Source organism: Acanthaster planci, linkage group LG07 (genome assembly GCF_054643075.1).
Source record: "Acanthaster planci isolate LZ-2023a linkage group LG07, COTS_SCS, whole genome shotgun sequence".
Lineage (NCBI taxonomy): Eukaryota > Metazoa > Echinodermata > Asteroidea > Valvatida > Acanthasteridae > Acanthaster > Acanthaster planci.
This window is the reverse complement of record NC_141783.1, coordinates 14,518,739-14,749,254: the sequence shown is the minus strand read 5'-3', so window position 1 is coordinate 14,749,254 and position 230,516 is coordinate 14,518,739. Positions and strand designations below refer to the sequence as shown.

General features: G+C 41.9%; 11 protein-coding genes and 1 non-coding gene across 24 annotated transcripts; 6 read left to right on the top strand and 6 right to left on the bottom strand.

Moving 5' to 3' along the window:
• Nucleotides 1–3,212: 3,212 nt before the first annotated feature.
• On the top strand, nt 3,213–6,356 carry LOC147798657 (protein LRATD1-like). Its single transcript, XM_087139393.1, has 2 exons — nt 3,213–3,749; nt 5,026–6,356. The coding sequence occupies exon 2, from the start codon at nt 5,253–5,255 to the stop codon at nt 5,745–5,747; it is 495 nt and encodes a 164-aa protein (XP_086995519.1). The 5' UTR covers nt 3,213–3,749; nt 5,026–5,252; the 3' UTR covers nt 5,748–6,356.
• A 1,611-nt stretch (nt 6,357–7,967) lies between these two features.
• Nucleotides 7,968–11,267, bottom strand: LOC110980911 (uncharacterized). The gene is made up of 3 exons (XM_022237977.2): nt 11,062–11,267; nt 9,584–9,871; nt 7,968–9,361 (listed from the first exon to the last, which is right to left on the bottom strand). Exons 2-3 carry the CDS (start codon nt 9,762–9,764, stop codon nt 8,577–8,579), a joined length of 966 nt encoding a protein of 321 aa, XP_022093669.2. The 5' UTR covers nt 9,765–9,871; nt 11,062–11,267; the 3' UTR covers nt 7,968–8,576.
• Nucleotides 11,268–12,719: 1,452 nt separating this feature from the next.
• unk (unk zinc finger) lies at nt 12,720–34,505 on the bottom strand. 2 transcript variants are annotated; one of them, XM_022237947.2, is made up of 14 exons: nt 34,361–34,505; nt 34,047–34,256; nt 25,499–25,812; nt 24,809–24,968; nt 24,357–24,559; nt 22,848–22,960; nt 22,247–22,405; nt 21,388–21,529; nt 20,856–20,975; nt 19,167–19,363; nt 18,514–18,690; nt 17,844–17,939; nt 16,556–16,717; nt 12,720–16,269 (listed from the first exon to the last, which is right to left on the bottom strand). In XM_022237947.2, exons 1-14 carry the CDS (start codon nt 34,432–34,434, stop codon nt 16,087–16,089), a joined length of 2,310 nt encoding a protein of 769 aa, XP_022093639.2. In that variant the 5' UTR covers nt 34,435–34,505; the 3' UTR covers nt 12,720–16,086. The 2 variants fall into 2 exon arrangements, with proteins under 2 accessions (XP_022093639.2, XP_022093640.2); XM_022237948.2 differs by having other exon boundaries at nt 24,809–24,944.
• A 1,331-nt stretch (nt 34,506–35,836) lies between these two features.
• Nucleotides 35,837–42,297, top strand: LOC110980832 (TNF receptor-associated factor 6-like). Of its 2 annotated transcripts, none has more exons than XM_022237839.2 (9): nt 35,837–35,987; nt 36,528–36,731; nt 37,371–37,428; nt 38,088–38,192; nt 38,957–39,115; nt 39,611–39,688; nt 39,888–39,974; nt 40,656–40,828; nt 41,303–42,297. In XM_022237839.2, exons 2-9 carry the CDS (start codon nt 36,529–36,531, stop codon nt 41,832–41,834), a joined length of 1,395 nt encoding a protein of 464 aa, XP_022093531.2. In that variant the 5' UTR covers nt 35,837–35,987; nt 36,528; the 3' UTR covers nt 41,835–42,297. The 2 variants fall into 2 exon arrangements, with proteins under 2 accessions (XP_022093531.2, XP_022093530.2); XM_022237838.2 differs by having other exon boundaries at nt 35,842–35,987; nt 36,523–36,731.
• A 1,231-nt stretch (nt 42,298–43,528) lies between these two features.
• On the top strand, nt 43,529–47,117 carry LOC110980891 (histone H3.3A). The gene is made up of 3 exons (XM_022237945.2): nt 43,529–43,687; nt 45,326–45,616; nt 45,916–47,117. The coding sequence occupies exons 2-3, from the start codon at nt 45,335–45,337 to the stop codon at nt 46,042–46,044; spliced, it is 411 nt and encodes a 136-aa protein (XP_022093637.1). The 5' UTR covers nt 43,529–43,687; nt 45,326–45,334; the 3' UTR covers nt 46,045–47,117.
• A 715-nt stretch (nt 47,118–47,832) lies between these two features.
• Nucleotides 47,833–50,560, bottom strand: LOC147798656 (uncharacterized). Its single transcript, XM_087138593.1, has 2 exons — nt 50,363–50,560; nt 47,833–50,009 (listed from the first exon to the last, which is right to left on the bottom strand). The coding sequence occupies exons 1-2, from the start codon at nt 50,428–50,430 to the stop codon at nt 49,598–49,600; spliced, it is 480 nt and encodes a 159-aa protein (XP_086994719.1). The 5' UTR covers nt 50,431–50,560; the 3' UTR covers nt 47,833–49,597.
• A 268-nt stretch (nt 50,561–50,828) lies between these two features.
• Nucleotides 50,829–67,323, top strand: top3a (DNA topoisomerase III alpha). Its single transcript, XM_087138591.1, has 25 exons — nt 50,829–51,272; nt 52,072–52,205; nt 52,716–52,791; nt 53,725–53,833; nt 54,201–54,252; nt 54,630–54,721; nt 55,425–55,595; nt 55,913–56,088; nt 56,618–56,700; nt 56,987–57,084; nt 57,397–57,563; nt 58,086–58,262; nt 58,912–58,990; nt 59,247–59,430; nt 59,786–59,873; nt 60,279–60,345; nt 60,732–60,916; nt 61,238–61,311; nt 62,085–62,176; nt 62,565–62,847; nt 63,215–63,324; nt 63,957–64,218; nt 64,514–64,686; nt 64,995–65,111; nt 65,537–67,323. The coding sequence occupies exons 1-25, from the start codon at nt 51,048–51,050 to the stop codon at nt 65,566–65,568; spliced, it is 3,306 nt and encodes a 1,101-aa protein (XP_086994717.1). The 5' UTR covers nt 50,829–51,047; the 3' UTR covers nt 65,569–67,323.
• Nucleotides 67,324–67,907: 584 nt separating this feature from the next.
• On the bottom strand, nt 67,908–68,010 carry Trnai-uau (transfer RNA isoleucine (anticodon UAU)). The gene is made up of 2 exons: nt 67,973–68,010; nt 67,908–67,943 (listed from the first exon to the last, which is right to left on the bottom strand). It is a non-coding gene; the product is annotated as a tRNA-Ile (tRNA).
• Nucleotides 68,011–68,521: 511 nt separating this feature from the next.
• On the top strand, nt 68,522–85,723 carry tmf1 (TATA element modulatory factor 1). Of its 2 annotated transcripts, none has more exons than XM_022237871.2 (17): nt 68,522–68,848; nt 70,404–71,594; nt 73,948–74,048; nt 75,385–75,488; nt 75,849–76,022; nt 77,171–77,338; nt 77,827–77,912; nt 78,912–79,038; nt 79,508–79,664; nt 80,439–80,586; nt 80,920–81,214; nt 81,763–81,925; nt 82,096–82,215; nt 82,590–82,730; nt 83,225–83,350; nt 83,963–84,073; nt 84,288–85,723. In XM_022237871.2, exons 1-17 carry the CDS (start codon nt 68,635–68,637, stop codon nt 84,309–84,311), a joined length of 3,450 nt encoding a protein of 1,149 aa, XP_022093563.2. In that variant the 5' UTR covers nt 68,522–68,634; the 3' UTR covers nt 84,312–85,723. The 2 variants fall into 2 exon arrangements, with proteins under 2 accessions (XP_022093563.2, XP_022093565.2); XM_022237873.2 differs by having other exon boundaries at nt 68,523–68,848; nt 73,951–74,048.
• Nucleotides 85,724–88,399: 2,676 nt separating this feature from the next.
• On the bottom strand, nt 88,400–94,224 carry atp5pd (ATP synthase peripheral stalk subunit d). The gene is made up of 5 exons (XM_022237875.2): nt 94,011–94,224; nt 91,067–91,163; nt 90,832–90,903; nt 90,116–90,178; nt 88,400–89,404 (listed from the first exon to the last, which is right to left on the bottom strand). Exons 1-5 carry the CDS (start codon nt 94,130–94,132, stop codon nt 89,273–89,275), a joined length of 486 nt encoding a protein of 161 aa, XP_022093567.1. The 5' UTR covers nt 94,133–94,224; the 3' UTR covers nt 88,400–89,272.
• Nucleotides 94,225–95,767: 1,543 nt separating this feature from the next.
• On the bottom strand, nt 95,768–100,917 carry LOC110980854 (ubiquitin-conjugating enzyme E2 S-like). Its single transcript, XM_022237874.2, has 4 exons — nt 100,773–100,917; nt 99,818–99,965; nt 98,447–98,637; nt 95,768–97,459 (listed from the first exon to the last, which is right to left on the bottom strand). Exons 1-4 carry the CDS (start codon nt 100,785–100,787, stop codon nt 97,172–97,174), a joined length of 642 nt encoding a protein of 213 aa, XP_022093566.1. The 5' UTR covers nt 100,788–100,917; the 3' UTR covers nt 95,768–97,171.
• A 458-nt stretch (nt 100,918–101,375) lies between these two features.
• LOC110980865 (uncharacterized) lies at nt 101,376–224,915 on the top strand. 10 transcript variants are annotated; one of them, XM_087138836.1, is made up of 12 exons: nt 101,376–101,514; nt 119,934–120,061; nt 136,020–136,090; nt 141,893–141,979; nt 146,227–147,410; nt 200,096–200,161; nt 201,990–202,045; nt 213,406–213,481; nt 215,266–215,430; nt 215,796–217,735; nt 217,912–218,044; nt 219,301–224,915. In XM_087138836.1, exons 5-12 carry the CDS (start codon nt 146,333–146,335, stop codon nt 219,912–219,914), a joined length of 4,128 nt encoding a protein of 1,375 aa, XP_086994962.1. In that variant the 5' UTR covers nt 101,376–101,514; nt 119,934–120,061; nt 136,020–136,090; nt 141,893–141,979; nt 146,227–146,332; the 3' UTR covers nt 219,915–224,915. The 10 variants fall into 10 exon arrangements, with proteins under 10 accessions (XP_086994962.1, XP_086994961.1, XP_086994960.1 ...); XM_087138835.1 differs by having other exon boundaries at nt 119,934–120,065; XM_087138834.1 differs by lacking the exon at nt 136,020–136,090.
• Nucleotides 224,916–230,516: the final 5,601 nt, after the last annotated feature.

Sequence of the window (230,516 nt, the reverse complement as noted above, 5' to 3'; positions counted from 1 at the left end):
TATGTTTTTGAATCACTTCCTTTCACAACACTTCCTTGAGCATTTTCAGCTTGTCTACAAATTCGAAGCGCCTTTTCGTTCGTGAAAAAAAGAGATGCAACACCAAATACGGCTCTTCAAAAAATGTGCTCCGGCCGAAACTTTACCCCCGTCTTCAACAACGGTCCACGTTTGGTTTTGAATTTTTGCTGTGTTTAACTGATTTATGAGCATGTTTTCAAATTTCAGTCGCGGCTTACACCGGAGAGGAGTGGAAGCAGCCGTTTTATCTCCACGCAAGGCACCTGCTTTCAGTTTTTACCTGTAACCAGCGTGCCAAAATGGAGTACAATAAAAAAGGTGCATTGCTAAAATGGCTGATGGTTGGTTGACGAGGCTGCATCTATGCATGGAGAGACCACATCTTTTCTATATATAAAACGGAAAGCGATGAGTGGATGGTTAGAATGGACTCAGCAAAGTGATGAACGACCAAGGAAGATAAATGGGAGGGGATTATCTTTTTCAGGAATTGTTCGGTGTTTGCCGATCTCTCCTTTTCCCTGATTGAAAGCAGCCCCTCAAGATCCCAGATTCATTTGCATGCCAAAGAAGTGCGAGGGACTTGTTGGACGAATAGCTGAGGTAAAGAATGGTAGTCTCTCTGTTAACAGAGTGACGGGAAATGAGTATTATCTGGGGTGTCAGACTGCAATGATGCAACCCCTCTCGACTGGGAGACCACCCTTTTTGCAAGGTTTTGTGGTGTTGTGTACACAGGCAATACAGAGTGGCTGGATATTGTGGGCTTTATTTTTTTTCGAGTAGTAGTGGCGATGATGTAAAACTTTTTGCAATTCCAAAAAGGGGAATGCGAGAGTGGTTTCAACAAGAATGCGACATTGGGTGGCGCCAGTTGCGTAACTCAAGGGCACGAGGATTACGTCCGAGCCCCCCCCCCCGCATCCCCCATCCCTACAATTCCAATTTTGAACTGTACACTATGTATGTGCAAGCTACAGTTTGCTTTCAGTTACATATAAAGCAAACTTTGGGACAGAGAGAACCCCGCCCCCCGCCTTTGTTTTGGTCATTTATACACTGGTATCTCAGGAATTGTTTTCAGACATATAGGCCCTTTCTAAGGGAAAGTGTTAAGTGACAATATAGGCTTGAGTGAGTATAGGGATTGGACTTATTGGGGGGCGTACCCCTCTGTCCCATTTCGTGCCTGGTATATTCAGTTTCCCCGGGGGAGCACCCCTCATAAATTTACGCCTTTAGTTGCGCAACGGCGCAGCTGATAGAAATTTCATGTAACATAATGGGAGGGTTTTCACTACTACATCAATTTCTATGCTCGATCAGTTTGGCAAAAACCAGTCCTGATCAGTTCGGTCTGAGAGTGCAGGAAAGGTCTTGTCACCGCTTATTCCATCGGTCAAACGTTCGTCGTTTCAGTGGCGTTAATCCATGCTGGTGAGTAAGGAAAAGGAAGGGTGCATGAAAAGATCAGGAAATTATCCGGGCGGATCATGACCACGTAAGAAGGGTGGCGCTGTTCATGACAAAGGATTTCTTTCTTTTCTTTTCTGTCTGTTTTTCTTTTCTTTTTTTATCTAAATAAGGAACACGCAATTTAGTTTCAGCTCCACCCAAAAGTGTTGTGTAGGGGATGGGGGGGGAGATCAAAAAGTCTCCCCCCAACAACAAAAGTGGGGGATACCTCAACCACTCCCCGCGATTTAGGCCCATGCTCTTCAGTATCCTCTCTTAGATCTTTTACGCCTGAGCCTTGTGTATCCTTGCCTACGCTTCAGTGAAGTGAGTGAATTTATAAAGATATGATTATCTCCCAGTGAAATGAAGGTTGGAGAGAAACTCTCGACTTTAACGGTACACGCACCTGATGTGCCCTTTCTGTTTTGAACACAACTGTAGTGCGTCTTTTTTTTCTGCAGTTCCGTCTGCTTGTCCCTCTTTTGTCGCCGGAAAAATCGATCTGGGATTAGAGGAACAAAAGGTAAGTCTATACTCCGTTTTCGAACGATGTAAAATGTTCTGTAGTATTCTTTATGAAGCATTACGCACGTAGACAATGGTGGCCGGCAAGTTTCGGAAGCGCGAGGGTTGATGACCTGTTGACAGTGGCGTAGCCAGGGAGGGGGGGGGGTCGGGGGGAAAGTGCCCCCACAAATTTCCAGATCCCCCACAGAAAAGAACAACGGATGAATGGATATTGAACAAGGCTAACAAAAACTTGCTCCAAAAGGCCACACCACTGAAAGCTGGCGCCCCCAATAAAATGCTGGTTTGTCCCCCCCCCCTTGAAATCCTAGCTACGCCACTGCCTATTGACTGGAACTGCCTGTGGAGTTTGTGTTGATGAATATGTTGAATGCTAAACTACCATTGTAATCGAGAGGGACATGACAATGTGACCTCACTCAACGAAATACATCTCGAGATGCCTGAGCCACCAGTGTAACAAACTGCTTCACCCGTATTATGTTTCGGCATGCAAGGAGGCTCGGAAAGTTTTGTCGATCTTTGTTTTGTGATAGTGAGCCCTCGTGCGACATTTACCTCGCATTTCTGAAATAGAAATTCTCAGGTCCCCGTATTTGCACCACTGGCAACGCAATATACGAGTATGTTGGTCTGCAAAGAGTGTGAATGCAGACTAATTTCCATTTCGGCCTACACGACCAAAATCTGTATAATAAACTCAACAGTCCCACACGTTCAAGACAAACATGAAGTAAGGTTTGATTCATAACCTTTCACATGCTGTTCGGTTTTGAAGGGGAGGTTTCTGCGACCTTTCAGTGAAAGTCTTAAGGTAGTCCAGAGACCCCTCGCTATTTTGAGAAGGAGAACGTTGGATCTCTGTACATGCACCATCGATTGCGGCGTATATCAGAACCAGGGGGTTGCAACTTGTGATTGGTCGGCGTAAGCCACTGCCTGCATGTCATCGTCCCTCTATTCAACAGAGGGCGTGCTTCGAGTAGTCAATGGGAATAATTGTTTCAGTCCGTTTTTGTCTAAAACAATGATAACCAAACTTTATAAAAACCAATGTTCACTGTACAGTTGTGTTAATTTAAACTGTGGTTTGTTCGCATTCTATATTTTTTTGTTTGGTTGGTTTTGTTAAAACGCCTCGGATTTGAAGGCGTTCAAACACCTTTCTGAACGAAAGTTCGAGTTAATATGATACTAGATCTACACAAAAGGCTAGTAGTAATTCAGTCACAGCTGACTATTGAAGATAAATGTATGGGTCGCAGTAGTACCTAGTGGAGATATAAGCGGAAATTTAACCACATGAGCTTTAATCCAGAAGCTCATTCATACTAGCTGCATGTACTTGAGTTGTTAACCTGTCAACAGCATGAAAGATAAAGAACGGTTACGGACGAATGGACTTGTTGAAGTCTAGTTTTCGCTTTGCAACATCCTAAAAGTCGTTTAAGGGCGCTGCCCCCTGGATGGAGTTGTTGAGTTGAAAGGGTTTCGTGCATGAGTGCAGTAGACCAATATAGAATCACGTACGGGCCTTTCACTGACAAGACAACTTCTATGGCTGCGGCATGAATGGTGATGAACTATCTGTGATTCCGGTTCGTGGTCTGGCTCAGAGAGCACCGTGCACCGCCATCTATCCTCCCGTACCATAGGGCCCGACACAGCTCTCTGCCGCTGCCGCGGTCGACCGGTCGGCACTGTCGCGGTCACTCCACCCATGGAGGAATAAAACACCGGAGGTAAACCAGACATTCCATGAGTATGGGGTGTTGTTTACGTTACATTGGGTTTAACATAGGATGTTCTTTTTTTATTCTTGTTTATTATTCATTTGTAGCTAGCATAGTTCATTGTCCAACACTCCGGACAAAACTATCGTCCATGGAATCATGGTGGAATTTATAAACCTTTGCTTGAGTAAAGGTTGAATTCCATGTCAAAACAATTAACTGAATAGCCTCTGTAAAATGTTTTACCATGGCTTTACTAGTACCAGGAGGAATTCCTATGGTCGAATGCCAGATGACAGACAAGGCCCTAATATTGTAATGTCCGTCGTGATGTATAATCGGAGTCTGTAGACGGGGGGGGGGGGGCATGTTCGTCAAGGTTGGTTTAATTCCCCCCCCCCCCCGTCGACTAGATCGCCCGGCCGCGTAGCCGAAATGTGTACAGTTAAATTTGTGTACACACTAAATACGTGTACCCCCCTGCATGTACATGTACTGTACATCATGTAATCGCCTGTCCTTCCTCCACGCCTGAAGCATGCTTGAATTTAAAGGATACTGTTGACAAAAGTGATAAAGGCCGGTACATGTATCCCAAGGTTTTGGTGTTCAAAGTCACAGCATGGAGGAAGAAATAGACACGACGAGGATCGGTAATGTCAATATAGGTAGTCGAAACCTAAATTTTCTATTTCGACGGTGATATAAGGAAACTTGCACAGTTTAGAATCATTTGGAATTTAGCTTGCCAGTACATCTACATTACAAAAGTTTTGACAATATGTAATTGCGGCAGAAAGAATTTTACTAAATCTTCGTTGATGGACGTAACTTGAGGAAAATGTGACATGAAAGCGGACCTACAGCGTGGGATAATCAATTAACCACCGTCCCACACCGTGACTTTGACCTTGGAGGACAAGTCAATCATTCAGATTTCCAGTCAAAGTCAGATGACATCATTTGGATATTGGTTTAGAAATATAATGTAATTGCATATCCATGAATGGTACTTTGAAGAAAACCTCTTCCGTTATAACAATGTAAGTACCATTTCTTTAAAAGACATGCACATACGCTCAAATCTGGTTTGTGTATGATGTCTCATCATCCATTTGCCTACTGCAATGATGCAATCTAAATTATCAAACCAGTTGTGGAGTCGATCGACTGAGTGATAAATAATCCTGACTGTTTGCCATTATTGTGTACTCGTTTCTCTTCAGAGTGAGTTATTGTAGCTTGAATAAGCAAACATGTTTAATCCTATGTCTATTCCTTCCAGATTGCAGCCCACATCGCTGACGCGATGCTTGACACTGATCTAACAGTGGAATAACTTGTATCAGGCATACTGCTAGTGCTACTCTGATGACCCATACCAGCGGGTGATTTGACCTTAACGGCCCCGCAGGCTTGGCCCAAACTTGAGCACGCTCGATCCACGAACCTTCTTGCTCCATATGGAAATTGGATGATAAACGAAGGCACGCATTCCTGGCGCGCAACACCATGGGGAACGCACAGAACCGTTTTACGACCGTAGACAAGGTACTTCTGAAGTGTGAACCGGGGGATTTAATCGAAATTCTGCACCCGCATTCCACTTTTAATCACTGGGCGGTTTACGTCGGTGAGGGCGCTGTCATCCATGTGCGGCAGCCCTGGATCAGGCGGGAGTCCCTCCACAACGCCGCTGGGCTGGATCGTGAGAACTACTGCGCGAAACTTGTTCGGATCAACAATTACAAGCACATAAGGGTCTTGAAACTGGCGCCCCAGTCGGCTCAGAAAATCGTGGAGTCGGCCAACGAACAGCTGGGACTGGAGTGGTACAACATGCAGTTATACGGATGCGAAATGTTTGCCGTCAGGTGCCGTTTCGGGCTGAAAGTAGACATCCGGAACGAGTTTTACAAGTCGACTGAAATCAGAAGGCCGTCTGAGTCGACGGTAGCGCTGTCCAACCCTCTCGTCACCTATGGACACCAGCAACATGAATTTTGATTCTTAACAATATTTTATCGAGTGGCCTGTGTTAAATTTAATTATCTGCGAAGAAATGAGAATGACGAGAGCAATGGCAGCTCACGGGACCCAAACTGTATGCTGAAAATAGTTTGTTAGTGCCACAATAAGGATACATAATGTTGCTTTATGTTTTAAACTTTTAATTCAACAAATAGAAACAGACCTTTATGTTTTTTTTAATCGACAGCGAACCTCAATACACAAATTAGTTATAACCATGCATGCAGGAGAAAGACACATACATACCTATAGCCAATTTTCCCGTGCTCCAAAGCAAAATAAGCGGAAATTTCGAAGCCTTCAATCTCCATTTCTTGCATTTTGAAATGAAGGGTATAAACAGTACATTTTTTTGGATGCTTTCGGTTTCCAAAGTACGTTCATGTTGTTTAATTGCCAGATAACTACGTGCATGGCCTTTCGCAACCACAGTGCTCTGCAGTAACGGATTATGTTTAATATGAATCTCGTCACGAATATGCGCGCGCCTCCATCCAACGTAATGTCCCCACAATAGGCCAACTCGTCAATGTCAGTTTTTATGGTGGATATAAATGACAATAAATATTTATAACTTTTTAAATACATGCAGTGGTACACTAAGTGCGTTTTTTGTCAATCAGTTTGATGGAAATTGCATAACACGTGTTAATCTGTGCCTTTTATGTGTTTTGGGAAATTTTATAGTACATTCAAATGTAGATTTCCAGTCTTAAATCGTTTACTTGTAGTTTTAAAAGTCAACTTGCCCGTCCTCAAATTTCAAGACAAATCCAAAGCCGCTACACGTACATGTCTGAGATATTTTTGGAAGGTGCTGATCAGGAAGGGGGATTCAACACGTCTGAAGGTTAGAAGACCCCCCCCCATAAAAGCGTAAACTACGTGTACTTGGGCCTTTGTGTGTCAAGTCGGTTAGGGACAATTCCAAGGAGTCCTTCCTCCATGGCATTACCAAGGGCGACAACTACATGCAGTAAACTTCCCATCCCAGGGAAAAGAATCGTGGACCCGCTCCTGGTTATGCCATATTTCTTTTTTTTAAAATTTCAGATTTAAACCAGTCTGTTGTCCAATGCATGTGAAGTTTCAGCACGCGTATGAAGTAACTTGTCGTGGTCGTTAAGTTTTTTAAACATAAAACTTGCGTTATTTGTTCTGCATCAGTTTGCCGGTCCTATCGTCGAATCCGCTTCAAACAATCAGACTGAATGATGCTTAACCACCGATATGCGTACAATATCCAATTGCATGTACATGTATTCAACTGTACATGTATACTGGCATGCAATGAATCATGTAATTTTCCGTGGACTCAACAACTTGCATCATTTCCTGATGACCAATGTACAATACTGGCGTGTGACTTATCCTCAGAGTCCTAACCTTCAGTCTACGGCCGACATTTTCTTATTTCTCTGCAGCTTGTAGGCCTGCCTGTTGCAGTAGAACGTCGGTACGATGAAGGGTTCAAAGGCCAAGGTTACATGTACGGTGTACTGCGCAACTATAAGAGGTACATGTATATGCATGTACATACTGCGGACAGATAAGTTGGGAAACGGACTGGTGTTGAGGCCGTGTGCGGTTGCCATTTGGCAGGGCATCTGTTCTGTTCCAGAGGGAAATCTCCTTGCGCATAGAACAAAGGAACCGACATGTAAGATAGTAGCCACGCAAACCCCCTATAGAGGGTAATGGGGTTTGGCAAGTTTAAGAAGTTACAAATACATTACATGAACAAAACTTCCTGTATGACTCGCCTGGTTTTTTTTTTTTACAATTTTAATACATTGTATTTCTTTAAACCAAACCACACAAATAAGGAGTTAAACCTTACGATTCCAGGTTCCCCGTTTGAAAATGAAAAACAGAATGCCCAAAATATTTTCGAGTTACCCAATTTGGTATTTGAACTACGTGTAAATGCATTTTTACAGTTTGAAAGGAGCGCGAGGGGGCAGATGCATCTGTGTACCCTGGACAATGTTAACAGACACAATCCTCACTTTAGTGGAATAGTTACAACATTAAAACCTCCACTTCAAGTAATGACACACTTTAAAACAGCAACCGCTGTTTAAAAGCAAGTGCATGTCATGTTCACAGGATTACAGAACTGCAGCAAATCCGACCTAAATATGGTGCTGCGGCAGCATCTGACCACAAAATTGTAGGTACATGTACTCAGTGAAATGTTGCGACATGGATGTGTACATATATTTCATGTTCATACATTAAAATTGTGCCTTGGTAGAATGGTCCTTGGTCACTTCTTCAAATGGCTCAAAATGAGCGCTTACATGATTAAGCTAAAGGCAACATTTTATCTATAGTACATTAACACAAAGAATTATAAACTGCAGCTATTCTGCGCAATTTCAAGATGAAATTAGATGCAACACTTCGATATGTGCAACTGAAACCTCAAGAACACTGTACATGTACATGGATAATGAGAGTACAATGCTTCACTCACAATGCAGTTTAAAGTAGGAATTATTTACAACTGTCATATGAGGAGAACCACGTAAAGGAAATAAACCACAGAAAAAAACAATCTCATTTAAATAATTATTAACTCAGCGATGGTATTAGAATAATAGAAATCATGTCGACAACTGAAGAAATAATTTGAGTGCTGGGGCAGAAAAAGGGGGTGCAAGCTTGGCATATAAAGCCTCAATCCTCTACTGATTTGGAAGTGGATTAAGACCACACATACACTTCAAAACTAAGAACTCACGACTACAGCAATGGCAAAAAGCATATTTACAGACTGACAAACCACATAGACGGCCAAAGTTACTTCTGTAAAATCTTCAGCTCTCCCTTGACCTTATAAACTTCGGCCATCAAGTCTTGAAGGTATTTGATCTCTCGTGTGAGAGATTCAACCTTATCCTTGAGCTCTTTATTCTTCCCGTCTAGTTCCAATTGCTCTTTCATCAGGACGTCAGCCTCCAGGCGTTTTTTCTGGCGATACCTGGTGGCGGCGACCTTATTCTGATCCCGTTTCTTGCTCTTCTTAATCACAGGATCATTGACAGTCCTGAGCTTCGGCTTTGCCCGCGCCTTCTTCCGAAGGGTGCACTGCCTACTCTTCTGCTCTTCTTCCTCTTCTGCCGAGGACTGTGGGGAAGCAGGACTAGACTCGGGGCCTGACTGGGGGCTGAGGAGCTCACTCTGGTCAATCTCGGGTAGAAAAATGGTCGTCAGTCCTTCAGCTATTTGCCACAGCTGCTTTTCGGCCGATGGTGGATCAGCCTTCGGACTGGGTGGCTCCATGCTGCTGGAAGGTGAGGATGGGGACATGGGGGACTCGGGGGAATACAGGCATCCTGCTGGAGACAGGGCCAGAAGATCCGGAGCCTGCTGCTCACCTGGAGATGGAGGTTGCGGGGGGATGCGATCATCCACCATCAAAGTTTGCAGCAGTTCCTCTGCTGGCTCAATGGATGCTCCCTTGGGGATTGACAAGGGGACAGTAGTCAGCAGGTCAGATGGCATGATGTCTGCTGCATCGATCCATTGAGTCAATGAGATCTTCTCGGACATCCATTCAGGAAGTTCTTCAGACAGGGAATCCCCTATAAAAGGTAGAACAAAGGGGACAGCAGTTTTAAGTACAAATTGCAACACTGATTTTACACCTGAGCAAATTTATTCTTCGTTTTTCCCCTTCATTGATCATGGTCAATACTGTGTGATCACATGGCCTCAACATTTGCTTCACTGCAATTACTGTGGACAATATCAGTGATGTCAAACAAATCTATGTCAATGTTCAACGTCACAACAAACTAACACACCTTCTGAATGTTGTCCACTGATTTCCTCCAGCAAATCATCAGCAAGGTTGCCTGTAGATCCCCCAAAGTCCGAAGACCCTTCATCCTTGAGGAAATCAACTTGCCCTGCAGCCCAGAGGCTGCTGGGCTCCTCGCTCAAGAGCGAGGCCATCGTATCGAATTCCATGCTGTAGAGAGCCATCTTTTCTTCCTTGGTGGATTACTTGATGATAAAATGATTGTGGGAATAAGGAAAATTCTCGAGCCAACCCAATAAGGGTGCTGTTGTGGGTGTGCGACGCAAACAGACTGAAACAGACAAAAATGTAGCATGTAATCAGGCCTAGGTCAAATTAAATCTGTCATGGAACTCTGGGATCCCTGCCGGGATTCAAATATCACGTTAGCAATCCTTACTTTGAGGACCACAATCCTATGTATCCATTTGGCATCAAGAATCGCCTCAAGTACAAAAAATATACATTTTGTTTTATCACTGTCCTCCACAAAACCACAAATATGCCTTAGCCATTGTTAGTGTAAAACTGGGTCCCACACCAATATTGCTGTTTCCAGTAATGGGCCAGCATAAGCTCAAAAATCACTCCCAATCTGCACAAAGGCATGAGCTACACATACATTTAACGGTACAGCAGACTGGCCCATCTGCATGAAATCTCCAATTTTAATTTCCTTTTTAAACAATCTTTCACACCCATGAACTGCAAAGTGCAGGCTACCAGCAGATGCAGAATTATCAACAAATCATGTTACAAGACTGAGTGACCCCACAAAGATTGATCTGTATTCTCGCATGTATCAACCAATTGCAGGCCAAGGGCCTATGCCGAATTCATACCGTATCATGTGTATGGCTCGTCACACTGTTATTACTAGATCAGGCATGTCAGGACAATGATCAATGTAAGCAATATCCCCATTCACCCCCATTCACCAATTAGCCCCCCCCCCCGACAGCTCTGTTAACACTAGTACTGGTAGTGGCAGCAAGTAACACTTGAACATGCACCCATCAAAATAAGGCATACCACCGTTTATCCATATTTTCAACTTCACGTTTAAGGCCAGGCACGCCGCCATGTCCACCTCCGTCACAATTAGAATTACTTAGGGCTAGGCCTAGGGCCTAACATTCATGACATTAGGCCCCCCTCCTGCTTATCAACCAACCTATGCATGCCCAGATGTTTGAGCTTCCCTAGCCCTAGGACTTCTTATGGCCCTTGGACCAGTTTAATTGGGCTTTGGCACACGAGCCAGTCCGCAAGTCAAACTCAAACTGTGAGTGTGAGGCTGTTCACACGCGCGCTGCAATGTCAATGATGCATGTAGGCCTGCATGTACTGTACATGTATATGGGCACGTGAGCTCAAGGAAAGAGCCGGTCGGCTAAACACGACAGGCCTAGCCTATTTTGACCAAAACGAACACCAAAAACAACTGATAAAAACTGAAATCAATTCATTTTATGTACTCACGCCATGATTATTGTTGTCTGGTGCAATCCTAACGGATATGCACGGTGCTTGAGTGTGCAGTTAATCGCTACAAAGCCATTTTGACGCGTTTTCTTCGTCGTTTTCTGGGAACAGATTTCGCTTGTTGTCTCATCTCTTGCACAAAAATGGAATGGCACTATTATGTTACACCTGCACCTGATTGCGCGCAAGTACAGTGCCGTCTCACACTCCGTATGCACCCACGTGACCAACCGTACTTGGCCTTCATCGCCTGTTCATAATGATGTCATTATATTCATCCGCACTTGGAAGCTATTATTTCTGACATTGCTCTGCATAATTTTGACGAAAGTGACAATTTATCAACTAAAGAATGAGAAGTATAATTTGAAAGACACTTCAATGTAGCTTCTTCTGAAAAATGAATTTTGTTCCTGTTTGAGCGCTACTTTTTGCGGATGAATCTCAGTGGTTCTGGGTTATTCGGTTCTTACAACGTCAGCGAAATTGCATCAGAAAGTGTCCTCGCTTATGCGAGCTTTGTTCAATCTTAATTCTGATTGGGCAGCAGGAGAATGTTCACGTGAATAGTCTTCCTTGATTGGTGTACAAAATAAACGACGTCATTTTTATCGTGCTATCTATTTTTAAGCAGCACGGGCAAATGAGGACAGTTCGGAGACCCTATGTTCGGATGTAAAACAAAGGAAGGGTAACAAATGACGTTCAAATGAACAAGCGCAGCTCGGCTTTATGGGACCATAGACCTGGCATGCCTGGGGGGGAAAGGTAAATGTTGAGACGGGGAGCCCTTGATGGGGGGAGGGGGGGTGCCGGGGGAAAACATGCGCAGGCAAATCGCAGTAAAAATAAGGCGAAGCATGGAGGAATAAAAACAGGTGAAGTAAAAGAAATATTTTTGAAGTCTTTCCCCCATCCTTATTTTAAGGCTGCCGATGATTTTTAATTCTGAATACATGTACACTGTAGAATAAAACTTAGTGTTCGTCGGGACTTCTCACTTTCGGACTCTATACTAAGACTGGACTTCACAGTTTTCAACAGTGGTGCCTTGCCATTTGGCAGGAGAGTCGTCACCGAGTGCCAAGCGCACTGGGCATCATCATCGACCAGCCAAATAATTATAAGAGCGTCCGGATTACTTGTCAACACTTGCAAATGGCACACACGCGCTCAGTTGGAAGTGGTTATTTTTTAATTCTTTGAAATGGTGCTAAAGCCGTGTAGATGTATTCAAGTTTTGAACCAAACATGTCTCTTCCGTTTTTGAGTCCTTTTACAGTGGAAACACTAACCGACAGTGATGGGAGATTTTAAGAACTGCGGTCAGTTTAAACGGCAGCCATCTTAGAAATCAGATTTGAAATTAAAAATTGATTTCTAACGATAGAAATTCTCCACACGTGAATATGGAATTGACTTAATGAATTTTGGATACACCCAGAATAACGAACTCGAATATCCTGTCTTTGTCAGAGCGGAGTTTTCGTGTTAAACTTTTGTTTTACATAACTGTATTTTCCCAAAGTTTCATTTTTAACAAAGAATCTTTTCTTTCTTTTAAGAAAAAAAAGTTTTTGCTTTTAACCAGTTTAGCGTGTCATTAACTAATACTTGTTAAACTACCCTACAAAAACAATTCACGACACTGGATGTTTAAACTGTCAAGCATTTCTGGTTGTCTCCAGATAGATTTATTCAAAGAAAATAGTTTCCCTGATGACGTCAGCAATCCATCAATAAACTCTATGAGTAACATACCACACAAAAGGTAACTCACATAACCACGACAAATGAAGTTCATTGTTTCTTCGTGGTTCAAGCTCCGCCGCGTACACTTCGGTTGCATTTTTCTTTCTTTTCTATTCAAAAATAATTTTAATTTTCTCAAAGACGGATAAGCAAAACAGTTGAAAATATAAATTTATCTTTTCCTACGTAACTTAGAACCTTGTTCAAGGTCAAATTTGATTGAATGACAATGCAGAAGTGCAAATAATTGTGATAAGGATATATGCGTTTACCTCACCTATTCCTCATTGGAGATTATGTTGTTGAGACATCACGTAACGAAGACGTCAGGGCAACTTTTTCAAAATGGTACACTGACCCTAATACAGCTGCAAGGAGTTGAAAATTTAAAAAGTCAAACAGAACCATATGTTTAAGATGAGTAAGAGCTACATTGAGAGTAATTAACAAACATGACAACTTCCAGGTAATGTCTACATAACATGAAGCAGAAAAGTACGTCTACATGTTCTATGATGTACAGAAAATTGATTTCTTTCACTAACATTTCGACTCACCAAGTCCCCGTCTTCACAGTCGAAAACTATGGATATTAATGCTTTCCTAAAATACATTAATGTCTTTAGTGGAAGAACGATCATTACGCACAATCACTTTCCCATGAACTCAGTAAAGCTACTGACAAATTATCTCCGAAACAAAATACAAACTTTAATACACATTTATCAATGAAAGATGAGTATTACCATTTTAAATATACTATTTAACCAAATGAGAAGCACTTAAGTTAATATATTATTGTACGATGATTACACATGTAGCGGTGATGTTGAAGTCGTGGAAATCTGCATTAAAGCTTCTTGTTCAAAACACTTTTTAAAGGAATCCTTTTCTGTCAAGTACGCCTGAATTTCGCCGCAACTCTGACAGTTTTTCAGCTCTTGAAACGCCACGTTGTTCTCAGCATGTAAGTACATTGAGCATCAAAGTAATACAATGTAATAAAGTTACACCAATGAAGCCGAGTTTCTTTCCGCCATATTTCAGTTGCACCATTGCAGTTGGATGGATAGTTGGAAAATAAGCGGATAGTTGTGGGTTTACTTTCAGTTGACTCATTAAAATTCATAAAAGTAAGACGTACGTGAGTTAATTTTGCACATGCAGATTTTTGAAACAGTCAAGGTTTATCGATGAATCCCCCCAAATTAAGACATTTTTGGTACTGTTACGTTACACCCCTGTTGAAAATAAAGCTTTTTTGAATCAAAATAAAAACAATCCAAATATTGAATCATGCTGAATTGTTTTATTTATTGTCCTAAAAATAACTACCTTCTATAAGAAAAGAAAATTTAAAACTTGAACATGTACCATGACATATCTCTAACAAAGACATCTAAATAATCGGAACAAATCAGAGGGGAGTAGACAAAAAGGAATCTGCATAACTTGAAAAACCTAAAACAGGGTTTGCACCCAGGCGATACAGGAAGAGAGAGTTACAGCTACCATTTGGCTGACTGAACTTGACTAGACTGAACCAGAACTTGTTGCTTTGTGAAAAGGTGATACGAAATGAAGTCGTGCATCAATATATGTACGGGTACAAATCGTTTCTGGTGATGAAGCCCGTGAGGGGTTCTCTTTCACAAACTATCAAATCACTGGACACGGTGTTTTCCAGTCAAAAAAGCCAGGCACTTTCACATACTATTGCTCACATTGGTGACAAATGGACCCCCAAAAAATAAGATTGATTTTATTGCATCTGGATGAGTACCATGAGAACCCCAGAATATTCATCCTAAACAACCTGGAAGAAAAAGTGAACTGTTAACAGAGTTTAGGAATACTTTCCATCGATGCAAATTTGGTGGTACCCTCGTGTTCTTTTTCCATCTGTAATTTAGATAACATTTCTTCAAAGGTCTGTTACCTTTGAAGAGTCACAACTAGCAACAAAACAAAAAATAAAAGAACATAATGCCACTGAATCAAAACATAAAACTTAACACCCGAATAATAATAATACAGCGGTGCTGTACAGGCTATGTCGTGTACAATTTTTCATAATGCTTCAGCTCTGAATTCTGTTAGGAAAAAACTGTGTAGTCCCTTACCATACATCACAGACACAACAAGTGTACAGAAAACAAGTCACTGACACTAATGAAAGGGTACATATACTTGAATGAAATCTGCACTTGATCACAGTCACATTTATCTGGCAAGTTTGTCCATACTCAAGCAAGATTGTGACGGAGGATTTTGCAAGATCTGTGTTGGATTGAGTAGCGTAAGTGGTGGGTTCCACGAACAAGTATGGGTAATGTCAACAAGTACTGCACGCGTACTTGTGCACTTGACTGTGGTGACAACAAGCTGATTGAAACATGAATACTACAGGGACTAGAAACTTAATGGGGACAAATTTTTGTCACTGTGACACGGTCTTGACCTTTCTAATAAAGAAACTGCTTCCTCAATGGAAACGGGAATGCTTTGTGCTGTGCTTGGCACAGAGAACAGGCAAGTAATTTTCTAAATCTGCAGGGTCTTTGTGGGCGAGTGGGTGCTCGGTGCCAAAGTACTGGCCCAATTTCGTCGATTCAAATCTGCCACGGAGGGGAAATTGACCAGGAAGAGAGCCCAACAGTCACAGGCTGAAGCCCTGCTCGCTTCAATTTGCTTGTTGAAGCTCACACTGAAGTTTGCCATAAAGAGAACAGAAGAACCTAAAGATGTTGATGTCATCAGGCCTTGACTTGTGGATTCAAAAGAAATCAGACTCAGATCAAAGAATCTGCTCTATAAGAGTAAACTGGGTATGCTGCTACTGAAAAATTTGTAACTTTGCAAATGAAACAAGAAGCCCATTAAAGTCACCTTTATCTGTGAGAAAATAAATTCACGACTAATGCTATGTGACTGAGGAGCCTCGCAGATGTGACTAAATAAAATCTGTGACTTTTTTTTTCCGTAATTAAAATTTGGCAGAATGCTTACAATTGTACACAATTCAAATACAGAGTTGCTCCCAATGCACTGAAAAGTAAGATGATATCTAAAGACAAGTAAGATGATATCTGAAGACAATCTGCAGAACTTGAAAGATTTGACCAATTTTGAATAATATCCTTTTCCCAATATTTCATGCTCTTATTAAAAATATAAGCAAAGTTTCTTGATACAGTATGACACGTTGGATGTTTCATGCATTTCCACGTGCAACAGGATAGCTGAAAGGGCATATAATGACCTAACTGACTAAGATCCCAAGGGGAGAGCCACTGTGATTTTACTTGTGATCTGAATGTGGCAGACGGGACAATTGAGCATGTTGGAAGCACAGACATCACAGAGAACGAGATGGTGGCAGGGAGCTGTGGATATACTCCGTTCCCGGTCTTGGCAAGCGCAACATCCCAAGGCCTCTTTGGTGTGAATTACCTGGTGCGGCAACAAAGCAGAAAATAAATAACTACAGCGCCTTCAGAATGGAGAGACATTAATAACAGACGTGACTTGGGAGTGCTTGTCTGGCCACGCTTGAGGCTACAACACATGGCACTATATTCCATGGGTAACTTTGTCACAGATTTTGAGCCTTTGTTGATTGGAAGTTGCTTTGAGATGTTGGTGAAACAGAAAACTCTATAAAAATGTTACAGTGACGGTATTCTAGAGAAGAATTCTTGTATTAGGTATGGAGTAAAAGGAGAAGCCAGTAACTCACCCTATCTAATTTCTCCAAGTCTTGCCGTAGTTGGAGCTGCATTTGCTTGAGATTGCTGAGGGGTAAACTATTTAAGTCTGCCAGTTTGCTTAGTATATGTAGATGCGGGCCACCAGTCAGCCCTTCCATGTCGTGCTTTAATGATTTGGCTTCGCTGAGTGCCTGGAGGGAAGTGTCAATGAACACTCATGATAAACTGCCTTGCTTGGGGACATACACGGCAGGAATTGCAAAGTCTGCTTGTAGATGTTTTCAAAACGCAAAGTCTATTAACCCTAACCCCCTCGGTCTTTTTACTAGGAACCATCCCGAATCCTCCAAAAACCTCCGAATTTCAACATGAAAAAACTGCATTCAGCCCAAATCCTCCAAAATTTTTTGAAATGTCATTTGGAGGTGTGCCTAACTGCCCAAATCCTTCCAAATCCTCCGGCAATTCCTGTCATTATGTTGAAGCAGTGCGAATGGCACTCATGAGCTGTGCGGTTGATTCAAAAGAAATATCGGGCTGAATTTGTGCTTGACTAAGCACAAACAACACAAAATCTAATCCACGACCTTCATGTATGGCATCCTTCGAAATCAGCCATGCACTTTTGCCATAGACCCTGAATCCTCTAAATTCCTCCACTTTGCAGAAAAGGATTTGGGAGGGTTTTGGTTAAAGGGTGGGGGCTGCGTCGAATGTAATCCTTGCAGAAACAAAGAAACAAATTGCAATCATTTGTCCTACTCAAGGACATCGGAACTATAACTTCACTAGATAAACTAAATCTAAAAACTTCTTTATTCTTTTCATTCATGAGTCCAGCTAATCATGGATTTTTCTTACACATGGATGAACCAAAGTCCTCAAGGCCTCAACAAGGCACCACTCTTAACAATTCAAAAAGTTGTCACTGCTTTTTTTCTTTCATAATGGAACTGCTGAAATTCAGAACACAGAGCTTGTATTTGTGAGGGACACAAATCAGTGGATAGATTCGGTGTGTAACTACGTCCTTCTCATAAATATGTAAAAACGTGCACTTTATTTTCACTTTTACCATGCAGCCAAAAAGTTAAATCTGTTAATCTGACACAATGGCATTATTTTACTGCATTGTACATTTGGTAGTTGTGAACACTCGGCATTTGCATGCATGAAACCCAGTGCGAGTAGGGGATGATTTTTCCAGGCTCTTTAAATGGGCCTTACAGAGCCAGCTAAACACCCAGACTTCCAGGGCGGAGCAGAAATTGTTAAAATTCAAGGGGGGGGGGGCAGAGGTTCTGGACTTGATCTCACCTCTTCTTTATACTGCATTGCTAGTTGTCTCTGCTGCTCTGCAATTCTAGCTTTCTCACTGGATTCAGTGGCCTCTTTTTTCCATGCATCGCATGCCTTGATAACAAAACACATCAAAAGTGGTATGAAGTTGGGACTTATTAATTTGATGCATCACACAGCAGCATCAGGCGTGGCATTCACGCTCATAAAAACAAGTGCAAGTTATTCACACAACAGCCGAGAGATGATGAGAGAAAAATGGGTCCAGTGATCTGGTCAAAACCCCTTAGACCATCACAAGAACCCCACAGGACCACCCAAAAGACTAACACAAGACCTCCAGTCTGAATTCAAGTCACAAGCTATTCTGGTGAATTGCAATGAAAGCATTCCTCTATCACTGTTCACCCCGTTACTTGTGGGCGGTCTGGTGACTGGTCTTGTGTAAGATCTTGTGTCTGATCTTGTGATGCCTTGACAACACGGTGAAATACATTGGTATAGCCTGAAAATGCTGCCAAATCTGTCACAAGTTGACTTGTGTATGCCTCTCCAGTACACTACCATTTGCAAGCTGTTCATGGGAAACACAACAAATTCTTACCAGATATATACCACATTCCACAAAAGAGTGATAAAAAACAGGAATCTTCTGCATTTTCACATGCAGCCTGGGGAGATGCCTGACCTGCTTGGCCTGGTTCCAAGACTCCTCCCATGTATGCAGCTTGTTCTTCAGCGCAGAGATCTCTTCCTGCATCTTGTATACGTCCTCACTGGTAGGGTTACCAGGTGCCAGACTGAGCGGGCCGTGCCGCACGTGGTGAGGGAGGGTGTTGGGTTGGCTCATGAAGGCTGCCGCAGCCTAATCAGGGCAAGATTTGGAGGGGGGAGAACAAGTGAAACAAATGGAACACTCACACGGATTTGACTAAATTTGTGTTACAAAAGGAACCATTTTGGCATTTTAAAGAGACAAGATTTACAGAAGAACAAAGCACCTAGTGTCTTGCCAGCTGAAACATATTCAGGGCACGTGAGTTGGCGTACAGCACTCTGATATGGTCGACCTTCAACACATGCACTAATTTCTTGAATGACCTGCGATGCACTCCATTTTGTGCGTCCACTATTGGAGGACTGAACCTGTTTACTAACTGCTCAAAAAGCACCTTGGTCTGAATAAAACGATCACTTAACTAGTGAAACAAACTTCAACTACCGTGGTTGGTCCGCTTGACCGAACCATCATTCACTCTATTTTTTTGTAGAAACTTGTGTGGGTATCAGAAATATTTTGCTCATTAATCTGGGGGTAATTTTGACTGCTCATATTCTGACCTGTTCTAGCTGGTGCTGCTGGTGCTGCTGCTGGTGTTGTTGCTGCTGTGGATGTACGTGGTGCGGTATATACGACAACTGCGACATAGGGGAACTAGGACTATCGGTGACGGAGGATTTATGATTGGGACCACTGCTGCCGATGCTACTGGCACTGCCTGGTATGCTGACAGGTGCTGAACTGCCATACCCTAAGCCTGCAACAACGCGGCAAGTAAGAAATTAAATCAGAAATTGTATCATTCTTCACTTCAAGATTTTTGAGTTTGAGGTTTTTGTCATTCTTTCCTTCGGGCAAGCCTCCCCCTGTGGACAAGCAAAAATCCTTCAAACTTTGTTTCCACAAAGCTGTTGGGACTTCTCTAATAATGGAGGTCCAAATGGTATTTCCTAAGAATTCCAATTTTCTGATTTAAACACTAATTTCGGTAACGATCCGGTTCATCATGTAAATTTCTATAGTCAAACCTGCCCAGAAAGACCACTCAAGGGAAACAGAAAAAGTGGTCTTTGTGGACAGGTGGTCTCACTATACAGGCAGTGGTAGGCCTACATGTTCATAAAAGTAATGTCAGACAGATCTGCCTTATTCAGTGACCGTTGCATTCTTACTCCTGTCCCAAATAAAGAAATTCTGTTTTTTAATTACAAGAAACTGCCTATTTTTTCTATTCACGTAAGCGTAATGCTTGTTTATATTTTGTATATTTTAAGATTTATTTTATTACTTTTCTTACACTAAATTAAACTTTAAACTTTTTAAACTTTACATGAATTTGAAAATTATACCTTTTCTACACATGTAGAATGAACCCGTAAAATGAAAACAGTAGCTTGCTGTGTCTAATGTCTACATCAAATTAATGTAATTAATTGAGATAAGTTACTGTTGTTTCTACTGTTAGTTACTCTCCAATAAATGTAGCAATTCACCGTAAACCAATTACTGTGAATCATTAACAGTATACTACTGGTGCCCGTGCTGCTAGTAAAGCACTGTGAAAATGTACAGTATGTAAACAATAGTTTTTTTTTAGATGGGGGGATTTGGAACTGGTTGTTAATGACAGGTGGACATTATACACAGGTACGTGGTCGCTGAGGCAGGTTCGACTGTACTTAGAGTGTTTGGTCCCAATTGATTAAACAGCCCCAATGTCTCATTATTTAAGTATAATCTTTGTGTTATGTTCTCATGCTACTTTTTTTCTGTCCAAAGGGTAAAACACGGACACTGTTGATTTACCTCATCCACACATTGGTATATTATCAAGCCCACAACATCATACACAAATTAAACTTGATGTTATTGACTTCTTATGCTTGTTTTAGGGTGTAAATGGTACCACTATGTGATGCTACTATGAGATAAACGTGTGCACAGAAACCATCCTAGTGGTACTTGACACCATACGGTGCTATTTTTAGCTTGTCACATTCCATGCCACATGACCTTACGAATTAAGTTAATGACAAGGACCTTGGCACTACAACACCAACTTTACACCTAGATCTGTAAGGAGGATTCCGGCATGCTGAGGTGCAACCACAATGTGCTGAAGTGTCAAGATTACAATGACAGTGGCAGGATGTTTCAAGGTGACAATTTACCAGTCAGGGTAAACAGGGGAAGAGTAGATCTAGACCGGGTGAGACTTGATAAACTCCTGAAGAAGACAAACCACTCACCCACTGATAAATGACCTATACTAGCTACAGAGCTTGATATCGATGACGTTTCGTTGTCTAGTTCCTTCTCCAACGCTGCTACATCAATATCTTCTAGGTGCATATCGTCCAGAGCGTTGCCTGAAGAAATTGGGGATGGGGGGGTGAATTTAAAAACGCAAGATGACATTCCAACACTTTCTAAGCAATACTAGCATATTTATTCAAATGCTCTAGCTGACAGGTTTTTATTGGCGTTCATTATATTTTTGTGAGTCAACAAGAGTACAATCTGACAGAGATTTAATTATAAGCAGCTCAGAACCACAAAACAAGTCGATACAATCCGGGTAAATGTCTTCAAGGAGAAATTAACAGCTCTGTTCTTGGGGACCTGGGAAGTCCTAAAATAACATGTACAGTGGCATGTCTCCATGCTATCTACAAACTTTACACTGAAGTTATCGTTACTTTCAAACTTTCAGCCTTCAAATGATGACAACACTTTCAAACCATCCGACTGAAAGAGTGTTTTTCTCTGATAATTATTTACCTAAAACTGATTCCACTGTGTCACTGGGTGGATAGAATGGTGCTGCTGTTGCCGACATTGTACTAGAAGCTGTAGAACTTGAGCTAGAGACTGTCAGTGGATGGCTCATTGACGCTAAATGACTGGTTGGTAATAATGAGCTCTGAATATCAACACGAACATAACAGAGATTAGGAATGAAAGATATAAAATATTATAATAAACGTTGAATGACGGAGAAGTGTGGTGAACTTTCCACTTTGTTTACACCGACTTCTACCTCTACATTGCACGTGCTTCATAACTGTCTTTCGGTCAGTATTCATTTTACCGTTCACTTAATGAGAAGCCAATATTTGTAGGCTGCCCTGGACTTATGTATGACAGAGTTTTCATTTTGGCTCTGACAAGACAAGGCTTTAGGCCAGGGCAGATCAGAACCACTTCCGCACTCCAGTATGAACTTTATTACAGCTGCCTCATTTCTAAGAAGGAATCTTGGTGGAGTGCAGGGAATGTTATGGCACATGTTAACAGATACAAAATCATTATCTTATGACTACAGCAGTTTATGGGTAATTCCAGAAATTAGGGGTACATCTTTTTTTGGTGACCCTGTCACATCTGACATCTGATTTTGTAAGTTCAGAGCAGATTTTCTAATTTCCAAGAGTGATGAACTAATGCAAATTACCTGTCAAACAAATAGTAACAGTTTGACATCAATTCCGGTAATATTTCCATGTCAAATAACAAAGGTCAGATGTAACAGGGACACAAAAATGTCATACTTTTGGACCCCTTCTTTCTGGAATTACCCAAATTTCATTGGCAGCACTTCCACAATATCAATATTTAAATAGAGGCGAGGGACACTTACGTATGCCTCTTCTCGTTCAGACCCTGGCGCCCTAGGATACATGTTATGGTGCAGGCTGTCGGATGAGTAGTTACTGGAAGTGCTGTTGGAGCGTGGCTTGGCAATTGGTCCTGGCATGTTGCTGGGTGCAATCGAGAAGGTTGGGTCCCCACCCATCACCTGCACAAAAAAATGGAGAGAAGAGACGGGAAACCACATGGCTTCCATCTGGACATCTAACCAAATTTTGTGGAGCTCCCGAACAATCTTTTCATCTGAATAAGGTATTAAGTGGCTCCAGTTCAAGTTCTTGCAATCAGTGTACCATGCTGAATAGTCACAGCTGTTGAATAAAATGCTGATTTTCAACGAGGCCAAGACTACTGGCCGAATAGTCTGCAGTCACATACTCTGCTGCACTGTTGGTACACCTAGAGAACGAAACTACTTTGATATGGAAAGAACCCAGATATCTTCCAGGTCAACTTTTACTTGATTAAGTGATCCATACCTCAGTAAGTACCCATCCATGTGATCAAACTCGATGGTGCATCCTTGATTCTACACTTCAATACCACTTACTGATACTTGAGAGTTCTAACAGTATGAGCTCAGATCCTACCTGTTGATGAAGTGATGTTCCCATGGGACTTCCGATGACCGCTGTGTTACTTGATGACAGTTGTGGAATAATACTTACATCCTCGCTGAAATCTCGATGTGTTGTCATTTCATCTGTTAACAAATATATCGCATGACATAGTTGTAACCAAAATTATTTTTTTCTCGCTTTTAGGATGTTTCATTCCTAAGCAGGAGACCAAGAATCATTTTGAGAGTAAAATGGGAAAAAGTTTGGAGAGCTCAAGCAAGCAACATTGGTCAGCATAAGTATAAAGCAGCTTAGGCCAAACAAAAACTAGTTGTGTTTCCTATTACACTGAAAAATAAATTAGGGTGGTAGGTTGGGTAAAATATTTTTTTACTCTCAATTTTTATAACCCAAAAAATTAGGGTCAGATGATGGTTTTTTTGGAGGATATATATTTGTAACAGGTACTAAGTCAGTGTCAGCTTCATACTGTACATGTGCACGTCAATATTACATATCAGCACTGTGATTGAGTAGTAAAGCAGCTGGTTGTTGAAATACAAACACACAAGAGCCGTCCATCTCATGCCCCCCCAAAAAAAATTAAAAACAATAAATGTACAGGAAGATATACATAAAAAAAGGCTCAGGGCAAGGCAATATAAGTTTTTATATTTTATTGAATAAACAGATATAGGTTCCGCATGATTTTCTAGACTAGGTCGGGTAACTGGAAACATAGCTAATTTTTTGTTTGGCCTTATCCCTGCACCCCCAAAAGAAATCAATAACTGATCAATAAAAAAAAACTCCCCCCTTGTAAGTAGTGGGGGTCTCTGACAAGAAGATTTCTCCAGATTTACAAGAGTCAATTTCAAACAACCAGATAAACTTGGATAAATATATGGGTAGCTCTAGGGTACAATTTTTAGCAAACCAAACCAATGGGTAGATAAATGAAGTTACTTTGTTAAACACCTCATCAATGTTTTAGGCTGACATCTTGATATTGTCTAATGTAAACTGACCATTCACCAACTGCACATTCAAAATGTTACTCTACAACCACTCTCCGCCACAAATTCAACTGACGATTTTCACTCACTTCCTAAATCGAAAAATTTCAAACAAAAGCAGAGCAGTTTCAACAACCGGAGCTCAAGATCGCTTATGTGTCTGCATATCAGCAAGATCCATTACATGTAGCCTGCATGTTATGAGATTCTGCTTGATATGCTGTAATCTTTGTATATGGCTTTTGAATCCATCGACACATGAATGAAATTGCCAGCAATAGAGCGTGCTCTCTTACGGCTCTGATATGCATCAACTGTTCACTTGCGCAGATCTTCACAGGAAACGAGCGATGCACTTTATTCCACTTCCCATGTAACTTTTTTATGCATGACATTTCTCTTCAGATAGAGTGATTTCTTCAGAGCAAACATGCTTGGTGTTGTCTTTACATCACAGCCAATCCAGAAAAAAAAACAACAACAACACTGGCATAGATTTAACTGTGAAATGGCCAGGACTCACGGTCGACGTGCGCAAATGCACAGAAAGGCCCCCTGGGACAGTTGCCAGTCTGCTGCATGTCGTTGCACTTGGTGGACTTGTAGATCTCCGGGTGGAACTGCTGCTCAGTCCGGGTGTGGCAATAGGGGCACTGGTCGCCTTGCTCACAGTTCTCTGGCTCACCCCACTCATCGGTGAGTTTCACATTTGGGCAAGGAGTTGATCTGAAGGGGATTTCAAAAATAAACAGAATAAGAAACATGTTTTCTTGCTGTGACATAATTTTTTTTTAAACAGATTTGAAAACGGAGGAGTACAACTGACAACCAACTGACACCGACGCATTTCGACAGGCCAAGGACTAACGGGTAATTATGAAATGAAATAAAATGGAAGAAAACAGGCTTCTAAACTTGAAGAAAGTGATTATGAGAATGGGGACAAAAGGCCAAAGCGACTGAAAACAAGTTTACCTGTAACGAAACTTGCGTGGGCTTCTTCTCCTATCTCTGCTGTTGTGGTAATAGGGGCAGGCGTAGCCTTGGCGACAGAGGCGCGGTGGCCTCTTGCACAGGTCCGTCTTGTAGTTGGTCAGGACAAAGTTGGTGTCTGCAGTTTGAGAAGGGGAGGTGACTTTTAACGGTCACAGAATGGCAGACTGTTTAAAAGCAGAAATTTAGTGGAAGGTACTGATTGATTTGCAAGCTCCTGCATGGTATGAGAAATGGCACATTCAGGCCTGAATCACCTGTTGATTGCTTTGACAGGTGTGCTCTGTGCAAAAATCTAGGAGCACATTTATTGTGGTTCAGCCTTCAAAAAGTAGCACACTACAGATGTGCTTTTAGAAACCAAAGGGTTTTACTGGAACCGGGTATTCATTTTCCACATGGTTGGGTACCAGTGAACTGTTTCTGCTTTTAAAAGACTTAAGTTCACATACAATTTAGCTATATGTACAATCATAACCTTTCATGACAAAAGCACTACATGCCTCTAACACAGTATCTGACTTCACATGCAACTACATATACATCCCCTATCAATGGAATCACACTTTACATGAGGGGAAGCGTTTTCAGGGTTCACAAGCAAACAGACTTAGCAAAGGAAATTAAACTGGGCCCGTTCCATAAACATGCAGGTGTTTCGATTGAACTTACCTCCCCATCTTGGATCGTCTACGATTGCCTTATCTTTGTCTGATAGAGTAATGTTACATAATCCCATCCCTGTCCCGTTAGACGGTTTCAGCATCTCCGAAATCACTGCCTGGGGATCCTGCTGGGCAAGCACTTCCCGTATGTCGTACACGGGCTGGCGCAGGTCGTGGGGCCCGTGGGCAAATGCACAGTGCGGGCCGTTCTTCACGCAGTGGCCGCGGGTATCGGTTTCATGGACGCACGTGCCCGTTTTGTAGTAGCGCAGGTGGTAGCGTCTTTCCGTGTCCCCTGTGGTGCGATGTAGATAAGGGCATCTGGAAATGGCACAAGAAGGAATGGTCATGTCACTACATAATGCTAAATGAGGTTTTTCATTTCTTCGTTTAAAGCATGATTTTTTTTTCAGCTCACTAGTCATTACTGATAAGTCAGTCCAGTATTTCAAAAAGCACAGTCTTTTGGGAAGAAAGCACACACGTGAGTTTGCACAGGGCTGCCCTGATAGGGCAGACCACGTGTGTCCGAATGACCTTGGACACACTTCATTTTGGGCATGTGCTGTTGGAATACCCAACTGGCTGAATGCTCTTCAGGGCTCGAGAAATTTTTAAAAACGCAGTTGTCCTTCAGGCAGGGGAGTCTAAAATCTGGTTGCCCGAATTTCTTTTTCAGTTGCACCGACAAGGAAGTTTTTGCCCCACGTGGTCTCCAAGCTTTTAGTAATTAAAGTCACTTTTCTAGTTCTGGATCACTTGAAATAAAAACCCACCTTTTTGCTATTGCTCTGCAGCATTACACGCTAAGACAACTTCTTTTTGGAAAGGTAAAATAGAAGTCTTGCAGTACAAATTTTGTTCCCTGAAAATTTCAAGAAAAGGGATTCTGGCTAAATTTCCGATTTGCGCTTCAACGTTAGTTGACGGTTTGTAAAAAATCATGGGTGCACAAAAAAATTGACACCTGAAAAAAATACAGGTTGGTAGGTCACTCACTACACAAGATTCAATGAACCTTTTTCCCAGTTTCGGATCGCACATACAAATACACGGACAAGCATCGTGAACTCAACTACAAGTGCGTAACAGATGTGTACGTGACGTAATGGGTTTGTCAACTTTGCGGTGTGGGGGGCACTTAACGTTGACGGCTCACTGAGCAGCAAAGTCAAGTCAAAATTTATGCAGGCTATCCATTTTAATGCACCGAAAATTCTAATATATAAACTAATCCCCTTTAAAATAAGACATACTTTAATAGACAATAAGCTTGTCGCAATGTTTTGGCTGAAAAATGGGTTTACGCTTGACTACTTTTTATGTGTGAAGCGATCCAGAACTGGCTAAACCGATCCAGAACTAGGAAAAGTATCGTCGTCACTTGTAAGACAAAATTAAAAGCTTGAAATTTGAAGATATTTTCGAAGTACCTCCTGCATACATGTACAAGGTAGACCTCTGACCCCATTTCATTGGAATTTGAAGATAATTGAGATGAAATATGACTGAATATAGTTTTTGCAATCTGGAACAAGAAAAATGACTGAATATACATGCAGCTGCGTTGTTCATGCCAACGATTCGACCGGACGTACCACGGTGCACGATTCCATCGGACGTACTACTGTGCACCTACCCGAACAAGTACAGTCATGCAACATGGAGGTTAGGAAGTCACTCAGTTAGGAAATGCCGGGATTAAAATGCAATGCAAAAATGCAGAGTAAAAAATGTGTTGCTGAAACAGGTACTTGCCCGTCGGGCTGGCAGTCTAAAACATTTGGTTGTCCAACAAAATATTTTGGTTGTCCCGGGATGTTGGACTACCGATTCTGTGAGCCCTGCTCTTACTACCATTTGCAGTCTCCCCTTATTTAAATCCAAATTTTAAAATTATCTTTTGTCCAATTACTTGAATTCTGAAAAATGTAGCGGGCTATCATGAACTCGTACCTGTGAAAATAATTTTTAGTATTCCGCCATCTCTTTGATTGAAGTCTGGTTTTGTCGATTGTTTTATAGTCTTGTTTAATGTTTCTTTTGAATATGTTAATTCCTTAATGCAACAATTTTTTTTCGGTAAGGTTCAAACTTTGTCAATTGTCTTAAAGTCTTGTTTAATATTTCTTTCAAGTGTGAAGTTTCTTCAGTTAAGGTTCAAAGTTAAATTTTGGTTTTCAGTCGGGGATCCCTACTTGACAAGCATTGCTTTTGGGGGGTCTCCTTCCACATCATTATGTATAACTCCGGAATATAAATATATGTATTGAAAATGTGTCATGTGATGTGGAAAAAATAATAACGTATGAATGAATTTCTCTCCTTATTTTCTTTGCGGGCTACACGTATTAGGTTTATTGGATATAAACACACCGCATACCTTTAATTTGTACTCCACATACTTGTCATATTTAGCACAAATCTAAATCTAAAGTCTACACAAATATTTGCATTATAGTAGGCCCAATCACCAGGTGGTATACAATTGTTTGAAAAGGTGCAAACTCCAGAATTCTAAGTAATTCACTTCAATGTACACACTGTAAACAACAATGCAGTGGTCTTGCGCACACATACAACAAAAACTGTCCCTGCTAAAAGTAGAAATCTCTGCATTATGATGACATTTATGATTATCTTAAAGTTCTGTTTGCAAAATGGAAGCCTTCAACAATTCCATAATGAAAGATGTGCACACAGAGCTTGAGTAATGTTTGATTGGAAAAACACACACAACTCCAAAGCCCATGCAATTATAACTACTCACCCCCCACCAACCCAACCCCCAAAATGGAAATCAGATGCCCAAAAAGAATTGCAGAAAAAACTTCTACATTGCTCTGTTGAAAGAACACAAATCGCCTTGTGCAGATGTCAAGGTAACCCCATTCATAGAATGAAGCATTCTCCTGCCCCTATTGAGGTCAACTTTTGTGTGGATCTGGGGCAAGTGATGGTAGAGTAACTTAAGCTGATGACTGTAGATGACACAATACATCCATTTAGTGTACCATAGTACCCAACTGCATGTTATTTGTACATACATGTATCCCCCCCTCCCCCACATAGAATAAGATTCATGTACATGTACATACAAATTTAGTACTACCATACACTACCTGTACAGTGTACAAAGTGCACAGGAAAGTATGTACATGTACATGTACTTTGGAATAAACTGCTCTCAGTTTGGACGTATTTATGAACTATTGTGCACTCAATAATAGAAACACTGACAGGAGAGCACAACGCTTTGGCCAGGGTGAGATAGTTTGGTATACACTGCGGTCCCTGGACAATGTCTCTTTGTTGCCATTCAAAAGTTGATGCGCCAAAAAACAGCTGTGGGCCTACAGTTTGCAAACTCATTGAACGGTGGATACTGTCACTTCAATCTTAATATAATCACTGAACAATGAAGCATGGCAGAAGGAAGACACGAATGAATCCAGTGTCTTCGAAGTTCACACGTAAAGGCTTTTACAAGAAATATTTTTCCTTCCTCCACGGTCCCAGCCAAGATGAACCAATTTCAACATTTTCTTTCTAGATTATTATGACATTCATGTTATTTATTTAATATTGTATTGCATAACAAGTATTGTAGACCTGATGGTGTCACTCCTACCTTAAACCTTTAACTTAAACTAACAGATACCAATTTTGTTTTGTTTTTGTTTTACCCAACAAGGGAAATACTGATTTTTAACTGGATCATCCAGCTTATATAATTTCAGATCTTTTTTTAGGCGTTTAGTCTGCGGTACACAGTATAAATCACTGTAGTCAGCAATCAGTTTGCAGCAGGTTGGTATAACTGTATAAATCAAGTATAAGTGTGGGTGATACAACTACATGTACATGTACATGTACAACAATGTTCACACATAAGTAAGGGTCACCAGTAAATGCAAAGAATCTGAGCCAGTACAATAATAAACAGATCAATGTGGATTGCCTTGTAAAGCAAGGGCAAAAATGGAACCATAAAGAGCTTTCACTTCCTTTTCCATATTTTGGATTGTTGAGGATGTGCGTATGTAAACACATGTATTTGCTAGAGCTGTGCATATGTGTATTTGAAAACGCTTTGCTGAATGCTTTGTTTCGCATGTAAAATTCCCTTTAGAAACTGGCTTGATGCTGTGTAGTACTGATAGTTGTTGACGTCAATGGACCAGTTTCATTCACGTACATGTACACATACATGCACTCTATATGTGTAAATTATGTATTCTCTCTCAGGTAAGAAGCTGATCAGATGACATGCCGTCTATTTTTTGTTCTCGGGAAAGTGAAATGATTATTTTTAAGTTTACAACTTCATGTTCCCTCAAAATTTGACCAAAAATACAAGGAAAAATCCCTAAAATGGTTTTGAGTTTTCAGGAAAATCTGTTAAAAATATCCTACAAAGACTATTTCATATTTATTGTTTCTTTTTTGTTTAAGAATGAACTCACATGACCAAAACAGAAACTTCACATTTGACTTCCTAATGTACATGCAAAATAATTTTGGTCTCAGTAAGGACTTAATGTCATGTCTAAAGGTTATCAAGATCTGGATAATGTCTGCACAAGCCATGGTAATTTAATTCAAAAGATGGGAATCTTTCTTAAAACGCCCACAATCTTCTTGGAGTTTTGGACAGTGATAGGACTCACTCCTGTTCTTCCTTGCCATCTGCCCAGGGGCGAGGTCACAAGAAACTGTGTCGGCAGGTTTTGAATCTAAAAACAGGTGAAATTAAAGCCAGTACAATGATACAGGCTTTAAGAGGAAGCCAGGAGCACTTCCAATGATGACAGGAAGCAACCAGCAACCTTACAGGCCAGTAAAGTTTCAAAAATCAAACCTGGGCCGATGTACCTTCATCTTCCTGGGCTGAAGTATCAAGTGAAAATTCAAGTCACTGAATTTACGATTGTGTAATAGCATGTCTCATGATAAAACTTTGCACACTATTACAGGAAAAAATGTGGTTGGAAAACCTTCCAGAGCACTAATCCGTGTTATCTGCCACCTTCATATCCCAGCATTATGTGCCTCACACCCATCTCCCCAACTGAACACAATTCCCTTCCAAACAGGATCATAAGTGAAGTGAGACACTTGAATCATTCTCAGGCAACCCATTATTTTTCTCCAAACCACTAGATCCCTCTGCTGGAGGCTTTCCCCTTATGTCCGCTAAACTTGCATAAACTACTGTACATCATGATTGGGCAAACCTGGCCAGTGCTAGCTTCAATGCAGTTGTCTAGTAGGAACAGTTTATGCTGCCATTATAAATCAACCACCAGTGCTGATGGCTACATGTACTTACGAGAGTAATGGATATTCTGTGAAATGAAAATAAAGGCTCACATCATCACTGTAGTGAGACGCATGAATTAGTAATGTACATGTACACCCATACATCAGATGTGACTGTATCCAGACTCATTGACGTGTCTTGAAATTGGTGCTTGAATGTTTACAGGCCATCAATGTGTACTTTCTTCTGATTTGAGTGCCATTAAAATTAGTTTCATTTGAAACGTGCACAGTTTCCAATACAGGTTTACAAAACTGCATTGTAGAATTTTCCAAGGCAAACTGAACCATGATCTCAAGGAACACCATAGATTTGACAGTGGTTCACACATGAAGCTGCACAAGTAGCTTTTTCCATTGACAATTTCAGTATGATTTTACATACATGTATACCCTAGAGGGTTAGGGTAAACCTACATCTGCACCAATGTAGAATATGGCACGCAAACAATGAACATTGTCCATGTAGATGTATGCATTTGATTTCAAGGATTGAACCTTAAATTAGCAGATGTATGTACATGTATTGCACAATATCCCACCTGACAAAAACCTTATGGGGTAGAACCCTGCTATGCAATGGTCAGTTGACTTTATGAGTGGGGGGAATACAATGTACTGTACATGTACATGTAGTACGTACACTTGGCCTAATTTCAAGCAAGTCTATAATGTCAAGTGGTTCTTGGAAAAATGAATACAAATGTCCACAACAGAAGCTGAAATAACTCGCCAGTGAATGGGAAAACAGGGCACTGTACCTTGATAGTTTGGAGTATTTTTTTAAATTCATGGATGAATGCCTTTTCATGAACATGTAGCTTCAATTTCTGTTGGTAAAAATGCCAAAAGTGAGCCAACTAGAACTAAGGACAGAAATTCCTAAGAAATCTCGCATGCTGTCAGGTGCATGTGGATCTGCAAGTTTGTGTCAGTTTTGGGGGGAGACTACATGTAATTGTACCTTTTCCAATCATGTTTTCCTTTAATCAATAGCTAAATTTTTCCCCTAAATTTCTGGAAATTCGGAGGCAGGATTTGGTCTACGCCTATTTGTGTAAAATTTATAATATCCTGCTCTGGTTCTACACTCACAATATCATTCAGGGATTTACCTTAATACTGCAGGTGATGATTATTTTTACATCTCTGCACTGAAAAAAGCTGTCTAACACAGAGCAAATGGTGGGGGATTTTTAATTAACATCAAAAAACAAGCACTCCATCTTGACATCAAAGAGAAACTGTTTGGATTAAGTACATGTACCTCTTCACTACATGCCGTCCACATGTCAATTTGTATTGCAGTGATTCCAATAAAGTACACTTCCAAGTAACTTACAACTAGATACATGTACATGTAGTTAATCAGTGTTTATGTTTGCCCTACACTTTTTTAATGAGACAGTTTTGTGAGGAATGTTGTAGATTTTTGGCTTGAAAAATTTGTGGGGCATTCTTCTGCTCCTGCTGAAAGGAAGGCTTTATTTTACAAAGGGGTTTATGATTCATCAAATTAATAGAATACCTAAATAAGTGACACATCCATTGGATAATCGAGTAAACACTCAAGCTCAAAATAAAGGCTCAAAATACAACCCAGACAGCTGGAGTAGCACCGATTCTGTGATTTCTATAAGATGTAAGATATCACTGATCATTCATGACTCACAATGCTCCATTCATAGTCCCATTTGACAGGATGAAATGTCCATCTTTGTGAACTCATGTACATGCTGACACTTTTCAACGACGAGCATTACTTGCCATGACATTTTCAAATAAATACTGCTTGTGTCTTTTGCTTGTTGTTTGGATTGTTCTGCATTGGCTCTGAAGCACTTTTAAGGTTAACTTTGGTTACAGCAAAACAAGCTCAGAAGTACACTATAAATATGTCTGTGACCATGTATCTGAAATACTCAGTACATGACATACTAAAGTTAATTACTGTCCCTCAGAGAGTATGCCCCTTGAAAGACCATGTAACTCTTATAAATTTGTATCCCCATACACTGGTTTACTTTACTTTAAAAATTACTTAAGCTACTACTTGTATGGTCAAATGGAATGTGTATTCCTTCTGAAACAGATAAAAACAGCAGCCTCATCAAAATGACTCAAACATTTTGGAATGAGCGTAACTTTAATTCATGGGCTTCTGCAGGCCCATCTTAGAAATCACACACATTTATTTTCAGAGAGGACCAGAAAGAGAATTGTAGCATTTTTCTGGAGCATTTTTTACCATGTTAAATTTTCTCTAAACAGGGGCGATATTGGAGCCTGGGATAAAGAGAAATCCACAAAACTTCCAGCAATTTAACAATGACCATAATAAAACACTGACTTTTCAGGACTTTTTATGGCTGACAAGGTATGAATTCTCCCCTAATTTCATTTATGGCTATCATGTGAATCTTGCACTTATTTCATTTTTTTTAATTCGTATCTCAGTAGAAATTAAACACTGAATATATTGAACCTCTAAAAATGCAGAATATGCAGCTCTGAAATCCCCAGGTCTGGAGATATCACGAGAAATTACACCCTTGCCATTCAAAATGATGCACATTTTGGGATTACTGTCAATCCTATCTGGATATCATGTAAACCCGTGTGTATGTCACTCCTGTATGTCATCCCATATCCTCACAATGGTCACACCAATGATGAAGTTTGCTGGGCTGTCAAATACAGGCCTTAAAATGGAACTGATCTACTACCAAGAGAGTTACAAAGTAAATCAGTAACTTCAAGGCCTAGTGTTGAGCAAATCCAATTTACTGTGTCTCATTTTGCCCTAGCAACGTACCCGATTTGAGCGCCTCGCACACCCGCAGCAGCCGTGTGTGTGTAAAAGCAACGCACGGACGTGTGCGGTTTCACGTAGGCCAAGGCATGCTGCTAGCTGCTGCGCCTACGTACGTACGTAGGCCTACGTGTATGTGGAATCTCGGTTAATCTAAATGATAACACGCATTTATTTCGAACCCGATAAACGTAAAACAAGTTCGATACATGCACAAAAATTACCATTAAGGCTCCCTTCAAACCAAAAGCACCCTTGTCTGTATTTCCCACCGGAGTCATGTATGTTTTGGATCAAATCAAACGCATGGGAATATGCCAGTTTTTTGACACATTGTCAACAAGTTCAAACCAATATGGCGACGGGGTATGAAAAATTGTAAACATTCCGGGACTCCGTTGACAGAAACTTTTCAACTTACTCTTCGTCGTCAGGACAGATGCCTGTGGTTTCGTCATACTTGGTACAATATATATCCGGGCTGTAGCTGAAAGTTCCATCCCTTTTTCGAACTGGTCTCCGCCTCCGTTGGTTCAAAAAATGCCAGTGAAAACATGTGAACGGGCGATGATTCGGACACTTGTGGTGGAGGAACTCCTGGCATTGCTGTGTACGGAACTCCTTCAGGTACCTTCAAAACAATGGACACAAACCTCATTAATTCGTCCAATCTTCCCTGAAGAGAGAACATAACTGGATTCTGTCATCGAGAGCCTTACGATTCCCAGTACTTACGTGTAATGAAAGGGCTTTTCTGGCTGTGCAGTCACGTTAGAAGCCGAACCGTTTTTCTGCTGCTCAGAAGGCATTTTGGATGTTCTGGAGAAAACGACCCTTTTGCCCGCGCGGTATCTCTGCGCATGCTCGGTTAGATTACACACTCTCGTTGACGTCATATTTTTTACCCGTGTTGTGATGAATCAAAATCTCGTCACGGGATTCCCCAATCCTTTGCCACACGTACGTACACGACAACAAACAAAGTTGCCGAGATCTTTATTGTCAACGTGGATACTTCCCGACTTTGGTTAGAATCTTCAATTTGTCAAGAGATGTTCTGAACTTTAAATTATATTCCTGGTAAGGTAACAACGTCGTAAAGGAAACTGATGACTGGGGGAGAGAGAGAGAGAGAGCCTCCTATTTTCATCAGCAAATAGCAAAAACAATTAACGTGAAATAGTTCAGTCCAAACAATTAGTAAATGAGATGTAATTATAAAAATGCAGTGTATGTTATTGTTGTATAGTTTATACAATACAACATTTACTTTAGGTTGTTAAAAATTACTTAATTAATTTAATAAATATTTTGATTGATAAACTGATTAAACTCCATCAATTATTCCACCAATCAAACCTAAATAAAGAGTTAGAATTATGCATTTTTAACGTCCAGTTTAAGGTGTTAATGTAATTTTTATGCATTAATAAGATGCAATCGCTATTTCCGTTTTTAATGGTTATCATTTGTTGACTAGCTGGAAATGGATGATATGAAATCTTGAACAAAATGCAATCAAAGACTTGAGACTGTCACATGTCATAGAAGACCTGTTCATGGTGTTTTTTCGGGGGACCGTGCTTACGCCCATTCTCGAGGCCTGTGCCCCCCCCCCCCTCAGAACTTACAGAAAAAATCTCAGTGCTGTGACCGGGCCCAACCCGCCACTGAGTGCACCTCTGGAGAAAATGAGCTTCGATCTCGCCCCCAAGTGCCTCCCTGCTAAATGTATCCCAAACCACCACTGCAATGCATTTCACTGGAATGCCTGAACAAACCCCCACCGTTCCTTGGCATTTGTGAGCTGGGGTTTAAAGATCTGTTACATCACAGGAAAGAACCTGCCGGCTCTTTATACAGGGTGTCTCAGAAAAAAAACGAGTGTCCCAGAAAAAAATAGAAGAATACTGCTTCTACTTTTCGGAGATCCTTATACATTATAATCATATCTCATGGTTCATGTATATTAATTTAACCCCTTTCCTCAGGTAACACGAAGTTTACTGGGTTTTTTTTCAAAACTTAATGAACATTTATTCTTCTTGTACTCCATAAAAAGCTTTAAGATGCCTTGCAATTGTGCAGTTACAGTCATGCATTGTGGGTGTGTGAATGGGTGTTTTCGGGAGCGGGCCAGGTAGACCATCCCACCACTGATGACGGGCCAACGAATCGACTAGCGTTAATAAGACAGCGCGCCACCTCGCGACATATTCAAACCAAATTAAATTTGAGCTAGCTGCACGTGGATGGAAGGCGCGGCGCGGATTTCAAAACTTAAGCTCTCGTTCAACTGCCAGTGGTGGACTGTCCGACACAAGTTACTCTATTTAGTCAACATTGTTGTGCTAACGTAGATGTAAGTTTAATTATTGTGGGAGCTGGGTTTCGTCTAACAGACGTTGTAGCATGGAACTCAACTCCATGATTTTAGGCCGCCCCTTCATCTGCTGTCGAGGACGTTTACTAGTGTGGCCGGTATCGTCACGGACGTCATCCGTGGGTATCGTATGCTTACGTCACTCACACTCAGTGGAGGAGAAAAAACAGACGTGCCCCGTATCGTGTACAAAATAACAGCGTGTGCTAAAATATGACTGACATCGTGCATGAATCCAGATCCTTTAGCTGCGTCATGGCTTGTCAGATGCATCATTGGCCCCAACTAAGGGCCACTTATCCCTCGTTTGAATTTATTCTGCAAGAAAGAAAATGTGCTTCTATCTTGTTTTGCTAGCACCTCATCCGAGTGAGGCGTAAAGTTAAATGATAGGCTGAGTCATTATGGATAAGACATTTTAAATAAAGGATCTACGGTAGGCCTAGGGCCTAACTGATATTCTATGGCAAATTAAGTGACCCTTTTGTGAAGCATTATGCATTGATTCTCTTAGCACAGAATGGCCCGTAATTCAAGACTGAGTAGTGACCGGGCTTGTCAGTCCACTCAGGACGTTCATCCCACTGGTGGCTACGATGCGGAGTTTGACCCGCCCCTGGATGCAAAGTATCTTTGCCCAGTCTGCCTGGCTGCACTGCGTGGACCCTTGCAGACAAAGTGTGGACATCGATTCTGTAAAATGTGTCTGCAGAGAATCATTGGGTATGGCCATTTACATGTATTGCAAACCAGTTTTTGTTGTTGAGGAGACTGGGCCCATGGCAGAGTTGTAATGAGTCCTAAACTTTAGTTTTTTGAGTTGAGTCAAATCTTTTGTAATGAAGTGACTCGAGTCGAGTGTAGTCATTGTAACGCAGTGACTTGAGTCGGGTCAAAATTTACCTCACAGGTTTTCCACGTGTGGTCACACATCTTACTCCTGATAATAACACATGACGTGAACATTATAATTCGGTACTATAAGTCATTGCAAATACCTGTTTTGCAAAGAAGTTTGCATTTGTTTTTGGGACTTGAGTCTTGTCCTCTTTCTCTGGAGTCAAGTCTTCTGATGAGGGACTTGAGTCGAGTCAATGCTTGCAGTGACCTAAGTCAAGTCATTTACCTAATGAGACTCGAGCTGATGCCAGAAAATATGACTCAGACTTAAGATGGGTCATTACGACTCTGACCCTAGGGGGCTTTTTAGTTCATTTTCTAATCACTTATTTTTTTTTAAAAATCTCATGTTAAAAGTCTATTTTGTTTCTTAAGAGTGTGACTCATACCACATTATTGGCATAAGAAGTGAGAAGTCTGAGTGACATAATAAGTTTGAATTTTCTGTTTTCTGTCTGACAGTACTCGGCCACATGTCAAGTGTCCTGTGGACAAAAGTTGGCTAGATGTCAAGTCAGATGTAGGTATCTAGGTCATTCCATGAGGTTGGGGCACAATTTGTGTCAGTGTCCTTGTTACATAGGTAACTTTTACCACCTGTCATGACCCGTAGAGTAGGTCATTTACTCTGTAAAAATAACACACACCTCTGTAGTCAGCCTTCCAAGATGTTCATGTATAATACTGTAAGTCGGAATCCACATGCAGGGAAATAACTGTTCATTTTTACGTAACCCACGTAACAATGGACATCGTCACAAATTGTGCCCCAACCTCGTGGAATGACCCATCTGTGTCCTCATTGTGTTAGTCCCTCTGTATATCACTTTCTGTTTTTATCGTAAATCTTCCTTTCCCACTTCACCTACATTCACTTCTTTGCAAACTGGAGTTGCTTTTCAACAAATTCACTTTTAATATTTTCAGGTTTTCCTGAATCAAATTGCATCATATGCATGGAATTCTTCTAACCCTTTCCGGCAGTTTGCTCACTCCTACAAAATATGACAGTCTGTAACTTTGCATTGCATTTTATTGATAGCGACTACTTACAACATGAATTTTGCATTTTGATAGTGTTAGATTCAGCAGACTCCATTTTTTTTCCAATCTCATTGGTTCATGTAAGTGTACATAGAAGACTTGGACTGAATCATTGAATTTTTCACAACACTGCAGATTTTTGAAGATGTGGCAGTGGAGAGAGAAATTTTGTCCTCGACAGTACTGTGCAGCAATTCTGGGAGTGGCTGTAATTGGCGAGGGGACCTTAGACACTTACAGGTGGGGCTTCTTGGATTTTGTGACCCCCCGGTAGTCTCCGATTCAGACCAAAGCCATTGCCTAATTGCCAGTTAAATAACTAGAGTGAACTTTCAGAGGGGCATCCTGGAGGGCGTACTCATTTTTTCATGGAGGCACTAAAAAGAATGATCTATGAGTTCCACATTGGTTGTGCACAAGTCAACGTTCCTAATAGGGACACCCAGGGGGACTGACTTCCATAGGAGGGACATTTGCCCTTCTGTTTTTGAACCCTCCACTAAGTGATCTCTCTATCTTGATCTTAGGACTGCCTACTCTGAATGTACCCGTAGTAAATTGAAAGTTGCACACCAAACTTTGATAGCGCTTTGCATATACATGTATTTACCAGAGGGCACTGCCGGATAAAAGTTAATCAGAAGGTGAAAGAAAAACCAAAAGAAGGGAAAGACAACTTGACAAATTTGGTGAACATTTCAAGTGAAGATAAAGTGACTCAAAGAAAAAAAGAGGACACAAGCATCATTGATCTCAAGTTCTCAAGTCTTCCATACACGCGATTTTTGAATTATGTATTATAATGAATTATTTTCACGAAAGCCCAGTCATCATTGTAACCTCACTGGGGCTTGCTATGACCAACTTGTTTAACCGGTTTGTGTGAAGGGCAAGGGTCAAATTGACAAGTTGTCATCTAGCTAACATACGTATACATTTAATCTCTCTGCATTTTCTTCTGGAAGTCATCTCAACTGCATCTCCTTGCTCATTTATCATTCAAGGTCCACTGCGACGCTTGCCCCTGCGCTAAGCTGGTGTGTCCCAATGGCTGTGAGGAGCAATACCTGCGAGGAAAGAGTGAAGATCATTTAAGGGATTGCCCTTTGCAAGTATTGAACTGCAGCCACTGTGGTGAGACTATCATTAGAAAAGATGAGCCGGTACGTTCCGCTTTTTTCTTGCTGTGCTACCCTGGCTTTTGTGAGACAGAAAATCACGTTAAAGTGTCTTGCCGAATAGCACAAGAACCTTTAATGAGTTTGAAGAAACATTCTGAAATCTACAGTTTTACTGTAGAATTCAAGTTTTATTTTGTAGAATGATACTTGTAGGCTGTGGAGCTCGAGAGTTCTGGAGAATTGATACATGTACAGTGTAATCCAATAAGAACTTTCAAATATTAATACAATTCTGTAGATGCGGTCATTTACATTTTTTGTAGAAGCCCCCAAAAGTAATGTGAGATCGCAAATTGATTTACAATTTTTGATATACACAGTACTTGTGCGAAATCTTCCTCTGTCGCAGTCCTGATTATTCTTTTACTTGTGTGACTTTGAAGTATTTTCCTTGCACTATTATTTGTCACGAGTCAAAAGGTTTGATGTGATTTAAAAAAAACACACATTTATTCAACATTTATTTTCCTGAATCAGAGACATCGGCTACTAGTGTGCCCCAAATATCCTGTTCAGTGTGACGAGTGTGGACATGCAGGAATTATCAGGGAAGAGGTAAGTGATAAAGAAGTTACAAAATCTGGGGAACCTTATAAGAAATCATCAATATCATCAACAATTGATAATTTTGCTGACTCGAATCTTTTAAATTTCTGACTACTCAGCATAGGTTTATGTTCTGAATTTCCTATTAAAATTGTCTTGTAAATTGCGTCACTTATTTCATGATTTTATTTCAAATTCCCATTTATAGATGCCCAAACACACAGATGTAAAGGAAGGGAATTGTCCAAGCACTCTTGTCCCATGTGACTACCAAGAAGCAGGATGCAAGTGTCAGGTTAAAAAAACAGAAGAAAGATTTCCCAGGCTTTGTTTGAAAAAAAAAACTTTCTTTGTGGCAATATGTTGCTTCTGGAGCAATATTATAAGTTTAATGATGACTTTGATTGGATGTTATAATGACATTGTGCCTTCGTTATTTATGACATTCATGTCCAGAAAGGAGTGGGGCAGGGCAGGGGGTGTGTAAGGCTTGTGGTTCATGACCAGAGGGTCAAGGGTTGCGTCCAGCCTTAGGCTGTGACCCTGGGCAAACCTTTTCTCACCCTACTTGCTTTTCTCCACTTAGAAATATCAGTGGGTACCAGCATTAGCTGGTGAGCAACCTCTGCTAGACTTTCATCCCATCTCAGGGAAAAGAAGTATTCCCTATTGTTTCATGCCAAGGAAATCAGATATAAACACCAGCCTAATGGGCCAATTTCACTCTAAACGGACTAAAGCCTAACCGGCTAATTTAACTCACAACAACTACTTGGGAGTGTTGCAAGTTTCTTGCGGAACAGCTTCCATATAGAAAAAAAATCCTGTATTACATGTAGTGTAGAATTTATAGATGCCTTAAATTTACTTGAACTGTTGAGAATGACTTCCAAAGCACTTAAATTTTTTTCATCCTTTTATTCATTCACATGGAGCAGATTTTTTTCTGTAAATACTTTAATTTTGTTTTTGACAGATAAAGCGGAGTGAGTTACCTGACCATTACCAACAGGCCACAACCGACCACATGCGGCTTTTACAGATGGAGGTTACTGCCCAGAAGGCCCTGCTGCAAACACAGAGCGCCTTGCTGATGGAGTGTAATACGAAGTGCTCTCAGCTGATTTCAGAAATAGAGGCAATGAAAAAGTAATCACATTAATTTTGTTTCTCTTTTGTGAGGGGAGGGGCAGATGTGTTTTGCTCCATGGGGCCCACTGTGGGGGTAAAGAACCAGCAGTTGACCCACATCACTAACACAGTATTTGATGTTCCATCCACAAGCTTTTTTCGGCTATGCTCCCTCCATTGAATTGTTTATTCAGCATCAGATCATGCACAGAGGCGTTGCTGTCAAGTCCATCACAGGTCCCCGAAAGTCCATCACGAGCCCATCACCAGCCATCTAAGTGCTAGTCAAGTTGCAAGCTATAATATATTCAAATAAACCATGACAAAAGCGTTCCTTTGTCCGGCTTGTTCACCCTGTTATTTGAAAAGTCTTGTGGCTGGACTTGGAATGGAGTTGACTACAAAACCAGTGTGCGGTGATGATTTTTTTCCCCCAATGCAATTTGCTTTATAGTAAATATTGTAGTTTTAAAATGTTCTGTCATTGCACAGATGTTTTGACGAGAAAGATAAACTTGTAAACCAGCAAGTTGAAAGAATCAGCCATTTGGAGAATACCAACTACAACGGTCGCCTTTACTGGAAAATTGACCTCAACTCGTACACAGGAAGTAATAACTCCTCCGCCCGTATACTTAGTCCTCCTTTCTACACCAGCCGACCAGGTTACAAGCTGCGTGCTTGCCTGGAACTGGATGGCCACGTGACCGGCAGCACCAGCTACACGTCGCTGTTTGTCGTGCTGCAGCAGGGCGATTTTGACGACTGCCTGCACTTTCCGTTCAGCACCACATGTGGCGTGACGCTCTTCGACCAGTGCCAGAACGCTCGGGGGAACTCCAACTTCACCTCAACCATCAGCTGCGGGAACATGCCCCGAGCCTGGCCGGGGGAGGGGAGGGACCCATTCAGGGGGCGGCTGAAACTGATGGAAACTGATGCCCTGATCCAGGGGAGGTTCTGTCGGGATGGCACACTTTTCATGCGAATTGACGTAGATGTGTCCCCATCTCTCCACCACTGAAATATTGAGTCATTGCTTTGGCAATATGTGAATTTGAACTGAGATCAGGTGAATTTGAATTGGAAAAACATAAAAGCAGTTGATGCAATAAACTTCGCAAAATAAACATGCAGTAATTCTTGTAAGCCATTTTTTTGTAGATTATTTGTGTCTAACTTTCAAATGATTGTTATTTAAAACCGTTGAGTTCTTTTTTAACAGTGCAACATGTCATGTCATTGTAATGTCTTTACTGTGTTTGAAATATTTGATATATACTGTATGTAGAATTATGTGCCCTTTTAAGCACTTTTTTAAAAATTAAAAAGAAATCATCATGAAGTTATTTATGTTGCAGCATCATTACATGTATTGTTAACCTGAATTTTTTTAACTATGATTTGTGATAACATTGAAAAGATGTGTGTTTTCATGTAATTATTTTGTTTACGTGTAATGAATTAAAACATCGTGTTTAAGACAGTGTTGTTAGTGCATTTGTGTAAGTTGTGTTCAAAGTTGTGGTGAGTTTATTTAAAAAAGAACAAATCTGGCCAAATTTTCAAATTTTGGGCTTAACCATATAACCATAACCATATGCTCCAGAGGCAGGGAGGTGGGGCGAATTGGAGCTGAGGGTAATTTACAGTACTGACGAAAACTTAAAGGGGTGGAGGCAGGGAGTGCAAATGGAGGTGAACTCAAACGTGAGTGGTGCATAATTTCTAATGATACATTGTAACTCTAAACTTTTCAAATAAGTATAGTTGGAACTAAACGAAAAAACGGGAAAAGGAAAGCAGTGGCGGGCCCAGGAGGGGGGGGGGGGCTTAGGCAGGAATTTGGCTTGCCCCCAAAATACCTCGGGATGCCCCACCCCCGTTGTGCCACAAGCGGGGAGCACGGCTCTATCGGATCTAGTAGGTTAAGATTATGCTTTTTTTTTCAGAAAGTAAAGAATATGGAAACAGTATCAAAAATGGGAGCGGGTTGTGCCAGGTGTGCCCCCTTTCCTCTGCTAGTTTCATTGTAAGAGCTAGACTAGGATATAGAAACTGGGTGTCTTCCATTTTGGGGTTAATTGTTCACTCAAACACTTCATGAATAGTTGTAAGACAAATGTACTAGTATGTACACTGCAGGATAGGAAGCAGATACCACTACGAAGATCTTACAAAAGAAACACAATGCACGAACAGTGAGCGTCCACTGTTATGGCACCGTGCTTCTTTTGTTAGGTATTCTTAGTACATGTATGTAGATCACTTTACATCGGCTCAGAAGCCAGATCCGCCTAGCGCGAGAACATTAGTTCTCCGAAACCACTTGGATTGGACGTAAGTTTCCACGCGATGAAAGAGGTGTTTGAAATCTCGGAACTCAAACAAACTTCATTTTCAGTTGAGAAATATTTATTATTTCCGCCCAGTACGCTACTCACAACGGTGCACTGTATATACAGATGTAATAATTGACTAAATTTTGGCAGTTGTCGGTGAATTATTTCTTTTACGATTCATAATATAAGCATTTTGCGACAAGTAAGTTAACGCGTGAAGTCCCATAGACAAAATTGTGACAAAATCGGGATCCTGAGGGTTGAGGCTTAACCAATCAGAGTGACAAGGTAATAACCAATCAGATGTGAGTTGTGTTCTTCGAATGACCAATGAAAAGCCAGTATACTAAGCAATCAACGTGCGCGTTACTCGTGCCTTATTTATTCCACGAAGTGACCAATGAAAATATCTGACTCATAGGGTTTCGGAATTTCATTGATAAAAATAACTTGTGCAAGATATCCACATGCTGATGTCACATTGTTGTTTGGAACGGAAGCGAGAGCAGGAGCTTCGAACATCTCGAAGAAGCAGGTGAAAAAGCCCGTTGCCTTCATAATTTTGGCGTTTAGCGAATTGATATGTCATGTGTTTAGTGGGTTTTAGTTATCTGCAGTATCCTGTTAAGTTAGTGAAGCCTTCATGTAGATATTGTGTGCTTCTTTGTCATTGTTTACTTATACCATTTTTACTGTCTATCCTAAATTTGGAACGGACATGGGCCTAACGGTACGGATGAACTGAATGGAACACGAACCATGCTAACGTTACGCTAGGTCACTAGGCCTGCGTACGCGTAGGCCTGGCGCTGCAGGTGGTACACACTGGTTAGCCCAGGCCTTGTACTTTTTAGTTTGTACTAGGCCTACAGACTTTTCAGTGATGCATTTTAATTTTGGCTCTTTCAGGCTTTATCAGCATCAGCATTTAAAAACAATCAATTCAATCATGAGCAGGGCTTGGGCTATAAATTTTTCAACTAAGGGCCTAGGCCTAGTTTTTTCTGTTTTCTTTTACCTGGAATGATCTTGGAGAGGTTGTCGTGGACATTTTCATATAAATTTGGTTTCCATTGGACTCTTCAAAGCAAAGAAATTTGAAACGGGATATTTTGAGATCTTTTGTACATGTGTAGGCCAATTAGCCCTAACCATGCTGAATGAACCACCCTAACCATGCTGAACCCAAACAAGGTTATGCAGGATTTTAATGCAGAGCAAACTGATTTTTTCGTACACCAAAATGAGTGTGAATTTTGACTGAAAAGCTTAAAATTAACATTTCCATGCATTGTTTGTTCTTATTCATGCCTTATTTCAATGAATTAAATGTTGGCTTAGCTTGAAATTTCAAAAATTTTGAAATTGGAAATTAAAGAAGCTACAGCCTGCAGAGACAAATTTTAATCAGTTTCCTATTTAAAAAATGAGTTCCCAAATAAACATATTGGAACAGAAGTACCCTTCATAGGCTTGTCCTACCATTAATTTTGCTCAAAATAGCTTGTACATTGTCGTACCCTAAATCAAAATCCTCAGAATTCACCTCCAAAATGGTCCTTATAATGTCTAATGCACTTGCCTTAGGATCTGGTGGGGATTGGAGATTCCATTGATTGTAAGAAAAAGGAAATTTCCTGTTTGAAGCGGAAACGCTCTAGTCGGCTGAGCAAGGAGACATCTTTGAACTGTATGCTAATGTACCTGGAGACAATGTCACAACACGCTGACCAAGCAAGTGAACCATTCACAAAAAGCATGTGGTATGTGCACGCGCGTGCCCCTACTGTTCCCTGAACAGCGCATTATCTGGTGCACAGCTTGATGGACTCTAGCTACTGACTGTTGCACTTGTCAAGAAACAATCTTTGGCAGGCGTGTGCAGATACAACAAATAGTTTCAGGATTTTGGCATAGACTTTTTACTGATGGGAGTTGTCGTTTCATGGAAGGCACCCCAATGTAACATTAGTGAGGGTATATTTCATAGGGAGAGAATTCGACTACTCTTTTATAAATGAAAACCTTTAGTCTGATTGGAGTTGATGATATGCTGGCAACAGAACATGTACAAAGTCTGGCGATAACAGTTATATATGTACAACCTTGTGGCAAACTGACATTCAATAAAGGTCATCTCAGCAGTTTTACTTTGTTGATTTTAAATATCTAGTGAGGAATAATGGCTCGTACTAAGCAAACTGCAAGAAAGTCCACTGGAGGGAAGGCCCCTCGTAAACAGCTTGCCACCAAGGCTGCTCGCAAGAGTGCTCCATCAACTGGAGGTGTGAAGAAGCCCCATCGTTACAGGCCTGGAACAGTGGCTCTTCGTGAGATTCGTCGGTATCAGAAGAGCACAGAGTTGCTGATCCGCAAACTGCCATTCCAGCGTCTAGTCCGTGAGATTGCCCAGGACTTCAAGACGGAATTGAGATTCCAGAGTGCAGCTATTGGTGCTCTACAGGTGAGCTCAATATTTTAATCAAAATTTGCCACCACTTTGTGTCTCTTGTATATCACTTACATAACCTTTCTATAAATTGGCAGATTCACTCATTTGCTCTAACCACTGACAAATGTGGAGCGTAACATTGCCCCTTTTCTCAAATTCAGAGCCCTGTTTTACACCTGTTACGAGCATTGTAAACTGGGCTTTTTGGAGTAACCTTTGTCCTGTGGTACTTAATTAGCTTGTCATGTCAGAAAAGGTAGAAGAGTTTTACGTAAGGAATTCTGAATGGTTATTGCTTGGTTTGAATGCAGGAAGCCAGCGAGGCCTATCTTGTGGGACTATTTGAAGACACCAACTTGTGTGCCATCCACGCCAAGAGAGTGACCATCATGCCTAAGGACATCCAACTGGCCAGGAGAATCCGTGGAGAACGTGCATAAGCGATGCACTGATGCGACAGCTCAATCTAGTTTTTAAAACTGCTGTCGCCCTTGGTGGAACAAAGCAAGCTGCTAGAACGGAAAGAGTTCATAGTTTCTCAATTCGACAACCAGCTGTGAGAAGCAGCATCCGTTTGTACATAGTCTTACTCCCCCACTTGTATTTGAAACTCTTGGTACTATATTTTGGAGGATATTTTACTACATGGAACCATGTTGTAAGACCAGTTGGCATTTATCATCGTTTCAAATTTGGAAACAATGCAACACGTACTTGCCCCCTTACTTTACAGTGGATCGGTGTGTTTTTAGCTTGTGTGTCGGTGACTGTAATTGACCCAGTTGTGTGTCTTAACCTATTTTGTTTTAGTCTAAAATCATTTTTAAGCCATGTAAATGTCAAGTCTGAAATGGTGGGAAGTCTTACTCTACAACCTGTACAGGGCCAGGAATAACATTTAGAATACAGTTTACTGCACGTTACTAAAAAAGAAAACTGGTTGTCCGACCTTAAAGTGAACAGGAGCTGGTGTGCCATGGCCATTTTAGTATCGAAAACTACCAACGTTACCCTTGTTCCACTTGCCAGGATGTGCTCGACAATGCTGTAGAATGGATACTTAAAACTGTGCCCAGGAATTTTGATACTAAGTAAGTTTTGAAGTAGGATTTTTCATCATTTCAAGTTAAATCTGTAGTGACTTTCAAACAATTTGTCATCTGATATTTTGATGCTTCATCTGGAAATTGTCTTCTTACAGTGAGAAAACATACATTGTGTACATGTACTTGTAAGTGGTTTGTATTCATTTCAACTTTACCCTATTACAGAGAACATTTCATGGTGTAAATGACCAGATCAGTGTTCCAACATGAGCCATACTTAAAAACAACAATCCATCGAGATGGGCAAGGTTCCGAGCTTGTCTGGTCAAGTTTCACCTAACCCTCATTTCTAATTGGACTTGTAAATAATGTAATTAGGTACAGTGTAGTTCACAATATAAGCTTTTTCACAAGATGGGAAATGTTTTGGAGTCACTGAAGAATAAACCCGGTCACCATCAAATCTATACCCTAACTATATGGCATCCTCCTTTTTGTGTGCTGTGCTTGTACATGTACAATACACACCCTGTATGATATGTGGGTATGGGCCGAAAACCGTTGCTTGGAAGCAGTTTGCCTCCAAATTTGTTCCAAGCAGGAACTCCATACATGTATATATAAAGTGAGACCAAAGAACAGTTGCTAGGTAGTGCCGCCTCAGACTGGCAAACTCCCTCAACTAAAGGCAGGGCTGAAGTCGTGTGCATACATTACACAGATGAGCTTGTTGCATGTATTCAAATAAAGGCCTTGCAAGATTTCTACATTTCGTGAACTTTCATGCACATGTACAATTTATCCTTAATGTGAGCAAGTTTAGTATTTCAACAAAATGGGATGTGGTTTCACATGGATCCAGATCTGTGATCTTACTCGTACACTGGGTCATTGATACCACTGCCTGCGTAATAGTAGAGCCAAACAGCTTTGGGATCGCTGACCGAGTTCAAGATCCATGTGAAACAAACGGGCCTAAGGCATGTGCTGGCATCAGTGGTAGGGCTGGACTGATTGAGCAGAACTCTCATGCCTGTCCAAATGACTTCGGAGGACATGTACTTATTTTGGGCATGTCGTGCACTTTTGCATAACAAATTTGAATATTCTACGATTGCACAACCTTCCACTTGCACATGGATTTTTACACATGAAACATGCACATTGCAGTTGAACACACCGTACATGAACAGGGAAATTTTCTTTTTTATTACATGTATTTGACATACATGTAGGTTGTGACAATTGAGCATTATTAAATGTAGTTATCGCACGAATGCTTGTGGAACACAGAATAATGTAGTGCGTCTGTGTCCTGTATACCCTTTGGCCTCGTGGTGTACAGGACACTGATACACTATTCTGTGTTCTATGAGCGCAAGCATGATAAGGAATTTATCTTCAAGCAAACTTCATGCGCAGTAACAATGTACATGAAGAAGCCTACACATGCAAATGCGCCACCTTTAAAGTACATTTTAGCATACAAATAGTGCAATGCATTGAGTTAGAACAGCGCATTACGCAAGGTTTGATGTGAACCGTGCAATACAGTTACACATGTATATCACACTTGCCATTGATCAACCTGCACCAATCAGAATAGAGAATTCAAGTTTGCCTGAAGATAACGGGCTACATGCAGACTGCAGAGCCTTTATAGCAAGGTTGGTTGTACATGGGCTTCACAAAAGACCTGATTAACTGGACCTTCAGCATTTAGAGATCTGAAATTCTTGTCCATGTATTAATAAAGCATGATGTTTCAAAACAGCTTTTACTTTCTTAAAAACATTTCAGCAGATTTCATCATCCCAAACTACATTTGTTGATGTAGGTTAGTCATCCATATCCTTACAATTCCAACAAAATGTGTAACAGAAAATGGCATCTTTCATCACACAGGCATGTACTGTAACTTGAACTATGACAAACAAACCAAATTCCAATCTTTACAAGACTTTGTTGTGTTTTTCAATTTTCAGTGAGTGTGTGGGAAAAATGAGGAAATCAGCTGGTCTGAGGAAAAGTTGCATGCCTGATTAAAAAAAAAACAATACATAACCTATACTATAACCAAATACATATGCATGTACATTTACTTCATGTTACATGCACATCATAAGTGGGAAAACTGGTGAGTGTAAAATTTATTTCCAGGTGGGAGCCATCTTGGTGAGTAAAAGGATTTTCTCTGTATTGGTGACTTTCTGGAACATCAACCAGGGTTTTGAAAGTCAGACCCTAATATCTACATCACACAGCTCAACAATCAACGCAAGGAGAATGTTTTCAGTGAATAAATTTCGTTTTTACAAAGAAAATGTCAAGCATGTCCTATTCAGAGGAAGCAGGACATCCCTTGATTTAAACAGAAAGAAAATTTACATTCCCATAAATGTACATGTAAACCTAAACACGCAAAATACATGTTATATTTTTGCTCGCATTTATAATGTAAATCACATGGACTAAACATCCCACAGTTGCCCTATGATCATGAACAAATAAATACATTAAAGTTTGTGTCATATGTACAATTAATTTCCTTTTTGGTGTACATGTATCTTTAATGTACAATGTAGTCAAGCATTTGAGGATTTTCATGTAAAACACTACATTAAACATAAATTGTAAAAGGTCAATCCAGTTTGACAGCTCCAATGAAGAATCACATCTGATATACCGAGTCTGGAAGCCTTGGAAGGATCCAATCTGATGGCTTTCATGATTTGATCTGATTCGATCCATAACAGACAAGTGTTGAATTTGATCCGAGTCCCCCCAAAAATCTGAACTTAGTTGAAGGAAATAAAACCGAAGCTCAATTATTAAGGTTTAGGCGCCAACTCGGGATATGAATCTAGACCACATCTCAAAAGCCACAACATTTACAATGTACAAAACTGATGGCACATCTTAAGCTGTCAAGTCAAACCCATTAGAGTTATGCCTTGAGTATTTCCTTATTTTCATCCTCTGGGACAGCAGCATCCGTACTAGTAACCTGCTTCACCCCCTTTTTATTTGGATCTTCAAAGAGGTTGGGTAAGCGTTCGTGGAGATGCACCTCCAGCTGTCGGTCTATCTCAGTCTCTTTGCGTAAGAAGACCCACGCCATGAAGACGGTCAGTGCGAGGCTTATCGGCGCTACTTTGTACCACGGGCGTTTCTTATGCCTCCCATAGCTGTTCTGCACAGACCAATCCCGCGCCTTGCTTGACAAGTAAGATATGGGCATGTCCTCTTCATCTTGATCTGTCCTTGTAGATGACATTTTACTTTCGGTCTGAGAAGAGGTACATCTATGTCGGTGGGACAGCTGAAATACAGATTGTGTTTGGGTGGACTTCATGCAGCTGCAATGAAAATACATTAAAAATGATACTTTACAACAATTTCCCCAAAGTGATATGGGCATCTGGACAATTCCAGGGGACCTAAAGTACAAGGGACCTCAATTATCGGTGAGTTTACACATTATTAAATGGATGTAGAATTGTGGACACATGAACTTAGAAGCCTGTTTCCAGCATAGCCAATTTTGTCTGCAGCCCCAACCCTGTGCCGATTTTATGGTCAGGGAGTCCACCTGGGCTAAGGTTTAATATGCCATGGGCATTCATTCAATCATGTAGGAAGGACACGTTATTCAATTCAGTCAATGTTCAGCGCTGGACACGCACGACGGGGTTTAATATTAGTAATTTACCTCCGGCAAATCCACGGTCGTGACAGACGGATAAACCTCAAAGCACGGCTTCCACTTTGTGACGTCATGATGATGTTGAATTGTTACATTAACTACCAAAACCTTCAAGCAAGTTAACACTTGTGTAACAACGACATGAACGAGGCAAGGCTCAACGTAAGCTTAACCTTCTACATGTACATGTACATGTACTTCACTACATCATGCATGTGCTTGTACTATGTACATATAAATTAGGGCCCATGTACAGTTACTTACATCACATTTAGACAGAGACTTTACAAAGTCTCTTGACCAGAATTGAATTTGTAACCATTGTACTTTTGTGCCACAAGCAACACTTAATCATGAAAATCAAATAATTCTAAGTTCTAACAGACAAAATTTTATTACAATGGGATTTAATCATTTTGGTTGCTTTGGGGAAAAAATAAATCGAAATATAAGCTTATTAACGATCCTTTGGGAAAGACTTATACAACTTAATCAGAGATTTTTTCTTGGTGACGATAGAGAGCGCCCTCTCTTGGTATAGTTTTCACGTGGAAAATGGCGGCTTTCTTGAGAGGGAAAACATGGAAAGAAGAAGAATGTCATCAAACTTAGCATTTTTTGTGATTTCAGGCAATGTTCCATCGAAATATATTTCAACTGGTAGGTCGGCACAACATATTCGACAGATTAAATGTTTCTTTTTACCAACCATGCAAGTTGTTTGTTGGTTGGGAAGGTTGGAAAAGTTTTGTTAAGGTCGTTCCCAACTTTCTGTGAATTGTGGAGGTCATCCAGCCGAGTCAAAACTAGAGCAAGTTCAATAATGGCGAGGGGACTGCGCGTTCTGAATGTTGCTGAGAAGAACGATGCAGCCAAATCACTGGCTGATCTGATGTCGAGAGGCAGATACAGAAGGGTAGGTTGTCATGTCCTTTTTTGTCTTGGTCATGTTTGGTTGAAATAGTTGAGATTGTGTCTACCGGCATGACCGGCAATACCATCATGACCATGTCAGCTCTCGCCTATTTTTAATGCCATGTTATGATGCGGCGGTAAAAATTGCGGTTGCTGTTTGTTTCATGTGGATCCAGATTGCGATCAGTGATCCGTTATTTGACTGACACTAGACCCATAATATGTGTGGCTCACTTTTCGCCCGTTATGTACATGTACCTTGATATAGTGACCCACACAATACCAACCACTTTACATGTTTGTTTGGAGAGTCCTTTGCTAAGCATGCCAAGGGCCCCTGAAAACGAGATTTGGAAATTTAAATTTAAGTAAAAAGTAGTTGTCTGAAGTTGTCTTGAAATTTCAAAGCAAACTTGGAGGGAAGTCTCCTGAACCTCCCACGGTGGCATAGGCGTAGGGTGACTGTATACCATAGCCTACATGTAGATCCAGAGTGCGCAAAAAGTTTTTCAAATTGATCATCATCATCCTAATCCATCAGGAGTTGTTTTTACCTCAAAGATAAGGCCATAAATTGGTGCAAGGTCCGAGTTTATGCTGAACATTTCACAAGTTATGGGGTCTACCCTTCACACTCCTTATTGATGATCCATGTCAAATAACAAAGGTCAGATGTAACAGGGACACAAAAGTGTTACACCTTAGACCCCTAATTTGTGGAATTCCTCCTGTGCAGCTCCTTTCAATAAGTATCAGCGATTTCAGCATAGAACATTAGCTTTTCCATAAAATCTCTACAGAGGGAAGGGTTTTCCAAATACAACAAGATCTATGAATATGACTACCAGCTATTCAACCAGGACTGCAGTATGACAATGACATCAGTGTCGGGACATCTTCTCAACTATGAATTTGTGTCAACTTTTAAAAAATGGTGAGCTGACCTTTCACATTATCAATGCAGCATCTCACATATCCCCCTGATTATACGTCAACAAACACAAATATCTGTCCAGTTGTGAGCTATTGTTTGACATTACTGAGCCTTAGGGCTCCAGCAGGCAGATCTCAAAATGATATCTAAAGTTTCAGCTAAATAATGCAAATTTGGACCCAACTTATACAATGCTAAATGCCATTTTTATCACCCTTTGTTTAGGATTGTACCTAAAATCTGGCAGTCTTCCTTTACTTTTGACTTTTTTGCATTCACAGTTGATCTGCTTTTTGTGCAAGAAGTTAAATGAGTGTTAAGTCAAACATCTTCTTTTTGACAAGTGGATGTTGATAACAATAAATGATGTCATTATCCATTAGCTCACAGCTTGGCTCTGAGCCCTGCTGACCTGATTCTTTTACTTGTTGATTAAATGCAACTCAAATCATTGGAATTTAAGTTTACACTTTTTAATAACATTTTCCATCATTTTTGGTCGTGGTTTAGGCACAGTTGCAACCCTGTAGCATTGTTTAGCGCTGAAGTTCTCAAAGGTTGTCCCGATGACTTCAAAGACATCAAGGTATTGTGTAGCGACCCTATAAAGTATTTGCTTCAAATACTTTAGTGACGACTTGGTCTAAGAAGATCTAGGTCACTGTAAATGGTCAAACCCGCTGACCTTGAATAGGTGCTGTGAGATTTTTGTCAAGAGGTTGGATAATGTGTCTGGTTTCCAGCAGGAAGGCCTTTATGTTTCATTTTGGAGAATATTGTGGTGAGCACCGAGCATGTGATTTCTTATTATTCATCATGGAAACCAGTGCCAATCTCTATCGGCTCCGAGTGGAACAAAAGAGGGCGTGTTTTTAAATGAAATTGACAGTCCTTTTGGTACCTACTCACCGCGTAGGCGTAAAAGGTTATGTGAGTTTGACGCGGAGCACGCTGAATACACGCAACAAATTTATTCCGGAACGTGTGGTCTTTGCATATACACAGAACGCGTGCAAGAACCCGGTTGTAACCATCTGTCTTTCTTTCGCCGATTGGGGGTGCACTTCAGCTCGGGGCGGATAGACTAATCCAAGGAGATCCCGTTTATTGTACTGGCCTCGCATTTATCCATGTATGTTTTCTGAAACTTTTGGCAAGCCACAACATTGTACTGTTTAGAGAGCCACATAAAGCAATTGTGCCACCTGCCTACGAGCCTGGCGCCAGCACGTAAGGTTGCATCAGAATCAGTTGTCTTGAGCTAGGTCTCCACTCCGTTGGAAATACACGCCGAAGTGCTGAAATTAGACGTAGCCGTAGCTCTGGAAGCCCGTTTTAGACACAGCCTAATATTGGCTCCCCAATTGTTCTATGCACAGGCTCAGCCCAATTCTTACAGAGCTGTGACCCCTTATGTTAGGAACAGGGGCCAGTGGTAGGCAGGCATCCGGATAGACCAGACAGTTTGATGTCTTTGAGTTTCACATGCGTAATATGATTGTGGATTTCTTTTTTTCAGAGGACGTTAGAACGTGAGGCCAGACAGCATGATGTCCTCATCATCTGGACGGATGGAGACAGGGAAGGGGAGAACATTGGCTGTGAAATTGTCGATGTCTGCAAATCAGGTATGTGTAAGTCCCTAAGGAAATGAACAACTCACCTGATTTTATATTGGGACAGTCTTCAATAAAATTTTGAAAATTCTAATGACAGGAAGACACTGTGACATAAAACTTTGAAAAGTAAACCAAACATTGCTGTTTGATCAAACAATGTCAAAGCATTTTTAAAACCCTCTTAGCTCCATCTTAGTTTCCAAAATTGTTCAAGCTTACCCCTTTTTCCTCCGAAAAAAATCATAAAATCTGAGGAATGGGTATTTTCTCAGTGTTTGTTATACAACACAGGTGGGGTGCCTTTGTTGGACATATTCTTGTCCCTGTTGAAGAGTCAGTTTTGATAATTATCATCTGTTTTTATAAACTTTTGCAGTGAAACCACGACTGGATGTATACAGAGCTAGATTTTCCGAGATCACACCACAGTGAGTGCAAACGTTTATTTGACTAATTCACTGCACGGTTTTTCAGTGCTCTGTGGGAGTCCTCGTTCGCGCAGTAAACCAGTCTGTGCAGCCGTGCAAAAATGTTTCATTGGCTGCATGTGCTCATAATCCTCAAGGCGCCCGCATTTTGGCAATTCACAACGCTGTCTTGGTTTGAGAGGCATTTAAGATGTGCGTATGACCTGCAACAGTGCATGATTAGGCAGTGGTACAAAAGGATTCTAATCCTGGCCATTGGATTGGTCCTTACCTGCTAACCGTTTCATTTCATAATTTGTGTGACTTCCTGGCTTGTCTTATTTCTGTCTGTTTGGTAGACTGCTTTACTTGATTCACATTGATGTGTGTCTGGATAGGTCCGTCGCCAATGCTTGTAGGAACCTTGGTCGACCAGATGAGAGAGTGTCAAAAGCCGTTGATGTCCGACAAGAGCTGGACCTAAGAATAGGTACTCATTTGTCGTCTACACCCTCCGTAAAATAGGTGCTGCCTTTAGTTTGTCATACCCCTGAAGATTATTGCACTAGGATTAATTGCAATGTCTAAAAAATTAAGGACGGACATGCCTTTACTGAGTTGATTCTTGTGCCTGTGTGTACGCCAGCTTACAGCATGATGTGCACAAACACTCGTCAGATATACATCAATCTGCCTCCTGAGTTAGGATTAGGAAAGATGAAACGCGCTCTCCTAGAGACGAGCCTATTATATTTACTGACAGTGTCCTGTCTTTATAACTGTTGAAATTCCAAGTGAAGCAGGTTTGTGATTTCTCCCAGTTGTTTCTAAATTTTTAAGATTTTTGGACCCTCAAATTGTGGATTTTTAGAGGTTTTATCATGCAGGTTTTGCCACCTTTAATATTTTGCACGAAAAACCTTGCATCTTGTTATCTGTTAAAAGCCCTTAAAGGTCACAGCGTTTTGTTGTCACTAATACAGTCCCTATGCTGAATGTTTTGTGAATTTCAGCTCATCCCCCCCAATCTTACCCCAGGAGAAGGGGATTGAATGAGCACAGACAGGTCTCAGTCTTCACTTTGCCTGGACACTGAGAATGGAACTTGTCTGGACTAGGTTTTTAGCCATCTTTGGACCCAACAGATCAGGGTTAGTGCTAAGGACTCTCTCCACCTGTTATCTCATCAACAGGTGCGGCGTTCACCCGCTTCCAGACCTTGCGCCTCTGCAAGGTGTTTCCCGGCATCCTGGACGGCCAGTTGATCAGCTTTGGCAGCTGCCAGTTCCCCACCCTGGGGTTTGTGGTGGAGAGGTACAAACAAGTGGAAGCCTTCATACCAGAGATGTTCTACAAGATCAAAGGTAAAAGGGGATTAATTGTGTCCGCCGTAGTGAGCATCCAACATATTCCCGTGGAATATAACACCTTGCTTGATTCGGATTGATATGATGGAGCCTAGCTATAAGATGCAGTCAGTTTTTAAAAGATTGATCAGATCAATCTATGGCCAAAATTGTCAGGACTTAAACAAATGTCTTTGAAAAGCAATCTCCACAGCTTCGAAGCAGTCCTCACAAATTTCACCTTATAAAATCTGGCTTTTAAAATTACCCATTTTGATACTGGAGGCCAAAGAGATGTTTTGGTAATTTCTGGGAAAACCCTCGACTTGTCTTAGTCTCTCACGAAGTGGATGACACCAAGGTAGATTTTAACTGGAAGCGGCACCGGCTGTTCCATCGCCTGGCCTGTGAGGTACTGCTGCAAGTCTGCCTGGAGGACCCCATGGCCACTGTCACTGACGTCAGCAGCAGAAGCAAGAGTAAATGGAGACCCCTGCCCATGGACACAGTGGTGAGTGGAATAGGTAGACCTCAGCAGGGGTGGATGTAGAACCAAATTTTTTGTTCGGGGAGGGGGGTTTCAAAACACCAAAATTTGAGGATTTTTTGGCAACCTTTATGGCCTCCCTGTGGGTGGAGCTAAAAATTAGGGCTTTTCTTACTCTTGGTAGATAAAGAGAAATGACAGTAGTAGGCTGGTAGCAGTTTTTACCAAGTAGTCACAGGTTACCAGCCAAAATGTAATGAGATGACATTGCTTGTAATTGGTTTCTGGAAGAGGTGAGCATAATGCCACATAAATTTACTGAACCGTCTTTACTGCTGAGTAGTTTCATGAAGTTGGACCCTGCCTAAGTTTTGCTGTGTGCTCTCGTCGGGTTTGTGGGCAGGTTATCATTAGCAGGTCTAGATATTTCTGCCTTGTGGAAAATGGTCAGAAAACCGCTCAGACGGGAAGAACGGGAATCAGAAAATCAGCGTTGCAAAACTGAATGAGCAGAAATGCGACTTTCATCTGTTTGATACTTGCCCTCTTGTAGGAACTTGAGAAGCTATCATCTCGTAAGCTGCGCATCGGTGCCAAGGAGACCATGAAGATTGCTGAGAAGCTGTACACCAAAGGGTAAAGTAGCCCTCCATTCATTTCACAGCTCATCCTGATGTCGACCAACCAGACCTTTCGTTGCAGGCTTTGCCGTTCTAAAATACAGATACTGCTCTTAGTAACTTACTGCTCTTCTATGTGTGGACAAAATATTCTGCCTCCCTTTTGTATCATCTTTCCACGTGCCGTTTAGAATGTTGCTGTCAGGACAGAATTCGCTAGAATGTCCAGTTTCATCTACCCAGTCTGTCAACACTCTGTGAAAGTTAAAAAAAAAAAGAAGCCTCTTCTCTTTTTCTTCCAGGTTCATCAGTTACCCTCGCACTGAGACCAACATGTTCCCAAAAGACTTCAACCTCCGTGAACTAGTCCAAGAACAGACGCAGGACCAGAGATGGGGACGTGAGTAGCTCCTTTCAGATCTTACCAAAAAAAAAAGATCTGTTGAAAATATTTGCTGTTAGCTGGCTGCACCAGTAAATAGCCAGATATTCTCAACTTCCCAAGGCTTGTAGGCACGTGTGATTGCGATGCCATGTGTTCTAATCTTTGTGAAGCCCACACAATCATATTTGCTGTTCCATTTTCATAGAATCTTATTCTAATGCAGTTTGTAACACCCATAATAGATCCATTAGCGAACAATGAAAACCTAATTTTCTAGGCCCTTTTTCAAACTTCAGTATTAAAGAATTACTCATTTTCACGGAACAGCATTTGCTGCTGGGATACTTCAGGAGGGTCCCACCCCTCGCCAAGGTAACAAGACAGACAACGCCCATCCTCCCATCCACCCCACCAAGTACACTGACACCCTGCAGGGCAATGACTTCAAAGTCTATGAGCTCATTGTCCGTCACTTCCTGGCTTGCTGTTCCAAGGTAAGCACGCAGAATCCTAGTTATTACATTTTCATGCTGCAAGTTGTTTTCTCTGGTAATAACCGGCGCTCTGTGGTTAACCCAAGTGGTTTGGATTTGTGGCTTGTGGTCAGAAGGTCGGGGGTTCGACTCCCACTACTGGCAGCAAGTTGTGGCCCTGAGCAAGCCACATCACCCCTACAAAAAGTATTTGCCTCTCTCCTGGTGGGAGTACGAGTGATACTGGCATTAGCTTGGGAGCAACTGCTACGGATTTGCATCCCATCCAAGGGGAATAGAGGCATTCTAAGTCATTTCCTGTCAAGGAAACTAGAAATAAACACCAGCTTGATTGGCCAAATTAGCTCACACCCAGACATTGACTGCAGCTGTAGTCGACATGTTGAAGGCATCATATGTTGATGACAGTTGTACGCTATCTCCCCCACCAAAAGTTTTCAGCCAAAATACCGTGAAGGTCTGTGTTACAATGCACCTTTTGTCCATAAAGGAATCTCTCTCCTGCCTTTGTTTTTTCCCCAGGACGCCCAAGGATTTGAGACGACCGTTCAAATCAAGATAGCCAGTGAAGAGTTTTCAGCCCAGGGCCTGATGATTGTCGCCAGAAATTACCTCGACGTCTATCCCTATGACAAATGGAATGCCAAGGTCATACCGGTGTTTGAGCAAGGGCAGACCTTCCGGCCTAGAGCCATTGAGGTGGGTCAACATTGACAGTTTTATTTGCAGTCTCTGAGTGAGTCTGTAGGGTCTTAGCCTTGCAGAGGCTCCGCTGGTCAGAACCTGAAAAATTACTCGGAGGGAAGGAAAGTAGCTCATTCAACATTAAGGCAGTGCTCAGGTACTTTCTGCTCACTGCATATCTGTGCACATTCAGTTGGAAATTGGTCATACACACATGTGGGGCTGGACTTGAAGGACATGATCACACGTGTGATCTGTCCTTATCTGCTGCATTTGAAGAAGGCTCTGTTTCATTTCTCTCAAGGAGCCCATAGGTGGCTACAAACAGTCCTGAAATTCAATGTCTTGAAAAACACAAACCACCCGAAGCTTCCCTGAAATTTCTACATGCACCATTCTGAATTGGACTGAGTCCAACAATATTCCTGTAACATATTCCTTCCTTGTTGCCAAGAAAGCACTTCAGCTGAAAATTGTTACTTGTAAGTTCTCTGACAGCTCTAAGCATACAGAAACTTACATCAAAATATAAACCCAAAGTAAGACACTTTACCTCTCTGTAACATTGAAAGGCAAAACCTAGGCTTTTTTTCACACTGTTACTAAGGTTATCTTTGTACTTGCAGAATTTTTGACCATATTTTCTTTTTTTTTTCCTGGACAGATGGCTGAAGGGGAGACCAGTCCACCAGCTCTGTTGACTGAAGCCGATCTGATTGCACTTATGGAGAAACATGGAATTGGTGAGTGGCTAGTTTATTCAATTTCTTTGCCTCACATTTCACTGCGGCTGCAGCTTGCGTGCCATTGATGGGTATGACATCTCATACAATTATTATCATGCGATTGGTTCCCTCCGTTCTGATAAATGAAATCGGCTATGGATAGCCAGCAGTGCAACCATTCCCTGGGGCCTGGTTCCAATCTGTTGGCCAGATGGTCGAAACCGTTTTGTAGTCACTGCTCAGACTCGCCCTGATGTGATTTCTGCCACCTCAGGCACTGATGCGACCCACGCCGAGCACATCGAGACCATCAAGTCCCGGCTCTACGTGGGCGTCAGGCCCGACGGGAAGTTTGTGCCCGGTGAGCTTGGCATGGGGCTGGTGGAGGGCTATGACAGCATGGGCTATGAGCTATCCAAGCCGGACCTGAGAGCTGAACTGGAAGCTGACCTCAAAAAGTGAGTTGCCGTTTGAAATGAGAATTGATTGTAATAAACAAGAACATCTTAAGGCAAATTTTATCAATGTAAATATTCAGAGAATAAAGATTTTTGCATTAAGAGATTACAATTTTTTAGTTATTGGCAGATTTCTAGTTAAAGTGAATCCTGTGGGCCAGCTATAAGTCGTGAAGAAAACAGGGATTTGGGTTTTAAAAAATCGCGTTTAAAGAATATGTTAGCATTGGAATTGTTCTGCTCTTAAGAACACTGACCTTGCTATTATTAGAGTTCAGACACAATTTTGCTTGAAAAAAATGCCTGTTGATTATAATTTGTGAAGTTTGTGACTGCATTTCTTTTTTCCCTGTAGGATCTGTGAGGGTGTCAAGGACCCAGACATAGTGCTACGAGAACAGATCGAGAAGTATCGACAGGTCTTCATTGAAGCAGCTGCTAACGTAAGAAACTCCTAAATGACACAATCTAAGCCCAATCTTATTGCGCACCCTGCTAAGCAGCTAGTTTTTGACTCACAGAATCTCTGTGTGTTTCGCAGTGACCATTAAGCAGTAAACACAGCACAGGCTAGCTTATGCCTGGAAGAAAACTTGCTTAAATCAGTAGCATAAGATGAGAAATCTCTATGCATGTGCAACCATCAGAACGTCCACGCTGTGCAGTAATTCTTAAGCAGCATGATCTTCTGCTACAGTTAATACAACCCTTGTGGTAACTCTCAAGCAACGCTACGAAATTGAGCCCTGGTTATACCCAATTAGGATATTTTCAATGTACAGGTTTCCCCCGAGCTCGTCTGGTTTTTACTTATGTTGTCACAATCATTTTTGTTGTTGTCTTGGCAGGCTAATATGTTGGATGTTGCTCTGTCTGGATATTTTGGTCAGCAGCCTGAGGCATATATCCCAGAAAGTAAGATCGAGTCTTAAAATTTTTTTAACTACAGGTCAAATGAGCATTGGATAACTGTGCATTTTGGTATTGTTACAAAATTACCAAAGTATTTTGTTGGTGGGAATGCTGTGGAATTTGGAGAGGTATTTTAACCATGCTGTTCACTGTTGTTTTTGAAAAGAGAGCAGCTCAGTTGCCATCCATGAAATTTTTGGCCTTTCCATATTATGATTTTTATCTTTAAAGCCAATTGCAGTGGCCATAGCATTCTAATTGCAACCATTGCCAATGACGATGTCTTTGTTGGCTGATTTCTGTCATTTGTTTTGTCATTGTGATTACGATTGGCAGCATTGCTGTCATTTCCATTGGTGTCATCATGCCCATCTTTAATGCCCTCGCAGTCAATGAGGTGGCTCCTGTCACCCCTATCCGCTCCTGCCCAAGGTGCGGCCAGCCCATGGTCCTCAAAGAGAAGAAGGAAGGGGGGTGGATGGTCAGCTGTACCGGCTACCCAGCATGCAAAGCTGCAGTCTGGTTCCCTGCCGCCGTCCTGGAGGCCAGTGTGTCTGACGAAGTCTGCCAGACTGTAAGTATCAGGGTACCCGACTGGGGATACACTGGATTCAGCGGCCATGATGAAAGTTGGAGAGTAGGACTTGGGCAGGCCTGAGTTTTGTTGAGTTGGCAGAAAAAGTAAGGTGTTTTACCCAAATGATTCCCAACCATCCATTTATCAGGGGTGAAGTCAGTCAAATTCCAGTTAACTATAGTTGTTTTGGAACTTTCCCTGTGGTTGGCAAAAGTAGAGTTCAGAAAAAGAATCAAAGCAATGGTTGTAGTTCCATTATGAGGTAAACGTTGTTTTACAGTTGTTTTGATGCCACTCAATTGCTTTGATTTTTTTTAGTGTAAACCAGGACCCGTCAAGAAAATCCAATTCAAGTTCAAGAGAGGATCTGTACCAGCCATGATGCCTACAGAGTACGTACTTTCACATTGATTTCATCTCGTGGGCTTGGCTAGAAGCCCTGCGATAGAAACAACTTCTGTTCAGTGAGCTTTAGCTCTCCAAGTTTGTGGTGTCTTGGAGTGTTACATCAAGCAGGGAAGAAGGCTTTGCTTGCCCTTGGCATTACAGAATATCCAGTTTGGATTCCTGTCTCTACGTCTCTGGACATTATGCTGAAGATCAAGCCACTTTAAACTCCCAAACCTTCCTCCTCCAATGGCAATACAGAGAGAAAAATGAATGAAAGACAAACATGGATCCTATTGCTAGCATTGGCCGGGCATCAGCCTGAAGACACCATGGCCAATAGAAGGATTGTGCTTCACATTTTTTAAATGGTTTCTTAGCATGTTAACGAAACCATTACCGAGTATCAGCTGAAAGGGCCTATATCGTAGAACCACAAAGTAACAAATCTGCTAAGCACAGAAAGTTCATGCTTATCAGCGACAGGTTCTTGGCCAAAATGTCACACAGTACGTATCTCCTGTGAAGCAAATTGCTTAGCAGCATTTTCTGGCTTAACAGCCCTTTAAAATTCGGCCAAGAATCATTGATATTTAGATGAAAAATTTATGCATGCTTACAGAATAATGTATCTGCTGGAGCTCACAGAAGCTGTTTCTCCTTGGAATCCATGCCCAACGTGTTCACTTAATGACTCTGCTTGTTTCTGCTCATAGAGCGTATTAAGGAAGAGTAACTGTTTCTTGCTTTGAGGCTGAATGTTTTCTGTTTTTATAAGGTATACTGGCTGTGTTGGAGGATGCGATGCCATGTTGAAGGAGGCCCTAGACCTGAACCTAGCGTACCTCAGACCAGCAACTCAGCCACAAGGTGTGTCAATTTTTAAAGCATTAAACATTATTCCAACAAAAGTCATTGAGCAGAGAGGCAGTAGCTTAAGGGTTCGTTCAATGAAGCCGTGACATCAGTCACAGCCTCTTTTAAAATAGTCAAACGTTATAGCCTGGTTGACACGTTTTGGAATATAAGTTCCAATCAGGGGCGGACTCCAAGAATTTTTCCAGGAAGGGGTCAGGCCGGAGATTTTTTTTTCTTAAGTGTCATATTTGTGGACAGGCAAAACGATGGTGAAGCATTGCATGACATGCATTGTTTAAAATGGCATTGCTGCACTTACATTAGTTAATTTTTACAATTTTCCCCAGTTTTTAAAACCTGTTTTGCATATCTCCCTTTTTCTCCCTCGTCTGAATATCAGTGCCAACAACAAATGCGAGGAATGACAGGGGAAGGGGTGGTGCCCAAAGAGGAGGGGGAGGTGGAAACAACAGGGGAGGAGGAAGGGGAGGGGCATTTGGGGCTGGAGGGGCGGGGTTTGGCAGTGGGGGAGGAGCTGGAATGGGTGAGAGGGGCTTTGGAGGAGGGGGTGGAGCAAGGGGAGGGGGCGGAGCCGGGTTTGGAGGGCCGAATCAAAGAGGCGGTAGAGGCTTCTCTTCAAATGCTCCACAGTCAAGACCTCCACTGAATCAGTTGCCTGCTGGGTAAGAAATGCTTGTAACCTGTGTTTCCACCATATTGATGTTAACAATTCATAGTGCACAAATTCAGGATATATCGTTGTCTAGTTTCCATTTGTGGGCATTGTTGCAATAGAGAAAAAAACAGTGGGGACTGACTGGTATTCAGTAGCACTTGGAACTGCATTTCTTTAGTTCTTTCTTGGGAAATTAGTAACATTAGAGTTAATTGTTAGTAAAGCACTTGCAAAGAACATTACAAAATTACCTGTGAACCACAGGGACACTGCTGTCCCCCCCCCCCCGTGTGTTCACCCATCACCTACTACAACTTGCAATTAGCTTTTAGAGACCAAGAAAATGGATGTAATGAATGTATTTCCTTATCTAGCGGGCAGTCGTTCTTTGCTGGTTCCGGTGGCAGTGGTGACAACGCAGTGGTGTGTGACTGTGGGAATGATGCTTTGAAGCTAACTGTCAAGAAGGAAGGCCCCAATAATGGTACATCGTACATATCTCAAAGAAAAGGACATTGACACTGACTGAAATCTTATGTTCATTAAGAAGCCAGCTTGCTGGATACATTACTTTGTACATTTTGACAATAGCAATTTCAAGTGGCCAGAAGCAGTGTAGATCTTATGACGTGCCCCACAAAGTTGATCTACTTCTGGAAAAGAATACTTTGACCCAGATCTCATGGATGTGTCATGTCTGGTACCAGATCTCCCAGACAAATTTTAAGAAGTTGCTTTGCAGTGTTATAGTTGGGACAATCACAAGACCACTCACAAGTAACCAGGTGGACACTGACAGGGTTATTCTTTTTGTTGCAGTTCACTTTGGACCGGAGGTCTTGTGTTGGTCTGGTGGGGTCTTGTGATGGTCTTCAGAGGTTTTGACTACAATGCTGCCACTAAGACAGTTCTTACAAAACATTAACTCCTTTGTGACTATTTTCCAGACTTGTGTTTAGCATGCAGCTTGCTTCACCAAATAGGGCCCAGAGTGGCATTCCTCGGAAAGGAAAAAAGTTAGAAGAGTTTCAAATCAACGACTGCCAAAGTCCTACTTAATTTTCAGTTTTCTTAAAACCCCAGCAACAACTTCGCATCTTGTAATCATTTGCCCAGGACGTCAGTTTTATAAGTGCAATAGTGGAAACTGCAATTTCTTCCTGTGGGCTGATGAGAACTCGACACCCAACGACTCCTCGAGTAACCAGAGCAGCCTGGGCCGGAAAGCTGGAGAGACTTCCTGGAATGCCCAGTATTCCACCGGAAACACCTGGAGTAGCGGCAGCAGTGGGTATGAGTCGGGGAAAGACTCATCGTCTGGACTGAGAACAAACAACTGGGGAGAGGTTATGTGCCAGTGCGGACAGGCTGCAGTATTGTGAGTCCGAGAAGTATACAGACTTTGTTATAAAAGAAGTAGAAAAACTAAGAAAAGAGCAAGAAATCAAGTAATTGGGATTCTCAGAATATGCTGTTTGTAAAAGTATTTGCCAATGTGTCGCAGTTTTTTCTGGCTTTCATTTCATGGTGTTGGATTATTCCATCGTAATTAATTTAATTTATATTAAGTGCTATTAGATTCTTGTCCCTCCTTCGTTTTGCATCACTGGCGGGTTCTCTTTTAAATGACAAAAACTCTGACTTCAAAAATGTTATTTTTTTGTTTCGCTCAGACGTACAGTCCAGAAAGAAGGGCCCAACAAAGGTAGGGATTTCCACTGCTGTGGCAAACCGCAGGGTAAGCAGTGCAAATTCTTTGAGTGGGCTGACGGTAACAACAACAACAACAGTGGATGGGGCACTGGTGCTAGCAGAGGGGGCGGAGCCAGAAACCAATCCACATGGGGTGAGTTTAAATTTCAAATAGCAGTGTGAAGCGATTCAGATATTCCCATAACCTGAGAGAAATCATTCACACATAGTAAACATCACACTCTATTTTGGCTGGCTACCTGTATTTAATTTGTTTTTTGTGTTTCTGGTTGTTTTTTTGACCCAAACAAAGCTGTTTTTGTTCTCTTTATCAAAGCAAAACACAGATTTTTTCTGCACTAAACGAGCAGCCAAGAGCAAGCCAGTGATCTTCCTACTGTTTGTTCTCTGAAGCAGCATCTGAGCATTGGAAGTCTTTTGTACATTTTTTTGTCAATACAGGCGATGGCAGGCGAGGAGGGTTCAGTAAGAAGGGAGGAGCCAGCTCTGGGTTTGGAGGGGGTGGAGATGACACCAGAAAGAGGAAGAAACCAAAGTGTAGTCTCTGCAATCAAGAAGGTACAGACGTCCCATATGTTTGAGTAATATTCAAGCAAAAGCTTAAATAGTTTTAATAATAATAATTTTTAATTCCTTCGTTGGTAATTCTCTGTCCTTCATTCACCTTTGTGTGCAGTAGTAGTGCCCTTGCCAAAAGGACGTTTTACTACAAGTTAGTTTTGTTTTCATATTTCTTTTTTGGGACGATTCAATTTCATGTTTGGTAGGGGTTTTTTCTAATACTGTTGTGCTGTGATTATTTTCCAATTTTTTCTCAAAAATTTTCAGAGTCTTTACATTGATGGATCTGTCGTGTTTCTCTTCATTTGGGATTTCTTATTATATGTTTGATTTGTTTATGTTTGAGTGTGAAAAAGTGCAGTTATTAACTCTGTGCATAGATTTGATCACAAAGTTTCCTTTTTTTTAACCCTCTGTTCCAGGTCACACCAAGCGCAGTTGCCCCATGAAATAAAAACAGAATTCTCCAAGCCTCCAGAGCGTGGAGTGGCCAACAAGATTCAAGTTACATGCACTGTCTCTGAACATTATGCCAGTCGGCATCCCACAGCTATGTGAAACATCATTTTAATAACTCAGTTAAGATGATATTTCTACAAAATTGATGAAGTCTAGTTATCCATCTTAGAGACATTATAATTTGAATGGACGCTGCCATGTGTACAGGGAATTGGAAGCTCTCCACCATTGATTGGGTACTTTATCCAAAATTTCTAATTAAATTTTCAAATTGAAACCAGTTGGATCCAGTGAGCAAGTTTGGCATTCCAACACTGCTTGCCCAAAGTGCAGTGCATCTGAGGTCATTTGGGGACATACACCTGTTTGAGGTCTACCCTATAGCATGTCCTCACACTGAGTTGAATGTGGTCTTTGTTTTTGATTGACTGTGCCCATTTTTGAAATTTCAAACTGGCACATTGGAATTTCTTTCCATTTTGTAATTGGCACGAACCAGTTGGCACCAATTGGAAGTAACTGTAACCAATTGGAAGCAGTTGGAACTGGCTGGAAGCAGTTAGAACTGGCTGGAAGCCATTGGAGCCAGTTGGGACCGACTGGAACCAGATGGGATGGATGCCGCCAATCAGAACCAATCGTGACTAGCCGAACGGATTTCCAGTTCACTGGAAATAAGCCCAGTTGGAACGATTCAAATTTCTGTAATTTGTATATTGTGCTCACGCTCCAGTTTGCTTGTTTCTGAGCATTTTTCTTGCATGCATATTCAAAAACCAATCTTCTGTATTCACGTTCATCATGCCCCTTTAAACCACCCTCCATTAGAGTCCTCTAGCTGTAGCCTCATGCATTTTTCTAAGCATTTGTTTGGTCACGATCCATGAGAAGTTTTCATCTAACCATTTACTTTATTTGAGATTGGGGAATGTGTTGTCTTTGTCAAGGTGAGTGTTCAGTTTGTGATATTTCACGGGTTTTTTTACACCGCTGGAGGTTTGATGGAGAATATGGGTGTACTGAAGGGTCAACGAAAGTTTTCAGATTTTGTACATTTTTCTCCAAACCACTTTTTCCATTGCAATAATCTCTCTTAACCCTAAAAGATTCGGGGAGGGGGGGACCCAACCCCCAGACTTTTTTTTCTGATATCTCCACAGCATAATTTTTTTCAGGAGCTGAGCATTCAGAATTTTATAGAGTAACTTGTTATTTTTTGACACCAAGTTTGTGAAAATCAAACCTACCGTTCTTGCGCAGTGCCTATTTTTCTGAGGTGGGGTAGTAAAAAAAGTGTACTTTTGCCACGTCTATGCTCGGTGCACACAGGCTAGCACACATGTAGTATTGAACTTCAAATAACCATAACAACAAAATGACATGTTTGATTGATTTCAAACTTCACATTCACAATGATAAGGAGTGTCTTAATATTCCCTGGGGGGGCCTGGAATCTGCCCCCACCTGGCTATGAGATGAGCCAGTTCTTTTGAAGGTTAATCCCCTTTCCTTCCCCCCCCCCAGTCTTCATAGATTTCTGTGCATTTTGTTTCTGGATAAAAGCATATTTTAAATCAGAATCAAATAACTTACCTGCATGGATCATACTCATTGTGATTTCCACACTAAAAACTAACAAAAAGAAACAAAACAGATGTGCATCACCATCATTGTTTTTAATATTTGTACCAAATCGTTGTACATTAGATGTTCATATCTAACATTTTACAATAAATCTTGTATTAGTGGCTATTTTGACTGTTACTGTTTCATGTTTTCATTGTTTTGGCAGCTAGCTGTATTCTCTTCAAATGAATTCGCTCAGCAACATTTTTGGACCATTGTTCACTTGGAAAAAAAATGTGGAGGGAAAGTTTAAGATGTTGGGTAAACACCTTTCGCTCAAAATTACTGTCAAATGAACTGATACGGATGTAAAATATATAAAGCACATGCAAAGCCAAAACTATTGGAGTGCAGAGGACAGTTTTCCTTTGTAGCTGGGAGACTGCATTAATATACATGTATACTGTTTTTCGGCAACCTAAATCAGTTACATCCTGTTCAGTTGGTATAAGAAATTGTTGCCTTGTCAAAGACAGGAAAAAATCAGTTGGTCTGGTCTCATTCCAGATACTGCAAATGTTTTCAATATTTTACCATTTGGTCTGCGTAGGAGCTTTCAAGATTTTTCAGTGTGGGTACACATTCTTTTAATAATGAAAGTTTTTTAAAAACAAAATGGATTTTCTTCTGTACTACAACCTTTTTAGCGTGCGAATAATTTTGTTAAATGTTTGTTTAATGTTCCAAATAGCAAAAAGTGCCATACCCTTCCCCAGGTGAGGTTCGAACTCACAACCTTTGCATATCTATGCAGCAACGCGTAGGTTACTGTCTATAAGTACAACGCGCTAACCTATTGTGCCACTGGGGACGGCCGGTTAGGGAAGTGGATGGTAATCATATGATAATTTCAACACTTTTTGCAAACATTTGGCAATTTTAGTGTTGATATGGATGTCGCGATTTATGGATTGGGTTCGAAAATTACGTTCCGACAATCTGTTCTTTAAAAAAAAGAGTAGAAAGCGGGGATTTCCTGTTTTCTATGCTAGAAAGTGCGTTACCTGCCTTTTGTGGGACTTTTTTCACATCTGTTTTCGTATTGCCATCAATGAAGTAGTTCGGGTACTAGACTGGACTCTGCAATGAAATTGCGTCGAAAATTGGGCTAGACCATGTTTGTCCTGGGAGGTTCTAAATGACACATAAAATTGTATGGTTGGACAAATACCAACTGTAAATATATTGTTTATTGGCAATGTTCATAATTACTGTGTATTACAATTCTTTTGATATTTATGTTATATAATTTATTTGCAAATAAACTATAAATGTAATTCCAAACTCAGGTCTTATTGAGCGGTACTATTTTTAATCCTACCTTGAATAATACCCTATTCCAACTTGAAGACGTGTACTCGCTGCTGCTGGCTGGCATAGTTGAAATTACACATTTTACCCAAAATGAAACCACAGATGTGAGACATTGTCCAGAATGAGTTGGTTTGAAACAGGGGGGCTTACCAATTTCGCCAAATCAGCCCTATCTACCGCTCAGAAGTCCATCGATCGGGTTTTAGACATTAAACCTGATGACATCGAGGGCGATCCGGGAGGGCGACAGCAGGCGGGGGCGCGGACGTCGACATCGACGCGGTCAGCATCGCGGAATGACAAGTCGACAGGCTTCTCAACTCGTTCTAAAAATGGTAACATGTCGTTACCAACTGACACACATCTTCACTTTTGTGATGCCAGTTCGCGAAAACCGTGATTAGCACAGTTTTGGTTTCACGAAGTGACACAAATGTGCATATAAATGTGCATATTGTACACTCGTCATGCTTCGTGCAATCTCGTTTTCACGAAGAAGCACAAATGTATGTGTTGTCAATATAGCTTAGGAAAAAAAAGCTTTTAATATCTAAAATGATTTATTTTACCCGTCAATGGGTGACTAAACTGAAAAAAATGCTCTTAAAACTCGTAACTGTGTAAATTAAGGAGAGCGTCAATTTCTGAATACGGCAAATCACGGAGCATGTGACGCAAGACATTTTTGCCTCTTCGTTAAAAAGAAAATATCACATTTCTATAAAATACGCGTTGAAGCACGCACACATCTATAGATTTGTGTTACTTCATGGTGTTGGTGATGATATTGTCGAGTAGGCCTAGTAGTAGTAGCAACAGTGTTTAAGGAAAGAAGTATGGAGTTTGTTGATATAATAATGCAGTCGGGCAGCAGTGTTGGCAGTGATTTTAGAAAGTGGACAGGGTACTTGTCATTCTGCATTTACAATTTGTTATAAAAGATTTGGCAATGAGAATGAACATTCCGGATTTCCATCCGGACCATTTTGAAAACCCATCAGGCTTTTTTTGTTATTCATTATTTGGACAAAAAAGCAATAGGTCCACAGTCGTTGAAAAAACTAGTACAACACTGTATATACCTTAGTCATCTGTCACTTTCCAAAGGTTTATTGAAGATGAGCACATTCTCTGCATCCGTAACCCTGAATAAATCCTGATATTTGAAATTAAAACGTCATATGGGTTCTCTAAATATTTAACTGATAAAATGATATGTGTTAAATATTTCTGACGAATAGATTTTGCAAATTAAATGATTTCATATTAGCGTGCCGTAGCCAGGTAACGTAAGGGCCATTGTGGCTGTGCATGCAGTATGTGCAGACATTGAATTCAAAAATCGTCCAATGTCTTATGTGATTCATTCCATCAGTAAAAATGAAAACACTATGTGGCTTTTATGGTTATTTAACTTTGGCATACATTCATTATTTTCTTTAATGTGCGTTACTGGACAGAAAGCTAAATTGAAACATAGCACGTATACATCGCATTGATGCGTGGTCATTCAAGCTTGAGGGCATTGTGATCGTCACATAGTAGTTGGTCTAAATACATGTGCCACACATTGATAGCGAGTACGTATCCATGCAAAGAGAACCAACCTTGAAATAAATAAGTAGACTTGCTCTCAGTCAGTTTTGCATCATTCCATTTGTATGACAGCAATGTTAAGTTGTCACACTATGAACTCCCAGTTTACTTTGCAGCCATTTTCTAACCATTTCCGACTGGTTTCAGCAGTATGTGGGCGGTGAACGGAAACCCAGGATACTCATTCTCATGGCCTTACATAATCAGAAAAGCTTATTTAAAAATATATATTTCAAATTGAAAGGTTTTGCAGATTAGATTTTTAGTCCTTTTTTTGTTAATCTAACGGAACAGATACATTGTCGCCAACATCATCTAAGACAAACATTAAGAGTGATGACAGCTTCTTCAGTGCTTTCTTGAATGATCCCACTCCATCAAAGTCATCTGCTGGTAAGACCAAGACAAGCAGAACACCCGGCAGAGTGGCTGCCTTGAACTCAAACACAAAGAAAGCCCAGAGGCAGAAATCAGTGGATGATGTGACGACACCTGAGAGACAAGAGACTGACAAGAATGAAGTCAGTGAGGTTGCACAGCAGCCTAGGGGGAACAGAGTTCAGTCGGAGGACATTTCTGTCGGTCAGGTTCCTTGCGAGGTAGATGCAGCAGTGCTAGGGAATGAGAACAGATCCTCATCCGTCCCTGTTGAGGAGAAACCAATCGAAACGGGGTCTACTAGTTTGTTGGACCAGTCGTTGGAACCCCTCGAAATCTCAATCACTGAAGCAGGAGACATGACAGGTTCAACGTCCTCATTTGTCCCAATTTCCAAGGAGGACGTTGAGGACTACCAGCCGGCTCCCGTCTCGCCACAATCGGTGGACGATCTCATGAGCGTCTCTCAGACTGAACTCCGTGAGGAGTCTGAAAATCAGGAGCAGGAATCAGGCAAGAAGGAGCCCGACGAAGTGGAGACTGAAATTAAGAAAGAATTCGCCGCCAAAAACCGGGACGGTTCGCCCACAGACGTGAAATCGGAACACTCAGTGGAAACCAACCCAGAGAGCCATGCCACATCCAGCAGTAGTGACTTTGTCGTCATCAATGAGTTTGCCGGCAGCGAGCAGTCGTCGCTCTGCAACTACGATACCAGGGAATCGCCTGACAATCAGTCCCCGAAGCATTTCTCATCTTCCTCCAACGGGAAAAGGAGCCCCGACAGTGACTTTAGCATCATCTCCGAGGGGCGGTTTCACGATGTGTCCGACGGAAGCCACCAGATCCCTTCCCTGCTAGATGAGGTACCGTTCAGCAGTCGTCGGGACTCCGCTGCCTACTCGGCGGATGTCGAATCAGAAGACCAAGACGAGAGGGAGGTGTCGGCCTTCGATTCCTCCTTCAAGTCACTCGGAAGCAGCGACGAGTTACGAGAGGGGAGCAGAACTCCCACCCAAGAAGAAAGGCAAGGCTCAGATGCAGTGGTACGCAAAGAAGAAGAAGCTCCTTGTGAAAACACACCGAGACCTGTCGCTGTTGCAAATGGTATGTGGTAGCATTATTAACCCTAACCCTCCTCAATCCTTCACCTGTTGGAGGACTGAGGAGTGTTAGGGTTAAAGGATCCATGCAATGAATATTTCTGTAACCCTAACCTTCCCCAACCACACAGAATTAAACAGTAGTAAAGTGTTTAATTCTGTGGGGATAGGTCTGGTAGGCCCATAACAGCTGGCTTTTGCATTGGGTTTGGCATACCTCAGACAAACGAAGTCCAACAGCCTCTGTGCACAAAGTCCCATATTGGTGTTTAACTTTGTGTGAATGGGGAAGGTTAGGGCCAGCAACCCTTGGGGGGTTAGGGCTAACTCACTTTTGGTGCATCTTTCACGTTAATACTCCTCTTCCATGTAGGAAAACTGAAATCCTTTTGGAGTTTCATACGGGTATTGAAAAGTTCACTTTTTGTACATTAAATGTTGTCCAGGCTTTTCTGTTGGTGTGATGTAAATCAGGGAGGACACTGTTTAGTTTAACTACATGTTTTCATTTTCAAATTTTGAGCCCCATATTTGCTCTTTGAAAGCATTTCTGAGAAAATGTTACTCACTCAACCCACACAATAACACCATAATAAATTGCCTAAGGAATTAACAACAGCAAAGTATAAAGAATTCCAGCAGCTTTTTGTGAACAAATTGGTGCAACATTTAAGTTCAGTGCCTGGTATGACGTTATACTTTTCTCACGAATATGCAAATCTGTTTTAGCATAAAAACTGAAAAGGCTCCAAAATACAGATTAAAATGGCAGAACATAAACTGAAAATAAGGCTGACTGAAGCTCAAAGGTGCAGTTCCAAATTTGTAGTACAATAATTGTATTGCATGGCCCCTGTACATGTATATGTGTAGGCTAAGTGATCTCAGATTGTTTTGTCTACTTGCTGTCTTTCCTTCCTCGTCTTAGTCAAACCTATCCTAATGCTGAATTAGATACCCTCTAAACATTAACATGAAGCTGAGATTTATACATCATTCAAGAACAGACTGATGTTATTGTAAATGACTTTTCCTGAAGTTAGGTTAAAGATGAAGTGTTAAGACATTCTGAATTTCTTTAAAAGTATGGAAACAACAGTAGGGGTTATGCATTGCTGGCATTTTTGTTATTTTTATTTAGTTACATTGATGCACTTAAGGTTTACTCGAGCCTATCCCAGTGATACGAAACTCTTGCCCTCTGAGGACGAGTTAATGCATAACCGCTTTCCCTCCTTCACCCCCGCATCCACGGATCAGAATGACTGTAACATCAGTGGCAAAGGGGACTTTTTCCCATCAGTGTTCCAAAAAACTTTGCACACCAGTACCTTTCATGTCTTTCTATATGAACATAAATCCACCTCATGCAGTTTACCAGGCTGTTTTTAATGCTTCGATGGAATGCATGTACCTGTGCATGTAAATTGTTTCCCTTAAAAATGTTAAATATTTTGAAATTCACTAAGGTCTGTGTTGATGTTTCTGCACTTTGGGTTGAATATTCATGACCTTTGACCTAAATAGGAAATGTGCTGTATTGCAAACCTACATGTACTGTTGGGTGCGTTGGTTTTATTTCTTCACAATAGACTCTACAGGATGTTGACAATTTGGCTGTCGTCGTTTTTTCCCACAGGTTCATTTCTTATAACATTTCCTGTACACGGATAGTGCTAGTGTACCTACCAGTTGTGCAGTGATTGTTACCAAGGGCTCGTTCACTGTCCCCATGTTGACAGATTTACTTGCAGGCTTGTCTGAGCTGCATATTTATTTTTCACAAAAGGCACAAATGAGCACTGTGCTTTGGGCCATATCATTGCTTATGTATGTGTAGTTTCCACTCTTCCCTTTTCCGTTGTCCACCCAGAAGTTTGGTGTTGGATAGACTTACATGTGTATATACATGTAGCCACTGATGGCATCTACGTACGCGTTTGCAGGCTCGCCTTGTCCTACTCTTTTTTCACAACTTAGTTCGCATGAAATGCACAGAGCCGGCCGGGAGGTGAATTCTTACTTGCCACAGCCGTGATAAGGAACTCATGTTTCAGTGACGCTTTAGAAACCATGAAAAATAGAGTTTTTCCCAAGTAAAATATTGGTCTTACCCTTTATGCCTGCTTTATTCCTAAGGGCCTGATTCTAGTTAAAGAAGAATTTTTTCTTTTGGTTTTAAAAAATATGATGGAAGTATGTAACATTGTGTTCATGTGAATTTATGAACTGAGCCATTGATTACCATATCTGCCTATTTACATGAACCTTTTGCAGCTCAGAGCAAAATTAAAGAAAAAAATGTTTATTCTTTATTTCCGCCTAGGAATTTGTTTGTCAATTTTTTTATGTGTCAGCAGCTGATGCAGCTAACACAAATACAGCTGGGATGGACCAGACACATGGTGACGGCCCAGAGCTATCCCAGAATCCATTGCAACCAGAAACGTTGCTGAAGGTGCGTTTGCAAAGTATTGATTTTAAGTGGCAGTCGGATGTACATGTAAATTCAGTCTGGAAAAGCGGATTATTCTTTTCCGTACCAACTGAACTCTGTACCAACAATTATTTCTGCCAAATGTTTTTGATCAGTTACATCCTGTTCCATTTTGAGAAAGGGAAAAAATGCACATTTGTATGTTTGTTTCAGGTGTGTTTCAATCAAGGTGCATGGTAATGGTTAGAACTGATGCCAAATGAGGTTCTTTGTACCTCTATCCTTTTGTACTCAGGAATGCAGATTTCTTGTCCTGAATTGCCAAATTTTCCATGTAATTAAAATGTAATAGAACTTGGGTTTGCATATTAATTAGGTGTAGCAAATTAAATAACAAAAAAATGGAATTGGCCTGCCCCCAAAAAATTAATTCTGAAAAGTCATTTAGAATGCGATGTACATTCCAAAAGATTCTGGAAGATTACTGTGAACTATTCTGAAAGGAATACTGTACATATCATTCCATATTCAATTAAGTTTGCAGTTTAGAAAAAATGGAGGTGTGCCTTTACAGCTGAATAGAGCTATTTCAATGGCAGTGACAGTCAATATGCCAAACTGTTGAAAGAAACATATCAAGGTCATGAATAAACATGAAGACCAGATACACTGGGACAACAGCTGTGTCCACAGGTTTGGGTATCGGTCATTTTTAATTGCATCATTTAGGTGGAAGATTTTAATCGATAATGCTGACTAATATGTCAGACAAAGTGCGTGAAACTTGCCCCGTGGAGAAAAAGCCCTCCATTTTTGGCTCTCTTGAATAAACTTACAAAGGATAGTCTTGATGTTGTCTGGGGGGTTGGGTTAAATGGTGTATACAAAAGTTAATTTAAACAAGCATTGATTATACACCGTCTGTTTCTGAGTTCTTGAACTGAGATCCATTACCTAGGGTCAGTGCATAATTGTAAAATGGTACAGGTGATTTGAGCTTAGAGCTGCATTTTTAGAATTCTAAATTATGTATGTAAATGAGACCCTTTGAAAGACATATTTTGCATGTTTTCCTCTCTAATACGCAACATCTAGATTTGTCATAGTTTGTTGTTGCTCCTGTACTGCAGGTTTCAGTCTTGAGGGCTACTTTTCAGGGTTAGGTCTAGGGTCAAAGGTCAGCATTGATCATGCATGATGAATTAGCGCTCTAGTAGTTTCAAGTACATGTACTTGTAGGTCTATGGAGGTCACTCACTGTCCTTGCCTGACATGTCTGCCTATTGGTGCTTTTGATTCTTGAATTCAAAATTGCTTTGTCGTATATTTTTATTAACTTCCTGTCCTCTGTTTTCAGAAACTTGCTGACATGGCTCAAGTCTTACAGGCCAGGGAAGCTCAAACGATGACCCTCAGCACCAAGAATGCTGACCTGCAAGAAGCTGTCAACATCTTGAAGAGGTACAGAGATGGTCGTTTCCCTCTTCCTAGGCAATCACTATTTAGCAGTGGGAGTCTCCACCCTTCCAATTGCAATCACCTAGTTGTCCCTACCTCCCCTCCAAAATGTCTTAAACCATCACGTATGAGAAGAGAAGTACCCAAAATGAAGGTGGGAGATTTGTATGGTTTGATCAGGTCACTGTTAGGGCTCTCAAATACAGCAATCCAGGGTTCGTTTTCTGGACTGGAGTCATCTGTCAGTCATGAGGAATTAAGATAAACATCACAAACAACACATGGCAAGTTGGCAAGTGCTTAGATATTTGCGGCCTCTCCTTGTCACAGCTCTCAAGTTTGCTTGGCTCATTCTTCCCACAGTCAGTTGCAGCAGGCAGAGGAGGCGAGGGAGGCAGAGATGACGGACGTCAACCAGCTGACGGAAGAGTTCACCCAGCGTATATCCTCCATGGAGAAGAAACTGCAGGCCTCGCAGAAAGAGCGGGACACGCTGAAGCGAGAGGTGCAGAGACTGACCAGAGAAGTATCCCTAAGGTAGGAAAGTTGTTAGGGCAGTTAGCTCACCTACTCACCAAGTGGTCCACAGTACAGAAATCTGTTATTGGAGGCATACTTGATGTGTCTTTATTCACAGTGTATCATGGGAAAAACAAGTGACATCTGTCGCTCAACTCAGTCCCGAGTGTCATTGTCATGCTCTTCATTGTCATCTAAACTTACCTGATGATTGTTACAGCCATCAAACTATCAACACTGCCACTATTACTGTCATCTGAGGAATCCAGTTTGCCCGTCTTTCTTGTGACATCTGTCGCTCAACTCAGTCCCGAGTGTCGTTGTCATTCTCTTCATTGTCATCTAAACTTACCTGATGATTGTTACAGCCATCAAACTATCAACACTGTCACTATTACTGTCATCTGAGGAATCCAGTTTGCCCGTCTTTCTTGTGACATCTGTCGCTCAACTCAGTCCCGAGTGTCATTGTCATTCTCTTCATTGTCATCTAAACTTACCTGATGATTGTTACAGCCATCAAACTATCAACACTGCCACTATTACTGTCATCTGAGGAATCCAGTTTGCCCGTCTTTCTTGTGACATCTGTCGCTCAACTCAGTCCCTAGTGTCATTGTCATTCTCTTCATTGTCATCTAAACTTACCTGATGATTGTTACAGCCATCAAACCATCAACACTGCCACTATTACTGTCATCTGAGGAATCCAGTTTGCCCGTCTTTCTTGTCCCCAATCCTCCAGTCCTCTCCCCTCCTTAAATTTCAGGAAAGAAATTGTGACGCAGCGAATTCAAGAAAAATGGTCTCTCAAAATACTTGAGAAATACCAACAGTTTTTCTCACGTTTGCTCCTTTTCTTCCGTCGTTTTTCCAGCACATCCCACGTCAGTTATTTAGTAGTTCCTTCTGAAGAAAACTAGGATAATCTGCAGTGCAGTAATTTCAATGTTTCATATTCAATCCCTCAGAACTGTGTGGCGTATTCTGATTTGAATTGTTTGACATTGTTGTAAATATAAGTGCTTGTTAATGATTGAGAGAATACTTTTTTTAACTCCTTGCCTCATTGCAAATTTACCACAACAGTATCATTTGAGTTTCATCCTTTTAAGGTCAAGGTTATTCTAATCCAAATCTCATTTGGCCGTTTGTCACTCTCACAGAGACAGCAACAATCAGACGGAGGCCGTCTTGAGGGAGAAAGACCAGACGATACGGGACCTGATGGCCGAGGGAGAGAAGCTGTCCAAGCAGCAACTGCAGAACTCCAACATCATCAAGAAGCTGCGCAGCAAGGAGAAGGACAACGAGACCGTGATCAAGACGCAGACGTGCGTACTAGCTGAGTCATTGGGGATGCGGGCTTGTAGTGGCCCTGGCTCGCAGTCAGATTGTTGCATTAAGTGCCTAGTGATTCCTGCTGTCCATTTTGGGGGGCAAAAAGTCCACAGGTCACAACTGGACACTGAACGATTATCAAGTTGGCACTTTTGCAGAGTATAAAGTCTTAAATGTGATAGCACTAAAATCTAATCCAGTTCGACCCATTTGTGTCAGTTAATAGGGTCATTCACAAAACTTTTTACTGTTCCATCATGAGATTTGTATGAGCTGTTGTATCGTAGGTCTAGTGTGAGTGGGGTAGGTGGAAGCAGATCTCAACTTGGTGACACTACCCTTGACTTTGGGAGTAAGAGAGGCTTCGGCCAAAATCAGTCAAGAAATGAATATCCTTAGCAACTTTAAGAGTCAACTAAGAGCTACATTCTTCCACAAGGATTTTCTAAATAGTTCCAAGACATTTTTATTTTCTGTGCAGGGAACAACTGGACGAGGCGACGAAGAGAGTATCTCACCTGGAAGAGGTCTTGGACGGCAAGGAAGAGCTGGAAAAACAACAAAAAGGTGAGCTTGGAAATGGTCAGGTAGTTCTAACCAAGAAAGAATTGATCGTACGCATCATCCAAGAGGTGAAAATGTAGAAATTAAACCCTCCTTTGTTATACCGTCTCAGTCAAAATCAATTAAGTTAGAGGTTTGGTAGATGTATTTAGTGTAGCGGGGAAGTAGATCAAACTTTTGACCAATATTCTTCACACAGCTGAAGGCTTACAAGTTTCTGTATAATATGTTGGGTGTCCTGACAAGATGAATTTATCTGCAGCATTTTGGAGGTGTACGCAATCTAACCTATGCGTAGATATTAGGGGGTTTGTGTTCATGGTTTTAACAACCTGCTTGAAGTGTCCTCTGGTGTAGCATTTAATGGCAGGGGCTTTACTATGTTCAGTGTGTATCCAGCTTCTCTTTGTAAAGCACTTCACGGCCCAGCATATAAAGTGCCATATAAGTGTATTGTTTTGATTGTTATGTTGGATGTTTAGAGCCCTCCTTCGGTTTTACAGCACAAATGTGCACAAGTGCCCACAGTCACTCTCTTGCATGTGTTTTCTATATGGAACACGAACATGCACAGGTTCAGTGTGTACACAGTAGATTGCCAGCACAAAATGACACGGAGTCTTTTGTGCAGTCCTCTTCACTACATTTGGTTTGCTGCACAATGACGCACATGAAACAGTGAAGCACAGTTGTTGGGCAGCACAAAAGTGCAATCTGATATTCCTGTGAGGGACAGTTGGTGCAGTGCACAACACGACACAGCTGTGCTTCTTTGAGCCGTTTACCAAGTGACCCAAAGAGTGACTTCAGCATAGGAGGGTTAGAGTGTGGTCAAGAAGCAGCAGTTGTCATTTGATTAGAGAACTTTGCAAGGTCACTCAGATAATGGTTTCCAGGATCCATTCAAAGTTCCATGGGAGCACACAGGTAATGCCAAATAGCCCAAGGGGCTGTGGACTGTCGCCAACCGAGTTGACACTGTGTCCCCTTGACCCTTCCCAGATATCATCAAGAAGATGAACAGCGCGGTGGAGCGCCAGGAGAAAGAGATCAGCAACCTGCGCATTGAGCTAGAGGACTCCACGGAGAAGACTCGAAGCACCCAGGCAGCGCTGGATGCTTCTTACAAGTCAGTCATCACTTTTAACCTTGGCCCATTAATTGTAATCCCATGGCTATGCAAAAAAAACCAAAAAACACTGAAGGTGCAGGATTGGTGACTGCTCAGGTGAACTGACCCAAAACTGGCAAAATACTTCTTGTGGTTTTCTTTGTTTAGTAGATTTAACTCTAAACTTTATGCAGTGTCAACACGGAAAGTCACACCCTACCCTCTACCTACCCCAACCCAACTTAAGTTCAAAATAGTTTTTCTCTCAAATCTTTTGAAATAAAGAGACCAGCCTTTTGAGAATCACTCATATACATAGGTAAACCTTTTTAAATTTTCAAAGATTAAGTCCTCTCTTAACCATTAAAGGTTTTCTCACTATTGGTAAGTGTTTGTTTTTCTCGAGGTTCTTTTTAAGTATATAATGAGAGATCTTACCCAAGTCTGTACAGTCAATTTAACACCTTGCTTTGTGCCTTCCTTGCAGAGACCTGGCTGAGTTGCACAAAAACATCGCCACCAAGGACAGCCAGGTGCAAGAGACTCAGCTGAGCGCTGAAATGAACGCCAAGGAGGAGCTGAGGCTAGCCCTGGAGCGCAGCCAGCAGGAGGCGCGCAGAGAGCATGAGTCCTTACTGCTGCAGGTGAACAAGTGCTCGGCGCTGCCTCTCCATCTGTGTGGAGTTGTGTCCCTCTTGACTTGGAGCCAAATCCCAACTCAGTTGCTGAGCTCCTCACTAGTTTCTCAGAGAATGAGCCTCAGACTTGAAGTTCTTGAATATTATTGAAGTCTACCTCCTTTTTTTGACCAGCAGAAGCAGCTTATGTTTGATGCACGTTCCTGTGCAGGAGTTGGTCAAAGCTGTCCACTTGGTCGCTTACCTAAACCTTCATGCATGGAACACTCAAGGTTTACACGCACATTCTTGTGTAGACTACACACCTGTTGAACCCACGGAAGTCCCCCACAATCCGATCCAACATTTTAGTCCTCTCAAAGCAGTGTCGACTAGGACATGTAGACTAATGCAGTCATAACACATCTCTTTCACTTCACTGCAAGGATCTCAGTGCCTCATATTACCCCAAGCTTGTGCCAGGTCATGTGTATTTTGGTGCTGCTGCTGCACTTTCAGTGTTGGAAAGTGTCGGTACCAGCAAGCATCTGAATACCACAGTCTCGCACTTCTGGTACCATGCAGTAGCACCAGAGGGTGCTGTACTAGATAAACCTGGATCCATTCTTGAGGAGCAACAAAGCACATCAATTTGCTTAGCACAAAAATACAGGCTCAGCAACCGCAGAAAGTCAGAGTGTTGACTTGAGACTCCTGAGACTGGTTTTTCGCTGATATTGCACGGTATTTAAACTTGCCGAGTATAGCCCTGACCTGGGGTTTCCTCTTCTGCCCACCCAGGTAAGCGATCTCCAGATGTCGTTGAGCAGACAGGAGCAGCAGCATGCCCGCAAGGAGGGTCACCTGAGGCAGGAGATATCGGACCTGCAGATGAGGCTGCAGGAGGCTGAGGCACGCAACCAGGAACTCAGCCAGAGCGTCAGCGCCGGTATGCAAATCAAAGATGTACTATTATCATACCTCATGGATATTCATGATCAAGAGCTGAGTTCATACTGGCTTGTTCCATCATTTGCCAGTTGTTATTTTTGCTGTTTATTAGGCATGCATGTGATAATCCACATGCAAGTCAAATATTAGTAGACTGTTAGGGAAAATAAGGAGAGTTGTTAAAGCCATTACATTTTGAAAATGAAATACATTTTTAGCTTCAAAATGTGAGTGATTTATCTTCAAAAATGTGAGTGATTTATTACTGAGGAGGATATTTTTGTTAGAAAGGGAACATTTAAAAGCATCTGATTTTGTTTTGATTGCACAGCAACTCGTCCACTGCTGCGCCAAATCGAAAACCTGAACACCACCTTTAACGCCCAGTCAGGTAACTGGGAGCAGGTGGAGCGTAGCCTGACGGAGCGGCTGGCCGAGAGCCAAGCCCAGCTCGCCTCGGCCACCGAGAAGGAGCGCAGTGCTACGGAGTGTGCCCTGGTGGCCGAGTCCAAGCTGTCCTCTCTGGAGTCCCAGCTGGCCCTGCTGCGGCAGGACAAGTCGCGCCTGCAGGCCGGCCTGGAGATGGAGCGGGCCAAAGTGGAAGCATTGGAGGAAGGGAAGGAGAGGTAGGCAGGGCTGGAATAATCAGGCAGGAAACAAGAAGGGAGGAAAGACTCAGAATGGCAATGATGTTTCAAACAAATGGCTGTCGGCGTATAAGTAACACCTGTTGTCTGCCAGCTTTTGAACCTTGTGGATGTGGTGCATAATTACCATCTTGATAGTCAAAATACCAAACTTTTGAGTGCAACTTTGCTTTGTGCCCATGCTCACAGGCCTACAGATACTTGTACTCATTCCACTGAAAATTCTTGTCCAAAGCTAATCATTACTTGCCCCCATGACCAGTGACATAACCAATGTGTCTTTCATAGGCTGCATTGAGGAAGCTACACAGGGCCATCTTTTTCTTACGTACAGAAAGACAACTTTGATTTTCCTCAAAAGTTAGGTACAGTGAAATTTCAGTTTGCAGGAACAGGGTTCCAGAAATGGATTTGTGTCTACTTCAGCAAATGTTAAACATTTTTTGTTGCCCAGCGAGCTTCCTGCCTCTGATTAATTGATCAAGTGGTCTATTCTTGTTTCCTCTCCTTTCTTAAAATGTTCGCAGAGACACAGCGCGCACAGAGGCCCAGCTGAGCACCTACACTAGAGCCTTAGAGGAAGCCCAGAGGGAGAAGGCACACTTGGAGAAACAGCTGGAGGTGGAGAAGATGAGAGTGGAGGCGGAACGCCGCAAGCTGCTGTTGGCCCAGGAGGCCTTGAACGAGAAGGTCAGGCTGGTTGGGCTGGACCCGGGGGTCGGAGGGAGAGAGCAGATGGATTTTGGGAAAGGGTTAAAAGTCTGTCCAAATGTTCCAGTAGCATCAGACTTGCTGTGTGAATACCGTTGCTGATCGATCGATGTGTACTCATGATCAGTGTGTTTCTTTTTGCCCGTCAGGAGCGAAGGTTGACGCAGCAGGCGGAGGATAGCAACAGTTCCCATGGCAACCGCTCTGGAGCCAGCACCCCCGTTCACAATCTGCCGAGCACTCCTGGTCCATTCCACACCCCAACACAGGTCAGGGAGAATCTCTCTCTCTTTTTTGTGTCTGTCCAGCTGCCGTTCTCAATTGCTTGTCTAGAGATGATACATGGTGGTGCTTTCTACAGACAAAATTGTTTTTCTAGATGTTAGGCGATAATGAAACTAATGATGGAGTGGCCCGAGCTACTAAAAACCAGTAAAAACAGCAGGGAAATGAAAATGTTGGTATGACGTTTCCTTCCAAACGTGGAATATTGTTACATTAAAAATACACAAATATTTCAGTTTCGTATCATTTGTAAAACTTTCATGAAAGAACTTGTAGTTTGTTGCACCTGGACTTGAAGAACTTTTTTGCAGCTTTCTTGGAGGAAAAGCTAATGAGTCGGTGCTCCTCTTTCAAACAGGTTGACATTTTGGAGCGGACCATGTCCTGGTCGACCTCTGGGTCTCTGTATGACAGCATAGCAGGAGGGTCTGTTTCATCGGTCATTGAGGGCCTGCAGTCACAGCTAAAACAGAGAGAGGGAGAGATAGCACAGCTGCAGGTAAGACACCGTCTTCCTTTGACTCGGGCTTCAGATCTGACTTTGGCCGCTAATGAAAATGAAAAAAATCAGGCTCTGACTGATGTTGGAGGTTAGTGCATTCATTTGCATGTGAGATAGGGACCCAGACCACACTGCACCGGAGAATGAATCTGGAGCGTTGGTTTCATAAAGTGAGTTAGAAATACACGTGGACCACAGTAGGGATCAGTTGAGAAGACGTGAAATTCAGAAATTGTCAGAAACATAAACCCTGGTTTGTAAACCAATGAGAAGGGATCACATCCTAGCCTGAAAGCACTACAGAAATAGTGTATTCTTAGCTGGCTGTAATTTTGCATGGTGACTGTTCAGGCAGGACAACATGAAATGTTACTTGTGCGGAAGCATGTTGTAGTGTCCAGTCTGGGGTGTTGCACAGTTGTCAAAGATCTTGTTGTGGGATTACCCTCTGGCCAGAGCCATACAGAAACATCCTCTGACACTGTTTGCAGGGGGAAATCGTCCAGCTGGAGCGCACCCGCGCCTCCATGGCCGAAGAGATTGTCAAGCTGTCCAACCAGAACGAGGCTCTGGACGAGCAGGCCAGGCTGGTGCCGGATTACAAGAGGAAACTCATTGTGAGTCTATCAGCGGCCGTCTGTGGTTGAGAGTAAAGTTAGCACACTGCCCTCTCACTGTAAAAACACCCACACTTGTGGTCTGTGGTTGAATCACGGAGAATAAAGTTACCACGCTGCCCTCTCATTGTAAAAACACCCACACTTGTGGTCTGTGGTTGATTCACGGAGAGAAAAGTTAGCACACTGCCCTCTCACTGTAAAAACACCCACACTTGTGACAGTGGCTTAGAATTAATGGATTAGTTACTTGTGATCTTAACGTTCCAATTCCCCTGTCTACTTTAAATATATGTTGAATATATGAGGATTTGCCAAGTGAATATTTTCTGCGCTTAGCAGCTTTCTGTGCTCAACAGCTTTGTGAAATTTGATCTAAGGCTACTTTCAAATCTGCTGTCTGGAACATGGTGCAGGTCTTTGCCACATTGGAAAAACGCAGAGATGCACTGACAGTAGACATAGTCATTGCTCTGGAAGCCCAATTCAAACATGACCCTACCAAGTGCACCAAACCCAGACGGATTCAGCACGAAATGAGGTTATAAATCCAATGATTCTTTGAAACAGTCGATTCTCTGAAACCACCCGTTTCAATGTGGCAATCCACAGGAGACCGAGACTCGTTACAATGCCGTCCTGCAGATGTACGGTGAGAAAGCGGAGGAGGTGCAAGAGCTCAAACTGGACCTGCAGGACGTCAAGGAAATGTACAGGCAACAGGTTAGATTTGAGAAACAAAGGAGGGGGGGGTGCCATTAACTCTAACCCTCCTCAATCCTTCACCTGTTGGAGGACTGAGGAGTGTGAGGGTTAATAGCAGGTATAGTTCCTGATCCCACTTTGGATAAGGTTGGCACAGTGCCACACTCGTGTGGTTGACATTCCTTTCACTTGACCTTTCTGGACTGTTCCCCCCAATATTATTCCCTCATAGATCGAAGACCTTGTCAATTCCTGAGCGAGGCAGAGGAAGACACCAGACACAGTGCAATCTAGTCAACAATTATCATCCCCCTAACACCCACTGAAATTCTGCAGAAGTATTGGAAAACATCGCAGGCAATTAGGTGTGAGAAGGTGTTCAAAGTGGCTTCAGCAAAAGAGGTGTTCACTTCGTCAGCAGTTATCAGTATATTTCTAGAAAATCAAACCGTTAAACGCAAGAGAGTTCCTAAACGGATGGCTTTAAAAAAAAAGTGGCAAATTTGGGCAGTCCCTTGTCCAAAGTCAAACTCTTGGCACAAATTTGGGTTGATTTCATTTTTGGAGGGGATTGCGGATCTGTGGAACGAATTCAAGGTACCCCAGTAGCACGTCACTGCATTTCGTTTGGAGCTTGGGATACCTTTACTTGCGTACATAACATCAGTGTATGAGGAGGATTAGCGCTGAAAATGAAAATGATCTATATTAGAAACTATTTGCCAAGGTTTTCTCTTTTTTTTTTTCTTGATGAAGAAACTCAGAAATTTAATGGCATCCGGACTTCGGACGTACATTCCCAATTACTTTCTGTGTAACTATCATTGTCAAACTGTTTTGTGCCTTAATTGAAGCATGCAAAATGGTTGTACATATGTAATTTCATCTTGTACATGCACCAACTAATTCATGGGGTTTTGTTTTGGTCAGTGCATGTATTTAACGAAATACGGTACTCCTGAAAGGATTTGTTATTTTGTGGGGTTTCTTTATAACAAATACTGTAGCACTTTGTTATTTATTAATTTAATTGCTTTTATTTTTTTATTAGATTTTTTACGTTGGGACTTGGGACTGTGATTAAACAAGTGACTCAACCTTTTAAGTGGGACATGGAATTAGGTAAAGATTTTTTAATCCAAGTTGAAGTTTTGAAATTGAAATGGTTTACCTCAAGCCACAATTTAAACACTTTTACTAACTTGTGGGAGTAAAGATTTTTCAAATTATATTTATTTTTCTTGTGTTTTTAATAACTACGTTTTATTTCTGCAATAATTGTTAGCTTTACAATCTTTTGTGCGTGTGGTCATACTTGATATCTAATTAAATATAAAAGCTATTTTTTTTAAATTTCAAATTCCAATTCAAGAGTTGATAGAACAGTAGAACCTACATGTAGGGGGGAGATATTAACATAGCATGCATGTGTAACGGCAGTCAGTCATCTGTAAAGAATATCGGAACTGTTGATCGTTCCTGTGGACTGGTGGATTGAACAACAAATCTCAACAGGAATGCATGAACACCACGTAGATTATGTCATCACTCTTGAAGAATTGACAGGGTAAACCTCTGTCATGGGGCAGCCATCTTGCTTTGCTACCATTCAAAGCAATGTAACCAAACTGAGGCTGGAAGGACAAATAATCTGTTCCCTTTTATTAATATGTGTGAAGTTGCATTACTGTTGCCAAATGGGCTACAGGGAACAATACAAACATGGCAGCATCATGATTTCAAGTCTATAGCAAGCGAGGTCTCCTTGCCATCATAATTAAGATTAACAAGATCTCCAGTCTGAATGCAAGTCACAAGCTATTCAAATGCTCAAGTAAAAGCATTTCTTTGACATTTTCCACCCTGTTACTTGTGACTGGTCTTGTGATTGAGGGCAAATCCAGAACCAAATTTTTGGGGAGGGGGCAAATCATGTTGGAGTGGCCAAAAGTTTTGGAAATTTTCATGCAACCTTTTATGACCTTTCTTAGGGTTGAGGATACATTTTAGTGCTTTTTACACGCTTTTGGAAAGAAGGGAAGGGAAGGGAAAAAGCACCAAATCTATTCACTTTTATTTTTGGGGGAGGGGGTAGTTATGGTCCTGTTCCCCACCCTCCACGTGTCCTTGCTCATGACTGGTCTTGCGTCTGATGTTTAGGATAGTCTTGACTACAGCACTGGCTGTGGTCGTGTATTGCTTATATTTAAGCAAGCAGAAAGCAATGCCTGTCAACATGGTTTTCAAAACTTTGGAAAAGTCTGCAATGTTTATGCTGCACTTTATGGTGCACTATAGAAATGAAGATGTGCAGGGCATGTGTGCATGCATGGTGCATTCTATTGGTGATGTTCAAAACTCTTGTAAGCACGAGCAATCGATTCGGGCCATCCATGAGTTTTTAGCACTGATCATTGACGGCTTTTTTCTCAAAGAGTAGTTCTCTTGAATACGTGGGTCGTGATGTGCATCACGTGTGGCTGGTGGTTACTATTGGTAACTTCTGATTACAAGGGTGGGGGTTGGAGAGCATGATGGGCCAGATGTGATTGTGGCCTTGGTCAAGTCACGTTTCCCCCCCCCCCACTGGCCCCTCTCTACCTGGGAACATAAATGAGGGCAAGGGGGATGTTAGGGTTGAGTAGCTAGGCACTGTACCAAAGTGTGATGTCGTTTTGAACTAGGAAGTGTAGTGCAATTGAATGGCGTGCTGGTTCTCACAGTAATGCCTTTTACTTACATCATTGCGCACGTGACATATTTATCTAGATACCCTGCACTCCCTGGGAGCTGAAGTGGTTTTTAGAAAGTGTCTGGGCTTGATGAGCAGGGATCATGACATGAAGGGCCTGTTGACTCACGTGGATCCAGATTGCGATCAGTGATCCATTTAACTGACACCATAACTTGCATAATAGATGGAGCGAACCAGCATTAGGATCACTGATCGAGATCCAGATCCGTGCAAAATAAACTGGGCCATAGTTTACTAAGCACCAGTGCTGGTGGACATGCTTTATAAATACAATGCAGCTTCATTATCATATCGTCGGCAATGGGACAGGCCATCTTGCCAGTCCCTGTACAGAGCATATGCAACTACCTTCCCACAATGGTTTCAAAACGTTCTGTGTCTATATGTTGTACATTAAAAGAAAATCACTTGCCACAGGGAGCACAGAATTCTTGTATTTTTAGTCCATGACTTTCGTATTTCTCCATCACAAGATGTATGAGGAACACAACAATTGGGCATGCCCTTGGGAAGTCTTCTAACCCTCAGCTCGTTGAAGCAGCTCCCATTTCCTCTTGTGGGAGTTGGGAGGTCATGAAAAAAAAAAAAAAAACCGATGCAAAGTGTGTACTGAGCCAGGAGGAATTATTGTTGTCTACTTGAGGAAATATATACCATATGGGGTATTCATACACCAATGTGCTTGCTCTGATGGATACACTTTATCGTGCCCTTTTGATACATGTAAAATATGCTCCTTGTACTTATATGAAAAATTACTTAACTACAGATGCTGTTTACAGGTGACTTTCTTGACCTAGAAATTCGTGACATAGAGGGATACTGTTCTTGCTTTGTTGATAGGATCGTACCTGTCAACTTACTTTGTGTAAAAAGTAAAGTTTTATTGAGCTAATTCTGTCACATGACTCGCCAAAACACTTGAACACTGCCTGCAGTGTGGTGGCTGGAGAGCACAGAATTGCCATTACATGTACAGTGATGGTTTGGGGAAATGCCCACGTCAATTAAAAAAAGGTGTAGAAATGTAAAAAGAAGAGGTGCATTTCAGAGTATGGTGTATTTTTGTGTACACAATTTGTTAAGAGTAAACATTTTGGAAACTCACGACTTTCAAGTGTTGATGTGAGTAGTGCTGCAGCTGAACTGCCAAACCAACCAACAAATGATTTTTCTCCGATTACTTCCTGCCAGTCTGGCCAATCAAAATGGTGGGTGGAGTTGCATTCACCTTACTGTACCATGGAGCAATGGTATCAATAATATACTACTTGGTTCATGTGCTGTCAAAGCAAATCAACATTAGCCCAGTAAATGTCAGAACTGAACCCGAGGGCTTACTTCAAGTACTAGATGCGAGGCCATTTTGTCCCCCAGTGTCACTTATAAGTGGCCTGTCTGTTTGCCACATCTTTATGAAGATGCATTCTACTCTTGCAGAGGGCATGTTCCTATTAGAATTGTTACACTTCAGGAGGTGTTTCAATCCTTAAAAGAAGGCAAGTGAACTGTGATGATTTTAGTGGTCTTGGTCTAATCCGACACTTCAGATATCTGGATGAAATGAAAAAAAGCAGAGCTTTCACATATTGTTTCAATTCAAACATTTCATTGCTCCTTTATTCACACCAATACAAATAAAGTCCATTTTACTGACCTGCCCATGCCGTCTGTGAAGATTTCTCCCTGTTTGTCACACCATGGAACAGCACGCAACTCGCTATGTTTGTCATGCCATTTTGGGTATTGGTGGCTATTTTATAGGTCCCAACTTGGAACCATCAATGTTACACACATGCAGTCTTAGTAAATCACTGTATGAGATCACTGAAAACTCACTCGAGGAAACTCACTCAAATTCTAATAAAAGAACAAAGGTTCTGCTCACAGGGTCTCATTTCTGGACGAGAAAACCAATTTGACATACTGGGAAACAAATATGCCCATCAAATATACTGTAAAGGGAAAAGTTTGTCACTGTGAAGTTTGTAACCAAGTATCTCTGAGATGTGTAGATCTGGTCCTGAAATGTGCGGAGTTAGGGATTATGGTTAGGAGAAAGTGTAATATTAATTTGAAAGGTAAACAGCTATCATGTGAAATACTCAAAGCATGCATTTATAAATTAAAATGACAAAACCCCCAAATGCCTGTGTTCCATTTAGAAAGCTGATGGAGACGCGTTCTTGACTGCAATGCAGAAGAGTTCATGCATGTGTAAATGCTGCCTGGAAACAGTGCTCCTGCGTTTTTCCACATGAGAACAGAATAAGCCAACCTCGAGAACAATCTGCTCAGGTTTTGAAATGTTTCAAGAGGAACTTGTACAAATTAATTCAGTCTTTCCTATCGGACTCGACGAGCACTGTTTTCACCAAATACTAAATCACTGTTTGACTATCCCCTGTAAGCCTAGAACCCATGACCCTGAGGGAGGGAGGGAGTGTGTCAGCACCGGCGGTCTAGCCCTCCCACACTGGGTAGTGGGGCCACCACGGGTACTTCTTCTTCTGCTCTTCCATGTGAGGGAAGGCCTCTTCCATCTCCTCCACTGTCATTTCCTCGAAGGGGGTCATGTTCTTGAGTTTGGTGATCTACGAGAGAAGCAGGGTGGACGCATGAGGTTTCTTGTGTGCCCTGTGCATAGCTTTCTCTTCTATCAGTGACAAATGCAGATTTGACAGGTATGGGGGCTCTTGGCAAAATTTTCCCTCGGATATCAATGTTGAGGTGCATTACCCTTACACAAACAATTGTAAAAAGGCTCCAACTGTAAGCCATGGTTTCCTGCATAGAAATATCAAACATTTCCTATGGATGTACACAACTGCCTCAACATTTTAAGGCTTAATTGTGGACTTGGGGAGACTGTATTCATTTCATTAAATGAAAACCAATGGTGGTTTTCACTTTATCAGGTGGGTATTACAGGGTCTAACAACAAATGGCCACTTTCAGAGACCCAGGGTCCACTTTTTGGCATTGGAATTGTCACTAGGATGTAGCACCATTTATGTGCCAAAGACTCCTTAAGACCATAACAAGTCCCTATAAGACAACACAAGACCTCCAGCCTGAATTTGAGTCACAAATTGTTTCAATGAACAACCTGTTCACTGTTAACCCTTTTACTTGTGACTGGTCTTGGGAATGGTCTCCTGTCTGCTGTGACGTCTGATCTACAACACTGGTAAGCCCAATCATCAGATCAGTAAGCCAGTCCATTTTGGCCCAAAGAACAGTGTGGAACAAAATTGCAAAACTCAAGCGAGGAAACGGGCATTTTGCGAATCAAACGGCCATACCTCTTTATCATACTGCGCAATGCGCTGGTCTGATCCCTTCTTGAACTCAGCTGTCATAGTGTCCTGTTCAAGCAACAAGTGCAAACGTGTTAGGAAACAAGCCCATGTCTTCATACATAGTTGGTAGACTTATCAGTGCTTGGGTGCTTTTTCGTCTTAGGGTACTGACGAGAGAGGAGCCTGAATAAAATCCACATCATTTTGAATGCCTTACATCACTTAACTACTGACGAGAAACAGAACACGTGCCTATGGGAAATGAGTGAAGGCCACTACTTGACAGCTTCAGCAAGTCCTTGTATATTTCCGAATGCAGCTTCATAATTTGGACACTGTCTAAGATTGGCACTGATGCACCAAATGGCAGAAATGACATCAGGTCATCAGCGGGGAAAATATCAGTACTGACATGACTGTCATCTTTCAAGAAATACAAAGTCAACAAATAAACCTCAGACATGTTTGCCTGTGTTTTGCGGGCAACCTACATGTACAATTGGGTTCTTCCCTGTGAAGGACGAAATTCATGGATGTAGGAAAAAGCCCCCCCCATTTTGAAAAAAAACAACCATCTTTGACCGCTTGCCTGACTGTGCAGTCTAAAGATACGTGTATCAGAGCAGAGCCTTTTTCTTCTGAGAAACACAGAAAAGAGCAAGCCCAATGCCACAGCAAATATCAGAAAGGAAAAGGGAGGGGACTGGTGCCGGTCTCACCATTTCCTTAGACTGCTGCTCAATCTTGGCAGAAGCTGTGTCCATCGGGAAGGGTACCTTCAGCTCATCAAACTGTAGGAGCAAAGAACAAATTAGCAATCAAGTTATAGGTCTTGGGGGGTTGAATAAGCAAATTGAAGGACACCTGAAGCCCAAAATGAGGAAGAACCTGTAGCCAGACACAAGTGTGTCAGGGTGGATATAGGCCTACTTAGTACATGTAAGTGTACTTTACCTGTTTTTGAAACTTGTCTACAAGTCCAGCAGCAGGGACTACTTTCTTGTAGTAAGCCCAGTCTATAGCTTTGGGCTGTTCAGGCATGGATGCTAGCCTGCGAAATCAAGGAACGAAAGAGGTACAAATTTAAGTTCAAATACGGGGGCCTAATGCTAGTCGGAGTAACTGGGACTCTATGAATCGCATTTGTTAAACATTTTGACGTGGTCAGGGGATAGTAGAGTCCAAGTACCCGTCATAGGCTTTCTCTTTCCTTAATTGATTTCAATCAAAATAGCTTGTACATTGTCGTATCCCGAATCAACCTGCTCAGAATTCACTTCCTGGAGAAATGGAGACAACTGTCAAGATGTGCTGGCCGAGCTAGCAGACCATTCACAATAAGCATGCAGTATCTGCCAATGCGTGCCGACGACTGTTCCTGCGCGGCGCAATGTCCGGTGTACAAATCAACGTGGTCACAATTACCGAATGTTACGCTGCTCAGGCAATAGTCATTGGCATGTGCGTGCAGTCATCGCATGCTTATTGTGAATGGTCTGCTCAGACAGCATGCCGTGGACGTCTCCAGGTACATTGGCATACAGTTTGAATCACTACATGAAGAAGATGGCAACTTCGAGCTCGGCCGACACGAGCGTTTCCAATTTGAAGGGAAAATTTCTCTTGTCTTCCCTGATGGGAGTTAACCTTAACCATCATCATTGGAATCTCCAATGGGAGACTTTGAGACACATAGTGGTGGCAGACAAACCGGTCTTTTTCTGCGGTTGTGCACGTGCTCAGAACTCACGAGCAAGCCTACCACAGCATGCGCTTGCCTGCATCAACCAAAAAGGACTGTTGTGTCTGGCGCCACCAAGTGTCTCGAAGTCTCCCATTCCCACTGAATCCAAAAGTGTTAAGACAGTTTAAGAACCCATGAAATCTGTGGATGCAAGAGCTATTTTGAGTGAAATTGACGGAAAGGAAAGCCTATGAAGTGTAATCAGATTCTACTATTGCCCGACCATGTCCAAATGTTTAAAAAGTCGACTCGTGGAGTCCAAGTTACTCTGACTAGGGGCCTAAGTGCTAAGTTACATGACATATGATTCGAACCAGCCAGCCAACACTGGCAAGCCTGGTGGTCAAATGGTTAAGACGCCTGCACTAGTAAGCAGGAGGTCGTGGGTTTGACTCCCACCCGAGTGCGCTTGTGGTGTTTTTTTTTTTCACAAGCCTTCGGGGGCAAACACCGAGTATACAGTGTTAAATACATGTCAGGCGGGGTAAAAATCCAAAATTAAGTTGCATTACTTAGAGAACTCCAAGTCACTACTACTAAGTCAGAGTTTGAACTTTCATACAAGCACCTGAAAGCTTTCCAAAACCATACATTTTATGAAAACGTGGCCAGTGGTATTGATATGCTGACTGTGGGTGTCGCCATTTTGAAAATAATGCCTGTTAACGAAGGCAATGCTTCGTGCATCGGAAGTCAAGGCACCCGAGGAATATGTCAGTGAGTGTAAGTAAAATTGTCGAGTTATTCTCATTTCAGAAGATATTAAGCCTAGGATTCAAAGTTTGTGACAATCCTGCTAGTTGGATTTCATGCATTAAAGTCATGCCTTGAAGTAGGGCTGTGATGCCGACAGAATAGAGACAGATTTCAAAAGAGAGCCATCAACAGCCCAACGTGTATGGGGCTAACTGGCTAAGGCTATAGTTACGCTAGCCCAGGTGGACTCCCTGACTATACTATGGGTGAAACATTTTGTAACTAAAATTTTCATCACTTCTTCCTTTTCCAAGGAGCCAATTTCACGTCTGTAATCCCTGTGCGTCCTTATCTCCACGTCTGGTGGGTTGAGATATTCAACACATCATCACCACCAAAGCCAAAAATCGGGAAAATAAAGTCGGACATTAAGTTAATTCTTGCCATTGTTGTGGACTGTTTTCAGCCGTTCTTTCATACAGTGTGCACGCAACTGTTCGACGTACGAGATTCCGAGCTCCGTACACGCACATCAAAACTACATGTTCTGACTAGAACCAGCGAAACTGAAGTCTAACCGAATCCACTCATTTCGAAAACACATAAAAGAAGCACAACGTGGTTCTCAGCCCCGAGCACCATTGATCTCCATGCTGAGTACACACAACATTGGGCTGGGGCCGAGGCTGTGGCATGCGTTGGTGACAGTTGGCTTAGTTACCTGCATGCAAGCTGAGTCTACTACGGCCAGTACGGAAAAACTAAAATTCATGACGTGTACAAATCCGATCTCTACAATATTGTGTTTTTATACATCTTTAACCAATAAAACTCTACAAATTAAAAATGTTAAAAACTTCAAAGAGAGATCATTGATGAACTTATTCCCGTACAAGAACCCTGCATATACAAAGTCTTCTACACTAACCGAGGTTATTCTTATAAAATAGCAGGTTGTGTCACATAGTTATGTACATAAACTGAAATATAAAGCAGAACACAATATGAACATTTTAGGGGTAACCAACCACAGCCTCCGTGTAGCAGGCGTTCAACAGACCTTCACTGGAAATCGCGCACACAGCTCGGATTCCTGTACGTGCCTGCACTTTACAACTCGAGAACGGATGAATAATGTCTACAAAAGTAACGTTGTCTCTCAGTGAGTTTCACTTATTTTCCTCGATTTTGCAGTCCATGGTTCCTTCTGAAATTCCTAAACCCCCCTGATGGATAGATAAGCCTAAGGTCAGGGAGAACTTGTAAACGTGAAAAATTGGTTTCTTCAACATGGTAAACGAAGAACGAATTAAAACAAAATTTGCGGTCGTTTTGTACAGAAATATTAGAACCTGGACGTCAGTCGTAATGAAATGAAGACAACGTATAGTTAGGCATGCTAAGAATAAGATTACGGTCAGATGGTAGGGTGCCGTGTGCGCTTTTTTTTAGTTTTACCTTGATGACAATCCATCAGCTTTTGATTTCAGAGCATTGAACTGTGATTTCTGATTCGGAGGTACCCTCTCCGCAAAGGCAACCCAATCAATGGCCCTCTGGCCCACTCTCCGTGCTGCCATTTCGAGATTTCTCGAACAATCTCAACGTCTCCAACCAAAAAATTACCCGGCCGGCGAACAAGATGGCGTATACGATGACCTTTCACCGCTAGGTGGCGCTGTTGCCAAGACTGTACACTTGACATAATATAAATACATATTTATATGCATACATCACGTCTGTGGTCGTGCAACTTAGTGGGCGTGTCGTTTGGGCTCCCATTTTGGCATTCGTTTTATATTTTGGACCATTCTCTAATGCCATCGCATGCACTGTCATTACTGAGCATTACTTTCAGCAGATAATCAGGAATTAGGGATTTTTGCAGAGTCAAACAAATTACAATTATACACTACACGTGTATCGGAATTCGTTTGCAATGTAGCCTTCAGCTTGTCTTTCCCCCTCCTGGCTTAAGTTAGCAAAGAAACTGAGAGAAAAGCCCCCCTCCCCTAAAATAATTTTCAAACTTTTTATGAAAGTTGTGCCATTTGGAACTGCATGGGTAGATTTAGGAATCAAAACGGTACGACATTACTCGACGTTTGTAGAGATTTTTACCTCATACAATATTTCAACTTCTCACTCCAACTAGCACAGTGGATTCTAGTCTTGGGTCCAAGACGCCTTCTGTAGTGCTGTTATCCAATATGCGTGCAGAGTGTATAATACGATTCACTGCGACAGCACCTTTTCAGGCATACCAGCCACTAAAGGATAGCAGTTCGTCTGGTGAGAGTTCATGTCGCGGAATAAACAGGAAGGTCTTGAAACCAAGACTAAGTGCATTCTTGCATTGAAGCCTGCTGACAAGATACCACACTGGTAATTATGCAGTGAGAGGTGTTAAAATATGGCTTCGCTTCCGCCCGCCGTTTAGCCCAATTTTCAGATCTTTGACTTAGGACTACAACTTGAGAGTTTTAGCTCAGGCAAAAACATTAGGTTTATATGAAAGGAGAATCCAACTGAATGCCACCAGCATAAAATGATGTATGTTTTCGTTGTAGCCGAGACTACCACAAGTCATCTGGTTTTAAGCCAGTTAAGTTACCTGTGAATGGGCTGACTTCAACACTGGCAAACTGACAAAGCCAACAAGTAGCTCTGATGTCAGAGACAAAGACTCAGACAATGCAGAGATTCTGATGCCTCCTCACCACCACCACAGCCCCCAAAACACAGAAGAAACAAACACCCTCTTTGGTGACCCGTCCTCACTGCAATGATGCTGTAGTGTGCCTCAAACAGGGCCACAGTCAACCCCCATCAGTTAGGGCACTGCTAATACAACATCCCCCTTCTATAATTGTCCACAACAAGGAAAAGAGCAGGTCTCATTGCTGTATTTTTTGTTGTCCATTCTCAATAATACAAGGCCCCTACTTGTATAAATAGCAATTTGCAACGTCCCAAGGACAGAAGCTTGACAGTATTTTCAAAGTTTGGGGGACTATCTCTTATGACATGAAATTCTCACAAAGCAGGCAGTTCATCCATTTGCACTGAACGACCAGTACATGTGAGTGGCTGCCATAGTTTGTTGCTATGCCAACGTACACCCACTGGTCATACATGTACATGTATGATTAATCCTTGTACATGTATGGTAAACTGGAAACATTTCAGGAAAAATACAGTCCATCTCGAAATACTTCAGCTCTCAGTTCTTTTTACCATATCTTACAAAGTTACAAATATTGCATTTACAAATCTGCTTAGCAATTTCCACAGGTAGAAGGTTTTGTTTGTTTTTTTTACACATCTGGCATAATTTCAACATTTTGATATACAAAATGTACAATGGCAATTCTCATACAAAGAGCTGACAGGAAAATCTTAACGGTCGAGTTATTATAAAAACCAAAAGGACAACTTATCCCCCAAAAATACACAAATAAACGACAAAAGCTTACGCCTAATCCTTTGTGGTTCAAAATATAAAAATTTGAAAACAAATACCTGGGGGAAAAATTCCATGAACACACTAGTAAAATAATGAAAAAAAATAGCAAACAGTTAATGCATCCATTGTTCAAATAAATATTCAAGTGATAAAGTCACACCAATCTCAAATGGCTCACCGCGAAAGAATGATCAGGAGAACACAACAGTATTCTGAAGTCACACTTCACATCCAAAGATAACAAGAGAATGATTTGGCCATGTGTTTTGGGGTTTAGATTAAAAGTGGAGGATATACTCATCAGAGAGCTGCTACCAGCATTTGCATATTTGACAGACAATCAGTTGGAGGTAATACATGACTTATGTATGTGACTATTTTCCCAGGTAGCCAAATGTTTCGCCTGTGCTAAAGTTATGTGGTTCATTGCCTGGGATGACATAAAGTGGAAGTGGAGCTTGTAAAATGTGAGCAAAAAACTCATGCAAGCATTCGTGTGGATACCAAACTTAAATCAAGTTGGCAATCAAATCAGTGCCTGGCCCTGCTTCTCAGCTCCACTTGATGCAGCAGGATTCAGAAAATACACTGTGTAGTGTTTGCAGCATTGTGAAAATACATGCTAGACAGAAACATGTTACTCCCCGTTACTCAATTCCACTGATGCTAAAGTGTCAAATTGTCGGTTGTTCAGTGAAAGGCAGAAATTCTGGCTAGCCTGACCAGATGTTTACTAAAACAAAGACGGAAAGGAACTTTATTTCCAGTCTGGTAAAAAAACACCCTTCTATTAGGATTATATTTCAAAGGCAAGAAATCCTCCACACTGAACGACCGTCACCAGCACACTAGCTGCAGGCTAGCTGTATCAACAACTCTAGTCCTGTCTTTCACAACAGATTTTGAAGAAACAGATGTCAAACACCTAAAACTCTACGTCTTCAAGTCCATTAGAGAAACCAGATATCCCACCAACAAGAAAAGGAATTGTCAACAATTTCAGGCAAAGCTGTTTACAAAGATTTTCTGCCAGAAAAAAAAGAAAGAAAAAAGACTTAAAAGGTCTTTTTTGTCAAAAATTTGAGGCAGAGCTGTTCATTTATCAAATAGTCATTTATCAATTTTCTCACGGCACCAGAGCCAGAACACTTCCTCATAATCTCTTCAAGGCCCTCTTCTTGTCTCGTTTCTTTTTGTCCAACACTTTCTTGTCGCTGGCGTGCTTCTTGGCGTGGGGGCCGCTCGTGTTTGAGCCTGATGTGGATGGACAGTTCTCGTCGATTTCCCTGGATTCCTTGGCTCCTCGCGCCGACTGTGCGTGGATGTCCGTCATCATCTTTGCCCTCATGAAGTAGTCGTCGTACTGTTCTAATAATAGCCTGCCAGCTTCCTCGTTAAGTGCCGATTCCGGGTTGGGGTAGATGAGCAAACATTTGATTGTCTGTCGGAGAGAAAATCCACATGACGAATGATTCAGACTGTAACTCACTACTGAATGGAATGCCTTAAAGCCAGAAAGCTTAATTTAAGATTTTTGCCCTGTCCGACATGTATTTTAACACTGTACGCTCAGTGTATGCCCCCGAAGGCTTGTGAAAAAATTACAAGAGTACTCGGGTGGGACTCGAACCCACGACCTCCTGCTTACTAGTGCAGACGACTTAACCACTCGACCACCGAGCCCACTGGCGTTGGCTGGCTGGCTCGAATCAGATGTAGCAGCGAGTACCGTGAACATATATTTCAAGGATGGATTTGTGCTGGGGAGACGTAAATTAATTTTGGATTTTTGCCCTGCCCGACGTATATTTTAACACTGTATGCTCAGTGTATGCTCCCGAATACAGTGTTAAAAATACACATCGGACAGGGCAAAAATCCAAAATTATATATTTTTCATCTCCCAGGCGCAAATCCATCCTTGGAACCAGAAAAGCTTCTTATCAAATGCCTGCTACAAGCACAAGAGGGGTGAAGTTTTTATTGGTTCTTCATTTACGAATATAAAAAACAGCGTACTTCCTTCCAATGACAAACAGATAAATAGCCCAGAAACACAACACAACTTACTAGTACATGTACTGGTACTTCACAAATTCAAGTGATAAAAGGCTGGGTGGACAATGGTGAGTTGATCACCCAGGGAACCAGGTTTGTGTAGTGGTTCTTTCCCAGCCTTTCAACTCTGCAGCCCAAGTTTCAATCCCCCTTAGGTGACACATGGATTGGGTTTATAGTCCCTACTCAACTCTGTAATTGAATCCAGGACATTTTTCTGGGGTTTTCCTCCCACTTAAAAACTGCAAATTCTTCCTAATGTCTCTTTCTCAAGGTAACTGGTTTCTTAAGACTTGCAGTCTACAAGGCCAGAAATAATTTCACCGTATACCCAAGAGCAACATTTAAAATCCAACAAATACCAACTCACTAGAAGTAGGTGTTTGATGCCCATGTCCGCCTTCCAGTCTCTTTTCAGCGTGTTCACGCATATCTCCCCATTGCTGGCCACGTTCGGGTGAAACACTTTGGTCAGGAAGTAGCCCTTTGGGGGCACCCTGGGAAAGTCCTTGCCCAGGACGAGTTTCACTCTGAATATCCCGCCTGCATACGGTGTGCCCGCTTGGAAAAAAAAATAAAATAAAAAAAGGACACATGGAAAACATTTAAAGAAGATTTTTCATCAGAAATAAAATTTAACAAACCTGACTATAAATGATTGGACTTGTAAGGGACCTGTGACAGACTTGGATAGCACCATTTTACTGCCACCTTGAGGTTCATACTTGGTGCGTAAGCAAACACACATTTATGCAAAATTGTGACATCAGGTCAAATACTCATTCTGCAAAAATTCGCAAACTTGAACACATTTCTAATTAAGCAATTTTTCACTGCAACTGTTTTGTGATGTCAAATTCACTCCTTTCATATTCCCCTGGAGTACATGAACTGTATAAACCAGCCTTAAATCAAGGGCAATGGAACTCAATGCAGAATTTCTGCAATTTCAGCGATGTTGCATGGTATTATATCTCCTCTCTGTGTATTTTATATGTGATCGCCCCTCAAACAAGTGAGGACCATGTACATGTACCTTCCAACAAGAACTGGTCATGCATGTTCAGCACGGCCAATGCCGAGTGCGGCATGCATATAAACCAGTAGAACCTGTACCAAATCAATTTGGGGTTTTTTGCCAGCACAGCAATTGAATATATGCGCGATGGGTGTTTTGGGGACTTAAACCCTTTACCACGACAGCCCTTTACCTAGTTCAAGCTTAAATTGTTCTTATACAGGTAAACTCCTATTCACAAGATGGAATTCTGACCTATGTGTAGTGCAATTTCCCTGTGGAGAATCCTCAACAACCATACATGTATATAATGAAAAGAATATCCAGTAATTTAACTCGGAATTCAAATTAAAATACAGTTGGTAATTTTTTTAGGTACATGTAGGGAAAAACAATTGCAACTTGCAGACCAAGCCCGATGAAGATTTAATCCCTCAACCTTGTGTTCTAAATGCCAACTCAGTAAACAATGGGCCAGGCATTCACTCACTGTTAGTGGAGAATAGACCTTTTCACAATGGCCGCTCACACTTCTTGCTACCCAGGCCATTTGTGCATGCGTGCATAATTATTAATTTATTAGTGAAGAGGTGTTACCCATCTATAGAGCATTACTGGGTATCAGATTTTGCCAGCTAATTAACAAAAAATCCACATGTGACAGAATACCAGCAACACGAAAACTCGTATTAGCCTACAGAGTATATCTCCACTATCACTCACAAGGGCCTTCTATAGAAGCCTGGATATCGGTAATGTCTTCTTCACTTGGAAGAAGTTTAACACCCTCAGGAGGATTAGAGCAAAGGTCAGCGACCTCTTTTGCAACTTGCCGCAGGACCTGAGGGGACAGGTTTTCAACATTGGAGCTCTGAGGAAAAAAAAAGACAATATAAAAAATTTTCAAAACATAACGAAAACTGTTGAGAGACAAAGAGAAATTTGTAAACAATCCAGCAAAGGAGTACTGTAGTAAGAATGACAATACAATATTGTTTCCTTTTAGAATAGTCTGTCATTAACAAGCATGAGTTCGCTCCTGAATGCCCATGACTAGGCCTATGTGAATCTTTAAATAAAAAGTTAACATGTTTACAACGGCAGTAATATATGCATTAACTGTGTTAACAACATGAAACGTTAAAAGTAACACCAGAAAAAAATGTCCCAAGCATGCCTGCGAACCTGTTGGCTTCCTCTTTCTTAGCCTATGTAAGCTATGTAGTTTTCCTTTTAATTGTTAAATTTCAAAGAGATTTTATCCTACAGTACATGATGATGGGTAGGCCTATAACCTGATGACCATGATGACTAGGCCTACCCCCAGAACTGTGGGGTCCGACGTCCGCCCCGCTCCTACGTGACGAGTCAGTGTATGACGGGGCAAGGACGGGGTAAAAACTAAAAGCAGAATTGTTCAGACCAGCCTCACACCGTGTTTGTGCACAGGGAGAGAGGGCCAGGGTGTCGCTGTCAGGACTGGTATTTAGAACACATTTTTAGTCTGCTCCCCACGACATAAACACAATAATACACAGAAATTCATAAAACAGTTCAAGAACAAGATCGTCACATTTTCAACTGAATTTTCGAAAAAAAAACGGATCGATTTTTCGCTCTTCGCCAAAGATACGCTAAAGAAAAACCCATCGTGTCAAATGTAATGAGTTTAACTTACTCCTGGTAGTGCCATTTTACGGATCAACCCCGTGAAATTTGAGGGAATTGTTTTATTTTCTTTCAATTCCCACAGCAGCTCTGTCTTACGCCGTTCGTGTACGGTGATTTAAACGACAGACGTTATCGCAATCCGCATGTGCGTCATTGGTTCATAGGGTGTCGGAGGTTGGAGTACGTGTATAAACTGTCCAATCATATTACACAGATAAGAATTATGCAAAGTATGTGATACAAACATTGACTAGTTTCCAGTCCTTCTGTTATTTGTTCAGCAAAGACAAAAACAGTCCTCACAAACTTCAACCAACAGAGTGAACGACAAAATTCATTGAAAATGAGATCCTTTTAGTGAAACATTCACCACTTTACAAGGACAATTATGCATGTGATATGTAAAGAAATGTTTAAATTTCTATAACTGCGTGTTTTTATGTAAACATGGTTATTTATTTGGATATTATAGCAAACAATTATGTATTTGTCCCATTTATTGGGTTCCATCCTTATAATTTTTAGTACCGTCAGAGATTTCTCATTCTATTTAATATTTTACAAGACCAGCAAAGGCGAGAGTCAGCATGGTCAGTTTACAAATGTAAACAATTATTCATATGGTTGATGTCATCGACTTGATTAGCATCCGGGAATTTGTCATGGCGGCCGTCTAGGAAGTGGTGTGTCTCGTCTGCATTACTGCTCAATTTGACTGGACTACTGCCTGCAGGCGCCTGAAAACTGAGGTGTGTTTTATAAGTGTAACAAATGCACTGAATTTTAGAGAAAACCGCTTTAATGGGAGGTTAGAGGTACTGTTTTAGTGTGAGCTGGGTGTTAAATTCATCAGTCGTGAGGTCCTAGGCATGTCATGCTGTTTGCATGTGTAGGCCCTACATAGCTACATCATAACTCTGCAGGCCTAGGCTTAGTGTAGTTCGTGAAGTTCATGTCCTGTCATGTCACGATAAGTGTTATCGCAAATACTGCATGATTGATTTGTATAATGGTAGAAAGGCATTATGGTAAGGCAAAAGGTTCAGTGTTTGCTCCTTTTTCCTTCCCACGGAGTAATTGCATGCAGAATACTCTGCTGCGCGAAATACCCGCGTGCGGGCCCTGAACATGCTAAAAATCCAATGGCTGCCTAGTCGAGTGGAGGTTGTTCAACCTCTGGGTTATCCTTGCTGCGTCAAGGTACGTGTTGTGAACAGTATTGAAGTCATTTTTGAAAACGAAGCACTCACTTGAATTGAATTAGGTTTACACACAATTCACATGATGGCGGAAGAATTCCAATGTGGGTCCTGGGTAGTCCCAGTAGTGTGGCACGGACTCTCCCTCCCGCTCCATCCTTAGCCACACATCCGTATACGCAATTTCATGTCGGCGTACTGAAATTTTCGGTGCACCCACTTATCATCATGGGCACAATTTCTTTTCCACACAGAGATGATCCTTAGCCTCTCCACTTTTTAGCGCCATTTATTGAATGATTTCACTCACGTTGTTCTGGTATTTTCCAGTCTTTTTGCCCTCACCCATTCAATCTCACGGATTTGCTCTCACAGTCGCCATCTTTAAAATAAGGTCATTGAACATTACATCATTTGACCCCTCAGCATCTCGACGGCTGTTCCATGTCAAGACATACACGGACTGAACGATAAGATAGTACATGTGCCAATGGGCTCTTCCAAACCTTTGGCAGCAGTTTAGATGTCTTGACATGGAACAGCCGTCGAGACGATGAGGGGTCAAGTGACATAATGTTCAACGACCTTATTTTAAAGATGGAAACTGTGAGAAACTACAGTCATGACAGTACAGTAGGTCTAGGCCATGTGTTGTTTCCATGGTTTCTGAACTTCCATATGTGCCAGACCTCATTGGAGACTGCATGCAACTGTCAACATGCCCCTGAAAACATGTATGCATAGCCTAACGTTAGTCTGATAGTTTGGACAGCTCTGGTTTGGGTCATGAATCTCAGTTCAAGTTAATCCTGACTTGGGCCAGTCAGCTAGACTATCTCCATAGCTTTTGGCCTGACAATTATAAAAAATAACTTGGACAAGCCTGTACTTCATGGAAATGTTCCCAATCCAATTCGAGCAGGAACAAAAGAGGACATGTTTTAAAATTAAATCGACAGTCATTTGGTATGCACTCACTGCATAGTTTATGCGCATTTGACATAGAACATGCAACAAATTCAGTCTGGAATATATGGTCTTTGTTTGGTAAACTTAGTACCATCTGTCTTTCTTTCGCCGGTGAGGATGAGGATCATGGATTTTCATAATTTGGTTGTGGAAAAGTCATGGAATTTTATTGTCCTTTTGGTATAGGAACTCTGGAGTTCCAGAGTTCTGGGAACCAGACAGGTATAAACACATACATGTAGATCCACCAGAGCATGGTGATCACATGTATTTCTCATTTTTATATTGTATATCTTCTAACATGAAAATGAACAGGAGATGTCAAGGAAGAACAAAAGTATGGTATACAACTGTCTACAGAATTAGGTGTTTAACTAGAGCCCTGTTCAAAAGAGGACAGTAAAGTTTGAAAAAACATTGGAATTTGAAATCGTTGCTGCACATGGGCACAGTGTTGTGAAACTCAGTACGAACACCCAACAACTAAAATATCTAAATACATGTGTTGCACAGACATGTATACACTATAGGATGGCTTCATCGTGTGAGTTCCATTACAAAGTCACTGAAAAAAAATGCCTGTGGGATATACATGTATCTACATGTACATTTAAGTATTATTGCTTTGAAAAATATGTGTATTTTTGAGATCCAGTAGTGAAGCTTGCGAGCCCTTTGTTATGGGGCAGTGCAGACATCTGGGAGTTTCGCAAAATGGCAGGTAGCAACTGATGAAAACAATTGTAATGAACGCGCACATACGTACTGATCAAAGAAATGATTGTGTAATCTGATCTTCTGACTGTCAGGTGCCACGCATACGTCGCCATAGTTGGTGTTTTCATCGGTTACTACCCGCCATTTTGCAAGAGTCCCAGATGTCCTTGCCGCCCCATTACTAGGGTTTTTGATTGAGTTATTCTACTAGTTGTGATTCAACATCAACAGCCCACTCCAAGATATGAAAGCCCACACCGAGTATGAAAACTTTCATTACCTGCATTTTCCTACAGGGACCAAGTTGCCTTGAGCTGAGTTGGTATCAGACTGAGTGAACTCATATATGACTATTTAAAACTAATACGAACAGAGGAGCTTCCATGTAGAGTTATTGTACATACATGTACTTTGCATGCAACTCTTAAAGGTCTTATCTTCTACTTAAATTTTTGGGATCAACCGATGTAGGTTTTGACTACTGATTCAATGTTTTAATTGGCACATCGGCTGATGTTCCATCCTATCCGAAGTTTTTACTGACAATAACTGAAAACGTAACCTTAAAGGTTAACAGAAATAGAAAACGTTTAGTTCACGTGAAATATTTCAAAATAACAATAAATACGTAACCATTTCCAAAACATCAATTCAATGTTTACCCCATTAATTGTGACCCCAAAATGAATAAAATATCCTGCGTTTCCCCACCCACAAAAAATCCCCTTTTGGCCGTTCGTGCTCCCAGGCTTGTTTGATGACGTCAAAGGCAGAATGCTTACATGTACAGTGTACATGTACATTGCATGATTGCACACAGTACATGCAGTATCGCACGCTTGCAATAGACCACGTTGTGTTTGATATAGCTTGGCCCAGGCAAACACTGTCTCAGTTCAAGGTAGATATTAAAAGTCAAAATTAACAGTCCTGGCTAGCAAAGCACCATCATACTAAGTCATTGCACTGACAGCTCAGTTTGTTCTCCCGCTGTCTCAGTAAAATTTTCTTGTGTCGAAAGTCCAAGTGGGGACAGTGGTCACAGTTAACCATTTTCGTTTTACCTTTGGCTCAGTGAAACTCTTGGGAAGAAAGCCTTGTGCCGACACAGCTTAAGTCTTCGTCCAAACTGTCTGTTCCTGTACCCAGTCAAAGATTCCTTATAAGGCGCGTTTTATTGGACTTTTTCTTCTGCGGGTACGCGGAAACTTACTACGACATTCCCTCGTATCAATGTACTGCGCATTTCCACGTTTTTACCGTAATGGAATGTTTATTCACTGTGTTAACGGTAGGCCTAATAAGACCAGCTGATTACATTGCCTGCGTTGTACAGATCATGACGAAATCCGCAAAATATGACCAAAAACTGACAAAATCAGACAAATTCTGCCACAAGTAAGAAGAACCCGTACAGGAAAAGCCCCTTACACAATGTGTGTTTTGCATTATCCAGGCACGCTTCACTTTGTGTACACAGCATGCTGCTGTACTGTACGCACAGAGCTGGAGACTGGGAACCATACAACCAGTTTTGCTTGCCCGCTATCAATCTACGTATCAGTAGTCCGGTTCATACATGTATGTATGTAGGTGGTCACAGTCAATGCACATTGTATGGGAACTGTTCCCATTGGACTTTTTTGCACCCCTGCGTACTTACTTTGGCTGCATGGAAATCTTCTGCAACCCTTTTTGGCCTGTTAGTTTTACATCATGATTGTGGTAAGTTGACAGGGACATTAGTTTACTGTGTGTTCCCATTGGATTTGATTTTGTAATTCTACAGGGAAGTGGCAGGATGTTAACCAAAAAAAAAATCCAATGGGAACACGGCTTATAGAGTCATGACTGCATCTGTTGTGTTGCTGCCAGATGAGACTGTCATTCTGTAAAGTTAAGTGGATTTGAGAACACAGCTTTGGAAGGTTGTTCTTTGAGGGAGATGGTAACTTCCTCTTGATGATGGTCACCTTTTTGAAGATGGGGATGATACATGTGGAAGGAATTCAGTTGTAAGCAGGCTCACGGAATATCTTGTTTGAACATCATCCACTGTTTCATGGAGCCCACAGAAACTCCTGCAGAATGTCTAATACATATCTAAGCGTGCAAATTTATTAGATGGTGCCATTTCGAAAAAAAAAGTGCTAACAGCTGTTAATTTGTTGATAGGAATCAGCTGACTACAGTATGTCAGCTGGCGATATCAGCTGACATTATCAGCCGACCATATTTTTCTTTCACTTCGAGTTTCCCAATGAAAGCCCATAATACACAGCTGCTAAATTTAATGGTCAAGATCTAGAGGTTTCGTCCATTTATCAACTTGCTGGCAATGTTCAGGTATCCTACATTAGATGCCTTGTTGCATTTCAAGTGATTATTCTGCAGACTACACTATGCATGCAAAATATTTTAAATATTGGGTATCAAAGCATACCGGTAGGGTAATGGACCAATGCCTCTATTGCTTCCATGTAAATGTGCAGTCCATGTCGTACGCAGAGAACAGCAATGAAATTGATGATGTTGATATCAGGATGACATTTCAGAGGAGGATGGTGATTATTTTGAAAATAAATATTAACAAAAACATTCACTGAAAAGTATTGTAACTCATTTTCTAGGCATTCTTGAAGGAACCTCCAAATTCTCCAAACTGGTATCCATATTACATTCTTTGTGCTTAAACTTTCAAGGGGTATCAAGCCCCACATTACTGTAATAGTGACTTGACCCAGCATCAACTTTGGAGGGCTACGTTTGATGGAGTGGAGGATGTAGGGCATCCTTCATTAAAAAAGAAAGCCTTGAAGTCTGTTTATTTAAAGGGATTAAGAACATGGGACCTGCGTCCATGTCCCAACCAGCGGTTCATGGGCAGTCTTAATCAGGTATGCATGCCTTTGACTTAATGCCTATCTGATGTGTACATGTACATATGTATGTGACCTGCACGAACTCAAAGATGATTTTGAGTAAACCAAGACCAGTCTAGACATTCTTGTCATGAATGCTGTGGACTGTACAGTATCCATTATTGCGCTGTGCAGGGGCTGGTTTCCAATACTTGACTTCGTCTTCATCTCAGGCTTCGTGTGGGAAACCAATCCCCAATTGTGGGCTGGAAGCGTTTAACTTAAATTGAAGTTCTGTAGTGTTTTGCTCTTTTGCCTCTTACTTGATGTTTTGTGGCACTGTCAAACTTACTTTTGCGCTTAAGTTACAACCTCAAAGTGAGGAAGTAAAAAAAAAGTTGGAGCCTGAGATGGAGCCCAAGTCGAGTACTGGAAAACGGTGATTGTGCACATTTAGATACTTCATAAGTTGGACACTGGTTCCCACGTCATGATTTCCCAAATCAAAACAGTCCATCAGCTGTTAGGAGTAATTATTAGTACTATCATTTTCATGTGTTAGAGAAATTAAAAAGAAAATGGTGTCTCTATCATGTGTGTCCTGTACAAATGTACATGTAAATGCAGTAAACTTCATCTGAAAATGGTGGAATAAATATTTCTGGTATAAACAGTTCTGCCGCAGAATGTTAACAAAATGATCTTACAAAAGCTTTACTGTAACTTGGCGACATTTTCGTAATGCACAAATTTTGTTGAGGATTTTCACAATTTCTGGTGTGCTGTGTCTCTTCTCTTTTCGTCATACATGTATGTGTACATGTACATGCACAGTACTGAGGACATGCTTCAAAAGCATTTTTTCATTAGAAAAAATCTCTAGAGAAATTCCTCTTGAAGAGAAAAACTTTTAGAAAAAGTAGTAATGCACATTTATAACTTGGTGATTATTTTCTTTCAAAATGGGTAGCAAAATTTGTTTCATGCTTCACTCATACCAGTAAGTGCTATTTGGATTTTATCATTCCAGGACACATTTTTCAAATCTTCGCTGTTTTTGAGGTCAGAATAAGATGTTTAGTTGAGTATTATTGAGTTTATTCTCCTCAAAATTATAAAGTACCTAAAGCTAAGACGTCACTTTGACCATTTTGAGTAGCAGGGTATGCTTGATCCATTGTGAGATTAGATGTTTCAAATGCATGAAGTTGCCGGAAGCAGATTTTCTGTTCACTAGATAATCTAAGTTGCATCTTATCCCTGGTGCAACTAACATGTAATTTGTTCAGCCCAGTCGCAAGTGCCCATTGGCATACTCTGTACATGTACCATACCGGTATGTTGCGTTATACATGGACGATGTACTGAGGTGCTGTGTGCTAGTGGGAAGTATTTGTGCACATTTGTCTCTGCTTGGTTGGGTTTTACCAGTTCATTATTAATCAAGGTGCTCGTACAAGCTCTTGTACAAGTACACAACAGAGTGCAGGGCTTAATTTTGTGACTCACCAAGTTATTGCACATTGCAGACATGAATGTGAGGCCGACTCATAGTCTGCATATATACGAAGAGATACATGTAGCAGGGGAAGGGGGAAATCAGCTTGCAATGTCAAATTGATGGTTGTTCTGCCCCGGGAAAAATTAGAACAGGTTGTTGAGGGTGCCTCTCACTAATTTCACATCCAACTGTTCTTATTAACACGCGTCGAATCAAACCTTTTGTTTTTTGTTTACTTTATGCCGATTTGCTCTCCTTGCATTTTGCTGGTTTACCCATTTAAGTTGCATGCTATTCTAGTACAGTCTCTGTGCAACCGTACATGTACTTAATGAGTGATATTTGTAAGTAGTCAAAGCTTCTTGGCTTCCTAATATAATCATATTTATTTATCTGAAATATTTGAATGGTAGTGGTGTAGTATTTTCTTAAGTATCTGTGCCTATTATAGCGTGTTCAGAAATATTAATATGTAATCTCAACTCTGAATTTTTCCCCTGAAAGTCGTAGTTCTAGCCGTCAATTTTGTGTTAATTATGGAAGTTGTTTGATGCCACAGAGTTTTTGTCCAGAAACGCACGGTTTATTTTGTAACTCATACTTCAGGATCACTTTATGACTGTTTCCTTCAGCTGAATCTGACTGTTCGTAACGACTGGTGAACTGCTTCATGATTCCATATATGTATAATGTTCTGTTGATTGTTGGGTTAAAATGTTATACGTTTATTTCTGTGTCCGTAGTTAAGTTTGATTCATGTTATTAGAAACTATATCATGTGACCTCGGTTTCACCTTAATCTAACGATCAGTGTCTTTACAAAGCCACAATTAGATTCACTGTTGATTTAAACTGTTACATGTAATGTTTTTCTTTTTCCTGATTTGATTCTCTTCAGAATTGAATAAAAGACAATTATATCAATACTTTAACTCTGCATCTGCCTCCGGCCTCTCCAATGGTGAAATGAAAGCAAACTTTTAAAGCTACGCTGTATGAGCTGTGACAATATGCTGCGCCATGACTCTTTGCTTGCAAAAAGCAGACAATGCAAGGCCATCATATCACTGATACACTGTGCATGTTCTTCATACAGTGTACATGTGTAGCTGTCCAGAACCAGCATCAACAATTTGAGCACTTTCTTAGATGCGAGAAGTCTGAAGTTGTTTTATTGACTGCTGTACCATCAAACGGACATGTACTGGATAAATTACAATGTTAACCAAGCGCCTACTCCGTACATATGTACATGTAACCTACGGGCACATGTACATACTTATATACATGTAGATGAAAAACACCAGTATATTTACGTGTAACTAGTAAACTGGGCCCTTGCTCTTAAACCATGGGAATTCCAGGTACACTGAATTCAGGAAATGGCAGCTCACCGGAAGGATCTCTGATGTCTATTGCTCCATGCTCCACACAAGCCCAGGTCTTTGTGGTCCCAACCTTCAAGTTTCAAAGGGTATTAAAATTCTGCAGTGGCTAGCTTTGTACAGTGTATGGTGCTGCTGGTTGTTGACATACATGTACATGTACATGTATGTGTACTATTTACAAAGGTAAAAAGCGTTCAGGAGGAAAAGTGCCATCTGGCCTTGTCAAACTTGTTTACAGCCATTCTACATGTACATGTATGTCCTATATTTTTAGTTGACCTACAATTCTGGCCAAAATGATGGGGACACATGGCAATAAGCATACCCCCCAGCTGTCCTACTCCCCCCCCCATATTGTTATCTGGATATGGAGTGCAGACCCCGCAATAAAAAACAACACTGAGATGGGGGGGCAGGGAGATTTGGCCAGGATTGTAGGGGTAAAATTATCTTCTTGTAGTTTGCTATTGGTTTGCAGTTTATACACTTTCATAGAGCTGCTACATGTATGTCAAATAAACGCACAAGCTAGACTAGTCACAAGCAATAAGGGTGGCTTGTCTAAGTACAGAAGTTCTAGATTGGAGAGCCTTAGTACATTTTTGTTTTTGGTGTCTGCATCATCTGCGCTGGTTTTTATTTTTTATTTTTTGGCTACATTTACTCCTGTAAAATGTCAATGAACACTCTTGGTAGCATTTACACATACCGGTACATACACACAGTGTACTGTATTGAGTCAAGGCGCACTGAAAACACATACGTACATGTACATGTACATATGTACACCTTTATGTTGGTTGCACTCCAGCTTCAGACTATATTTTTGCAAGTAGTATTGAGCCTGTGTTCAGATTATAGTTTTTTTTGGGGGGGGGACCTGGTGGGATTCCATCTACATGTACATGTACAAGTTCCGGTACATCTACGGTCTAGTCTAGTAACCGTTTATTGTAGATACATCCATAAGGTTTCTAGTACATGTACATGTAAGGCCACTGTACAGATTGTACATTTCAGCCCCTGTAAGATTGCTGACTTGTTCAGTTCACTGATACTGTTTGGGGGATTCCTTACTCTGCAATTTCCTTCCTCGTCTCCTTCCATTTCAAGGATTGAATCTAAGTGATAAATACATGTAACTTGGTGGTATTCTGGATAGTTCAATCATGTACATGTGTGTGTTTACTTAATTAGTAAATCTCTGTGCTGCGTTTTTTTTTTCTGTGCTGCTTTTTCTTTTTTTGGATATGGATTTGACTATTTTTAGCTGCAAACGGTGTCTGGGATATCCGCCTTGAGCAGAAGCACTCCTCATCAGTTGAAAAGAGCCATGTTGGTCAGGTGTTCACTTTGCTGGTAGCGACGTGCCCATAATGTGGGCATTTCGTACTTGTTTGTGAACCAGCAAAGTGCAGTTCTGACCAAGGAAGCCTCTCTTGTTAGGAAAACTGCCTCCTCTCATGGTCCAGCTCGGGGCTCATTGAGTACTGGTAGGTGGTATTAACTAACAGGGAACCTGGTGGTTTAATTTATGTGCCCCGGATGTAGAAAAACTTGCCATTCTTGACGAAGCTTGATGATCACAACAATCAGAGTGTTTTTCATAAATAACACTGCACATTTTCTCGTATGTTTGCAAAGTTTCAAGTTAGGTTTCAGTAGATTGGGTGTGCATAGTTTGTTGACAAGCCTATTGTAGTCCTTAACCAATGGCCCAATCAATTAGAGAGAGCTAGACTACAAGATCCAAAGTTCAAATTGGAGATTGGAGATTGTATACAAAGTTGCAAAAATTGATGTGTAATTCGACCACCAGAATTAGAAGCCATTACGCTTGTGGACAGGTGGTAGGCACGCGTTACATGCTTCTTCGACCAATAGGGTATCGTGATTTGCCAACTGCACACGCGCGTCAAGCTGAAGAATATGCATGCGAGTAGGGTGCCACTGCAGTTTAGGGCATCTAATCGGATTAGTCTATACTGACATTTGACGGTTTGTTGAAACACTTAAACTTCCATTCTTTCTACCTCCTGTTTCAGGCTTTACCCCCTACTCCACGTTACCATGTAGGCCTACTGTAATGCATGTAATGGGTGTGCACTTCAGCCTGGCCAGATAACCTTAGTTTGGTTTTGTACATGACATTGTGTGGTGGTGAGGTTACATGTACAGCACCGGTATGTGGGTTTACAGGCTTCAATAATCTCGTGTGCTGAAACCATACACATGTACGTGTACCGTATGTATTTCAGGGCAAGTTCTTCCCCTGATTCTGTGAAAGTTGGTTACAAACTTACAATGTGTGTAAAGGTACATGAACATGTACATGTACATGATGTGCACAAGTGCATACATGTACAGGTACATTGCATCAAGATATGTACGTATAAGTACAGTACCGATATGTACATGGAATTTACACTTGGTAGGCCTACGTTGTACATTGACATGTACATGATGCCCTTAATTAATGTTACCGCACATGATGCTGCAAGTACCAGTATACAAGTTACATGTAGTCAAATGTCGGTAATTTGGTATGTTTGTTTTATTGGTTAATGTAGGCAGCCCTTTGAGATGATATTGTTAATTACACTTAATCCTCTATGCATACATGTACGTGTTCTTTTCTACATGTACAAACCATATTTAACATATTGATACGCGTATGCATGCGTACATGTACATGTATGCCGGGACACTGTAACAGTGGGGCCAAAGGGTTGTCCTAGCCAGCAAAAATGCCAGTGTTGAATATGGTTGAATCATTTTTCAACGGAATTGATTATTTTCGAAAGGATGTCATTGCATTAGTGTTGGCCTTTCAGTAATCTGGATCTGTATCAATGGAAAAGCATTGTCTTGGACTTTTCTCTGCACTTGTAACTGTAACAAAGCAGTCCCAACTGCCACAAAGCTAAGTTTGAATGAGTCTCAGCTGTCATGGTCATTGTGTTGCACTGCAGGCCCATGTATGTATGTATTCTAGTTGAAAAGAAAGCTTGAATATTACATAAACAGTAGAGGATAATGACATGCACTGCAAGGCCTTGGTGACCTCAGCTGTTATGTATAAGTTGTTAGAAGAGGCTCTGCCCCTCTCAGGTCCGTAAGTGTAACGTCTCTTCAGTTTGAACTGTGCCCACTGCACCAGAGCTATTTGGAACCGTGGAACTGGAAATTAATGTGCGACTTGAGTGCTCATCCAATGGGAGCTTGCAGTCAGTGGTGGGTGCGGGTGTATGACGAAGTCACTTACAAACCGAATCTGCATGAAGCCGTTGTTCATTACTGTGGCAGTAGTATTTGTGTTTATTCCTCAGGTCCAGAATAGTATCTGCAAGATACATTTTACTGAAATATCAAACAGTTGAATGTGTCATTCCAAGCCCTGGCGTGATGACCTGGTAATCTGTCACTGCTGCTGCTGGCGGTGTTGCTACTTGAAACTTAAAAGATACCATAGAAACCAGCTGATCAGTGCACTGTATCATCATAGGAGAGTCGTGGTCCGGAAATGCCAAGGCCATGGTCTCAGGTGTCATGCTACAAGTTCCAGACACAAAACCAGGTCACACTTAATTGGGTGTTATAAGGATTGGTACATGTATACCAAGTAACATGTAAGTGTAGCTAACAGGAAGGGTTTGAACGTGTTCAGAGCACAGCTCCATGATCACAGGCAGACACCCTGGCTGGGAAAAAGGGTCACTGCACTCATTGTGATGGAGAACCCATGATGATGGAGGCAGTAGAATCCTGGACAAATCCCGTTGGAACATGCCTCCCCTCGCCCCCTGTCAATGTTGTTTCTCACTGGGTAAGCCGGGCTTAATCTTGGTCCAGTAAATGACTACAACATAGAATGAGGGAGAGGGGGATCTTTTCACTGCGCTTCCCACAAGGTGTTCCAACTATTTTGTCCAGGATTGTCTTGAGTTTCTTAGTGGAAAGTGGGCGTGATGAATGTGGGTCTGAGTTACCCAGGAGGGGGAGGGAGGTTACCGCGTTGCTGTTTTGGGTGCTGTCATGTGATGCTGTAAGCATTAGATGGTTATTTAATGGAATAAACAATGACTATTATAGGCAAGGTGTGGTAATATACCCTGTCAAGAGCATAATGACCCCCACCCAAAAAAAGAAAGTACATGTACATCTAAATACATAGTTATTTAATATTTAGTGATACAACAGCTATGGGTTATGATCTCCCATCGGTGCGTGATTTTTTTTCGGTGGAAGGGTTCATGGCAAATTTCTAAGGATGGGATTGCTTTGCAGGTATCGGCAACAAGAGTTGAGTTGGCCATTGAACATGTTGAAACTGGGATAAGTTGGGCGCACCGTGAACGGTGCACCATACAATTTCAGCACACATCTCTCTCAAATGAAGTTTTTTTGTTCGCTCTGAAGGGCTATATTGTTACATGAAGAGTACACAATTCTGTCTGAGCTCTTTTCACTTTCTGGTTGGGTTTCAGATGAAACATTGCAATGGTGAATCATGAAAACAGAAAAGAAAAAGGATGTGACTCTCCTCCTTTCAGTTGAGGTGGTGTACTGTTGCGGTTGTTATCGTGCGCGCGTGCAGCATTTTTAAGAGCAGGATGTACGCGCTCCCCATTAGGATTAGGCGGACTTTTTAGAGACAATTCTGGACAAATCTTGTTGGAACATGCCTCCCCTCACCCCCTGTCACTGTTGTTCCCATTGGGTAAACTGGGCTTAATCTTGGTCCAATAAATGACCGCAACATTGAATGGGGGAGGGGGGATCTTTTCACCGCGCTTCCCACAAGGTGTTCCAATTATTTTGTCCAGGATTGTAGATACGTGTACAGTCCGAAGAGGTCAGCATTGTGCAGGATGCACGCAGTCATTAAGCCCTTCTCAGAAATGCTGGAAACATGGTCATTTCAATAGCCACCAAGTTCCGTGTTACGTGAGCAGCAGAACAGTTTTCCAAATGTGCACCAACTTTCCCTTTGCACCCATCTTTGGCATACATGTACATGTGTTGTTATGCAGTGTCACTTACCAGTTGACATTGGAAGAACGTTGTAAATTTGCTTGAAACTCAATTGTACAGAGCGTACTGAACAATTTATTTTGGACAATGGGACAAAGTGGGCTTGGGACCAAGTTTCAGTTAGAAATACTAGCATAAATCCTATTCAATTCTCTTTCTCTCATGTGAAATGTGTGTAATGAATAGGCATAATGCAGTCAGGTAAATCATTACATTCATGTAATATCTTAATGGTTACAAGGCTTGCAGAGAGACATGCTACAAAAGACAATGGTAAGTTGTCATTATTAAGTTCACTTAACCTTCTGTTAACTTCCAGTAGCATAATATGCCCTGATTTTTTTACAGAGTCTAAAACTTCGTCCCAAGCCCACTTTGTCCCAGTGTCCAGAAAGAAGGATTGTTAAGCCATCCATGACCTTGGGCGAATAAAAAACCATATCACTGGAAAGAGGGGATCTGTGGCTTTAAAGTGCTACTAGTCATTTTGGTGTAAAACTAACACAGTCTCCACAAAATTCAAAATAAATTTTGCTGGGTTTTGTTTGATATACTCTAAGCTTAGCATAAAGCAACAACCATGGATTGGTTTCCGGAGGAATATTCGTAGTGGAATTAAACATTTGTAAGCTTTATCAAACAGAATAAGACAACCTTCATGTAGAGCCAAAATAAAATCATGTACGTGTTTATATGTACATGTGTTGCTTTACACACATGTGCATGTAATGATTCACTGTGTAGTCCACTCTTCTACAATAAAGTATAGTCAAACCTCGTTAATTAAGAGGTCCTGTGGACTTGGCAAATTACTGTATTATACAACAGGAACCTTGTATTATCAGGAATGAAAATGATGAAAAACAAAGCATTAGGACCTAAAATTGTCCTTATTATGAGCAGAACGTATTTACAGTGCTCTTATTATCAAGGTTTGACTGTACATGTACCGGTAGTGAAGATTAATTTCATAATGCAATTATTATCCTCTTGAAGCTGATGTACTATATGAGCAGACCCCCAAGGCACTGCCCTAAGGCCTATGGACGACGTATGACTTACACAATCCCTGACAGACAAAATGGCTCATCCCCTTTGTATACTGTGCTGACCATCTGCTTCTCTTGAAGCTGACAATCTTCTGAAGCCCTCACGATTCAGCTGATCCCTTCAAGACAGCACATTTGGAGTAGAGAGTGTGTACAGTGTAAGTTGATAATTTAGGAAAACAAATGTACATTATGGTGTGTAATAGTAGCAGTGAAGATGAACTTCAGCTCTCTTTTGTTTCACTGAAAAAAAAGAGCCTCAGCCTACATTCCTACTGGTAGCTAAATAACACTGCCTGCTTATACATTGTTCCAAGGATGTGCAGCATACACTGCATGTACCAGTACAAGTATGGTACTTATATACATGTACGGTACCTCATCGTTAATAGCAGTCTTTCAAAAAATACCATTTTCTGTGACAGTAGTAACAAGATTTTTGTTTTGCATCCTTGACGTCATTCCCGTCAAACATGAATATTGCATTCGTGGCATAAATGCCCAAAGGAAAAGCCCCATCTGTTATTTACTGTACCATGGAAGTACAAGTACATTGTACATGTGTGTACCATGCAAGTGGCACTGTTCATCATGCAGGTACATATGCACATGTACATGTAAGATATTGTGTGATGATGTGACAAAACAGATCCCCATACACTTATGCAGGTTGTGTGAACGTTGTGTGAACTACCAGTAAGCCAGGTCCACGTGAGATTTGTCCTTAAAACAAAGTACAATGTAGTCAATTGGGGGTGGGGTCTGGATTATCTGTAGCAAAAGGAGGAGGTTTTGTTCACAGTGAAGGAACCATCAAGAGAAATCCAGCTAAAGAGTTATCAGTTCAAGAAAAATGAATAATTTGTTTCACAAATTTTTTTTTAAAGTAGTACATGTATACCGTATGAGCGGGAAGGAAAGTCCACACCAGGTACATGTACATGTACCAACGGTGTGTACAAATGAGATAGCTAGAGATGGAAGTGGTGTGGTCATCTGTGGGAATGTTAGATTCCATCAAAATCTGACCGATATTTATATTACAGTTGTCCCACTACGTGCATTGTACCCCTTGTCTGGAATTTGACCTTAGATGTCTGGGTCACAGTCAACGACCTCCACATGTACACATACATGTAAACTGCAATTTGTGAACAAACCAATATTTACATTCTTGGTATATGTATGTTGCATGTTTTTGCTCTTCAGCTGCTTGCCAATCCAACCTCCGGAAGGAAGTACAACTATGTACATTTTAAGCTGTTTCCCATTAAATTCATGAGTCCACTTCATTCCATTTTCCCCTTTTTGTAAAACTTATTTTATTGATCTGTGGTGGCATGTAAATCCAAAACATTTACGGACAATTTCACAGTCCAAGTCATTTCATAGTCATGTCAATCCATTCACTGTGCCTTTTACATAATTCCACGTCAATCCTGGACGCTTGTCTTTCACGTTTTATATCGATACAGAGTACATGAGTTTTAACTGGTTAAACATAAAAGCAGCAAGGGAGGTGAGTTGGCTTTTTTTCCCAAAGGAAATAAACAATACCTGTAAGGCTACTGGTTACGTAAATAAAGTCTGCTGAACTTTACCACAAACAGCCAGTACAATGGGTTTTTCCCTTCAATTCCAGTTTCTCATTTTCCCAAAATTCCCCCCCAAAAAGCAACTGTACATATATATATGTACCTGGTCCAACCATCAAAATACATGTAGAGTTTATCAGGAAACGGAAAGCTTTATTGCACACCTAACGTACTGACGGTAATACCAGTTATAACACTTTTTTTAGTTTGGTAATACATTTCGATACCGGTACTGCGTATGCATTGTACCCTTTTACAAGGATCAAACATTTTTCAGGATGTTTGATGGTATCGTGAGTGATGAGGTATTCACAGAAACACAATACGTGTACTTGCAGTACATAATACACATTTTGGTTAAGAAGTTTGTGTTTAGAATTCTGTGGTTGGACTATTGTTCAGTCCATGTACATGTACCCCGTACCTGTAGCCGCAATTGGCTATAAATCTTACCAGGATTCACACATGGAAGTACAAATTATATCAGTGTGTACGTGAAAGTTTGGAAGTGCACAGGCATTGTACATGTACAGTATGCGCGTTCAGTGTATACATTACAAAGCAAAATTTATCTCGTCATGTCACATGGAGGAAGAAAAACATGCACGTCGCTTAATGTTATTGTACATGATGCATGTACATGTATTTTCCCCAATAGGTTTGTCATCTCATATTTTTGTGTGAAAATGAATCACTGCATTGCCGGACTTTAGAGACACATGTACTGGCTCAGCTGAGATGGCATATTCTGTGTACATGTCTACATCCTGTTACATTTTGTTAGTTTAACATAGTTTGTTATTGGTACACGAACATGTACATGTATATGTCTATTTTGAGGGGCATTTTCTTGGTTCAGCTTCTCTTTTTTGTGAAACCGAAACGTTCTGTATACGTGTGATATTGCTAGGGAGTGAAATCTTACTAAACTGCCCAAATTATGTATTGCACTATTGAAGTGTAACTCCAGCATTGTACAGAGTACTGAATGTGCCTTTTTACACCTACCGGTATAGGTACCCGTCTCGTACCCATTAACAATTTGAGGGAATGAAACCATCGACAAAGGAAACAGTAGAGAGACGCAGAGAAACACCAAATCAATTGCTCCACTTGGGGATTTTCAGCTGTAGATGTTGTAACACACCAAGGGGCTGTAAAGGATATCACACGGTCATCAACCCTCGTCCAGTATTTTGTACCAAGACTAAACTGTAACAAAACAAATGAAGATCTATACAGTGTCACTTGGAGTTTCCTGTGACACTGAAAAAAAAAAAGGTGAGCAGATGTGCAGAAACTGTTTTTGTGCGTGTTTGTGTTATTAACCAAAATCATTTGGGTAGGACCCAGTACTCATTTGCAACAGCATGTGATTGCCAGTTGGCTAATACTACATGTACATACACATGCACATGTATTGGCAATTTATGGTAAATCACTGTTTCAGGAAAGTCCAAATTTAAACAGCAGAAGGTTGTGGGTATGAACACACAGAAGTAAGCCACTTTTTCAAGCCGACCAGCTGAAACAAATGAAACAGAAAGGATGATGTACATGTACATGTGCAAGTTTGTATTTTTATTAATTTTTTGAAGAAAAAAAAAAGGATGCTACCGGTGCCTGTACATGTACTTGAATTTCTGGGTCGAGTCAGTATACACAGGAAACACGTTTGGTTTTTTTTTTTGGTTTGTGTGACCTCATGATTGAATGGGATTTTCCACTCATAACTGACTTCTGTAAATATACATGTACATGTACATGTAGCTTGTCAAACATACTAGTCAGGTTTACATGAAAATATACAGTAGATCATGCATTTTGGGGTGGGCCCTCTCTTCCCCCTCCCCCCCCACCAACTTGACGCACTCCCTCACTGGTGCCGGAGAGACAGGCTAGTGGGGAAGTTGCCCCAACTACCTGTACATGTACTCTTGCTCACACACAGGGCGCACATGCACAGACTGTACATGTACAATCAAACAGAAACTGATAATTGTGGTTGCTTGGTGTTGCCCGTGCCATTTGTGCATAAGCCTGGGTGTGCACATGGTGTGCCCCTACCGAAGGACCATCCTTGCTACGTGTGTGTGTGTATGTTAAAGCATGCCATCTCTCAGTCCCTCTCTGAGTAGATTTAAGTCAGAGTTGAACAGAAACTTGCACTCGTGTGTATTCACAGACTGAACATGGCCACTTAACTCTGCTTTCTTGTCTGGCTGATTGGACTTCACCTTTTGAACCATGGACCTTTAAGTCTAAACTTTGCATTCAGTATTTTAACAACTTTTATTGCCCGTGATATTTGCACCTCAAGCTACATTAGTCTTACTGTACTTCCTGTACATGCGAAAAGGTTGACTCCAAAAGAAATTGACACGTATTTTCACAGTAATTGGTGTGTGATACTCGTGCGTTATTTACCCTGTGCACATGCATAGCACTTAATGGTCTACTTTTGTAAAAGTACTGGCAGTTGCTCAGTGATAGTGTTCATTTTGTCGCGCGCCTGGCACACAACTTACAACTGGCTTAATATACCGTTACATGGATACTCCTTTGCTACCTGTAGATGCAGTCAGCAAATGCATTTGGTTCATGTGCATATTTACATTAACTGTCATTGCCTACACCATTTGTAGGATTTTTAACCAATACTAAACTCAACAGTACACATTACCCTACATGTAGTTATTTTTTGTTTGAATTGGTTTGTACGGGTATCTGTTCTATGGTTCATGTCAGCAGCAAAAACTATTCTGTTATGGCTGTTGCACATACACAAATTTATTTAAGTAGGTTGTTACATAATCCAATTCCTGAAACTGACTTTTCTTCTCCCTTTTCTGCAGATACGAAATTGTCACTTCAGTCGTCAGCCATGGGTGACACAAAAATGCATATTACATGAAGATGTTTTGTGAACACGGAGCTCAGCATAGCAGATGTGAGCAGGCCTCCAAATGGATATCCCGTGTCAGTAAGTGAGTCAAAGTGTTTGCTGTCTCAGGATCGGTGGTTGTATGCATCACCCTTGCCTTATGATACTGTACACGAATAGTTTGGCAGTGTTATAATCAAGTCTGTCACAAGTCCCTTCAAGTCTATTATCTAGTCTTAAGCTAAATCGCAAGCTATTTACATGAACGTAGTCACTGTTCATTCTGTTATTTGTGATTGGTCTGCTGGAAGGACTTGCGACTGGACTTGCCAAAGGACCTTCGACAGACTCGATTGCAACACTGTGGTATGGTTGCCACTGACCTCCCCGTTACCAGTCTCCTTGAAATCCAGGGCTGGGTTCCAGGCCTGCAAACATTTGCAACATTTGTAATCTTTTAATAAATGGATACTAACGGAAAATTGTTTGAGAACATTGACAGCATTTGCATTTTAGTAGAAAGGAACAGAGGCATTTCACTGGGAAAGATAAGCTCATGTACATGGACCCAAATATAGGTTGGTAAAGTTGCCCTCTGGGGTCCCTGATTTGTACTTCTGATAATTCTGGTTTGACTTCAATCAGAGGCACCCTGGGGGGTATGGGTCCAATTTCACCCCCCCAGGTACTTGTACGTGAAGCCATTTTTTTTGCGAACCACAATTTGCATGCATACGGAGCATGCCCCCTGGCACTGAAGGGGGGAACCAAACAAGGCTTCACCCAGTTAATCCTATCGGTTTTAGATCCTTACAAAAGTCTGCCAGTAGTTTTTCGAAGATTTTGCAGGATTGAAGAAGTATGGGATTGTATGCCTGTTGAAAGTCCTACGTATACAAGTAGGTAAACAGAATATGCCATATTCAATAAGGCCAATAAAGTGAACAGACAAAATGTATAAGCACGATTAATTTGACTATGGCAGTATAAGATTTTGATCAGACATACTGAGGTCACCTGAGAAAACTTCTTTTCTCACAGTATAACCTTCAGGCAACTTTCACCAGAGCAGCTGATTTCGTTGTTTTTCACCGCGCAAGTGTGCCATTACAGTGTGCCATTATAAATTGGAAATATCGGTACTAAATCAAGAAATGCCTCAGCAATTAGGTGTGGAGTTAATGAATCAGTCTGTTACATGCACATATATATGAGTACCTACAAGTAGTACTTGGCATGTTGTGTACAGGAGTTTTCTCTTGCTCTAGGACCAGTTTCTCCACTCAAGCATTCCCCGATTTTACTTTAGGATTCTGGTCATAGGAACCAGTGCTAAAGGAGTGCTTGATAGTTGAGGTAACCGTGATACAGATTACTGAGGTTACGATACAAACACAGCCTCTTGACAGTAGGATTGGACCTTGATTATCTGAAACCTACCATATGCTGTTACCTAGTGGCATACTTCTATGGTGGGACATTAACCTTTTTTTCATTGACAAGCCAAGACATTGACAGGAAGACCATTGTGACATTGGAAAGATAAATGTACATGTAGTCACATAAAAAAGTCGCAGAACATCATTAACCCTAACAGTCCTGAATCCTCCAATATTAATATGATTTTGCACACACCCTAGGGAGTTAGGGTTAACTTAATAAAATCTGAAATTATGTGGAAGAAATTACATGAAGATGGCTTGTCAGTGTCGTCAGATACTCCCTTTGTGAGAGAAGATGCAGAAGTGCAAAGAAAGTGCTTGACACATCAAAGATTGTGAGGATGGAGTGTCACATTCAAAGTGTGCTGACCCCGTCACGTCTAGCCACTGGTCTGTTGTGATACCCTCATCCACAGCAAAGGTCAAATATCTCAGATTCTCAGAAGACACACGGGCAGCCTGGGATAAGTTGAAGATGAGTGTGATGTGATTGCTTTCCCCCTAGACCATCTCTGAGACAGGATGAGCAAATGTCATCATGGCCCACTCGTGTATCACCTTTTATTGAAATCACATTGATTACGTGCATGCGACTTATAAATCAGTACTTACATGTACAGGATCACTGACCTCACAAATAGGAAACTTAACCAGTCATGTCATCCACTGTTACAAGTATAAAGAGCTCTGTGGAAATCATTTCAATTAGTATTAGTGTATTGCATTAGATTTTACCGGTTCTTGAATAATAAAATGTACTCGTGTACATGTAATTAAGGCAGTCCCTTAACTGTAAAACTTCTGGATATTTCAAAATCCACCAAAAGTGGTGTAGGAGATTTTGAAAGATCAAAGTAGGTGAGCGTAAATTCTGGCTAAAGGTCAGTTTCTCTACATTCGCGTGTCCTGTCTTAACTTGTATTTAGTCATACAGGATGTGTGACGCTAAAATATTGATGCAGTAAATGTTAGAATGAAACTGGTGGGTTTTTAGCGTAGGAGGTCCGTTGGGCACACTGCTTACATCAAAAAAATTGTGTGCGGTTAACTCATAGTCCCTCAAGGCAGAAACAGCAAACTGGTTTGAGCCAAAGTGGCTGATCAGGCCAATGTTTGCATGTGTCTTCTTCAGTTCCCTTGGCATGAAAGGACTGAGTCTTTCTATTCTGCACCGGATGAGATGGCAGTCCATGGGAGATTGCTCCCCATTTAATGCCAATAACCATTTTACCTGTACATGCATGCTCCAGGGTAAAGAGAGGCAAACTGGAGTGAAGTGCCTCGCCCAAGGGCATAACATACAGCCAGCAAATGGCAACATTTAAGTCTTCCTGTGCTGACCTGACTACGTGCACCGTACATGTACATGTGACTGCAGTTGGTCCTTTAAAGTTGGCAAAGTTCATGAACCGCAGGTAAAAGTGAATGTTCACCCTTTTGTTATTTTTTAACGTACCTGTACATGTCCATGTACACGTATACCCGTCGGTACCCAGGTTTGAGTTTTTCCTCCCAGGTTGAACCAGGTACTATATATACAGACATCCTCTGCAAGCATAAACACATGTAATTTTATTGTTGGTTTTGCCACATCCACTTGTTATAGTGCTGGCATTTGTCTAAACTGAAACATTTGGTAACCCCTGGGTGCAAGCATGGAGCTATTGGTGCACGGTTTTGTGCTGAAGATGAAATTTTTAACATGCCCACAGAGAACTTTAATCAACTCAAATTGATTGGTGTAAACAAAGTGCTAGTACCAGTAGGCATGAAAGTTCTGGGTGTTATGAAAAAAGAGTTACGATCTGCCTACATATTGGGACACAATAGAGACACATGCATGTCTAAACCTTGCCCCAGCAAGGATTTATAGCTGCCCCTGTGTACATACATGTACATGTACACATTTAGTTGGTTTTGGTTAATTTTTTTAGAAGTACTGGTACGTGGAACAGAATAAACAGGTAAATATGATTTGGCAGATGGTGGCTTGGCAGGTTTTTGGCATTCTGCTTGTAATTGAATCGGTATTAAAGGCAAGGAGTTCAAAGAATACGGAGAGGACATGAGATACTGGTACATGTACATTTACATGTACATGTATGTACTTGCAAATCCCCAGGATACAGTATACTGGACACAGTTTCCTGAATTATTCAAAGACCATATACATGTAAAGTTAAGAGTACTGGGGATTGCATTAATAATTGAATTTACTCTGAAGGTGTGAAATGTCGTTCAACCCTGTTTCCGATAAATGTGGCACTTTTTACTGTAATTGCTTACGTAATGGGGACATGTACGGTACATGTGAAACTGTACCTGTTACATGTACTAGTACATGTACGGTACATTTACATTGTGCATTGTATACATGTATATGGTCTTTGAATAATTCAGGAAACTGTGTCCATGTGGGGAACATGCAAGAGTGGCCTTGTCCAGTATACTGGATCCTGGGATTTGCAAGTACATGTACATACATGTACATGTACGTAAATGCTTACATGTATCTTGTGTCCTCGCTGTACTCTTTGAACTCCTTGCCTTTAATACCAATTCAATTAGATTACAAAAAACCTGCTAAGCCACCATCTGCCAAATCATATTTTACAAGGTGAAGGTTACTGTCTTGTTTTTACGACAGACTTGCGTCTTTGGCATGTCTTTACTATGTCATTTGAGGGTCCTGCCACGGTACATGCACAGTACATAGCACATGTAGTTTATTTCAAGTGGCAAACAATTCGTTGGTACATGTAGTACAGAGTTCTCCCATATGCTCTATAGTCCTCTAACTCTGTGGGTGTCAGTAACTTGTCAACCCAACAGGAAAAAACTGATTTCTCAATTTTCAATTTCAATCCAATTTCCTGGCAGATAATTTGGTCGCACAACTTCACTGCAGTTGGCTCTAATTGGTAAAGAAAAAGTTTCCCCCGGGATTCCTTTTTTTCGTGGAATCCAGTGCTGTTAAGCTCACCATGATCTGTCCGTAATTGGCCAGGTTTTGCAGGGACTTGCTGCAAAGCTGTCCTAGTTCGCAACATTCCCCAGTCACACTCTTACAGGCGTAGAACCCCTCCTTGAAAAGATGCCCCCAGAGCTGCAATTGCCATGAAGTAAAAATAAAACTGATAACAGAAGTTATGACTAATTGGTATGCATCTGACCATCATGAAAGTGGTCCCTTTCAATCTCGGCGTTCCTCATTAAGTTACAACTCAATTATTTAGCCCGTGATTAGTCTTATCAAATCAACTCTGCTCAGCCTTAATGTGATCAAAGTTGCAAGATGTTTTTTACAGGGTTCCAGTAGTCATAATATGATTCACGGTGCCGTCATCACATTAATGTTCATATACTGCAATGCTGCTGTCGTCGTGGGACCCAGAAGTATTGATTTGCATGGCTGAATTAACTCTGACCGAGATATTTTTTAACACAACTGTAAGTGAAAGGTTATATCATATTATGACCTGTGTTTGTCTCCATGCCCTGCAGGATGTAGTCCCATCTTTAAAGGTCAACTTGAAAATCGAGGTTGTCTACTCAGTACACTTTTATACCATGAAATCTTTAGCATACACTAGACCCCAATTAATACCCTAGTGCAAAGATACATGCACACAGCAAAGATATTTAGGGATGCACTTCTTCAAGGGATGAGCATGGAATGCTACTTTTTTCTGCAGAAAGGAAATAACTTAATGTATATTGTGATGTATTACCATGTAGTCAGGTTCATTTCTTTACTGAGAATATGAAGTGGAAATTCCCCATCACCCCACAAATGATAAGAAAATAAAAGAATGTTCCATTTTGCTCTCTCATCTTTTATTCTTCTGTCCTAATAGTATTCCTAGTATTAGGAGACGAGCATTTGGCAAAAGGAAAAAGAAATGGAAAAAAGACAAAAAAAGTTAAGTACACAAATTGGAATTTATGAAGAAGGCCAGTCCCCACCCCACTGCCAGTGCATTGAAAATATGTCAGGGATTACCAACAGAGGGCACTGTTGAGCTTCACCAATGGACTTGCTCTTCCAGCAATGCAAATTGCAATTTCCACTGAATGACTTCAGTGTGCTGAACACCCTGTGCACATACAGTACATGTACATGTACACGTACATGTACGTACCTGGCTAACGAACATGTACATCCCATGCCAGAAGTTAGGTTTCTTTGCTTGGGTAGAGTATTTCTTACATGGATTGGTGATCATCCTTGCTTACCCAGAATCTCTGATCAAGTTGTGATCAAGATCCAATATCGTGACACTGCCAAAGCACTCAATTTTACGTCAGCAGAGGCTCTGCATATTTCATGGAGACTGTAAGACGTTACCTGTAGTATGACAAAAGGCACACAAATTTGGTTAACTTAACGATGTTACAATAGAAATCTTCCTATGTGTGCAGCTATTAGTGCAACCACACCATGAAATAGTTCTTCAGGTGAGAAAAACTTGCTGAGAACTACATTGAGCACAACTTTTCTGCTAAACTGTTTACCCAGTGCCATGAAATTGGGCCCAAGAGTTGGCACACGGTTAGTGTGCCGATGTAATCCTGCTGGCCTCTTTTTGTAAGTGTCCATGTACATGTACATGTACATGTAGATGGACCTGCAGTCTTGACAGAGTCAACCTCTTACAGTACATGTATTAGTTGTCCTGTAGTCTCCGCCCCAAGAGACTGTACCAGATGAGTACATTGTATACACTTGATGTACAGGTACCCGCTCATGCACTGATACAAGTAGGGTACCTTTAACTGAGCAAAGATGAATGAAACCCCCCACCACAGGTGCAGTATGTACTCACTGGCCTGCTTGGGAGTTCATCAGAGCATCAGAGGTGACCCCAAAGCTAGTCCATATTTCATCAGGGTTCTTAGATCCACTCCACTGTTTGCATTGTGGTCAGTTAGTGTCACACAATGACCTGAAACAAATAGGTGTCTGAATCCCCCAGCTCATCATCTGGGTAACAACTTACATGTACATGTAACATACCATGGGACAAAGTACTGGTAACCAATGCAAACACGTACCTCCCTGAGCCCTTTTTGATAGTTTTGGCATCCCAGGTTCATGTAAACAGCCTGGGGACATCCTGCTCCACTGCAACAGACAGGACCGTGCAAGAATTCAGTGGCTACCGCACCTGTTCCCTGGATGACAATGCCCCCATGACAGGTGCAGCCGACTCCCCTAACTTTTATGTTTTTACGGGATATTACCACAAGAGAAGGATATCCCCACAAGAAAATGATAGTTGGAAGGTCACTTTGTTGCCACCAAGGGGGATTCGATATTCTCCCCAAGCTTCCCTCACTGCTTTCTTTATGCTTTATTGTTTTTTTATCCCGGATGCATTTTGACATCAGATGGGGCTCTGTAAGGTCATGAGGGTATTCACTTAAGGGCTCTTAAGTGCCTCATTATTGGTGGTCTTCTTTGTCATAGTAATGATGGTCATTGCAGTGTAATCAAATTGTTCAGATATTTCCATGCTTTGAGCTTTGAATAGAACAACACTGGAGATTGAAGATGTCACTTCAATTTTGAACTTCAATTCCTAAAATCTGGACAGTTTAATTTATGCATTTGTGTACATACTGCACTTTATATTAGCAGATCAAACTTTACCATTGCTTTGCTGTATTTGCTCTGGATATAATTTATGAAACGTAAATGACACTTCTGTCTGTACATGTATTTGTCTTATAAATGTATGCAGATGTTTCAAACATTCAGTAGTGCTCATCTGGCCTGGAGATAGGATTGTAATCTTTATAACAGTCAGGAAGACTGAGCACCTTGAACTTGCTAACTCTTGTAAAAGATGTCTGGCGCCCTCTTGTGCTTGTCTGGAACACTTTCAGCCAGATGCCAGCTAAGGGCCATCATGTGCTATGCCCATCCAGGTTTTTTGCTAATGAGCAGTACAGTGAAACTAAACCTCACTTGGTTTTAGGAGGGTGGTCATTAAAGTGACCATGACCATAACTCCCTTGTCCAGTTCTTGCCTAACAGAGGCAAACCTGGTCAGGGTACAAGGAGTGTTCTTGTAAATTTTTTCCATCCATGTACTGATAGGGTACACTGTCCAGATCACTACAGTACTCTGCCTTGCCCTGGTAAGGGTACTTTTACCATAGCTTTTACTAACACTTACAGGTAATAATGTCCGTAGCTGCAGGCCCTGCCACAAATCATAGGGCCCCTTTCTCCTCCTTTCTTTTCCTAGCAGTGGCCATACTTGTCAGCAAGGGAGATAGTCATGGTTATTGTCCTGGGGTTGTAAGGTGTCACTTGGTTTGGCAGGAGAATGTTTGTTGAAAGGCAGCTCACTGGTGAATTTGGAGGACACTTTTTTCTCCTTTGTGAAAGCCAGGCAGAAATTGTGCAAAGCTTCATTTGAGCGCACGGTATATTGCACAGGCTGTTGTGTATGTACATGTACATACATGTACATGTACTCTCATATGTACTGTTAGTGCACAGATTAAACCATCTTTCCACTTATGAAGCTTTCAGTGTACATTTGGCAGAAATACCGGTATAGGTTGAGATACATGTACAAGTAAGTACATGTACATGTACATGTTTGTGTACATGACCGGAACCTTTCTCATACGAAATCCTTGTTTCGATTTTTTGGTGACTCAGACTCGGAATATGTTCTGCCGTTTTTCGTTTCATTTCATTTAGTTTTGGTACAGGGTTTTGGGTAGTCCAACAACAGTTGGAGTTTACCTGTCAAGTATAAAGAATATAAGCTGTATTGGGCCAATTAATGTTTCACAGAAATAAACCAAATTTACTACATGTTTGGTATGTTACTCCATACCTGTACTCGTGCTTACTGTACCCCAAGTAGCTGCATGCATGGGTGAGACTCCCTGTTTAGTCCCTTTTTTTTTTAATCAAGCCTTTTTATCACTTGCCTAATGTTCATTTTCCCCAAACATTACATTTACTTGTATTTCTTCTTTTAAATTGCCATTACCACATAACTACCGATAGTGTATTACTGTGATTAACTGTTGAAGATCCAGTTATAAAGTGCTGTTTAACTCTAACCGCCTAGGGACCATTGAAATCCTGCATAACCTTGTTGGGTTCAGCATGGTATCAGTAGATGAAAAGTTGTGACAGCACATTCACTGGTACATGTTCATGTTCTGTTGTGTTCACTTGTTCGAAAAGTTAAAGTCGTGTATGACTTGTTTAAAATGTTTGCCCTATAATCATGATGAATCATAATGTTTGAAATGTGAATCACTGCAGCGTCCACGTATGTATCAGTTGAAAAAAAAGAATATGAGGCAGTATGTGGACCCTTGTAGCTTGCTGTGCATGGAGCTTACGTGTGTGATCATCATAAGATGGGTTTAAGTATGCCAAGGAATTTTTATCAGTCCTTCTTATTGCAGTCAGCATGCATACATACATGCGCCGGTTGGTGATATACCTTTGGCTGTTGCCAGTGTTATCGGTGTCCTTCTGACGACCCATCACGCCGACGGGACACCAACAGCAGCCCGTCCGGCAGTTGTCGCACAAAGGTCATCAACGAATTAGCGATTTGATCAGGCGTAATTGGACGAAGGATGAAGGCCAGCCCGAGGTGTGATGCGCGCATTTTTATTTCTGTGCCATCCTCAAAGGGAGGGGGGAGGTGAGGGGGGGTTGAGGGAGATTTAATGACGCTTTATAGGTCTGGTCGGCTGACCCAGATCGGCAAGTGAATGTACACCAGCAAGGGTGGGCAGGTGATTAGTGTAACAATCGTGTCTTGAGGCGTCTCAGTTGGAGAATACATGTTCGTTCTTGAGTGCTCTTAGGGTCAGGTAGCTTATGTTACATGCACGTCTATTTCAAGCTCAGTTGTATAACCAGGGACATTCTTGTCACTGTCTGATCTGGAGTAAATTGAATCTTGGGGAGATATCAAAATGTACAAACAAGCAGTTTTTAATATGCCCTACATGTGGCTGTAGAGATTTTTCCTCAGGTTGCAGTTTGTATACACATGTAATTGAGTGAATGAGAGTGTAGCAGACACTCTATGGCTGCATCCGAATCTCTTGTCTAGAGCTAGGTCTAGGTCTTCGCTCCATTGGAATTGCGTGGAGACGCGCAGACAGTAGACCTAGCCGTAGCTCTGGAAGCCCATTTCGGACACGACCTAAGTGTATTGCACTGGCCATCTTGCTTTTAAACACAAGTCCCAGAGTGAGGCCAGTGTAACTAATTCACATTACGGAGGTATGGGTAATTACAGTACAGTTGTCTTGTGATCAAAGACAAGAGCTACATGTAGCCATAGTTAAAAATTCTGACTTAAATTAATTTATTGTGACGACCAATGGAAACTGATCATTGTTGGCCTAAAAGAAGCCGGCTTCAAAACCCATGCAGGTACAGTAGGAACAACTCATGGGATGACGAATAATGATGATTAAAAAACTTCCACAGGCCAGCTTGCCCAGCCGCCTTTGAAAAAATGTGGGATACACATATCACCAATTAACTTCTCTAAGTAAAATTCTAAATGATTCCCAAGAAAATGGGCATTTTTATTTAAGTATAAATGCCAGCCTTGCAGAATGTACTTTGCAAACCCAGTGCTGGTTTGAACGCAGATTCTTTGGGGATGATGTTTTCTCAAGTCCGGTTTCTCATCCATCCTTTACTTTTATGATCTGTAGTGCGCCAGGCAATGAAATGCCAAACCAGCTTTTATGAAGCTGCTTGGACAGTCATATAGGACATGCATTTGACAGATATGAGGACAGCTCGATCTCTTTGTAGGCCTGAAGTGTTGAGGATGCTACTCTGTTCTCTACACATGGGTGTCTCTCCTCACCTGGGTCCACCATTATCCTTCCAACTGCCTCATCGTTCTTTTATTTTTTTTTTACTGCTGATCTGCTGACAGTGATCTTCTGCACAATTTATTAAATCACAGTCGACCAAGGCCAAGAAAACTCCCTTGTCCTCAAAATCCTGAAGACTCACTGTCCTGGTTGCATTTCATTGTGGTGCTTGCAAACATCTGTTGTATGGCCAGCCCTCACCCTCCAAAAATGTTTCCTTTCCACATTTTGCAGCTAGGTCCCAAGGTGACTGGTTGATTGTGGGTAATTGTTTGTTAAACCTAAGCAAACACTTATTCATTGACCTGTCTAATAGCCAGATTCTTCAGCAACAAAACTCTCCTTCCTTGAATGTCCAGATGTAATCAAGCTGGTTTTCACTGACCTTTCGCAAACCCTCCCCAACCAACCCCCCCCCCCCCAGAAAATTCATGAAGGCTTGCTAAATCCATTTCCTTTTCTGCCCGCATGCTAGTTTCAGGGAAAGGCTGACAATTTTACACCCTCCCCTGAGGTAAAGCAGCAAAGGACTAGGGGAAACACATGCTGTAGTTTCCCCGTTAGTTCTGTGAAATGATATAGGGTTGAACCCTTGTTTTTCCTATGGAACAACACACATGCCAATAGCCTAGTTGTGTTGTCCAACTGTGACCTTAAGCATTCCCTCCAAAAGTGCAGTCATATAAAAGACCCCATTATCGGCCCCATTTGGTAACCCCTTCTGACAGCACTGACCACTGCTCCAGCCATCAATTTTTGGTCATCAATTACTTTTTTTCTGACCAGCTGCCAAAACCCCACGCTTTCTATCCAGTATACTGGGTAACTAAGGTTACCAACCCAAACTCACAAACAGAACAAAAGTCCAAAAAATAATGATAGTCATATTATTCCAGACAGACAGTTCAGAGTGAACTGACCCGAGCAGAACTTCTCAGTTGTCTGTTAAACTCACTGAAAACTATCTCTCTGCATTGGCTTTTTGTCAGGATTCCAAACCACAATGGTGCCACAGAAATAAATGAGTTGACTATACTTCTCACAGAAACGAATTCGTGGTAAAGCTCAGCAGGTGCGGAGCACGTAGTTTTTTAATATGCAATGTACAGTTAACAGATGCACCGGTGGTTTAGGGTGCGCATGAACTTTCAGAGCACCGTTTGGTCAGATTGCTTTGTGGCATGAAGGTGCACCACTCAGGATATGAGCAAAAGACGAGATGTGTTGTGCGTTCATGCAAACTTTAGGCTATAGCATAAACAGTTATCTGAGCATGGTTTGTACGGGTACCAAGTACAGAACTGATCCTAGCAGAGATGTGGACCGTTCACTAGTGGACCCTCACTAAACAGTGGAATTCCTATAATTGCAAGGGCAGATATTGAACCACATATTGGGGGACAAAAGATTTTTTGACAGGGGGGGACCAAAAATTTCAAACTGAGTAAACTTTTACAACCTTTCTGGGAGGCGAGGGGCTAAATTTTGGGTTTCTCATACGCTTTTTGAGGGGAAGAAGTGAAAAAGCCCCTCCCCCATTGCTTTTTATCTCATTTTTTTCCCCAAAAGTAAAAGATTTTGCTCTTTGGTGGGTTAGGGCCATGGTTCCTGCTTCTCCTCCCCTCCCCCCATCCGGCCTTGAGGTTCACCTCCAGAGGAGGGCCTATGTGTGCATCTTACAATCTGTTTCACATCCTCGCAACATCTCCTCTCCTTGAGACATGGAAAAGCCATTCCTTGACCATGAATACACTGTTGGCATTTTGAGGGTCCTATCCTTAGAACTGCCATGCAACTACATGTACATTGTAGGCACTGTGGTGTATTATACTCAACACGTTCTCCCTCTCCTTGTAACGATGTAGATTAATTCATTTGGCCGTTTGCCTCAGCGTACGTGATTTGGAAACCAACCAAGTGGCCTCTATCTGTTTTCCAGGTGTCACAGACAGATGCCTTTGAACTATTTCCCCTAGTGTTTTCATTTCCAGAAACCTCTTACCTTGTACTGCCCAGGAATTTGTTTGAGGGTTTGACTAAACCTGTTCTGTACCGTAAATTGTGGTTCATAGTATTTTTTTCTCTTGTCTTGGATTAGAATTTGAAGGAATGCGAGTGCCACCTATACTGCGGTTAAAACCATCAGTTCCAAAATTCAAGAGTAGACCTGGTCATTGTGGTTGGGGAAGAATCTGTGTAAAGGGAATATCCAGATACCACTACCACACAGAAATGCAGTAGACTGTAGAGCATGCAACACATATGAAGCACTGAACATGTATAGTTTGTCAAAATTTCGGTTATACTTTTGTGACAGTATTGGAATTTCCTCTGTTATGTTACGGGCGCCACGATGACCGTGGTTACAAAGACTTTCAGATTTGCGTAGACCTGCAGTCTAAAAGATTGCCTGCAGTTAAAACCTTTTTCTTCATCACACGACACTTTACATGCATAGAACCAGACTAACATGTAAATAAACTCTCCCCCCCCCAAAAAAAATTATAAATGTAAAAGATATTGACCTTCACCAGGAAAGGCAGATGGATAATGAAATTACCTCAAAATCCAGTAGCTTCATATTTTCCTTTGGGTTGACTGTCAGTGTATTTGACATAATGGTGAGGCTGCTTGCAGTGATTCACCCCAGAAATATGGGCACAAGGGTGCACTCTCTCAGCCTCCTAAGATCACGTTGGTGTTATAAATATTTGACTGTGGCATTCAGTGGGAGATCAGTGATGGTGCTGGGCATGCTCAAAGAAAAATAAAATTGATCCACGTGATTCATGCAGACTCGCGGGATAAATATTTTTCAGTAATTAGTGGAACATATGGTATTGTACCTTTGCATAGAATGTTTCTATGCCAGTGTATTGGGTTTTAAATTACTGCTGTTTTCTCAAAATCTGTCTAGAATTTACCACATGTAACAGTAGCTATAAAAAAAAATATTTGAAGCAAATCTCCCTCAGAATTCTATGAGCCATGAGCAACAAATCAACAGTTTGTTGTTAGAAAATGAAGAATTTGAAAGAAAATACATGTATGATAATAGTAGTTGTAACAAGAAACCTGACTGACACTCATGGTGCATTGCTTTTTTTTTTTTTACTCTGCCACGGTGAAATTAAGAGGACCCATTGCTTGTCATACTGCGTTGAAAAACAGATCCTGTACATAGATGATTAGACTTCCATTGTCATCAGTTTCTCATATTTGGGTATTTCAACTGAGCAACAGTTGTGCCTTTACTCAAATTTGGACTCAGATGACTCCAGAGTGCATTAGTTTGGCTAATTCCACGTGGAAGGAACTGAATCCCCTCTGAAGCATGAGTATGCTGAAGTAGTTAAAATTCCACCCAGTCCATGACAATCGATACGTGCTGCGTGGACCTTTGCCATTTCCCAATCTCGCCCGAATCGGTATCATCCCCGTCATCGACGGCACGTGGATGGACCCAGCAGGGGCTGTGTTTCCTCTGAGCAGAAAAATTCTGCGTGACTAATTTGATTGTTGAGAAAAAGAAAGTGGACATCCAGCCACAAGCTTATTTTTTTTTTCTTCACCCCCAAAAAATCAAAGCATGACTCTGCTTATCCTTGTTGTGACCAGTGCAAGTCCAGTCACAAGTCCTTGCAGAAGACCTTTTGAAGGTACTGGTACATGTAATAGGGTGAACAGTGATGAACGACTGCTTTGGGAAACCGCGTTTGAATATGTGTAGTTTGTGAGTTGACCTGTGACTGAATGATACTTTAGTTGTGATGGACTTGTAGGGGCTTGTGTTGGACTCACCACAACGCTCTTGCTCACTGTCCCTCCTTTGTAAACTTCTGTGCTGCGTTCAAACTAAACTTTGCACTTCCACGGTGCTGCTAAGTGGAACGTATTGTGAGAGAAGCTGTGATGAGCTTGAAACCATCAGCCACCCTAATGCTGATCCCACTGCTGACTATTAATGTATTATGATAAGTAAAGAAAGGAACCCAAAACTAGAATTCAGTTCACCTTTCCTACCAAACAGCTGTGGTGTCAGGCCCACCATTGGTGAATAATATCATTTCTTGAAACAGGTCTCCCTCGCCAGTCTGAAGAATGTCATCATAGAATGCCACTCATATCTAACAGATGGATTCCAAATGGGCGAATGTTCCCACAATCCCACTGCGAAAATACACGTGCACACACGTACCGAGACACCCACGCTCACAAACATCCCATCTCAATCCAACCTTATTTATAGGAAACTGCTGTAATTTGTTACTGGTAAAAAAAAGCAGCCTGGGTTTGCTCATCTTTCCAGTGTTTCTCTTAACGTCTCAGTCTCCCGACTTTGGTGGTTTGGCTGGCTTCCAGCCGCAAGCGGCAGCATCATTAACTGACGATGATTTAGGGCTACATCTGGAGAAAATGCACGGAAGAGAAACTTGTTATTTTTTAGTGCGGCTCCACTGTCGAAAACTGTCCACTGCAATGCAGCACTTGCTCTACTGAATCCATGCACATGTACTCTAACTATTGGTCATTTGGACTAGTGTGCATTTAACACATCACTACGGTTGAGAACTCTCAAAACAGTTGAAGGAATTTCTCTAAGGAAAGACACCTTTGAACTTTTCAAAGAAGTAACTGCACATATAGAGCATCATTCCAGAAGGAAGAAGAAAATGTAGGGCCTGGTGTTTCTCAAATAATCCTCTTTGCCCGAGCTAAAAGAAACAGTACAATGGTTCCTTATGTAGTTACTATCCCCCTTCTTCATCCTGGAGTTTATTTATATTTGCTGATAGTAACAATGTCCTAGGTACACCTACATGTACCAGTAAGCCTTTGTGTGTGTATACAGTGTGTAAGGGTAGGTGTTCATTTGATTGAGGGTTATCAATTTTGGTCCACTTTGGCACGGGGGTGTCACTAGAGGGGGAGGGGTGTCAGGGGTGTCACCCCCACCCCATTGGTTAGCTTTGTCAGCAAATTATGGTCTGTCGGCAAAATGAAAAATGTCAGGTAGGTTTGGGCTAGGGAATCAGACTACAATACAATCTTTTTTGCGTTGCCGGTCATTCAAAGTGGTCTGGCGACGCCCCAGCAGTCTTGTAGTGCAAAACCAGATGTACAGTTCTTTAGGATGGAAGATTTCAAATTGTGAACCAAGATTTTTAATTGTTGTTTTTAGCCCACCTACCCTAACAAATTTTGCCCTTTTTAATAGTAATTTCTGGCAAAAGGGCGAAGCCATTTCAGAGCCTTCACAAAAAGTGTACTCCTAGGTCTGGAGTTTGTTACATCTGTTATCAAATTGCAGAGTTTATAAGCTGTGCAGCGAATTACATTTTAGATCATTGTCACACCTGATGTTTACAAACAAATGAGTATAAAGTCACACTCCGCTATTTCCTATTATAATGGTTCAAAGTCAAAAATTGAAGGAGAAGTCATTTGGGGGGTTTGTAATATTTGGAAAGAGTAACCCATCTTTTGTTGAATTCCAAACTTGTAACAGTGCCTGATAAGATACGTGTATTTAAAAATGTGAATTTTTTTTTACTAATTTTGATCATAGCATTATTTGTGCCTGGTCAGAAATGTTTCACAGTGTTACCCTGCTTTTATACTAAGTATTACATGTACCATTAGAAAGGCCCTTTTCTGCTGAATTCAAAAATACCAATATCAAAGTTTTGGAAAATTGTAACTTTCAGCTCATTTTGTGGTGACAGGTCACATACATGTAAGTCAGCAACCGCACAAGTGGTCTTTCAATGTGAAGAATGCTGCACATCATGTACCGGTATGTGTGCCTGCTGCCTATACATTCACTTCTCATCTCTGGCCTTTTCAACTCCATTCTCTGAGACACTGCAGGAGCCTCTTGCTTATTTGTCACAACACTTTGTTAGCAGTCACAACATGGCCCCATCAGGTCATACCTGAAAATGACCAGAGGCCAAAGAGAGCTTGACCAGCTTGACCACTGCATACCAATGGAGTAAAAAAAAAAACACCCCTGATTCCCCTTGGTGGGACATACTACTACATGCTGCCATCCCATTCACAAAACAGCGAGGGTTTAACCATGGCCCAACCGGCCCTGTGATTTACTACCAGCAACTGGTCAGCCAAAGGGGGGGGGTTGGGGAACAAAAAAGCTCTGACAGAACCAGATGCTACTCAGACTCACAAAAAAGACATCCAGGTTGATATATAATCAGATTGGTAGATTTATGGATGGAGGCCTTGAGGTGCCATGGTGGATATTTAGAAAAAAGAAATTGTTTCAAAACAAAATGGTTTGAGAGGATTAAATCGTTGATGGGGTTTTGTTCTGAAACTGGCAAGAAATGGAGGTCGTATTTATTGGTGTACATGTAGTTACTGGTGCGGTATGAAATTTGTCAGGATCTTTCCTGATTTCAGGATGTTTTCATCATGATTTATCTGATTTCAGGATGTTTCAATCAATCTGGTTTTAAAATCTGGAAAATCCCAAGCTTACCTTTATGGTGTTTTTACACATAACATTTGATATCAAACTCAAGAAATGGGTATCGTAACCTTTGGTGACTATTTCGTGGAGATTTCATTTTCTCCCAATCTCACATATAATACAGAAGATACCACCCCAACCAACACCACTGCATGTGTGGTACACCAGATTTGTTTCAGTGTTAACCATTCGTGAACATTCAAGTTACTTCCTGTATTTTGAGTACATGTATACATTGCCTGTACATGTACATGTACATGTCTGCCATTAATCTCTGCACATCAAACATTCTATGCATACTACGAGAAGGTGGATCTTTATAATGTTTAAATGACAGTCTACTGTCCATTCTAAGTTTTAACATTTATTCAGATATTTCACAAGGTCGGCATCTTAATTTTTCCAATTGGAATAATGGATATTTTAGATGTTCTTTTCGTCTGTGGAAAGTTTTTGGCATAGAAAGGGGAACAGAGATGATTGAAAACTTCACATTGCCTCTGTATTTGGATTCAAAGGTTTTCTGTTTATACAGTGCTCGGAGATGATTCAGAGTAAGAAAAAATTGACTGTTGGTGGAACACTTTGGGACTGTGTTGTGCATATTCTGTCTAATGTGCCACTTAAAAAGTATTTGCCTTTTTTCTGTATTCCCTGTTTGCTAATCTTTAAAAAAGCCAGCAGAGCCTGCTCAGGGAAATAGTGGCAATAAATCCCAAATCTTCAGAGCATGTGTTCTGCTGTGTAAATTATTTTTTATTCTGAAGGTCTAGTTTTGGGGGAACACAGGGACCCCCTGGGTCTACCTCAGGAGCCCTACTGCTGTTCCCCCCACACATGGACGATTTCATAATCAATCATAGCAGCTGATGGTATTCACACACGTGTAACTGATCTCCCAAGTTAAAGGCCCCAGAGCTTTTTTTTTTTTCTCCAGAGAAATTTTTACAGAAGTGTGTTGCTATGTCCCTCCTTACCCCTACGTGTATTTTTTTTCTTCAGCTGACCCTTAAGAACTACTTACTTGTATTTTGTAAGAATTTCTGTTGACCATAAATTGTGTTCTGCTGACAATGTACAGTGAAGATTTTGAAAAGCTTTGGTACCTGTACATTTCGGTTCTTCAGCAATATCAGGGGACAGTGTATCTGGTACATAGGTGTAACAGCTTACTGGAGTTAGAGATCGAAGTGGTGCTCGCTATTCGTTAAAATATATTTCACATGATGCCCTTCTGAAGATAATGATTTGGGGTTAAAAAGTTTTATGACCCTTATGATTCAAATCAAGGAATAAAGAATTACACTGTTGCCATCAATCATTAAGTTCCCTTTTTTTCGGTTCAGCAACGTGGTGTTCTGGGATTATAGCATGTAGAGGTTGATATATGAACTTTGTATCGCAATCAAGTGAGCAGAGCATGAATAACATGCATCCACCGGGGGACCATTTTTGTTTATGGACCACGCATAGAAACTCTGGGGGACCATGGGTTGTGTGCCAGTCATTCGTCTCACCGTTCAGCAGGAAGGAATAGAATTAGGTTAGGTTTCAGGCCTAGGAAATGCTTGGAAACCGAAACCTTTTTTTCCCTTTTTTTTACAGATTTTATTTATGTTCATGAACCGGTACTTAAATGGGAGCTTTTGGATACATGGGAATATGAAAATGGTAGCTATGCAAGAGTTCTTGTTTGTTTTGAATCTCTTTGCTTCATCTGGCCGGTGGTACCCGGTATCCCATGAGCAAATTATGGCATCATCAACTTGTTTGTTGCCACACGTGCCTTGCATGCATGCCTACATGTATTTTCCACAAAAATGTCTGTGAAAATTTTGTACGCTGTATGTGTAGATCATTGAAGTTCCACATTCTTAGCAGGCTTTTTACCACTCAGGAAAAATTAATTTACTGTAGTTTTTCCGCAAATTCCTTTCCCCCCCAAAAAACTAATTACAAATTCACAGATATAAAATTATGTGCATTTAGCAAAATATTTCTTGAATAGTGTGCCTGTTTTGCAAGAAGTATTGTGTCATCCATTCAATGAAAAACCAACACTAAGCCCACATGTCAATTTTTTTCGGTGAAATACGCCTCAAACCCACATCCCTGCCACATTCTTAAGTAACACCCTACAACCGTCAAAATTGGACACATCAATCATATAGTTGGTGCGCTATGCTGGTGCGCTATGCTGGCTCATAAACATGTTGTCACACTTTTCATTTTATTCATTTTCCAAGTCCGCGCCACCAGAGGTCTGACTTAGGATGTGGGGGTCAGCGGTCAGGTTTGGGCTTTAATCGATTATTTTCAAACTGTGGGGGTACGTGTTGGCATGGTGTGTGCCACGTTATCTTGAGCACAATTTATGAGCACCACGTTGCAGATACAAAGAAAATTTGGGGGAAAGGGATGTTTATGATTTATTAATGAGGTTTATGATAAGAAGGTGTCCACATCAATTCAGCCAGAAAAGATCTGTGAATTTAGCTCCCTGGAAGGTAATTTTGACCCGTAATTTTATTTGCTCCAAATGGATTGTGAGATTACCTGTATGTAAGTTACAAATTCTCTGACCCCCTCCAGTTACTCGTGGGAGAAACCTCGTTGTTAATTCCCATTTTCAGTCCTCTGTTGTTCCTTCATTGATTTGATTTTCCATGTTGGGGGACACTTACCGTTTTATACATTGTAGTATGTCTTTTAAATTGTTTGTTCTACTACATGAATCAATGGGAACCAAGGCCGTTCATACTGCCAGAAATACATGTATTGTCATGTTTAATTTTGGTGATCTAGACCAGAGTATTGTAGAATGGAATTTTTACATTGTGGATCCCCATCTTACCGTACCTTGCACATCTTGGTCTGTAGAAAGGGAGATATTACATGCACCTTTCAACCAATGCTTTCTTTTGAAATTGCTAAGGTTCCAAGAAAGCTTACTGACACGGCAAACAGGGGTAGTACCAGGCTAACTTGGAAATTTTGTAAAATTCATTGATTGTAGAATTGTGTATGAAAATAATGCAGTGTACACACCAGTACAGTGTACAAAGTCAAGGTTTTCAGAAGGTGTCAAAAAATCACATTAGTACAGGTTGGTCAAAGAACGGGTATTTATAATCTGACCACAAGAGGGCAGTATACAGAGTGAAACAATATTTTCAACACAGACATACTAGTGTGCCGGTACATGGTATTACGGTATGTGTACATTGGACACTTTGACCTTGGTTGTTCCATCAAAAATACGTCCAGTCGCATTTTACAGTGTACTGGAATCATATTGCTCTTCCTCTCTGCTCTGGTGGTTTGTTGAACCACATCCACCTCAGGGCATTCCTGCATTGTTACACAATTGCTTGATGAAGAGGAAAATTACAAGGGATCTGTGCTCAAGGGGAAAGCAATGAGGCAAGAATCTTGTAATTAAAGGAAAACACATGTCAGTACGGTGATTTCAAGTACAGTAATGATGCAGCAGTTACATGTAGGGCCTACATGTGTAGCTTCTCATTTGCCTCAGTACACATGAGGGCAACGATAATGTGTACAGTATTAAAATGGTGTTTGACATCAATTCAAAAGAAATGCTGTCAATTGGAGGATTTGAACTTAGTCCAAAGGCAATCTGTAATGCATCAAAACTCACAGGATCCCCAGAATGTCTGCCAGTATGTTGCCAATGACTTCACTGAACCTCAGCTCAAAAGGAGCTTCTTCTTGTGTGCAATGTGTGCACCATTGAGTAAAGAAATCTCCATCAAAGCTGGCTCCCTTTTTTTTTTTAATTCCTCTAGGATTTCAAATTTAGTATTTTGGTTGTAGCACTATCAAAACTCAGTTCCAAAGCAAACATCTGCCCGTTGATTTGCACACAACTTGCACAGTGATTTTGTGTACAGAAATCCCTCACCCGCAAAATAACATCACCTTACACCTCAAATGATTTACTTTGGCAGTATAACTGAGGAGGGGGTCTCAAATGGAAAAATCATCCTGGATTTGCCCTGCACGATTCAGACAGCCTTCCAATGGAGCATAAATCTGAGATCATTTTCAAATCCTGGACTAATAGCTGTCAGCCAGCCCTTAATCGGTGACCTTGATACCAGCTAAAGGAGCACATGCTTCCAAAGGCAAAAAAGGGAGGCCGAGTCCCTTGCGACATATGGAAAAGTTCATATAGAAACATTTGGCCAAGGCCATTAGTTCAAGTAATTGGAACATATTTTTGTTTTCTGTTATTACTTGCAGGTTTTTAATTACTGTTTGTGTTTTTTTAAGGTGCATGCAGCCAAGGGCATCACTAGAGTTTTGTGTGCCAGGCTTTCAAAATAAAATTCTTGTCCCATTTCAAATCATTTTTCATCATCCTGATTTAGCTTCGGCCGACATCCGGGTTTCACTTTTAAAATCAACATTCTGTTACAATCTGAATACCCCCCCTCCCTTCCCATTCCTGCTACTGTGTGCAGAATCGCATCTGAATAGGACTGAACTATGAAAACCAAGAGTTTACCTTTTACAGAAGCCATGACCTCTATTGCCTTATTCGTGGCTGAGGTTCGATCTTGAAAGTTGCCTTAGAATGTGTCTCTTGCAAGGGGAACTGCCTCTTCTCTTCACCCATAATATAGGCCTGAAATCCCGAGGATTTTTGCCCCTCTTTTCAATGGCTTACTTTGTATGCACTTGTACATGTATTTGTAACAGGTAATAGATTTAACTGTGAACAAAATCAAAAGAAAAAGCAGAACTACAGAGTAGGAAACACATCCTGTAGCCTGCAGTTCAGCACTCATATCGCAAACTGGTACATTTCAGCACGCCACCAAGAAGGAACCACACAGGAATGTGTGCATTAGTTCTAGGACATACATGTGTATGACAGCAAAGCAGTTGTTCGGGACGAGAGTTTGAAGGTAAAACATCTTCCCGGACCCAAATTTTACCTGTCTGAGTTTGTTTCCCAAAACTGATGACTTGAATTGCAGTGGCTTCTCATGAATTCTTTGACCTGTCTTTGTCTCTGTGCTTCAGTTTTAATGGAAAAACATTTTCTTTGTTCATTTAATCTTTTTTTTCCGCGTGCAGAATTACATGTACACATTTCACAAACTGATGTTGCCGTTTCCAAATGTGAAATCTGGACATGCTTACAAGCATCACCAATAACAAAACGTAAGTACATGTACGTTTGGTTTTTACTCAATTGTCACTGCACCTGTAGAACTGTTAACACAAGCTACATTAACCATTTAGAAATTTTAAGTGGAACTTCAGATGCCAATGAGGGAAAACATGAAAGTCCGAAAGAAATGACAGACACGAATGAAATCCATGTACTGAAATGAAGTGTGCCCATGCCATTGGCTAAATCTAGTGGTACAAGCATATGCCCACTGCCCCCTTTCCATTTCGAAACTTCTTACAATGCTAGTTTGTGTCCTTGGCTGCTGGAGTTTGATATTCAATTTTTTCGGGGGGGGGGGAGGAGAGGTTGTGGCTGTACCCTTCACAATGGGGGGAAAAGGCCGAGCATAATTTAAGCTGGCTTACTTGCCCCAGATAACATCAGAAGCGTGTCTGCCACACGCCAGGCACATGCCACCGCCGGCCTGGCCTGACATAAATTTCAAATTTACTGTGAATAATAAGGCTTCGGAGGCACATACAAAAGGTTAGAAGGCACAGGGAGAAATGGAGAGGGGGGGGATTGAGGGCTGTCAGTCGCCCACGACTCCATGAGCAAAGGAATGGAAAAGGAAAGAAATGAGGAACAAGGCATGCCAAGCATTCCAGCATGTTATGATCGTGGTTGGTGGCTGTAGTCGGGGGGGGGAGAGAGGGTTGGCAATTACCGAGGGGACAAATATTGTGATGTTACCCACTGGGTCCACGTGGCAGGCAGAGCTGGGGGCTCTGATGGGCAGTGGACTGTCTGACTAGAATTGGGCCACAGGCTCATTGTACACGTACACCTGCTGGACGCTACAGGACCCTGGCTGTGGAACCCAGCCTGCATGCTTTGCCTGTCTTTGCGGTTACAAAAAGCGGCCCTTGCCATAGCTATTTTTATATCTCCACTGCTGATTGAGAGGGGAAAAAGTGGATCAGTCATTATACTGTGTAAAATCTTCATCTGATGGAAATTTTGTTCATAGTTTGGGAAGTCTGACACAATGAAACGGTGACTTCTAATTTTTTTGGGGGTGTTGTTTATGGTATTTTTTCATCAGGCAAAATGCATTGCCCTTCACCCAGTTGCTTTTGGTTTATCTAAATTGAACTTTCATTTTCACACCTGTTTTTTATATCCACACCTTTTTTTTATGACATCATGTACCAGTACATGTACGTGTACTTGTACAAGATTTGAACAGGAGGCAAAAACCTGATAGCTTTTTTTTTTCAGATGTACCCATGTGGAACAGTTTTGACCCAACTTTATGCCCACTTTTACAGGCCATGGTCCCTTAAAAGCATCAGAAGAAAATCACTCGATAAATGCCAGGTCAGGTCTCCGATCTGAAGAGTTTCTTCTCATTTGGGGGGAAGGGGGGGGTTGGAGCATTTGTCCACCATGTGTTACAGCAGTTGCTCACTTCAAGGCAGTGTTTCCAGAAGTTGGTATCTAACTTGGCACTAGGTTTATGGGGAGCAGGGACTCTGATGCGAAAACAAAATGTGAAGATCCAGGTTCCAAATCTGAAGATGGAGAGAAAGTAGGAGAGGAGAGAGCGAGAAAAAAAATCTTGGGTGGCTGTAATGCCTGTCAGGCTTACCAGCAGCATATGGTTTTGTCTCAAGGCTGAGGGGATCTTCAGTGGGCGGGTTGGCCCATCTCACTGGCATGTGATTCTACAGTGTGGATCAGCTTCTCATCATCGCTTTGATATTTACCTCAACAGTGTCCGGAATATTTTAATGTCCACCAAGTTTGTATAATTCAAGGGCAAGCTGAATTTAATCATCAAGGGTCTAGGTCTCGTTCAGCTCTCCGTCCTCCAAATTTCTCAGGTTGATGTATGTAGTTTAAAACTACATGTAAAATGTAAATGTATGTGTAAGTGATGGAGGTGCACGTGTTGGAGAAAATAAATACACTTCCTTTGCCAGAAGTGATTTCAAGTATTGGCATCAAAATATCAGTTTGTTAATTGAAAAGAATTCTATATATTTTCAGTAACAAAGGAAAATGTGAGCAACCATTGAATGGTATACCGTTCCAATCTTTCCCTGGAATGAATCCTGTATCGAAAGGAGTGAAGAAGCTGTCTAAACCCCAAATGAAATTTGCAACGGTGCCCCCTGTGAGTCAAGCTGAAGATCGATTGGGAATCATTTGATTAGACCTAGCGTGCGCACTTTGTTTGTGAACCCTAGACTTTGCACATAACTGTTCTCAGAAGTGGAGTGCAATGCCAGAGGCTAGGTCTGTGCCCGTGTTGCTGTTCCTTGTTGCGTATGTTCATGTGAATACCGTGCAGACAAACATCGTCCATCAGCTTAATGTGAGGGCTAATGATAGGAGAGGAATATGGAATTTGTTTGTTTGAAGGAATCACTGGTTCCCGTGCTCTCGACCAGTGGCAGGAATGTGGACTCCTCTTCCCACGTTGTTGTCATGGGAACATGAGTCAGAGAATAATTAATCGCGAGTTCAAGTTGGCATGCTGTTAAAGCTTTATACATGTGGGCCTTTCACACACCTTGCTAAAAGAATATTCAACTCACAGAGAAGATTTCTTTTTTCAGAATATGGATTATTGGGAGTTGAAGTTTTGAGTTTTGTTTTTTTATTCTGGAAGCATTGTCTTTTTCTAAGTTACCGGGATCTGTAGGAAAACAGTTGAAACTGTCAGCAGTAGGCAGTACGTACATGTTTGTTAATTTAAAGATACATGTACATGTATCTCTTGCATCCTTTTTAAGAAACGAAAGAAAATGTTTTAAAATTTAAAAAATGCATTGAGATTGTGTCAAATGCAGTCAAAATTTCATATGGTCAGTTTTTGGGTTGTGGTCATTAAAAGCTTGTGACAACTACCGTTTGTCAAACACTAGAAGTTCCTCCTACCCTGTCAGACAGTCAAGCCACAGGTATACAATTTCAAAAAGAAATCATCGTCATCATGATTTCACTGCTAAAGATTTAAATAAATAAAAGAGAGAAAAAATCCTGTCTTGTGCAATAGTCCCCTTAAACTCCATTCTTGTACGTGTAAACCATCAAAACAGCAATGTTTCCTTGCTCTCAATGAGAATATCAAGTACAAACAGACGTCAACAGCTGCAGTTAAGAATTATTACACACTTGTGTTGCACATCAGAAACATGCAAAAGAAAGAACTGGAATATCGTGCCAATAAACTTTAGCCACAAAGATTGGTATCACGCCAAATCCTTCGTCAGACACATGGCTCATTGTCAGCCAAGGATGCATCCAGGGGCTGCGACTTGCCCCTGCGGGTTGCGGTGTCAGTTCAGTTTTCAAATTCATTCAGGCCTTTGGTTTGACATTAGAATTTCAAATAGGTCAGCACATGTTAATTACTGCCACTGTGTTGATTCCGTATTTCCTGCGTCTTTGCGGTAAGCCCCCCCCTCCCTCAGCCATTGGCTATGGTCCACCCACCAAACCTCCAACCTGTCTGACCATCAGTGAATTTGGCCTGAAGTTCAGGGCATGGGCCAAAATCATTTGCGGAAATTTTCCCTTGAAGACTTCCCTTCACAGGAAGATCATTTTTGGGCGTGCTTACAAAAGACAAAATTGAAGACAAGAAATGATACTTTGGTCTTTGAGAAGGGATTGGTAAACAACTCGAGAGTTGCACCTGAAATTGCTTCCTCAGTGTACAGTATTTAAACTGGCCTGACTCCAGACGAAGGCTGCACCCGAATTTGTTGTCTGGAGCTACAATCCTGGACAAATCTCGTTGGAACATGCCTCCCCCCTCTCCCCCTGTCAGTGTTGTTTCTCATTGGGTAAGCTGGGTCGAATTTTGGCCCAATAAATGACCGTAACATTGAATGCGGGAGACGGGGGGATCTTTTCACCGCGCTTCCCACAAGGTGTTCCAACTATTTTGTCCAGGATTGTGCCCAGTAGGTCTACATGTAGGTCTACACTCCTTTGGAAATACACGGAGACCTACAGTAGCCGTACGAGTACCGGTAGCTCCTGAAACCTGTTTCGGACACAGCCATAGATTAAAAAGAAACATTCTCATAGTCACTCTGTTAACTTTTGTGGATTGCTAGAATTAGAAATAGTAACCTTCCAGTGCTAGAACTCTTTTGAATATCCATCTTGACCTTGTTAAAAGCAAGGAAAGGAAGTGACATTGACATGATCATTGACATGAAATGCAGTGTGTACCTCTGAGCCTAATCCACCTTATTTATCATTCCTATACATACAGGAAATGATGCTGCATCCACTTCACCACTGCTTGTGAGTGACATTCACGCTTAAACCCCAAAGCAGACATACAGACAAACTCCCCTACCCAATACCTGGCCATCAGGATGGAGCAACCCACGTCTCCCCTGGGTGGTGGTGAGTCGGAGATGGATTTCTCCATGAGTGTTTGTAGCCCCGAGGCCATGGCGTACTCACTGTTTGAGGAGCGGGAATCCCCTCCCCCCTCAACCACAACGGCAGCAGAGGTGCCAATACCACCACCCCCACCCCTGCCACCGGTACCTGTCAACTTGACTGGTAACAGGACCGCATCGGTGATCATGTCAGCTTTTCCATTTGTGACGATTCCACAGACCACGATGGTGACACCAACCATCATTCAGGTCCAGCAGATCCAGCAAGTGCCCCAGCCGAGGCTGACGCTGCAGCCCATTCAGACACAGACGATACAGTCAGTGCAGCCAACAGTGCAGCACACCATCACGCCTCAGCAGCTGCAACAGCTGACAGTCCAACAGCAGCTGCAGCTGCAGCAGCAGTTGCAGCAGCAAGGGTTGCGGATACAGGGACAGCCACAGCTGGTACTAACTCAGGCCCAGAACCAGCCAATTCAACAAGTGCAGTTACAGCAGCAGCAGCAACAGCAGCAAGTAGGGACACAGCAGCAACTGCTGCAGCGGCAGCTGCTGGACCAGCAGCAGAAGCAGGCGTTCAAGCTGCAACAGCAGCAGCCCATTGTGCAACAACTGCAGACTGTGCAGCAGCAGTTGCAGCATAAAAAACAGCAAATGCTGCAATTGCAGCAAGCCCAGATAGCACAACAGGGTCAGCAGATACAAGTGCAACAGAGTCCAGGCACACAGCCAGGACCACTACAACTCCAGCAGCTCCAACAGCAGCAGCAATTACAGCAGCAAATACAGCAGCAACAGCAGCAAATGCAACAGCAGCTCCTGCAAAAACAGCAACAGGCACAACAGCAGCAGCAGCAACTTCTACAGCAGCAGGCACTACAACAGCACGAGCAGCAACAGGTACAGCAGCAGCAACTTCTTCACCAGCAGCAGCAGGAACAGCAACCCCAAAAGCCCCTGATAGATCCTATGGATTTGGAGGCCAAAAGCCCCCAGCATTCAGTTGAAGAGGTGTCCATTACCGAAAATCTGGAAAAGAAGAAAGACGGTAAGTGTCCAATTTCCTGGGGATTTTATGGGTTTTTTTATTGGGTGCAGTTTTGCATCGTGCTTTCAGGAAAGAGCATTATACTTCTCTCATGAGTTGTGGACAAAAAAGCTCACATTGCAACTGTAAATTGGTTACAGACCCTGTATAGTGATCATGGAGGAGCTTGATGTACACTCACTGCTAGCTGCCTCACATGGCCTTACTGAGGCCCTCCGTAGCACTCATTAAGACGGTTGCGTTTCAGTATTTTTTTAAAGACTGTATTCCACACCTTCAGTAGTGTTGAGCATACTGAATGAAAACTTCAAGTTGTGGCTCTGAAAGCACTGATCTTCCTCATAATCTCAAATCTTCACGAATGTTACATTTACTTAGGACGATGTGTTCATTTCAAAGGTTTTCCATGGGAGCCCTTGAAGTAACAGTACATGATGCATGCCAGATTAGCTGGTTTGCAAACATTGCCTTTTGTCATTCATCGACACCCCTTTGCTTCAAGGAGTCCTGCAAATGATCTGTTACTATAGGTTTTTCTCCCTTTATGCCAAGTTTTTGGGGTGCTAATTATGAGGCCAAGGTGGCATGTGTTGTTAACAAAGCTGGAGAGGGTTTTCATTATGTTGGTAGCACCCCCAAGTATTCCAATTGGGAACTGTGCCTACATGGATATGACCAAAGTATTCACAGGCTAGAACATGGCATGATTATGTTGTGCATATGTGTCTGTTAGTCGGGATGCCAGACCCTACATTGTTTGTCAGTTAATGACTTCAAGGTATGCCATTCACAAATTGCTGTAATGTAGGGAGTGTAACCGGACTTCAGTGCAAATATGCAATATTAGAGGGAGAGATTGTTGTCCATGAAATTCCTTTTTGCCCCCCACGTTGCATGTACATGTACCTCCACCCAAAATATGAGTGGTCAGGTTGCACATCCATCTGTATTCCATCAGTGAATGTTGCAGCGTGCCAGTGATGGATGGGAGGAAATCAAAGCAATATCAAAGGGTTAATAGTGTGGTCTCTGTGTGGCAGGGGTTATCAGCCCTCTCCATGACTGCTCTGTATCAAAAATTTCTGCTAATATCATTTCATTTTTTGTTGAAAATTTGGAAACAAATCTAAACAAATCTTGGCATTGACTAAGGAGAGTCTCAGAGGTAAGAGTGTTCACACCCTGGTCATGTGTGTCTACTCTCTCCCTATCCCCCCCAGGACAGCATGCCATTCTTGCTGAGTCTTGATGACATGAGATTGAGCATGGGATTTGTTGGGGACTCAGCCTTTATTTTAATGTCCTGGCCCACTGACACAAAAGTCTTGTTCCCTGAAGTCGCAGTTGAGATCTGCATGATACAGGTTTTAATACTATAGTCACCAGCTTGTTCTGGACACAAGCCTCATTCTGCATCACAGGCCATGTCTCAAATGGATATTCATCTCTGGCTAGGGCTACTCATCCCAACGCGCCCACATTAGAAATAAAAAAAAAACAGAGCCGCAAAACAGCAGATTCAGCTGCAGCCACCATGTAGGCCTACACATACCTGTAGTGCAGCTCATGCTTAGGAGCATCAATGTGGAAGATGGCGGGCGGGTTAAAAGTAATAAATTATTACAGCATGTGGTTCTCTTTCTTGCCACCTCAATGCAATCGAAACAGGAGACTCTGTCCCATGGGGGCATTTGGCCTGTTCCTGCAGTTGACTTCATTGCAGTCAGCAGAACTTTTTTGGAGTTGGAGGGGGGGGGACTGTCATATCAGAAGCCAGATCAGCTGACCTGCAAGGTATATGTAATGGTTTCTGTAAGCAGACATGTAACAGGGTTACAGTAAACCGGCAGTTTCCCTGTAAGCAGCCTGCTCTTATTCTGTGTGATACGTAAAAGAACTTTGAACAATTACATTTATGACAATCAAGGAACTGGGTTGTGAGAGAAAGACAGAATTTTGAATAGATGTACACTTGTCCATGTATGGTACATGTACTTCAGATATTTATTCTTGGAAGACCTCATTCACAAGTCAATTTTGATCTTCATTGGACGCAGTATTAGCACAGTGGTGTTCTGCCATTGACTCAACCTTCACTAATGCCTTTGCAAATTGACTAAGCTGGAAATGTTGTAACTGCATTGAAAAAAAAATGCTCTGGACTAGAGCTTCAGTTTGTCAAGAGGCTGGACAGTAACACTGGTAACTCCAGCTCCACTTGTAGCCAACCATGGCCTCCCCAGACCCCAAGCACTCTGGGTCCCTGCAAATTGGCTTGATGGGAGAGAATGCCTTCTTGATTCATCCCTTGGGTGTCCAGTCTCCAGTCCACAAAAACAGGCGTTGTAAGGGATACACACAATAGCCATTTAATCCCAGCTCCCATACATTTTTCTAAAGAAGAAAGGTTATAGGAATAATCCAGCCATACATGACATTTCACAGCAGAGCCAGCTCTGACAGACCTGGCAGCTTAAAATGTATTTATTTCAGGAGGGCAGGTATCCGAGGAGAGAACCTCACTCACCAAGATTGTCAAAAGTAAGGACACAAGTTATTTGGAATGGCCTAAAATATCTACACAGTTTGCAGAGGGAATTGAGAGAGAGGTAGTCATCCTGTCCCGGTCCCCCTCCCCCCTCCTAATTCTCTAGGCTCAGGGACTTAAGGGCAAAAAGTCTGCTTCCATTCAAGCCAAGCCAGTGGAACTTGAGTCTCAGCTTGACTTCAACTTGGAGAACCACCAGAGAATTTGTACCCAAAAAAACCTGCGCTTTACCACACCTGAGATCCATTCACTTCCTGTCCTCCTTCAGGAGTTGGTCATGATCAGCTGGGATGTTTTCACTGTCATCTCTGAGGTCTGGTATGCCAAAGGAATGGAACAGTGACCTTCACACAGGTTCCCCTTAGAATTGGCTCATAACATGGAGAATCATTTTACAGCCGCACCTTAGCCATACAAGTTTCCTATGGGTTTTGTTTTACAGTAGGTGTAGGTAAAACTTATCACGGACAGGCTAATTAGTCAACAGTTTACAGCATTTTTCTCTCTTGCATCCTTTTTTTTTGGGTATAAAAGAAGATTCATGAACAAAATTCAAGCAAAGTATAGTCAACAAAGCTTCATTTATGTGAGAGCAGCTTTCTGTCTGAACTTAATACTTCCATGAAATTTGTCATCATCCACCTACGAGTAACATGTAGTGTAGTACACTTCAGCACTTGTGAGGAAAACAGTACAAAGACCTATTACAAGGAATCTATGGTAATCAGATCACAAGCTTTGATGCCCAAACTTTCAAAATGGCACGCTTTGCGGCACTTCAGATAAGGACTCAAAACACCCCGAATTCTAAGACATTGTGAGACAGCGGCATGGTAGAAAGCCCCTCAGTGTCACGCAATCTTTTCCACCGGTACTTTACATACTTCCCTTTATGTACACAGCCTCACAGTCAAATAATTCCTTTATACGAAAAAGCAGGGGGGGGCACTGCACTGATGATTTCTGCACATGCTCTGTATGGGATGATTTGTCCACATTGCAGACCGCCGGCGTAAGAAAAAAACTGCTGTTTTCGTGATTTGAGCTATTTTGGGGATATGGCGTTGCATGGATCATTGCACCCCCACATGTTGCGCGTCTCTCCCCTCCCCCCCCCAGTCCCAAGGCTCATCTTAACTTCTCATCAGATCAGCTGTTTGGATGAAAGAAATGAAAGACTTCCTGGGAGTAATTACAACCACAAACCATCTGTCTGGCTTTTTGCTCACCAACTAGAAATGAATTGAAACAGTTTTTAGGAATGATGGCCAATACTGTGCAACAAAGTTAAAGATTTTTTTTTCCTTTGTAAAGTACCGTACTCTTGTCGGGGGACAGTCGTTTGTGTGCACCATACCATATGAAAGTGAGTTCAGTTACATTTCGACCGAGATGATATTTGGGGGAAAATTCAAACTTCTCTAGTTCAAAAAGTATTTTCGAGTAGAATCTGAAACACAGTGTTTATTGTTTGCTTGTCTTAATGTTTCTTTGTTAAAAATAATGAGTACACAACATGGAATTACTTCTGCATGCAACTGGATTGAGTCTAGCTCCAGAAAGTATGAACTTCTAACCTGTTCTGTGTTTTATAGTGAACCTTAAATTGGACATGCTAACCTTCAGCCAGAGCTTGGGTATTGGAAAAGAAAGTCTTCTTTAATGCCAGTCTATCTGTACGTACTCCCAACCCCAAGAAAACTCTTTTAGTTCTTGGCATTATCAAGAACAACTGTTGTGACAAAGCTTAGAGGTGCCGAGAGCTGTGATTTCCTCCAAGTGTTCAAAACTCAACCCTCTCCCACGTCTGGTGGCTCAGTGCAATGTTCAGCCTAACAGGGCTCTGCCTGGCAGAGTCTCTCTGAGCTTTCAGCACAATGGCAGGGCTGTCCGGTCTCAGGACACCGTGCCTACCGAGGCTGGCATGGTGTTGATGAGTTTAAGCCGGCCTGGATACTTGTTATTGCTTGCAGAAACTGCAAATGGTCGATACCTCGTCCTCCACGTTGACATGCCTCCCGGTTAAAGTCTGTGGATTACTGGAGCCTGATGGATGAAGTTATCAGGGACATTACTTGGATTTGTGTGGGTTTGGACGTACATGTATCAATGAAATCCTGATGTGCTGCTGCTAAGCTTAAATCAGTGTGCAGTACTACTGTGCCATCATTGTGTTTTTTAGTGATCTCATATGTTTGTTTGTGTATGAATTGAATAAAAAGTAAAAGGAGGGGCCTACATTGCAGTGTATAAAACCAACATTCCTGTTTAAAGTTTTAAAAGTTTTACTTTCACAAGCTGAACCGTACATGTACCGGTACATTCATTTTCAGCGCTAGAGAAATGGATGTCGACCTTTGAAAAACAAATTCAGTTTGAATGTGAGTTGGGTTGTCGGTTGAGGTGCCTGCTCCTGCCCAGACATGTAAGATTAAGTACCAGTACTTTGACTTACATGTATACCTATTCATGTTGTGTTGTATATCTATTGAAGAAAGTGCACATTCAAGTTTGGAATGATTTACATAATTTAAGTACACGAGCATATGTATGAGTACCATGTAGATACAGCAATTGGGAACCTCGACTCCATGGACTGCATGCGCATTCCTTCACTAGCCCCTGGTCATGTAGAATACAAAATTGACACTGACTGGCTATTCATGATGAGTATGCATTTACGTAAGGTGGATCACAAGCATATTTCAAATGTTACATGCTCACGGCCTCACATTATCTTGTATGTCACGCACGCGTAAATCAGTGTCGCGAGTGACCACATTCACATCTCCCCACTGCAGTCAGAAACAAGGGCCGTTTTCCAATACTCGACTTGAGCTCCATCTCAGGCTTCAACTGTTGGTTTACTTGCTGATTTTGAGGTTATAAGCTAAATAGTAAGTCTGAGAGTGCCACAAAACATCAAGTAAGATGCAAAAGAGCAAAAAATTACAGCATTTCAATTTATGGTAAGTTAAATGCTTCAGGCCCACAATCGAGGATTGGTTTCCCACAGGAAGCCCGAGACGGAGACGAAGATGAGTATTGGAAAACGGCCAAGGTGCCTGTGGGCAGAGGGTTAATGGTTTTTGAGTCTGAGGCACAAGTCAAATTGTACAGCCACCTGATCCAAAAATGTACAGTACTTGGAATTGTCTGTGTCTTTACAAAAAAAAAAAAAGGTTTCAAAAGTATTTGAGATGGTTTGGCATATATGTCTGTCGGGGGTAACATAATGAATGTTAATCCTATGTCAGAACCACTGGCGAATCATTGTGAGTATTCCATGCGTTTTCCTTCCTCTGTAAGTTTCATATTAAGCCAAATATTGTAAAGATTCATTGATTTCAACAGAAGTATACAATGTACCAGTATAAGGGAGGGTAGCAGAGAACACGTACAGTACATGTGTCAGTACCATACATGTACATGTACTGGGTAGTTCCAAGTTTCAGCCAGAGTCTCTCATGTATCACGCCTCGTATCTAACGTGTGTGACCCACATACCGACACCAGCCCCCCAAAAAACTTATGGTGTGATCAAATGGTCGTCAGTGCCTTGTAGGAATCTGGTCTACGAAGTAACACAATCCAGAATATTGTCTGCCCACTCCAAATTATTCCTAACGAAACCCGTATCCCCAGAGTTATATCCCCCACCATCACCTCCCTCCCCCCCTTCCATTTTGCAATAAACACTCATGGGTTAGGTTAATTGTGTCGAGTGATGGGGAACATGGACTAATTAAAATCGCAACCCGGGAGTGGACAAGACAGAACCCAGCAAAGGGGAGAACAGAAATACCATAGGGTTCTAATTGGATGTCACATCATTGGCAAGTTGGAGGTAGGGTTAACTGTCAGCCGGTAATTGTATAAACGGAAACAGACTGGTCATTCTATTGGGGTCAGTTCGGCTCTGCACTTTCTGTGTAATGGTGAGGTGAGGTTGAAGACTTTTGGACCGTTGGTGATTGCTGATGTGACTACATTGTAGCTCCTCCTCCTGCCACGTTGTACACGTAGTTTGAGAAAATTTGTCACATTGTTTGGGAATATAAAACAAATTCCATTCTACTGCTAATTGTCAGTTAGCAGTGTACTTTACATATATGTCATACCATGTGATGGTTTGGGAGCTTAGTGTGCACCTTTTATTGAAACAGGAAAATTGACAGTAGCCGAGCTGTGAATACTTCCCGGTTTTAGAGTTGGATTTTAATGTTCTTTCCTCTCAGTGATGATCATATTGTCCGTTGCCAGTCTTAACCATTTATACAGGGATTGAATAAGGTGTAAAATTCCTTGGACCTGACCTGATGCCTCTTTCCAGAACAGCCTGTCTGGATCCAGTCTCTTGGCAGACATACTGCTAATGCTCTTTGACGCACTTTCTGAAAATACCAGACACTGACACAAAAAACCTCTCCAGAGATATGCAAACTGTAAATTGAAATAAAGACTTTGGATGACGTTCAAAACCACATATGCTGCTGTGCTACTCATGGGGGGGGGGTCAGGATCCAGACCAACAGCGCTTACATTGGAAAACCTTCTAGAGACCATGTAAGTACATGTACTGTCGGTCTGGATCCTGACCCCTCCCCCAATGAGTACCATGTGGCTTAACTTGAGTGGAACCACTGCCAATGCATGAAGGTCGGGTGTGCATTTTGTTTTGTTTTTTGTGGCATTCCACTAGTGCATGTACGCTGCATACATAGGTCCCCCCTCCCAGTCTGGATTCCGAGAAAACAAATTTTGGGTTGATTCGCTTTTTTCCCCCCACATCTTGCTATTTCAGTTTCACATGTACCATATTAGAGACTATTGATTGATGGTACATGTAAGACTCAGAGAGCCGTCCTTGAATATTCACGGGTATGAGTAATGATATACATGTGGATATCACACAATCCAATCAATTCAAACTCATGCTATCCTATACTTTCAAAAATGTCCAAATGAAAAATCCCCGCATTTTAGAGAAACTCGTATTGTGCTAAACAACACTACATGTATAGTTTTGTATACTACATTTAAATCACTAATTCTGATCAAATTTTTGTAATTTTGAGGGACTTGTGATTAGAAATTTATAAGTAAAGTTACTAGCTCCTCATTAACCACTTCGTGCCTGTGGCATTTATCAATGTTGATGATGCTGGGGCGGGATAATTATCATTTTTTTCTGTTTTCAAAATTCTTTGAAAATTCCTATCTTCATTTACTGGACACTTACACCCACACAAAGGACTGTCTGGTGGCTACTCTAATCTGACAGACAACATCTATTGATGCTGGAGTACTTCAGCCAGGCCTGCTGCCCTGTAACAAGAGCCCAGATTGTGTGGTGTTTAGTAATTTTCTGGCACAGTGGGGGCCAGATTAGCTTGCAGCGGTACTGTGTGCATATGCAGCAAGGTATGAGACGGAGAGAACCCCCCCTGCTTTGTGTTGGTCATTGTCTCGCAGGAATCTGGGGAATTCCTTTCAGACATCTTGGGGGGATGTGTTAAGTAACAATAGTCTGGAATGTGTATAGGGATTGGACATGATGGGGGGGTACCCCTCGGTCTCATTTCTTGCTGGGTATAACTGTGTGGCTCATCACTGTGGTGGTGGAGCACTTTTGTCCCTGGTGGTAATCCGCTTGCGCTAAATCCCCCAAACCGTTGTATACTGTTTCAAAATAAGGCTGGAATATCTCCACTGTTGAGAGTGAAAAAATGTCGGTAATGCCCAGCAGCCTGGTCTTTTGTTACAAGTACAGTCTTTGTTACATGTCTCAGTTCCCTTTGTCCGATTTCGTAGACCCCGGCCTCGTGTATAAAGAATACGTAGCCAGTACCGGAAACCCTACAGCAAGTGGTTAACATGTGCTTCTCTGAAGCCTGACATTTCTTTTCAATGGCATTCCCCAGGTCCTTTCCTGAATACAGATGAGACAGTTGAATATCAGTGCGGCCATTATTACTTTTAAAACTTTTTAAAGCTGTGCTGAATTTTGCTTCCCTTACTTTTGCACAAAAGAGCGATGACGTGCCTTCACAAATAACAAATGACGCTTCGGTCAGAGGTGAAATTGCTGCTGTAATAAAAAGCCCAGCTGAATCATAGGAAAAAAAGAAAAAAAACCAAAGCCGCAAGCTGTAAAGTCACCTCAGGGACACCGAGAAAAAATGTAACCAATCAAGTGATTGTTTAGAAATGCAACTTGCAGCTAGAACATGATTTGAGAAACATTATCCAGCATTGCAATCACCTGAAATCAGTCCATGAAACAGAGGAGGCTCAAAGTCCTGGGGCCGTGCCCCCCGTGCACTGCCTGCTGAGGAGAACATGGAGGCTGGCATCATGTACCGTATTTGTTGCCCCTCTTAAATAATTGGCTTTGTGTTCCACTTCTGGTAGATATATATATTAAATTCCTTTCCGATAAATATCGGGATTACTGGATTGTTAACCTGCTTTTTGACCCAATGGATTGAGTGACCTATTTCTTAGATATACACCAGGTGTGATGTATTCCCTGGTCTCCAGGCCCACGTGGTACCTGTTTATTGCCTTTTCACCACACACCTTCATTTTCCTCCCTGCTTGTCTGTAGTACCAGCGCGGTACGTAGCGGTACATGGACCACAATAGTGTACATCTTCAGTTGGTATTAACTGTTGGTAGGGCCTTGCTGTTGAATGCTGTGTTTCAGTCAAGAAACCAGACCAAGATGTTCATTACATAAGACTACCCACTGAAGGCCCGACATCTTATACACATTCCATGTCCCTAACAGTCCCCAATCCTCCGATTTGAATATGATTTTACATACACCCTAGGGGGCTAAGGTTAAATTAAAAAGAGGCAACACCCTGAATACTTGGATCCCTTCTGAACTTCTGACATTGTACTACTTGTTTGGTGCATTGCTGCTGTTATCTTCTTTGTTGTACAGTAGACTAGTCAGACCAGCCCTCGAGTACACGTAAGTTTGAATGCAGTGCCTCTTTGCGTGCATGTGGACACATCTATCTACATGAGTTGACTCTATGTCACGTTTTGAAAGTCAACAATGCAATGGCCGTTTTCACACACTTTTGTCCTTGAGGCTTTTTTCAGACTGTGTGAGACAATGGGATGCTGACACGAATTTCCAGGATAAAAATACGTTGTTTGTGAACAGAAGATGTTGAAGTTGTCCAAGACAGAAAGTGTCTGGTAATCACAAGTCGTGAGTTTATGTGATGCCAATGGCTGATAGCAGTCAGTTTAGGACAAACACACCCCTTTAAAGCCCACACTGAGCCCAGATTGCACTTGTACTTTATTCATTTGTTCAGCGGCTTCTGTGGTGGATTAAGCGGACCAGACTTGCAACATCTGCTCCCCCCAGTCTGGGCCCTATTACCTCCCTAGTCCCTCTACCCTCTGACCCTCAGCACCTGCCCAGGAGACACGATCATCTGTTGCTCAGTCTGGGTATTATTCTAATCCCATGCTAGTCTAATTCATCCATTACTCCATTTGGCCCACCATCTGGGCCGGATATTTTTTTTCCGGGGGATCTGTAGAAAGAAAAAGTCTCGCTTCTGTGTCTAACCAAAATTCAAGTTGTGCATTGTTGAATCATTTCTCTCAGTACTCACAATCTACTATTGACATTGATTTCATGCACCTACTGTTTACTGTAGGAATTGAAGCAGCTTGCATTGTGCGTGTGCTTAAATGTTTTGGGAGGGTTCAATGAAAACCTCTAGTACCAGTATAGCTCTGTCTTCTTTTTCACGCTTTCAAGGTAAAACTCAGCATCAACCCCACTGGCATTTTGCTATGATCTCCATGCATGTATCAGCATCAGTTCCTCCCAGTAGACACCCTACAAAGACACCAACGACAGCAATATCCCCTTTCCTCTCGTGTCCCAACCAGACAGCCAGGCTCAGAAGAAGCCTCTCCGGTAACAAGCCGGGGATCTCTTTGAACTTTGTGCATCTGGGGCAGGCAGCCAACTGGCCGGTATTTTTAGGTGCGGCATTTATCAGGTGGATTTGGAGAGCAGGCTGTCTGTCCCGTTTGATGAGCCTACTCACTCTGTCTTTGTTTACAGCATCCGATTGGCCCAATTTATTTCTGCAGCCGTTCCAGTTGGTCAGTAGTCAGTCAAAGCAGTTTCCAGGTGTTCACGAAGTTGGGTTCATAAGGACACTGTGGACTCTAGAGCGCCTACATCATATTAGAAATCTTAGAATATTTTCTTATTTTGAAAAATGTCGACATCGACAGTTCTGATGGGGACAACTTTAATGTTCCCTTAAAAACAATTGGGTTTTCTCAGAGTAACAGTGGACCACTTTTGAAGGGCATTCTTAACCTGAGACTTTTCAGTGCTGAGATGCTACATGTACATGCTTGTGGAGTTGTAAGTCAGGTAGAACGTTTCCGATAAATTACTCCATCCGCCTACTGTAAGTCTGTTTTAAATCACTACATGTGCATAGCAGTAGCTGTTGAAGGTACTACACAGACTTCCTTTTCATTTCATTTGTAAACCGGTGCATGTACACAAGTTGTCATGGATTACTCTAGCACTGTTCAGTAATGCATGCAATAAACAAGTTCCTCTTTGTATGGTTTAAGAAGAAACGGTTCCACCAGAGGAAAAAAAAGTTCATCGGATGTCTGCCAAGGTCAAGGCAGAATCACCATGGCTGTCCTCACCCCATAAATTACATCTTTTGTCACCATGGCAACTGCATTCCTTGGCAGCCAGCTTTTGTTTGTTCAAGCAGGAGCCTACCTCAGTGTCAAGTTTTTGGTCCAGTTTTTTTCTCTTCTTTATCTTTTTATGTATGTTTGAGGATGATGTATTATGAGTTGGCTTGTAGTGAAAAGTTTGGTGTCCTATAAGAGCGCTTAAAAGGTTTTCTTTACCTTTTCTTTTTTGAGGGGGAGCTAGATGTAATTATCTCAGTCTTGCTTATGTGGCATGCGACTGATTAGATTCAGCACCTGACACACCGGTAGACCTGTGCACATCTCTAGGATATGCACAGGACCGAAGTGCGGAGGACCGAAGGAGTGTGACTGATACATGAACATGAACTTCATGACTTTAAACCCAGCCAATCTGCAGTGATCCAGAAATGCAGCAGTTTAAGACAGTATTTGATGAATTGTTTTGAAGTTTTATGCTGTATCTAGTTTCAGGATTGCTAATGATTCATGGTGATGGCTGGATTATTCTGATGCTTCATGAACATGCTGTTCATTTCAGTGGAAAAATTTAATTGATCCTTTGCTAAAATATCAACTGCAAAAACTATTGTGAACAATTTTCTGTCATCGACCAAAAAATGCCCCCCCCCTCAGCCAAGACACATAAACACCCTGCCGCTTTCTCCATAATTGATCCTTTGTGGCTGAAATTGTGCCACATTGTAGCAGGCAAACTCTTTTCTTCCCCCCCCCAATTCAAACCACACACATGTCGTGTCAGCGTACATACAGCAGCCAGAAAAATTATCAGTGACACACTCAAAGGGTGAGGCAAGAGGGTCTAGGAATTATTGAAGTGATGCTCCAGTGTTGCCCATCCCTAGGACGACCCCTGCGGCAAGGGTGCATGATAGCAGCAGTCGGGGGTCAGCTGAAGCTAAGTGGAGAAGACTGAGCTGGCTCTACAAGATCTCCGCTTCAGAGAGGTGTTTACCTCACCTCCGCGCCCCTGTACACAGCATGAATAATGAATTGTGGAGTTGCTGACACCGTCAACGCAGTTTGTAGAGCAGCAGCCATATTTACATGTATATGCCTACTCCCAATCGCCAGCTTTGAAGAGTGTTGCCAGTAACATGCATCCCCTAACCCCCTTAGTGTGTATGTAAAATCATATTGAAATCAGAGGACTTGGGACTGTTAGGGGCAGCTACATGTATGCGCCACTTTTGAATGGAATGGTGCATGTATGCATGTGCTCTTTTTTCCCACTTCTGAACATGTGTCGTTTGCTGCTTATCTTGTTTATTTCTTACATAGGTCCCCAGGTTCTTTGCAACTTGTACAGATGCATCCAGTGCTTAATAAATAAGACCTATTCCAAGGACTACACCATGAATGGAAAAGGGCCCAATGTATTAATAACACTCACTGATATAAATTCTTCAGATAGTTTTATGAGAAGATTCCAAAGTTATTTTGCTCTTCTAGTTTATCCAAACCAGGTGGTCACTGGAGGAACTGTATGCTTGAACATGCCTGTGGTAAAAGTATATCATGGAGGAATGTTTTCCTGTAGAAAACATTTGAGTATGACACCACGGCATTTGTAGTGAGTGGCGTTGCTGCCAAGGGACATTATAAACTCATAAAACTAACAGGATGACACAGGGCAGAAGAGAAGTCAAGAGGAAAGCAGTCATTGTTAGCCCAATGCTCACCAGATCTCCTAACAAAAAGCTGTGAGCAAGGGGTTTCACACAGGGGCTAAACATGAGCCAATTAGCCTAGAATTACATCTGTGTATAGATTCAAAGTACGGAGGATGAATGTTGGCATTTATGAAGGAGAAAAGCACTGGATTCTGGTCTGCAGACCATGTGGCAAAGTTCTGTGTGGGTATTTAGGGATATGTACATGTACAATGTGCGTTAAAACATGGACCATGGTTAAACTCAGTCAGTTGATAACTCGGTAGACCTCAAATAACAGCTTGCGTAGCTGGAAAAAAATGTCGTAAAAATTGTTTTACATTTGTTGACGAGTGGAATGTCATTTACGAGGGAAGTATATCTTCTTGACAATATTTACCCTATAATGCGGCTTGTTGAAGTCTGAACAAAATTCTACATGTAAATGTAAACATGGCTGGCATCGTTTGTATTTTAAAATTGAACAGCCAATGTACAAATCATGCTTGACTTGAGAGATGAATCCAAGGTGTCTCTAAGCATCATTTCTCATGTTTCTCACCCCTGGCCCTAGTTGCATTAAGGCTGAAAGAAAAATCTGTGTCATTTGTTGTATCAATAAGCCTTTTGCGAGTTAAATTTGAGTAAAATCTGGTACACTGAGTGAATCTGATTGCACACAAACAGCAATTTGAATTCCCCAGACTAAAGACACTGTTGCTGTATTCGGGGCAAGCTTTTGCATAGTGACCACCATCTCTGGAATGGACTGGTTCCTTTGTGCTGTTCTTATCCATTGAAAACAGTGTAATGGTGCAAGGCGTCTCTTACGTAACTAAGCAAAAGCGTGCCCCAAGTCACGAGGAATAGCAACAGTGTCCTTAGTATGGAGAATTCAAATTAAGCCTATGTTCACTTGAATTTAAACAACTAAGTGAACCAGATTTTATTCAAATTTAACTCCCAAAAGATTATTTGTCCTGGATTTTGAGACATAAACAAAGGCAGTGTCCCACCCTTCTTCCTCCCCGATAAACTGATGAAGAAAATTGTAAAACTTTTCATAAAACTGTTCCTTACTGTATTTACTCATAGACCTACACGTATAGATACATGTACCGGTAAATTAGATACATGTACACCAGTTGACCAAAAGGCCTGAAATTATTACAGCTTTGGAAAAGATTCTTCAAATTTTGATACAAGGAGGAGACATGTCCAAGTTCAAATTTGCTGTCAATCTGACTCGCAAGAACTCGTAATGGCCAGAAATATGATTTAAACTTGCTTTCACTTTCAGCGAGCAAGCATTTCCAAAACACAATTTCACTGTGCTCACATGGCAAAACTGACCTTACTTTTTAATTACGCATACTTGCATAAGTCCCTTTAATGGTGTGTACACGAGTGTGGTGGTCCCCCCCCCCATCAGCGGCACGCGACCAGAGTGCTGCACCCATTTCCACTGCCCACGCTCCCCGCCACATCCCTGGTCTTGTGCCTACTGTGGCTGTGCGTGAGTGGGTGCGCGTGTGTGTCAGTCTCGCTACAGCTGTTGTGGTAGTGCTTTGGAATGCAGAGGTCGGGCTCGGAGGTTAACATTGTATAGGTCCTTCTGGCCTCAAGTCAGCCAATGTGGAGAAACAAAACGCTGCTGCTCCTGTCTGCTGTCAATTTCTGTGGTTTTGAAGTAGAAAAAAAAGCCTTGCTAAAAAGAAAAGAGAAGCTCTGAGTCTTCAGACAAAGAGATGAAGAGATAGGTGCATTGCATGTTGCCTCAAGTTAAGAATTTAGGCATGCCATTTACATTTTGCAGTCAATACTTCCATTTTTGCAACAAAGATACCAGATAGCTTAGAGCTAATTTCTTAAAATCTGTCTCTGAATGAAGAAGACCACTTCAGTTAGACGTGCTCCCAAAGGTATTGCTATAGTTCACAAGTTTTTAAAAATTGCTGTTACTTCCCCAAAAGTGGTTTATCCACAACCTTTGATGAGATGTGAACGTTAAACTGGGTTTTGCCTGGGCCTTACCCATGCAAATTTCTTTTATATTCACACTGACATCAAGTTAAATAAAGCAGGCAGTTCATGTACAATTAAGCTGTCAGTGATATAAAACCTGAAAAGTGTCATCTTTTCAAACAGAGTGACTTCACGCATGCCCGTTCAACTTCTTCTCATATCTTAAAGTAAATACCATGCATAATCGCTTACCGAATGAGTTATGTTGTCCATGCTTAACATGTAATTAACCAGTTAATTTGGATATGTGCATTCAACAGATTAACACCTGTAAATTACACTAAGCTGGAGCTGCCTCTGGAGAGTTTAAGATAACTTGCAAATCACAAGTGATCAGACATGATTAATCCTGAGAACTAGGCCTACAATACAAGCACATGTATGCATGCACATGTACAAGCATGCCTGTGTATACCACATGTATACATGCATAAACACGTCTGACCCAACAAATGAAATTTCAAACTTTCTTTTCATCTGCTTTGCTCTTACATGTACTTAATTCCATACTCTCCTGTCACAAGACTTGATGAGTTCCTTGTTTGGATTTGTAATTATGGTCTGAACTACAGCTGTTTTGAATGGGAACTGGAATTAAAACTTTAATGGGATGTTGCTCATTATGACCACTGGGTGACGGTGTAGGGTACATCCTGTCTTTGTAACGTTAATTGTCTTTGTAATGTTGAAATTGGCAAAAAGCAGTGCACCTTCAAGTTACTGTGCATGTAACAAAAGAATAAGGGGGCCTACCTGTAGATTCATAACTTGCCACGTGTGTGTATTGGGAACCCCACTCTTAAGGTTGTGCAAGGCAAGACATACATGTACATTAATGTTAGCAGAGACATGTCAGCCTCTGCGTTATAAGCACAAACAGAATTGCACTTGCATACAGATCTGCACCTGCATATATTGGAGGTTAAAAAATCAGAACTGTAATATTGGAAGTTTTAATTTGACTTTTTTGTTCTGGCAACAGTAATTTTCCTCGCACCCTCATTCCACGAAATGCATGTACATGTACCCGGGACTCCATTTGACCCTCGTTTATACTCACCGAAAGATCATAATTGACACTTTGTTGGAAAAAGTATTGGTATGAAGCTACAACAAGACTTTCTTTGCACAACCTATCAAATGGTATCCAGTAAGAACAGTGACAGTGTCTGTGTTGTCAATGAAGGGAAGAGAGTGAGGGAGAGGGCCCCCCCCTCCAGGAATATCAGTACAGGAATGCATTGCGCACCAATGGGATGGACGCAGACAGATTGAGTGGGAAAAAAAAAAAGAAAGGGTGTGCTGACTGATATCACTCGAGGCTATGAAGTGCACACACAGCTGAGAGTGGTATGATTTCATGTATCACCTCCCAACCGGTTCAATGTGTTTTCTGCATCGACCCGGCCGGGACTTTTAAATATCTCTCACTCCTTGTTGACGTTAATTCTCGCCTGGTACGAACATTTTCGCAACTGTTGGGAAATGTCACAGGGTGGTGGGTTGTCGTTGGAGGGGGATGCACTGGTAAAACGGGATGACGGTGAGGGGTGCAAGATGCCTGGACCAAAGTCCTGAAGAAACAGCTGATGGACTGGTGAAGGTTCGCTGAAACCTGAACGGGTGAAGGGAGCTAGGGTGGTATTTCTGTGGTAATGCATGTAACACATGCCTCTTTTTTTTTTCTCGTGTGGATGCTGTCCATCCGTTGTGTAATGTTTCTACTGAGTGTGTTGCACTAAATTCGTGGAATCTGATGAGATGATATATTTCCTAGGTTTAATTGAATTTAGAGCAGGAAAGAAGTTAGCATGATTGAGTTCCAAGTCAAGAAGTTCCTCCTGAGTATTCGTTATAAAATGACTGCAGAATCTGCAAATTAAGAAATCAGTGGAATGGAATCCAATGTAGTCAAGTCAAAACACATAAAATAAAAATAAATGTGAAAACTACCTAGAAGAAATTTAACAAGCGATAAAAAGAAGCTTTGGTTGGGCATAAACTACAGGGAGACCTAGTTTGAATTCCAGTGAAAATTGTGCTCACAGAAAAATACAACTCAAACTGTTCCCACAGGTACATGTATATGGATGTCGCGATCACACGCAAGTACCTGGTAAAGATGTTTCAACAGTGAATCCCCATTTACAGGGGAAGTTGTTTCATTAGTTACACCACTTACATTCCAACGCCCTTCCTGGACTGAGTAAATTTGCCGGAACCACCCTATACCTGTCAGCCCCTGGGTATCACTGCGTTAATTATCAGGACAAAAAGGGGGGTCAGGTTGGGGACCAAGGAGCAGGAACAAAAGACAGGGAAAGTGGCAGTAAAATGCCACGCTGGATGGAGCAGAAACTACTGAAAAAACTCAGACAAGGTTGCATTGGCATGCTGTGGGACCTTGTTCTTTGCCGTAACTTCATGTTAGTCCAAGCTTCTGTAAGCACTGCACCCATTCTTTACTGCCAGATATCAGCCACAAACTGTACATAATTTGGAGTATTTCTCCAGCATAAGTTCAAATTCTGGCCGGAATTCCTGTACACAAAGCTAGTGCTTGAGTGCATTTAAAATGTATTACACTGAAAAACATCTGGACCCCTCAACACTCCCCTCAGTGTATTACGTTGTCGTGAATTTCCCAGGAACTTTTCTTTTCTCCACTGCTGCTACTTTTTACTTCCTGTTGCTACCGTCCTTAGTCCATGTGAAAAGTGTTGGCAACTTTTAATATCCTGGCTTCTCTCAACTGGCAGAGTATCACTCATTTAGCGCCAGTTTGTTTGGATCGCGATCAGTGATCTTTCGTTGGTGCACTGACTCTAGAAACCCACCTAATAGATAGTGCGAACCAGCTCTGGGATCACTGATTGAGATCCGAATTGGCCAGTGAAGCAAATAGGCCAGTATTCCATCCAAGTGTTCCTAAGGTCATGGGAGGCCAAGTGTAGTCAATGTTGCAAATGGGTACTTGGTCCATGCTTAAATATTTTTAGGGTGGAGGGGGAATTGGAGTAGGGGTCACCTTGGAGGCATTGACTCTCTTAGCATTGATCAATGTGTTGGGGTTGGAGGGATTCAGTGGCTTGGGGCCCAGGGGGTACCCAAGGGTGCAAATTAGGCAAGGGCTATTATACCTGTGTTGAGGTGTGTGCTTGGCCATCTGTGACCAGTGTATGGAGTAAGCAATAAATTACCATAGCTTCAACAAGCTGCCATAGATGGCAGTGTTGGGGGCCAAATATGATGGAACAAGGGAGGCTTTGTCCTACAAAAACATTGTCACTGAAGTTAAAAAAGAGATGGTTTGAGTGATTTTTTTTCTGAGGAAAGAATTTTTAAATTGTGACACTCACTAGACATCAAGTGTTTGCAGTAATTACTAGTTAGAAATTTTACGTGGACCAGACAAATTATCTTCTTCAGATGTACATGTAGGACGTAGTTCTCCATTGAAAAACTGTACAAATTTGTCTTTACCTGTCTGGTACCATACATACATTGTATGCTTCTGTGGATGAGATCAACACTTGTCGGCCATGAATGCAATCATACATGTACATTTATGCGTAGTCCCGGTTTCCATTTTGACTGTTAGTGTGTGATTTGTATGAATATGGATTGGTGATTATTGTAAAATGCCATAATTGTCATTGCCGTCTCCGTCTCTGTTGCCTCTGTCATCGCCAGTTTGCCACTATCTTCTGTTTCCTTATCATTAGCATCCACATCCTTATAATGGTCATCACCACTGTCACAGTTGTCATCATCATCATCAGTCATTGTCATGTAATCATTATTGTGTTGAATACGATCGTATAGTTACACAATTTGTATTTGGACAGTTTTGGTGGGAAGACTCTGATTGAGTTGAAAATCTTTTTTTTTCCTTCGTGAGGGCGATTGGTGCCATGTTTGAGTTCAGTCTTCCTGCACCCCAATTGGCCTGCTACCAGCCCCCGATGTGCCTCATTACTCAGAGCAGGGTCGGGCAGAGAGCCCTCCGGAAGTTGTCCAATTTCAACCTTGATCTCGCATCAACAAGGCATCTGTACCAGCTGGCTGTCAATGCTTCTTGAATCCCTGCCTTCCAAGTCTGACAAAATTTAATAAGACAACACCCCACCATTCTTCCCCCCCCCCAAAAAAAGACTCCATTTTTGTTGAAGATGGCACAATGTTTAGAACTCTCTCACTCAGCAAATGGTACACATATGGAGGAAAAAGGGGCAAATTGGGTCCAACTGGCCTCACTGAGGAAAGTTCAGGCTAGTGTGATACAAAGCACATGATGCTGGGTGATTTCTGACAAGGGATTTTGTTGGTGCATCCAAAAGTTTAGATGTAAGCCCTTTGAGGAATTTAAAGCATTTGTAAATTGTCCGGATGTTTTGATATGATATTTCTCGGGGTTTATTGATTGACAGTGAGTGCAGTCTCACAGATCTGAACAAGACATGGTGTTTTGTGAGTTTACAAATTGTACCAGCTGAGCAAAAGATTGAACAACCAGTTCTAAGCACAGGACATGCATGTCTTGTGGAGTTACATTTAGAGCATAAGTCTTGTTGGTGTTTGGTCCCAGAAGGTGTCTCTGGTCACTTGTCATAGCAGGAAATGTTGCTCGGCAAATTTGAATGCCAGTCAAAATTGAAGTCAATTTTTTCTCAACCTAACAGGCGTAACAGAATATTGTTTTGTGCTGGAGATTGGACTAACTTAACTTGTTGATCAGCGTACGTTTGTACCTCTTTTGTTCACACCATGCATGGAAATGAAGGTAAAGCACTTTGATAATGGGTGATGTGCTCGTACTTCGCAGTGCTGACATTGTTAGCAAATATATCATGTCTTAAAGGCAGCCAGAATTCTGAGTAAATCATGTACATGTAGGAGCAAGCTGTTTTACACTCGTCATTTTGAATGTTCTCCCCGCCGGATGGTGCAGGTTTCTCCTCCAGGGACGTGATCCTACATCACCCCCCAGCAGGCTGCAGTCAGCCAACCAGCGTGGTACTCACCCATCAAGCGCGCCCTTGTCCCCTCCCTGGAAATACATGCATGTCTATGTACATGTATGTGACTTACTGTACGTTGGGTACCTTGTCTCAGAATGAGTAGAGATCCCCCCTCTACCACTGTTAGCTGTGGGGTCTTGAAGACTGATGAGACACTGGTGGCTGGATGCATCATTTCTGCCACAGGGCCTGTCTCAGAATCATAAATATATCTGGATGCTGGCCCGATCCAGCTGTCAGTAACCACGAATTGATAGAAACAGCAGTGTGTGTGTTTTTCTTCCTCCCTTTTTTTTTTTCTTTGAAGATCTGTAGATGTAACAAACGTTGCTTCGTTGGAATTTTCATTTATCATAAATCTAATCCATTTGTAATTGTGTTTTCCCTCGGTGGCAGAGAGGTTAATAACCTTGAGAAGTATCGCCATTCATGATGTCACACACAAGGTAAAGAAGGTATTCCCAGCTGGGGAACTGTGACTGCAGACGTCAGTCATCTTGGTGGAAAGAGAATGGACATTTCATAGTAAAGAGCCCTTTTCAGATGGGCGTCCAGGCTTTACTCTTACCAAAAGTTTTTGTCCAGGTGCTTAAGTTGTTGAGCTATGTCACAAAGAAGTTCTTGACTGAGGCTGAAGTGATTTGGAAAAGACTGAGCAATGTGATCACCCTGATGCAAATGTATGTTCCACACAAGTTTGTTGACTTGACAAGACATGCTGTTCTGACACTTGTGAATTCATGACTAGAGTGCTGTGAAAATCAGCTTGCAGCGGCACCCTTGTTTCCTGGGTGGTTGAGTACCAGCAAGCAGGTAGCACCCGTCATTCCAGATCATTCCAGACTGTCCACTCAGACTTACATGTGTTGCATATTGGTCATGTTACATGTTGACTTTGGTGTTTGTTCAGGCCAGGAAAACTTTCTGGTAAAACCATAAAGGAAATACTCTTTGTTTTCCAGCTTGGAATCTGGTGAAGCCAGAAACCCCAGAAAAGATCTTGCACGCTATTTTTCCAAAAACGTGGTGTCCAATCCAAAAAACACATCAGTGTAGACACCTGGCGTACAGATACCTAGCCAACTCCAAACTGTAAACCAAATCCACGCATATCTGCATAACCCATCAACTCCTACAAGCTTTTTAACAACTGAAGTTTTCCTGACAGACAGACGCCAACCACAGATCAGCCATAGCTAGCTAACTGCCAGCAACTTTCCTATCAAGTTTTTTTTTCAATTTGCAGCAGCAAATTAAACTGGGATATCATCTTGAAGAGCAACCCGCTGCTGTCTAGCTCAATTTTAGCAGTGGGTGGGGTGAGATGTTTTTGCGGTGCACCGTCTTCCAAGGTTTTATGTTGGCCAGAGTGATTTTGAGGCAGTGACTATTGCCAAGATTGAATTCTTTCTTGAACTGTGATTCCACTCTGCTCAATGCAGGGATATCAGTAAAATTTCCATGATATTCATGAACAAAACCTTTCTAAACTCATTTTACCACTCGTCATACATGAGTTTGTTGTCTAGCTGTTGTTTTATTTTCTCAGCAATCATGTAGCACTGCACCTGTGCTTAGTGATGTAGATGTATCTTCAATTATGTTTGATTCTCATGAGTAGTACGAGTAGTGGTTTGACTCTAAAATGCCTGCAAGACATTGGCAACAATTACACAATGTCGCATAATGATAAAAGGGAATAGACTATTTTCCCTTCCATCCCCAGTTTGGTCACATTGCTTTGTATGGTGGAACAGCAAGATGGTTGCCCTATGATAGAGGTCAAAAGGAACTCCACAGAAGGCAGAATTTACGGACCCTACCCCCCAAGAGACATCATTATTACTGATTTCTGATAATGGCACTGAGGATTCCTCAAAAGCGCACTAGGCACTGTAGCTCACAAGCCTGAAGAAACCTACAGAGATGAGACAGTGAGAAATAGTGACAGTTACAGAGGTGGGAGCTAAACCCAGAAGAATATTCTGGGTGAAACCATTGAAATCAGGGAGGGACTGAAAACCAAATCCACACGTGGACCGAGCCAGGAACTGAACCCAGGCCCAGAGGTGGAAGGCAAAGAAAGAACCATGATGCCAGCCTGACTTTCCCATGATGGTACATACTACATAGAGTTTTGTGTTGGAAAGGCTTATATTTAAGTACTCAGCTAAGCCTCACATTGTTCCTAACCTCCCTGATCCTGGATGATCCTCATGGCTATCAACACAAGCCTTTCACACCACTCATGGCATGCTGCCCTCGCATGTACAACATTGATCTATAAAGCCCTTTTCACACAACAACAAAAAACTCACAAGGCTTGAGACACAATTTCAGAGCGGGGATTGTTTACTTTACAAACCACCATCATGTCCTTTCACACGGCACCGTGTAACATTTCGCAAGCATTCCTTGAGACGCGAACGCTTATTCCGCGGCTTGCCAGTAAACTCCACACTTACTGAGCGCAAATACTACTAGTACCAGGTTAGAGACCATTGATGAGAAATGGCTAACGCTACATCGGCAGAGTCAAACTTGCAGACGAAAAAACACTCTCCCAAAATCGATGTTTCGGGGATTACCAAGAAGCAGAAAAGTTCCAAGAAGGGCTGGGAGTATGATGAGACTCTCAGCCTTATAACTACCATGGAAAACACCACAATTAAGGCGAAAATGGACAGCGTGGTCCACAATAGCCCTGTGTGGCGGGAAGTCGCAGGAGGTATTCCCGATTGCACCGGCGAGCATTGCCACAATCGCTGGACATACCTGAAACGAAGTTAAAGGGCGCGCGTCTGCTGTGTGGGGTTGGAGGTCACTATGCATTCGCATTTTGTAGGTTATCGCAGGGGACATTGTACAATAAACAGTGCATCCATTCACATGACTGTTTCTCATGGGTTCTTGAGAAATCTTTCGCTAGCGGAAGATTTTGTCGTCCTCCTCCAAAATATCTCAAGGATTCGCCCGGAATGCTTGTCACTCTCAAGCATTGGCGAACTTTCACTCGACGGCACTTTTGTAAGATTTCTCAAGCGTGAGAAAATTTCTCAAACCTTGCGAGTTTTTGTCATCGTGTGAAAAGGGCTTAAGGGAACTTGAAACTTGGTCCACACAAGTCTCCCACAACTTGCTCTCCAACAATCTCTCATCCATTTGTTTTGTTGGAAAATAGTTTGCACCTTAATCCTTCTATTTTACTAAAGGAACATCCGAGAAACGGTCCCACTTCTAGTTCAGCAGAGAAGATTGCAGTCATGAAGAGATGACAGAGTCTTTACCTAGTTGTCTGTAAGCATGTGGGAAAGTTGTACTCTCAAGCAGATGAGCATCATTGAGTTTGCATTTTTCCCTTTTCTTTCAGGAAAAGTGCACAAGTATGCTTGTATGTGTGTAGAGCACAACATGCGCCCTTGCCCTGTCAGTCAAATATTCGTCATTAAATGGAGTACTATCTCATCCGGAATTTTCTTGCTTTAACCTTGAGAAAGTTAAGAAAAAAGAAACAAAAGAAAAATAGAGGGTTTTAAGATAACCTGTTGCTGCTTCAGAAGTACCGGTTATTCGTTTTCTATCTTTTCATTAACCTTAACCCCCTGGGGTGTACATACAGAAAAATCATAAATTTAGAGGATTGAGGACTATTGGGGTTAATTTTCTGTTTCAATTTTGTTCAGATTTTTAGGTGGAGTCAAGCAAGTGTTGGATTTGAACAAGTTCCATTTTGGTCCCTACGCTGTACACAAAAGCATTCCCCCAGCATTTTCTAAAAATGAGCATTTTTAGCACCGAGTCGGGTGTTGGCAAGAAAAATAGTTGGAAAAAGCATACCCATGTTAGCTCAAGCACAACAAAAATAAAGTCTCAGCCGCATCAAGGGCATCCAGAAAATGCTCACAAAATTCACAAAAAGACATAGAAAATCTCAAAGTGAATCAATATCATTAAAGAATTTGCCAAGTTTTTGGAAATGCTCGTGGAAACTGACCTTCTGTGCATTTAAGTTTGGATAGTAAGCTTCAATTGGAATTCTGAATTTGAATTTATTTGAAAACCTGTTATGTATGTACTGTACCCAAGGCTATATAGCAACAGCAGTGCGTAAGACTGGTCCTTCATGTCCAGTTTCATACACTGGACAAAAAAAAAAAGCTGAATAAGAAACTGTGTTCAGTTAATGACTTGGAGAAAAGACCAGGTCACTTTCCACCCAAGGAAAAGTGCAGGGAGAAGAGGTGCAGATGCCACCCAGATCAATCAGCATGAGGCATTGCCCCGAGGTCCAGGCACAGACCCTCTTCTTCTCCATCAGGACTAGTCTGGGCCTTCTCCCTGGGGCCCAGGAAATTACTTAACAACAGATTCCACTATTGTTGCCCAATCTAGACCTTGAACTGGGCATGGTGGTAGACAAATCATTAGTGCTGGCCACGCCTGAATCAAAGTTTGTTTCCCTCCACCCACAAGTGCCTGGAAATTATCTGTGTGCAGTTTGGTGAATTTTTAAAAACTTTTACATCTGACATTTTCCTTGTTTTCTAGCTGAAGACATTCATCAAATTTGAGCTGTTGATCACTCAGAACAGTCAGATGAAGGAATAAACTGCTTTCCAAGCCTTCCACGCAAAAATGTTTGCATCTCTGCGAGTGATGCAGTTTTCCGTTTCCAAGTTGTTAAAACAGACCCTTGAAAGACACAGCTCACACGAAAGCACGATCTTAGAATGTGTGATTGAGCTCAGCCATTGTGCAGCCTGATTTAAACTGTGCTACAAATAAATAGATTGTATCCAGCCCGTGGATTATTCTTGATGCAAGTTTGCAATGAAACATAACTTTCTTTGGCACTGATGAATGGCTTTGAATAGGTCTCTAAGTACTTTTTTGTGGGTACCTTTGGGTTGAGCATTAATTGGTGGCGTGTGCCTGGCTGTCTGCTCTATCCATCAGTCTGCTCCTAGCTAGAAGCTAATTGGTCATATTACCTCTCCTGTTGAATGCATAACATTTCCTGTTTACAGTCCCCCTATCCTGCTGGGGTTAATTCAGGACAAGCTAATGAGCTCCCTGGCTTTGTTGAAATTTTAATTAAGCAGTTTAGTTAAGTGCAGATAAACCTTAATTGTCCCCTGTAGCTTGTGTTGTCAATGAGTAAAATTCACCGTTTCCTTTTCTTTAGCACTGTATTTGTATTGAATCTCTTCCTGTCTGTGGAAACAGTCAAGAATTTGTGTATAAACGGTAGTTTCTTTTTTTTTCCTTTACTCATGCTGTATGGTTTCTGTAATCTTGTTAAGCTACTCGTTCAAGTCAGTCAGACTTCCATCACATGCTTCATCGCACACAAGGGAAGTTACGCAGTAAGTGACTTCGGTTGATGAGACAGATGCCTTTAAGCCGAAGAATGATTGCCTAGTTTTGTTTCAATCAAGAAGAGTAAAGCTGGTCTAATTGCCATTGCCAGCACATGCTTCTGCAGGCCACGATTAACCAACCGCAAAATGTTACAGGGAAATGCTTCCCAATCCCTGTACATGTAGCCTGATTGAAGTCTGTTATCTCCATTGCATGTATCTTGTCAATTGGCATCTTCACTTCCTCTCCTCCTAATCTGGGGGAAGATAACCCTGTCTCCTATGGACTCAAACCCCCCCTTCACTTCTCCCATTAGCTGCCATTTAGCGGATGCAACATTGGAAATGAAACTGTTAGAGTTAGATACAGCAAAATTGTGCATTGGCCTGTTTGTGCAGTGTACTGTACATGTACCGCGTATATTCAGGATCACTGTGAGGAAAATTTTCAGTAAAAAAGTGAAGTGGTCAAAATCTAACTGCAAGGTATGGACAGTTTGTTTCTAGACCTTTATTCATGATCTGCATGATTTATAGCCCAGTCTTTGTTGGGGGGTCTTCTTGTAGAAGATGTTGTTGCTTGTGGTCTTTGTCAAAGGTTTTGTTTCTGTTGATATTTGCACCTAGCCACAATCCTAAATACACCGGCAACCTGCACAAATAAGATGAGATTTAAATTGAAGTTTTTCATGGTGAAGTTGGTGTGTTGAGTAATAGGTTCGTGGTAGCACCATTCAAAATATCTTCTTTTTTTGTGACTGTGTGTAGTTCTTCAAAGAAGAACCAAAATGGTACATGTACTCAACATTTCAGAAGGTATGCTCTTCGGTACATTGATGTCAGAACCACACATACTCACAAGAAGAGATATTTCACATGGTGCTGCCGCAAATCTAATACTTCAATGCACAGTTAGTGAACCTCTGGAAGCATTCAAAATGGGTGCAGTCTTAAGTGTTCTAATGAATTCATTTTGAGCAGTGTCAGTGATTTGAAGTAGGCTAAGCTGTTCATAATTCCATTGCCTTTGTAGGCCCAGTGCTCATTTTTGATTGGACTGAAACAGAGTGGTTGCACTTGGGGACGTTAAGGTTCACCAGATTGAAGTTGACTTACAAAGTTTATTATCGTGATGTGGAGGTGTTTTAAATTTTTCACCATATGAAATTGGTGGCACCAGAATCACATTGTGTGGTTTCAAGGTGTATTAATCGCTCTGTATTACCGACCTCAGCTCCCCTTGTCTGCCAAGAATGATCCTCCTAATCTTTGTCTCAGATCCCTTCCAAGAAGACCCCTCCTCCAGCCTCCATCACCCCTGTCAGACAGGATTTAAAAGCCAGGATTTCAGCCCACCACACTCTGCTGATTTATAGCGATTTGTCTTCCCAACCTCCCCCAATGCCCACTCTATCTATGATCCATCCTAATAAACCTTCTCCTTGCAGTTTGCAGCCCTGAGGCAGGCAATTAATCCTACAATTAGCCATCCCTTGGAGGGGTCTGGGTCCTAATCTCCTCCTAGTGAGTAATTGGTGTTGGCAGGTAGATGGCACCTGCTAATTATGCTCATTTGTCTTGTGGTGATTGGATTAAGTGGGTGATGAGACCCATTTGGTCCCTGACCCTTCCTGTCCATAACCCATGCTATATACAGCAGGGGTGTAAGTACTAGGTTGTCATGTGGAAGATAGTTGGTCTTCCTTTATGGCTGGTTGACTCCAAACTTTAGTGTATTTATCATACATTAGTAAAGGAAGACCTTTATTCTGCCAGAGATCAACCGTGTACCGTCTTCTCGGTCTGCGTGCTACAGCCCAAGATTTTTGATAGTAGAAGAAATAACCTGAGATCTTACACAAGTATTATAGTGACTATTATGAAACTTGTTTTGCGTAATTGTTGGATCCTGCATTTAGCAGAGTTTGAGGTTGATGAGACATTGAAAGATTTACACATCTGTTGTGGTGGGTTTTTACACATGGAGAATATAGCCTTTCCTGTTGTACATGTAAGTTCAGTATCACTGTCAGCTTTTTACAAATTTTACGAAGCTGTAGAGGAGGATCGACAGTCACATATCAGAGCTGGGACATTTTTCATCTTCATTGTCAAAATAATTGATTCACGCATTAGGGTGCATTCTGAATGAAGTTCATTTTAATAATATATTAATTATTTATAAAGAGCAACTTTCATACAGATATGTTCAAATTTGCTGTACGATGAAGATGTTAAATGTGGTCGAGTCAGTGGCATACAACGGCGCCTCTGGCAGCTGCCAAACAACCCACATCCACCTGCATCTATCATTTACAGTTTTAGTGGTGGGAGGAAAACCTCAGAGAAGAAATTTCTGGGTAAAACCCAATGAAAACCCTATCCACATGTGGACCTACCGGTAGCTGGGAATCGAACCCAGGCCGCAGAGGTGAAAGGCGAGCAAAGAACTAGTTCATCAACCCAACTCCCCAAACTGAATCTTAATTATGCTAGTATAAATATATCACTATTGTTATTTTCTCAGTCACTCTTGAAATTTTGTCTTGTATTATGAAAACTCTGATGTACAGGTAAAATGAACTTATTCTTGCCTTCTGTGTGGGCCTACACGTGTTTATAAATGCAGTAATTTTTTTTTGTGTTTTTTTTCTGAATACACCGTGGAGTAAGATTTTCTTATTACAGGGTTCAAACCCGAGACTTCAATAAACATTCCAGTGCACCACATTACTTTTATTCACATTTTGTTCAGGTACAGTGTACTTCTTGTTTTGAGGTATAAGATGCCTCTTCATTTTTTCCTAGAACTTTCAATAAAATAAGGCAAGCCACGGAAGTGCACTGTTATTTTTATCTAATTTGACAAAAGAGCCCATATAGAATTTTCATTTGTTGCAGCAGTAGAGAAGAGATGCAGTGTACTATCAGCTGTCTTCAAATGTTAATTTGTTTTTCTTTGGTTTAATGTCTAACATAACCACCATCCCCCAGAAGATATGAGCACCCTGTGGTGTTAATGGAATTGACGAGAGAACCCCCCTGGGCTACGCTCAGCTCCTCGGAGGTAGCCATCCCCAACAGCCAATCAGGGACGGGCATTTCCAAGGGGGCTTGCATAGCAACAGCCAATCAGATGGGCAGAGACAGTTGCCATGGTGTCGTGTGGTATTCAGTTCCTTGGTGGGGAGACTGATGTTGGGCACTATCAATCATGTTAGGAATGAAACTCTTGTATGTTAGTTTGCACATTCCCAGTAAAAAAGAAAATTTGGAAGATATGTTCTGCATATGTTACGGTAGCATTTGGATTATGGCGCTCTGGAAGGCTCCTTTCTAGAATATGCTAAGTATTTTACAAATTACACTGCCCAAAGCACAGAATTTCATATTATGTCACCTAAAAGATCAAAATTAATATTTAAATTCGTGTGACTTCAAACAACTTAAACCACCACCCTTGTCTGGAATCCAACTTTATTTTCTTGTAAGGAAAACTAGAAAAACACAACGTTTTTTCAGTCTACACAACATTTTTCAGTCTTAGCATTAATGACTTCAGTTGCATGTTCTTGACATTCACAACTTCATTTGCATGTTCTTTACAGCAGAACAAAGGGTTTTCTCTGTCCAATTTTGTGGCCTGCCAGGCTTGGTGCTTGCTTTCACCTCCAGTGACTTTGTGGGTGTCAAGGTATTTGTTGCCTGGCTTCACAGCAGTCATTTCTCTGTAACAATAAACAATTAATCATTCCATGTTAGAAGGCAGGTATGCTAAATTAATTCACCCCCGGGGGCGGAGCTGTTTTCATGGGCTTCAGTAAAAATAATTCTCCAGAATTGATTGTCATTGGATAACGGCCATGTCAAGAAAATGTGCTGGGGTTCTGGGTTTTTTTTTTTGAGGGGGGGGAGTTGTAAGGTGAGAGAGTGGAATCGAAAGATTTGATTTGTTTATTTCCTCAAGAACCAATGGTAGTAAAGCTTAATGTATATGTAAATCCTTTTACATGAGTTGCCTGGTGCAAAGTGAAAGTCGTCGACCCCCCCCCCCCGAGACAAACCCACGTACAAAAGTTATGATTTTTACCCACTTTTCATTTGAATTTATGAACGAAACAAGAAATCCAAAATTGGCACCGTTTGCAGCCACATGACGCTGCCTATTAGCTGCTTTTTTTAATAAATATATAAAACCTGTAAGGGATTTTAAGGAGGGAAAAATGAGGGTTGAGAAGCCCAGGCTTCTCCCACAATGAACGAATGTGTTCCTTTTCACTGGTCAAGATTGATTCAACAGCTCCAAGGAAACGAGTATAATTTCTTTCACAATAATGTAGCCGAAAGCATTGCGAAAACAAAGCAAGTTACTGTAGTCTCCCTCTAATTGAACAGGGAGCCTGTGTGATGGTATGCCAAAGTACGGAACACAGATGATTTGCTGTGGGGCCGGCAAATTGGTTCTGAAATACCGGTCTTGACCTCCATCTCTGACCTCCTTCCTCGCCTCATTTGCATAATGACAGCTGCACGTGGCAGGGAGTGATCTGTTATTAGCATAATCTGAGGATAATGGTGGCATTGGCGTGGTGGGCTGCTGGCTGGGTGTTTTATGGGCACTGGTGGAGGAGAGGTCAGCTCAGCTAGTTACCAGGTGTGCACAGAGTACCGGTGATGGTTGTAGTGCTGCTACCAGTATTAGGATTCCTTCATCCTACCAGTCCAAGCATCATTTCACTGTTTATGAGAATGGTGCCCCGTGGGCCAACCTAGCAGAGGCTAGGGAGCTGTTTCTGAACCCTGATTTATTTGTACAAGAACAGGCCAAGTGTGTGTGGCCGAACCTAGACTCCAGATGAGACTTACTAGTACTTTGTGACTGGTATCTCCTTTTTTTTTTTCGGTTCCTATAGATAGGGGCTAGGCTGTTGTTATTTTGTGTATGCACAGGGACATTTCAAAAGGTGTTGTGGCTGAGTTGTATCAAGGCAGTTGCTTCCGGTCCCCTGGGCAAGAAAAAATAAGGGGGGGTGGAACATGAAGAGGTAAAAGTGGTCACTCAGTTTGTAGACAGACAGGGTTGGCAGTGTGCTGTGGAAGGGGAGTTTGAAAATAAAGGTGAGAATGACCGAAGAAACTATCCTGCTTAGACTCAGAGCATTGTTGGACTCACAGTTGTGGTGGCAGTGGATAAAATGAACAGAGGATTTTGGGACCACAAATTCTGAATGTTCAGACCTCTAATTTTATTCTCTGAAATTAAAAGAAACGAGAAAAGTATAGATTGTAATCTAAAATTTCCATCAATTTAAAGGGTTATTTTAAGTGAAGCCTTTTTTAAGTAGATGTACATGTTTGTGAAGTCAATTGGCATATGACCATGCATCATTTGTTTTAGCTCATAATTTTTTTTCCTGGCATATGCACTTCCAAAGCGATGTTTTCATCACAGTAAGACGAGCCAGCAATCCTGAAATGTTACATGTTCACCATGTGGTCTAACATCCACAGCCGCTGGTGAATCAATTAGCTTTGGATCTAGGGATCCCAGTTGACCCAATTAATGTGTTGACAGCATGTACCATGCACAACCAGCAGAAACAGAGATCTACAGTCCTACTTATCCCTGATTTTGCTCAGCATTTCCAAGAAAAAAGAGTCTCCTACTGCAATCCCAAGAGGACTATGTGCACATCGTGTAATATGAAGTGAAACTCTGTGTACATGTACATGTACCGGTAGGCCTGCATGTCGTTCTTTTAATCATGAGTTAACTTTTAGTTCAGCACACATACATGTACATGTGTTAACCTACATGTACATTTGATTTGGTGGAACTTTTCCCAACTGGTTATAAGCAGTGTTGTAGTCGAGTACTTTTCAAGCACCGAGTTCTCTGCCAAATATTGAACTACTTAGGAGGGAACAAAGCTGGAGTACTTGGCTAGCTGAGTACTTTCCAAGTACTTTTCTCCTTAAAACTTAATTTGTGGAAAAAGTTGGTGTGTCTGAAGTCTAACATTTACTTTGTAATCTTATCTTTGTCCATTTACCATCAAATGCCTATGTACATGTACGTGTACTCCAGCTTTATTCCCTCTCACCTAGTTCAATATTTGGCAGAACACCTGGGTATTCGCAAGTAGTCGACTGCAACTCTGCTGGTTAATTCTTGTGTTGGCCTGACATTTCTTGGCATATCCAAGTCAATTTCGAAGTAATGTAAGAATTCATTCAGCATGTCTGTTACCAATTAGCCCGCTTTATTACGTCCAGTGTAAAAAACATAAAGCAGAATACAGATGTTGCCACAGTCAGTAGACATTCTGCCGGTTTGCTCATATATGTACATTTCATATCTTAAGAGGATGGTGCAATGTGTAGCTTCAGTCATTCTAATTGCTGGATTGTTTGTCATCAAACTTTCATCCTGTGTATCAGTGCTGAATCTGAAGATTTACCTCTCTATCTTTTGTAACGTGTACACATTGTGCTCGCTTTGTACTTTATTGATGTTCTTCAAATATTGATGTAACTTCGAAAGGGCATGGCAAAGTATTGAAAGAAATTCGAGTTTGTTTGTTATTTTTCAAAATGAAGAACTTCAGCTGAAATTGCTCTTTTAGGGGTGGGTGATTTGAGAAACAAAAAGGAGTTGGACTATGAGTTGCCTCATGGTTAGTGGCACGGGTCTTTTACCTACCAGGGGAATTCTACCCACTACCAGAAGCCCAGTATGGGTGACATTGCATGCATGGGTCAGGCTCTTGTCTTATCTCAAGCAGTATCTCTAACATCCACCACCACATCCGTTGGTGGTACATGGGGTACCCAGGAGCGTGTGTGCCATGCTTGCAGGGTGCCTGGGTCTCTGTGAGATGCAAAAGGGGTGTGGCCTAGCACCAAGTCCTGGGCTAACCGGCGTGTGCCTGGCTTGGAGCACAAGGAGCCCCCCTGCTGGGTAGCCACACTCCGGCTGTCACCTCTCATTTGCATCCTTGGAGAGTTGGCCTAGCTCCCTCCCTCCCTAATGCCCCCCCTCAACCCCAGGATCCCGGCTCCGGGATTGGTCCCTGAGACACCAGGCACCAAGCAACTTTTTTCTTTCCAGCTTCTCTCAGGGCAGCCACTGGTCTGGTCGCATGGCAGGCTTGCTCCCACTCCATCACCAACTGATTAATGACAATACCAAGACACCACTGCCAGCGGCACACGCCAGCCAGAGAGAGACAGAGAGAGAGAGAGGAGAGGAGGCGGAGGCTGCTGTGGAATGTGAACTTTTTTCCCCCTCATTGGCCAGCCAATAAGTGGACTACATCAGGGAGCCCTACTTGCATAAACATTAGCCTACCAGTCCGCTCAGCTGTTTTGGCCCGAGATTGGTCGCTAACATAAAGCAGTAGCCTAGTGGTGGTGTGTGTGCTGCCTGCTGCCAGCTGTGTCTTCTGTTCTGTAGTAGCTGTCCCCCTTAGATGCATCTTTTTTCAAGGGTGCTGTTTCTAGGCTCTCTTCCTGTCCTCTTTTTAAAATTATTTTGTTGTCTTGCCAGCAATTTTTTTGGTGTTGTTCTCCCAGACACTTGTCTTATTGGATATCACCAAATATCTTGGAACTCTTTATGTTTCTGTTCTCTACACTCGTGATCATTCTAAGACGTCATTCCACAAGCAACATCAGTGAGGTGGGCATTTAAATGTTCCGGGTGGCTTTTCCAGAAAGCGGTACCCAGCAGTCGACAGTACCCAGCACCCACCACTTTGAGGACTCCACCCTCCTCCGAGCACGGCTCTCCCCGGGGCAGCCCGTCTTCACCGTACATTCCATCAGTTTTTCCACTTTCCATTTCTCCGAGCCCTCGCCGGGACACCACTTCTCCGTCAAAGTCCACCGCGTTGCCGATTCCATGCCTGCGGGGAACCAGTGAGAACGGAGCAATTCTGCATGAGTTTGTTAGCGCGAGCCTTTGCCATTGCCTTTTCTCCTAGTATGGTTACCGGCCCGGCAGCGTACATGACTAAGAAACAGAAACAGAAGCGGAGCAAGAAGAGCAAGAAGAGCAAGGAACTGGAAAAGCAAGACAAAAAGTGTAAGTCCAAACTATTCTTTCCACTCCACCTTGAGCATTTGTGTCCCAACCTCTTCACAATTCGCTCTTCTTCAAATGAGATTTATTGTGAAAGACGAAAGTAAAACACAAGTTTAACAGATTTTTGTCCACATTTTCTTTGACTTTACTATCGATCAAAATGACAAAAAAATTGTAGAATTTATGAATTGTTGTTGTGCTTGTTGCTGCTTCTTGGATGAATTCATTTCTGATAGCAGTTCTTCAATGGTGTTTTGTTTTTGGTTTCCTCAGGTACTATTTAATATTACTTTGAGAAATCTAAAATGACCCCACATGACCACTTTCTGACTAACTGGATGAGTACTGGTACAGACCATCTGCTGTACCCTAGTAGAGTAAATTAGTTGCAGATAGCATCAGACTTTAAAAATTTTTGGCATAGATGGCTAGATGCCCTCTGCCATCTGAGAAATTCACTCAAATAGCCCGCATGGTAAATTTACCCATGATGTACTCCTAAAAAAATGAGGCCAAACCATCAAAATGGAAAAAAAAAATCCAATTTTTTCCGATAAAAAGATTGTGGTGAAGCATTCCAGCGCTGTTATAGGTTATCATGCACTGTGGTTGATGCACACGCGACAGAAGGATCAAATTCATGTGTGATCCCCTGGAGCAATTGGGCTGAGATTTTAAAGGGAAAAGCCAGAATGGTTCTTACTTGAAAGAGAACGAGCATACTGAATTTTGGGTGGATAGTTTGGCGAGTGCTCGTGTCAGACATTGGGTCTTTTGCTGCTGCTGCACTTGGAAAATTTTTTCTTGCAGGGGGTCCCAGTGAAGTAAGTGCAGTTTTCAACCCAGAGTGTTTGTTTTGCTGTTGTATGAGATCATCTGCATTTTCTCATAATGAAGTAAAAAAGCCTCATTGTTCTGGAGGTGTACATGTAGAGTGATTGACGATACCTTGTGCCTGTGACCATTTGCTTTGGCTGCAACTGTTGCTCTGGTCTTTGAAATGGTGGTGACTGTTGCTTAGATACTGCCACATCTTGGACAACAAATTCCCTGAGGAAATTGCATGTGTGTCTTTACATCTTGCAATCACTTCACAATGTAATTATGGCCAGCTAGCAAGGAGGGAGGGGAGAAAAGAAGATGAGGAGAGTGAGGAAAAACAGTGGACCTTTTCTGTCACCTGGAGACAGTGACAGTCAATTAAGTGGAGATGGTCCTGGGGGGCCAAGTGGGGAAGTGATGCGCTCCAGTGTGGGAGGAGGTGTCATCCCCGCATCTGATTACGCACACCTGTTGGCCTTCGGGAGGATGGAATGCCACCGCGGCAACAGTAATGATGATGATGATGAGATGAGAGAGCGAGGGACAGACAGGGAGGCTGATGAGGACGCCAAACATGTGTCGTCGCTGGCCCAGTAACACCACACCAGGATGCGGACTTGGCAATCTCCTCCCTCATTGTTGCTGTCTCAGCAGGGGAGAGCATCATCCGAGGATGGCAGCCGTCCTCTATGCATGGTACATCTCCGCTGACCTTTCTTGTCGTCACCCTCTCACCTTGCAGGCTCTTCACACTTGATTTTTGCTATCTTACGCAAGAGGATGGGGCGCGCATCACTGAGAGGAGACTCTTGCTTGAGGATTCTTCTGGGAAGCACTAGGCAGGCCACCAATTAAAATCTTCACGGCTGAAACAAGATATTTCAGGAAGTAACCAGTGAAAAAGGAAACGGCTAGATTACTTTGTAAGCACATCAGGCTTGCACCTTGCAAAATTCTGCACAAATTATATCAGAGGTTTTGCTGGTTACAGTCAAAACCAGCTATAAGCAAATTCGTAATTTGCATCCAGATGGAAAGAATACAGCCCTGTCATTGAGGGATTACTTATGCTTGTTGGAGGTTGCAATTCTTCTGCACAGCAAAGTGCTTCGGTCATCTCATGTGACCTTTAACTTGTGTTGTCATCCTATGCTAAGGTTTGAGCATTTTGCTTTTTCCTTTATGTCTGGAAATGCATGTAAATCCTGACATTTGGGGAGATGTTTTTAGTTCTGTCCATTCTCATTCTTTCCCTCATCTGTCTTTTCCACAGTCTGTTGCCTCCAACCTTGCCAACATCACCAGATCCTAATGTTATTTTTCTCCACCCCTAGAGATTTATCATCCCATGTGTTGGCGACTGCCATATTTTTTTCTCCTCCTAAATTCTCCGCGTCCCCACCCCCGTCCCTCTTTACCACCAGCAACTCCTCTCCAACCTCCTTAATGACATGATTTCTGCGGGTTGGCTGTCTCGTCTGGGAGATTTATCACAGCATTTGCAGGATGTCATCTTTTGAGCCTTGTCCAAGATCATCATTTAATTGAGATGTCAGTGTTGCCATCCTTGACTGATAGCGAACTCCCAAACCTTCTTACAGTTGACTTAACTCCAGCTGGACTGTTCACGTTGGAAACACATTTTCCTTGTGCGTTTCCTTGACATGCCTTCAGAATGATTCCTTTGGCAACCCAGAAAGAAATTATTTATTTGCACTATGAAATTAATTGTTCAACTGCCAAATAACCTTGGTTCATTTATCAGTTGCCTTTGCAAGTATGAGTTATGGCAGTGTGAGTATTCTGAGGACAGCCGTGTTACTAAGAAACTTGAGGTTTAATGGTTCAGTAAGGTTTAGGGTTTAAAGGTTCTGTAAGATGGTGCAAATGTCCAAGTCCTCAAAACGGATGATGTCTTATTTTTATGCCCTCCCACTCATATCAACTCCAACAATACATCATCCACTCAGAACAAACACTGCACAGTTTGGGTCATTGCAAAATCCCTTCGTGGTGGGGCCAGTTGCTTCCCTTCAACAATGGGTTTCACTTTCTCTTTGTGAGACAATGCTCACTTGACTCATACTGTGATGATGTTGAGCCTCCATTCCCTCCCCCCCACATCCCCCTTGGGGAGCCATTAATGGATCAGATGATAGCGATCAGATAGGCTTGCCAGCTCAGCAGAATCCCCAAGCAGGAGTCCTTTAATTTAGCCAGTTTTGTGTAAGGATTCCAAACTTCTGGTAACTGGAGTTACAGCTCCCCAAGTCATACATGTACTGCTAGCTTTAAGTATTGGAGTGAATGTGAACATGATGTCACTGTTACCTGCACCTCAGTTGATGTTTGAAGTTTTACACTTCTAAATTCTCCAACAGTTCAGGAATTTAGGACTCAAATGAGGGTAAGGCAAGGCCCAACAGAAAAGCCCAGCCAGTGTGATTTTCTTTCTTGTTTGGTGTTGCAGTTTAGATTCTAGAAAGTATATTTATTATTGAACTCATAATTGTACATGTAGTATTTGCAAAACCAAAAATGTTCTCTAGATGCATGTAATTTTGATTGTTGGACATTTGAAAACATGCTTTTTTAATTTCTCTACTTAGTTATAAACTTGGTAAAGAAGTTTTCTGTGTTAAGTCAGAAACTGATGGGGGGAAAAACTAGCGATTTCTCTGTTTTCTTGCACATGCACTGGGTTGGCTAATCTCCCTGCACTTTGAAAAGTCAAACAATGTGGTGAGGGGTGGGCTGGTTCCCCCCCCCCAAAAAAAATTAACTATGTTTAAGACAAGAGCTTTGAGAAATTCTTCGTACCAGGTTCTAGTGATGCTCTGCCCCTCTCAACCCCTTCAAGCCCCCTTGGGCTTGGAGTGGATTATGGTTTTATACGGTCGCTTTGCCTCCAATTCTGACAAGTTTATACACAAAGGGAACCCCTGAGTGCTGATAAGGGAAGGCTATCTGGCCATATTCCTGGTGAAACGCCAAGGTTTTCTTGGCTTTCTCTGGCTTGGTGTACTGCTGGTGAGGCACAGGTTGGAACCATTTGGTAGGGTCTGTCTTGCGGACTGTTTGAGAGGATGAAATAATACATGTACATTATTGCAAGATGTGTGTAGGCGTGCTGTGGTTGGAGCCAAGAACAGGGTCTTACTTGTATGCCTGCTCTTATGTTTGAGACATATTGTGAAATGGGTCTAGGTCTTAGTGTACGTGAATGTGCCGAACAAGACAAGGGCATGTACAGTATACTTGCACTTCATCATTTCATGGATGGTGTGGCATTGAAAAGAATTCAAGTCCTGAAAATCTCCATGAGCTACAGGTTCCAAAACATGTCATCCTTGAGTACTCAGTCGGCATGTGATCAAGAAAGATTGCACAAAGCACATCCCACCTCAGCCTTCACTTTGTTCATGAAACAAAGGATACACCTCTCCCGTAGGTGCTGCGTTGCCACGTTGGTGTGCATATGCATGAATGGCCCGTTGGAGATATCAGAAAAATTTGCATTCCTTAACTCCACAGAAGTTTGCATAATCATAAAGAAAATAAATCCCAAAGTCCCTCCTAGGTGTAAATTTACATAATATGACGATGACGAGGGGGGATGGGGAATGAAACTGTGCCCCGTAGCAGCATGTGCCCGTTATCAACCCAGCGTTCCCGAGGTCATCTTTCACTCCAATCATAAAAACAACAGCCAAACTTGTCAGGCTAATTTATCCTGTCAGGGGTCTGCTTGGTATTGCTGCTGGGGAAAAAAAGGGTCACCGGCCAAGATGTTGCATCATTTGTACAGCATCTGACTGGTCCCCTGCTAATCTAGGTGGTCTTTCTTTCTAACTCTGTACATACATGTAGGCCTAGTTATTTTTTACTCTCTATGACCCAAGGATCTGTGCCTTTTCTTTTTATGTGAACTGTTGGCCGTACTTTATTGCTTCCCACCCAGAGTTAACCGAATTTCTTAAATTTCTAAAGAAATCTGCATTTCGCTTTAAATTTAAGATCTGAGACCTCAAAACCCTCATTAGTTATAATGAATGGGAAAACATGTTCTGTTCCTGTGAAGTTGTGAGCACCTACACGTACTGGTGTACCATTGTGTGGCTTCAAACACGATATTTCTGTGAGCTAACCAACAATCATGCAAGCTCAACCCCGACCCTACCCTTCATTTTCCCCATGTGCCCAAACAAACAAATCTCTTCCTAATCGCCAAGGTTTCCTTTCTTCCTCTCCTTCCCCCCCATTCACCATGCTATACACCTCCGCTTAGCCTCAGCAAGCTCAGGCCTAGCCCCTCCCCAGTAACTGTCATGTGACACGTGCCCGCCACGTGTCAGTGTGAGTGGGTGGTGGGGTGCACCGAGGAGCCGGGGGCGAGCCAGAGTCCCCCTGCGTCTGACCCTCTTGGTGATAGGTTTGCACCCTGCTCAGGCTACGTGCAGGTATGCTGCACAGGTATTCCCCTGGCCAGCTCAACTTCATGGGCTAGACTGTTGGTTCTTAGCCCTGTTGTGTCTCTTGAAGTTCATGGCGGATTGTGGTCTCTTTGGTTTGAAGTTGTTTTTTTGGGCGGACTGTCTCCTTAGAAATCTAAATTGGTTTTTATTTCGGTGTTTTGTTTTGGGCTTCGTGCTCGTCTGTTCAAGCTCTAAAAGTAAAATGTTATACCTTGGATAGAGAGATGTTCTGTACATGTACTCTACATGTATGTACATGTATACATAAACAAGACTGAATGGACTAACTGGTGCAAAGCAATCATTCTTATGCAAAGAATTTCTGTAGAATTTCTTTGTTGAATACGTTTTCCAGACCTTCTAGACCTTTTCATAATTTAAGCTTGTAATATTTTTTACATATCCACAGCAGAAACATACTGATATATTTCAATTTCTTTAGGGAAGGGATGAAGGAGGTTTGTGAATCTTGTTAGCAGTGCCAATGTCTACAAAGAAAACTTGACCAGTTAGTTTCTTCATTCAATTGGCATCCCTTTTTTGAGTGAGGGGACCATAATACTGTACATGTATGTCTTCTCTTGAGACCCATCGATAGCCTAGAAATGTAATGAAAGAAATGACAACGTATGTATTGCTCCGTTGGTGTTCATCCGAGAGAACCAGTCCAGAAAGTCATTAAGGGTGGAACACAACCCTGTCCAGTCTGTATTTGATTCTGCCATCACACTCCAGACACAAATTGAGCCATTAGACCCAATAACGCAGCCCCCCCCCCACCCATCCTACACCTTAACCCCTTGAACTTCACAAAGGAAGCGCTCAGGACATAAAAAGTGTTTCATCCGTCGGGAAACATTACACAAAATCACTCATGTATTTCTCAGTAACTGCTTTGGAACTACAAGCATGGTAAGACCGGGTCCTTCGGGAGAAAACACCTGCGCTTCATTTATTAAGAGGATAAATAAAGGACCACCTTTTTGGCTTCGGTGTTCGAATGTCGCCAGCTATGATTTGTAATGCGCATGGTCATCACAAAAAAAAAATACCTCAATCTCGTGTAATTTGATTTCGCTCCTGTAATATTGTCGTCCACAGGGGACATTCAACCAAAAATAGAAGACAGAACAAAAATTGTATGCCAGGGGTTTTCCGTTTCAAAATTCTTAGATGCCAAATCAATGATATGTGTAAAAACAACCGTAGGGCTTGCTTAGCTGATTGTTCTGAGAAAACCAACGTTTGGGAATTTGGTATAAGTTCAGAAGTTGAACCTTTTTGTGTCATTTGAGTGAACAGCATAGAGTAAACCTTTAAGATGCAAAGTTCAGCAGGAGCCAAAATGAGGACTAACGGCATGTTTGTTACAACAAAACAAAATGTGAAAAGAATTTCTTTGCGTATTTGTGTAATTCTGGATGAGTAAGATACAGCAATGAAATCTCTCAGGCTATTAACAGTGTTCCTGAGGAATGAGGCCAAGTAAATGAGAGAGTGGAAAGAATCAAGGCACTTTTTTCCCCCTGAAGTCGATATTTGGTGACTTCATTTTCATGTCAAAATGTCACAAACTCCAATTTCCTCTCATGTTTGTTTTACTTTTGTACATTGTATGTTTGCTTTTGGGGGAACACTTTTTATTCTAACTTTGTGTTGAGTTCTACACCCTCCTTTTTGTCTCATCAAAAAGGGCCTCTTCAAATTAATTGCAACTGTGTATTAATACAAGAGTAAGCTTTCAGAAGAACTTAAATTCAGTTTATTATGACAAGGACCAAGGTTTTTCTTTTTCTTTTTTCAAACATTTTGCAGCTGTTAACTATTGTCAAGGGGCCTAGGTACAGACCCAATGGGGGCCTATTACCTGGTGCAAGCTACATGTAGCCGCCTCTAGGGGGTGTATTTTCTCATTGCCCAAAGAGTCTACCACCCACTAGCCTGTGGGCCAACTACCCACCGGCCCTTGGGCCAGCTATATGTATTTAGGCTTGCTGTCAAATACTCATATCCCATTTATTAAAAAAACAGAATGGAAAAAAGAGAGTATGATAGTTTCGAACCCATGTACCATCTACCAGAAGTTTCTGGGTTATATCTTTTATATCCAAATCATTCAAGCAGGATTTGTGATCACATGTTAGTATTTGTGGTTTCAGAGGAATGGAAGTGTTTAAGCACTATATTAGATTAAGAATTAACTGGCTTTTTTTCTCCTTGGGATAAATGTAACCATCATGTCTCTATCGTCCAACTAGACCAAGGAAATCTAACCACCGTTGCCTGTAATGATCTCCAAATGGTAGCGAGAGGAAGTCCCGTTAATCCCAAACTGCTGGATGTGTTTTTTGCAGTGACCCACAAGCCAAGGTTGCCTTTTTCTCCTGTCTCCCTCAACCCTAGTCCAAACAAGGACCTTACTTATCGCCCCACCTGTATATCAGTGGATTCTGATTGGTTAAACACTCGCAAACTAGTCATCGACTGACATTGACAACCGTGAGCTTTCCTCCAAAAAAGCAAATTTGATAGGAGCACCCGGACAAGCCCGATCACCCTCCCCCCCTCCATCATCCCGTGTCCAATTTGTCCCTGAATCAAAGCCAGGAACGCTACACTGGGGAACAAAAGGTTTTATTATTCTGCCTGTGCCCTCGACACTGACACAGACTGGGGTGTTTAGTGATAGGTGTCTGGGTCGGAGGTTACCCATCAATGCTGTTTCCCCCCAAAGAATTGACAGGAAGTCCCGTCTTGCAAAATCAGAAGGCAAAGACTTCAGAGGCCAAATTGAGGGTGGAGGTTGAATGGATGTTTTCATTGACATTCGGAAACTTTTGATTCTGTCCCATCGGGGTGATTGTTTTAGCTCTCAGTAGGTGAGGATTTATAGATCAACATTTGGGGGAGCTGCAATTGCAATTTTAAGGTAACCAATTCCAGTGTTTGTTTTGGGTTGTTTGTTTTTGGTTTGTTTTTTTGTAAGAAGCCCATTTTCATTTTGTTCAATTCGCCAAAAAGTTTAAAGAGAATTTCTTTCAAGTTAAAAAGGAAAAAGCACAGGCCATCTCAAAGCTTTTGCTGTCAGATGGGGAAGTTTTGGAATGAAGTCATTTTGCCATCCATTTACGATCTCTTGGCACCTGCAGTATAGTCATAGAGCCTTCCCTGCAGACTCCAACTCCCATCCCTCAAACCCCACAACAAACATTCCGGATCCCATCTGAATAGCTGGCCAAGCCCGATAATGCCCAATTTATTTGTGAAAGATTTGGGCCCGCCAGAAGACAAAAAAGGGAGGACTCTTGGAGCCAAATCCCAGTAAAGTGCGGGTAAGTTCCACAGCCTGCGGTGCGTGGACTTGAAATATCATAAGGCAGGCTTTCTGTCTTCATGCCCAGACAGCATTTCAGCACTGCACAGGTGGCACAGGTCCCCCATTTTCGTAAGGGGGGATGCTTTGGTCATTAGTTTTACACTGAGGGGTGAAAATTGTAAGTTCATTGATGTACGTGTACACATGTATGGAACATTCCATTCATCTGTGATAAAAGGACATGGCTGAATCTCTGTTCTTGTATATAGTGAGCAAGAGTACATCGATTGTTTTTGTTTGAAATTCCTGATGAGGTGAACGCTTTCTCAGATTGCCCGAATGAAATGTTCAAAGTGATTCCCTATCAAACGAGAACTACATGTACCTTCCAGAATAGTACTCCCTACAGTAATACATGTACATGTATGTTGATGTTGGTGCTGCCACCTTCTTATGTTAAAGGGAAATCTGTCTATGGATTTGTTAACCTATTAAATCCTCTTTTTAACTTCCTGCGCAAAAAAAAGAAATTATCTTATTATTAGATGATGTACATATACATATATATGCTTGTCAGCAACACTACAGAGGTGCATATACATATATACCGATATATCATGATACATAACTAAACGTGTTATGATTTGTCATCACAATACCATCCGTCTAAAGTGAGTTCTTTCATGTTTATGTCATTTCTCACGGTATAAGTTTTCTCTGTCCTTATTTAGTATTTAGTTCGAACCAGATATTGATTTGTGTCCAGACCAAGATCAATTTTGGAGCTCCTTTCGCACTCCTCTTCTTCCCAATTTATTATCCTTTAGCCGTAAACATCCATCCCACGTCTCCTCTTGATCATAACAAGGTCTCACGCTGGGTCCTCTTACCCCTCCAACAGAAACCGGTCTGGCTCCAGCTTGGGGCGTTTAAGGTCAAATCTCTCATTTGGGTCCATTATTCAAAGAAAAAAAAGCCATCTTCAGGGTTATTTCTTAGCATGGTCTAAGATTACAGACTATGGAATAACTGACATCAGAATGCGTGTACATGTACTTGTGCACCGTGGAGGCATGCATGGCAAACTGAATCCGAAGTCCCAAAATTCATTATTTAGTATAAATGTTTGAGCTTCTCAGTTTTATTTAGCTGTTGTTTTGAGTGTTGTTTTAGGGACTTCTACATTACTGTTTTAAGTTTTTTCCTTTTTCCAAAATCAGTAGAATATGTTTAAGCTCCAAAGCCTAATGATTTTGGATTATACAGAAAACATACATCAGGTCCGTATGGAAAGAAATCATCTTGCGCTTTAGTCGCACTTTTAAAACAGTGACTGTAAGTTTCTGTTGGAAAAGATGGCACAATTATATGAAATTCTGTGAAGCATGATTGCAGCTCTTGTGTCCTCCACTTTGGAGATTCACTGGCACTGATGATAATGTTAGTAGGCAGTCTCATGCATTTTGCAGCTTGAAAAGTATTCACTTCCACCAGAGACCAGTCAGGCAAAACTTCTTCATCTGGAATAGATTAACAAAACCCCATCCCACCAAATTATCTCCAATCAGGCCCCAAATTGTTGTTATATCAGGGACTTTATGACACCTCAATTTTCACCCCACAAAGATCCCACTTTAGACACCTGAGCTGCCCCCGTTAAGAAAAGAGTGGAGAGAGACATGCCTTAGCGACCAATTTGTCAGGTTGGCATACCATCACACATTTCTGCATCACCAGGTAGTAAAAATCCCCTTCCTTTGAAGAGGCTTGCCTGCCGCTAGGGCCTTCTGGGATAGGATGACAGAAGTACAGGACCCAAGAGGAGCTTCCTCCAACTTTCCATTTCACACCGCTCCAGTTTTTTTCTTCTTCTGTTATGATTTATTGTGGACATGTGGAAGCTTTTTTTGAGGTAGGTGTAGTATACCTTGTATTATGTCCCGACCAGGTCAGTCTGCTAGTCCCTGCACTAATTGGTGTGTCTGGCACGCCTGCTGCTGACTTGCTGCAAACAACAAAGCCTCACTGGTTACCAAGAACGGGTGCTTGTCACACAATCCGGGAGCCAGTGTTTCTCCCCCCCCCCCCCATGGTGTGCTCCCTGATAGACAGAGGCGAAATTTCCCCTGTAATTGGTTTCGCCACGTGCCCTCCAAAACATACCCCGAAAACCAATCACCACGCCTCCCTGGTTGCCTGAACCCATTACGCAGCATCGGCTATCTGCCGGGTACCAGCGGAAAGCTCCTCTCCTACTTTTACCCCTCATGTCATTAGTATGTTGCGGGGAGGACCCACCAGGAGGGCTCCCTCACTGTTAAGTGCTCTGGGGGATGGTGTCAGAGGAACGTGCCTTCTTGAGAAAGTGAGAATGTCCCGCCACCTTCGTTCTTTGTCTTGATGACCCCCTGTGCCTTCTGGGCTTGCAAATGCAGTGCAGTGCCCTTGTGGTTTGAATGATCTCTGTGGGTACATGAATGAAATCATTAATTTGATCAGCAGTTGAATCCCAATTTTTTTATAGTGTCACAAAATTACCTTTACTTTAAGTGTGCTTTTTCTTTTTTCTTTTCGGATTGGAATTTTTCATTAGTAACAGAGAGACGTGACACTGTATTCTAGATATTTTATGCTGTACAACTCTGCTCTATAAGGAATGGATGGATATTTTGGGAAGATGTGGTTGAAAGCCACATGTGCCTGCATTTTCATAAGTTGTGTATGTCAGGATGACTACATCATGAAGATGACGTTGGAGTAATGATATATCGTAGGCATTTCATAATGTCAACACATCTCTTGCCAAGACCCTCCTACAACATTTCTGTGGCTGGCCTAAAAAAAAAAGAGATGGGATAAACAAGTCATGGACAAACAAACCACTAGAATTAAAGGGGGGTGTCTGACTTAGTCTGAGGCAATTCACAAAAGTTCAAGAAATGGGAAGTGTGATTTTGTAGAGGGATTGTGGCTTTCCTTTTCGTTAAAATTGATTATAAAAATAAAAGGTTTCTTTGTCTATCCTATTTGTGTTTTTTTGTTTGCTTTTTTTCTTTTTTCTTTTGGTTGTTCATGCTGTCATATTTTCGGTCATTTATTGATCACTCTGTTGAAGGGTATTATTTTCCCCAAAGCCTTACATTTCTCTGAGGTTTTTAAGCTTGTTTTCCAGAGATGATGATCCTGAAACTTCTTGGGGGGGTCCCATCTCGGAAGCATCTGTTTTGTTCCTTCTCATGGGTGATGTCTCTTCAGCCCTTCATGAACACATGTAACAAATAGCAAGTGGCTTAATATGAAGCGGTGTTGTTCATTACATTAAGCCCAGCCCAGCTCAGCCGGGGTCACTGTTCACCAAATCAGTGCCATGTCTGATTAGAGAGAAGACACCAACACCTCGAGTCTGAAGACCTTCGGGACAACAAACCCAGTATTTTGGAGATTCCTTTTTTTCTTTTCTTGTTTTTTTTTTGGCTTTTTTTTTATTAATCAGTCTGAACCCCCATGTGGTGTTATGCATACCACGGCAAGCTTCAGTTAGATTGCCATTAGCTCCCAAAAGGTGTTGCGCACGATTGTGATTAAATATTGCCTCATCTCATGCTGTTTCAGTTCTTGCCTGTGTCCTTAGCATGCCTGATTGCTTTTATGGTTTGTCTTTATGCGCGTCATCACGTTGACATCAGAAACAACATCTTAGATCTCTTGCTTCTCTCCGCATGGTCTTCATTGATGAAGTTGATTGTGACTTGGGGTGGTTTCAACTAACAGGATGCAATTTTTGAAGGATGAAATGATTGAGTTTTGAATCAACTGCTGAGGGATCTTCGTTTGCCTCTTTTCAAATTAAATTAAATTTTTGTTTGAATCTCATAGTTCATTTACGTATGTCGAATTTTAAGCTCCAGAGATTTTAAATGTTTCTTTCTTGTTGAGTGTATGTACTTGAATAAAGCTTCAATTTATGAGAAAAAAAAGTTACTTTGTTTCTGCAGCCAAACACATACATTCACAGTGTTCTGAGCTGGGATTTTGTTTTTCAAGGAGTTGAAATTTGGGCACACAAGTTCACTGTTACTCTCCAAAGTCTCAAGTCCTGCATTACTTTGCACACACATGCCAGTTTTGGGGGAATATTGTTTACTCTTGTATAAATAAACAGGGTCTGCCCGGAGTGGGGGTTGCAGGGCTGTTTTTAGTTGGTCAAGTCCCCTGACAAGTTTCTGGAGATCGGTTTATTAGCATATGATCGTGTTTGTTTTCATAATTTGTATATATAGCTGGGCAGAGAGAGGAAAAAAAGCTGCCAGACGGAGGAATTAACGGCATTAAAGTCGCCTTAATCATTTTCATGCAAGAGCAGATTGATTGATTTTTATTTTCAGAAAGTCATTAGATTGATCGTGAGTGCGTGTAGTATTTTGGAAGGTCTACAGAAAAAACACCAACTGAATTGGTCAGAAATTTATGTGTATCTTTTCATACACAATCTTCTTGTTTCCATTTGTGAATTAGAAAGGACACTTTCATTATTGAGCAGCGACGTCCCATGCATCAGGCTCATACCTCATGTACAAGTCCAATTTTTCATCTGAATGTGCGCAAATTGGTACCAGTCTGCACTTTAGTACTGGATGGAAGGAAACTGACAGGCTGATGATTATTTGATCAATGATGCATTTTGTATTCTTTCAAGTAAGGAGCTTTCATGTTCTGTGTTTGCAGATGTTCGCCTTCAACACGCTACAGCCACTGTATAGCACTTTCAAATGGATATTTACATCACTGCATTCATGCAGTACCCGTACTGTACACAAAGGCCAGACTCAAAGAGCATGTGCCAAGGATGTGACACAGTGAGAAGTTACCAACCGCATGCAACAACTTTTTGGGAGGGACGTTATCAAGAAATTTGACAAAGTGCAGATACAGAACTAATCCACATAAATACCTAAATGGCCATAAATGGCACGTTTTAGTCGAACTTCAGCGGGAACAGCTATGTGGTTTTGTTCATGAACATCATATCTCAAGTGCTACTTGACTGTCCATTATCATCGTGCCAGATCCAGAACACCAAGATTAGTGCCGCAAAAATTGCTGCATTTTTGGATCTAGAAAGATATGAACAACAAGTGTTAGAGGGACATTTATGTTCCAACTTCAAGTGACAGCCTTGAGGCTATCACAGAGATAAGTTCTTTTTATCCCAAAAGTTTGCCTTTTTTCCCTTAAGCATGAGTTATTTGATTGATTCTTGAATCTCTTGTTCCTCTGACCTTGTTTTAGAATTTCATCTATTTGTTTTAATTTTTTATCATTTCAAAGGTCATTTGGGGGTTGCCAAACACAAAAATGCCATTCCTGTAAAGCCCAACATAAATATCGATTTTGATGGGACAGCACAAGTGGACAGCAGCATTGACTATAATGTGATTGACCCTGGCTTGTCACTAGCCATTGTCACTGACCAGGGACCCCATACACTGGGTCATTACGGGCCCCCAACCTCCCACCTAACCTGCTGCCTGGCACGCGCCTCATTCCATTCCGATTCTCCGGGTCCTCATAAACCAATCCTCCAATCAGGTTCAAGAGAGCAAGACAACAATCTTGGACCAAGGAGACAGCCTTCTAAAGCCAAAGTGAACCCTCAACCCCCTCCCAAAAAAAAGTTGCCCAGAGCATCATGGGAGGTTATTATTGAAGATATTTTATAACTGGTGCCCTTCTAGGTGCTCATCAGCATCACCACCATGCCATCATCATAACTGGTGTCTGATTTCATTGGGTCTCGTGGCTGGTCGGGACCCAGACAGCTGCAATAACTAGGGAGGCATTGTGCTGCCTGTTATCGCCTGGACTAAGCATTATGGGATGGCAATTATAGTGTGGGTGCCTTACACCAACCGTGCCGTCCATTCATCTTATCCCTTCTTTCGTTCACATTCCACAGGATGGCGTGTGCGTGTACACAAATCACACCCACTGCATTGGCGAATCTGATTGGTTATTGGGAGACCTGTTGATGGGTGGGTTCACTCATTTGCATGTCACTGCTGACTCCATTTTGGCCATCCTGATTGGTCAGCTAAACCCTGCTGATTTACATATGCTGAACCAGCAAGATGCAGTCATGCTGTGGTCTTGTGGCTGGCACATTGCAATTTTTAATTTTTTTTTCTAGACAGTTCTCAAAAACTTCCACCGGTAGCTGTCACTTCTTATCCAATCCTGCTTTTCATTTCAATTGCGAGCCTGGTGTCTAGTAGAGGGTTCACCCTAATCTTGTTTGTGAAAACAAAAATCTAATAAATTTGAGTATTTTGGCCTTAGGAATGTTAAGCTGTGTGATCTTACCCTACCATATGCTGGAAAAGATAAGTAGGTCTGCCCAGATTTTCCCTGAGAGGAGTAAGCTTTGACCTAAATCACTGAATTTGCAGTGACGTCAAGGAAAATTGCGTCCCTGTGCAACTAGGGTTAGTACCTTTGAATTTGTCATTTTCCATCGTACTACTTGCCCCCCCCTGGTAATTACCTGTTAATGTCACGTCTTCCTTAACAGGAATTGACATATTTTCATTAGGAACAAGTGCAGAAATAATGGACAAATTCATTTGATTATCCCCAACCAAATTTGCTCCACGTCCAAGAGATAATAGAGATTCCCTGGAGGGGGGGACTGTTGAATAAACCTCTGTCAACAAAAACACATTTTGGTCCTTTACGACCTGAGGCCTTCATTTAGATTCCAGGATTTACTCCCAAATTCCAGGATATGCGACCAGGAATTTATGGCCAACTATTTTTCAATCTAATGAATGAAAAAAAAGCCAAAGGCTTTCAGCTTCAGTCATGGCACAAGTTAAGGTCTGATTTTCAGTCTATCCTCCATTGGATGGTTTATTTTTTTGAAATTCCTTTACTGGGGTAACTGTACTACTTCACCTGTTTTGGGAATGGGACAGTTTTATGTGGCCATTTACGTGGTGCATTCCTTAACATAATCAGCAAAAGTGGGATAGGAGTGATCCTATTGACGGATCAATAAAGAGACACAAACATGCAAAATGTAATGGCATGGATAAGGTCACTTACATGTAAGTAAGCCAGGGAAGGAAACTCCCTGCATCTGGCATCCTGAATTAGCCAGAAGTGTCCAATCAGTAATCACTTGTTATCAGTCTGAAGTTCGTTTATTCCAGTTTTGGTTCAAAATTGGCATTTCACATACATGTATGATATCCATCTTCATTCAATATCCAAGGCAGTCTATTACCCCCTATCTCTTCTGAAACTCTCATCTTGAATTAAACAAAATTTGCTTTAGCTGCTTGAAGCATTAGGAGAGTGTTGTCATTGAGTTAACCATACTTATACTCACTGGTATCTGACCAGAGCTCCCGTCCGTGATGCATTGCGACACACTGCACCCCCTCTAGGGGTGCTGTAGGCTCCCTAGCTCCTCCCATCAGGTGGCCCAGGCTTGCGCCCGTCACCCGATCCAGCCCCCCATTACGCACCCGCAACACAATCCCACCATCTCATTTGGTAGAATTAGACCCAATTTGTTTAGCCGGATGACAGCGTCACAGAATGTGAAAGGCACAACAGAGGGTGAAGAAGGGAAGAGGCAGAGAGCTTGAACAGAGACCAACCAACAGAAAATACTTCTCAGTTTGCATTTGAGAAAAGAATTTTTACTCTAGAGACTTGTAAAATGTGGGCATTGATTCAAATGAGTTTGTGGTGAAGAGGGCAGGGAATTTACCATGTTTCCTTCATCGGAGATAGTGAAAGCCAGCATTCTTGAGGTTGTCTTAAAAATTGGAGCCTTAAACAAGAAAAGTTGGGAGCAGGTGAAGGCATTATGAATAACCCGCTCCATCACCACATCCCCAGGGAGTTTGACGGTATCAAGGGGAAAGCTTGTTTCGGGAGATACCATGTCACCAATTGGGAAAACTGTTCATTGTCATTCTTTAGGAAAAAAATTTTCTCCCCTAAGCAGCATTGGAATTTTTAGTTTCGTGTGTGGATATTGACTTTTTTTGGGGTGTCCTTGCGAGCTTAATCATTTAAGATGATGCATGCCAACATGCTGTGAACTTTACAGCTAGCCACGATAAATAACCAAGCAAATTTTTGGATTCCTCATTTGTAATGAAGCCCAGAGAAGTCTGATGAATTCATCATTGATTAATTTGATGTGTCATAGCAGGTCAATGTGTGCCAGTCAATGGAGCAATCGTAGGGAGCTCCTTGAGCAAATACCACATATAGTAGTGATTGGAGATTGTGCCTGATGCAGCACTAATGAGAACCGTGGGCAGAGGGGAAAATGACAGCTTTAAACTTTTCGGTGGTGTGAAATGTTTCATTTGTCTTTGTCTTTTACAGAAGTCTGAAATCCTCAGCTTTTTTGTGACCCCAACAGTTAATTTTTTGTCTTCAGTTCCGTCTGTTGCCAAGACAGAATTTCAAAGAATTTCACACAGCTTTTTTGACCGGTTGACTTAATCCTTATTAACGGTGTAAGAGTTGTACAGGAATCTTTCTTTGTAGGAAGAAAGTGATGTAAGAGGAGAAATGAACAGCTTTTGACACTGAAACTTTTCAGACGGATCGAAAGTGACAGTGGATGTCTTTGTTCCTGTACATGTCCGTTGAGCAGCATTGATGACCGAATCACAGTGTTATGGGCATGAATGGCTCCCGTGTAATATGTTCTTCACTAATTGGTAAACTTGATAATCCTGCCTGGGAACTGCATTAATCTGAATCAACAAACTGCACGGAAGAAGATTGCAGAAATTCCTGTATCGAGCAGGACTGGAAAAATGTGTGAGAACGTTTTCACGTGAGTTGAGCTTCTGTAAGTAATGAAGTGATTCTTCCAAGACATTCGCACAGGGCTGACTTCACTGAGACCTTACTGGGGTAACTGTCTACCTAAGCCTGCCTGAGCATCTGACTTGTGTTACGGGGAAGAAGAATATGGGCAAGCCTTTGGCTCCAAACTTGCTGATCCCTGCTATTGTATTTTTAACCACTAGGAGGTTGGAGAGGTTTTGTCAAAGGTCAGTTCATAATGACCCCTTCAATGTGCTGACCTGTTTGTACCTGGGTAGATCAGGGTATTTGTACTTCACCTGTGAGGAACTGAAAATATACTTTCAGCATGGAATGTGGCTAAAGTGGTGTTGAACGTTACTTTCTTGAACCTGGAAATCAGTAAATTTTATTGTTCAGTTTTGACTTTGTAGCTGGCAAAGATACATCATGAGATGAAACACTGGCATCGGGAGATGTACTTTTTAATACTGAGTCCTGTCTGACACTGACATGTGCTTTCTGAGAGCTTGGTTGAAGAAGTTTCTCAAGTTTACTTGGGTGGGACTAAAGCCTGTGACCTCCTGTTTACAGTGAAGGCACATGTACCACAAGGTCAACTGAGTTTGTTTGAATCTGCCAAAAAATGGTCAAATTTTATGTGACTGTCTGCACGGCTCACTTTAAATACCTGTTTGTTGCCTGAAGCTGTTTAAAGAACTGCGCCTAAATAAAAATTACCCTTCATTATCAAATCCAGGGTAGCTTAACAGCCAGACAAGTAAAAACAGACTTTTTGAGCAAATTCAGATCTCCCCAGAATTCCCCCCGAAAAATTCCTGGCTGATAAATATCCCCCATTCAGCTCGTTATTGGTTTAAAGTTCCCACTGTGCAAACTTATAATGAGCGCCTATCCCACGGTTTTTGCCTTATATGCTTCAAAACAAAACAAAGCACCAGACCTCCAGTTGAAATTTCTCACACAGATATCGGCTTTTCCACCGCTGCGTTGTTACACTCACAGCGTGGTGCTGGAAAGTCACCTTTCTTGCTCAAATGTCAAATTCCTGGTACCATCCCAGGACACTGTGTCTTGAGAGAGTTTTGTTTTCCCAGCCGGGTTGAGAGCCATTGTCTTGCTGACGTGTCTTTGTTTTAGTCTGTCGTTTGGCTGAGCTGCACCCCAGCCCGTTGTTTTCGCTGTGTCTTCTGCAATAACTTTGGACCTCGGAATTTTATGCAGCGATTTAGTTTTTGACCTCGGAGTCCATGTAACTTGTGCTTACTTGATGCCGTCCTGTAACCTGGGATAAACCCAAAAGCTTTTTTATTTTGGTAAGCCATGTTAACTGTGAAGTGACATGCAGCGGTCTGGCATCACAACTGTAGATTTTCACTGAGTGCATTGATGGCCGCTGTTGGAGGAAAAGGTCCACATAACACAGAACAGGGATACTGTTTGTGGCCTGCGAGAAATGTACACCTGAATGCGCATGCATTCCTTTGAGTGTTCCACATGTCAATGACCTCTGGACCAATGTGGATTGCCAAGTTTTCAGCACGAGTCCTTTCTAGAAGGAAATAAGCAAAGTGGAGCAATTTGTCTTCAGTTTTTGATTGTGTAGAACTGTTTCCTAAGAGCACCAGTTCCAAAAATGCAGAATGTTTAATGGGTACATTTTCACTGTGGTTTGACAGTTGCTTACCATTATTCTGCCCCTCAGCCATTAGTTTTGAGGCTAAAGGAGAACAAATCTTTGATTTTGTTCTTTGCTCTCTCTTTCTTCAACAGTACTTGCTTTACGACTCAAGCTCAGACGCCCCAGGGAAGAACTTGTCAGCCAAGGAATTATGCCTCGTAAGTATCTTTTTGTTCCAGTTCCTACAGTTCTTAAACTCTATAAAATCAGAATTGGTCATGGCTAACCACGCTGCAATTCCAAGTCATTTTTGACAACATATTGTTCTTTTAACTGTTACTTTGCTCAAGTTCTTAATTTGCAAAGCGTTTTGTTGACTCTTGTAGCATACCTAGAAATGAGTGATTCTTAAACTGTGTTGTCCTTGAACTCAAATAAAAATGCTCACTGTGGACATTTGTTCTCACAAACTACTGCCATATACTGCTCAAATGCATCCGGAGTAAGACACAGTATTCAAAGTAGTTTCTGCAGTCCTCAAACTTATTGTGGACCATCTCCTGTGGCCTTGAGGCCAAGCCGAGGAAGTTATGATGCCGTGCATATATTTATCTACGGTCGAGTATTATCAGTGATGGAGATGATAAATATAGCTGCCAGCATACGGAGCTGGGCCTGCACCACCATCATTGTCTTGTAGTGCTCCGTGGACGAGGGGGTGCAGGAGAAAAATTATGTCATTGAGGTTAAAGCTTCAGCGCTTGTAAGCCCATTACAACAACATGGTCCGCAGTCTGACGTAGCGCATACCAGGCATACCAGAATCCACAGTCTCTACATCTGATTCCTGCCTCGTGGCTACGATCCTTGATTTTTTTTTACTCCATTTGCCCCCCCTCCCCTTCCTGTCTTGCTTCTTCTTTTTTTATACCGTTGGACGAGAAATGAGAGATCGTAGTGAGACATTGATTGTGCCGGGCTTTGACGTCATCAGACAGATAGCCACGGCATACTTCCACAAGCCGCAACTCCTTCCGCCGCTTTTACAGCAGCCAATGACATCCACTGCCCGTGATGTCACCTGCCACAAATAGATGCCTGTTATGCATAGCTCCCCCCCCAGCAACAACTGTTATAATGCTTTCTTTTATGACATCCAGGAATCTTCTTCATTTGTCTCATTGCCCACCAAAAGATAAAGCTCCCCCCAAATATGTTTCCAGAAGTTTCCTCAAATACCAGGTATTCCAATATATGCCTTCTGCCTGCTAAGAATCCCGCACATTCTTGAGAATGGTTGGTGGGTTTGCACATTAGGGCGGGCCAGGGGGATAAAACGTTATGAGCGTAGCGGTAGTTTTATTTAGGATAGTCTTGAAAGCCTGGCGAGGACCAGGCTTTAGTGGAAAATTGAGAAATATCTTAAATCAATTTACAGTGCCCGTAGCGATGGAACTTTGACTCAGTGAACATCCCTGTGTCATCCTGTAGTCTGATAACTGCACTCCTCTCTCTCAGCGTAATTTGGGAATATACCGGTACTTTACGGACTCAACATGGACATCAGAATATCGGTTCAAGTGCAGGGTGCCAGATCCTGTAAGTGGTCCTGTTCCATGCCACGCGCAGTACCACTCACTTCCTGCAGTCTCCTCAATCTAGTAACAAAGGCCGTGACTTTGTTTAACTGAGATGGTTTGCCCAATCAGAGAATATCTAAAAATAGTCATAACGGCGGAACATTTAGGGGGAACCTGGGTTACTCATGCAAATGATAATTGAGTTCTATTGGAGCAGCCAGATGCTCTGAAAGTGAAAATACACCATGTCAAGTTGCCAATGAAAGCATTGTTGTTGATTATTCATAAGCAGATTTAAATTTAATAATTTAACGAAATCTGCATACTCATAAGCAACGGATTATTAGAACTGTAGACAGTGTTTGGTGTACTGTGAGTTGACTAAAAATCAAGATGCCGTCTGTCCTAACTTAAACCTACACTTTCAAAGACATTTAATGATGTGAATTGGTTTTTTTTTTTTCAGCTCTAAAAGCTTCACCAGGATTCCATGAGCAGCGTCAAAGGCTAGAAAGAGCAAAGGTAACTTACATGTACCTGGTGTCATTCTTATATCTCACTTGTATGTGCCATCGTCACTCAGCAAAAAGGTTTTTGGAATCAAGAAGCCGTAGTTATGAAGCACTGTGAAAAAAATCCAATTTCAAAATGAAAACTCTTTGAATCATTTCTTTTTTTAATTCTGGCACTGTTACTTTCGCCGGTTTCCTAGTTTTTACCTGTTTGATGCTTGAAATTTTGTGCTCCCTTGGTTCACAGAAACCCTTTGCACATAATGGCGCAAAAAAAGTTTGAGTACTTTATCAGCAAAAATTGATGCAGTAGGTGTTCTGCGTCGTGCAGTAGTACATAAAGCTGTGTTGTGTATGTCTTCTAGCTTTGCTTAGAGGATCAGTTGGTGTGACAGTGTCCGGGGATGTGAGATCTTCATACTCTGGTACCTGGTTGGTTGTAATTGAAAATCCCGTCAGATACAGGGTTCTCATTGGCTGTAGAATTAAGCAAAAATACTCAGGCAAAGCTTGTCTGGACGGGGATTATTACTGACTGATGACTGATTCACACTGCCAACATTTTCATAATTTAGTCATATATCTTTGAATAAATGATACATAAATTGTCTTACATTCAAATGGCTTTTACCAGTGATTATATAGCCAAGGTTGGTGTAGCATGTTGCATGCTGAGTTGTTTGTATCTGAACTGTTGCTCCTTAGTGACATTTTTTACAGTCATTGTTTTTTAAATAATGCGGAATCTTGCTGTGCTTCCTCTAAATCCTGATCCTTACTCATCTATAAACCAGTGTTGTATTGACAAACAGAATTTCGCTTAAGTGCACCGACAGTGCTGTGAGCCTGACCTATATGTAGCTATGCAGCATCTGTGAAGCCTGGAAGCAGCTTGACGTAACCTGGAAACATCCGGTTTGGATCTTTCCATCTCCTCAAGATGTCCCACTAACAACAGCCGGCTCCGTAGCAGCCACCTTTCTCTTTGCTTCCCTTTATCGCATTCCTTTTTTTTTTCCTCTGCGGATTTTTCTCTTTTCAAAAATAGCCTTGTGTGCTGTCTGCAGCCTGTCTACAGCCAGACAGCAATGCTGTCACGTACTGGAACCGTCCCAACCAGAAATAGAATCTGGTTATTATTAGCTCCCGACATGCTTAACTAGCAGTCTGTTGTGCCTCTAGTCTAAAATAAATCTACGTAAAAATATCTCCGTTTTTCTATTTTGAAAAATGTTCTGCAATATGAGAATTCAAACTCGTGATGCTGCATAAATAGACTGCATCTGTTTATAGTGTGAAGAACTCATTGACCTAAGCTTGTCCGTTCGTGAAGCCTTTTTGGCTACTGTGACTTGAGTCTATTTTGCATCATTACTATAATGAAATACCATTTGATGGATACACTCTGCATTGGTGAAAAGAAAAACTGGGCACTCCTTTTTTGCAGAGAACTTTTCCTGTTTCATTGAAGTAACCGAATCAAGAATTGGGTCCTGTTCGGCTCATTTCTCCTCCAATCCGGTGGGTCGTTTCTAGTCTCTCCTCCTCCTCCCCGTGGTATGTCATGCTAGAGTGATGTTAAATGGAGTGAACATTGATGACGGACATCAATGTCTTTTGTCTAACATTCCGGAGAGTGATGCAGCCGCCCAAAAATGCTGCCGTGCTCTGCTTCGCAGGGTGCGTACGGAAGAAATGGAGAAATGCATGGCTGAGTTTAAAGGAGCTGTGTCTGATATGTCAAAGGTCAACCCAACTGTGACTGTACCTATTCCAGTAGCTTGCATTGGGTCTCCATTGACTGGCAGGATTTGACACAGTGGTGCTCCCGCCAGACACCAGCCACTTACAGTGACACAGGCTCGAATCTCACCCGATAGGCCCTGCTGGATTTCCTTGAAGTTAACTGTGGGGCTTTCTGTCTATATAGACCTCTATCATAGGGCAGCCATCTTGCTTTCCTACCATTCAAAGCAATGTAGTGAAACTGAGGCTGGAGGGGAAGGTAACGTTGTATTACTGTTGCCAATGGGTCTGCAGGGAACAGGACAAACATGACAGCATGATGATAAAGGTCTATACCCAAGGCAGGTGTCCTAATGAAGTGGCTGTTGATGAGAGAATTACACACACCTTTAGGAAGTTATTGCAGCCACTACCGGGTGATGTCTGTCAGTGTAGGTGGAAATAGCCTTGGTTGTAATGTTCGGACACGGCCTAAAATTTACATTTCTTTCATTGTTTCCTTGCAAAAATATTACAGTCTTGCACTGAAGAACAGTGATACTATTTTCTTTTAGGCTTGATCACTTGACTTGTCTATGCAAAAGCAGTATTATGAATATACCCCTCCGTACACTTGTAGTGAGTAGGTTCCTACACTTACAAATAAATAATTGAATCGTCAAAATTAATCCCAACGACCCACTTTCAGTATAATTTTCTTTTACTCAATCCAGATGGAGTTCAGGAACTTTTGCCTTTTTTTCATACACACGAAAACTCAACTGAACAATCTGTGGTCACAGTCAAACAAAAGGTAGCTAAAATTTTCCCAACCGATATATAATTTACTTATTTGAGCAGCATCATATTTTCCAGAGTGGGTTCCCTCTCCAACTGTGCTGACATTCCTTTGTCTCCAATTGGTTGCGAGCACTTCCTTACTGCCGCTGTCATCCGGCGACTCACTGCAGAAAGACTGTTTATCTTAGTGGTGTCCTTCTGTTAACACCCAGAAATTTCACTCATCACAAGAACTTAAAAAAGTGTATCAAAAGGTGGTATTTTGTATTCACCTTACAAATGCTATAAATACCTGAACAAATAAAAAGAATATGAACTGCACCATGTATCGTCATCTTCAATCTTATTGATTCTTGGATGGAAAAGTATTATTGATTATGACAAAGAATAAGATATAAGCTGTTTTTTGCCTTTTTTTCTCAGTTGAATTCTTGGTGTACAGCCTGTTTTCCAGAGTTGAATGATGCTTATGTTGTTTGGACACAATGCAAGAGCATCTCAGTATCTGGTCCAAACTGCCATAGACACTGAACTCAGTGCCCATTCCAACTCTCTTGTGTCCGAGGCTGGACTTCCTCTTTCACACTTGAATTTTTCAGCCCAGTGAAGGGGGTGATTACCTGAGGGCTTTGTTTGTATCCTGTACTTTTGTGGTTGACTGCACTCAAACAACAAACGCAAGGTCAGGCGTCCATGCCACCCTGGTTGCTACTCAGTCAAGACAGGGCTACTGATGACTTTGCCCTGATGACGGGGATAAATGATATGTTGAAATCGTACGCAATTCATGCAAGAGTCGGGTACAAATGTGGCTCTGTGGAGAACGGAAAAAGAAAAGCAACTGAATAATGAGGTATCCATGTGATTGGAGAGCAAATTTACTGCCAAAGCATTTTTTTTTCATGGTGCAATTGTTTTATACATGTGAGAATCGTTGCTTAGGGTTAACCTTTGCTTCGCCCAAAGGAAACATTGGAAATAAGCACATCGATAGGAACCTTGGAATGATTCAGAACTTTGAAGTTATTCTTGTTTGATCCACAAGCACCTGACTAATGCAGCCAGTGGCTGACATCACCATACTGTATCCCTGGTGGTACCAAGTGGCTGTCTGCTGCAACTGTATCTCATCACAAGGGCGGATTATAGCGGAGGGTTTGCGGCGTGTCAGGTTCTTTCTTTTTTATCCCCCCATAGACTGGGGAAACACTAGAAGTAGCGTGACGTACAGGTACAGTGAGTGACAATAAACGTCAGCACTTTCGTCTCAGTCCCGGCTGGGAGCGGCATTTGCCGACAAATTGGAGACTTCTGGCCCAACTTGCAGAGAGAATAATCGGCTGAAAAACAAAAATCAAAACTTCAGTTCGTGACTTCTAAATGTAATTGTCTGATTCCTCACACAAACTCCTCTCACATTCAAAAGTTGTTTTTTAGATTCCCTCCCTATCGTTACTGACACACTCATGCTTTGTTTTTAGAAGCTGGCTGTTTGAAGACCCAAACATCCTGGGAAAACCACTCATGGCCTAACAACTTCCCCTCCCTGGGGGGGTTGTAGCAACCCCCCTCCAAGTCGCACTTGGGGAGGGACAGACAACATCTTCCTCACTTCATCAGTGATTTTACTCATCTCTTCGCCATCTGCTGTCCTAATGCTTTGTGTGTGTTTGTTCCATCCTTCCCACAGGGAATATCAAACGTTCCCCTTCCACGAATGAAAAAGAAACCTAGATTTGATTTTTGTTGTTCTACCGAGGCCTTTGTTAGACCCCTTTTATTCTGGTATCTGTGAGCTCAGACGTAACATGACTCACAAGTAAGCATTCCCTTCTTGTTTGTTGCTGTATTGCCATTACTGTCCAGGAAGCACAGCATACCCTCTGGCACAGTCCAGCCCACAACATCCTGACTCGTGGGGTGAATCCAAAATTCTGCGGCTCCCCCTCCCCCCCACACACACACACACATCCTGAAGATTGCTTGTTATCCTGATGATGCATTGCCACCTGAAATTTACCTCAACCCAACCCCTTACCCTCCCTTCTTATTTCTCTCACCCTTCCAGAAGCCTTCTGCCCCCCCCCTCTTTATCCTTGGGGTATGAAAATAAATTTCCTCTCTTAGGACTCCATCTGAAGAAAATTGCCCCCCCCCCACCGGTAATCAACAAGCTCAAAGGGGTGACAATGATGATGATATTACAGAGGCGTTGTACCATGGATTATGAGGCCTCACGCACCCAATTATAAACCACTTACTCCATTTCTTAACCCCCTGGCCTCCAGACTTAACACCTAAGCCCAATATTTTCATAGCTGTTGTAATTTGTTAGTGTTAGGGCCACACCAGCAATCGCCCCATGAAAAAAAAGAGAGCGAGAGACATCCTAGGGAAAACACAGACTGAGGTGAGAGCCAGACACAACTTTGTGCCAAGAATGGCCTAGGTTTGTGTTTTGGTCGGTCTGGTTGTCTGCTTGGGTGGGCTGTCCTCAGCGGTCGCCCATAATTGGGTCTGAATTGGCTTTAAAAATTATTAGACTTGGTTAATTATTTATGACTTCAAAAATACGTATAGTGTGTCCCTCTTCAGTGTATCTGAAGCTATGTGTGTGAAAGCTATGCCTCTCTTCGACTGACGATGGTCTCTTAAGATGCTATCCCTTTAGTATTTTGACGCAGTATGGCACTATTCCTGCGCTGGTTTCGCCCCCCTCCCCCGTGTGCATTTACCAGTCCAGCCTGAATTCCTCTGTTAAAGGTTCCAAGGTAACCCAGGGTGGGGTTGAACCTAGAACCTCCTGCAAGCAAGCAAGGACAAACATCTCTACCATTAGACTACTCAGCTTGCATTTGTGCAGCATTTGTTAGGTCAATCCTAATTTCAGCAACCGTAGCTTGTTTTTTTTCCATCAGCTCCTGGACTTGGTTCTTTTTTTTTTCTTGGGAAAAAGATTTTTTTTCTCAGGGTTTTCCAATTGAGATGAATTCACATGTAGATTTGTGTGATATCCTATGTGTTGATAATTGATTAGAATGGACTTGGACCAGAATTCGGCGACCTTTGTTTTCTGCACCGGTAATATGATCATGTTTTCTGCACCAGGAATATGATCACGTTGGCAAACTTAAGTCGTGTCATTCTCGACCAGAGAGTTGCTCTGGGGGGGAAAATAATAATCGTCAATATATTAATAAAGAGATGTTTGTTCTGGATGTCCCCCAAATGTAGCAGTGAAATTTGGGGGGGGGGCTCAGCTTCCTTTCCAGATGGAACCCACATTCGGTAATAATTTCAGCAATTCTTGGGGAGAGCAAAATTGAATTTCTCCAGCCTGTTCTCCTTGAGCCCTGGGCTGTGGGCAGAATGAGTGCAACATTCCAGGGTGTTCCCTGCCAGGAATTCAGACCAACCATCTGACTATTGAATTTTCACAAAATACCACAGTATTCAAGTCACTAGTTTGTTGATGTGCAGAGTTCTTTATGACGGGTAACTGGAATCCTGTTTTGATTTATTCATCGCTGAAGTCATTTCCAAAAAATGTTTCTCACACTCGCTAAATATTTTTATGACTCATGTAAAAGTGGTTGTGACTTACATCAAGACCTACCGGTGTTTATAAAAAGTCATTGTGCTTAAATACTTGATACAGTTCTGAGTTCTTCATTTGATAGTTAATTACAGTGATATTTCCATAGAATTGTTTGCAGAATGTGAACCAGTTGGATCAGATTCTAATATTTGTACTTTTTTGGCTTCTAAATTCAAATGGCAGCTTGGTTTTTTTTCCCTAGCTTTCACTTTTCAGCACAAAAATTGATTTACATTAAATGGATGCATGGTATTGCTTTTCCCATTCTGAAATTCATTTGTTAACTTTGAAGGTATCTGCAAACTGAACTTCTTTTGTTTCTGTTCTGTTTTGTTTTGTTTGTACCTTTTTGTGTCTGTCAACCCCCCCCCCATTTTCTTACCAAAATATTCCTGTAGCAGGGCTGTTCAAATTTTTATGTACTATTCAATTAGCTTATCTTTTTTCCCAAGCAGTTGTAGCTACTAACTGAGCCATATATGTGTCTTTCAACAGGAGTGTAAAAGCTACAAGCAAAAAGTGTGTTTTGGATCATATACTTCTGATGTGGTGTTGTTGTTGGGAGTTGATTTAGAAGGTTGGATGGTGCCCCCTTAGCTTTAATAGGACAGGGGCCTAATTTGACAGGATGCAGGTGTTGGTCTGGACAGCCGCTGTAGGTGTAGACAGCCGCTGTACTGGACATTGGTCCAGTGGTCTGGGTTTGGGTGACTTTAATCTGTAGTGTGAACCTGACTGTGAGGTCAAATGTGTAGTGTGTTGAGATTGGATTGCTTTTGTCAGGAGAAACTTGGGAAGTCACAGTGCTGTTCAGGAGGTTTCTGGGTTTGACTTTACACCAGCAGTGGCCGAGGGACAAATTAGAGAGAGGTGGTCATCAAAGCAAACGTTAATTCCTTGGAAATTTGGAGGCTTGTTGCATCCCTCTTTTTCCCTCCAGACTCCACCCCCGACCTCTGCTGTTTCTTGCATCCCATCCAAAATTCATAGTTCCCTTTCTCATAATGAGCTGTGTCTCACTGCAAGAGCAACCAACGCTAGCACCGTCTTTGCTGTTATCAGGACTTCCTTTGTTGTCATTGTCATTACCAACGTGGTCTCCACCAGCATGGTCACTGTAACTGTCACGCACGATTTCTGTCACCGTCGTCGGCATGCCCTCTGTTGCATCACTGCATTGTCACCGTCTCATTAGTCATGTTCTCATTCATCACTGTCTTCATAATTATCACCTTTCCCCTCGACCCCTTCATCACCATCCTTTGCAGTCTTGTGCACCGTCTGAAGTGACTGAACTAGAACTTCTCTCCTACTTGAGACTGCACATGTAATGCAAACCCCCAGTGAATGTTACCCAATCCGGGTTCGCAGCATTCCTCAACTCCCCGAAGACTTCCCGACAACTGCAGTCACCAGCTTAATAGATTATTATACTAGAAAGGGAAAAACTCCCGCCGATTTGAAAAGAAACAAAGAAACGTAGCTGAAAATGCAGGAATAGGCAAGGTTGCGATCCCAACTGTAATGAGATTACTGGTGGAATGCCCCAGGCAGAGTCTGGCTGGATACCAGACTGCCTGTCTAACGCCCTCTTGGATCCATTTCTCCTCACTGATGTGACTGGTGGTCAAGGAATATTTCTTATGTTCTCAGGATACAGGTTTCCTTGTATCATCGTTTTTGGCAATTCCTGTTTTCTTTTTTATCTACCAGTTTGTAAGTTACTGATAGGAGGAAATTATAAGGTAACAGAGTGAGGAAATCTTGTCATTTCTATCTGTACACAACAAATTTCTGATCTTGCATTTGTCAAATTCCTCAAATCCCATCTTTTATCATTCTCAAAGGTTATCCATTCAGCAAATTCCACCCAGTAAAGCTGGAGAAGTAGATGCACAGTGATAGTTGATGATATTTAAAACCCTGGGGAGGTTTTCTTCCTACATGGATGGACAACCAGGATGATGCTTGGATATAACCAAAAATGCATATGAAATTATTGGTAGGCCCCTTGTCGCGAAGGATTTACTGCTGTAGTTGATATGGCGCCCTCTAATGTTGAAAATGCAAGAGCTAATTTTCATTGAGGACTCTTCATCTGCGCCCAGGGGCATTCTGTCAGGGGAACATTGACCTAAGACGCTTTCTCTTCACCAGGATTTTGTGCGTTTTCAAATGAAAACGTCCTTTCTGTGCAGAAGGCTTAAAGCATGCTTATCATTCATACACACCGTCAGGGTCCTGGTAGGAACTGGCTGGTGCAATAGACCGTATTCATAGGGGACCCAATTTCAATCAGATTTCCCAACGCACCGGTTAAAGCGTGTTTATTTGAAAAACCAGACTCTATTCTAAGGTATCATTCCGACCCCCAAAATCACCTGGTACCATCCCATTAAGGGTTTCAAATGTATACAATACGTTCTGGAATATGCCTGAAATTGGGTCTCCCACAACTACGGCCTATTAGGCTTGATCATTGTACATGTGTAGGTATTTGATGTTTGGCCAGATGGTTTACGACTTTCTAGTTGTATTATTGCTCCTAAGTATATGGCATTTGAAACAAATTAGGAGGGTTCCCCTTTTCCAAAGGGAAACATGGGATTTCAGTTCATACTAAATACATCAGAAATCGATATCCTTCCTGTGCCATTTCTTGGGTGCTCGTCTTGAATGCCATCCGTGCCACTACCAGTGCGGGGTTCGCCCCTGCCCCCCTCACCTGCCGAAGCGAAAGGCTACCAATGCCCAGAATGCAGAAGGCATGGACTTAAGTCTGGCAAAGTACTTCATGCCACACACGCCCTGCACTGGTGGCAGAAATCTCCCAGCGCCCACCGGGGACCCTGAAACTTCATCTACCTGAAACACCATCTACCTGCTGGAAATGTCAAAATATGAACTGTCAGCCGGAATCACCGGGTGACAATTTCAAAGACACGTGCAACTGTACTGGAAACAAGGAAACACAGAGAAAAGGTTTTGCTGCACTGGCTTATGAGTGTCTGGTTGCAGTCTATTTTGAGAAGGAGAATACTCAGTGAGCCACCGGCCAAATGGCTTTAAAAAGAAAACTGAGCCAAACCATTGCCCCAAATCCTAGGATAATTTCCCAAATCCAATTGTCGGAATAACTTGCGGGTCACCGTTTTGTGAGACAGATGGTTAGAGGGCATGCGGTGAAGGTGTGTGTTGTTTCATGCATTATGAGGATATTGGCCATGATGGTGTAGGGCTGAATGTTTTGGTTGTGCTTTGGTGACGGCCTTGATTTTGAATCCATATTTATTCAGGTAAAGGTCAGAAAATTGTCCCCTTGACCCATTCCCCCGGTTCCTAATAAGATCAATGCTTATCAGTGGCTTTATGTAGATAAACATTCTGTTGAACGAGCCAGTTCGGTATTTCATACAGGCAAAGTCTTTTGGGAACAAAGCACGGGCATGAGTCAGCATATGACAGCAGTGATAAAACCGACTTTGCACAAATGTGTTGCTTAGACGCATTTCAGTTTGGGCATGCACTATTAGAGTACGGAACTGGATCATTGTTTCATCCCTTCTTTCCAGGAACTGCTGCTTTTGAAGCAAAGCGCATGTCTACAGTGTTTACACATAGATGATCAAGCACTTTGCGTGTCAGGACTACACATGTTTTTAGGTATCAGAATTGCAGACCCCTTCATAATTGTCCTCAGAGCTGCTCTTAAAGTGCCTGTTGTGGAACTGATAACTTTTATTTGTCGTGCATGAGTGCACAGCCCAAGAATCAATCCCTGAATTTTTTTTGGATCGCATCTCACTAAGTCCAGACTGTCATCATTTGGCAAGGAGAACCTATCCTCAGATCCTTGGTGCATGATGCCATCCCAAAGTTGGGAGCTTTGTAGCAAGCATCAGGTCAAGAAAAGATTCTAGAAGTTTTGGATGTGGGGGACCCTTCCTTCCCCCCCCCCTGAGATCCAACAGCTGTCGTGTGTTGTGTGGCTGGGGGGGGCAGGAGAGCTGGATGGCATTGCCAACTGTCTCTAACCAGTGTGTTACACAGATGCACCATTGACTAATTCACCAGTTGGAGTTGGTTTGTTTTTCCAAATCCTCATTGATGTAACATATTAAATCAAGTTAGACCATTCTTTTTAAACAAAGATTTTCCCACACTATTTTTTTCAGGTGCCGTTTACTTCAGTTAGAACTCCTTCAATTGGGATAAAGTTAGCTTAACGTTCAAACGAAAAAGCCCACTGCCCGCTCAATGTCCCTTTGTGTTGTGATTTGTTTTTTGTCCTCTATAAAAATTGTGCATTGAAAAGTGACCTGTTTACATTCTGAAAAGGTAGTTAAGAGTATTGCAGATTTATAGTTGCTTCAATTTTTACACAAGTTAATTTCCTCCAAAAGTAGTTTCTTAATTCATTTAGTTTCCACTTTAATTCACTGTTATTCAGATGGTACTTTGTTGTCTCCATCAACCATGTTACTAAACTTACAGGATTTTATATAGCTATTAAGAAGCAGTTTATTAAAAAAAGATATTGATTGAGCATTTGGAATGGAGGGGGGTCGGATAAGAAGAAGGTAAACACAAGATAACATATCACAATAAGTGTGACTTCCTAAGGGGATCTTTGGGAGATTTCTCCGCTGGTGGGCCCAGCTTTCATCCTCTTTGGAAAGAGTTTGCAACAATTTAAGAATTGCTTTGCTCTACAATGGTGGCAATACCCCAGAATTTTTAAACTCCAACATGTCTCTTCTGCATTTATATTTCAGATCATGAGGACAGAAGAACTTGATACTAATCTCAGGTTGAATCTGAATCTGTTGTCTAGAGCTAGGTCTAGGTCTTCACTCCATTGGAAAAACTGCTAAGACACACAGACAATAGACCTAGCCTTAGTTGCCATGGACATGTGTATTGCGTATTTTCTGCATTTGGTATTTTCTGTCAGGAAAATACATATTTTTCATCAGGTTTAGAAGGTGACTCAAGATCTGATCTCTCACATCCTGCATGTACAGTAACTTCCTTGAAACCACAGATTCTGTTTTCACTTGATTTCATGCAGAGTCGGTACGTGTACCTGTTGCCTTTTTCCCGACACTGGAGTTGTGGTCGTATTGTGTAATGGACAAGTCTTGGCTCTCAGCACCAGGATTCACTGGGCGCCAGTTGCTCGATTATCGGACTGTCGAAAGGAAGTTTCATCTAGTCTATCAATTGTGTCATTTTTTCATTTGTAGGTTGGGGACAGCTTGCAGAGAAAGATCCGTCTTCGTCCCGAGAAGTCACACCTTGTCAATCAGCACATCTTGGCAGGTAGGCAGTTAGCATAGAGAGGACAAGACGGGCCAAAGGGAAAGCACTCTTTGTATGTTTGGAACTGGGCTGGTTCCGGTCAGCTCGGGAAGTGTTGCGAGAACTTTAAAAATGTGAATAATCTTGTGAAGTCAATTTCATGAGGAAGCAGCATATGGGATAGAAGACACATTGCTGTAATCATTTAACAAAATCAAATTGAGGGGTGGTTGTGTGTGTTTCTCAACTTTGAAGGATTTCATTGCAGTTTGCATTTAAAAATCATAGTTTATGGGCCTGTGAACTCCCAACTAAAATCCACAAAGGGATTTGCCTTTTCCCAGATTTTTGTTATCAAAAGTTATACATGCAGAAAAAAAAGGTCGTCTTTTTTTATAGCACTGACTCCACGCAGATGATCTTCGTTTTAAGGAGGGAGGGAAAAAAGGAGAAAATGTTGCCTGGAAATATCTTTAAGAATCTGCCAGTCATGCTACGTCAAGTCTACTGTGTGAATTGCTAGATCCTTTCTCCAAGGACAAGCAGGCTGGCTTCCACTTTGGGGCAAGCCTCGCGTCTCGTCTCAAACGTTTCATTGTTCTGATGGGCCATCGTTTGCCCCAGCAGCTCATCCGAGACCAGATTCCTTCTGCGCTCTGTTTGCTGCAGAAGTGGGCAGATGGGAATCGCTCTCCCAGATGACTTTGCCAGATGACAAATCTTTTGACAGACACCTCTGTTGCTTCCATACCACTGTGTGATTCTTTACGTTCAATATATTACAGGGTTTTTATGCCGATCATATAGGGAGTCTCCTATTTCTGAAAATTGTGTTAGTCGTTTGTGTTCCTGAAGGTGAGCAGGGTTAAACAGACTCGCTAATTGAAATCACACGATCCTCTGTTACTCACACTTGAGATATATTCTCTGGATGGCAGCAATGCATGGCGTGTAAAATCTTTTTGTATTTCCACAGACGTTGCAGGGCCCTGCTCTGGGTTTATTTTCATCCGGTGTATTTTCACATACCATCAAAGACGTCAACCCCACGTGCAAGTTACGGAATGCTTGTAGCATTTCCAGCCAGCACGTGTTGCTCATTTTGTACAACTAAGTTGACAATTTTTTTGTTGAAGCTTGCATTTAATCCCTTAATGATGTCCTCATCATAACCGGTTGACAATTCATGACAGGAATCCTGTTAATTATTTTAATCAAGTCCCTGCCAAATTACCAATTACTCACTGTGATACTTAGACCGGCTGTGCCAGTTGGTAATTAAAACTGTCCTCCCGAAGAGGAAGCGGCAGACAAAAAGGGGAAGAGTTTCAATTAAATCTTGGGAGATAGTGCCCCACCCCCCCACCCCATCGCAATCAGAACTGTCGTGGCATGTGTCAGGATTGTGGGGCACTGTAGGTGACCCTGATCCCATTGGTTGTGAAGCAAAGAATTCCAATGGGAGGTTATATTGTGGGCTTTCATGGTTGCATTGGGTCACAGTCCAGAGTGTTAAATTGGTCAGATTCTTAAAACCGGCGCCAGAAATTTGTCCCAAAGTTGAAGAACCATGCATGTCTACATATTTTTTTATGTTTTTAAAATGTAAAAAAACTCTTTAGGAATTTAGTTTGTGTGTGTGTGTGTTACATATTGAAAGCAAACAGAAGATTTTATTCTCTTTCATGCACAAATCTAAACTTAAAGGTAGACTTGTGTTTGTAGCCTAATCATCCTCCAAGAGCTACCCATGTTGTCTTAACAGTCTTTACCCTGATGCATTCATCTTAAATGTGCTTTTCCAGACACCAATGTAGACCCGCTGGTGAACGCCACCCAGCAGCGGCTCAAACGGTCCCGTCTAGAGCAAGATCTGGATACCAAGATCAAGAACAGGCCAGGCCCACTGGAGCTGATCGAGGGCAACATCCTGAAGACAGACAACGCGCTGGTGGAGCAAGCTGTCAAAGGTGAGGCAGGCCAGGAGGGCATAGCAGGCAGAGAGGGAGGGAAGCTTGGGCACTAGAGGGCGCTCACCAGCCAGAGCAGTCAAGACAGGTTGATGAGTCTTAGCCCATCTATGTGGGTCTTTACTTGGCAGCAACTGTGAGCATCTCAGAAGATTCAAACAATCCAATAGGCGCAGGTTTTAAGACTAAAGGACACTCTTCAATCTTGGTCACAATGGACTAAGACAGTAGGTGCTTTGAATTTTTCACCAAAATCTTACAGCAACTCCACAGTAAGATTTTGGTATATCGGTAAATCCCTATTAGCAGTCATAATCTTCTGCTGACATCTCTAATGCCATATTTGGGTCATTTTCTTGACACAGATGGCAAAGTGAAGTTTTTGAAGACGAACAGCCTGGACAGTAATCCTTTTGAGTTTGAGGAAGACAGCCAAGAAGGCTTCAGTGATGAGGCTCTGTCGCCTTCACAGTCTGAAGTCAGTCAGGCCGAATCACAACTCAGCACTGGTAGCCTACCCTCTGCACACAGTTCCAGCGCCTTTGGAGACAACTCTAAGACTCTGCAGGCCCAACAGCAGCAACTGCAGCAGCAACAGCAGCACCAGGCAAGTGTCAGCAGTCCCTCCCAGCTGGTCTCACCCAAGGCAGGTCAGGCATTCATCACCATCAAGCAGGAGCCAGGATTGATCAGCCCTCCACCAGTCACCAGCAACAGCTTCACACCCATTTCAGCCGTGTCCAACATCAGCCTGGCCTCAGGTGGCAAGGTGACCCCTTCACCGAGGCAGCCCCGCAAAAAGCAGACTAAGAGGCCCAAGCCCAAGGAGATCAAGTTCCACGAGTACAAGCCGCCCAACGAGCAGTCCAGCAAGGTCCAGCAGGCCAGTACAGTCAATAATCCCTACAACCTATTGCTCATGCAGCAGCAGTTGTACCTGCAGCTGCAACTCCTCCAGCAGCAGCAGTTGATCCTACCCAACACAGCCAACCAAAAACACACCACCACCAGTGCCTCCTCCTCCAATACTCCAGTCACCTCCGCGCACACTTCTTCCAACTCCACAGTGACAACAACCGCTGCTCCAGCTGCTGCACCAGCGGCGCCCGCACAAGCTGCACCTGTGACTGTTAAACAGCAGCAGCCTGACACCAAGCCCAGCATTGCTGCTTCGCAGGGCAAACCTCGCAGCCTGTCCAACCTGGAGGACATGAAAGTATCTGAACTGAAATTAGAGTTAAAAAATCGTGGACTTCATGTGTCCGGAACCAAGCCACAGTTGGTGGAGCGCCTGCGGCCATATATGGAACAGCAGGTCACAACGTCAGCATCCTCCCCCAACGAGGTCAGCACCACAGCTGTTACATCGAGTACTAGGGTCTCAAGTTCCACAGATCTAGATGTGCCCTTCAGCGAAACCACCAGCAGTGCACAGGGATCACTGAGCACGCCCCCAATATCACCAGAGTTCCGCTCTTCCTTATCCGTCACGTCAGAACCTATGTCACCAGGGAGCGCCTTCGATCCTATGTCGCCCCCTACATTCCAAGGTACACTGACGGCAGCAGTGTGCAGCCCCGACACAGTCAGCACCACCAATCAACAGACTATGAGTGGGTCTGGGCAGGAAGGTAGCCCATTTGACCCCACCATGCCGACGCTGGAGTCCCCCCAGCCGCTCCCACCGGCATCCAGCATCCTGCCTGTGGACATGTCTGGCAATGACAACAGCAACCAAGATATGATGGACCTCTCATCACTGGAAACCACCACCAGCAGTGGCGGCCAGATCAGCAGTGACATCCTGCGGCAGCAGCAGTTGAAAATCCAGGAGCTGGAGCGCATGCTGAAGCTCTCCCAGATGCAGCTCCAGATGCAGAAGCTGCAGCAGCCTAACCTGTCAACAGTTTCGACCCAGCAGCAGCAGCAGCAGCAGTCTCCAGCTGGCAAACCAGGCACCCTATCTCCCCACCAGCTCCAGCAAGACAGCAAGCCCAGCGCCTTCATGTTTCACAGCAAGGATTTTGCCCACACGCTAAACCAGCAGCCCAAGGTGTTTTCCTTCGCTTCGCCGCCACCCAATGGCCAACCATTCCTCTTCAGTAAGCAGCAGAGCCCAGACAACCAGTCCATGTCTCTGCCCAATGGCATGGTCGTGCCCAAGGCCGCCTCGTTACCCAGTAGCCCCACAGAGCGGAACGTCCTGGGCATTGGATCAGGCATGACAAGGTCTATCACTCAGCCAACGTTTGCCAACCCTCCTCCCAACTATGAAGAAGCTGTCCGGCAGGTAAAAGAGAGGAAGGTATGCATTTCTTTGAGATGACCGTTTTTTCTAAAAACCTTCCAGCTTGGTGCTCATAAGATAGGCCATTTAGTTTCACCACAGCATTAAACACACTGGTATCGATGTTAACCCTCTAATCGGGTTTTCATTTAAGTCTGTCCTCATTTGTTGTCTTTGCACTTTATCTTCTGCAGAGCCAAGGCAACAGTCCAGTGTCAGGATCTCCCGTGGGATCACCACCCAAAGGGAACAGTGCCAACATCGACCCTAGGAGCACCAAGAGCCAGGACCTGGATGACTTGTTGGAAGTTCTTGTTGATCATGGATGTGAGTAGTGGCAAGAGATCAAATCCTGGGTTGTTGTTCATGTAGTTGGCTGGCTGGCTTGCAGGCTGGCCAGCCAGTCGTTTAGTCCGTCAGTCTGTTGGCCAGTGAGCTAGTTTGTTAGTCACATCGTGGTTCGTTTCACGTCTGATTGACTGGCTGGTTGGTTAAGTCACTTGGTCAGTCAGTCGGTTGGTTGGATTAGTAATCACTTGACATGTGTTTGTTGATCCATTTGGTGGTTGACTGATAGGTTGATTAATTGGTCAGTTGATCGATTGATAGGCCTAACCGACACTGATTTATATATTTATAGGGATTGGCTGGTACGTTTTATTTTCTCATCTTTCAAGGCAGATATTGATTAAAGTTTACTCATTAACTACTTGCTGCCGGGTGGTTTGAAAATTGCAGTGCACATAATCGGGACTTTTTCAAGATATTCAATTTTCAAAATTCTTCAAAAATTTATCATTTTAACCACTTCGGACCGGGGCATTTTTCAACGTTGAGGATGCTGGGCCGGCATGACTATCATTTTTTCCGTTTTCAAAATCCTTCAACAATTCATCATTCCATTTAACGGTCGTTTATAGCCACACAGAGTAATCTTCAGGCACTACTCTAAGTTGACAGGTGACCTTCATTGACGCCCGAATATTTCAGCCAGGCCTGCAGCCTTGTAAACAGAGCCCAGATTGTGCGGTGTTATACAACTGTCTTTTGTTCACGAACCTGGCTCAGTGCACTGCTGACCTCTTTTCAATAGGGGCCAGATTAGCATGCAGCGGTGCTGTGTGGCTCATCGCTGCGGTGGTGGAGAGCTTTTGTCCCCGGTGGTAATCCGCTCACACTAAATGCCCCAAACCATGGGATACTGTTTCAAAACAAGGCTGGATTATCTCCACTATTGAGAGTGATTAAATGTCGGTAATGCCCAGCAGCCTGGTCTTTTTTTCCCGAGTATGGTCTTTTGTTACAAGGCCCAGTTCCCTTTGTCCGTTTTCGGAGACCCCAGCCACGCGTATAAACACACGGTGCCCGAAACAGGAGTCCCCGGCGGCAAGTGGTTAAAAATGCATTCTGCGGTGCTACTGTCTGTGATTCTTTCTCTAATAGGCCTATATGCTGTTTAGAATTTTGTTTTTTTCCATTTAAAAAAATTGTTAAACATTTGTCTGTTGTTTTTATGAAGGGTAGCCAGTTTTTGCCTTTTCAAATAAAGTTCTCACTATTTGTATTTGTTTTGGATTATTCAGATCAAATTCCCATCACACCAAAGTTCCGGGACATGCAGCGAACACTTCACAACTCCAATGTAGGTGCAACAACAGTCACTCACTCTGTTGTGCGTGGCCGTGGAGGCTCCATTGACCTGAAGCTCCCTGTACCCGGACCATCCCCTCCCCCTCCTGTCACGCACTCCTACCCAACCTCTGACCTGCCCATGGAGGTGGATCCTACAGACCTCAACATGTCATCTTTGGACCTGGGTGACGCAGGAGGCGGTCTGACTGGAGGGGAGAGAACATGCCGGACCCAGTCAGTGCCCTTCGACATCCCCATGACAACCATTGACGGCTGCAGTGAGACCACCATGGACACGGGGAAGGATGCAGTCGGCTCCGCTTCGGGCGTGGTCCACCCAGATGGCGACCTAAACTGGCTAGACCTGGTCATCCCCAGCTCGGCCACAGGGCTGACGCCTGTCAGCGCCACACCGCCAACCTTCAACATGGACGGGGCGTTTGGAGCCACCCTGGGCAAAGACCCATTTCCATTGAATCTACTGGACCTCAATGACATCAGCACGCCCACGGACCTCCATCACCTGGAAGATGATGCATGGGATAACATCCCCATCACGGAGTGAGGGGGTTTGTAGATGGACCCACCCTGACCAGTTAATATCAATTCCTGTCACCGAGTAAGGCAATGCAGAGCTCAGTGGAATCAGCCCGAATGTCGTCTCTGATCCAGACAAGAGTGTCTTGGAAGACTCTTATCTTTGACAGAAGGTGGTGTGGCTATTGTAAAAGGTCCACAGTCCTTTGCTGAACAGTGGAAAGGTGAACAGTTCCCCGTTGAGGGAGAACAAAAAGAACAGGTTCCAAGAATGTGCTTCCACGAGCGGGCGAGTAAAGTGTAGCATCAAAAGTTGTTCAGTGGTTTGTGAGTTTGGATTCAGTGTCTGTGGCAGAGTTCTTGTAAGCTGATGTGACCTCTCCAAACAAATATATTAAGACATTCCTAGAAGAACAGAGAGGTGGAACTTAAAATCAAATCGCTAATAGTGTTGACAGATGTGGCAGAAAACCTTGTACATGTACTAACTCAGATGAGAGTTTGATCCACACTGTTGAAGGACATACAGGATATTTGCTATCAGGAACAGTGATTGATGTCATTCAGAATTGGATGGACAGGTAGATCAGATGGGGATTTGTTCCGGGAAAAAAAGGTAGCAAACATTAACAGTGTTGTGGTTGAGATTGCCTCCTACCTGTTAAGGTTATAAAGCTGTGATCAGTGCATGGAAACTGACCAATCAGGTGACTGTACTGTATGTTCACGACTTTGCTGGATAGTAAAGAGGGTGGACCTCTCATTATTTCTGGGTTTGAGTTCTGTCGAGCAGTGCTTCAAGTTCGTTATTGTTTGAGATAAAGTACAGCCACTTCTGAGTCATTTCCCATCTCAAGCTGCCTTTAAAGAATTGTTTGGGATACTTGTACAATTTTCACAGCTGCAACTACAGTTTGAGTTAGTCCTAGAGAACTGGAATGCTGTACATAATGTATTATAAACGAAACAAAAAAAAATTAAATCCTTTTTTCCAAGCAAATTAATCATTGGAACCACTTTGGTTCTTACGCAAACTATGCAGCTCACGCGGCAAAAAACAAAGCCTCCCGGAAATTCTGCACTGAAATTTCATGTTGGCAGGACAACACCAAAGCATTCTGTACCATGACGACCTGGGCATCGCCTTCGGTGCCTAGTGTATATAGATGTATAAAAAAAGACAAAAAGACATGATTCCTTTTTTATGAAGCACACAGAATTTGGTGCATATTTTTTTCCTCTGCAAGTGTATAAATTCTGCTACAATTAAAGTCCATGAAATCCAGCATGTCATGATTTGTGATGGATGGATTTTGATTTGCCGTTTCTTGTGATTGAGTAATATTTAAATGCCCGCATTATTTCCTACATTTTTTCCCTTTTTTTTTGTAAACGTGGCAATTTAACAAGGGTGCATTTATTTTCAGACAGTTTCTATTTAACCACATTGGGATAACTGTTGGTATTGTACAGATATAGTTTTTAAAAAGTAACAAATTGTAAAGATTAATACACAAAAAGAACTCCAGCAAGGAGTTCAGACTTGTAAATTGTTACGCTTACTGTTGGGTTTATTTTGCAAAAAGTTGCATTGCGTTATTTATATCGAACAAGTAGAAGATAACATTTTGTTACAGTTACAGTATGTGTTAAAGTATTTATGAAGATTTGTTTTGCACGTTACTACAGCGTTTTCAGCCAGTTGAATGCATTTGTCAGCTTGATGCCTGATCTTTAAGTGTTTGTCTCAAAGCTATAAAGCAGACATTACAATCTGATGTGTAGACAGCAAGGGCTCTGGCAGTGTGCAGCTGGTGTCATCCCTATCTTATGCATTACCATCAAGCTAGAAGCCGTCTCAAGATCCCACACACTTTGTCCTTTCTTCTGTTCCATTGTCTTTGCTGTCCTTACAAGCTGCGATACCCATGTGGTTTCAACTTCCAACTCTCATTGATGTGATGTTTCACTACATGTATATTGGTTCAGTGGCACCAAACCTTAACCAGTGGGGAACACTATTAGCTCACTTCTACGTGGGCATTGAACCAGTCCGGTTTTTCAACAGTGCATGCCCAAAATGCAGCACGTCTGAGGTTATTCGGGAACAACAGTACATGTGTGAGGTCTTCCCTATCGTCGTGACCATTGCTTTGTTCTTGAAGGACCTTGCCTGTGTGGCATGTACACAGTGAGCCACTGTGGAGGGCCACTAAAACCTCTGTAAAAGACAGCCGGTCCACTTGTTGGAAAAAAGGCCTCTTTTCTTAAGTCTGCTTTCACTGAACAACTCCCTCACTTAAAACATTTAAAATCCAAGTTTTTCAAGCCATCGACTGAGCTTATGGAAAGAAATCTCGACAACCAGTCATGATTGCATTTACCACATCTGCTAAAAGCCAACAAAACCCGACTGTGGAGACAATTTGTGTTGATTTTTCCGATCTTGGAAAGACTTTCTTTCAGCTGTCGGAATCTTTTGGTTTGTGGCAGAAATTGATTGTGTGTGGTTAAATTACTTTTTAGCTTAGTGCAAAGTGTACTTAATTTCCCCGAGTGTGATTAGCCCAGCCTGAAGGAATTGAATGGACAATATCCAGTGAGTAGGGTATTGGATTGTGGGAATGGCTGTGTGAAACTTGTTAGCATTTGTCAGAAAAATGTCAAATACCGAACCTTGAAACCTAAAATAGTAATTCTTTGTAACACAATGCTCTAAAAACGTGGATAATTTTTTTATTTTTATATTTGCAGGGCCACATTGCTATAAATTTTACAGAAAGAATTGTATAGAACAAACTATTGAATCGTAAATGAATCCAATTTCTGAAGAAGTATGTAATGAATTTTTCTTTGAATGTCTGACTGTACAGTAAATACTTGAAGTATGGGTGGGGTTTACGGTATAAAGTTACACCTTTGCAGCAGTGTATATGAATCAAAACTGTGATTTTTGAAAAATATACTCCTTTAAGCTTCTAACAAGATGCAAATAACAAATAAAGATGCAGATAAACACCATTATAAAAAATTGTATAAACTGGTTCATACTCAGTGGTGGTACGGTACAACTTACTTCTGAAATTGAATGTGTTTGGATGGAGATGCTTGAATTTATTGGCAGAGAACCATCTAATCTGGTACTAATTTTGTCTCATTGGATTCAGTTGGTTCATTAAAACATTTTCATATAATACATGCACTTGATAAACAATTTGCAGGTATTTCTGTAGGCCCATTTTGAAAGACCAACATTTCCCATACAGAGTTTCTGTCTCCCATTTGGCTTCTGGTTGTAAGGGATCAACAAAAATTCTGAATGGATGAGCAACTATCCATGTTTAAAAATAGGTTGGTTTTCAAGGCGTCTACCAGAACACTACATTTTGAAACATGTTCTCAACATAGAGTGACTCTCAATGGGAAAAATTACGGTCTGTGAGCACTGCAGATGACGCTGATGTTTGCAGTGTAGAGATTCACGGTTCACTAAGTCCTGAGCCTGCCATGGTCTTGGGCAGTGTACCATTTGCAAGTGAAATCCTTAAGTTGTGTGTTTTGAAGCTGGAGTTAAACTGTGTACCAAATGTGTTGCCTGACTCTGTGAATGAATTCGAAACCACATTTTTCAAATCACACTAGGTAATTGTAATAGTGTTTGCTCCGATTTCATTAATTGTCTTCCTCGTCAACAATTTCTTCTCTTGTGCAGAATCTTGCATAGGTCACTGTTTACGTTATCCCACCTCAGGATCTGCTGCGTTTTTCTCAAGCAATTCATTTGAAGATTTAGGTGAATTTCCAAAGAATACAAAGTCCGCTCTCTTTGTTTTTCCCCTACCTTTCGTTCAGTTAGGCTGCATTGCCAATGCCCTCACATTTCTCCCAGGGCTGTCATTTCTCAGGATTTCTTCAGATTTCAAGAACTGTGTCCCAAAAGTGGATTTTTAGAGGTTGAATCATTCAGGTTTTGCTCCCTTTTTGTACTTCTTACCAAACCACATGTTCACGATTCACATGGTCAAGGTGTTTTAGCTATGTAGAGCCTCTAAATCACAGCCTGTTGTGGTCAGCATTGTTAAACACCCCTCTGGTGAATGTATTGTGGATTTTCATCCTTCCAACCTCACCTGATCTTCATCATGCATCCCTGCTGTCTCTTGTCACCTATGGACTCTGTATCTCGTATGCAAATTAGAAAGCATTCCATAAGCACCGCCCACCTCATCTGCTTCGCTGTTGCATTGCTTTAAAAAAATAAAAAATAAAAAATCTATAAAGATACTGTTTTGCACCACATAGCTGAGTATTATATTTATATATTTTAAACAGTGCGTTGAATTTTTTTCTGGTAATTTAAGTTATTTGTGTTGGTATTTCATGATAACGCACCAAGTGCTGAATATTTTGTAGCATTGCTATATGTGCGGCCATTGTTGTAGCAAACTAATTACTCGGGACTGGCTTTACAGAGCTGCTCAGTGGAAACCTTTTTCAGCTTTACTGGTCACCAAACAAAATGTATGCTAAGTGACTTTGCTGTTACTGAATTGCCTAGCTTTCTCTTTTTGGCCTACCTCTGGCCTTATGGCATGGTTACTCAGACAGTAATTTCTACAATATCATACACCAAGCATTCACCTTTTTTGCTTCGCAGCTCTGTAATCTTCGTCCTCAGCTGTACATGTAACATCTCATATCATGAATATATTACATGACACTGACAGTTATAATAAATATACTTGCTGTGAATCCTCTAGATCCTTTCTCAGGCTTCCTGTTTCATTCCCCCTCTCCCTCTTTTCTGCCATTTTCCTCCGCACTTCACAGATTGTCTAGAGCCTAATCATCTTGCTATATATTGACCGCTGCAATGGGTTCCGCTGTAAGACAAACCTTTGGAGGTACTACACGGGGTTTATTCAACTGATCTGGGCTTCATATGCAGAATTCAATATTAAGAGCTGGGCTGTATTAATACATTGCTAAATAAACAGTAACTGGAGTACTTCCTCGATGAAATTTGTCACGTCGGTGTTTAAATTGTCACTTTTTTAAATGTCTGATTTTTTTTTGTGCTGGCTTAGAATAGCACTGGAAAAACAAAGTTTGTTTTATTTTTTTTACCGCGACTTTGTCACTGACTTTATCCCTTAATCCCTTTGTCTGGAAATCAGACTAACAGTGGCCCCCCCCCTTCCTTCCTCTCCATGCTTGGATCGTTGCCGTGTATTTTGCACAGTGCACATGCGTGTAAGCCCTAAATTGGCAGGATAAATTGATACCCTGGCCATCAGTCACAGTGCAATGAAGATTTCTTTTATTTTTTCTTTCTTTTTCAAAATACCTTCCGTTGTTCTGCAATCTGTTCATCGTGCGTTTTGCAATACGTTGAAAATGATGCTTCCGATGACAAAGGCGCATTATGTTGTTAGCATGTGAGATCGAGCTTGCATCTGTATGTCCTTGACATGTACATCCTGAGAACGAGGTTGCAGAGACGCACTCCACGTGTTTTTGCGAGTCTACACGCATGTGGCGCGAAGGGCTTTGCGTTGGCGGCAGAGGGACGCGTCTCCGCTCTCTTCCACTCTGCGTATCACACGGAGGTGATTTTGCTCACAATCAAGACTAAGCCTACTTATAGGCCTATGAGTCACCTATATCCCACGAAAAGTTAACCAGAGGTTAGCTGGAGTTGGACGACGTCTTCATTTACACCATTGCGACTTATTACATCGAGGTCATTCATCCTCCCATACTGAACTTTTTTAAACACTTTTTCCACACTTTACCTGACGGAAGTATCTGGAATTTCGTTCACATATTACCTCTGTCCCGAAATAGGCCTATGTATAAAATTCTTGGTTTAGGATAATTAATGTCCTTTGGTGACATGTTGGTGGAAAATATTCCTCAGGTCCAACCTTCCGGTATACTTGTGTACATCCCGAACGAACCTCCACTGCAAAGACTTACAACTTTTTTACTAGTTTCCTGCCGTATCGCTCAAAAGAACAGTTGTTATCTTTCTATTTAGGGAACCAGACTGATAGTTGCTGCGCATTTTGTTGTGCGCGCATCATGTTAATTAGGATAAATTGATACCCTGAACGTCGGTGATAGTAGTGTATTGCTTACATTGTAAGGAAGGCTGCCTGTTTGACCTTGAGGTTTGTTTTGCTACAGACGGGACTTATTGGACCCAAATGGGGAAATCTTTTCATATAGCATGACAATTTGTAGTTTGGGCGATTAAACTTAGAATTGAAATGATATTTTACAACAACTGGCCGGAACTTTTACTTAATTTTTGTTCCATTATTGGCCACACAGCCGCAGACGTGAGGGGTGTATTATCACTTTGAACGGTGACAGAAATCCTTTAGCTGAAGAAATATATGAACGTGTAGTTTATTTTTTCTTCAGGTAGAGCTTCAAGACTTACAAACATTTGAAGGTCCCCTGGTCGTGCTGATATGCAGAAAGTAACCGAACAGAAATCTACTGCAGAGTCTTGGAGTTTGAAGTACAAATGTGCATGTCCAACAGAGGGCAGCCTTTGACATTATCTGGCCCAAAAGTCAGTCAGCCTCAGGAATGCCTAATTTGTACTTTGCCATCTCATGTTTTGACTTGTTTGAAGGTAAGCTAGTTTAGGGTGAAAACTCATAACTGTTCTCATCAAATTGTTTAATACCCCGGCAACAGCAGTGCAATCAACAGTGGTTTGCTAGTATGGTGCATGCTGTGGCAGCGGGGCCAGGGAGACCACCGGGGGTAATAGTACCCCTCTTTTGAGGGGTCCTTTAATGACCCCCCCCCCACTGTGACATTGTTCCACCACCGTTGGGTGCATGTTTGTAGTGATGCATTCCTGGTCTCAGTTCTGTTCTCCAAATTCAATACCCAGATTGACATGCAGACAAAGTTTCAGCTTGATTTTCTTGGGGAGAGGCAAAGATATTTAAGGTATCCTTCAATGAAAGTAAGATACAAGTCTTATGGACTGAATTTACTACATTTACTTTTATTGAAAGGTTTCTCGGCAGTCTTGTTTAGCCACCTAGACTAACACAGCTACTAAGCAGAAATAATCTGTGCTAAACAGGGAACTAGGCCAAATGAAAAAATATCGCTCTTTTTCTTTTCTTTTCTTTAGTTTTAGAGGGGAGGTTACATTAGCAAATTTTGATCTCTCATTTCTTTCCAATCCAAGTTCACATGCAAATTTTAAGCCTATTACATGGGGGTAAAAGCTCCTTTACTTTAGACACAAAGAAATATTGGCAAAAGGATCCAGAAAGTCCATCTGCCATCTTGGAACATACTCATTGAATTTGTAATAGAAAAGGACTGCATACTCTAAAAAAAAATTCAAACAAGAAACCTTTTTACTTGAACATAGGCCTATGAGCGCTAGGCAGTGGCAAACATGCATGATATGCCATTTTGAGCGGGTAAACCCGTTTTTGTGGAGTAAATCTTTCCTGTGTGCTCTATAAAATCTTCAAATCTTAACTAATACCATCTGAAAGTGTGTAATGTAAACTGATTGTGTCTGCATCAACTCTGGATTATGTTTTATATATTTATGGGGGGTCCTTTTAACATGCAGTGCACGAGCATTTGATAAACATTAATTTGAGCTCATCTTCAGAAAGACAGCTCCCTAGCACATAACACACACCAACATACAACAGGCTATTTTTAAGACTGCCCTCTAGTGTTCCATATTAGCATTACCTCAACCAGCAAAAGCTGCTTTGACTGGGCAATTCTGTTCGGGGGTAAACAGCCAGGACTGTGCTTGTGTAATCCCCGAGAGTTACTGTCAAATGAAATTGTACAATTGGCAAACTGCTGTCATGTCTCGAGGAAACCCACACCTGCAGTAGATTATGTCCCTAATGAATTTGCTGGGCACACAGCCCTGACTTCTGAATGGTAAAACTCTAACAGCAATGAAGGTGTCCAATTTCAAATGATTACGATAGTCACCAGTCTGGGTAACACTGAAAAAACTCAGTGCCCAAATTTATTTTAGATTGTGATATTTATTTGCATAACAGTGCTCATATTGACACAGCCAGCAAAAAAATTATCAGTGGACATTATTACAATTGTGACTTTTGATTGTTAGAGCTGCAGATCTGGGTGCAGACTCAGTCTATAACAACCTAAATGTAAGGTGGTACAGGTGAATTCAAACTTGAATACTATAGCTGTGTAGCAATATCAATCTAGAGTGGGGTTGAACCCAGTGCCTATGCCCTTCCTTTTACAAGGAGATACTTTCCATCTAGTCCCCTTTTTTGTGTTATCTACCTGTTATCACTCACAGCAAAAGCTTGCTATGTTGGCAAGACTTGTTTTTTCCCCAAGTGTCCGTAACAACAAGAACTTACTTGTCAAGAATTTTTCAGTGCTTTCCAAGAGTTTGTGAAAAAAAGAAGAGCTTATGAAAAAAACACACTGGTACTTTGATTGGATTTGAACCAGTGACCTCCTGCTTACTATTGCAGACTGTCTTACCACTCAAACACTTGAGGTCAAAGCGTTGGTTTGAATCAGTCTGGCAGTGGGCACCACAGTTAACAACTCAATGGTGTCAGTATCTTTTTATTATAATGACAAGTTTCTGTCACCATGATCAGAACCCAACATATCAACTATTTTAGTATGATTATCTTGTCTCCTGGCACTGTGAGTGTACAAGTAAATGCATCTTGTCAAAACCTTGTCCGTATGACAAACAGATGTTCTTGTATTCTACTGAAGAATGGGCAGTTACTGTCACCAGAACCCATGATTTTGTATGTTTTCAGTGTAAATGTTATAACTTTAAAGAGTGAAATTGTCACAAATATTTTGCCCCCTCATCTTTTCAGGTTCACTTCCACTTAAGCCCCTCCCCTTGTGAATGTTGGGCACCCTGTTATTGTTGGTACTGTGTTCTACCACTGTGTTGAATTGTTTGTATGTACATGTAGAAATACATTGTATTAGTGTTACAATGTAGCACTGTACAGCTTGACATAGGTACCTGTGAAACGAATAAATATTTGCACAAGGGCTCAGATTTATGCAGACTTGTATATGATATGAGTCCTTTTGCAGATGTGCATGCTGCATGCATTAATGCATATTTCACCCCCGCTGATAATATAAGATGTCATTTCTAAGCTTTATTCACTGCCTCTTAATACACTTAGTGAATTTGGAAAAGTGACTCTACTAAAGGACTCTGAACAATTTACCTTGCAAGACACTACAAATTTAATTGATTTTTGGAAAAAAGCAGGGAGTTGCTGATGCTAATGCTCGTCTTTCAAGACACTCGGGTCTGAAAAATAATATTCTTGAAGAAGTAGAGGGGTATTGCATTACAGGACTTTTTTTCTAAATAGGATTAACAAACTAAAGAAAGAACAATTCTCTGAGAAATCTAGAAGTCACTTTCACTTTTTGAGGTCGGATAACACTATTACGGAATAGCGTTTTGTAAATTCGATGATTTCATGTCATAAAAAAATTGTTTGAGCCTTAATGTGTGAAGCTAATTAGTTTAGTTGACAGTTATTATTTCAATTTCTTAAAACTCTCAAGTTCAAAACAGAAGTAAGATTGAGGTGGTGTAACAGTAAATGAGTGAATATTTAATCAAATCAGTCACAGTTTTATTTCAAATTTTCATTTTAATGATTCATTGTAATGAAAAAGCAGGGAATTGCACAGTTTAAAACTCAGATGGAAAAAAAAAGCTGTGCAGTAGATGAGACTCCCAAACTTTGACTCCATCTGTTAGGAAATCAAGTGAAAAGTTCCAATAGAATGTTTTCAAAGTAATTTGGATTTCTTCCTGGAATATTTTGCCTGGGAGGGATGTCTTCATGAGCTGCTCTACCAGGCTAGAGTTTGTGAGGCCAGTTTTCATCCAAACTCCAATTCTCTTCGATTTTCAGTTTGTAAAGCAAAACATGGAACAAATTCTGTTACTGAAAAGTTGTTTGGGCCACGGTGGCAAATAACCACCTTCTTCCTGATGACTCTTTCCGAATCACTTCATAACTTGGCAACTCTATGCAGCTTATTCACTTCTCATTTCTGAGAAGAGAGAAAGAGGCATTTTGCCAGGTAAAGGTTCAAAGCTCATATTTGGGGAATCGTAGCCTTTGCGGTTTGGAGTGTGTGTGGTTTATGTAAGGAAAATTTTATGAATATTTCCTGTCTATCCAGTGAAAACAGCCTGAATCATTAGGGGATGTGATCAAGTCTGGTAAAAATTACATCTATTCCCCTGCATATTTCTGTAAGAAATGGCCCTTGGAATGTATTTCTTCCAGTAAATAATAAATAATAAACTACACCTGATAAATCTCTTACAATTTAAACATTCTACAGGAAATATGAAAAATGTTGATGTCAGTAGCAATACCTTTTTTTGGGGGGGTCAATATTTGCTCCCATCTGATCAATAAAAACTAGATACAACCAGGATTTATATCAAGTTACTTATTACTGTCCCAGGAAACCTTTCATCTTTCTGCCATTGAATTTTTCAATAAATCACTCCCTTGTCAGAGCCATGTCGCGGCTAACAATATAATTTTTCCTGCGTCAATTCCCT

Excerpts from the sequence above, each read along its gene's own strand:
- LOC110980854 (XM_022237874.2), bottom strand. Across the intron at positions 98,638-99,817 it reads GGCTTCTATAGAAGGCCCTT|CGGGCACACCGTATGCAGGC; the intron begins GTGAGTGATAGT and ends TTTTTTTCCAAG. Across the intron at positions 97,460-98,446 it reads GCATCAAACACCTACTTCTA|ACAATCAAATGTTTGCTCAT; the intron begins GTGAGTTGGTAT and ends TCTCTCCGACAG.
- top3a (XM_087138591.1), top strand. The coding sequence starts at position 51,048 with ATGTTTCTTTTTACCAACCATGCAAGTTGTTTGTTGGTTGGGAAGGTT. Across the intron at positions 62,848-63,214 it reads CTGAATCAGTTGCCTGCTGG|CGGGCAGTCGTTCTTTGCTG; the intron begins GTAAGAAATGCT and ends TTCCTTATCTAG. Across the intron at positions 64,219-64,513 it reads TGCGGACAGGCTGCAGTATT|ACGTACAGTCCAGAAAGAAG; the intron begins GTGAGTCCGAGA and ends TGTTTCGCTCAG.
- LOC110980891 (XM_022237945.2), top strand. The coding sequence starts at position 45,335 with ATGGCTCGTACTAAGCAAACTGCAAGAAAGTCCACTGGAGGGAAGGCC. Across the intron at positions 45,617-45,915 it reads CAGCTATTGGTGCTCTACAG|GAAGCCAGCGAGGCCTATCT; the intron begins GTGAGCTCAATA and ends GTTTGAATGCAG.
- LOC110980911 (XM_022237977.2), bottom strand. The coding sequence starts at position 9,764 with ATGGCTCTCTACAGCATGGAATTCGATACGATGGCCTCGCTCTTGAGC. Across the intron at positions 9,362-9,583 it reads CAGTGGACAACATTCAGAAG|GGGATTCCCTGTCTGAAGAA; the intron begins GTGTGTTAGTTT and ends TACCTTTTATAG.
- LOC110980832 (XM_022237839.2), top strand. The coding sequence starts at position 36,529 with ATGGCCCGTAATTCAAGACTGAGTAGTGACCGGGCTTGTCAGTCCACT. Across the intron at positions 39,689-39,887 it reads CAGGAATTATCAGGGAAGAG|ATGCCCAAACACACAGATGT; the intron begins GTAAGTGATAAA and ends TCCCATTTATAG. Across the intron at positions 39,975-40,655 it reads AAGCAGGATGCAAGTGTCAG|ATAAAGCGGAGTGAGTTACC; the intron begins GTTAAAAAAACA and ends TGTTTTTGACAG.
- atp5pd (XM_022237875.2), bottom strand. The coding sequence starts at position 94,132 with ATGGCAGCACGGAGAGTGGGCCAGAGGGCCATTGATTGGGTTGCCTTT. Across the intron at positions 91,164-94,010 it reads GCTGATGGATTGTCATCAAG|GCTAGCATCCATGCCTGAAC; the intron begins GTAAAACTAAAA and ends TTGATTTCGCAG. Across the intron at positions 90,904-91,066 it reads TAGACAAGTTTCAAAAACAG|TTTGATGAGCTGAAGGTACC; the intron begins GTAAAGTACACT and ends TTGCTCCTACAG.
- LOC147798657 (XM_087139393.1), top strand. The coding sequence starts at position 5,253 with ATGGGGAACGCACAGAACCGTTTTACGACCGTAGACAAGGTACTTCTG.
- tmf1 (XM_022237871.2), top strand. The coding sequence starts at position 68,635 with ATGAGTTGGTTTGAAACAGGGGGGCTTACCAATTTCGCCAAATCAGCC. Across the intron at positions 81,926-82,095 it reads AGGAGGCCTTGAACGAGAAG|GAGCGAAGGTTGACGCAGCA; the intron begins GTCAGGCTGGTT and ends TTTGCCCGTCAG. Across the intron at positions 84,074-84,287 it reads AGGAAATGTACAGGCAACAG|ATCGAAGACCTTGTCAATTC; the intron begins GTTAGATTTGAG and ends ATTCCCTCATAG.
- LOC147798656 (XM_087138593.1), bottom strand. The coding sequence starts at position 50,430 with ATGACGTCACAAAGTGGAAGCCGTGCTTTGAGGTTTATCCGTCTGTCA. Across the intron at positions 50,010-50,362 it reads CGACCGTGGATTTGCCGGAG|CTGCATGAAGTCCACCCAAA; the intron begins GTAAATTACTAA and ends TTTTCATTGCAG.
- unk (XM_022237947.2), bottom strand. The coding sequence starts at position 34,434 with ATGCCTTCTGAGCAGCAGAAAAACGGTTCGGCTTCTAACGTGACTGCA. Across the intron at positions 22,961-24,356 it reads TGCATTTGCGCACGTCGACC|ATGAAATGACAACACATCGA; the intron begins GTGAGTCCTGGC and ends ATTTGTTAACAG. Across the intron at positions 20,976-21,387 it reads CACAGTGGAATCAGTTTTAG|GCAACGCTCTGGACGATATG; the intron begins GTAAATAATTAT and ends CAATTTCTTCAG.
- LOC110980865 (XM_087138839.1), top strand. The coding sequence starts at position 146,333 with ATGGAGCAACCCACGTCTCCCCTGGGTGGTGGTGAGTCGGAGATGGAT. Across the intron at positions 215,431-215,795 it reads GGTGGAGCAAGCTGTCAAAG|ATGGCAAAGTGAAGTTTTTG; the intron begins GTGAGGCAGGCC and ends TTCTTGACACAG. Across the intron at positions 217,736-217,911 it reads GGCAGGTAAAAGAGAGGAAG|AGCCAAGGCAACAGTCCAGT; the intron begins GTATGCATTTCT and ends TATCTTCTGCAG.